Source organism: Tiliqua scincoides, chromosome 4 (assembly GCF_035046505.1).
Source record: "Tiliqua scincoides isolate rTilSci1 chromosome 4, rTilSci1.hap2, whole genome shotgun sequence".
Taxonomy (NCBI): Eukaryota; Metazoa; Chordata; class Lepidosauria; order Squamata; family Scincidae; genus Tiliqua; species Tiliqua scincoides.
The window spans coordinates 176,775,541-177,063,898 of NC_089824.1; the positions used below are offsets into that span (position 1 = coordinate 176,775,541).

At 44.6% G+C, this 288,358-nt stretch overlaps 3 protein-coding genes and 2 pseudogenes across 5 annotated transcripts in view; 2 read left to right on the forward strand and 3 right to left on the reverse strand.

Annotated features, from left to right (window-relative positions):
- The window catches only part of RBBP5 (RB binding protein 5, histone lysine methyltransferase complex subunit), a 24,762-nt gene extending 3,484 nt beyond the window's left edge, over positions 1-21,278 (reverse strand). For both annotated transcript variants that reach the window (XM_066623819.1, XM_066623818.1), the window contains exons 1-13: positions 21,221-21,278; positions 18,084-18,109; positions 17,333-17,505; positions 16,531-16,671; positions 14,820-14,982; positions 13,600-13,709; positions 12,394-12,513; positions 11,284-11,437; positions 11,109-11,180; positions 7,626-7,743; positions 5,742-5,811; positions 2,666-2,895; positions 1,517-1,711 (exon numbers count right to left, since the gene is read on the reverse strand). In XM_066623819.1, coding sequence (XP_066479916.1) covers positions 1,517-1,711; positions 2,666-2,895; positions 5,742-5,811; positions 7,626-7,743; positions 11,109-11,180; positions 11,284-11,437; positions 12,394-12,513; positions 13,600-13,709; positions 14,820-14,982; positions 16,531-16,671; positions 17,333-17,505; positions 18,084-18,109; positions 21,221-21,239 — 1,591 coding nt within the window. In that variant the 5' untranslated portion in view covers positions 21,240-21,278. The remainder of the gene's footprint in view (positions 1-1,516; positions 1,712-2,665; positions 2,896-5,741; positions 5,812-7,625; positions 7,744-11,108; positions 11,181-11,283; positions 11,438-12,393; positions 12,514-13,599; positions 13,710-14,819; positions 14,983-16,530; positions 16,672-17,332; positions 17,506-18,083; positions 18,110-21,220) is intronic.
- Positions 21,279-25,981: 4,703 nt separating this feature from the next.
- DSTYK (dual serine/threonine and tyrosine protein kinase) lies at positions 25,982-82,388 on the reverse strand. The gene is made up of 13 exons (XM_066625333.1): positions 81,928-82,388; positions 49,793-50,181; positions 44,849-45,512; positions 42,169-42,404; positions 41,863-41,946; positions 41,153-41,329; positions 40,030-40,159; positions 39,016-39,172; positions 38,248-38,380; positions 37,569-37,682; positions 36,499-36,613; positions 34,752-34,886; positions 25,982-29,998 (listed from the first exon to the last, which is right to left on the reverse strand). Exons 1-13 carry the CDS (start codon positions 82,220-82,222, stop codon positions 29,811-29,813), a joined length of 2,817 nt encoding a protein of 938 aa, XP_066481430.1. The 5' UTR covers positions 82,223-82,388; the 3' UTR covers positions 25,982-29,810.
- On the reverse strand, positions 58,492-58,611 carry LOC136650397 (5S ribosomal RNA; annotated as a pseudogene).
- An 18,092-nt stretch (positions 82,389-100,480) lies between the features above and the next one.
- TMCC2 (transmembrane and coiled-coil domain family 2) lies at positions 100,481-217,147 on the forward strand. 2 transcript variants are annotated; one of them, XM_066625562.1, is made up of 5 exons: positions 100,481-100,601; positions 132,593-133,099; positions 193,518-194,452; positions 210,072-210,207; positions 212,840-217,147. In XM_066625562.1, exons 1-5 carry the CDS (start codon positions 100,491-100,493, stop codon positions 213,149-213,151), a joined length of 2,001 nt encoding a protein of 666 aa, XP_066481659.1. In that variant the 5' UTR covers positions 100,481-100,490; the 3' UTR covers positions 213,152-217,147. The 2 variants fall into 2 exon arrangements, with proteins under 2 accessions (XP_066481659.1, XP_066481660.1); XM_066625563.1 differs by lacking the exons at positions 100,481-100,601; positions 132,593-133,099 and adding an exon at positions 186,522-186,565.
- On the forward strand, positions 155,245-155,363 carry LOC136650693 (5S ribosomal RNA; annotated as a pseudogene).
- Positions 217,148-288,358: the final 71,211 nt, after the last annotated feature.

Here is a 288,358-nt window from a genome sequence, read left to right on the forward strand (position 1 = left end):
ACAAAGGGTCTGTCTACATGCAATCAACACACTTTAAGACTTTGGAAAATATGCAATATGATACTGTTGAATTCCTATCTCTTCAATTCCTGTCTCAATCCTCCCATAGAACATCAAGGGTTTTTGTTGTTGCTGTGTTCATTTACAAGAGGCACTAACATTTTGAGTAGTTTCTTTGAGAAGCTGACAAACAAGACTAAACTAGCAAGAAACACTAAAGCAAACAGATTTTTGCACTGAAAGGCTGCCACATTTCTTTATCATATCATCTGTGCACAAAAATCCAAGGGGTTTTCTATGCAAGCAACATTAAAGGAGCAGAGCAGGAAGGACAATGAGCAAGTTGGGTAACATAGGACAGCAGTTAGGGAAAGAAAGGGTTAAAAAAAATCTAAGTTCTAGAGGCTATAAAAATCCGACAGCAATCGCTATTGAGCTTCAAGGACATACAAAATTTTGCATATGTGTCACATTTGAACCTCTAACCGTTTTATATACAAGTTATCAACATTCGCTGCTATTTCCTACACTTTCTCCTGCCTCTTTCAACCTTTTCAAACTAAGGAAGCAGCTTTGCAACCTATAAGCAGGTCTGAGGAGGAAGTAAATCTGGAAGACACCAAAATAACTGTGCGAGTGTGAAAGAACTGCAGCATGATCAGTTTAACAGAGGCAGTGGAAGTGCTATTCCCATTTACTGTCATGCAATATCCTCGAATTTGCTTAGATAATTTTTTTTAAGCATCATGGCTATGGCCTTTTAAAATAAGCCTCTAACAAACAGGCAGCTGTTTGTAACAAACAGAGTGCATCTCCCCCTACTACAGCATGAAAGTGGGCATTCATAGAAAGATATTTAATTCTACTCTCAGGGATAATGCAGGTTGCTTTTAATTAAAATAAACATGAGCATTGTGAAGACAATCCTCACTCTATGCTAGTCTATATGGAACACAGTAACTTTATTTATTCAAAAGACATCCACAATGCAAAGGAATGCATTTTAGAAGGGGAGAACACTGTTATAAACTGCAGGAAGGAAACTGTACATTTCTGGAGTTAACCTATCAATGTTTAGTTAATCCAAGGCATGAAGCTAATTTCTAGCACCTCTGCATGTGCATTTTCTCTATCTTTTCCCCCACAACATCAAACACTCCTAATAGTGCCATGGAACACTATGCTGAGCTCTCATTTGCCACCCAACACTCTTCTTCCTCTGAAACTTCAACATTTGGACCACGCAGTGCCAACAGTGTAAGCTACTCAGGAGAACCAATAAACCTACAGCTCATTTCCCTTTGTATTACTTATTTTTTAAACCCTCACACATGTGACATGTGCCAGTGAGGCTTAAAGTGAAATCCTGAGAAGTCAAATTTTGTCCATCCTTGAGAGCAGAGCAGCTAAACACTTAGCAAGCAAATGCCATTTGGGGAGCTAAAGTGCTAAGACTATGCCATATCTGTACAAAGCAAGGCCACCAAGCAAGCAGACGCTCACGCTGGCTCCTTACCTGGCAAAGGCTGTCCCAGCTCCGCCTGCACTTTACCCTTCGCTGCTCCTTCCAGAGGTAAAGAACCTCTGTCCCCTTTGTAGAGTTTCGGTTTAAATGGAGAATCTTTCTCTTTACCTTTTGATCCTTTTGGCCTGCCTGCTTGCTTCTTCTTGGATTTACCATCTCCCTTCACACCCAGCAGTGGATGGACTTCTGTGAAGGAAGAGGTATAATTGAAGAGTAACTACCCAAGTCCATTTACAGCAAACAGCAAAATCACTCCCTTTTCTTTAAAACAACTCTTTGAAGCTCATGCCATGACATGGTCAAAAGGAAAGGTGCAGCCTAATTCTATGCATGTTTACTTGAACGTAAGTCCCACAATGTCCAGTGAGGCCGATTCCCACCTAAGCATGCCCTTAAGACTTCCACCCTCAGTTTCTGCCATCTTTTAAAAACAAATTTTAGAAGAAAATTAAGCAATCATTTGAACAATATAAGAACAGTGGAATGAGCCAGGAGTTGTGGTAAAGTGAGTTCACCAGCAGTTTGTTGCACAGAAACATAAGAATAAACTTACTCAGACCAAGCTGGTTCAGATGCTTTAGAGGAAATGCATAACACCGCAGGCTACCAAACAAGCACTGCAGTTAATTTAACAAAGCATCCAGTGATCACAAACTAGAGGCTTGTGATCCAGTGATCACAAACTAGAGGATTACAAAAATAGAGACATGCCAGCCACTAGTCTCTCACAGGGTAGTGTTTTAGCCTGTACAAGCTACACATATATGTAATTCTGGAGTGCTGGCCCGCTGTCACTGAAAGCAGCAGTGCCACTGGGATAGGCTGGAAGTGGTAAATTGCTTGTTATTCTGTTACAATACTGACAAGGTTGAGAAGTAGAATTTAAGGAGCAATTTTTTCATGCATGATCAGTAGATTCCATAGCAAGCAAGGAGCAGAACCATGAAAGTATCATCCTGTTGGTCATTAAAAAGTGATTTCTTCTTCCTAAGAAAAATAATAGCTATTTTTGGTAGAACTGGTAGCTAAATCAATTATCTCAGACAACGCTTCTAAAACCATTGAGTGGAATTAGTGTTGCACCATCTGTTTTCAGGTTACTGGGAGGTGTAATGTTGGCCTAATGCAACTGTGGCTCACCATCATTAGGAACTCCTTGCAGTTCTATGTTGGTTGTTTTGGGTTTCTTCTTTGGTGGCTGAGGCCCATCAGACAAAGACTGCCTCTTCTTCTCAGAGCCTATTCCCTCATCAGGTAAGGTGGTCTGGACCGCATCTGGTGGGGGGCCATAGGGATTCTCCTCTGGATCTTCCACTTCAGGAGCAATAGGCAAATACAATAAAGCTTTGGAGTCTTCCAATTCTTCATCGCTGTCAAGGAAATAATATTTTCTTCATTACTTATTCCCAATTCATGTTATGAGATCTTCAGATTCACCTTTCGTTACCTCATTCCTAACAAGAGCTATCATGACCAAAAGGGTAGCCTCCTAAGCACACTAAACAGGACCATTTCACACATTATACAGAAAAACCCAGCTATGCCCATTCCACAGGAATGTCATAGGAAGGAGTATATATTCCACAGGAAGCGGCATCCAAACACAATTCCTTGGTGAGTGTTCCGCTCTGACTGATACTCTTCTTTGCAATAACATGCATTGTAGTCATATTTGACATTTGGGTAAACTCCTTAAACCTTAATGCAGGGGTTCCCAATCTATGTGTTGTGACACCATGAGGTGTTGTGAAATATCCCCCGGAAACATCGCAGGACGCCCGTCTCTGAGCAGTGAGACCATGGCAGAGGTCTAAAAATAGCTATAAGAAAGCTTGGCACAGCAGGCAGAGCTGCTGCATGCAAAAACTACAAGCTAGAAAAAGCCCTCCTGCCTGCCCTGGCCCCCTTACCACTATATTTAGGCTACTTATTGGCCCTCCAACCCAGAAGTGAGTGGCCAGTTGCATCATCACATGATGCAGAACACGTCATCGCCATTCACTTCCAAGGTTCAGTACTGGAGAGGGGGAGTCGGCAGCTGGGTGAGTTTGGGAAGCACTGCTGTAATGTGTAGTGGTTCACGCTTACCAGCCAAAATAAATGCAGATATGCAGAATAAAAAATACATTATCTCCAAAGGCAATTAAAGAAAGAACTGGAAGCTGTCCGACCAAACAGGTTGGAACTGTAGGTTTTACCCCTATAATTATTTGTCTGAGGGGAAAAAGAAGTTTTACAAAAGAACCAAAACCTCAGGGCTCAATCATAAGAGCCATTTAGGCCAGAGCAAGTGCCCTGTGCTGGCCCACAGGTGTCACCACTGGGAGAATCAGGAGGTTGGCGCAGGAGCTGCGCCAGCCTCCAGAGGCCAAATTCAGCCTCCACAGCACTGACACAGGGTCGGATCACACCCGCTTGCTGTGGCTGGCGTGGGGGTCTGGGGAGGGCTTTCGGGATGACAGGAGGGTGAGCAGCAGGCCAGTGGATAGTTCAGCCCAGGAGTAAGGTGATGTCAGGATCTGGCACTTAGGCCAGATCCTAACCCAGGAGGCCCAGCCTAACACCAGACTGCTCAGATCCGAGGCACAGAACCAAGTAGCCCATTCGGCCTGCTGATGCGTTAATCAGGGTAAGGGGAATTACTTCTATTTCCCCTGAGTTGTGCTGCAGCCAGCCCCAACTCTGCTCTGGATGCAGTTCAGGCCAGCCTGCCTGCCTGCTCCATGGTAGGTTAGGATTGGGCTGCCCATCATACACCATTTAGGAAAGGGGAAGATGAAAGGCGAATAGAACAGAATTCTGCTAAAGTAAATTAAAAAGTATTCCACAGAAGTCCCTGATATATCTTTTGAGCCATATTAGCAGCACTTTAAAGGAGAAATCTCCTCTTGCAAATTTTGGAATACTTGCTTAAGAAGAGAATGCAATCACACATTATATCAAAAGGACACAATTACATTAGGAGGACAACATTTAAATGATTATTTAGTTAATTTAATCCGTTAAAATTCTTCTGATCAATTAGTGAGAGTCACATTTTTAACCAGGCAGTTATTTTTTAAAATTGGTAATTAGTTTTCATTATTCTAAAAAAAACCCCACTGATGGAAGGCCCCAACTTAGAAATGCCATTCCTCCATCTCTGTTAAACAGGAGAGAATATCTCTTCTAAGATGTTGCCTGCTATCATATGTAGGCATCATCTAAAATGAAGAATATAGTCGTGCGTCACTTAGCAACAAGGATGCGGACCAGCACTTCTGTTGCCAAGTGATGCTTGATGTTATGTGAAGCCTCTGAAGGCAAGGGGAGCCATGCTCCCCTCGCCTCCAGAGGTTTTTCTAAGCCTCACATCTGTGCGCTGCCTCTACAAGGCTAGGAATGTCCATTTTGGGCGACAAGACACGACTTCCGGTTTCTTCTGCGCGCTGCCTCTAAGAGACTCAGAAAAGCCTCTGGAGGTGAGGGGAAAGTGGCTCCCCTCGGCTTCAGAGACTGGGGAGGGTGAACAAAGACCAGCAGTGTTTGGTAGGAATGTCGCTAAGTGACACTCACCTGTATTACTTTCAAAAGAGCTAATTCATATGCAAACCTATGTAGATAGAACTAATGAGGTTGATTAAATCTCTAAGTAGCAATTCATTTCAATTTCTTTAACTGGATTTCAGTCCTAATTATATATTAAGAACTGCTGACGATTCACAAGCATTTAGTACAGTGGTTCCCAAACATTTTAGGACCCACTTTTTAAAATGATACTCCATTGGGACCCATCTAATTTAAGAAACTTTTTAAAAAATGTTTATCTTTACCAGCAGCTCAAGCCTCTGTTTTTATCCTTTTTTATTATTTGGGAGAGGCGTCCTTTTGGAGTGTTTGTTGAGTTCCAGTTCATTGGATTAGGACCATTCTGGTGAGCTTGGGTTCCCCTTCACCTGGTCAGCTAAGGCCCATTCACCTACTCACAAGCAGCCCTAAAGGCAGTTGCTGCTTGATTCATGAATGCCAAGGTGTATGGCTACAACTGTGATTGAGCAGCTGTGCTCCCTCTCCAAGCAGCAGCAGCTGTTACCCTTGATGCACATAGCCAAATTTGACTTCTCAGTTTCACAATTCACCAAAAATTGAGTCGCAACTCACTGGTGGGTCCCAACCCACAGTTTGGGAACTATTGGTTTAGCATATACGGTCTTAACATCCTTGTCGCCTGTTTTACCTGCTACAAAATGCAGCAATAGGATCTACACTTGTTACATCCACTTCTTCATCCTCTGCAGCATCAGCACCTACCAAGTGAAGAAATTTCAAATCACAAATTGAGAAGAAAAGAGACACCTCCTCAGTCAGCTTCATCTTCTGTCTGAGCAGCGTAATCAAAGATGCATGGGCAAAGATGAAAAACTAATCCTGAGAAATGAACATATGCTATTCTGTTTCTCAGCTCTTACACAAATATTTAAGTATCAAGCAATGACAATTTTTGCAAATTCTAACTGGATAAGAAGACATACTTATCTATATAATGGAGGTAAGGCTGACGGCTGGTTCACCTGCTCAGGGGAGTGGCATCCAACCTGTTCCAGATGGGGTTGCATTCCATGTAAGGATTAGGTTTGCAATTTGGCAATATTAATTGATTCAGGTTTGTCACTGGAAGCCCAGTGACACAAATGGACTATCAACTGAGGCTTTGTGACCCCACCTGAACAGGGATAACCTTAGTCACAGTTATCCATATTTTGGAAACCTCCAAGTTGGACTACCGTAACGCAATGCATATATTGCTGCATTTGAAGATGGTTCAGAAACTGCAGTAAGTACCAAATGCAGGTGCTAAGTTATTAACTGGGAGAGATTACTGGGAACGAATATCACCAATGTTGAAAAAACGTCACTGGTTATTAATCCATTTCAAAGCCCAAATCACAGTGACTTTAAAAAGTTTAAGGTAGTAAAAAGATAACCAATCAAAAACAGCAACAAGGAAGTAGAGGAATTTCAAAGAGAAAAAGAAAGGTTTTCGCTGCCTAAGGACTATTTTAGAGAGTTCAGGAGTAACTGCGTAGCTATATTTTAAAACCTCACCATTTTAAAAGCATTCTTTGCAATTAAAAAAAAAATCCAGTCAAGTATTTTACAGCTCTGTGGTGTGATACACCTGCTTGTAACCGAATCACTCGTCACCCTATGAACTAGTTATTCAGCAATAATTGCGCTTCTCAGTTACCACAGTGCCCTAATTAGTAAGATGTACTCCTGACTGTACCAAACAGCAGGCTGGAAAGAAAAGCGTGCAACAAGAACCCCCTACTTACCTGGAAAAAGCAACAGGTGACTAAAGAAAAGGAGAAAATAAGCAAAACAACAGGTGCTGCAGGAATTCATAAAGAACAATTTAATGTGAAATGTTTAGGAGCATCAGTAAAGAGAAATTCACCAGCACCCAAATCGTAAGGGAGACTAGGGTGTTGAGCAGACCTTGCTTAGCATGCTGGCTATAGATTCAAGGCTCAACCAAGGCTCAATCCATTCAATGGATTGAAAGGTATTATCTGGCACTACAGTTACAGCAAAACTACTCTTGCTAAGATTACAGTTTGGACAGTGGAATGGCCAGCTTGGCTCCTCAGAACAAAGGTACAAGTAAAGACAAGTAACTGCTTCCTGTAAGTATATGTAAGATGACTGCTTACACAAGGATGAGCTACATCACCACAGGACCCACATCATCTGAAAAGCAGTAGACATTGACATACTGGCTATAGATTCAAGGCTCAACCAGAGGCAATTCAGCAGAAGATGCCAGCTTTCAAAGCGTTATGACATCATCAGACTGTGAAAGGAATTCACTTATTACCTTTTTACTCTGTCATACAACTTCAGTGGGAAAATATTTTAGCTGAATAAGACTGAGATGTCTTTTGTACCTCCTATTCTATAGCATCTAGATGCATAGGTGTACACAGATATACAGGAGGAGGTGAAAAAGAGCTGAGGGATTGTAATCTAAGTTGCGGCTATACAGCTAGGGTGATAGGCCACATATAGTCTACCTCATACAGTGAACCACACAAATGTCACTGCATGCTTTAGAGATTACCTGTCTGCTCCGGCTCACTCTTGTCTTCATCTTCTATATCAAACTCAGACTCACGCTCTTCATATTCCACATTTTCATCTAGCTCTTTGAAATCGGGTGCAAAGGCACTCCAGTTTTCCTAAACAACAAATTCAAAGAACATTTCACACTTTTGCCGCTATACAGCAATAAGAACATAAGAACAGCCCCACTGGATCAGGCCATAGGCCCATCTAGTCCAGCTTCCTGTATCTCACAGTGGCCCACCAAATGCCCCAGGGAGCACACCAGATAACAAGAGACCTCATCCTGGTGCCCTCCCTTGCATCTGGCATTCTGACATAACCCATTTCTAAAATCAGGAGGTTGCGCACACACATCATGGCTTGTACCCCATAATGGATTTTTCCTCCAGAAACTTGTCCAATCCCCTTTTAAAGGCGTCTAGGCTAGACACCATCACCACATCCTGTGGCAAGGAGTTCCACAGACCGACCACACGCTGAGTAAAGAAATATTTTCTTTTGTCTGTCCTAACCCGCCCAACACTCAATTTTAGTGGATGTCCCCTGGTTCTGGTATCATGTGAGAGTGTAAAGAGCATCTGCCTATCCACTCTGTCCATCCCCTGCATAATTTTGTATGTCTCAATCATGTCCCCCCTCAGGCATCTCTTTTCTAGGCTGAAGAGGCCCAAACGCCGTAGCCTTTCCTCATAAGGAAGGTGCTCCAGCCCCGTAATCAACTTAGTCGCTCTCTTTTGCACCTTTTTCATTTCCACTATGTCTTTTTCGAGATGCGGCGACCAGAACTGGACACAATACTCCAGGTGTGGCCTTACCATAGATTTGTACAACGGCATTATAATACTAGCCGTTTTGTTCCCAATACCCTTCCTAATGATCCCAAGCATAGAATTGGCCTTCTTCACTGCCGCCGCACATTGGGTCGATACTTTCATCGACCTGTCCACCACCACCAATAAGACACCACAACCACCAATACGACAGACTAAAATATGCAACTTGTCCCTTAAAACGGTGAAAGCAGGAGAGACTAGAAATTGGTAAATGTCATGCTGATCTTTTAAAAAGGAGAAAGAGGAGACCCAGGAAACTACAGGCCAGTCAGCCTGTTCCAGATAAGATGGTGGAAAGCCTAATCAAGAATATAATCTTGGAACATACAAAAGAAGGAGAATAAAAATGGCTTCAGTGGAACCCAGTGCCATAGGATGTGGTGATGGCACTTGGCCTAGATGCCTTTAAGAACACAAGAACAGCCCTACTAGATCAGGCCATAGGCCCATCTAGTCCAGCTTCCTGTATCTCACAGTGGCCCACCAAATGCCCCAGGGAGCACACCTGATAACAAGAGATCTGCATCCTGGTGCCCTCCCTTGCACCTGGCATTCTGACATAGCCCATTTCTAAAATCAAGAGGTTGCACATACACATCATGGCTTGTAATCCGTAATGGATTTTTCCTCCAGAAACTTGTCCAATCCCCTTTTAAAGGCATCTAGGCCAGATGCCGTCACCACATCCTGTGGCAAGGAGTTCCACAGACCAACCACACGCTGAATAAAGAAATATTTTCTTTTGTCTGTCCTAACTCTCCCAACACTCAATTTTAGTGGATGAACCCTGGTTCTGGTGTTATGAGAGAGTGTAAAGAGTATCCCTCTATCCACTTATCCTTCCCATGTATAATTTTGTATGTCTCAATCATGTTCCCCCTCAGGCACCTCTTTTCTAGGCTGAAGAGGCACAAATGCCGTCGCCTTTCCTCATAAGGAAGATGCCCCAGCCCAGCAATCATCTTAGTTGCGCTCTTTTGCACCTTTTCCATTTCCACTATATCCTTTTTGAGATGCGGCGACCAGAACTGGACACAATACTCCAGGTGTGGCCTTACCATAGATTTGTACAACGGCATTATAATATTAGCCGTTTTGTTCTCAATACCTTTTCTAATGATCCCAAGCATAGAATTGGCCTTCTTTACTGCCGCCGCACATTGGGTCGACACTTTCATCGACTTGTCCACCACCACCCCAAGATCTCTCTCCTGATCTGTCACAGAGAGCTCAGAACCCATCAGCCTATATGTGAAGTTTTGATTTTTTGCCCCAGTGTGCATGACCCTACACTTACTGACATTAAAGCGCATCTGCCATTTTGCTGCCCATTCTGCCAGTTTGGAGAGATCCTTCTGGAGCTCCTCACAATCACTTCTGGTCTTCACCACTTGGAAAAGTTTGGTGTTGTCTGCAAACTTAGCCACCTCACTGCTCAACCCTGTCTCCAGGTCATTTATGAAGAGGTTGAAGAGCACTGGTCCCAGGACAGATCCTTGGGGCACAACGCTTTTCACTTCTCTCCATTGTGAAAATTGCCCATTGACACCCACTCTGTTTCCTGATCTTTAACCAGGTCTCAATCCAGGAGAGGACCTGCCCTCTAATTCCCTGACTGTGGAGTTTTTTCAGTAGCCTTGGATGAGGGACTGTGTCAAACGCCTTCTGAAAGTCCAGATATATAATGTCTATGGGTTATCCCACATCCACATGCCTGTTGACCTTTTCAAAGAATTCTAAAAGGTTCGTGAGGCAAGACTTACCCTTACAGAAGCCATGCTGATTCTCCCTGAGCAAGGCTTGTTCGTCTATGTGTTTTGAGATTCCCTTTAAAGAGGGATTACAGATTTCTAGACGAAAAGTCAATCACAGGTTACAAGCCATGATGACTACATGCAACCTCTGGGTTGTAGAGGTAGCCCATCTCTGAACGCCAGATGCAAGGAAGTGGCAAGTCGATACAGGTATCTTGTTGTCTTATGTGCTCCCAAAGGCATCTGGTGGGCCACTGGGAGATACAGAAAGTTGGACTAGATGGGACCTTAGCCTGATCTGGCAAGGCTCTTCTTATGTTTTTACACAATAACATCCTTGATCAGCACCAAAGTTCCACAAATCATGTGCCATATCACAGGAACAGCCCTTCTCTGAGATTGGAAGTCACAAGGCCAGCTAAATAATCAGACTAATTAGTGTGTTACATAATGCTGCATGAGGATTTCTTTCATTCCTTTCAATATAATTTTTAACTCTTCCCTGAAAAGTATTCTAATCATCCCCTGGCTATGAAATGTTTGATTTTTAAACAGATGAAACTTCTTGCTCGGATCTCTCGGAAGAATATCTTTAGAACAGTGGTTCCCAAATAATGAGCCGTGGCTCCCTGGGGAGTTGCAGAATCCTTGTGAAAAACCCACTGCCCTAAATAAGGTATAGGATTGTAGCCCTAATGGGGAGCCATGGCCAATGGCCCAAGAGGTCAAGGGAACCGCCAGTTTAAAAAGTTTGGGAACAACTGCTTTAGAAGGATGCTACTCATTCATTGTAGAAACTCAAGCTGATTCAAAATGACTCAGAAACAAGTCACTGAAGGACATGAAGCGTAGAACTGTAAGAAAATGCAACAAAACAATACCACTACTTACCACTTGATTTTGAGCCCATATGGAGACCACACCACTGGAAATGGAAGCAATGATAGGACGGACAGGGTGCCACTAGAAGATACAGACAGCACGGGGAGTTATTTTTTTTAATCAAACAGACAGGCCAACTGTTCTAACCAAACCAACCCTAAGAAAGAGACAGGAATGCACTCACTGCTACATCTAGCAACAGCTCTCCCCTGGTGCCATGGAGGATTTTCACCAGGTTTCCAATGCTCTTCTCCCAGATATACAAGGCATGCTGACGTGCTGAGCCTGCAACAATGTACTCTCCATCGCCAGAGAAACAGCATTTCTTCCAAGGCGTCCTGAGGACAAGGAGATTGACAGAACATGTCAGCCTGTTATACAGTGCATTTGAGAAAGCAAAAGGCTCTAGAGAACTCCAGCTAAGAATCAAACAGGCAAAGGTGCTTTAGAACTAGTCAGGATGCTGGATGCTCTGATAACAAAACAGCAAATTCTACTATCTGAATTACATAAACTGATCATGTCAAGAGACCTTTTCTATAATTCATTTATTTGAGTTTATTCCCCATCCTATTTTGGGAACTCAAAGAGTGCTGCATGCATGCATGTGTGCATGGTAACCCTTACAACCAAGAAAATCAGCAGAAGCATTACACAATTTGCATAGTTATACCACATGCCTTTCTATTGCACCCTTGCAAAGTTTGAAATTCCATTTCTTTTTCTAGGAATCAGGACTGACCTGTAAAGTATAAGGAGGTATGACTCAGTAAACACAGAAGGAGAGACTGGATACTATGAGAAAGGACTGGAAATTGTGTTAAGAAGGCTACAATCCTAGCCACACTTTCCTGGGAGTAAGTCACATAACTTGACTATAAAGGAACTTACTTCTGAGTAGACAAGCATAGGCTTGAACTCAAAATCTTACAATCTGACTCCTGGCTAGAGGTTTCAGCATTCTGTGTGAAATACAGAGTGCTCTATTTTGTTTTTTGTTTTTTAAAAACATATTTGGCATTCCAGTGTACAAGGTATATTTAGCCATCCTCTCTTATAGCACAAAATTAGACTCAGTGAGCCAGGAAATCCTTCCTATTGTAGATGATGTGTCCATGCGGGAATCAAAAATAACAGCATTTGAAGATAAAAGCTTCTATCAAATAATTTTGTTTTTCAAGCTTGCAAAGCTATAAACTTATATCAGAGCTTACATTGATAGGATCCTCTTCTGCACTGAGAACGGAGGCACATAGACTTTCAACGAAAGAGGCCATTTCCTGCATATTCCTACCTGTTCACCAAATCCTGCAACTTCTGCATTGGTTCTGGTTCTCCATCTCTACCACAGGTCAAGATTTCTCGACCGTCATAGACTCTGATTATTCGATCAGCTGTATTTATTAGAAAGCAACTAAGGGATGGAAGAGGTATAAAATATTTTAATTCTATAATGCATTTTAAGCATACTATATAATATAGTAAGCAAGCAATAAGATGAACACACATACTAGAATTCAAAGGACATGGGCATGACCAATAAGCTATTTGTCTTTTTTCCTTTGAACAGCAGTCCAGTTTCACAACACAACACAAACTGCTTTTCAAATTGCATCTATTTTAAAAGTGGCTTGCCATGTGGCATGGGGGCTGCTGCTTGAGAAACACAAGCCCACCACTTTCACTGCACAGTTCTTTGGCTCCCAACCATAGCAGTTAATCCTCATTTCTTTCATTTATAATCTTACAGGCAGCTGTTCCACAAGTTGGCTAAAATCATGACATTAATATGCTATTCTCTCTCATTTCAAGAAACAAGGACTTTTCTAAGAATCTGTACAAGCAGCAAAAGCAATCAGAACTCTAAAGCCTACTCTGAGTCTTTGAATAGCTCACACAAACTTCCAAAGCTACCCAAAGGTCACTCAATCTGGTGCAAGAGTAACATTTCCGCATAATCCTTACCTAAAAACCTTGTATGCAAAAGTTTCCAATGCAAAGGGCAGAATTTTAAAGGTAAGCACAATCCTATGGCTAAACATGTGCATAGCAACCACAGTGAATTTTACTATTTCCACTCTGTAACTGCTTTCAGTGCCAATTACGACAGCAAGAAAATGGCTAACTGGGAAGGTCATTGCTTGCATATCTTCTCTTTTGTCAGCAACCTTACAATTGTTTCATAAATTTTCAGATGTTCAATTTCCCTGAGGTTTATGTTAACAAAACATATTAATACCTTCAAAGTGCAGTCACTGAATGCATGGAGAAGGTGAGCAGGACCTCCACACGTTCAGCAGAAGGCATGAATGGAGATCTCCCCATGTACAACTATAGACAAATAGGCTACATGATAAGGGCCTCTAACTATGTTTACAGTTGTACATGTAAAGATCTCTGTTCATACCTTCCAAGTGACATATAGAGTAATCCTGCTCCCTATTCCTGCGCCCTATTCAGTGAATGCAGCTAGAAGGTATGGTTGCTGTTTTCAACTCACCTTCCTTTACGAGCAAACTCGATGGATTTAATAGCTGTCGTGTTGCTGGTTCCTGTTGTCACTCTAAAAGAAGCCACAAGATCCTGAGTGTCTGTCTTCAATACCAAGATCTAAAGATAAAAACAAGAAATAAATCAGAACCTTTACAGTGACCTATAGGTGCAGATTTCCTCTTCAAACACAAAAATGCTCACTAAAATGTGGTAGATGAGCCAGAAAAAGAAGTCATTAATAAATATGTCATTGTAACAGAAGTATATTCTGTTTATCTTGATCTAATTTCCTGTCCATTATGTATATCTGATCAAAACACAGCTGGAATGCTTATTAAAATGACAGTGTATCTATGATTATTTCCAGGTAGGATTCCAAAAGGCTTGAGAAGCTGCAACATCTCTAATGCAATGTAACTGACCCAGGACCCAACCCTATCCAATATTCCAGTGCCAGTGTAGCTGTGCCAATGGGGTGGGTACTGTATCCTGTAGTGGGGAGGCAGCCACAGAAGCCTACTCAAAGTAAGGGAACATTTGTTCCCTTATCTCGGGGCTGCATTGCAGTTGCACTGGTGCTGGAAAGTTGGATAGGATTGGGCCCTCAATCTTGGATCTCAATTTTTAGTAGAGAAAAAAGGCTACAGCACAACAACTGCCTGATCCTATGCTTGTTTGCTTGAAAGTGAGTTCCATTGCATGCAAGTGTGTGTAAGGTTGTTGCCAAAGAGGGGTTATTCAAGGGAATTGTACAATTCACACAACTAAAATCCAGAGACAGTACAGGCGTCCCCCCTAACTGGGATAGGTTCCAGCTGCCACAGTGGAAACCGGAAACCATGGATAGCAGCGAACTCTACAAGAGGTTCACACACACTGCCAATTGTACAAATGATTAATCTCTGCCTGACAGCCCTTCTGTTGCTGTCTTCTGTGTCTGGCTGTTTCTGCGCTATCTGTAATGCTAACAGGAAGCAGGTTAAAGCTTCCTGAAAATAATAAAAATAAAGCTGAAAATAATGCAACACTAGGAAATAGCAACAGGAGAGCTGAAATCAAACACAGATAAGTCATTTGCATGATTGTTGGGGGGATTTGTGAACCGCAGATAAATGAAACTGTGGATTTGGGATCCATGGATACGGGAGACACCTGTATTTCAAGGAGCCATAGATAAGAGACAGTTAAACATTCCTCCTACTAAAGATCAGCCAAGAGACTTCTCACCTTCCCTTTTGCGTTTCCTGTATAGATGTATTCCCCTCGCCGGTCAAAAGAAGCCACGACATTCAAATCAGAATCATCATCCACAGGCAGGACGACATGTTTTGAGTCAGACAATGTTAGCATGACTGGGGCAGATTTCATTGGACACACCAATACCCTGTTTCTGTAAAAGTGGAAAACAACAAAACACAATTCTCAAATCTGCGACATAAAGTCTCGATGGTAAGATTCAGAATAAATAGATTCTATTGGCTTTAAGATTATGATTAAACAGAAAGCTCTTACTGCTAATCCAGTGGTTGGCAGATGATATACGCCTGTCCCCTGTTCTTTTTCATCAACATGGCCAATTTAACATTGTAAAATGTTGTTAGCAATAAAGTCTGACACTTTTTTTTCATTAAACAATCTCATTAAACTGTGATGGAGATGAAAGTACAGGCTATAGGTAGTAAACTCTCAGAAGCTGCCCATTTTTGGCGCTGCTGCAGCCCTGGGAGCCAGGATCACAAGATTGGGCTATAAAACATGTTTAACCTAACTGAATTAAGTGACAGTCCTACTTTAAATATAAACACCTTAAATTGAACTTGGGAGCCAACACACAGCCCAATCCTATCCAATTTTCCAATGCTGGTGCAACTGTGCCAATGGGGCATGCACTGCATCTTGTGGTGAGGCAGCAGTCACAGAGGCCTCCTTAAGGTATAGGAACATTTGTTCCCTTACTTTGGGGCTGCATTGCGGCTGCACCAGTGCTGGAAAATTGAATCGGATTAGGCCCACAATTGTTGCAAAACTGGCTGAATATGTTCTTGCCTCTCTATTAAGTCATTTTGCCCAACACTGCATGTACACAACAGGGATCAAATGTGTACACCTGTGGGCTGGGCAGAAATGGGTTAAATCACAAGACAATGAGTGACATTCCACACCAGCTGCAGCTTGAGAGTCACCTTCCAGGAGAGGCAAATATAAAGCACACCAGATTAATCAATCCTAGATGTTACCAACTCATGGATTGGCATTGTGAGGTCCCTCCTCTCTAAGTAAGGTAAGAGCCCCATACAACAAATACAGCTGATAAATAGCATCCCTAGTCACTGCCACCGCATTGAGAAGCAGAGTGCAGGAATATTTTCAGATACTGTACCTGTTTAAACTGTGAAATTACTACCCCACCTATCATAAAAGACCCTTCAGACCCTTGTGTTGCCTCCTTCAGGGATACTCAGATTTCCCACCAGACTCATTTCTAAAGTGTCTGGATTCAGCTTCAATCTGTATAACCTCATCTTCTCAAACATGGCCTCTAAAAACTGATTTATAATTGGCTGGTCCTGAGTGCTTAGCTAGTAAAATACAGAACTATCATCAGCATATTGATGACACTCATTCCAAATTTCTGGATCATCTCTTCCAGCAGGTTTAAATATATTAAATTGATTAGAATACTAAATTCTGTGGCATATCATCAGACCACTCCCAGGGGGCTGAACTGGCATCATCAATGACCACCTTGTGCATATGATCAGAATGCCATCACTGCATTATCCACTTCTATCCCTCCCACTTCCCATAACCTAGCCAACTTAAGTTGTAACCATCCTGAGTTAGTCAAACACACACAATAAAAGAACTGTGTTGAATAATACTATTCTGTTTAGAATATTACAGGCAAGAACCATTCAAACCTCTCAATGTTACTTACTGATCACGGGGATGGTACTGGACTTTCAGGATTGGAGAAGGGAATCGAAACCTCTGATCACAATCACCAGTCAGAACATCCCATTGAGAAACCATATTATCAGTTGATGCACTCACCAATTTATGACCATCTCGACTCCAACTAAAAAAGAAAGACCAGGATAGCAACTTCTACTTTGCACAGTGTGCAGAAGACCCCCAAAACAATTACTTTAAATGGTCAGAGCTATTGGTTCATACTGGTATGATTTAGCTTTCTCCAATACCCAAATCCTAAATCCATTTCTCAGTTAGAAAAAAGTGATCTTATTTTCAGTGGAACTTACTTTCAATAGAAATTACTAATTGGAGACTGTGCTTGGAGATTTTAAAATGTGGCTAAAGTGAAATTTACTCAGACATCAGTGTGTTTGTCGTACAGTTGAATGGTGGTTCTAAAAATTTTGGACACAAGGAATGATTCATTTGATTTGACTTCATTTACAAATGAAACAGTTGCCTTGTAACTTTCCCATTAAAAATCCCAGAAAATCAAAAGAAATACAAAAATCCACAGTAATAAATAATAAAACAAGAGTAATATTATGGTGTAGCAAATACCCACTGAGATAAAATATTCAAGTAATATATCTATTAAAAATCAGGACAATATTTCTACGCTTATAGAAAACCAAACACATAAAATTCTGAGAGTTGGGAAAGATTAAAGTTAATGGCCAGGATCCACAGAAATGTGCAGTTAGTTCCATGAGCCCATGCTGTCTATAAATCACATTCGACATGTATTAAGAAACACTTCTTACCATAAAGAACAGACTGGGTGGATATGGGCACTTATGATTTTTGCTATACCCCTTGTCAAGAAGTCCCAGATGACGATTCGACCATCATTACATCCCACTGCCAAAAGAGTGCCCCACCTGTTAAAGGTACACGTAAGGGCCATACTAATACAGTCCAGTGTGCCATCAGCTTCCTGAAAACAAATAAAGGCAAAGATTAAGAACAATTTTATTTCTAAGTTGACATGACATACCCCTGCTAATTGGGTAAGAGACACTTTTTCAAGTGGGTGCTCCTCTTTTTAGCAAGGGGAGAGTAACTGGCCCACCTCACCCCAGCAGTGTCTTTTCTGGTGTTCTTTTTTCATCTTTTTAGATTGTGAGCCCTTTTGGGACAGGGAGCCATTAGTTATTTGATTTTTCTCTGTAAACCGCTTTGTGAACTTTTAGTTGAAAAGCTGTATATAAATGCTGTTAATAATAATAAGTTACACAAACATTTGAAATGCTTCAGACAAAACATGTCAATTGCCATCTGAGAGATCAGCCAGGCACTTAATGTACAATGTCCACATGATTAACAAACAGAAGCTGAAGGGACACTTTGAAGTGTAGTTTTAAGACAGACATATTTACCTGATGTACCTTAACATACAGCAATTACTCACATGTCAGTTCAACAAAATCCGCATCCCTGCTTCAAATATGACGAAACAAAGTAACAATCCAAAGAGGAAGAAAATATAATGTATCAAATTAAAGAGATATTTACCTCTGGATAGTTCTGTCCAAAAGATTCTGAAATAAAACAGAAATATAAAATATGAAAGAAACCACATTCATGAATTTTGTGCTATGCAAGCATGCTGTCAATATACTGAAATGACAAGCTTGATCCTACAAACCAGTTAATTACTATGCAAGTTCACGTGCCAAAATTTGAAGAAAATTCTAACAAGATGCAGCCTATTTAATATTCTTAACAGACAAAATGGGAATGAATCTTTTATTTGGGTAAGAATCAAACAGAATTTTTGAAAACTGTTTGAAAACAGTTTGAAAGCTGTTTGAAAACAGTACAGAGATGTAACTAACACAACAATGTAAGTTAATTGTAAAAAAGTAACCACTGAGCTACCATTAAAAATAAGAGACTCAGACTGAACTATCAAATGCCTATCAGGGGGGATGTACACCTATCTAAAAGAGGGGAGAGAAGATGTCAGTCAGATCTCAGAAGATAGGGTATTCCACTGTTTCAGCTGTACCACAATTGTGGCTCTACACCCAGTACCAGTCATTATTATTTCCAAAAACTGACATATTTGAGGGTAAGAAAAATTTTTCCACTAAGCAGAATTGTCTAAAAACTTTTTTGGAGTTTGCCTTCCCTTGTAGGGTGTGTTATGGATCCCTTGCTTGTGTCATCTGGAGCTGCCTATTAAGTATGTTTTCACAATTCATACACTTTCTCCCTGAAGCTTGTTGAAGACTAAATTTTGCCACTTGGTTTGCAGGTACTTGATAGGCAGAGAATCTTGACTCCTGGTATGAGATGACTATCTGATCCCTTCCCGCTCTAGAATCAAAAGGTGAGGAATCTGATCCAATGGTCTACATTAACCACTTTGAATAAACTAAACAATTTTAGGACTCCTTTTGAAATTAAAGGGTTTTACTTCTAAGGAAACATGATTCAGTCTGAACTACAAATATGCTACTGAGGTTGCAAGCCTGAGTACACTTATTTGAGAATGAGGCCCACTGAACTCAGTGGGACTTTATTCCAAACAGAAATACATAGCATTGCACTGCACAAGAAAACCTTTGACCAGGATAGCAAATTGTTTTTCTAGGAAGCACATGGTATATGCTCCAATGACACTTCCAACAATATACAGCAATTACCTAATATGTGTAGTATACTGTGCAATAACCTACTGAAGACAATCAAAAGGGATGACTGAACAGTAAGGCACAAAGGAACAGTGTTCTTCATCCTTGGGGTTGGGACCCAATGGCGACAAGAAGCCTCAGTTGTAGGGTCCAGCAACTTACAGGAATGAAAAAGCTTGAAGATCACTGGACTAGAGGAGGCATCTGGTGTACCCTTTCAGGTGTCAGGAGATTGTATCAGAGTCCTGCTCAGGTTCTTAGCAATTGTGTTGAAATAGCTTTCACTAGTGCCAAGCTTCATGGTAAGTTTTTCTGTTCTCTCTAATAAGAATATTTGATTACAGAGAACAGTGCTAGGAGGTGGAATGGGGGTGGAGATTGGGTGGTGACAGGAGCAGGAGGTGGGCGGTGGTGGACAGACTGGGTTCCAAGAAGGGGGAGGGAAGGACGGTGGATCCCCAGTCTCATAAATTATTTATTATGGTCACAGCACAAAAAAGGTTGGGTGTCTCAAGCAAGGATATCATAACCACAAAAGAGGACAAGGCACTGAAAAATGTAGGACATCGAAGAAAACTGTTGGACATGACAAAATAAAAGCTAAAAACACGTATATTGATTTCATGTGGTCAACTGAAACACAATATTACTTATTATTAAATTTTAAATTATGTTACATATAATACATTAAATACAAGAAGTCGATGTGCTGCCTGCTCACAGGGGGAAAGAGGAGATTTAAGGGCGCAATCCTAACCCCTTATGTCAGTGCTTTCCAGCACTGACATAAGCACTGACTTTCCAGCACTGACATAAAGGCAATTCCAGCACTGACATAAGGACAATACAGCTCTTAGGTAAGGGAACAATTATTCCCTTACTTTGAGGAGGCCTCCGTGAATGACACCCAACTGCAGGATGCAACAAATGTCCCATTGGCACCACTATGCCAGTGCTGGAAAGCACTGACGTAAGGGGTTAGGATTGCAACCTAAGTTGTTTTCCAGGACATGAGGCTGAAAAAGAGGATATGCCCTGGAAAAAGAGGACACCTGGAGGGCCAAAGGGTGACCAGAGGATGTTTGGTTGAAGACCACTGTAATAAACTACACAAAGGGACGAAAGATGGTTCCAGGATGTTGGAAGCAGGGACATGTGGGGGGTGGGGAGGCAGGTGAGGCAGAGCCTCTCCACTGGAGTCCTTTGAAAAGTGCCGTCGCTGTGGGAGGTGCACAAGCATTCTTAACCCACATGCTTTGCTCAGTGTCTTTGTGAAACCAGGATGTGTTTGCTTTGTGTGTGTGATCTCACTGCCTTTGGAAACCAGGGATGTATGGTGGGTGGGGAGGCAGGTGAGGCAGAGCCTCCCCACTGGAGTCCTTTGAGAAGTGCTGGCGCCATGTGAGGCACCCAAGCAACCCCAACCCATGCGCTCTGCGTGTGGGTGCCTCACACGGTGCCAGAACTTCTCAAAGGACTCCGGTGGGGAGGCTCTGCCTCACCTGCCTCCCCACCCACCCCATGTCCCTGACTGGAAGGATGCTCAGAGCTGGCAAGGCTGCCATGGCAACAGAGCCACAGGTGTCAAGCTGTCCAGCCTACCAACAGGGTAGGCCCTCAAGGCGCCCTTGTTGCCAGGGTGACGAGGCTGACTGACAGTGAGCAGCGGGGGAGGGGCGTAGGAGTCCAGGCGCCCCTCCAGGCTTCTCTCGCGTGGCGTGTGGAACGTGGCTGCAGCGAGGCATACGCGCACGGGGGGAGGGAGGGGAAGTGGGCGCGCGTTCCAGCCAAGTTTGGTCCTACGTTCTCCCCGTAGGTGGACGAAGCGGCCCTGACCAGGGTGGCCTACGGGGCGGGTGGCGAGGAAACGGGATCCCCAGAGCCCAGTGGAAGAGCACCGGAACGGTGGTGTCTCCTAGGCAACAGGCACCGCCCCCAGCCCCCCGGATCTGTCCCACAGCCCAGCTCCCAACCGCCCCCGCAGACGCAGAAGAACGACTTAAATCCACGTACCGAGTAGTTCAAGATTCATCTTGACCACTCTCTCGCTCCGTTCGATCCCGCTCCGGGAACGAAGGACCCCCGGGGTCCTCGCCTCCCTGTGGGCTGCCTTTGGCTCTGCCTGACAACACCTCGACCTTCTCCCTTCCAGAGGGCTCGGGCTCGTCACTTCACAGGAGACGCTGTCACAGGAGACGCTGCCCCTCCACGCTCGGCCACACAGCTCAGAGAAGGCGGTGCGCGAGGCGGCGGGAAAGCCCTCCTGCCCTCACGGAAGAAACAGGCACGACTTAGACACCCCTACCCCAGGGGGAGTGCTTCGGATAAAGGGCGCCGGCTGAAACTGAGCTCTGCGGGAAGGTTCCGGGTTCGAAGAGGAACTGTGGAGAGGCTGCCTTTCTCCCGGGGGGGGGGGGGGGAGTGAAGAGAGGGGGCTCCTGAGGAGGCCTTTGTGGCTGGGTGGAAGGCTCCAGGTAGGAGGAGGCCACCGCAGCCTGATGGAGGAGTCAGGCTGGGGTGGGCGAGTCTGGTGGTGTCTCAAGGGAGGAGGAGCACCCCCTGGGGTGGCTGCAGTGCTCTTTTCCCTCCCCCCCCCAGGCCCAGCAGGCCCCACTAACACTGACTGTAGGCAGTCAGGACAGAGAAAAGAAAATAGTTCTTTACCCAGCCTCTCATTAGCCTGTGGAACTCCCTGCCACATGATGTGGTGATGGCGTCTGGCCTGGGTGCCTTTAAAAGGGGATTGGACAGACTTCTGGAGGAAAAGTCCATCCCAGGTTACAGGCCCTGATGGGTATGTGCAGCCTCCTGGCTTTAGAAGTGGGCTACCTTAGAAGGCCAGGAGGGCACCAGGGTGCAGGTCTCTTGTGGTCTTGTGTGCTCCCTGGAGCATCTGGTGGGCCACTGTGAGATTCAGGAAGCTGGACTAGATGGGCCTTGGTCCCTCCAGCAGGGCTCTCCTTGTGTTCTCGGGTTTTTGCCCTGTCCTGCACTGTCTCTAGAAGCAGAGGGAGGGAGTGTTTACAGATGGTTTTGAATTAACATCCTGCTTCGTTAACACCCTGCTTCAAAAGCCAGTGTTTAGGATAGCCCAGCAATTTTCAAGCTTTTTCATCTCATGGCACACTGACAAGGCACTAAAATTTTCAGGGCACACCATCGGATTTGTTGACAATGGACAAGGCGCACTGCAGTGCTGGTGGGTGGCTCATCTCCCCCACTGGCCCCACTAATAAATCACCTTCCGCCAACCCTCAGGGCACACTTGCAGATCGTTTGCAGCACACCCATGTGCCACAGCACACTGATTGAAAATCGCTGGGATGGTCTGTTGTAGAGGAACTGAAGCCACTGTATCACGGAGAAGGGGCTTCAGTGATTTTTAATGGGGCTGGGTACACAAGACTGGTAAATCTCTGAGATAAATTGTGTTTTCAGTTTTGAGATACAGTCACCAACAGTGACTTTCTTTTTCTCATACTTCTCTCTTCAATTGATGCAGAGGGAAAACTCAAGGGGGCACTCTTGTTCCATCTTGGAGATTGCAGTGGGATGTTAACAGGCTGGCTCCTCAAGTATATTTTCTGTGGGTTTTTCCACTCTTCCTATGCCATTAAATTCTTAAGCCTACTGGGTAGCAATGTTTTAGTCATGCTGCTGGGATTGAAGCCTCTGAAAACTGTCCTGTTTAGGCAGTCTTGATGGTGTCTAATATCTGACAATCAGAAACCTAATTTTATGTTTCTGCTGCTAACTCACTTTTCTTGTGAGCTGATGCCCTAGAACAGTGTTTCTCAAACTGTGGATTGGGACCCACTAGGTGGGTCCCCATTCATTTCAATATTTTATTTTAATAGATTAAACTTGATGCCACCCTGGTATGTGACTGCATTTGGGGAAATGTCACACTTCTGTATTTTAACAGGCTACTATGTATGTATATTTTTTTAACAATGACAGTAAATGGGACTTACCCCTGGGTAAGTGTGGGTAGGATTGCAGCCTAGGATTGTTAAAAATTTCCTGCTTGATGATGTCACTTCTGGTCATGACATCACTTCCAGATTCTTATTCTAAAAAGTGGGTCCCGGTACTAAATGTTTGAGAACCACTGACCTAGAGAACCTTCCGGATATTCCATAAGATCAACTGGAATGTTGGTTTGTAGTCTAGGTGTAAGACTAGGTTTGGGTCTCAAAAACTGATATTTGAGTACCAAGTTGCTTGTATCAACTGTAACAGCTTATACAGTACTAATGTAACCCAGCTGCTGCATGTAGTGTGAAGTAGCTTTTAGAAAAGTCCATTTTATATTCCTAAAGGAAATACTGTAACCTCCTATCCTTTTAAGATAGTCTATACTTATTTGATTTAAATGACTTGTATCCTGCCTTTCCCTCCAAATAAATGGAGCATTGAACGTGCCATGACTGAGAAAAATCACTATAATGCCAAAATAGAAATGAAATATAAAGTGCAGTAAAAGTCATAAAGAATTGTACAAGAAGTAACGTATGTAATATTTTGCTGCAGTTAGATTTTATTTTTATACCCAAAGGCCTCTGGAAAGCCATAACAAGTTTACAGCAAAGAACCAAAAGACATTCATATTTTTATTTTCAGCCACCAATGTTCCTAAAAAGCTGCAGTAGTTAAGTCTTAGATAGTGAATAGTCAGCATAACCTTTAATATATTCTACCAGTTTTCAAAATGTTTTAATGATAAAGTCAGGCTGCTCCCCCAACTAGCTGTGGAATGCTTACTACAGAAAATTCAGCTACTTAACCTTTTCTTCACAGTATACTTGGACAGAAACATACTATCCTTTCTTCTTTGATGCACAATTAATGAACTGTTCCTTACAGAATGGTAGTCTTGAGCTTTCAAGTAGTGGATTATCCCAAGTTGAACTAGTGACCCTCACTTAACTATTCTGCATTTGTAGATCCATGTAATGACTCCTTAAAGAAATTCCTATATGGACTCTGAGCATTTTCTGCTATTAGTTTCTTATTTAGTGCCAACAGTAGACTGCATGATGCAAAATGATATGGTCCCTACCCAGAGATTTAAATGGTCATAAAGGACCAATGGCATTTTTATGCTGTTACTAATGCAACTTCTGCCATGGTCTAATTTTAAGTTTACTTTTAATGTAAATGAACTAAATGCCACATTTGTCTGCAACAGTGGTGCCCCAAATACCTATGGAAGAGAGAGTTCAGGGCGGTTTTGCATGCAGAAGGCCTTAGGTTCAATCCCTGGCATCTTCAGGTTGGTTTAAAGAAGAGCCTGTCTGAAGCACCAAAGAGCTGCTGTCAGTCTGAGTAGATGATACTGAGCTAGATGGATCATGGTCTGATTTGGCAGATAAAGATGCAGGCAGTAAAGCAATTTACACCTGCATACAGACCAGTTAGAATTTCTTAATTTCCATACAGACCAATCCTATCTCCCATGTCCTTTTCATGGAGAAAATTAAAAATGGTTTCTTTCACCACGCTTGGGTCCTATACCACCCCTGATGTTAACCCTGGATCAGAAGCTACTATGGGTAGATATAGTACCCACGAAGAGTTGAAGAGTTTTGTGACTAGTCTTCTATATTAGGACCTAGAGTTCACTGAACCCACACTTTTTGGCAGTTGCATGTTTTGCAGTATGATTACCTAGATGCTTCTTTTGATTAATCCTTAGGGCAAAACTAGGTGACTAGTGTAACATGCAAGTTTGCTAGTGATGAGCAACACACAGTCCATTTGATAGAAGGTAGGGTGAGGGACTGAACCCTTCTTTGCCTGTGCTCTTGCCACCCCTCTGTCAGTAGAAATCTGATGGGATAAGAGAACTCCCACGCTGGCAGATAGCCTATGCAATTTATTCATGTTCAATGGAGGTGTTTAGAGCTGAGCTTGATAGGACCATTTTTTGCTAGATTATAACCACCCCTACATCATCTTTGCATTTTAAAATATGGATATATATAAGCACACCACCACTATCACCCAGAGTGGAAGCTGTATGCTCCTAGCAGCAGACAGCTACTTCAGGAATATATGAAATACTCATTGAATAAACTCTTGACCCAGTCCTGTGCCACCCTGCCAAAGTGCTTATGGCAGAGTATAAAAGCAGCTACACTACCACAGCTGTGCAAGTGACTTTATAAAGGTCCCATGAATGGATGTAGCATTGTGGCACAAAGGAAATCAGTAGGATGCCTGAGTAGGGACTGGCCCTACTCACCTGTACTGTCAACTAAAGGTATTTCAGGCCACACAGAACTGGCTTTACTGGCTTACCCTAGTATTCTACATGTGGTAGCAGTTGCTATGATGTAATTATGGATGACACATCCATTCCCACTGCTAATCAAAATGTAGTAGCTTTATAAGCTACTTTTATAAGCTAATTTTATAAGCAAAATGTAGCTTTATAAGTGCACTTTGCCACTTTAGCAAGAGAATTAAACTTTGGGCGCAATCCTAACCACCTTTCCAGCACTGGCCTAGCCGCAATGCAGTCCGAAGGTAAGGTAACATGCCCTTACCTTGAGGAGGATCCCTTGCAGGATGCAGTGCATGCCATGGCTATGTCAGTGCTAGAAAGTCTGTTAGGATTGCACCCTTTGTTTCTCTTCTTTTCCAGGGGTGGTGTAAGATTTCACAATTTCTATAGTATTTAGCCAGGTATTAATACCCCACCTTTCTACCTCTGAAGAAGCCTCCAAGCAGCTTGCAAAATTTAGTTGAAGAATAAACCAGATAAGAAGCAAATGTTAATGTGATCTTTATTATACAGCACAGAACTTCTGTGTATTCTATCAACGATTAAAACAGATCTTCATTATGGCACTAAATGAAGTCTTGACCCACAGTCGCGTCTCTTAAAATACATGTGATGGGGTCGCAGCATAAAGGAAATTAGTATTACAGAATACAAGGGAAATATTTGTTCTTAATTATCTCATCTTCCATGTTATTGCACTTTTCCAATACATTTGGTAAGTTTGTTACCTTTGCCTTTAACACTAATATACATCAGGTTTTTTAAAAAATAGTACAAAAATCCATAGGCATTACAATGGAACTGTACAATTCTCCTCATGTTTCTTCTCCCCCCCAATAGCCATGTAACAGCTGACCATCAGTTTAAACACAAAACGAAGAAAACATTAGAAGTTTAAGCAATGCAGTGCTATTTAAGCCCCTGAGGGAGTTTCAAAATGCCTGTGTGCTCTTGTTTTCTCCCTGGGAGGCAAAAAAAATCATAGTAAGACTCTAAAACTAAGAAATGGGATAACATCTGGCTTTGAGGGCAGTGGATACAGAGGAAACATTATGTACATATCTAAAAAGGAAAAGTAGCACAACGCAGAGCCACATTAAGTAGGGATGCATGTGTTGCTGCTCCTTGCTTTAGAGTCTGTCACCCTGCAAGAGCCAACATTCAAGTGTTCCCTGATCCTCCAAACACTGCCATGGGGTAGGGAGGAACAGAGAGAAGGACTACAACTTAGAAGTGCTTAAAAAGGTAAATTGCTTGCTGCAACTAGACAAGCAAGCAGAGCTTGCATTGTTCAGTCAAGTCTTGGGTATGGATGACAAAAACAGTTGTCAGTTGCTAAACAAGAGCTTCCTAAAATCCACATTACTAAGCAGTGCGATAGGCAGCAGCAATGCACTAGCAAGCTGAGGGCAACACTCCAGCATCACATGGTAGTCTGCCATTGCATTCAAGCCATGCTTTAGTTCATGCAATTCCTATGTAGTGTTTTGTCCAGAGCCTCAATGGCTACGTACTCCAAAGCAGAGATCTGCTAAAAGATCTGCTTTGAAAGCTCCATCCAGCTACTAGCACCAATATGGATGCTTTAATTCCTCCAGCATTCATCTCTGCAGGCATACTTGCTTTGTAAACTAGATTTATCATGTTTTCCAGCTCACCGAGGAAACATTCAGAGCACCTGCTCTAGCCATCAAGTTGGTGGCAACATGTAAACCTTCCATAATACAGTTCAGTAAATAGTTTGTAGAACCAAGTGGGTGGTGAAGACTGGATTTAATACACTGCTTTGAGGGCAAAACTACTGCAATACACTGAATGTCAAACCACATACTGCAGTGACTTTTTGGGAGAGCTGCACTTGTGCTTTCAACAGATCTTCCCAATTACTGCTTTTGTAAAGTTATTTGAAACAAGACAGCAGCAAGGATGTTTTCTCTGCACTTTTTCACTGGACTGTTTACACACAGCCAGCCATCACCACCTCCACCATAAAAACCTGGTGGCTGCACCTTTATTTGCCCCATAACTGTAGCTGTGACAATATTTAGTGTCTTTACCCAACATGCTTTTTTAAAAAAAAAAGATCAAAAAGGTGGTATTAACATGGGGGTAGCACACAACTTTGCAGGTATAGAAGAGGGCATTGTTTTTAATAAAGCTTGAATGCATTTTAACTAACTAAACTTTTGAACAGCACGAGACAGCCTATCCATTTCCTAGTGTGAGGCATGTCAAAGGTTGCAAAATCTACAAGACAAATCAGAACATAGAGACATTAATTTAAACAGAAAAGTGCATCTGTGACTGTCCAATGTGTGGGGAACGCACATGGAACCAATTTATACTTACAGGAGAAGAAAGCCCCAGTGCAACCAACACAGTATGAGAATTCTGTTTTTGAAAAGGCACTGGGTAAAGAGTAATGAAGTAGCTGCTTGGGAAAAGCTATACAAGACATTTGAGTAGTTTTATTCATTTTATTTTACATAAACTATTTCTAGATTTTCAAAAATACCAACCTAGACCTTCCCCTAATTCTAAACAAGGTCACTAGCCATTAAGCACAGCATAAATGGATACCAAAATAATACTGTTAAGTGACAGAAACGGTGGCCCCAACATACAAAAACAGTGATATTCCTAGGACTTCCTATTTGAGAATAGATGTGCTTTTCTGTGAATATGAGTGGCAGCTCTTGCCATCCATTTCCATTCAAATTGCCTGATGGTACAGTTTGTGGACAGAAGTGTCAATACATTTTACACCACCAAAATGAATGCCCATTAAGTAAAAAGCAATCATTTTAAAAGCATGATTTCTGTTTTATTGCACACATACAGGGGTTTATCTAGGCAACACTACAGGATTACTTCTGTCTACTGGTTTATGTTAATGTAAACAAAGACTGCATTTCTCCTCTGTACCACAGAAGCACCTCCAAAAGCAAAATCATGCTTGATTGGCTTTACGTAGTGCACACTAGATTATCTTAAGACAGAACCAGTGCACACACCATCATATGGAAGAGGGGGATAAATGTGCTATACTTCCCATTCTCCAGGCACCTGGAAAAACCTCTAGCAATCGGTCCCTTTCCACACTCATACCAGGTTCATTCTCCATTTCATCCTGCACTCTCTTCAAAACTGCCGCCAATGGTCTAATTTTTGTCCTAATGAGAAATTGCAAAGGAAACCTGTGCATCAAGGATGTGCAGAATTCATGGGAAGAAACCTTCATTTCAAGTATCTCTGGACTTCCTTCACCATGTGTCCCCTATAATGGACTTCTAGATTTAACACAGCCAAATGACAAACCCTCAAGAAGTGAATGATAGACACAGCAACCATGCACATCTATGGAATGACAGACTTCTCTTCAGTACTCTAAGGACTTAAAAATACACAGCTAAAGAAATCTTTAAAATGCCTGTCTAATATTAGAGTTTAAAACAGTCATTGCCTCTTAGTTATACTTGGTTCAAAACAAAAAACTGTTCTAGTTAAAAAACACCATCTGCTAGTTGTCTATTGGGTACAGACAGGAGTTAGTTGCTAACACGTGTTTCTATCTTTGTATGTGCAAAGAATGTTGGTGGCATACCCATTTTGGTCCAAGATTGTAGAAAATAAAAAGGCCATCTTGCTCAGATATTCCACAAATTGCTATTAACATTTACCAGAAAACGTTCTGCTCACAAGACTAAGAACAGATAGCTTATACTTTTGAGGGCATTTCCATTGGAGTAGAGCCTTCCCCTTAAAGAGTATGGATGCTATGATCCCTCCATGTAAACATATCGAGGATTAGGGGAGATCAATACTAGCTCATGCCTCAGAGTTCCTACTGCTGACATTGGCAAGGTGATCCATCCTATGAAAGGGTTACAACTTATTTCTTCCAAATCATCCACATTCATTTGTGAGACATTTAAGGAGGCTGCTATACATAATCAGTAGACTGTAGCTGCAAATGCAACATTGAAGGAAATCTCAGCTGTACTGGCTTGCCACACTACTGAAAATATATGGTGTTTCTTTTCCTGGAGCCTGAAAAGGATGCGCAAAATCCCTTTCAGATTGAGGCCTGAACGCCCCATCTTTTTATTTGCTTTTTTAATAAAGTGAGATGCACTTGCATTAGTAGTGTGTATTGGAATAGCGTGTCCATGGCTGCTGTATGAGGTGGAATTCCAATGTCCTCTCACCTGAGCATGTAATTTTTTGGTTGGTCTCCTCAGAAGAGCAACTTCTCAAGATGCCATTGGCAAGATGGGGATCAGAGTTCACATAACAGCTCCTCCATGGCTTTTTTCAAGTAGAATCATCTAATCCTTTGTTTAACTGCTCAGAGTTCAATTTACAAAGCCTGTTCATTATGCCCTGCAACATGGGCTGGACTATGCCCAGAAGTGGGCGCTGGGAAGGGTCCCCATCCCAAGAGGCTTCCATCAGTTGCCAACATTCCTCATCAAAGATGGGAAGGCGCTCAGGACGGACTCCTGGAAAGAGAGAATAAGAAATACAATTACTTGACTGAAATAGGAAAGTAGCAAAGCTACTTCAGCCTTAATGATGGTGGTCAGAAGCTTTAACAGTTCCACTTGGCCACTATGAAGTGAAACAAGACCCAGTGTTCCAATACAGAGTTCCAAGTCAATTTGTACATTATAAATAAGTATGAATACTAGCTTACACACAAGTGGGGCAACTCTGAGACTATAGCAGAGGCTTCACCAGGGATTGCATATGCCTACTCATGAAAGCAGATGCCAAATGAGGAACCTTGTCCTGTTTTACGCCATTCACAAGTAGTAAATCACTTGTATTATAGCAGATATGCAACATAAGGAATGAGTTTAAGGCTGCAATCTGAAGCACACTGACCTGGGAGCAAGATTTGAACTCAGTGGAACTTTCAAGTAGGCATACCTAGAATTGCACTGTAAGTTTGTGGAGGCCCACCACCCCACCATATGGACTGGGGATCAATATTTCTGGGAATGGTTCTAGCACACTTTATGCCAGAATGCCCTGCTCACACATTGAGGGGTTGGATGTACTCAAGAGGTGGGGTGCTTTCAGAAGCGGTCTGGTCCAATCCCTGTACGCGGCTGCACATTGAGTCAGAGAGACTTCCTTTCCAGTGATAGCCCAGGCTAGGATGCTCCTAGTCTCTTTACCTGCCCTCCCATCTTGACCTTCTTTTGAGCCCTTTCCAGCTTCCCCTTGTGCCCCCTCTTCTTGCTCTTTTTCAAAAACCCTCATCCCTGCCCCCCCATTCTACTCATTGCCTTCTGCTGTGCCACACTTGCTTGTTGTCTGTCCTCCTCCCTTCTGCTTCTCCTTTCTCACAATCTTCTTCCATCCCCTAGCTACTTCTCTTGGCTTTCCCTATTTTTGTCTTCCTTACTGTTCTCATTCCTTACCCTTCTCCCTTCCACTTTGTACTTTTCCACCCCTCCATCTTTTCCCTCCACTGCATTACTGTCAGCTGGAAAGCCACCACCATCTTGTCTTTGAAGACTGCTTGGCAATATCATCACCAAGCACAAGACCATGGAGCAGAGGCCTCGGCCACCTCTCTAAGACAAATATAACAGGCAGCCACAAGGCTGCAGAATGCTAGTTCTAAGTCACACTAAGATACAAAGACTAACAGATTTTCCACAGCAAGTATTATCAATATGGTATAGGAACTTTTTAAAATAAAAAGTAAATATGAGTTCCCTCTCCTTAAGAAAAAAATGAGTTGCCTTTTAAAAAAGCATTTAAAGTAATATATTTCCAATACCCAAATACACTCCTCAGGAGGCCTCACCAATTCTGAAATCAAGATTTTGCAAAGCATATTTGCAGATTTTCCACTTTAAATTTCCACCTAAATGCACTCAAAGCTCTCAAACACTTTTATTTCAGTACAAAATAGTCGGTTGCCTTGTTCTAAGTTGTGGAACATGAAAACATGTTCTTGTCCTGGAGCTACAAGGATCAGAATGGAACAGGGTCACATGACAAGACTCAAGGAAAAAACTATGAGACTGCAGTGGAAGGTTAAGGAAGAGATTGTGCCTCTTCCCACCAAAAAGCTTGGGCACTTCCTATTTTTTCCATTGTGTTTCACTATCATTAAAAAGTGGATGTTTTTTTTTTATAAGATAGCTGTTCTAAGCAAATCGTTTTAAGAGATGAACAAAAATATTTGAACATTCTGGTTACTAAGCTAGTGAGTATCTTGGATGTTTTAAGCCATTAGCAGTAGACTGAGTATACAAGTGGATGTAAAAGAACAGAAGACCCACTCCTTCCTATGCCTTCCTTCGTTTATCATAATCCATCTTCTCTGCTCCAAATGCCCAGCCACAAATTATTCTTTAGCATGTACTGCTATTCCAAAGAATCTAAGCTACTTGCCTCATCTGATGCTGAAGTCTCCTACAAAGCAGCTCGCTCATATAAAGAGTTCCTTGCTCCCTCTTCAGCAGAGATGTCTTAAAGTCAGCCTCACGCCCCCCCCCCCCCCCAACAATAGCATTATTATCAATTTAGTGCAGTGGTTCTCAAACGTTTCCAGCCAGTGGCTCCCTTGACTCCCGTGGCTATTGGCCATGACTCCCCATCATGTTCCTGACGGCTGGAAGTGACATCATTAAACAGGAAGTGGCCAGAAATATTAACTATATTAATATTGATTATATTAATCATATCATTAATTACAGATCTTAAAAATATATTATTAATACACAGCAATATACATGCTTTATAAATGATCAGCTGCTGGTCACTGTTGGAGACAGAATGCTGGAGTAGGTAGATTTTGTCTGGTCCAGGAAGACTCATTTTTTTTTAACTTTGTAAGCACAGCAATAGAATTGTTTTATCAAATGAACTTTGTGAACAACCAGTCTGACCAACATTACACACACACCCCTGTGGACCTCAATCCAACTAGCCATTTATCCCATTCTCCTTTGATAGGATTGAACCCTTTATTTAATGAAGTTAAATTTTTCCAGCAGTTGGTGGGGAAAACAAAAATAGACCATGAAAATATATCAGAGCTGATAAGGGTTTGGTTAGGAAGCTGATTTGTCTCCTATACTAGGAGATGCACAGCTCAAGCCTATGCATGTCTACTCAGAAGCAAGCCCCATTAGAGTCAATGGGGCTTACTCCCAGGAAGGTGTGGATAGGATTGGGCTGGCAATTACTTCATCAAGGGCTGATAAGTATTCCCTTCAAATAGCAAGATTCATCACTTTAAAAATACAGCCTTTCCTCTTCAGTCAAACAACAAGATTAATAAGTCACTTTAAAAACAGCACCCTTTTTCTGCTCCTGACCAGGTAAAGTGTGTGCTTCTCTCTCTCCCCTCCCCCTTTGCCAACTGTATGGAAACAACTTTAAGACCCCTGGGAAGTGTTTTATTTGGGGAGGAGGAGGAAAGCAGAAAGGTTTGGAGACTGAAAGGGGGGTGTGGAAGAGGGAGGGGGCTGAAAAGACAGATTTCACTTTGATGAGAATCAATCCCAGGTTGGGAACTAGGAACCAACCAAACAAGGATCAAGGAGGGTTTCTTTCTGATGGTCAGCAAGGGCAAGGACTGCAAAATGAGCATGCTTGGTACTTGCCAGATGGGGGTTGGAGTCAAAGAGCTTTGGAAACAACATGCAGCAAACACAGAAGGCAGCAGCCTTGGAGTGGAGGGAGAAGAGGGCAGGGTGGCAGCAGCCACTCTCGCAGTCATTCTCGGAGAAAGCAGCTGAGCAACTCCTGTTTCTTCTGCTTTAAAAAAAGCGCAAACAAACGGGCAGTAGACGGGCTTGTATTCTACCCAGGGATGTGACTGTATCGCTGTGGGAGGACATCCCGCACCTCCCCTTTGAGTTCCTGGCGCGTCCCTAAAGAGCTGCACCTTACTGTTTGAATAACACTGATTTAGTGATATGAAAGATACTGGAACCTTCTCACTAGTCACTGGGTGAATGGGCAACAAGTTGGCAAATACATGAATTTACACTGAATTGAAAAGAGATGCACAATGAACTTGGCCCAAGTTTTGCCTCGCTGATCCAGCCTGAGCTGCTACTGACTAACTAGGAAAAAGATCTTAGGGTTACACTGGAAGGCTGAATGAGAACATTGACCAAGTACGCAAGAGTTGTGAAGATGGCAGGTCTCATGCTACAGGTCATTAGAAAAGTGATGAAGAATAAGACTGCTATAATGTCCCTATACAAGTTATGATGTGGCCACATTTGAATGCTATGTACAGTACTTGTCACCACACCTCAAGGATATTACAGGTCGGCTCTCAGTATCTGCAGGGTTCTGTTCCCAGGGGTTCTGTTTCAACCCTGGTGGATGGCAAAATCTGTGGATAATTGAATCCATGGATTTTGGCTCCCTGAAAATCTCATGGGAACCGGAAGTGACGTTTATGTGCCTTTGAAAGGCATTCTGAGGGCCAGGGAAGCGTAGCTCTGGTAGCTTTCAGAGAGTCCAGGTGGGCACTCCTACTGCAGGTTCGTGGATAATGAGGATACCCATGGATAATGAGGGCCAACCTGTATAGAGCTAGAAATGGGGCAACAAACAGAAGGCTAGGGCATCTTTCTTATGAGAAAAGGCTACAGGGTTAAGGAGAAGGAAGAACATGATTGAGACATGCATGATGTGGAGAGAGAAAGTTGTTTTCTCACAACACTAGAATTAGGCATCATGCCAATGAAAAAGAAATCCAAAAAATACATACTGTTTCTCTTCACACATCTATGGTGATGACCACCAGCTTAGGTAGCTTTAAAATATTAGATTCAGAGGACAAATCTATCACAGGCTACCAGTCATGATGGTAATAGCCTATCTCTAGGTTCAGCAGCAGTATGCATCCAAATACCAGTTGCAGTGAAGGAGCAGCTAGAAAGGGGTATGCAAACCTTATGCCCTTCCCAGTGGCATTGGGTTAGCCACTGTGGGAAACAGGATGCTAGATCAGATAAGCCTTTGGCCCACTCTAGCAAGGCTCTTCTTATGCAGTCATTTCTGGTAGCAGGGATCCCATTTGCACTTCACTGCAAAGAGTTTCTGAACATTCCAATTTTCAAGAGCTAACAGAGGAGAATTTTAGTGAGAAGGAAGGGACTCTGAAGCTGCACTCTGGAGACAGCTTGACATCCAGTCACTTAGATCAGGCACTTTGGTGTACTCTTCATCATGGTGCATGAATGCTCTTCGTGTTGTAGCCATGCCTACCTCTTCTTACATTGTTCCAAAGATGGTCCTTGCTTGCGCATCTCTCAAAGGCCTCTGGTAACTTCACATGGCCTGAACAGATATACCAGAACAAGATGCCAAATGCATAAACATCCACAGAGTTATCGTATTTTCCTGTGACAGATAAGCAAGAAATTAGTTGAATAAAATTATCAGTTGCATTAAAGATAAGACTGGTGTATGGTAACAGCAACACAATAGGTTACTGGCGATTCCAATAACTTAAGTCAAAGCCCAATTCAAGTGGTATTTTCAGTAAGGATATTGTCCATGATGTGGTTGCAGCTCCATTAGGTCTACAGGTACATATAAAAATGCTCCTTTATTGGTCCACTGGGTCCCATGAGAAGTAACTAGGATTAGCAGTGCACAAACTGCTACTTCTCATGTGATCTTGCATACTTGCATGAGATAAGCATTTAGATGTTCTCGCAAGTCTGCAGCGCTCTGATCATGCAGACTGAAGTGGGAGAAAGGGACCGCACTGCATGCATGATATATTGCTGACACTACAATAGGTTTCATTTCATTTTTGCCCCAATATAATGCCCAAGATAAACCAAGGCAAGGGCATCTTCAATTATACTGTTTGTCAAGCTTATACAGCAAAGGGTGGTCTCTCTGGCTGTTCCCATAATTATGAAATTCCTTCAACCCAAACTTGCTAAGAGTCAAAGTTTAAGCACTTTTTGGAAGCTTTGCAACATCTGGCTTGTTAGGGTTGGCTTTTGTGACTCAGGATAATGGTATGTTACTCATACTCATCCTCAGATTGAGGCAAGCTACATATCTAAGCAGTGATTCTCACACATTTAGCACCGGGACTCACTTTTTAGAATGCGAAACTGTCAGGACCCCCCGGAAGTGATGTCATGACCAGAAGTGACATAATCAAGCTGGAAAACTTTTAACAATCCTAGGCTGCAATCCTACTCACACTTACCCAGGAGTAAGTCCCATTTACTATCATTGTTAAAAGAATATACACAGCAGCTTGTTAAAAGTACAGGTCTGTAACATTTCCCCAAATGCAGTCACATACCATGGTAGCATCAAGTCTAACATATTAAAAATAAAATATTGAAATGAATGGGGACCCATTGGCTCATGACCCACCTAGTAGGTCCTGACCCACAGATTGAGAAACACCAATCGAAAGCATTCTGCTCAATGCTGCAAGTTAGGTAACTGAGAAAATGAACATGTAAAGGCCTACATGTAGAAACTCTCATATGACCAAAAAACCATCCTGAAGACATTTGTCTAGAGAACTATTTTTAAATGTGGTTCAAGGGGAAAAACCAAAAAACTATCATGTGTAGGTAGCACAAATACTACAATTCTATTTTAATTTAATCAAGACAAAGGTATTTTAGCATCATGGCATTATTCTGATCTTACTATAGAACTTGATTAACAATCTTTTTGAAAGTTTTCAGAAAAAATCTCATGATGTAGACACTTTGGCAATAGTGCTTGTTCAAAGAACTAGTCTTTCAACTTTAGCACTGAGCTTCTCAGACATAGTACATGACAATTCTAAGTATGTGCACTCAGCAATCAGTTCCCCAAAGTTAAGTGGGTCTCACTTCCTTGTAAACACATTGCCCCTTAGTATGGACCTGTTTTTTTACCAAGGTTCCTGGCAAGACAGCCCTCTGAGTATACTTATAGTCTTGCAGATCTTTATGACAACCAGTCAATGGAAGACCCATGACCAGCTCACCTGTAAAGAGTTCAGGAGCCATATGAATAGGGGTTCCAACAATACTGCCAGACATCATTGCCTCAGGTTTGCAAAATCCCAGGTCTGTGATTTTTGCTCGACTGTTTTTATCAAGCTGCAAGAGGACACAAAATACTATCATAGCCAGTCACCAGTTCATACCAAGATAGGCCAACACACTATTTCAGGAGTGACTTCTACAAATATGATCACTTTAAAACCATATCATAGATACTATACCTTTCTAATTCAGGCTACTGTTAATTAACTAGCTCAGCACAATTCCCAGAAGCATGTGGCTGAACGCAAATGAGAAACAATGGCACAGCCAGTCTCTATTGTTTGTCTCCAACACCTGGTAAACCCAAAGTATACCATTTTTAAATACAAAGATTCCATTTTTAGCTATCATGGTTAAAAGATATGACCAATCGCCCAATCCTATCCAACTAACACTGATGCAGCTGTGCCATCAGGATGTGTGCTGCATCCTGCAGGGCTGCATTGCAGCTGCACTGGTGCTGGAAAGTTAAATTCTTCCATAAATTTGTATTACTGTTTTTCAAACTTGGTTAAACTAGAGGTCAACACCACATATTGTGGCAGTCAAGTTGGTTATGGATTGTATGAAGCAGTATTTTTGCCTGTCTTCAACCTATCAATTTCTTTGGCTGGCCCAGAATTCTGTTATGAAATTCTCCCAGGTTTAGAGAACAATGGGCACCATGAAAATCTAGAATGGTGGTTCTTATTCAAACAAACAGTCTGGTTTAGACATATGAAGGCCAGTTATTCTCTGGTTTCTTCCCCAGCACTGGAATCACACACAACCAGCAGTTCTGCTGTCCTCATTCTTTAGTTTTTTAAATGCAGAAAAATGTAGCTGTTGTGTTTCATAAGGGGCAAGAGCAAAGTGATCTGTGCCTTCTCCCATTAAAAAACCAGGACACTTATATAAAGCACAGCCATATTTTTTTCCAGGAATAGTTCAAACAAAGCCATCATTTCATCTACTGATTATCATTCCATTTTACAAGGAATACAGAGCTATTGGCAGACAGCTCTCTTACCAATACATTTTTAAGTTTGATGTCTCTGTGGACAAGCCCCTGGCTATGAAGAAATCGAATTCCTTCAACTACATCCAAGGCAATCTGCAATCTGGTTTCCAATGTCAACCCAGCCTAAAGAAAGAGCAAAACAATCTTGAAACTTATTAAACACTGGTGATCAGTAGTTATTAAGCTGTCTTTTTGCATAAAATAGACAAAAAGAGCCTTTAAATCACTTGAGCTAATATACTAGTATAGTATATTAGCTCAAGTGATTTAAAGTACAGAATACGTGTACTGTTTTACTTATGAGAATCAGATCATTTTAGTCCCACAGTGATAGTCAGAATAAGTAGTAAAGCTGCTTTCTTCCTCCTCCTTTGTATCTCAAAAGTTGGTTCATTTCTGTCATGCTTGGCCCTCCAAGGGTAACAGAAGGGATGCAACATGAGATGTAAACACATGCTCATAGCCAAAATGAAAGGAGGAGAAAGAGCCCATCCAAAACAGACTCATGGTTAGCAATAGTACAAAGAAAGCAGTGCTGCAGAGATCCAAAGTTTCATCATCCAAGTACAATATACTATGACAAACACACCTGTGACTAGGAACAGATATATGATGTAAGCACTACCAGAAAAAAAAAATCCAGTTCTGTTACACTGCCAGTTTTCCAGTTGACCATTCTATTTCTCACCTTCAGTCCTGTATAAAGGTCCCTGTGCAGTTGTTCCATTATCAGTAGAACAGCAATGCTCGAACCTCCCCCATACCCATAATCTATGACTGATCCATGAAGGTCTACCAGCCGCTCATGCTTAGGCAAAGATCTAGAGAAAGATACAGCACAAGAGTCAAGAATAATGCCAGTGATGGTAATTCTACCTGTCTGATTTTTCTTTATTTTCTGAAGCAGAATAGAAGAGCCTATAAAAAGTTTTTTACAAAAATTAATGGACAGGATCCAAGGTCATTTAAATTCAACCTCCCATTCTAATTGTACTTACAGAAGCACACTCCATTATCTCTGTGAACATTTCCTTTCATGTTAACATATAGCTATTTAGGCTACAAAAGAGAAGCCCACTGCAATGTGGAGTTTCAAATGATGGGACGAACAACTAAGATGACATCACTTAACTGCAGGTTTATCATGAACCCAACTGTTTGTTGCCCAAAATGCTGCTTCCAACAGGTTAGCCTGAAGTTAGCCAGCCTGAAATTAGCCAGCCAGATTACCACTTGACTTTTAATTTGTCACTATTTCTCTAACTTCCACTATTTAGGGAATCAATGTTTGCTTCTATTTTGTAGTTATTTCACTTACTGGCACCAACATTCTAACCAATCCTTGGTACATCTAAGGAACCTGTTATCAGTCCCCAGTCAGACACTGTAGCATGAGTTGGTCTAGGCTATGTCTCCCAGACTGATGCTGCTTTTCAGTAGTGAGAATACCACGTACCTCATGTAGTGAAACTCAAGTGCAAGATCATTCCAGTGCTTCTCATCTGGCGGAACAACAGATTTGAGTGCGCATGGAAAGTGACCTCCCCAAGCATTACACAAGTACACCACTCCATATTGCCCTCGGCCCAGCTCACGGCCCAGCTTTGGTTTACCTGAAAATAAACAGCTGCTTTGTTAGAGAAAGTATTTCCTGTGCTCCACCCCAGTAGCATGCCTTCCTCAGGTTTCACTCACGCAAGTGATGAGCATCTGGAATAGTACAGGCTTCCCATTTTGGAAGACCATCTTCATACAAGTTAGACTAACAGCACTAGAAGAGGTAGTGAATTAGCAGTACTGAAACTCATTAATCACAACTTTGGTTCTTGTTCTGCATTTGTGTCACTAGCATTTGCTAGGCTCAGTACTAGTTCGAACTACGCTTATTGTAGTGTTTACTTTTCAATGTACATTTTGCAACTGGTACCAAACATCTCAATTCAGTAACTACACTTCAATTTTTTACAAGCAATGCTTGGAAATTCTGCTTTAAAGCCAGTTTCATATGCATCAATCAGTTCAACACAGGGGCCTCCAAGCCCCTTTTTTGCAGCTCCTTAACACAGTTTAGCTAGAATGTAACAAATACTGAAAAACATGCAACGGGCTGCAGGCAATCTTTCCAGGGTCAGAGTTATCATCCACACCTAATCATGTATTTACTCTATTGTTCTAAGAAACTGCTATTTACTAACAAACCCAGAGAAATTAGTAATGCCTTCAGCCTGCGGCTTCTCTTTTTTTTTTTTTTAAGGGAATAATTGAATGATGAACTTCACTTAACTATCCTCCAACATCATGACACTAAGCTAATGTTCTTCTCTCAACTTACTGGAGCACATAGTGTCTTAATGCACACATCACAGAGGTAGTCAACAAAAGTATTAAACAATACCAATGTAAGCATCTGTCTAAGATAATTCAGAAAAAATAATCAATGAATGTGAGAATTAATCAAGGCAATGCTCACCATGTAGCAAGACATCTTGCAGGGACCTGCTTTCCAGTGAGAGACGTGCAAGTCGGGGGGCATGATCTTTTCGCACCTTCAGCCAAAGATCTTCTGTTTTTTCCAGTCTGCCTGAGTGTCCAGCTTCCAGCTGACAAGACACAAGGCCAAACATAAACACGGTCTTGCCATCTTACAATCACTTACAGATTATTTCCTACAACCTAGTACAACAGAATTAATCAGGATCCCATCACCATCAACTTAAGGAAATCTAACACCACAACTGAGACCTGCCAACACAAGGCTCAGGCAGGGAGATTGTTGGGCAGCACAACAACAGAATCCTAATTCTTTTTTGAAAGCCCACCACAAGCACAAATACTCAAAACTGATTGTCAGGTATTGTGTCTAAACTGAAAGGAGGGGACTACAACCTTGCTTCCCTGCTACACAAAAACTGGGATAAATTAATCCAACCCACCTCAAAGCAGGTTTCCATCACAAAAGCTAGATCAGCACAAAATCCATAATCAAGTTGTCAAAATCTCCAGCATCCACATTTACCAATCTAGAATTAAGCAAAAGTTTCAGCCCAACCTTGTATCAGTAGGATAACTAGGGTTACTTTGGTTGGAACAGAACTGGGAGAGGGAATAGCCCTCAAAAATATTCAGTTTTCCAACCCCAGGAAAGGCATTTCCATCATATCTCCCTTTTTTGCCACTCCCCACCCCCATACTACTAGCAGACATGTCCAACACACACAGCCACCTGCACGCCCAAGGCTTAATCACATCTCTCAAAATGGCATTCAAACAAAAACCATCCAATGCCATATTGTTACTTTCACCTCTTCCACAGACAGACATTTAAACATGTATGGGGGTGGGGAGTGGCAAAAAAGGGAGACAATTGCAATAGCACCCTCACTGGAGGCTGACAACACTGCTGTGCTATCACAGTCATTTCTCCTAGTCCTAAAAGCCAAGAGAAACAAGATAATGACCAGTGAGTTTTTGCTTGCAAATACAATAGGAGGGAGAGAAGAGAAAGAATAGGTAGGCTTGCCTTTCAAATGTATTTGAAAAAACTGGTTTAAATTTGTCTTTATTTTTTACATTTCTCTTTACATTAAACTTACCTGTCTCAAGGAGGCTGCAAAAGCTTCATGAGAACTGCTTAGTCTTGTCTGGAACTGGCTGCAGATGCTTTTGGCCAGTCTGGATGCACTAAGGCTCTCAATGGCATCCTGAGCCACTTTCCTTTTCCATTCAGTGGTGATAGCTGGTGGGCTCACCCATGTAATGCGTTGTATTATCTAAACAGAAACGCAGATGCACCATTGTCAAAGCTCAAGAATTTAACACTCTGCATTCATATTTGTCTGCATTGCAATTTTAATACTGGCCAGTTGGAAAAGTCAGAATAAGAAGCATTGGGGAAGAAGAGTAGAAGAAAACAAGCCATTTTTGTTTATAAACAAATTCATATTTTAACAAATTGAATACTGTATATGAAGCTGCCCTTATGCTAGCCATTATTTTTTTCTAGGTCAGTTTCAGCTATACTCTCTGACCGTCTTTCACAGTCCTACCTGGAGATGCCAGGGACTAAACCTAGGAGCTTCTGCATGTAAGCAGGTGCTCTACCACTGATTTACAGTCCCTTCCCTTTTGCACCAACTAGCTTTTCTTCCACTATGTGATGGATGCAAACATTAGTAAGTGACAGAACTTATTTTACAAACCATGCAATGGAATGAACATTTGAATGAATAGCAAAGGAAGGTCTATTAGAGATTCTCTCTCTAAGATTACTATGAATGGGATTTTATTATTAAAATACAGATACCTGCTTTATCTGTTCCCACAGCATTCTGGTTACTGTTGAACCCGAGTGAAAAGTAACTTCAACATGGTAGGCCGCATTCAGTATCTGCAAGCAGAATACATTCATCATCTTCTTGACAAACTGTATGCGAGGATTAGAAAGCAAACTGAATCTAGAAGAACTGCAATGACATGGAAGAATCTGATAACACTAATTCATTAAATTCCTGCCCCCCTCCATGTAATTCTTTATCTTTGTGAATACAACCGACAGTACCTTAGGAAGAGAACTATAAAATTAGCTCAGCAATTCTGTTTTCTACTTTACCTGCTTTAGATAGTTGCTTGTAACATGCACTGAAACATCTTGCTGAGATTTCTCCAGACTTTTCAGGCATCTTTCCAGAGTCCCTACAAAGCTCTCACGAAGGTAGTCCACAGAACTTATTAGCTTGTTGGCAACTGCTTGGTTTAACCGTGAAATTATCAGTTCCTGGATTTGCTTAATGCAGCATTTAATGTCTTTGGAACCAATGGGCTCTCCATTCTCAGGAATGATAATATCTGGGAGAAGGTATGAGAAGAATAAAATTAACACACACTCAACACTGCAGTCAAAACAGATCAAGAGCCACCTGGAAACAGAATACTAGATTTAGTGGGTGCCTTTAAAGCAGTCACTGGATCAATTTTGTTCTAAAACATTCTGCCACTTGTAATTCCACAATACAGATAAATTGAGCACATAGGCTCCTTGATGTCAGAAGAATTAAGCATTTTCAAAACACCTTTTCACCAAGTTTAGTGAGAGTTAGGTTTAATTTGGCTGCATCATGTCTCTAGACTTATAAGGCTATATTCACAACGGATTTCTAATGCTTCCACTTAGACTAATCTTGTTCACTTGGCTATAAAATGGCAAAGTTTAACATTTTAGCTAAACACATTAAGGCACTGTATGCCAACATTGTTTACAGATTATAAAAAAATCCAGTAGAGAATTTCACTGCACAGGAGTTCTCATAAAATATATGAATATAGTGACTGGTGAGGGACTATGACAGACAGAATAGCCTACTTTTCAGACCATCCAATTAATTCCTTCTGAGATAAGAGTATTACTAGTACATTATGTAAACACACGATGCTTTTAGAAAAAGATAACATTGTTGCAGAATGACTAAATAGTGAAATCTGACAGCAATTCTAAGTGTACTTACCTAGTAAAGCACACAAGTCAGAAGAACTTTTGAGCAAACATTTACTAGACTTTTCAGTATGATACATAGTCATCCAGTAACTAAAGTTACACCATGCTTGGTCAAACTGTCTATTGTTTTGCAGTGTCAAAGCTCTGTATGTGTGAGCACACGCATGCAAGTTCATAAGACATAAAAGCTTACACAAGGCAGAAAGTGATTTTAAGGCTGAAGACAAACATCTGAGACAGCAGGACCTAAGCTGATTCTAGCAGCCATTACTGCCCAAACAGCCTGGCCCAATGATAACTGTTGCACAACCAGAATACAAGATAAGGATGACAAGGAAAAATGAAAGCTAAGGGGCAGCAGATATACCACAGAGTTTTGAAATCTGAAGCTTAAGTGGGGATTCTATTCAACAGCCAAACCACCCTTCCAGCCCCCACAGAATCCCAGATCTGCACCAAATTATTCAGACTACTCATCAGTAGCAAGTGGGCATGCTTGGTAGGTATGTATGCATGCATACACATCACTGTTGTAATCAAAAGATACAACTTTTACGCCTTATTCCAGTGGTTCTCAAACTGTGGCGTTGTGATGACCCAGCCTGAGGGCCTTGGACTCTGCCCCCTTAAGGGGAGGGGCGAGAGAAGGCAACAACACAATCCCCAGGGTTGAGTTGCTAAGGGGGGCACACAGGGGTTGGCATGTACTTATCAGTCCCTGCAGCCTCCCAGGGGTGCAAGGAGCCCTGCACAACCCTCCACAGGGTTCCCCAAGCTTTAGAAATTGGAAGTAAGCCATTGCGCCCCACTTCCAGTTTGCAATTGCATTTTTGCAATTTGGCGTGATCACTCCACTTTTGTTTTCCACTTCTCCCACCCCCACTGCCTGCCCGCTCCCCCACCACACACTTACAGTGGTTCTCGAGCTCCCTGGGAGTTTGAGAACCACTGCCTTATCCCTTAGATTTGATAATTTTATTCTGGCATTTTGAAACAAGTATGCTTTTCTACCTAAACCCAGTTAAGCTATATCACAGAGTTGACAACATTTAAACAGATAATTAACAATGGCCTCATGTCTTCAAAATACTGACTATTTTCTATTGCACTCTTGGCAGATGACTTATGTTTAAATAGCCTTGAATATAGAGGCCTGATTCCGTTTTTGCATTTTTCAAAAGTGGGATAAAATAAAAAATCTACTTTCAGTTCTACTGGTGAGAAGTAGAATTCCAGGCCAGCTAATCACAGTATACAGATTGACACATACCCCTATAGAGCAAAGCCATGCCTGTGTGTATCAGCAAGCATAGAAAAAAAAGTTGTGTCTTGCACAGGCATAAAGTTCTTGTAAAAGTAAAAATCATGTCACAGCACCTGATGAAAACATATAAAAAGCTGAACCGCTTGAACTCTTATATACTCTTTACACACATCTGTACCAGCACGCTTAATTAAAACCAGCATGGTATGCTGTACCAGCATATCTGTACCAGCATGCTGTACCAGATATCTGTATCTGGACCAAATGTAAGTCCAATTTCTATTCCTTACAGTCTGCCATGGTATGTTTAAATGACAAACTTGCACATTATGAAAAAATACACTCACATCAAGTTATATGGGCGAATACTTTAAAAGTCAGCTTGGTGTGGGAAGAACCAAGGAGGGGGCAGGAGCTGCACTGGTACATGCACAAGCAGAAGCAACTTTATTTACAGAGTGTGATGTTTTGTTTATTTTTTTTAAAGACAAAAAAGGAATACAGGCCAGCCTCTTTGTTGCAGAAAAAGTTTACCTTTGAATTCCATATTAGCAGCATCTTCCAACAGTTCTTCTTTCATGTTATTCAGAGTCTCAATTATCATGTCCTTCATCTCTTCTTGCTTCCGATTGGCTATGCTCTTCAGAGATTCGTATAGTTCGTTCTCTTTCTTCTGTGTGTACTCTAGTCGCTTTGGAGTGATCTGCAGGTCTCGTTGCATGTCAAAAGCTTGGTTAATGAAAATGTCCAGACAACGGCAATGCACTATGTTCAATATGGTGGCTGCATCCACCAAGCGCTTCTGTAGCACCTGTCTGGAGAAAGTGCTAAGCAGACGGATCTTATCTGATTGTTCTACCAGCATGCTCTGGGCTCTGGTGTCAGAGCTGGGAGCTCCACAGCTGCAGTGGTTGGTACTAAGGTAACCCAGATCAAGCAGCTGCCGGTAAAGGGGTGACTTTTCATTCTCTGTGTTTTGGGGAGATATTAGCTCAGTTCCCAAATCTGGCACTTTGAAAAAAAATACAGGCAAAGAGAATTTCTCTTTCATTTCCTGCAGTTCATTCATATCAGATGCCAAGAGTTCTGCTTCATTAATGGCAAAAGTGATGACTGGAAGGACATGGTTGACGTATTCTCCCAAAGTGACTTCTACTGACTGGAATCCCCGACATGGAGCTACCACAATGTCCACTTCCTAAAGACAGCAAAGCATTAGAGTTATCATGGCTATAGCAGTTTGACTTTTCCAGCCCTCTTCCTCCTCTGAAACATCTACTTTTTAGGAAATGTCAAATCTCTGAAGGTTGCAGACAAAATGTCCTTTCAATTCTCTTGTAAACTGGAAAACCACAAGCACCACTATAACTTTATCCCAGAAGAAAACAGTATCTTCATATATCAGACAATAAGGGGGCTTTATTACAAAAATGCCAGCTAGAACTTAGGCCTGGTTCTCAGTAATGTGGTAAACCTGCACCTGGACTGTTCCACGTCAGGCTGCTGTTAGGAGTTCATGTTCCTACACTCCTTCACAGAAAAAAGTTAGCTTTCCATTTGATCAGCTAAGCTATAGCCATTTTCCACCTATTACAAACATCTATGTGGAGAGAGATTCTGTATGGTGGATCATTCAATCCGAACCCCAACACACAATCAGAAGTGATAAAGACCAGACACAAATGTTTACCACCCAAACGAGAAGGGCTTTAGTCTTTCTGTGAATTCAACCACCTTCTCTCTCCATTTGTTGTTGATCACATCCATAACTTCTGAAGTCTACTCCAGGGATTCTTATTGAATAAAGCTAATTATATCATGCATTTGCTATTCTTTAAATTGTCTTATGCTGCTTTAACAGATACATTTACAAGTTTGACAGCAGCAGCAGTAGTGTAATAGCTCCTGAAATATCCTCCCTGAGCCAGATATATTTGCAAGTGATTTAAATATGTATTATTTATAAGTGCAGCAATTTCTTATGTATACAGAAGTCACACTCAGCATTTCCAATGTATGCTTTTTGGCAGAAAGTGCATCATGCAAGGTATTTTGCTACATTAAGTAGTAAGCTGTAGCCCGAAGAATTCAGTGGTTGCAGACACTGTGTTACAGAGCCAAGTAACAACCGGTTGTTTAAAAAGCAAATGGTAAAAATGACATGTATATTTCAATTCCAACCAAGTATCTGTGAGATATCCATTTCTACAGAACTGACAACCTCATGTCTGAAGTGTTCTATTTAGGGAATTTCTCACTCGGGTGACATCGCTACTTCTTAGGTTGGCTTGAAGCCTCAAATTACTCTTGTGGAAACTGAAGAGGCAAGTGAACTGGTAAAGACATTAGAAAAATCCAAGGACCATTTCAGCACTTCCTTAAAAAACAGAGGCCTGAATTTCCCTGGAAAACCCCAGCGCTGAAGACAAAACAAGGTTATAAAACTTTATAACTAATTAAAACCCAATTTAAAAAATTAAACCAATTTCAACTAGTCAACACATCTCTACTTTTCGCCTACTCCCTTTCCTGAATTCCCAAAATATATTAACTGCTGCTTGCCTGTTATACTGTCATGGGACTCCTAAATACACAAAACTGTCTGATGGAGCCAGACAAGAGTGCAAGATGAGAGCAAAACTGGATGTGAAATTCTCAATGTTCACCATGACTCATACTGATGGCAGCAAACAAAAGGAAGAAGCCAGTGCTGTCTAAGAGATGTAAAGGGGAGAAAGTTACAGAAAAGCATCAGTATGAACAGTTAATCTTGCCTTGGCAACAGTTACTGTCTTGCTGGGTATACTTGTTAGATAGTCTATCTGTGGTTTCCTTCTAGTTTCTGCATCTCCTGAGAGAAGATAGCAGAACCGCTATGCAAGAGGATTCTCCATTCAACAGTAACAGCTTACAGTTAAAATTAATTTTGCTCCCGACTCTTGCACTTTTCTTCTTGTTTCATGGAGGAGTTGCAGGTCTACAGTTAAGTTTAAGTGTGATTTTAGGAAGAGATATCAAATTCATTAAAACACAGGTTCTCAGTGTGTTCTCAATGAGCTTCTCCGATATGCACACTTTAGGCATACAGCACTGAGTTCAGACAAAAAATTAACCATTCGTTATAGAAGAACTTATTTAAAAAGACATAGTGCAATAAGCAGCAATACCACTGTAACTCACACACTGCATACAGGAGCTTTTGATGTCAAGAAGTAGAATATGTACGTTCTCTGAGCACAGATAAAAGAAAATCATATAATATGACAAAAGCTACTGATTACTGGATATAAGATGGAAATAGATTGTATATTCAGTGTGTATTCTTCATGGGTACCTTAGAATTATGAATTCTAGAGCCGTGAATGTAGCTGTATTGCTAACTGTGTTGCTTTTTCTGTTAAAAACAGGGAAATTCAATTCCTTGTAGAATCTAGATTTGCCCTACAATTATGAAATTTGGTATTGTAGACTTCTTGGGCAAGGGTACAAGTTGTTTAAATTTCAAAAGAAATCATAAGTTAAATGATGCTTAAGTTGTGAATCAACACACTGAAAAACTGAAAAGCATACATGGTGCACAAGTCAATATAGGAATCATAACTTATTTCCATGTTCCTTGGAGCAGGAGTGCATCGGTAAGAGGTTTAAACATAAAAACCTTCAATTTAAGATTAGTAAATGGATTATGTTAATCTTTAAGCACCACCTTGAATACAAAGGTAAAATAGAAGTTTTTAAACAAGTACTCCTCTCCCAAAACTGAACAGTTCAGAAAAGTAGCAAGAAATTATCCCAGTGATTCATATGAAGAGTTGATTTCCATCCTTTAGAATTCCATTTCTAAGAGGAAGGTTTTCAACGCATGTCACTATAGCTCTTCCACTACTGCCTCTCATAGAAAACAGTCTTAATTTTTGCAACCTACAAATTAATGTGACTGTTTTAATCCAGTGCGTCCGAGATGCATCTGGAACTTAATGAAATCTTTGTCATTAGTTTGAAAGTTTGCAAAAGACCTTTGAGCTGCCCTGTGTTCACTGACCTATATAAAAGAGCAGAGTTTTCATTCCAGTACACCAAACACCACTTTTGAGCTTACTTCAAGTTTCACTGCATATCAGAGGCATTAATGAAAATGAAGTCATACAGTAGCCTTGCCCTGTATCCACAAGTCCTGTATTCACTGTTTCATTTATCTGCAGTTCACAATTCGCTCCCCATCACGCAAATGACTTGTCACTGATGGCAGCCCTCCAGTCACTGTTCCCAGTGTCTGTCTGTTGCTGTGCTGTCTGCAAAATGGGTTGGAGGGCTGAAAACAATGCAGTCACATTGTTTTTAGTCCTCCAACCTGCTTCCTGTTAGTATCTGCAGATAGTACAGAGACAACCAGACATAGGAGACAGTGACAGGAGGGCTGCCATCAGACACAGGAAAATCATTTGTGCAGTTGGTGGGGATTTGTGAACCACTTCTTGTAGCATCTGCTGCTATCCATGGTTTCTGTATCCATGGTGGCAGCTGGAATCTATACCCCATGGATACTGGGGGATACCTGTACTCAAGAACAAACTCATAGACAGACACTCTGGGCTACTGGTTCCATGAACATGACTCACATGAGGGAAGCTCCAAGTCATGTTTCCTCATTATTACCTATACTACACTAACCTTCAGATTGTGGGGTAAATTAATTAAAATAAAGGAAGGAGAAAAAATAGCATAAATTTAATTTGGCTTAGAATGTCACTTTCATTAACTGACCACAGAGAAGTAACTACTCTTTGTGTGATGACAGTAGTCATCAGTAGGGTTACTCTGAAAGCATTCTCAGTGTTCAACACACACCCACCCCTTTACTTTCTGAAAGAGGCACACAGGACTAGCCAAGTTGAGCACAGTGGCTAATAGGCTGGCCCTCTGTCATCAAGATAGCTTCCCTCAAATGCTGGAACAATTTTGCACCCTTAGGAGCAAAAGGAAGCCAATGCTCAATTTGTTCATATGTATGGAGGTCATATCAGTTGTAACTGATTTTAAGTAACAGCTCTGATTTTAAGTAACATTTTACTCTAGTCTTTTTGTGCCATTACAATTCTAAGATGATACAAACAGAAGTCTGGAACCCAAGGTTGAGGAAAGCAGCAAGCAAGAAAAGATTATAGGACCTTCCTTCCATCCAAAGCCTCTATTATAAACTCTATCCTCCAACATCTGATCTAATCCTCCACAGGAGATGCAACATTTTTGCTTTAAAGAGAAACTAAGTGGGTACAACACGTAGTTTCACTCCCAGAAATATGCATAAACGCAGTCAGACTGCTATCTTCTCAGGGCACATCTGATTTCATAAAGAATACATCCCGATACAATAGTTATGTAATAAGTGCAACGTTCATTAAAATGCTCAAATCAAAATTCAAACATTCTCATAAATTTAAGAGCAGCAGGACAAGTACACACTTGTTCTCATCCTACCTGTAACACCACATGATTCAGTGTGACTTCTAGCTCTGCAAGCTGGTGAGCCAGATCTTCATTATCCCCATGGATTTCCAAGTCCTCCTCAGGTATGGTCTCCCATCTACCTTGGTGAGCTGCCAAGTTATGAACCAATTCATACTGTCCTGGAAGAGCCAAACTAATCCGTGTTTGCCTTCCATGTGTGAAGCGAATCCGCCTCCTCTTACAGTTCTCCTCGCTGCCAACTTTATTGGTTGGTAACAGTCTCTCTCCCAAGAGTGTGTTCAGTAACTTGCATTTGGCATTACAGTTCTGGCCAAGGATTAAAAGGCATGGGTGGCAGTTCACTGTCAGCTGGAGGTATTCTTCCTCATGTCGGGGAAAAGAGATTGAGCTCAGCTGCCCTAAGAAGCAAAGTACAAAGGTCATATTAGCAACTAGATTTGTTAACATTTTGATTCATGGAATGTTTCCATTCACAGATTCTATAGCTCTGTCACTCCAGAACTCTTCCTAGAGAGGTACCAATTCCCAATCCAAAATAAGAATTTGGAAGGCACTACCAACTGATGGACCAGTAGAATCACACAGAAGGATGGTTGTGGTTCAGGGCCATGAGACCCAAATGTGAAATTTTTCTTGCCTTGCCAGAGACATTTTAGGCAACAAGGAAATAGCTACTAAGTGTATGTGTGGCCATGTTCCAGTACTGCCATCCCAAAAGCCATCCCCTCCTCCCAGTCTTGTACCTTTTTGTGACATATAGTAAGAAAAAAGTTCAGTAGACAAGTTTTCCTTCATCAATACATTATTGCAGGGGTGTCCAAAGTTTTTGGCAGGAGGGCCACATCATCTCTCTGACACTGTGTCGGGGGCCAAGGAAAAAAGAATCAATTTACATTTAAAATTTGAATCAATTTACATAAGTTTACATAAATGACTATATTAAAGATGAACTTATACGAATGAATGAAGGTCTTGAAATAGCTCAAGGCCTGTAAAAGCCTTGCACAAAGCAAGACTGGCCTTTCCTTTGTTGCTGCTACCGCATCACAGAGTGAAACAGCAAGCAGTGGAGGAAGCCCTCATCCCACAGCTCATGCGAGAAGTCAGTCACCCTCATGCTGAGAGCAGATGCATCGGACTAGTACGGGTTCCAACAAATATCCGGAGGACCAGAGGCTCATTGGAGACTGGGGGCTCCCTGAGGGCTGCATTGAGAGGCCTCAAGGGCCGCAAGTGGCCCCAGGGCAGGGGTTTGGGCACCCCTGCATTATTGCAACAGTATTAACCCAAGTATCTTTCTAACAGAATCTTCTACCAAGGAATCCATTGCCTATGAAGATACATCAGATAGCTACTTTAAAAAGCTTAATATTACCAAGGGAATAGCTGCCCTTTTACATCATACAGTGCCTATCCGTCCAGACTTCTCAGTTCAGATATAGATGCAACTTGAACAAGCCTGTGTCCACTCAGCTTATTTCTTCTTTTGCAAGACATCCGTTTCCCCAGATGTAAAATCTACTTTATATTTCCCTATTTTTGTCCAATATTTTTTTAAAGTACTGTTTGTAGTCTCTTCAACACAAGCTGGTCCAATAAAGAGAATTTATTGGACCAGAATTTCTCAAAATAGTGTGCTAATATGCAGTTCTCAGAACAAGCTTGATGCTTCTAAAGATGAAACAAAGTTTTAGTTTTAGTATGTTCGAACCAGTAATCCAAGAGCCTTATAGAAAAAATGTTCTCTCTTGATAGGCTACAGCAAGGTAGATTCCTACAGTACAGACCATTTTAAGTGTACTGTATAGCTGTGCCTCACTTAATAATAATAATAATAATAATAATACTGATATTTATATACTGCCTATCTGGTCATCGGATTACTCCTTGGACTTTAGTCAAGGCGGTTCACAGAGGCAGGCTATCACTAAACCCCCAAGGGGATTTTTACAATAACAGAAAGGTTCTATCTTTCAAGAACTGCACAACTTTTCAGATGGATCTTTCACAGTCTGGTATCACTTCTGGCCCCCAGTTGCTTCCCACACTGGCTGACAAGCAGTTGCTTCATCTCTCACTTGAAGGGCAGCCAAGACACAGGTGGAATAACTCAGCTCAGCTTGTCAGCTGCTTCAAGGTCTCACCATTCACAGAGCTGCCGGTGGCCTCGAACTGGCGACCTTCAGATGTTATCTTCAGGCTAACGGAGGCTCTACCCTCTAGACCAGACCTCCTGCCCAGTTCAGATAAAGTGAGCAGGAATACCAACTGCAGATTTTAAGAATCGTTTCTTGTCAACAAGCTGGCTCTATTCCAGGTCCTAAGAGACCAACAGCCCAATCGTAACCAACACTGGAACAGACAGGCCAACTGGCCTGCCCCATATCCAGTGTGCGGCTGGTGTTGCTGCAGCGCAAGCCGAAGGAAGGGAATTCCCCTTACCCCAGGTAACATGGAAGCAGCCCAAGTGGACTACTCGGATCTGGGTCACCAAAAGAAGTGGTGCAGACCTGAGCAGCCTGGTGCTAAGCTCCAGAGAGGGGGATTAGACCTAAATGCCAGATCCTGGCACCATCCCCCCCCGGGTCTGGCCCACCCATGGGCCCACTCGCCACCCACTCTCCTCAAAATGGCCCAGTTCCACCCTCCCCAGAACCCTGCGCCAGTGGCCCACTGCCAGCACAAACTCATCAGTCCCAGGCAGGGCCTCTGAGAGGAATTTTATCAGGGGGTACAAAGTTTCTGTTGGGCCCCTTTACAAAAGGGGAGGGGTAAAACAGAGCGGGGGAGGGTGGTGATGGGTGAACAGAATGGGAGCAAAGAAGGGCAAAACAAGATGGGGGAGCTGGAAAAGTCTTTGGAGCCAGGTCTACCCACCCATGTGGCACCAACAGCTATATACAGTAATATGGAAAACCAAACCACTCCTAAGTCTCTCAAAAATCTTTTAAATATAGAAAATCTTGCAGAAAATTAGCATCACCATATTTAGGCTCACACTAGAAAGTGTCCTGTGTGTACCGAAACTTGCTTCTGCAGCAGCTGTGTTGCTTCTACCTACAGCTGAGTTCCTCCCCACTCCTTCATGGTTAGCAGATCCACAAGCCAAGGTGCTACTGTAGCAGGCCGGTTTCCTCCCAGATTTGACACTGTGTTAAGGAGTGTCATGTATGCATTCCTTGGCCCAGCATATATGGCTTGCCAGTAACTGCAGCCGCACACTCATGGTAGTGTCCTCAGCATCCCATGCAGGCAACAAGTCTGAGTAGGTGGAAAATGTAACATCCCAGGAAATTTTTGGGCCCCCTCCTTTGGCTCATGGGCCCCCTTTTTGACCCTGGGCCCAGGTACAAATTACCCCCTTTACCCTGATCTCAAGGAGGCACAAATGTTCCTCACAGCATGTTTGCAACACTCCCAGGCTGGTGCAAGGGACTTGTGCTGGCTCAAGGGCAGCCCAGGATTACACCCCAAGTTTTATTTGAGAGCACAACATTAAAGTATTGCTATCTAAAAACTTCGATTAGTACAAAATGCTGCTGTTCTAGTGAGAGCCCATAACTCTCATTTTATGCCATCTTTGTTAGCTAGTAATGTGTTTCCAGGATCAATTAGAGGTGTTGGTGATAAACTTTAACATCTTCAGCAAGGGATGTGTGATAGAGAGGGCACAGATCTCAGGCTCTGGCACTCTGTCCTCGCCCTTTTTTGCTGTTCAGCAACTCTGCATAGAAGACACTATTGGAGAATAGAGCAATTTCACCCAGAAAAGTTAAGCAGAAAAAAGATTAATAGCAAAAAGTGTCCCATCAGAGAATTAAACCAACAGGGCTCCAGTCATGCCCACAATCAGGCTAGCAGCTGCCTTCTACAACAAAACGTCCAACATTTGAAATGACAAAGTAATACATACTATATCAGCATCACTTGTACAGAAAAACCTTTTCTTTGGCTACATGTACTAAGAGACATAATACTGCCATCACCGACTCTAGACAGATGGTTCACCATCACTAATTAATACCCATCATGAATATTTTAACTACCTATTATGTATCTTGTGACTTGTCAAGGAGCCCTGAACATCTACAGCACAAAACATAGAATGTTCTGAAATGTTTAATGTGATCAAAGTATTTAATGATAGAACTATAAATCATTTTATTTCTCTTAAGTTCCTAACATTCAGCTTGAACAGCTCTAAAGGTACAAAATGAAAAGCTCATCTAAGTATAGTTAGGAAAAGAGGTTTTTGTGTGTGTTCATCTGTCAAGAAATTTTTATGCTATGGAATTAGAGAAAACATTTCATCTCTGTTGGAAAAAAGATCAGCATTTCAAAAAGGTACCTAAAAAGGGGGGGGGGTATCCATGCACTTCAAATCTGGAAGTGCAGGACTTCAGGTTTTATTTACATGGATAGCATAAATGAAGGAGCTCCTTAATCTGCAATGTCTCTGTAATAAAGCTGGAAGATCACACTTCTGGGTGTGATAGCAGTGTGCAAGGGAAATGCTGAGAAGGGGAAAGATATGCTTCTTTCTTGAGCAAATCATTGTAGCTTGCATTGGCAGTAGGTGAAAGGGAGGTGGTGACAGCAGCGAGTAGAAGGGAAGCAGTGGCAGACTTGGGGTTAAAGGCATCCTGAATTTGCCACTCCCTTAGACCTCTTGAAATCCATTGCTGATACAACCTGTAACAGCTGACCTCATGGATGGGCCAGCCTTGACTGAGTATCTGAAATTTGCAACTTAAATACTAATAACTCCAACCAAAAAAGAAATCTACATATCTACACTGATATATCACCACTGAATCTTCATAGCCCTACTAATGAAGCACTATGTCTACCCCTCAAATGAGGAAAAGAAATGCCTCAATGCAGTCACATTTTGACTGCTATATAAGGAGCGCTGGATAAGGGATACTGAAACCATAAGGTACACAGAAACCACTGGCATGTGAAGCAATGCTCACATAAGCTTTGTGGTGGAGAAGAGTCCCACATTCCTTTTAGTTTGATACACCCAACTCTTATCTATCTGGTATTTTATATTTGCATAAAAACAGGACTGTATAAATTGAACATAATTACGCCTAACTATTCAACTTCAGTTTCCTTTAATAATTCACTAATACACACATTATAAACTAACGTGGTCAATTCTGACCATCTTGCATAAGCATGGCCACAAGTATGCAGAGAATGTGATCATGTCTTAATTGTTCTACACATCTAGCTACTAGTTCTTTAATAGGGCAGATAGCAAGGTTCAAGTATCCTTCCTTTCCTAGTACTTGATGTCTTCATGACGAAAAAAGTGGAAATTGGAGCATAGCTGATGAATACAGGGGAAGGGGTATACAAGAGTAAGTTGAAAAAATAACAGCCATACTGGTATGTAGGAAGAAAGACAAAAGCCACAGAAGGCTATCCACATGTTTCATTTCAGGCAGCCAGACATCATGGGATAGGCTGAAGTTGGTATTTGGCCCTGCACAAGCTATCAACCGCACTTTCTGGGACTGTCCAATGAATACAGCTATATTCACTGGAAGGAAAGCTTTATGCACACAAATGTTCACATACCACAAACATATTCCAAGGTGCAACTTCACATACTATTTCTACATATAGCAGTCACATCCATTTTTGCATCAACAGGAATTTCTAGCCCAACTTCACCTTTTTTTTCTTCACCACAGAAAGTAGGAATTTCTTACCTGAGAATTCCAGTTCTGGGAATGGAAGGGTGGCATTCCTACTGCTGGGATGCCCCTCCTCCTGGGAGGTAGGATCGAAACCTCGACTGAATGGATATTCCTCCCACATTGGGGGGGCTTCCCTTCCGGTTCCAGTTCGGACTTGACAAGCAGGAAAAACTAAGTGCCCCCCTGGTCATTGGCTGTGGTCTGTCCCTTGAGGTATAGTGTGCCAACTGCGAGAACCGGCTTGGAAGAATCTTAATCAACTGTGTGTGAATAACTACAAAGGTAACCACCAAACCACAGTGAAGAAAAACATAATAGATAAGCCGTCCCGCCACTGGCAGGTAAGGGAGAAGAATTGTTCCCCATGGAGGAGCCTAGTCTAGCAGTGTAACCCCAAGCTGGAGAAGAAGTGGGCAGAATGCCACCCTTCCTTTCCCAGAACTGGAATTCTCAGGTAAGAAATTCCTACTTTCTCTGGGAAGGAAGGGCTGGCATTCCTACTGCTGGGATATACCAGAGCCAACCAGAAGGGTGGCCAATAAGGGAGTTTGCTCACTGCCTCACCACCTGTGCAACACCTTACGCCCCATAGCGGCGTCCAATGAGGCGGCTGTGGTTATCTGGTATTGCTTGGCAAAGGTGTGAACCGAAGGCCACGTTGCCACTCTACAGATCTCCAGGAGGGATGCGTACCCATCGAATGCCGCCGTCCTGACAGCACTCCGGAGGGAGTGGGCTGTGACATCCTCTGGGGGATGGTAGGATGGTAGGCCAGTTGGAGCATGCACTTAGCCAGCGCGCCAGCAAGTTAGCTGAGGCCTTGTGGCCCTGGTCGGAGCCCTTGTAGATTACAAACAGGGTCTCCGATTTCCTAAACTCCCTGGTAAGCCTGGTGTAGTAGCACAGGGCTCTGCGCACGTCAAGGGTGTACCAGGCCTTTTCCTTGGGGTGGGTTGGCTTGGGGCAGAAGATGGCAGGATTAGCTCCTGTGCTCGGTGGAATAGGAAGTTGACCTTCGGAGCGAAGGTCAGGTTCCAACGAAGGATCACCTGGTCCTTGTGAAGGATGCAAAGCTAGGGGTCAATGGATAGTGCCCCAAGTTTGACACCCTCTCAGCTGAGGTGATCGGCACCAGGACAGCACCTTGAAGGTGAGCTCCCTGATGGGAATCAAGACCAGAGGCTTGAAGGGGGCCTGAGTGAGAGCCTCTAGGACCTTGTTCAGATCCCAGCTGGGGAACTTGTGGACTGTCGGGGGGTTCAGGAGCGCTACCCCCTTCAGGAACCTGCAGACATGAGGATGGGACAATAAGGATTTCCCCGGAGCCCACTCCTAAGATGCTGCCCAGGGGCCGCCACCTGTCTTTTGAGGGTGTTGGTGGAGAGCCCCTTTTCCAGCCTTCCTGAAAGAAAGGACGTGTCTCACCTTGGCCGCCCTGACCCTCCTGGCCTCGGCCCACCTGGTAAAGGTGCGCTAGGTGCACTGGTACGCCTTCTTTGTGGAGGACTTACGTGAGGCCTGCATGGTGGCCATAACCCTGCCAGAGTACCCCAGCCTGGCTAGCATGCCCTGCTCAAACTCCGCGCTGTCAGGTTGAAGAGGTGTGGCTGGGGGTGAACCGTCAGTCCCTGTAGCAGTAGGTCCTGCTGGATGGGAAGTGTCCAATGGTTCTGAGTTGACAGGTGCAGGGGCTCTGGGAACCACGGTTGTCTGGGCCACTTTGGGGTGATCAGGATGACCTGTGCCCAGAGTTGCTTGATTCTGCTGAGAAGGTGCTGCAGTTGTGGCACTGGAGGAAAGGTATACTAAAGTCCCTGCTGCCAGGGGCTGCGTTGAGCGTCTATGACCTCCGCTCCCTCTTAAAGTTCCCTTGAGAAGAAACTTTGGAGCTGCATGCTCTCTTGTGGTGAAGAGGTCCACCAGCAGGGTTCCAAATCTCTTCTTCACGAGGTCGAATACCTGTGGGTTTAGCTCCGTCTCCAGGGCCTGCCACCTGCTGAGTCAGTCCTCCTGGAGTTGACTATACTGGCCATGTGTTCCATCCGTATGGCCGCAAGGTGGACTTCGGCCTAGGTGATGATAGCTTGCCGCTTCCATGTGGAGTGCTGTGGACCACAGGCCTCCGTGTTCGTTCACATAAGCCTTGGCGGTGATGTTGTCTGTTTTTACTAGGGCCTGCCGGCCCTAGACCAGAAGGTAAAACCTGTCCAGCGCCAGACAGCTGGCTCTGAGCTCCAGAAGATTGGTGTACATGCAGGACTCCTCCCTAGACCAGGTCCCTTGAGCCACCCTCTGCTGGGTGCGAGCTCTTGCAGGGTGGCGCCACAGGGTGGAGCCCCACAGGCTGGCGCCCATGGTGATCACTGTCCATTCCAGGCTCCCAGAGGGGGAGCCCATTGTCGGTCTAGAGTGGCTCTTCCACTGCACCAACTTCCTAACCTTGGAAGGGATGTATGTCCTGGTGTGAGAAATGTTCTCTATCTCCTGTAGGAAGCGTAGGAGGAATCCCTGGAGCACCCTTGAATGGAAACTGGGATAAGTCCCTGGGATGAGTGCCCCAGGCATAACATCCTGGCAAGACACCATCATGCCCAGCAGTCTGAGCAGTGCCATCACATCCTGCTTTGCTGAGAGCAGTGACTTCAGCAGGTGCCACATCTTCTTGCGTCTCTCTGGGGATCGTGCACTTGGTAGTGTCTAGTGGCAGGCCCAGATGCTCCAACTGCTGACTCAGTTGAAGATGGCTCTTCTCCCTTTTGATCACAAACCCCGTTCCTGTCCACCGTGGTCTGGATGTCCCTCGGGGGAAGGGAGAGTACGCAATTGTAGATGGCGTGACCCATAGCCAAAGCGCAGGAATCAGCAATGGTCCTGGTATACGGGAATATGCATAAGAGCCTTGGACAGGATCACTGAACCAAGCATGTCCCCCTCCTCCAGGGGTGCCACTATAGACCTCCATTGGTTGGCAACCTTCAGTCTCGAAAGACTGGTATAAGCCTACAGCGCCCGGTATTCCCAGGCGATCTCCCATCCAAGTACTAACCAGGCCTGACCCTGCTTAGCTTCCGAGATCAGACGAGATCGGGCATGTGCAGGGTAACAGTTGCTGTATGGACCTCCAGGTTTCCATTCTGTACTGTCATTTCCACAGGAACTGGTTCCACCACCTGAGGTTAAGGATCAGCCTCGTGTCGCTGTTCTTCTTTGGGACTAGGAAGAAGCTGGCATAGACTCCCTTGCCCCTCTGCATTGGTGGGACTGGTTCAACAGCTCCTATGTCCAGCAGGTGTTGAATTGCTGCTTGAAACCATAATCGGAAAGTGCTGGAGACAGCCCCCAATCTGTGGGTTCCTCACCCAGGGTCTGGTGTCACGCGGAGTGGCTGGACTTAGAGGTCCTGTGGGAAGAGTAAGAAGAGTCTCCTCCCGCAGGGGGACGGGGAAATGGGGAAGAACTTAGATTTGGCCCATTCGGGCTTGTGGTTGGTGAGGTCACTGAATGAGCCCCCAGACCTGAATGCTGGGCGGTGCGACCAAAAAGGCTGGCGCGATCTGGTTGGCTCACTGCCCTCCTTGCATGCCATGGGCAACACCTTGCGTTTATCCCTGCTCCCCACCAGCAGGGGATCTAGGGCCTGACCGAACAGCTTGGACCCCGTGAAGGGAAAGGCTTCCAGGCTTGCCTGGGAGTCCTGATCTACATCCCAGTGGCGGGGCCAGAAGTTTCTCCTTGCTACCACATTAGCAGCCACTGCTCTAGCGCTAAACTGCATGGCCTCCAGGGATGCGTCTGCCAAGAAGGCTGCGGTCAGAGGCAGCTTCTAGAGGGTGTTGCGTGTGGGTCTAGACAGGGTCTTGTCAGAGGCCAAGAGATGCTCTACCCACGTGACGAGGGCCCATGACAAGGAGTTGGCAGCTGATGCCCTTACGGCCAATGTGGAGGCCTCAAAGTCCCTCGAGGGCACTCTCCACCAGGCGATTGCACGGGTCCCTGGGGCCCCACCTCCCCCTCAGAGAGTAGTACAGCAGAAGAGGATAGAGCTGCCACCAGGGGGTCTACTCCTGGGACCTTTAGGTGCTCCATAACGTCAGTAGGCAGTGGGTAGTTTGTCCACTGAGTGTGGGCTGTGCCTGGACCTAGTGGGCGCTGCCCAATCCACTTCTAGGGCCTGCCTGAAAGGGTCAGGGAAAAGGGACCACTGGCTTGGTGGAGGTCTTCTGGGGAAAAAAGAATTTTGAGCCAGGCCTGTGGAACTCTGTGGCTTCAGCTGCCTCAGTCTCCCTCTCAGGGCCTAGATCCAACATGCCAGCCGCGTTGGTCAGAAGTTGGGGGAATAGGTCCAGCGGCAAAGGTTTGCCCCCACCTTCCCCTGGGCGCTCCTCTTCCTCGCCTGTGAGTTCCGCCACCCTGGAGTCTTCAGACTGGTCAGGGGTGACCGACTCCCAGGGATACGACGAGGCCACCCTGCTGGGGGTACTTGCTCGCCTTACTCTTGGAACTCCTAGCCTTTGCTGCTAGCGGGAGCTGGGTTCCCTCTCAGGGCTGCTGCAGGAGGGTATCCTTTAATGCTTTTCTTGCCCCCTCCCGTGGGCCTGGGGCCTCTGGTCTCCCCCAGGATCCGGAGCACAATGTCCTCAATCTGGTCTTGGGTCTGGGCAGATAGCCCTCCCAGGTTTGCCCCAACTTGGTTTGGGGTTGGGCCATGCTCCCCTGGGGTAACTGAGGCACTGGGTGGGCCAGAGGACTCCCCTTCCACCTTAGGGTTGCAGCTCCTGTCGCTGCGGATTCCCGTCCAGGGCCCCCACCCTTTGCCCACTAGCGCTACTCTTCCCCCCTTCCCTGGCGAGAATGGGATGCTGCACGGGAGAGGACGGCAGGGCGCAGTGATGTTGGGGCCCCGCGGCTCTCCCTGCTGCTTGCCTGCAGCAGGTCCTCCCTTGACAAGGGGAGGGTCTGAGAAGGCTCTCTCCACATGGTTGGAGCTTTGCCTGCCAGCTGCCCAGCTCCTATGGGAGCAGCGCTGCTGCTGCTTCCTCTTTGGGGGGGGCCTGAAGCCGCCCACGCTGCTCGTCCCCACCACTCTCCCTTGCTTTGAGGGTGCGGGGTGCAGCGCTATGCCCTGCCACACACAGGTGAGGCTCTGGCTGCCGCTCCCGGGCTAAGTTAAGTTAAGGGGGAGGAAGAGCTATCCCCCTTGCTCTTCAGAGCAAAATGAAAAACAAAAAGGAAGGGGCTCGTGCAGGAGCATGACTGAGGTCCGTCCTTACTCCTGGAAGGCAGGACCGGAACTGGGACCGGAAGGGAAGGCCTCCCCCCCAACGTGGGAGGCGTATCCATTCAGTCGAGGTTCGAATCCTACCTCCCAGGAGGAGGGGCATCCCAGCAGTAGGAATGCCAGCCCTTCCTTCCCAGAGAATTTCACTTTACCAGGGTAGGGGAGTGTGTGAACATTCAACAGTACCAAGACAGACAGCCATCATAAGGGAAGTTGAAGATTGTATCCAGCCTTGAACACCAACCACACTGGTAGATGCATGCTGGTTCTGCAAGTCTTACTCAGCCTATAGCTACCTCAGACACCACATATGGTACTATGACGATTCCTACTTGTTTACAGCCCTGATCTTTTGAAATAAGCGTGGGTTACAAATAAGATAGTTGCAGAAAGGATTGCATTTTGACTACAGGCTCTGTACTGTGCAGCTTGCTACAAAGTATTTGGAGCCAATCCATTTAGAACATGTAAATCATAACACTAGCATAGTGAATGGTTATGTCAATACAGAACTTAGAATATGGGTGTAGTGAGCTTCCTATAACCCACCCCTTTCAGAATTGTTCCTTGCATAACCACTATTGCCTCATGCCACCACCCCCATTCATAACTGTAACAAAGTAATCAACTGCCATACCCTACAATCTCTGGTTAGTCACATCTGACCAGAAACCCAGACTGTCTAACTTGCAAGCTTGAGAAAAATGCAGTCTAATCTTCAATATCTGGTTAATGACATTCAATGGTACTGAACTGGTTTTTACATTTAACATGCTTAGTTTGGGATACAGGTTTTCTGCTACTTCAAACTGCCATGAATTCTAGAGGTTAACTTCTCCTGTAGCTTCTCTTACTTGCTGAAGCATCTTATTTTACTGCAGCAGTTCTCAAGCTGTGGGTCATGACCTGATTTCTGATCAGTCACAGGGCTGGAACTACCCAGAAGCCACAAGGCATTCTGGGCCATGTTGTGTTCCAGCAGCTGTCCAACCCACTTAGTTGGCCATGTTGTGTTCCAGAATGCCTTGTGCACTTGAATTCTGAATCGCAACTCAGAAGCTGCAAGGCATTCTGGTGGCATGATGTGACTGCCGCAACCAACAAAGTGGGTCAGACTGGTAAAATGTTTGAGAATTGTTGCTTTTATTACTAGCTTAACATGCAATTCTGACATTGCAACCTTTGTTATTCATACTGGGTATTTAACCGTATTATGCTGCAAATAATCTCTTTCTTTAAAGTTTAATACCAAGCAAGCAGGTTATAATTTTTTGGTCTAGTTAACTGACTACATTTAAATATGTTTTTAAAAGAAACGTATTGGAGATGCTTTGGTATGTTAAATACAATTTTAGTGCCAGAGAATTTGCAGTTGAAACCAATGTAGGCCATCTTTATTGAATTTCCCTACCATAGTAACACATCAAAATGGGCGTAACACAAGCTCAGCAATACAGGCTGGCTTTAAAGATCCAGATAAGAACTTTTGACATTTGCTTCAGCTGAATGCTATACTTTAACTGCTCTCCTTCCAAAAGTAAGAACTAAAGCCTGTAATAACTGCATAATGCAAAGTAAACTATATACTGTTTCCATCTGTGGAGCTTGCCTGGCAGAAGATCCTATAAAAATCTGAAGACCCAGCAAGTATTTACTCAAAATATTTCTCTCTCTTCTTTCCTTCCATAAAATGAGACATTCCAGTGGCCAACGTCAAAGGTGAATACAGAATTACAAGAACATCAGAACCAACAAATAATTGGGGCACGTTTTAATTCACAATTAACAGTTAAAGCTTGAAACACTTTGTTCACCACCTCAACCAAGTGCCTATTATTCCAAAGCACATGCTATATCGATACAGCAGTGGTTCTCACACATTTAGCACTGGGACCCACTTTTTTAGAATGAGATCTGTCAGGACCCACTGGAAGTGATGTCATGACCAGAAGTGACACCATCAAGCAGGAAAATTTTAACAATCCTAGGCTGCAATCCTACCCACACTTACCCAGGAGTCAGTACCATTGACTATCATTGTTAAAAGAATAAACATAGTAGCTTGTTAAAGTATAGTTCTGTAACATTTCCCCAAATGCAGTTGCACACCATGGCAGCATCAAGTCTAATATATTAAAAATAAAATCTTGAAATGAATGGGGACCCACATGAAATTGGCTCGCGACCCACCTAGTGGGTCCCGACCCACAGTTTGAAAAACACTGCGATACAGCATTAGTAAAATAATTCAGAATTAGAATTAGGAACTTGAGAATTGAGAATAAGACAGCTAATATTATGATGCAGTTGTACAAATCAATGGTAAGGTCACACCTGGAGTATTGTGACCATTACTGGTTGCCACATCTCAAAAATGATATAGTGGAAATGGTGCAGAAGAGAGCAACCAAAATGATTACTGGGCTGAGGCACCTCCCTTATGAGGAAAGGCTACAGCTGTTCGGGTTCTTCAGTCTAGAAAAGAGGCACCCGACATGATTGAAACATACATAATTATGCAGGGGATGGATAGAGTGGATAGAGAGATGCTCTTTTCCCTCTCACATAACACCAGAACCAGGGGACAGCCACTAAAATTGAGTGTTGGGAGAGTTAGGACAGACGAAAATATTTCTTTACCCAGCATATAATTAGTCTGTAGAACTCCATACCATAGGAAGTAGTGATGGCATCTTGCCTAGATGCCTTTAAGAGGGTCTGGACAAATTTCTGGAGGAAAAGTTAATCACAGAGTACAAATCACAATAGGTGTGAGCAAGCTCCTGGTTTTAGAGGTAGGCTACCTCAGCATGCCAGATGCAAGGGAGGGCACCAAGATAGAGGTTGTGTCTTGTTGTCTTGTGTGCTCCCTGAAGCACTTGGTGAACCACTGTGAAATACAGGAAGCTGGACTAGATGGGCCATTGCAGGGCTCAGCCCTGAGGGGCTCTTCTTATGTGTGGGAATATGGCAGCAGACTGGTTCCTTTATTTATAGTATTAGAGCTCTACTGAATTTATAACATACCAAAAGTAAGTTCTAAAGCATATTGCAGAAATGACTGGATCTTTTGCCTTTAGACACCCTGATTAAAAGGAAAGACTATTAAGAAAGCCTTAAACTATCATACATCTCTTCACAGTAACACAACTGCCAATAAGCTTCAATTAAAAAAAAAATTCAACTGCCCCAAGTCAAGCATGAATGGCTTATTAATGATAGGAACATGCCTTGTATTTTTAAATTCACTAACCTAATTAAAAAATGAACAGAGATAGATTTATATGCACACAAAAAATGGAGCCTATTCATTTTCAACTGGAATGCTGGGTACAGTCTAGTCATTTGCTTTATTTAATAAGTCAATGTGGTTTTAAATTACTTAATTCTGTTACTACATTATTTTGATTCTTTTGGTGAAATTTAGGGTCTTTCCATTTCATACTACTGTGAGTTTAAATTGCTTTAATCTCTTATAAAATCCTTAATTCTGAAACATAAATGTATGTTTCACATATACATTTGTATTCAAAGTATTTAACAATATGAGAAGCATGCAGTACTGTTAAACTTGTCTTCACTTTGTTTAAGAGAAGATTTGATGCATCTTATTTAAAAAAACCTACTGTGCATCTCAGAATAAATCACTTCACACTATATTTTAGACCAGGGATGTCAAAACGTAAGACTTAGGGGCCAGATGCGGCCTGCGGAAGCTTTTTATCCAGCCCTCAGGTTCTCAGCTGAGTAGTGCTGAGGTGTTACTGCTGAAAGGGCAGCCCACATGAAAATTGGACTGTTCCATATCTTGAAATATGATCAAGATTTGTGCATTTTATCTTCAGTCATTTGCAGCTAATGAGTTCCTGAGAAAAAGTGCTTCTTTGTTATGACCTGTTTAATGACATCATTTCCTGCCTAATGACATCACTTCAGGCTCTCAGCAGACATCATGAATGCTGTTCAGCCCTCAGTATTAAATGAGTTTGACACACCCTGTTTTAGACTATGCAAGTATGAGGGGAAAACCATTTCCCTATTTTACCACACACCCCTCCACACACACACACAGGAGAGCATTTAAGCATTTGTATCAAGTTGTATGCATAAGAACATAAGAACATAAGAACATAAGAACAGCCCCACTGGATCAGGCCATAGGCCCATCTAGTCTAGCTTCCTGTATCTCACAGCAGCCCACCAAATGCCCCAGGGAGCACACCAGATAACAAGAGACCTCATCCTGGTGCCCTCCCTTGCATCTGGCATTCTGACATAACCCATTTCTAAAATCAGGAGGTTGCGCATACACATCATGGCTTGTACCCCATAATGGATTTTTCCTCCAGAAACTTGTCCAATCCCCTTTTAAAGGCGTCTAGGCTAGACGCCAGCACCACATCCTGTGGCAAGGAGTTCCACAGACCGACCACACGCTGAGTAAAGAAATATTTTCTTTTGTCTGTCCTAACCCTCCCAACACTCAATCTGAGTGGATGTCCGCTGGTTCTGGTACTATGAGAGAGTGTAAAGAGCATCTCCCCATCCACTCTGTTCATCCCCTGCATAATTTTGTATGTCTCAATCATGTCCCCCCTCAGGCGTCTCTTTTCTAGGCTGAAGAGGCCCAAACGCCGTAGCCTTTCCTCATAAGGAAGGTGCCCCAGCCCCGTAATCATCTTAGTCGCTCTCTTTTGCACCTTTTCCATTTCCACTATGTCTTTTTTGAGATGTGGCGACCAGAACTGGACACAATACTCCAGGTGTGGCCTTACCATAGATTTGTACAATGGCATTATAATACTAGCCGTTTTGTTCTCAATACCCTTCCTAATGATCCCAAGCATAGAATTGGCCTTCTTCACTGCCGCCGCACATTGGGTTGACACTTTCATCGACCTGTCCACCACCACCCCAAGATCTCTCTCCTGATCTGTCACAGACAGCTCAGAACCCATCAGCCTATATGTGAAGTTTTGATTTTTTGCCCCAATGTGCATGACTTTACACTTACTGACATTGAAGTGCATCTGCCATTTTGCTGCCCATTCTGCCAGTTTGGAGAGATCCTTCTGGAGCTCCTCACAATCACTTCTGGTCTTTACCACTCGGAAAAGTTTGGTGTCGTCTGCAAACTTAGCCACTTCACTGCTCAACCCTGTCTCCAGGTCATTTATGAAGAGGTTGAAAAGCACCGGTCCCAGGACAGATGCTTGGGGCACACCGCTTTTCACCTCTCTCCATTGTGAAAATTGCCCATTGACACCCACTCTCTGCTTCCTGGCCTCCAACCAGTTCTCAATCCATGAGAGGACCTGTCCTCTAATTCCCTGACTGTGGAGTTTTTTCAGTAGCCTTTGGTGAGGGACCGTGTCAAACGCCTTCTGAAAGTCCAGATATATAATGTCCACGGGTTCTCCCGCATCCACATGCCTGTTGACCTTTTCAAAGAATTCTATAAGGTTCGTGAGGCAAGACTTACCCTTACAGAAGCCATGCTGACTCTCCCTCAGCAAGGCCTGTGCGTCTATGTGTTTTGAGATCCTATCTTTGATGAGGCATTCCACCATCTTACCCGGTATGGATGTTAGGCCTATAGTTTCCCGGGTCCCCCCCTTTCCCTTTTTAAAAATAGGCGTGACATTTGCTATCCTCCAATCTTCTGGCACCATGGCCGTTTTGAGGGACAAGTTGCATACCTTAGTCAAGAGGTCTGCAACTTCATTCTTCAATTACTTAATAACTCTTGGGTGGATGCCATCAGGGCCCGGTGACTTATTGATCTTTAATTTATCAATGAGGTCTGAAACATCTTCTCTTTTAACCTCTATCTGACTTAACTCCTCGGTCAGGTGGGGCCGTTCGGGCAGCGGTATCTGCCTGAGGTCTTCTGCCGTGAAGACAGATGCAAAGAACTCATTTAATTTCTCCGCCATCTCTAAGTCTCCTTTTATCTCCCCTTTCCCTCCCTCACCATCCAGAGGGCCAACCGCTTCTCTGGCGGGTTTCCTGCTTCTAACATATTTGAAGAAGCTTTTATTATTCCCCTTAATGTTGCCGGCCATGCGTTCCTCATAGTCTCGCTTGGCCTCCAGTATCATCTTCTTACATTTCTTTTGCCACAGTTTATGTTCCTTTTTATTCTCCTCATTAGGGCAAGACTTCCATTTACGGAAGGAAGCTTCCTTGCCCTTCACAGCCTCTCTAACTTGGCTGGTTAGCCATGCGGGCACCCTCCTGGATTTAGTGGAACCCTTCTTTCTTTGCGGTATACACCTCTGCTGGGCCTCTATTACTGTTGTTTTAAGCAGCCTCCATGCACTCTGGAGAGATTGGACTCTTTTTACCCTCCCTTTCAACCTCCTTCTAACCAGCCTCCTCATTTGAGGGAAGTCCGCCCGTCGGAAGTCAAGGGTTTTTGTTAGAGATTTGCCTGGTATTCTTCCCCCAACGTGCACGTCAAAACGGATCGCAGCATGATCACTGTTCCCCAATGGCTCAGTAACGTTTACATCTCTAACCAGGTCCTGCGTACCGCATAATATTAAATCCAGAGTCACCTGTCCTCTGGTGGGCTCCGTGACTAGCTGATCTAAGCCACAGTCATTTAGCACGTCAAGAAATCCGGTTTCCTTATCGTGACCAGAACACAAATTGACCCAGTCAATATGAGGATAATTGAAGTCCCCCATGATTACAACCCTGTCCCTCCTTGTCACCTCCCTGATCTGTTTCCTCATTTCAAGGTCCCCATCCGATTTCTGGTCTGGAGGACGATAGCACGCCCCCAGTATTACATCGCTGCACAAGCCTGGTAATTTAACCCACAGAGATTCTACGGTGGAGTCGGACCCACCTTCAATCTCTACTTTGCTGGATTCTATCCCTTCCTTAACATAAACGGCCACCCCACCTCCAACACGCCCCTGCCTGTCCCTCCTGTAGAGTTTATAGCCCGGGATTGCGGTATCCCACTGATTTTCCGCATTCCACCAGGTTTCCGTTATGCCCACTATGTCAATATTTTCCCCTGTCATCAGACATTCCAGTTCTCCCACCTTTGCTCGTAGACTTCGGGCATTCGCATAAAAGCATGTGTACACAGAATGCCCCAGGATGGGCTGCTTATTCGCTCCTTTGTCCCCGCATCCTCTCATTGTGCCAAACCGTCTATCACAGCCCATCACAGTACCTTTCCCAATTTCTTCTCCTACTCTGCCTTTGTCTTGTTGTTCTCTAACCTCCCCATCCTCATCCCATAGGGATGAGGAGTCCCGAACCGGATGCCCCTCGGCTCCTGTCGGCCTTCCCCCAGGGATCAGTTTAAAAGCTGCTCTGCCACCTTTTTAATGTTATGCGCCAGCAGTCTGGTTCCATTCCGGTTCAAGTGGAGCCCGTCCCTCTTGCACAGGCCCCGCTTGTCCCAAAAAGTTCCCCAGTGCCTAACGAATCTAAACCCCTCCTCCCTACACCACCGTCTCATCCACGCATTGAGACCCCTGATCTCCGCCTGCCTAGCTTACATGTATACATAATTGTATACATATTCCCCACTCCTAAACTATGCTTATGTCAGAAAAACATGTTGTACAAGTCAGTCCTCTATGGTTTTTGATTCAGATGCCACCTAACTAGGCTCTCACAAACCTGAGCTTTCTCCCTCATACTTTTGCACATCACAATCTTTTCTTCCTGGATTCACAGCAAATCAGGGGCTGCCACAAACTAAACAGCACAGTACTTCCTTCTCCCTTCACTTGTCAGCCAGGGATTCATTCACAAAGTGCCATCCTGCAGTTTATAATTATGCCTGCACTGCTCAATAAAGACAAGCCTCATACAAGATACACCACAGCGTACAGAATAGTAGTTTCCTTTTTGTTCTATTCAATACTAAAAACTCCTTTATGGCTGAGCTACATATATTCTGTCTTCAATCAAACCACCAGACTATTATGACAGGCTTTAATATGACAGTCAGCAGTTATGGATGCCATTTTAAAAACACCTACTTATGCTCCTGAGGCTGCTAGTGACCTTAGATATACAGGGGGCCTGCAATGTCTTGCAGAATTTGATCCTGTGAATTTCTTCATCCACGAGACTCCAAACAGTGCAGTGCAGGTCAACTGGGAGCCTCTGAAGGCAACTGGAGTAGTGCTTCTTTCACCTCCAGTGGCTTTCCAAAGCCCGCAGAGGTACTGCATGTTCACTTACAGCCTCTGCAGGTTTCAAAATGAAGCCTAGAGGCAAAAAAGGGAACTTCAGGTTTTCAGTGAAAACCAGAAGTTTCCTTTCTTTTTTTGCCTCCAGGCTTCATTCTGAAGCCCACAGAGAATGCGGGCAGATGCAGGCGGCCTCTGCTGGCTTCAGAAAGCCACTGGAAGCAACCAGAGCACTGTTCCAGTAGCCTTTGGAGGCTTAAAGGCCCTTAAAATCCATTGATTTCAGTATCTGAGGGGTTCCAGAATCACCAACTGTTTGCGTGCGTGGATATTTGCTAGACTCTCCATAGAAATGGAATTCAAGGACTCTTCACCCAAACCTTTACAGCAGTGGTGGGATTCAGCAGGTTCTCACCTATTCTATAGAACCCCTACCCAATCCAGCTGTTGGTTCTAAGAACCGTTTGCTGGCCAGGGAGCTCGCGCCTTGAAATGTCAGGGCTAACCCTCCTGGGGGCAGCAGCCGTGCGGGGCCAACCCGTCCCAGGGGGAAAGAGGGTCGCTCCCAGTGGGTGCCGAGGCTGCTGGGGCTGAAGGGGCAAGCCAGACATGGCCAACTGGAGTCTCCCGCAATGCGGCTGCCGCTCACCAGCCCTTGCGAGCTCGCTTTCGCAGCTCCTGTGAAAGGGTGCAAACAGCCGGCGTGCCCGCAGGTACAGCCTGCTGACAAGGGCAAGAGAAGCAGCCCAGCTGCCCGCCCCGCGCCTCCCCTCCCCGGCCAAGCTGGCTGACTGGCGAGTAGACTGCTCCTGCGCCTGGAGGCTCCATGGGCTCAGCTCTCCCAGTGGGTCGGGGGCATGGGCGGGACAAAGAGGAGGGCGCCGGAGCAGCTCCCACCCAAAGAGCCCCCGCCACCCCGAGGGCGAGCCCCCCCCGCTGCACATCCATGGACACACAATGGAACTTACCTCTGAGTAGGCACTGAGCACAATCCTAACCAGGTCTACTCAGAACTAACTCCTATTTTGTTCAATGGGGCTTACTCTCAGGAAAGTGTGGTTAGGATTGCAGCCACTGTCAATCAGAAGGAAGGAAGCATCTCATCCTCATCTCTGAGTTTACCACACTTTCCTGGGAGTAAGCCCCATTGAATACAGCGGGACTTACCTCTGAGTAGACACTGTCAATCAGAAGGCGAAGAAGGAAGCATCTCATCCTCATCACCGAGGCTGCGATCCTATCCACACTTTCCTGGGAGTAAGCCCCTTTGGCTATAATGACTTACTCCTGAGCAGACATGCATAGGATTGTGCTCAAAGGCTGCACTCCTAGCCACACTCTCCTGCAAGTAAGCCCCTTTGGCTATAATGAGACTCTATAATGAGTAGACATGCATAGGCTTGGGCTCTCATGCTGCAGTAAGCTCTGTTGACTATAATGGGACTTACTTCTGAGTAGACGGGCATAGGGATTGTGCCCTTACTTCTCACAAGCACAGGACTGCACCATGGGGTTGGTTTTCATCCTTGGGGTTTGGGAATGCAGTTTTGTGCCTGGGATCTTTTCATTGCAATGCAACGTGTAATACACTATCAGACACATAGAGGCGATGCTCCCACAGCTGAAATTCCTCAGGTTAAAAAAAGGCAGGAATGTGGCACAAAACATTACTTCATTAAGGGTACAATCCTATGCAGGTCTTCTCAGAAGTCCTATTGTGTTCAATGGGTCTTACTCCCAGGAAAGTGTGAATAGGATTGCAGCCTTTGAGCAGAATCCTATGCATATCTACTCAGAAGTAAATCTCATTATAGGGCCAGCTAGGCAGGCGGAGATCAGGGGTCTCAATGCGTGGATGAGACGGTGGTGTAGGGAGGAGGGGTTTAGATTCGTTAGGCACTGGGGAACGTTTTGGGACAAGCGGGGCCTGTACAAGAGGGACGGGCTCCATTTGAACCAGAATGGAACCAGACTGCTGGCGCATAACATTAAAAAGGTGGCAGAGCAGCTTTTAAACTGATCCCTGGGGGAAGGCCGACAGGAGCCGAGGGGCATCCGGTTCGGGACTCCTCATCCCTATGGGATGAGGATGGGGAGGTTAGAGAACAACAAGACAAAGGCAGGGTAGGAGAAGAAATTGGGAAAGGTAGGGAGATGGGATGTGATAGACGGTTTGGCACAATGAGAGGATGCGGGGACAAAGGAGTGAATAAGCAGCCCATCCTGGGGCATTCCGTGTATAAATGCTTTTATGCGAATGCCCGAAGTCTACGAGCAAAGGTGGGAGAACTGGAATGTCTGGTGACAAGGGAAAATATTGACATAGTGGGCATAACGGAAACCTGGTGGAATGCGGAGAATCAGTGGGATACCGCAATCCCGGGCTATAAACTCTACAGGAGGGACAGGCAGGGGCGTGTTGGAGGTGGGGTGGCCCTTTATGTTAAGGAAGGGATAGAATCCAGCAAAGTAGAGATTGAAGGTGGGTCCGACTCCACCGTAGAATCTCTGTGGGTTAAATTACCAGGCTTGTGCAGCGATGTAATACTGGGGGCGTGCTATCGTCCTCCAGACCAGAAATCTGATGGGGACCTTGAAATGAGGAAACAGATCAGGGAGGTGACAAGGAAGGACAGGGTTGTAATCATGGGGGACTTCAATTATCCTCATATTGACTGGGTCAATTTGTGTTCTGGTCACGATAAGGAAACCGGATTTCTTGACGTGCTGAATGACTGTGGCTTAGATCAGCTAGTCACGGAGCCCACCAGAGGACAGAGGACATAAACCTTCCTTATGAGGAAAGGCTACGGCGTTTGGGCCTCTTCAGCCTAGAAAAGAGACGCTTGAGGGGGGACATGATTGAGACATACAAAATTATGCAGGGGATGGACAGAGTGGATAGGGAGATGCTCTTTACACTCTCACATAATACCAGAACCAGGGGACATCCACTAAAATTGAGTGTTGGGCGGGTTAGGACAGACAAAAGAAAATATTTCTTTACTCAGCGCGTGGTCGGTCTGTGGAACTCCTTGCCACAGGATGTGGTGCTGGCGTCTAGCCTAGACGCCTTTAAAAGGGGATTGGACGAGTTTCTGGAGGAAAAATCCATTATGGGGTACAAGCCATGATGTGTATGCGCAACCTCCTGATTTTAGGAATGGGTTAAGTCAGAATGCCAGATGTAGGGGAGAGCACCAGGACGAGGTCTCTTGTTATCTGGTGTGCTCCCTGGGGCATTTGGTGGGCCACTGTGAGATACAGGAAGCTGGACTAGATGGGCCTATGGCCTGATCCAGTGGGGCTGTTCTTATGTTCTTATGTTCTTATGTTCTTATGACAGGTGACTCTGGATTTAATTTTGTGCGGTACGCAGGACCTGGTTAGAGATGTAAACGTTACTGAGCCATTGGGGAACAGTGATCATGCTGCGATCCGTTTTGACGTGCACGTTGGGGGAAGAATACCAGGCAAATCTCTAACAAAAACCCTTGACTTCCGACGGGCGGACTTCCCTCAAATGAGGAGGCTGGTTAGAAGGAGGTTGAAAGGGAGGGTAAAAAGAGTCCAGTCTCTCCAGAATGCATGGAGGCTGCTTAAAACAACAGTAATAGAGGCCCAGCAGAGGTGTATACCGCAAAGAAAGAAGGGTTCCACTAAATCCAGGAGGGTGCCCGCATGGCTAACCAGCCAAGTTAGAGAGGCTGTGAAGGGCAAGGAAGCTTCCTTCCGTAAATGGAAGTCTTGCCCTAATGAAGAGAATAAAAAGGAACATAAACTGTGGCAAAAGAAATGTAAGAAGGTGATAGGGGAGGCCAAGCGAGACTATGAGGAACGCATGGCCAGCAACATTAAGGGGAATAATAAAAGTTTCTTCAAATATGTTAGAAGCAGGAAACCCGCCAGAGAAGCGGTTGGCCCTCTGGATGGTGAGGGAGGGAAAGGGGAGATAAAAGGAGACTTAGAGATGGCAGAGAAATTAAATGAGTTCTTTGCATCTGTCTTCACGGCAGAAGACCTCGGGCAGATACCGCTGCCCGAACGGCCCCTCCTGACCGAGGAGTTAAGTCAGATAGAGGTTAAAAGAGAAGATGTTTCAGACCTCATTGATAAATTAAAGATCAATAAGTCACAGGGCCCTGATGGCATACACCCAAGGGTTATTAAGGAATTGAAGAATGAAGTTGCAGATCTCTTGACTAAGGTATGCAACTTGTCCCTCAAAACGGCCACGGTGCCAGAAGATTGGAGGATAGCAAATGTCACGCCTATTTTTAAAAAGGGAAAGAGGGGGGACCCGGGAAACTATAGGCCGGTCAGCCTAACATCCATACCGGGTAAGATGGTGGAATGCCTCATCAAAGATAGGATCTCAAAACACATAGACGAACAGGCCTTGCTGAGGGAGAGTCAGCATGGCTTCTGTAAGGGTAAGTCTTGCCTCACGAACCTTATAGAATTCTTTGAAAAGGTCAACAGGCATGTGGATGCGGGAGAACCCGTGGACATTATATATCTGGACTTTCAGAAGGCGTTTGACACGGTCCCTCACCAAAGGCTACTGAAAAAACTCCACAGTCAGGGAATTAGAGGACAGGTCCTCTCGTGGATTGAGAACTGGTTGGAGGCCAGGAAGCAGAGAGTGGGTGTCAATGGGCAATTTTCACAATGGAGAGAGGTGAAAAGTGGTGTGCCCCAAGGATCTGTCCTGGGACCGGTGCTTTTCAACCTCTTCATAAATGACCTGGAGACAGGGTTGAGCAGTGAAGTGGCTAAGTTTGCAGACGACACCAAACTTTTCCGAGTGGTAAAGACCAGAAGTGATTGTGAGGAGCTCCAGAAGGATCTCTCCAGACTGGCAGAATGGGCAGCAAAATGGCAGATGCGCTTCAATGTCAGTAAGTGTAAAGTCATGCACATTGGGGCAAAAAATCAAAACTTTAGATATAGGCTGATGGGTTCTGAGCTGTCTGTGACAGATCAGGAGAGAGATCTTGGGGTGGTGGTGGACAGGTCGATGAAAGTGTCGACCCAATGTGCGGCGGCAGTGAAGAAGGCCAATTCTATGCTTGGGATCATTAGGAAGGGTATTGAGAACAAAACGGTTAGTATTATAATGCTGTTGTACAAATCGATGGTAAGGCCACACCTGGAGTATTGTGTCCAGTTCTGGTCGCCGCATCTCAAAAAAGACATAGTGGAAATGGAAAAGGTGCAAAAGAGAGCGACTAAGATGATTACGGGGCTGGGGCACCTTCCTTATGAGGAAAGGCTACGGCGTTTGGGCCTCTTCAGCCTAGAAAAGAGACGCTTGAGGGGGGACATGATTGAGACATACAAAATTATGCAGGGGATGGACAGAGTGGATAGGGAGATGCTCTTTACACTCTCACATAATACCAGAACCAGGGGACATCCACTAAAATTGAGTGTTGGGCGGGTTAGGACAGACAAAAGAAAATATTTCTTTACTCAGTGCGTGGTCGGTCTGTGGAACTCCTTGCCACAGGATGTGGTGCTGGCGTCTAGCCTAGACGCCTTTAAAAGGGGATTGGACAAGTTTCTGGAGGAAAAATCCATTATGGGGTACAAGCCATGATGTGTATGCGCAACCTCCTGATTTTAGGAATGGGTTAAGTCAGAATGCCAGATGTAGGGGAGAGCACCAGGATGAGGTCTCTTGTTATCTGGTGTGCTCCCTGGGGCATTTGGTGGGCCGCTGTGAGATACAGGAAGCTGGACTAGATGGGCCTATGGCCTGATCCAGTGGGGCTGTTCTTATGTTCTTATGTTCTTATGTTCTTATTATAGCCAATGGGGCTTATTCCCAGGAAAGTAGAAGTAGGATTGCAGCCTTAGGGCACAATCCTATGCATGTCTACTCAGAAGTAAGTCCTATTGTGCTCAGCGAGGCTTTCTTCTAGCACCTGTGCAGTCACAATGCAGCCCTGAGGTAAGGGAACAAATGTTCCCTGCCCCCCACCACAGGATGCAGTGCATGCACTATTGGTACAGCTGCACTGGCACTGGAAAATTGGATAGGATTGGGTCCTAAGTCCTCTTAACTGTAACTTTCCAGCACCAAGTCCTGGTGACAAGGGAATGTTTGTTCCCTTACCTTGGGACTGCAATGTGGCTGCATTGGCTCTGGAAAGTTGGATAGCCCTTAGGCTGCAATCCTACTCACACCTGGGAAGCAAGCCCAATTTACTATATAATGTGATTTACTCTTGTGTAGGCTTGCATAGGATTGGGCTGCTATTCCCAGGTAAGTGTGCTGAGGATGGTACAGTTAGCATTGCTCCTTCTCTAGCAGAAAAGTTCCTTTAGGTTATTATCCTCTCTCTCCCCCCCCCCCCCACAAGTGAAATGGCAGGCTGACTAGAAATTGAAGATTTTTTGAACAAGTTTGCAAATTGGGTTTAGGTCTTATCACCTAATGAAGAAGAACTGGAGAAGCACTGGGAAGAACTTGTGATCAGGGTGAACCTCAAAACCTGCAAGGCTTGTTACATGTGCTGTTAATTTTCATTTTTAGGCTGGGTTGTGGGTGCTTGGGCACCTACACAGCTGCAACACTTTCAAAGGACTGTGGTGGGGAGGTTCTGCCTCACCTGCCTCCCCACCCACTGCAGGTTCCTGCTTTGCACTCCCTGGTCAGTAGCAGCCCTCAGACTTGTGGGAGAATCGCTACTAGAGTAGATCAAAGTGATGGGTATCTGCTGTTGCCTGTCGGAAAGCAACCTAGAAGAACAGTCCCCTCATAGTACTTTTTTGCTCATTAGTGAAACTGTCCTTCAAGGCTGCCATTCTCTCTCTCAAACCCTGGAAGTCAACAACTCCCCTTGAACTTGTTGGGCTTCTGAGTAGACGTGCAACTGGATTGCAGAGTTGGAAGTTGGAGGGGAAAGCTTTAGAATTCACTGGAATTCTTTTTGGGGCTGGGTGGTAAAAACAATAGAGCAGCATTTCTCAACCAGTAGTACTCATACCACCAGGGGTACTTGAGGTGGTGCCCAGTGGTATTCATGGCAGGACCCCCCCCCCCACAGATCTCCACTGCCTGGCAGTGAGACCAGCAATACGATGCAACAAACAGTGGTAGGAGGCTCAGTTCTGCTTTTCTTGCACTCAAAAAAGCCCTCCCATCTACCCTGGGAACCCAATCCTATGCATGTCTACTCAGAAGTAAGTTCCATTATAGTCAATGGGACTTACTACCAGGAAAAAGTGGATAGGATTGTAGCCTGAGCCTCTTACCATGGTTTGTTGCATCATGTCCGGCCTCTTAGTATGGAAATAACTGGTGATAAAGTCATTCCAGTTACTTCCAGTTGTACTTCCCAGAGGTGGGCCATGCAAAATGGTACAGCGGGCAAGAGGCAGATGCTGAGGAATACTGTAATAGAACAAAAAAGAAGGGGAGATGTAAAGATGTTACTATGCTGTTGTTGCTTTTGGTTGATGATGAGGTGTCAGACTATGTGCTCAGTGCACTTTTGCTGACCAGATGTTCACCACTAAAAGTGAACCAGATCTTTGAGGATTGACTGCTCTGGTAAAAATCACCAAGTTCCCACTGAGAAGGAAGGTGGCCCAGCTCAAAGCCCAGTGCAGCAAATTGGTTTGTACAGATGTGAAGGTGCCATGCTGCTGTGGTGTCTCCAGAGGTTGGTAACCTGGAGCCCTGGCAGTTCCCACCTCTTGGTGCCTTCCTTATTTCATTATACAATTGCCTTCAGAATTCAAGAAAAAATGTCCATTTGAAGTGTCCATTTCAGCCGCATGTTTATCCTCCTTGGAAACTAGTGGCCAGAGGCCTGTAAGTATGACTATAGAGGACAGAATTGCAGCCTTGCAATTTGGATTGAGACATCGGGTTAAAGTTACAGTAACTTGGTTAAAGTTACAGTGCAATCCTATGACTGTCTACTCAGAAGGAAGTTCCATTATGTTCAATGGGACTTACTCCCAGGAAAGTGTGTACTGTACAGTATAGGAGTGCAGCCGTAGTCTTTCAACGTCCTTTGCGGCAGACAATTGATGCTGAGTTGCTCATTGCTCATTAGGACATAGAACCTGTTGTTAATTTATTTGAATCCCACCACTGCTTTACAGTCATTCTAGGGTACCTAGAAGGCTGAACTGGAGAGCAAGACTTACAGTTTGGAACTTCCAGATCAGACAAAAAGGTTGAAATTGGATTCACATGTAATATATGGCATGCCAATTACTAGAGAAAATAGGAAAGTGTGACATTTTAATTTGGGGGTGTGAAGATTACCTCATACCACAGGTTACCATTCCAGCTAACAATTTTCTTCTGCAAACTGAGCAAGAGTACTCGCAAAGTTCTCTTTAATGTTTCAAAAACTTTTCACAACCCACCAAAAAAAATCAGTTTGCAACCCACTGGTGGGTCCCGACCCACAATTTGAGAACAACTACACCACTGCTCTAACCACTACACCACACTGGCTCATATTGTTAATGGCACCAGTAGTTACGTACTTAACATAAATGTTTATTTTGAAAGAAGTCAAAGACTGATGTGCCATTTAAACCCCCATTGTGAAGTTTTTGCTCCAACACAGCCCCCATTAAGAAAGGTTTTTTCTTACTTTGCCTGTACATTGCTTGCCCCTTAAAACAGATAGCAAATCTGATTATGAAGAACTGACAATCCGCAAGGGGCAGAATTGCTACCTACTTCTCATTATCTGTGACTGTTCTAGTTATGTGTGATTACTGTGTCAGTGCACTGGGGGGAGGGGCTTAAGGCAGCTATGAGCAGGCAGATGGAGGCAAGACAGGTTGCAGGAGGAGGGCCGGTGCCCTCCTTGCAAGCAGAGTGCCATGTGGCGGGGGGGGGGAGAAGAGATACCTATAAAGTATATGGCCTACAGGGAGGGGTTGCAGTAATCAAACCCAGGCAATTATACTCATTTTTTAGAAAATTGTCTGGGTTAGGTCAATTTTCCACATCAAACGGGCACTGATATTAGCCAATAAAGAATCATCCATTGTGCCCATTTCCAGACTTGCTCCACCATGTTCGGCACCATCTCAGGGACTCCAGTTGAATGGAGAAATTGTGTTACCCACAACCTTCAATACATCGTGGAATAGCCAGCACAAAAGAGAATGTATCAGAAATGAGTCCTCACCAGCACCCAACCCATGGTTGCCAACATTTTCTCATGTGTACCCCATGTCAGCCCTTTTCTGCCTGCCTTTTTCCGCCATTATTCAGTTCTTTTTCAAGTATCACTAAAAGTCCTGGTAAGTACCCGGGGGTACATGTACCCCAGGTTGGGATTTCACTGACCCAACCCCATAGACTTCAAGTTAAGATTCAGGTTCATAAGGTATGTAAACCACTTTGTGAACTACTCCTGTTGAAAAGCAGTATACAAATATTCTTAATAATAATAATAAAGTTCAAAGAGTGTATAGTGATCAAGGAACCTAACCCTAGCAGATGACAAGAGCTAACTGTAACTCATCTTTATTTTATTAACTTATATTCTACATGTTGGAAAATTAGAATTAAAATTCCCGGCTTTTTTTTTTTTTTTTTGGAAGAAACTATAGGCCCATTAAGGTTATATAACTATAGTGAAATCTCATTTCACCCAACGGATTAATCATGCACATAAATTTCAAGGTTAAAGTGTTCAAAATGAAAGAGTAAGTTGAACTACTCTATGTCTCAGGATATGGAACATTCTGATCTGAACAATGAAGTAGTTGAATATATTAAATATAGAAACATATGCACAATAATCTTCTCTGGTCATTCAGTTTACTTTAACTAAAGCTCTTATCAAGGAGAGATGAAATTATCTGCTCCTAAATAAAGCATCAGTTCATCTGAGGCAAAAAAGTATCATCATTGTCAGTTATGTAAGGAGATTGATACCATGATCTTAAATGCTGTCATCTGGCAGCATTCATAGATATCAAGGGAATGTATTTTCAAAACCACCTATTTTCAAAGTTTAGTCTTTGAACCAGTACATATATGCAGTGTATATATTCCTCATGAGATAGTACAGTGCAGTTCTTGATTGTGAGCACATGACAACCAGAAGACCATACATGAAGAGAAAGGGACTGTATTTCACTTCACGCAGTCCTATTTGACTGTACAATTCACACTGGATTTATCTCATATGAGTGCAGATGCACAAATCTCATATGAGCCAGCATTTTACTAAAAATAATTTTACTGCATACAGCAAAAACACACAGAACATACACCTAAACTACAGGTGTATAATCAAAGATGTCAGGCACCACACTACAACAGTCACACCTTACTAACTCAAAACCCTTTACTATGCTTACTGGCCAAAAGCTAGAGCAGCAATAAAAACTTTATTTTAACTGGCACATTAACAGCCCAATTCTATGCGTTTATTCTAAAAGAAGTTGCACCAAGTTCAGTGAGATTCCTCACCAAATAAGATTTGTAGGATTGCAGCCCTCACACAAACTCCATTCTACCCTGTATTTCAGACAAAAAACATTTACACAAAGCTCACCAAGATATAAATGGGGAACACTTACGTACCATGAAATGTAATCCACATGACAAAGATTCAAAGGGTCAGTGTGTTTTGACAAAGATAATGTATTGTTTAAAAGCAGGGTCTCTTTCAGAAGATGCACATTTCAACTACAGTATGCTGTGTACACACACTTAGAACAAATTCAGATTTCAAAGCACAGCAGATAAGCCATTTGTTTATTGAACAGAGGACAGGTATACCCTTCTCATATTTCAGATCCTTGTCTTGATTTGGTGTCTTACTTTATTTCTCAACCCAAACACCCCATTTGTTTCCACTACTCTTAGACAAGTCTCCAATGTGCACTCAGGCCACAAATTGCATCCTGTTACATCTTTACTTCTTCTAAACTCTTTAGCCACTCTTTGGTTTAGAAAGATTTCATAATGTAGTCCAGCCCAACAACTTCCTCTTCCCTTCAATCTCAGAAAGGGCTTCTTTCCACTTACCCCAACGCATTTCAGGGGAGAGCAGGAAAGGGGGTGAGAGAAAAAACTGCATTGCAATAATTAACTGCAAATGTTAACTCAGAAGACAAGTATTTGAGGCCAACACCCACAAGGTCTAAAGCAGCAATAAACTTTTTTTTGAAGGTTACAGTACCTTTCAACCTCTCACAGCCACTCCCTTGAGTGTTTTTTTTTGGGGGGGGGGCAGTATTCATTGTACAAGCAATCTTACATGAGATTCTTTCATACATGTGAAGAATGTGAAGATGCTAAAACAAGAAAGCAATAAGGAGCTGCAAGAGAGCCGTTAGAGATGACAAATCTGTAGTTTCATCCCAAAAGTGCATGATGCAAGTGAAAAGTGGAAATGCAATATGAAGTACTATTCAAAACTGATAAGCAAACAACCAGCTTCATCTAAGTCACCTTTCCCCATTCTGATGTGACATCTTAATAAAGGACAGGCAGCACAAAAGCATCACTTGGCCCAAGCTTGCTTTAAAGCAGTGGTTCCCAACTTTACAAGCAGACCATTGAGGTAAAAATGAGAATTTGCATGGACAACATGCAACATCCCCACCCTCCTGCACACACAAAATACAATTAAATTTAGTAGCCCATGGGGGAGTGCTTGCTTGGTGAGAAGCTGGAACAGACTGAAGGCTATCCCCCCCCCCCAAACCAGGTCTCAGGGTCACACAGACCACCAGTGGTCTATAGACACTGGTTTGGAACCACTGCTTTACAGACATGTTGGCCATCCTCTTTTTAAAGAAGAGCACACAGAAACAAAAGCTTAAATACAAGTCCTCACATTAAGCCATTTCTGCCCAACACAGGCTGGTCAGAAATGGGATCCAATGTGCTCTCCTGTGGGCTGGGCAGAAATGGGTTAAGGGGGAGGGGAAGTATCTCACCAACTTAAAGCAATAATGAAAACAGTATCCAAGTCCAGCAGAGGAAAGCATCAGCACTCAGAGACAGCTGCTGTCACTTGTTCACCCACTGCAAAGCCCCTTCTGGCTACCTTCAAAACACATTCACTCCCCCCTTAGCAGCTATTCAAGACTCTTCTCATGAGCCATTTGAAGATAGGGATGTGCGGTGGGTGACGAGGCAGGGGAGGCAGAGCATCCCCTGCAGGGTCCTTCAGAGAGCACTGCTGCCTTGTGAGGTGCCCAAGCACCCACAACCCACACATGGAGCATGTGGGTAGTGGGTGCTTGGGCACCTCACAAGGCAGCAGTGCTTTCTGAAGGACCCTGCAGGGGAGGCTCTGCCTCACCTGCCTCCCCACCCACTGCACATCCCTGTAGTGCAGTGGTTCTCAAACTCTCTGGGAGAGTTTGAGAGCCACTAAGTACTTGTGCGGGAGGGGGGAGGCAGCGGGGGTGGGGGAAGGCAGCAGCGCGATCCCCAGGATCGTGCCACCCAAGGGAGCTGCAGGGGGTTGGATGCACTTACCCAAGCCTCCTGCAGCCTCCCCAGGCTGCGAGGAGCCCAGCGCGACCTGCCGCACGGCTCCCCACAGCAGCAAAAGTAACGGAAGTAGAGCGCGATTGCTCCGCATTTACCTTCACTGCTGCGGGGAGCCCTGCTGCAAGTCGCACCAGGCCCAGGCTGCAGGAGGCTTGGGTAAGTGTTTCCAACCCCCTACAGCTGCCTTGGGCGGCATGATCCTGGGGATTGCACCGCTGCCTCCTCCCTGCCTCCAGGCTGCCCAAGCCCCCAGTTTGAAAACCCCTGCTGTAGTGGGTGGGTGGAAAGCAGCCCCACTGAACTCAGAGGGACTGGCTGGCTGGCTTCCGTGCCAACCTGCACAGAGACCAGGCTGCCCCTGAGGTGCAAGGCGGGGGTGCCACCAAGCGAGGCCCTCTCCCCTCAGCCCCACCTGCGGGAGCCCCTCAGGCTCTGCACCTGGAAGCTGCCCTCGGCCCCTTCCCACTCAGCGCGAGCGTCCTTACCGGCCTGCAGGGAGGCGCCCCCGCCGCCAGAGGCGCTCTGGAGGGCCGAGGGGGCGGGCGGCTGCTGCTGCTGCGGCTCCGCCCCGCCAGGCCCGGCACTGACGAGGGGGAAGGCGGCGGGCCCCTGGGAGTACTTGATGTCGCGGAAGAACTTCTTCGTCTCGCGCAGGTTGTGCTGCAGCCGCGCCAGGTGCCGGTTGTAATGGCCGAAGGCGCGGCACAGCTCGCGGTTCAACCCGCCCCCTCCGCCACTGACGATGCCCCGGGCGGAGGGGCCTCCCCAACCCCCCGACATGTCGTCCTCCGGGGCGTCCGTTACAGTGTCCTCTCCCCACCACGGCGGGGACTCGGGCGCTGCCAGGCTGCTGCTGCTCCCGCCTCGGCCCCCCAAGCTCAGCCTCCTGCTCCCCTGTCAAGTCAACAGCGTCGCGCCGAAGCCGCACTGCGCACGGAACGGAACCTTTATCCGGGCGCCCTGGCGGGGAGGGGGAGGAGGCCGGGGGCGGACCCCATTCATCTCGCTTGTTCGCTTTGCCTCATGGGGGATGTAGTCGTACTCTAAGGAGCCTGTAGTTCCTCGCCGCAGGGCTGCGGAATTCCAGTCGGTGGGAGTACACCAGAAGAGGCCTTGCCGAGATGCACCCTGGGATTTGTAGTCTTGTCTGAAGGTTCTCTGAACACTGATAGGGCACTGTGTTTTTGGTTTCTCTGTAAGGAAGAGGAGAGTGTGAGTGAACTTGAACTGGCTGTAAAGGGAGGAGGTAGTAAAGCACTGAAAAAAAGAATATAGCAGAGACACTATAGAAAATAGGGACATTTGAGGGCTTTGTTTGGGAAAGCTCTCTTTGGGAAAGCTTGGGCAGTCCCTGGGGCAGCTGATCAACATGTTCTTGAAAGATAAAAGAAAACCCACGAACAAAGCCTCTTTCTGTCCAATAGTCCCTTAGACAGATACAGGGGAGCAATCATGTTAGTTTGTTGCAGCATAAAGCAACAAAGAGATTTGTAGCACCTTACAGACCAGTTGTTTTTTAGCACACACTTTCATGGATTGTAGTAAGGTAGTTCTCCTGATACCAAGCTAAACAAGCACATCGGTAAAGCAGCTACCACGTTTTCCAGACTCACAACGAGAGTCTGGTCCAACAAGAAGCTGACGGAACATACCAAGATCCAAGTCTACAGAGCTTGCGTCCTGAGTACACTTCTGTACTGCAGCGAGTCATGGACTCTTCGCTCACAACAGGAGAGGAAACTGAACATGCGCTGCCTCCGATGCATCCTCGGCATCACCTGGCAGGACAGAGTTCCAAACAACACAGTCCTGGAACGAGCTGGAATCCCTAGCATGTATGCACTGCTGAAACAGAGACGCCTGTGTTGGCTGGAATGGATGATGACCGGATCCCAAAGGTTCTCCTCTATGGAGAACTCGTGCAAGGAAAGCGTCCTACAGGTGGACCACAGCTGCGATACAAGGACATCTGCAAGAGGGATCTGAAGGCCTTAGGAGTGGACCTCAACAGGTGGGAAACCCTGGCCTCTGAGCGGCCCGCTTGGAGGCAGGCTGTGCAACATGGCCTTTCCCAGTTTGAAGAGACACTTGGCCAACAGTCTGAGGCAAAGAGGCAAAGAAGGAAGGCCCATAGCCAGGGAGACAGAGCAGGGACAGACTGCACTTGTGTGGAAGGGATTGTCACTCCTGAATCGGCCTTTTCAGCCACACTAGACGCTGTTCCAGAACCACCATTCAGAGCACAATACCATAGTCTTTCAAGACTGAAGGTTGCCAACAACAACAGTAAGGTAGTACAGTACAGTGCTTCTTTAGTATGGGGACCCACTTTTTAGAATGACAATCTGTCAGGACTCACCGGAGGTGATGTCATTAACCTAGAAGTGATGACATGGCCAGAAGTTACATCATCAATTGAGGCATCAAACCTACACTGCGGTCAACCAAAAGTCCCATTGCACCACATGCTCGTGCTGTAATTTTGCATAGCTTGGAATTCAAACATTCCAGCTTGGGAGCCAATGCTGAATGCAGACCTGGATCCTTCTCCAACCACACAGCCTCCCCTCAGGGTGACCAGATGTCATAACTGCAAAAAAAGGACAAAGAACCCCAAAATGTAGACATCTAAGAAAAATGTAGGACGTGACAAAATAAAAGTTAAATTTCACACGATTTCATTGATTTCATGTGGTTAATTTAAACACTAGATTACTTGTTATTAAATTTAAAACAATTTTACATATAATTTATTAATTACAAGAAGAGTGCCTGTAGCCTGCAGGAGCCCGCTCACAGGGAAAAGGAGGACATTTCTTTTCCAGGCCACAAGGCTAAAAAAGAGAGCACATCCTGGAAAAAGGACATTTGGTCACCCTGCCTCCCCCCTCCTTCCAGCACCCCATCTTCCCACCTATTCAGAGCAAAGCATCAAGCCTTTCTCCCACTGGGAGCTCTCCCTGCTCAGCAGCTCTGTACTCTGTATTTCTAGCTCTATATTTTCAGTGGTGGCCAAGCTATGGGATGGGGTCCACTTGAAATTGGCATGTGATTCTCCTAGCGGTCCTGACCCACAGTTTGAGAAATGTTGATTCAGTACATTATTGTGCAGTGTATAATGATGGATGATATATGTTGTTATTTGGTCCTGTGATGTGAAGTAATGTGGTCCTGGACTATGAAATGTCTCTTCGCTGTTCTTGGGTGGGTAGGTCTTTCCTTGCTTACAGGCAGCCTTGCAACCTGAAACACCTACATAGGACAAATGGGCCAGTCTCTACGCAAAAGGATAAAGAGCCCTAAATCTGACATAAAATGTGTCAGTATTCAGAAACTAATGAGAGAACAAATTGCTCATCCAGGATGGTCCACTGCTGACTTGAGGGTCACTATTTTACAATAAAGGAATTGAAGAAGGGACTCCACTAAGAAATTGATGAACTAGGATTTATCAGAAAATCGGGCTCGAGTAGTGTGGAAAAAGGTCAGGGCTTCCTGTTTTGCTACACTGTCGAATAACTTAATTCTGTCAGATCTCATGCATTTGGATTTGGTAAGAACTGTCACTCACTGTATTTCTGGCATTTCATGATCACTGGATTCCTTCTTTCATGAATTTAGGCATTAATAAATAGGTAACTATTGTTCCTCCTCTGTACAGTCAACTCAGCATAGCAAAGGTGGCCATTTTAATTATTACTGGTTTTGTGAATCCTAACTTTACATAATAATGGCCACTGGCTTTCTCTTATCTATCCAGAGTAGCCCTTTGACCCAGACTTTTTCAATTTTGTTTCTGTTACTCCATCCTGATATACATGTGTGTATATATACACACCTGTCTACTGAGGATTTCACTTCATGCATCCAATAGACTGTCGCCCACTGAAGCCTATGCTAAAATAAATGGGTTAGGGGTTCTTTGTTGTTTTTGTAGCAACAGACTAATGCAATGACCCCTCTGAAAATTTGTCACTATAAGGATGTCACTTAGGACCCAATCCTAAATCAGCAGTGCTGGCGCTGAGCCCTAATGCCAGTGCTGGGTGCCATAGATGTGCCATGAAGCACGTTTATGGCACCTTCAGAGAAGGGAGTGTTGGCACTGGGCCTGATCTAGTCAGGAGCCAGGCCCAGCACAAGCAGAAGGAGGACACACTACTGCTGAGTGACAGTGCAGCCTCTGGGGGGCAGGGGGAAGGCAGGGTGGGAGCCTTCCATGGTGGGAGGGGGCAGGATTGTTGTTCTGCACTGTATTCTGAACTCTGTATTGGTCTGGAAGGCCTGACGCAGAGTCTCTCAGGTCTACGCCAGCAAAATAGCTGTGCACATTTGAAAAGTCCCATTGCAGGGCTTGGGGCTTTCCCCAGGGGAAGGGGATGAAAGTCCATTTCCCTGGGGAGACTTCTGGCCACTTGTTGGTGCTTGCTGGATACAGCAGTAGCCACTTTGGGACTGCTGCTCCACCGGGTGCCAGGAAGCTCAGGATTGGGAGGCCCATGAGAGGTAGACCACTGTCTGATTCTCTTTATATTAACCTTTCTTTGGGAAATATAGACTTCATAGCTGAGAATAAATACATAGCTACTTTTCTGTTTTGCCTGACAATCTGTGTATTGCATAAGATTTGCATGTTATATTCCAACATTATATTGAAAATTTGTACAACCAAAGGAGATATCCTCATGCCAATTTTACTCTCCCATCCTCTAGCATCAGCTTGGCAACAGTTTTATGAATAATACTGGCTAGTCTCAGGAACTCCCAACTTCCAGTCATAAGATCTGTGTGTGTGTGAGTGCGTGCGAAATCCCCCCTCCCCACTATTCTCAGTACAGTAACTCATGTTATTAAAGATCTGAAGCATTTTGGAAAGCCACTTAAAAGCCATTATGAGAAGTCTACAGTGTAATGAATAGTGATCACAGTGATTTCTTACTTTGTGCATTAGCCCTGGATACGATCCAAAAGAGCACTGCAAGTCTGAAAGTGAAGTCTGAAATGCAAACACTCAGTATCCTGCATATCTGAAAAAGTTGAAATGTAATGCCTCAAGAGACTGGAGTTTTAAACAGACACCAGTAACGTTACAAGGAATTGATTCCTAGCCATCATGAATCACAACAGTTTCATTCTCAAAGTTCCCACTTTGTCTACTCTGCTTAAATTGTAGCAAATGCCTCCAGCACTCCTAGATGAATTCCATGCAAATTCTGTATCTTCAGGGAGAAAGTTACAGAGGACATTATTTATCTACTTGTTCTTTCTGCAAGTATACATGGGAAATTGCTCCCTCCTCTTCTTAAAAGGTGTAACATTGATCTGATTTGCAAAAAAAGGAGAATTCTTGTTTGAAAGTGAAAACAGGGAAGTGATAAAAAAGTTGCTGTAGGTGATAATATAGTAATGGCAAATGTTTTTTGATACCATCATGACAGATACTGTTATCTGAATAAATGAATCTATGGGCCTGAATTTGTTCTTGCTATCTGAACAAAGTAATTTATACCTTGATGTAAAAATGAAAAACCAGTTTTGTCACTTTATGCTGGCATATTTTTATTGGTTAATAACTGTTGCGGTTTTACAGCCAAAGAAAAATCCTGAGGTTTGATTGATTCTTGAAATGATGTGCAGTGCATGCCTATGCCTGTTTAGTCAGAACTAAATCCCACTGTGTTCGGTTGGTGCCTAATCCCAGGTAATTATGCATTAGATTGCAGTCCTAGACTTTTCCTCTGCCCTTCAAGACTGAAACTGCAGTCTATACACATTTCTCTGGGAGTAAGTCCCATTGACCTCAGTGGGGCTTGCTTCTGAGTCGACATGCATAGGATTGCACAATAAAGCTATGGCATTATCTTTTAAAGAATAAAACTTTTTAAATATATAAAGCAGAGCCACTCTTTGTATCTGCCCACCAGTGTTTGCTCAAATTTACAGCCTTTCTGAAAGATGCTCAAAGCTCTGCAGACCTCTGGAGATATGAGACAAACTGGGGGCTGACCTTGAGATAATTCTATGTTCCTTCAGTATTCACACCAAAAGTCTTCTCCAATGTACCATAAAAATCACACTAAAAAGGAGGTGGTAAAGTGGCTGCAGAATAGTGGAGGGATTGAATGATCCAAAACAAGTTATGGATCAGAGAGAGAAATCTGGATATCCAGGAGAGCCAGGAACAGAGTTTGTTGTAAGCAATATTGCAAAGAATGTGATACAGTCCAAAGCAGATAGACTAATATTTTTATTTCTCCCTCCACATCTTTAGATCCAGATTACTACAGAGACATATTCATAATTGCCTGCTCTTCTCTTTAAATAATAGCACCAGAGGATTTGAAATTTACAGTAAAATGGCAAGATCAGGGCCAACATGACAATCATTATGATAAAACAAACACTGTCTTCTACTACTAACCCTAGCCACCAAGTCAAGTGCTTTCTAAAAATTGCAATGCTATTAAAAAAAAAAAAGATATTCTTATATCCAGGAGTTGATTCTGATCCTCATGAATATAACTCAGCACACTGAGAATAACTTCGTTGATAACAACGTTAGCTTTTTAGATTTAGAACTTCAAAGAAAAAAAGAACTCTTTTATTTTTGCTCGGTTTTTTAAGTGACCTTCAATGCCCCTTGGCTATTATGATCTCAGCTGAGCTGAACGGATGATTTGTACAAAAGTTGTATACACCATTACATTCAATTTGATAACTCTGTCTTCTTATTTCCTACAAAGAACACCATTTAGCTTCAACCACTTATTTCTCCAAGTCATAAGATCAGCTCAACCGATTGACTCAAGTGCTGCAGTTCACACAAACCTATCCTGATCCTTTGCATATTTACACAGAAGTCTATTACTCAGAAGATTTACTCCAAGTAAATGTTCAGTGAGGAAGAGGAGCTGTCACTGTTAAGCTGGGGGTGGGCCAATACAGGGCTTTGCACCAGAACCCCCAACAACCTGGTACTGGAAATACGTACAAGCAGGTTATCAAAAGTCTTTATTCAAGAGAAGAGGTTGAACTTCCCTCCTTTAAGCACATGAGTTCTAACTGAAGGAACAGATGACCAGGTACAAGTGGGAGAAAACAGTTTTATTTTTTCGTGGACTTTTTTTCCAAAGTTTGAAGTGCAGAAAGCAGTATGTGTTTTTCTTCAAAATTTACATTCTAATTATAAATTAGAATAGCTTTATAAGTGCACTTATAGGTGATATAGGTATTTATAGGTGATATATTGTGAGCCTTCATAGATCTCACAAAGGCTTTCGACCTGGTCAGCAGAGACGGCCTCTTCAAGATTCTCCCCAAGATTGGATGTCCACCCAGGCTCCTCAGCATCATCAGATCTTTCCACAAGGACATGAAGGGCACTGTTGTCTTCGATGGCTCCACATCAGACCCTTTTGACATCCGAAGCGGAGTGAAGCAGGGCTGTGTTCTTGCACCAACCTTGTTTGGGATTTTCTTCGCTGTCCTGCTGAAGCAGGCCTTTGGAACTGCAACAGAAGGCATCTATCTCCGGACCAGATCAGACGGAAAGCTCTTCAACCTCTCCAGACTGAGAGCAAAATCCAAAGTCCAGCTGAAATGTCTGTGTGACTTCCTCTTTGCCGACGATGCAGCTATCACTACCCACTCTGCCAAAGATCTCCAGCAGCTCATGGATCGTTTTAGCAAGGCCTGCCAAGATTTTGGACTGACAATCAACCTGAAGAAAACACAGGTCATGGTTCAGGATGTGGACTCACCTCCCTGCATTACAATCTCTGAGCATGAACTGGAGGTTGTCCATGACTTTGTGTACCTTGGCTCAACGATCTCCGACACTCATTCTCTCGATACTGAGCTAAACAAGCGCATCGGTAAAGCAGCTACCACGTTTTCCAGACTCACAAAGAGAGTCTGGTCCAACAAGAAGCTGACGGAACATACCAAGATCCAGGTCTACAGAGCTTTCGTCCTGAGTACACTTCTGTACTGCAGCGAGTCATGGACTCTTCGCTCACAACAGGAGAGGAAACTGAGCGCTTTCCACATGCGCTGCCTCCGACACATCCTCGGCATCACCTGGCAGGACAAAGTTCCAAACAACACAGTCCTGGAACGTGCTGGAATCCCTAGCATGTATTCACTGCTGAAACAGAGACGCCTGCGTTGGCTTGGTCATGTCGTGAGAATGGATGATGGCCGGATCCCAAAGGATCTCCTCTATGGAGAACTCGTGCAAGGAAAGCGCCCTACAGGTAGACCACAGCTGCGATACAAGGACATCTGCAAGAGGGATCTGAAGGCCTTAGGGATGGACCTCAACAAGTGGGAAACCCTGGCCTCTGAGCAGCCCGCTTGGAGGCAGGCTGTGCAGCATGGCCTTTCCCAGTTTGAAGAGACACTTTGCCAACAGTCTGAGGCAAAGAGGCAAAGAAGGAAGGCCCATAGCCAGGGAGACAGACCAGGGACAGACTGCACTTGCTCCCGGTGTGGAAGGGATTGTCACTCCCGGATTGGCCTTTTCAGCCACACTAGACGCTGTGCCAGAACCACCTTTCAGAGCGCGATACCATAGTCTTTCGAGACTGAAGGTTGCCAATACAATTGTCAGCAGATGCAGCCGCAGTCATTGCCCATGCACCCCCCTGCCCATATTAAGTAATGAATTAAAAAATGAAATGGTTTAATTTTTTTGCTGATTTTAGGTTTTTTTAAAACAAAAATGAGAAGTATAGAAAGTGTTATGTGTTTTTATTTCATTGTCCCTTCTCCCACCTCTACCCATAGGAACTATATCCATAGGAGAATATGGTTAAATATATCCTCCAGTAGTGCCTGTTTAATAGATGCATCATCATTCATCTCACGCATTGCAGTTGTGACCCCACATGATACCAAGCAGTTATGCAATTAATATCCAAGCCACTTCTCAAATCTCTAAGTTGTGCCTCCTTCCTTGATACTCTAATTCACCAGCGCTTTGTGCTCCATATAGCATTAATAAATGTTTTGCCTTCTCCAACCATAGTACTGGACCACAGAATTCCTTAAGATGCTTCTTTTTCAAATGTTACATTGAAAAATGCAGTTCATAAGTGCAGTGTCACAGACAAATTCTGGACTTGAGTTTGCAAAACCTGAGTTAAAATCTCTATTGAGCCATAAGCTCCATGAATGGTGATGCTATTATTTGGAAGGATTTAAAGTGGGATTCAACAAATTCTTGGAGGAGAGGTCTAGTGATAGCTATTAGCCATGATATCCAAATGGTACATTCAGGGGGAGTATGGGCCCAATCCTATCCAATTTTCCAGTGCTGGTGCTGCTGTGCCAATGGGATATGCACTGCTTCCTATGTTGGGGAGGCAGTTTCAGAGGCTTCCTCAAGGTATGGAAACATTTGTTCCCTTACCTCGGGGCTGCATTGCAGCTGCACCAGTGCTGGAAAGTTGGATAGCATTGGGCCCTATGACTCTGAATAGCAACTGGGGAGGTGGGGACAGACAAGGGAGGAAGACTGTTGCCCTCATGCCCTGTTTGTGGGTTTCCTGAGCACATCTGGCTGACTACCTAACCATGGAATTTCTTGAACCATTCTCAGCTCACTATGTTTCTTTATGGATAGTCAACTCCTCCCACCGGCTGCTAGTCCTTAGGTGTCAACTTAAGTCTGGTCCAAAGTGAGATAAGACAGAGGTCTCTTATCTTGCCAAGGGTTGTTGATTATTTGATTATCTTTCAGCTCATTTTAGTCTCTGATTCACTCTATAAACATTTCAACAAACTAAAAAAATGGCTGAAGTGAGTTCAGGGGTTGTTAGTCCAGATTAACCGGTCTTATAATCAGGTTTTATGCTGCTACTGCTTTCTTGTCTGCATGCTTTCAGTTAAGTTAGGAATCAGGGTGGAAGAGTCAGGTAGCTGCATTATCTTCCAGTCTTTAAATAATCCTATATGCCCACCCTAATCCCTCATCAGGCATTTCGTGTCCCTGGGAATTCCAATGACACAAAACATACATTCCTAAATAGAGCATGCTCATTATGCCTACGTCTCCCATTTAGAATAGGCATCCAGTTACAACTAAGCTAGTTCTTGGCCACAGAGGATATGCAATTTCTTTCAGCAGATGAGAATAAGCAACGTTCATGCTTTCTTTCCTTTGCGTTCCCTGTGTCCCTGCCAAAGCAAATTGGCAAAAATATTCCAAATAATATTTTCATGCCCCTGAAAAATGTAGGTGACAGTTTTCCCCTTCAGACACTAGTGCCTTTGCTTTTGCAGGTGCTCACGGTACAACGCTGTTAGTAGGAGGCAGACAGAAAGCAAAATGGTATGAGACCAAGATTGCTTTCCATGGGCAGGATGCTTTCTCTGTCCCGAAACAGAGGGGCACCTCTGTCTGAACGATACATTTGTTCACTGTACACTGATTTGTTGCAATGCACTTACATGTCTGTCGGATTGCTTCCAGTACTGCCTTCATTTGGTCTGCTCAAAGGGCAGGATTTTGCTGTATAAAATAAACCCTGTAGAATAATATTTGCATATCTAGAACAATAACAGTTGCGTTCCATGAGCTGAACTTAACTAGCACAGCGTGTGTTACTTTCCCCCTTTCCTTATACTTTAATGTGCATGGGGAATGAATAGAGAGTGAGAAGAAGAGAAAGGAGAGTCTAAATTTTGCATTTTCTTTTATCAGCTGGAGAGATGCATAAACTGAGAGTGCAGTCTTAACCCCTTATGTCAGTGCTTTCCAGCACTGGCATAGCAGTGCCAATGGGGTATGTGCTGCATCCTGCAGTTGGGTTTAACTCATGGAGTCCTCCTCAAAGTAAGGGAATGTTTGTTCCCTGACCTCAGAGCTGCACTGCCCTTATGTTAGTGCTGGAAAGCACTGACATAAAGGGTTAGGATTGCAACCTAAGGGAGACTGTTCTGTTAAGTGATGGAATAATTTCCTTTGAATGAGAGCATTTGTTGTAAGGGTAAGAGAGGAGAAGGCTTTTCATGATTCATTCCCCCCCCCCAAATCACTCTATAATGTCCACCACACCTTTAGTACAGTATAGCCAAGCAGTTAGGCTAGAGACAGCTTTTTATTGCGTTTGTGGTGGTTTGAAAGTGGGATCACTAGTGGTGGTATGAGCATTTATTATTATTATTATTATTATTATTATTATTATTATTATTATTATTATTATTATTATTATTATTATATAAATAACAACAACAACAACAGTATTTATATACTGCTTTTCAACTAAAAGTTCACAAAGCGGTTTACAGAGAAAAGTCTTTCTGCTTCTGAAACAAAGACCTGATCCTCTCTTCATTTCACCCTCCCATGTCCTAAAATGCCCTATCTCCAACACACCGTCCTGCCATCCTCTCACAGCCCCCATACCACCTTGCACAATTTTATCTGTGCCAGCCAGCAAAGGGATGGGATACAGCACTGCTAAGCTAGTGCGAGATTTCACACCGCCCTAGCCAGCTCTTGAATAGCCACAAATGTGCCTTACAACACATTTGCAACACTCAGCCAGCGCGGAGATGGCTGTGCCAGCTCAGTGAAGACTTAGGATTGCGTTGTAAATGTTTCAAAGCACAGAACTGCCTACTTAATTGCTATAACTGCATATAATAAATGTCAATATCAATCATAATACACTGATAATAATATTTGAATAATAGCTGAAACAACCCTGAATGATGCTTCCCTGATGAGCTTTATAATGTATGAAGGCAACTACCCATTGGCATACAGTGATGTGGACAATTGAATGTACGTGAGTCAAACGACTCTGGAAAAGCAGAAGTGGGCATTATGCCTGCACAGTTGCTGTAGATTTTTCTTGTCATAGAATCAAATCAGGAGGACTCCAAGCTGAGGTAACTGGAGTTCAATTTAATGAAGTAAAATTTCCCTCATCCTTTTCACTGGAGGTTATCTCTGTCAATATGCTAAAGTCTCCTGCTGCCTCAATGCCTTGCATTTAAAAGTGAATAATGCAGCAGGCCCATTAAGGCTTTAGCCCACATGCAGACTAATGAATATGCTTATAAAGTGTTGTCAGAGCCCGGTAAACATAACTCTTTACAGAAATAGTCCAAGCAATGGGACCACCTACTGGAGCACATCTGCTCTGTGCTGACATTACTTGCATCTCTCAGAAACAGGAAACTCTTTAAAATAAGATGAAAGAAGCTTATGCATCCGTCATGGTTCATTTTCATCACAGCTCTTTCCCTCGGCTGAAGCAGATCATCTGTGGTCCATTGAAATGGTTTTGTCTGAGGAGAGTAAATCAATTTATTTGAAACCTTGTGTCATGGTCACAGCACTATGATCTGAAGCGGTTAATTAATTTTTCCCCAATCAAGTTGCTACCAAAGGCAAAGGGACTTTTGCTTCAGTAAATTTTCAAGATAAACTGAGAATCTTAGTACCTGGCTGCAGGGCCTATCAGAGAAATTTTATCAGGGGGTACAAAGTTTCTCCTGGGCCCCTTCCCAAAGTGGGAGGGTTTGCAATGGGGGCAGCAGAACGGGGCGGGGGAAATAGGACAGGGGGAGGGTGCTGACAGCCACAATAATCTTTGAAGTCCAGGTCTACCAGGCTTCTTGATGCAGAGCCCAGGTCTACCTGACATGCGGCATGGGCAGCTAGATAAAGTAATATGGAAAACACACTCCTAAGCCTCTCTAAAATATTTGAAATATAGAAAATTAATTGCAGAAAATTAGCATCATCGTATTTAGGCTCACACTAGAATGAACCAAAATGAAGTTCTGCAGCAGCTGCAGCCCCACACCCGGTTCCCTGAGCTTCTATATACCTCTTCCTGGTTATGGGATCCACAAGCCAAAGAGCTAATGTAGCAGGCCAGGTTCCTCCCAGATTAACACTGAGTTAAGGAGGGTCATGGATGCTTTCCTGGGTCTGGTGTGTATGGCTTGCGGCAGCAGTTAACACTGCATGCACATGGTTGTGCCCCAGCATCATGTGCTGGCAGTGAGTTCAGGTGAGATAGGAAAATGTCAGATCCTAGGAACTTTCTGGGCTCCCTCCTTTGGCTCCTGGGCCCCCTTTCTGACCTGGGCCTGGGTACAAATTACCCCCTTTACCCCCCTCTCCTAGGCCCTGCCTGGCTGAGATGAGTTCACAATATATTCTGACGTAAAGCTGAACTGGGCCATTAACTATAATCTTCAAAAATCACAAGATGCTAAAAAAAAAATGTATAAATTAGGCATTTTCAGTGTTTACCTAAGATCCTTGGCTTTTACTTTAGTGAGGTATCCTGTCCATACAACAGTAGGGCCAGACTTTCACTTTAAGTACTTTTGCAGCCTGATCTTCACAACTGGACATACGTTCTTTGGCAATTATTTCATTCATTCATTCATTCATTAAATGCATTTATACCCCGCCTTTCTCCAGGTAAGGGCACTCAAGGTGGCAACTGTCCTGCTGAAGTTATAATGAAATAGTATGAAAGAGTGAACAGTAACATGCTACCTTTTATCATTCCTGTTTCTACAGTCAAGACCCAAAGCGTACAGGCTTTCAAACTTTCAAGAGATTCTTTCAGGGAAGAAGGCAGGAAGAAATAAAGAGCATAACAAAAAGTTTGTTAAACTTACAGCCCAGTTCTAACACTGTGTTGGCACAGATAGGCTGCTTGGCCTGTGCTGTTGCCAGTGCAGGTTAGGAGGCAGCTGGAAGACTTCTTGGGGTAAGAGGAGACCTTTTCTGTTACCCAGGAAAACACCCCAGCCATCCCAATGGAGCGTGTTGGATCTGCACCAACTATTTAGCTGGCGCAAATCCAGGAAGCTCTGTGTAGGGCTGCCTGGCCGGAGAAGGCAGTTAGGATACAGTGAAGGAGGCCTCTGCTGATCCCTCCCCTCTCCCAGGCCTGATCCATCCTTCGTTCTGCCATCCGCTGTCCAGAAACACCCTCTCCCCTCCTTCCCACCACCCTCCCCATGACTCTGGGCCACCTAGCACAACTGTACCCATGCTGGTTGGTGCTGCTCTTGGGTGTAGCACCAGCTGGCCAGCCAGCGCTGCCAGCTCACAAGTAGTCACAAACTTGCTTTACAGCATGTTTACGACACTCTGAGCCAGCACAGGGACAGCTGCACCAACTCAGGCAGGGGATAGCATTGCGATGTTAGAAACTTCTGCTCTTTAACTGCCAGCATTTATTCTAATAGTATACCAAGTAACCTTTTATTGATCATTAAGTACAGTCTAATTAAATTGGTCCATTTAGAAAGGTAAAAACCTTCTTCTCCAGATTCTTTTGGAATATTTGATTTTTATGCTGGGATTTCTTCCTACCTGATTCTGTGCTGTTTTTTACTTTGTCTGTTTTCTTGTTACCTATGTTCATAAATTTTATTGTATACCATCTCAGGGCACAATCCTAACCAGGTCTACTCAGAAGTAAATCCTATTTTGTTCAGTGGGGCTTACTCTCAGGAAAGTATGGTTAGGATTGCAGCCTAAGAGCTTAGGATGAAATGTGGTTTAAAAATATTAGAAATAAAAAACAAATAAATAAAGAGCAGAATCCTGAGGGCAAGTTGGGTTGATGCAAGTCCCTTGTGCCGGCCCAGGAGTGTCATGAACGTGCTGTAAAGCATGTTCACTACTACTGTGGAGGAGACTGGGCCAGTGCAAGGATGCATGCTGGTCTCCTTGTGCTGGATCCAGGCCCCAACCAAGTAAGGGCCAAATCCTATCCAATTTTCCAGTGCTGGTGCAGCGGTGCCAATGGGGTGTGCACTGCATCCTGTGTTGGGGAGGCAATCATAGAGGCCTCATCAAAGTATGGGAACAATTGTTCCCTTACCTTGGGGCTACATTACGGTTACACCAGGGCTGGAATGTTGAATAGGATTGGGCCCTAAGTTATTACCAGCTGAGGCAGGCTGATGCAGGGGGTTGGAGAGAGGGGCAGGAGGGCAGGATGGGAGCATTTTGGGTGGATGGAGGGCAAGGGAGGGTGGGCCAATTAGTGAACCAGGCCTGGAAGAGGAAGTGGGACTGGCCTTGGCAACTTATGCCAGATCCTTACCCCCCTCCCAGCCAGCCTGGCATCACACTGGGTTGCTCAGATTTGCGTTAGTTATATCACAGGTGCAGATCTGAATAGCCCCACAGCGGTGGCTTGCGCATGACATAGGGCGAGGTGTTGAATATCCCCGTATGCTAAGTTGTGCTACAGCCACCTCCTAACCTGTGCTGGATACGGAACAGGCAATTGGCCTGCATGTTCCAGTGCAGGTTAGAATGGAGCTGAAAATTCCTAGATAGTACAGCATATGAAAATCACAGTTAAAAATTTATATCTAATTATTTTAATGTACATTAAGCATGTCCATTAACCTTGCTTCATCTGGATTGTGACAAGAGTCACTACTAATGAAATGATACTTAAAGGATTTCATGGTGACAGAACTACAATTCCCATAAGTGCCTTCACTTCTCTTCCTATTTGGAGAAGAAGCTAAAATGGCTGCCATTTTTTGTGGCTGCCTCTGAATAGTTACTGGTAAGTAAAATTACTCCTTTTTTCCCACTCCCTCCCTGAATCCTGCTTCTTAGCCCAGTTCCATCTCCACCTCACTAGGCAGCAGCTCTTAGCAGCCTTATTTACTGTATTGACTCATGTATAAGTCAACCCAGGTGTACAGGGTCACTTTCAGGCATAAATTTTTCGACTTATATGCAGGTATATGCGGTAATTGTCAGGTGCTGTGGTTTCAATTAGAGCAGAGGTGTCCAAACATTTTGGCGGGAGGGCAACATCATCTCTCTGACACTGTGTCGGGGGCCGGGGGAAAAAAAGAATTAATTTACAATTTAAAATTTGAATAAATTTACATAAATGAATATATTAGAGATGGAACTTGTGTGAATGAATGAAGGTCTTGCAGTAGCTCAAGGCCTATAAAAGGCCTTGCACAAAGCAAGGCCAGCCTTTCCTTCGCTCCCACTGCTGGATCACAGATGTGAAACAGCAATTAGTAGAGGGATCCCTTGTCCCACAGCTCAAGTGAGAGGTCGAACAGTCGTTCTCTTGCTGAGAGGCCAGCATGGGCTCCAGCAAGTCTTTGGAGGGCCAGAGGCTCATTGGAGACTGGGGGCTCCCTGAGGGCCTGATTGAAAGCCCCCGAGGGCCACAAGTGGCCTCTGGGCCGGGGTTTGGGCACCCCTGAATTAGAGGGAGAGTAACTGGCCCAAATTCGGTTGAGCCTGATAGGAATTTGAGCTTATGGCAGTGGTTGCCAGACTTTTTCAACTGATTGCTCCCTGGGGACCCACTGGACTCTGTGGCTCCCCATTTGGGCTATAATCCTATATATTTTATAGGGCAGTGGGTTTTCACAGGGATTCCTCTGGCTGGTTTCTATGGCTCCCTGGGGAGTCACTACTCACAGTTTGGGAACCACTGGCTTATGGTCTTAAGCCATAACCTAATCACCTAACTGTAGTCACCACCTAAAGTACCACATCACATTTGTTCTTAATATTTAGCCTATCTCACAGGATTGGTGTGAGGATAACACGCAGGAAGAAGCATGTATGTCACTCTCGACTCCTTATGGGAAGGATAGGATGCAGATATGATAAATAATTTGTGATAAATTTGTTGTGTTTTTTTTAAAAAGATAATCTATGAATTGTGTGATTTAGGCAATGTTTTGTGCAATGCTCCTAGCACAGTGTTTCTCGATGTTTGTCCCCCACTGTACCTAGTGTACAGTGTTTCTCGATGTTTGTCCCCCACTGTACCCCCACTTTGCATAGTCCACTTTTTGGAAGTACCACTGGAAGTAATTGGTGATGATGTCATCATCAGTTACTTCCAGATTGGGAGGCCAGACACAATATGGTAAACACCAGTAAGAGGCACAGGGCAGACAGGAGGGCTTTTTCAAGCACATGAAAAGCACACGCTAGTGCTCTACCCGCCAAGCCAAGCCCCCTATTGCTGCTTGTAGCATTGCATTGCTGGTCTTACTGCCAGGAGATGGGGTTCTGGTAGTCCCGCAAGTACCATGGGACACCACTTCAAGTATTATCAGTGGTATAAGTGACACTGGTTGAAAAACATAAGAACATAAGAAGAGCCCTACTGGATCAGACCAAAGACCCAACTAGTCCTGCTTCCTGTATCTCACAGTGGCCCACCAGATGCCTCAGGGGGCACACAAGACCACAAGAGACCTGCATCCTGGTGCATCTGAGGTAGCCCTGCTTGATCAGGCCAAAGGCCCATCTACTCCAGCTTCCTGTATCCCACAGTGGCCCACCGAATGCCTCAGGGGATACACAAGACAACAGGAGATCTGCATCCTGGTGCTCTCCCTTGCATCTGGCCTTCTGAGGTAGCCCACTTCTAAAACCAGCAGGTTGCACAAACCCATCACTGTGGCTTGTAACCTGTGATAGACTTTTCCTCCAGAAATCTGTCCGCTCTCCTTCCAGGCATCCAGGCCAGACACCATCACCACATCCCGTAGCAGGGAGTTCCACAGGCTAATGGCATGCTGGGTAAAGAAACATTTCCTTTTGTCTGTCCAAACTCTCCCAACACTCAATTTGACACTCCAAAACAACACAGCCTTAGCACATTGCTGGTTTTCAGTATACAAATGGTGGTGGGGGCGGTGAAGATGATGATGATGATGATGAGCGTTTGAGGAGGAGAAAGAAGGTCGAGGAAGGAAGAGACTGCAGGGCTTTGCAAGAAGTTTTCCATGTAGGCCCTTGGGAAAGAAAGAGCATGAGAGGCCTTCCCCATATGTGTGGCCCTGGGCGTCTGTGGCAGGCGTCTCTGAACATGTACGTCAGATGGTCTTTGAAGGGCAACCCAATTGAGAAGGCTGCAACACCTCCTCTCTGGGTGCCACTGCAAAGAAGCTGAAGGCACAAGGCGGCGGCAGCAGCAGCAGCAGCAGCAGCATCCCTGGTGAAGAGCAGGCTGATGGGAGGAGTTCCCATGGCAATGGGAGAGGGCTGGTGAGTCTCCCCCTGCTGCTGCAGCTCAGCCCCATTGCCACTGCCGGCCTGGCTCAGGAGAGGGGCCCCAGCACAGAGCACGAGGGGCCCCACCTCTGCAACGCTGCCAGGCAGGCGGCTGCCCGCACTGCAAAGCCGCAGCCCAGTGCAGCACCATCCCCTATTGACAGCTCCTGGGCAGCGGGAGGGGGTGACTGGGCGGGAGGAGGAGGAGGCGGGGAGGCTGGCGGGCACCGGCCAACCAAGCCTGGCAGGGGCTCCGAGGGCACGCCCTCCTCCCGCTCTCCAGATCGGTCCTCCGCTCGGATTGGCCGGGCCTGGCTGTCAGTCGGGCGATCCAGCCGGCTAGGTGGGTGGGTGGGTTAGGCTGAGGGCTTTTGCTCTTGAGCCTCTGGCAGGAGCCGCGGCAAGAAGTGGGTTCCTTGCAAGGGGGGCAGGCAGAGCCGCTGCTGTCCAGACATGCGCTCGCTGCGAGCGGGTGGGCAGCCGCGCGGGGCGCTGAGATGGGCATCCCCCCTTCCCTTTCCTAGACAGTGAGTGCTGGTGGCATTGCTGGGCAGGGAGGGAGGCAGGGGGCATGATCCTGTGCATGCCACTGGCAGGCGCTTCCCTTGCCTTTAGCCATGGCAGTTGCACCCCCAGAGTTGGGGGTGGGTGCCTGGGTGGTGGGAGAGGTGCTGGTGGTGGTCCCAGCCTTGCTCCCCAGTGCAATGAGTTTGAATGGAGGCTTCACCCTGTGGCCTCCCACCTGCCCGCCTCTTACAGGTGAAACAGAACTTCTGCCTTGACCTGTGACCGAGCTGCTCTGGTTTATTCTCTCCTCTCCATCCTCTCTCTCTCCCTTCACCCCTCTTCCTTCCCATTTTCCTCTACCATTCCTCCCAGAAGCAGGAGCGCAAGCCCGACCCCTCACCCAGCATGAAGAGGTGCAAATCGGATGAGCTGCAGCAGCCCGAGGAAGACTCCGTGGAGGCTGAAGATGCCCCTATCCTGGCTGCCACCATGGATGCCAAGCCTGGGGACTCCGCTGCCACCCTGTCAGATTTGGGTGCGTCTAATAATCCTAACCCAGCACACCATCCTGTCACCCGCAGCAAGCCTCCTGATTTAAAGGTAAGCTTCTGGGTGATGGATACATGTCATTAAAAAAGGTAGTTAATGTTTGGTTTCAGTGCTGCCTGGAGCCAACACCAGCCTGGCCAGCTGGGAGAGGTTTAAATTATTGCCAGCTGCATTTATAGGCTGTCTTTTGAAAGCACATCACACAGCCCATTCATTCTGGTGATATCAAATGGAACTAACTATCCAACTTGGCAGATGAGTTCTTGATGTTAAGTTTTCTTGAGTTCCAATATCTCATTTAATAGTGTGGTTCCACCTTTGCCCTGTTCCTGTATCCTGACAAAGCACTGGTGCAGACAGGCATGTTTGATATCCCTGATTCAATCAGATTCCATGATTTCATATACATTTTTACTACACACACATTTAGCTGAGGGCAGACAAGCATGGTCCTGAATGCCATGGCCCAGTGGTCCAGTCATGAAAACTGGCTGACGCTGTTTATTCTGTATGGAAACTTATGCCCAGTAGTATGCCATGAAATGTTTGGGAAGTGAATTACATAAGTGGGTTTAGTAAAAAACTGGACCCATTTCTCCAAAACTGAGTCCATCTATGGCTAGTAGCCAAGATGGTCCAGTATTGCTGCTTCATGATCAGGTTTGTTAGAGGCCAGGAGTGAATGTCAGGAGATGGCTCATTCTAATTTCTCCGTATCGTCTTTCTTGGCTGCTCTAAAACTCCTAACACTGGTCATTGTCACAGATAGTGTACTGAATCTGAGTGGACCATTGGGATGTTCCACATGGCTACATTTATGTTTGTCATTTGCAGGATGTGATTTGCAGCTTGCTTGTTCCTGTTCCTTTCCCTGGTCTGCATTAAGCATTGTGTGAAGAACCTACTCTGTGGATGTGGTTTATGACTTTAGTGTTCAGGATTTTCCCTGCATACTCACTGGCTTTCTTTGTGTGTAGGCGAATCACTTTGCCTCTGTAAGAAAGGAATGCATTTTATAAACCTCCTTGGTAAAGTGGATTGAAGTGCATAGACAAGGTACTGAAGATTAGTGAAGTACTAAGACCAAAATGCTCAGGCCATAACACAATCATAGAGCATGTGATTTGCATGCACAAGGGCCCAGTTTTGATCTCCACGTAGAACTGCCCGCCTGAAATCCTGGAGAACTATAGCCAGCCTGAGTACAGACAATATTGACCTGTATAATGTAGATCTGTGGTCTGACCCCAATGTAAGGCAGCTTCATATGCAATGTTCTTGTAGGCTTGTAAATAGCTAGTCACCACTAGCGAGTAAGACTCACCACAAAGCAGATAACATTTTTGTAAATGGGATGAAAGTTGCTCTTCCCCTTTCTTTTAGGCCAGGGGTGCCCAAACCCCGGCCCTGGGGCCACTTGCGGCCCTTGAGGCCTCTCAATGCGGCCCTCAGGGAGCCCCCCATCTCCAATGAGCCTCTGGCCCTCCAGAGATTTGTTGGAGCCCACACTGGCCCGACGCAACTGCTCTCAGCGTGAGGGCGACAGTTTGACCTCTCATGTGAGCTGTGGGACGAGGGCTCCCTCCACTGCTTGTTGTTTCATGTCTGTGATTCAGTAGTGACAGCAAAGGAAAGGCCAGCCTTGCTTTGTGCAAGGCCTTTTATAGTCCTTGAGCTATTGCAAGGCCTTCATTCAGGGCACAATCCTAACCCCTTATGTCAGTACTTTCCAGCACTGGCATAACGGTGCCAATGGGACGTGTGCTGCACCTTGCAGTTGGGTGTCACTCACGGGGGGCCTCCTCAAAGTAAGGGAATGTTTGTTCCCTTACCTCAGAGCTGCATTGCCCTTATGTCAATACTGGAAAGCACTGACATAAGGGGTTAGGATTGCACCCTCATTCATATAAGTTCATCTTTAATATATTCATTTTTGTAAACTTATGTAAACTTATTCAAATTTTAAATGTAAATTAATTCTTTTTTCCTCCGGCCCCCGACACAGTGTCAGAGATACGATGTGGCCCTCCTGCCAAAAACTTTGGACACCCCTGTTTTAGGCTATTGGTGTGCTACAAATGACTATCATATGTCTGTGTGGACAGAAGTGCTGGTATAACATTATATGGGCTAATGAATTTAGTTGTAAACTGCATGGCTTCAACTTGATTCAAATTGATTATTTTGTGGTGTTCATACTTGTACTTCATCCCAGCTTGAGGTTCCTGGTGCTGTTTGAACAGGAATTATGCAGAGGTAGCTTGGAGAATAAGCAGGTATTAGTTATGGTAGTTCTGAGGCAATCTTTGTTGGTTATGGCCATCTTTGTGGCATTGGGCACACATTCCCTTCCACAGCCATTTTGGCGGTATGTAATTGTTTTGGTGACCTGTGGGTCAAAAAAGTGGGCTGCAAATGGAGTAGAATAAAATGAAAATAAATGAATAATAAACTTATTAGACCCTCTGCATCTTCCCATCCTAAAAACCTCATTGGGCATACCTCTCTGTCATTGTTTCAGGACCACTCCCCACTAAACCAGCTCCAACACTATCTGGCACCAGTTCTCCCCCCCCCACATTCATTCCCTATGCCACTTTCTCAAATAACTGGACTTGTGCCAGTTAACCCTACTTCTCCCTTTCTGCTCTTGTAGAGGTTGCATGACCCAAATTTTGGATAACTTTGAGCCATGTCTGTGCATAAGGTTATTAGTAGTAAGACATGTACAATGTTTGTTCACACCGGTGTCTCGTGCTCCACATATCTTTATCTTGGAAGCTTCCAGAAAGAGCCACTGCTAATAATTGAACCAAATATTAAGTTACATTTATTATTCAAAAGCGTTGCAGCCCACCAGATGTTTGGACTGGGGTTTTTGGGTGCTCACTTATTCAAACTCTACCCAGAAGTTTAAGAACAGATGAGATATTCTGTATAATGTTTGATAAATAATAACATTTATTATTTTATTATTGGTATACTGCTTTTCAACAAAAAAGTTCACATAGTGATTTACATAAAATAAAGAGGTGATTCCTTGTCCCAAATGGGCTCACAGTCTAAAAAAGATGCAGAAGAAATCCCAGCAAACAGCCACTGGAAATTCCACCCATGTTCCTCAAGCCCTTCTGCTGTTAAATCTGCAAAACCACTGATACAGTTTGGCTACATTGGGCCCTCTTTGAAAGTAGAGATGCAGAAGAGCTTATGCCCTGAGCGTAACCTGTTGAGTGTTCTGTAGTAATTCATTGCAGCACCCGCTAAGGCGATCAGCCAGGAATGTTCAGCTCCTCTGATAGGATTAAGCATATTTGCAACCAGAAATGTTACTGTGTGAAATGTCCCCTTCTCATTTCCCTTTCTTGTTACTCTTTTGTGTGTGTGTGACTTTACAAGAACTACAGAGCAAGTACACCTACAAGCTTTCTCTCTGTGTATTCTATAGAGCATCATTGTTGAAGAAGATATTTAGTGAGCCCTGCTGCAGACCTTTTATTGCTTCTGTGAAGAGAAGTGGGGGAAAATAGCATTGATAACATTCAAGGGGGTCATATGAAATATATAGAATGAGGACCTTTAAACGCTGGAATACTGAGCAAATAGTGACTGGAGGGAAAATATTTTTTTCCTGAAAAGTATTATAACTGTGACCATAACTGTGATGTTTCAAAAGCCCATTATAAGCTGATACATGTAAAACATTCTTGTCTGTTGTCAGTGGCGCAATGGTCAGTAATAACAATTAGCACTTAGCAATTAACACTTAGTATATGTGTGTGTGTGGGGGGGAGTTTCACATGCTTTGTACAAGTTGAATGAGCATCTGTGGTTTCCATTTTATAGCTGGAAACACTAACGTGGAAACGCAAGAAGCGCACAAGGCTGTAATTCATTGTCTTTGAAAGAACTGCATAAGTTTGTGCAAGCTGGGAAGTACAGTATACTGAAATGCCAAGGGCTCAGCCATTTGGCCCCAGAACTGACTTTTTTTAAAATACCAGCCTTGATTCATGAGGTAAACAAAGTAATAATACATTTTTAAAGTGCCTATAAATTTGTGCAGAGTATGTTCATTTCTCACCGGACTGGCGTTAGGAAGCAGGGCTTCCACGCAGAGGGCATGGCTTCCAAAATTATCAGGACAAGAGATTTGGAGGCCAAAAAAGAAAACAACTTGGTGAGCAGGCATGCACACTTTGGAGAGCAGCTTGGTCTTGGCTCAAGCCATGAGGACCATCTCAAATCTGAGGTTAGGTTTTATAGGATCAATTTGAAGCCTATTTGCTCCCTTGTGCCTCCTGACTGCTGCTGAGCTGGCTTCTGGCCTACAGCGTTAGTGGTGCTTGCCGAAGACAGCAGGCCAGAACATAATTACCTTTTCTGACAGGCCACTATGGTGACACAGAGAGTAAGGCATCCGAGTTCCCAGTTGGAGAATCCTGATACCTTTCGCAGACAAGCTTGAATTCTGCCAGCTCCATTTTTAGAAATTAACCTTTGGGAACTGCTCCTTGTCCATTGCTTTATCCTTATTCACTCATTCTCGCAAACACCAAATGAAGAAGCAGTGCGGCCCAAATGGGAATCTAGGTCTTCCTAAAAGTTTTTCTTCAGTTGGCTTTTAAAAATTGTTTCCGTTATTATATATGCTTTTGTGGAGAGGTAGATCTGATGGTTAAACTGGCCTTTTTTTCCCCCCAGCAGCCGTATATTATACTTGGTAGATTTATACAGAGCTGTCTTGCACCTGTCACTGTTTCTCTGTCAACTGCAATGAATGAAACTGTGGAAAACTATCTGAGAACATAAATGACCAAACTGAACTACTTTCAAAAAGATGTATTAGTCCTCTGCCCTCATGCTAGGCCCCTTTCAAACTGCTGTCACTGGACAAAGTTCACCATTATTCAGTAAGTGTTTGGATGGAGTATTACCTTGGGCTGTCTTCAGAAGGATGAATTTTACCCAGAAATGTACAAGTTTATTTCCCATTTGACTCTGAATCACATCGTAAGCAGGTACAAGCCCGATACAGACGTTTCCATTCCATATAGAGGGAATGCAGGATAGGCTCCCCTGGCTGGCCCTGCTTCCCGCACTGATGGCATGATGGCTAGCCCTACCTGTTCTCCAGTCAGATTTTCATGTACCAGGGTTCCAATTGTGGGGAGAGACATTCAGTGTTTGTGTGGAAAAGCCCATGATGAAAGCAGGGGTGGGGCTAGGGCGGGACATCATCATCCAAGGGCAGGATTAGCTGGAGGAACTTTCTGTATAGGGTTTTTTAAAGTTGGAGTTTCATGCATGGGAAGATCTGAAGAGTTTAACCAGAATAGGTTAACTGGGAGTCACTTTACGCCTTATAATTTTGGATGCAAGCAGATGCATGAATCTGCTTCTCTTTTCCAGTGCACATTGCATAATGCTAAAAAGAGATCCCCCTCATCTTCCAAGTGCCCATTTCAGCCTTTTTGGCAAGTCAACCTCTATTGGGCAAAAATGGATTTCACAAACTGAACCTTTTTTCATACTCCCCTATTGGATGCTCCATCAGGTAAAGGGGATTATTGGGGTGGTGGGTACTTTGCCAGACTCGGGACCCTTGCAGATGCCCATCTTTCTACCCTCTGGAACTGGCCTTTGTCTACCCTGTGGGGAATTCCTTCTGCATCTGGAGCTCATGCATCTCAAGATGGAAGCTCTCTTCTTGCACACTAGATTTTCAACCAGTGTGCTGCAACACATGGTTGTACTGTAGAAGGTTCACAGGTGTGCCACGGGAATTTAGAGCACAATGGTTGAAAATAGCTGAAAAACTCTTCTGGGTTCTGTGACTGTTCCTAGAGCAACTGTCTGCAGTAACAAATTGTCCTTTGTCCGCTGGCTGTGCTTCCACTCTGCTGCCAGAAGAATAGGAACAGACAATTGCAACAGACAGTTGCCCTAGCAAAAGAGCCAGAGAAACCAGAAGAGTCTCCCGGAAGCCAGAAGTGACATCACAAGAGGTGAAGACCATAGAGGTCAGTGTGTCATGAGAAGAAAAATGTTGAAAATTGCTGTACCTGAACATGCAGCAGAAAATGGAAAAGTAAGTCCACTTGTTCATCTGCTTCCTCCTGTTAAGTTGTAATAACATGTTCAGTTAGTCTAACCCAGGGGTGTCCAAAGTTTTTGCCAGGAGGGCCACATCATCTTTCTGACACTGTGTCGGGGGCCAGTGAAAAAAAGAATTAATTTACATTTAAAATTTGAATCAATTTACATAAGTTTACATAAATGAATATATTAAAGATGAACCTATATGAATGAATGAATGTCTTGGAATAGCTCAATGCTTATAAAAGGCCTGGCACAAAGCAAGGCCAGTCTTTCCTTCGCTGCCACTGTTGCATCACAGATGTGAAACAGCAAGCAGTGGAGGGAGCCCTCATCCCACAGCTCACGCAAGAGGTCAAACAGTCACTCTCACGCTGAAAGCAGTTGTGTCTGGCCAGTGCGAGCTCCAACAAATCTTCGGAGGGCCAAAGGCTCATTGGGGACTGGGGGCTCCCTGAGGGCCACGTTGAGAGTCCTTGAGGGCCGCAAGTGGCCCCAGGGCTGGGGTTTGGGCACCCCTGGTTTAACCCATGCTTATCAATTCTGATTGGTGTTGAACCCAATGATATATGGCAATCCTGGGGATTGAGCTTGGGCACAGTTATAGAGCCTTCATGTTTCAGCATCATATCAACAATCCCATCCTACCTTCACTGATTTAGGCTGAGTTGACTCTATTAGGCCCAAATCCTAACCCACTTTCCAGCTCTGGCATAGCTGCGCCAATGGGATGTGTGCGGCATCCTGCAGTTGAGGGGCCCTCACGGAGGTCTCCTCAAAGTAAGGGAATGTTTGTTTCCTTACCTCGGAGCTGCATTGCCCTTATGTCAGTTCTAGAACGTGGGTTAGGATTGCACCCTTAATTGAATAGCAAAATGTGCTATTGTAACAATAGATACAGACTGGAGTCTAGGCCCCTTCTCACACTTCCATGTTTTGCTGAAGCTTTAGCTGGGGTGTGGAATCTGTTCCTCTTTACATCTGCAGGAAAGGAGACAGGCGTGCACTGTTGCATACTGTATATAGCTTTTCCAAGCAGTAAGTTCAAGAGGCCACCTGCTTATGAGCAAACCTTTCCAAGGGGAAGTGGGTGGAGGAAAAGTCTGGGCTAGAAGCAACAGCAGTTAGATGATCTAATGCTGCTTATTATGTGTTGTAAGGAATTCAGCAAAATAGTTGTGTTCCTAATAAATTCACTGGGAAAAATACACATCCAATGTCACTTTTCTGTAAGAGAGAAGAGATGAATGCCCTGTGGAGTATTGGTTTCTGACTGCTGGCCAAGTTTTTACTGATCTTCAGTCAATATGAGGGTTTTTTTTGGCAGTCTTCCATCCAGACATAGCTGGGTTTCTGTCTTTTAGTAGCAACTGATCTTCTAGGGATCAGAAAGGCTCATTGCTGGAAACATACTGTAAGTCCAGATGGGCTTTCTGCAAGCAAAAAATGCACCCTGGCAAATAATTAGAGAGGACAGCACCTTGTTTTTAACAGGGTGGAGCATGCATACAATGCTTCTGCATCATAAATAGTTGCTTCCAGCTTGAGGCAATCTGATTCTGCAAGGCAAGCAGTCAATCCCAAGTGCTTCTACAAATTCATTACAGGTTTGAGGCAAGCCCTTTATAGGAAGAAAGCAGACATTCCTAGTTTCTCATGAGCCATTTCTGTTGGGATGACTTAAACTTTATATAGCCAGCTTAAGATGTCTGCTACTTGTCTCTGGGCAAAACTTTCAACAATGCATGTGTCCTTTAATAAAAGAAGGAACAGGGTTAGTCCTAGTTCCCCAACCAAGTGGTTAGTGGATGGGAATAGTTAGTGTGGTATTACAGGATGAGGCTTCCCCTTCTGCTTTGCCTTTTTAACAGTCAAGGTATATACTGGATCAGAGTGGACCTGGCTGTTGATTTGGATGAACGGAACTATTTTTATTGCTACAGTAGCAGTCACTGGGGAGCAGTGCAATGGATATTTAAGAGACCATCATTGCCAAAAGGAGACTAAAGGGGTGAAGAACTCAATGTCATTACTGGTGAGTATTGCAAAAGGGATGACAGCAACCATGGGAATTATATTTCCCATGGCTCCTGACAGGTTTGGATGCCACTAGTCAAGTTTTGGAAAGGATGTGGTGGGTGGAGGTAAAATTTGCAGTAAGAGTTGGGAAAGGAGGGGCTCCCCTGTGCTCTCAATGACATTATTCAAAGTGTGATAGATCTTAGGCTGGAATAGGCACAAAAGTAAAAAAAAAAAAAAATCATTTCCAACATCCAATGAATACTAAGCAAATTAACAGCATGATCTTGTATGTTTTTACTCAGAAGTAAGTCCCACTATAGTTTTGGGACTTTCTCCCATGTGAGTGTCCATAGTATTCCAGTCTGCAACTCTAAACACACTTATCTGGGAGTAAGCTCCATTAAAAATAGTGTAACTTACTTCTGAGTAAATATGCTTAAGGTTGCGCTGCAAATCCTTTCACCTGGTCCTAGGTTAATTAGACTGTTGAGAGTATGCTTTAAAGTCTGTGAACCACTTAGCTAATTAAAATGGTATACTAGAGATTTTTCAGGGTGAAGAAATTTATTTATTAAAACACTTGCCAATGGTTCAGGTGAGACATGCCATTCTGTGTGCTACAAGGGAAGAGAAAAAGTGTGCTTGGAAAAGACCATCCACAAGGGGTGGGTAGAGGCATCATTTAACCATTCCTGGAATTCTTTGTACCTCTATCATCAAAATTCTACAAAATTCTACAAACTAGAAATGTTTTGTTCTAAGCACCCCAGCTTTCATTTGGTGGGGAGTTGGGGGTCGGGAGTAAGCCTGTAGTCCTCATGTTACAGCTATAGAAACTGAAAATCTGAAATAAAAATGCTAAAGGATTTGAAGTTGACTTAAGGGAACCCAAATTCATTATACATTTCAACTTCCAGAATGCTTAAGTTCATATTTCAAGACTCTCTAGAGCAGTGGTTCTCATACATTTAGCACCTGGACCCACTTTTTAAAATGAGAATCTGTCTGGACCCACCTGAAGTGACGTCATAACTAGAGGTGACATAATCAAGCAGGAAAATTTTTAACAATCCTAGGCTTTAAATCCTACCCACACTTGCCCAGGAGTAAGTCCCATTTACTGTCATTGTTAAAAGCATATACAGAGTAGCCTGTTAAAAGTACAGGTCTGCATTTTCCCAAATGCAGTCACATACCATGGTAGCATAAAATCTAATATATTAAAAATAAAATATTGAAATGAATGGGGACCCATCTGAAGTTGGCTCACGACCCACCTAGTGGCTCCCAACCCACAGTTTGAGAAACATGGCTCTAGAGACTGATGCATGTGTTTTTCCCCCCACATTTTGAATGGTTTGGTTTCAAAATAGAAGACTGCAGAACGACAGTGTGTCCCCCAACTGTATTTCAGCATCTGCTATGTTCATTAAAATAAAGTGCAAATTATGTTAATTAGCAGTTGTCATTGTCCCCAGATCATGATATATTTTGAATTATTAGATTCAGTTCAGTTGTAAAAGCATTGAATTTCTTTGCCTGTGCAGCTGTTCTAGAGAGACAGGTTCAGAGGTTTATGTCTCTGAAGGTTAGAAACCTACTTCTGTGCAGAGCCATTAATGAGTTGCCTTGTGGGACAGTTGAGGTGGGTGGATGTGACACTTTGCCCTTCTTTACCCCTGAAGTGCAGAATGTCCAGTGTCAGAGATCCTGCACTGTATGCTTAAAATGTATGCCCTGGGGGAAGAGTAATCTATTGCTTTTCAGATCTAGAAGGTCATTGTCAAGGTGAGCCAAGTCCCCTATGGTTACCTGAATATATTTGCTGTCAAGCTGCATGAGCAGTACCAGCTTGGCTCCTGGAATGGCATGATTAGTGACTACCCTGTGAAATCATTTATCAGCACTGCCTGATTTGTTATGATGGATTTTTGTCCACATTTGTGCATACAGTTAAATATAGATGCATGGGGGGAAGTGTGAGTGGGTGGGCTGTGCTACATAACTTCTGCTACATGTTAACTTATGTCCCTATCCTATCCCCCTCCCCCGCTAGTGCTACTGGACTACTGGACTACTGGAACTAGTGTTCCAATGGCCAAGAGCACTTATGGCCTGCTGGCAGCAAGGCCAGAGCAGCTCCGCATGTGGGGGGCAGAGGAGCGCCAACAAAAGTAAGTCAGCAGGGGAGTTGGGACAGGGTGGGGGATGATGGAATGGGTCTAGGAAGGAGGCGTGTTCGTCAGCTGTGGTTGCTGCTGTGTCCAACCCCCTTTGTCAGACCCAGTCCTGCTATCTGGGTCCATATAGACCTGCACCAGCAATTTTGCTGGTAAAGGTCCAAGAAAACCCTTCCATGCCACCCAGGAGACCTCTGGGACTCCCCCCTCCCCACAGGTTGCAACACGACCTGTGTCTGCATTGGCAGGAGGGAGGATAGGACTGGGCTGCTGATCCCCATGCCACCATAATTATGATAATTTAGTGTTTGAAAAGTGCCTCTGTAAAAATTCACACTTGTTAAATATCAGAAGAACCAGGCAGTCCAGTCTTACGGCTTCCACAATTGTGGAATGAGCAGGGGCCTATGCCACAAAAGCTAGTGTGGCATGTCACTTGGAGTTGAATAAGAGGACTGGGATATAAATATTTTAAAGCCATTCATTAAGAAATGATGCATTGGGCAGTTCCACCCCCTTGCTTCTAAAATCAAGAGGAATGTAATGTATATCACCTAGCAGGCAGTGGATTGCACTAAAGTTAGAAATGGTGTGTGCTGTGTCAGAAGTGATTGTGAGAAGCTCCAGAAGGATCTCTCCAAACTGGCAGAATGGGCCGCGGCAGTAAAGAAGGCCAATTCTATGCTTGGGATCATTAGAAAAGGTATTGAGAACAAAACGGCTATTATTATAATGCCATTGTACAAATTGATGGTAAGGCCACACCTGGAGTATTGTGTCCAATTCTGGTCTCCACATCTCAAAAAGGATGTAGTGGAAATGGAAAAGGTGCAAAAGAGGGCAACTAAGATGATTGCTGGGCTGGGGCACCTTCCTTGTGAGGAAAGGCTATGGCGTTTGGGCCTCTTCAGCCTAGAAAAGAGACGCCTGAGGGGGGACATGATTGAGACATACAAAATTATGCATGGGAAGGATAAAGTGGATAGAGAGATGCTCTTTACACTCTCACATAACACCAGAACCAGGGGACATCCACTAAGTCTGAGTGTTGGGAGAGTTAGGACAGACAAAAGAAAATATTTCTTTACTCAGCTTGTGGTTGATCTGTGGAACTCCTTGCCACAGGATGTGGTGATGGCATCTGGCCTGGATGCCTTTAAAAGGGGATTGGACAAGTTTCTGGAGGAAAAATCCATTACGGGCTACAAGCTATGATGTGTATGTGCAACCTCCTGATTTTAGAAATGGGCTATGTCAGATGCTCCCTGGGGCATTTGGTGGGCCGCTGTGAACTACAGGAAGCTGGACTAGATGGGCCTATGGCCTGATCCAGTGGTGCTGTTCTTATGTTCTTATGTTCTTAAAACTAACTCTTGGCACGTACCATTTTGGTAGAGATTCATTGTGTGCTTCCATTTTGTTACATGGAAGTAGTGGCATAAACATGAATAACAGTAGTATCATTTATATTCTCTATACTTGGTGGAATTAAGATGGTACAATATTGCTGATGGGAGATCTCTATGGGTGTTTAGGGAGGGTGCTGGAGGAGTTGCTGATGAACTTAAGGATTGGCTGGTCTCAATGATGCCAGCCCTCAGAGTTAGCCTTTCTGTTGCTCCTGCACAGTTCATTGCAGGAAATGGAGAAAACAGAAGCAAAGATTCTTGGTTCTACACTTGGCCAACATAGTTCTACCCTTCCTGTTAGAGGCAACACATAACATGCATACACCTGTGAATGCACAGGCCTTTGTGTGTCATTCAACAGCACACTTTGTATGGCAGTGGGGTGCATGTCAATCTGAGACTTGTTCCTGTGCCCTACTGCTTGTGGAGCCTACATACTAGGGGCCTGTGTGAACCAGTCCTTGGAGAGCTCCTGTAATTGGCAATCTTGTGCCTGGTGGTACAGCTTAGTCCAGTGTTATTCAAACTGTGAGGTGCGGCTCTTTAGGGCGGCACCAGGAACTCAAAGGGGAGGCGCGGGATGTTCTCTCACAGCGATACAGTCATACCCCTGGGCAGAATATGAGCCCGTCTTCTGCCCATCATCTGCGCTTTTTTTAAAAGCAGAAGAAATGGGAGTTGCTTAGCTGCGAGAGTGGCTGCCACCGCCCCGCCCTCTTCCGAGCATGCTCGGTTTGCAGTCCTTAACCCTCGCTGATCCTTGTCTGGTTGGTTCCTAGTTCCCAGCCTGGGATCGGTTCTCATCAAAGTGAAATCTCTCTTTTCAACCCCCTCCCTCTTCCACTCCCCCTTTCGATCTCCAAACCTTCCTGCTTTCCTCCCCCTCCCCAAATAAAACACTTCCTATTTTACCAGTCATAAGGACTCTTAAAGTTGCTTCCGTGCAGTTGGCAAAGGGGAGGACGGGGGACAAGCACACACTTTACTTGACCAGGAGCAGAAAAAGGGTACTGTTTGTGTACCACTGGCTTAGTCCCTTAATTCAGATGGGGCTAGATTCCAGTTTGAATGTATTTCAGAGGTCATAAGGAAGGCAATACTTTTTTCTTGGCACTGGTGTCATTGTGGCCTCTGGAGCAAGGACTTTTCACATTTTTTGTAGTCATCATGGGAATTGATTTAAGTTCCAGTCATAAAGGCCCTTAGCACCAGTGTTAAGCTCCAGTACCGGCACTGAGTGTTGTAAACGTGCTGTAAAGCACCCTTACGGCACCCTCAGAGTAGGGGGTACTGGCATTGGGCCCAGCGCTGGCAGGACAGTGCCTGGAGGAATGTAAGAGCTCTGGGTGGTGGTGTGGGCTTTTGAGGCAAGGGAAAGGCATTCCAGGACAGGGGGAGGGTGGAACGGGGGAAGAAACTGGCCTGGGAGGGGGATTGGGCCGTCAGAGCCCTGCTCTGCTGGATCCCATCCTCCATGCCAGCTGCAAAGCTCAACACAAAGATTCTGTAGTCTGTGCTGGCAAAATAGCTGGCACAGGTGTGAGAAGTCCCATTGCAGGGCCTGGAGCTTTTCTCAGAGAGACCTCTCCTATAGTTTTTCCCCGGAGGAGACTTCCAGCTGCTTCTCGGCACCCGCAGGATACAGTGGTTGCCATTTTGGTGCAGGATTGGGCTGTTAGTTAAGTAGCTCTCTGAAATGATGGAAACCTGTATCCCAGCAGTGCTCGGTTTCTTGTCTAAAGCCACTCCAGGGTTGGCTAATTGATAAATATAAGGTCCATCCCAAAAGAAGCTGCTTACTGAATTTTATTCCAAGCCAGCTTGGCTAAGGTAGTTTTAACAGCAATTTTTGAAAACTCCTCTGACTTTGATTTATGGGTTTTCAGATCATTTAAGCAGTATAGAAAATCTTAGTCTGTATGTTGCACGTAAGCAGTTCCTTTCTATTTTTATCCAACATGAGATACCAGCTGTCTGTGGAACACAGTTCTAGAACAACACAAGCCTATTTTCCCATGCATCTAAGGGCCACCTTTTTCTGCACTGGCTGCTAAGCAAAACACCAGTATATATATCTATTTTTCCTTCTTTCTGTGTTTCTGTTTCAGAAGAAAGCAAAATGGTAGCATGGTATCTTGTGTCCATTAACATCCAGAGGAAGAGCAAGGCCATTCTAAATTTACTGTCATTGCTAAAGTTACTGAATTATTATTATTATTATTTTTTTACGGGCATCTGTTAATAAAGAAGTCAGACAGGCGTCAGAACTGATTCCTGGCATTCTACAGCTAAGGCAGATAATAGATTTGTCGAAGATATGCAATGCAGGCTTGCGGGCATGGCTTGAATCAGGTTTGATTTCTCTTTCAGTGTCATTTGGTCCAGAGCATTACTGCATGGTTGTTAGACGGACAGAATCAAGCTGTTTGTTACAGGCTTGTTGTGAAATACTGAACAGGTATAATAGGTATGTACTATATAATACACTGAACCATCCATCCAGGCACAGTGAAGGCCCCTGTTGCCCTTTTTGTTTGTCTTTTGTATCCCACAAGGATACAGGGCTGTGAATGTGTTGATGGTACGAAGGCTGTAAAGAATCAGGCCAGCACCCTTTCATTTCTGTTTATAGAGGAATTTGTGATGGATTTCCACGCTTGTACGTATTCAAGGAGAATGGCACATGGGAACATGAAAATGGCAAATTTCAAGGAGAATGGCACACAGGTCTTTAAAAACCAGATTTTCAAACTGGTTTGTGGAAGTTTGATATATTGCTGAAGAAAGATATAAAGGTCATGATTTTCCCATGTTTGGGAAAATCCCATATTTGAAGTTTCTCTAATTTTTGCCAGGGGGACAAACTTACTTAAAGATGGTAAGAGAGGGAGGTCAAGCTCCCCCCCCCCCGCCCCTCACCATTTCAAGCCACTTGTGACTAGGCTTCAAAAACACCTATCTTTCTGGCTAATTTTTTTATTTCCCTACAGAGTAGTTGTCATAAATAGGCCCATGACCAGGTATGCAGTTTCATCTTGAATATAACTATCAGTAGGCCCTTGGTCCTGTCTCTGAATCTTGCCTTCCCACTGCTAAATCTGAATGGTACTCCTGATTTTTGTTTCAGAAACATCCCCTGTTAGTCATCACCAACTGACAAACCACATTTTAAATTCGAAGGTGCGTACATGTGGGTGGTAGAACAGTCTGCTGAAAGAGGGAGGATAAGGAGGAGGAACAGCTGCTAAACACTAAACTTAGATGCATGCATGATGTGATCCGACTTCCTGGATTGACCAGCTACCTTGACCTACAGATCTTAAGTGCATTTTCCACTGCCACTTACAGAAAGATGTCTCCATATGTGAAATGTGTATCCATACTGGTTAAAACCCAGATAAGAGAACTGCATTTCTTTAAAATATTCTGGGACAAGATTCTGTGTGTGCAAGACTTATATGTGGAAATATGACCTTATTGACCAATCATCCACATTCTAAGGGGATATTTCTTATTCTTTCCGCTCCTCATGTATCTTCATACTTTCAAAGTTACTCCTCTCCTCCATGACTTAAAAAAAATTATGTAGTATTGCAAATTTTATCCTGCTTTTTGCACAGGAGCTAAAGCAGTGTGGAGTCTAGAATAGTGTCAGTCCTCTTGTTCCTAGCATGTGATATTATGTATAATTCTGAACAGGAAGCATTGCACATGGTAGTGTGTGTGGGCATCATTCTCTAGATTGCTTGATGTTAAAATTAATGTGATGCTCCTCCTAATTAATATGTTTACCATCGGAGCAGAAGGGACCAATAAGACTATGTTCTCAGTCTGTGTTCGTAATACAGACCAGAGAGATGCATGTAGTCTCTGTGTAGTGTCTGTGGCTTCTTTTGCAGTGTGACAGTCCTGCTATTTACTGAAAGTATCTTGATTTTAATCAATTGTCATTCTATACCAGTCATCTTCTTCCATTGGTGCAAAATAGCTAACGTGAGGCTGTTGTGGGAAAGCAAGTGTTGGCTGATCTTGAAACATAAAATAACTAATAACCTTCTCCTTTGTGTTAGACATTCTCAATTTAATGACATCTACATATATCCCTCATGTAGAAAACATACCACTTTCTGCCATAGGACCTTGTTGCCTTGGAGAATGTTATCTGAGCTGCAGCATAACAAAGTCGAGGCTTTAACCTACACTCTGGTCCATCTCAAGTTAATAATGACAAAGACTCACTGAAAACAATGTGACTTGAATTTGTTGCAACTTAACTTGTTCCATTGGTTGCAACAGGACTTGGGACCTATTCTACTGGGTTGTAAGTCATAAATAATGTTAGCAGGATTGGGGCTCATATTGTTTCCTTTTTGACCAAGAGTCGTCTTTTAATAAAGAACAATAAATTCTCTTTGCTTCATATGGCATGGGCCTCACTGAAACACAGTGGTATTTTGCATGCAGGATCTTAACATGACCTTATTTTCAGTTTTGACATGGTGACAATACATCAAACACCAGATATTGTGTTTTTTTTCTCTCTCCTGCCATGTCAATTTTATGTGGTGAGTCCTTTGGTGGCATGTTTCCAGTGGTGAGAGCTAGTGTTTACCTAGCCAGGTCAAATGGTTTTCAGGGATTTGCTCTGGCATAATAAATATGACCTGTTGTCAGACTATGTGCGAGGACATGTTAATGGCATGTTGTAAAATTGCTGGGATAACTATCACTTCACATGTCAAACTACCACATATCACTACCATGTCAAAAGTATCATGCATGTTGGATCTCAGTAGATCCAGAATAAAGACACTAAGAGCCAAATCCTAACCAACTTTCCTGCACTGGCATAGCTGTGAGAGTGGGACACATGCTGCATCCTGCAGTTGGGGGCACTCACAGAGGCCTCCTCAAAGTAAGGGAATGTTTGTTCCCTTACCTCGGAGCTGCTCTGCCCTTATGTCCGTGCTGGGAAGTGGGTTAGGATTGCACCCTAAGCTGATGCCATTTTGTGTGTGTGTGTCTCTCTCTCTCTTGCACGCATGCACGCATTGCAGCCCATTTCAGTTACTTTATTTGGGTTACTTGGTTATCTAGAGAGTTAAATTAGATAATCCAGAGTTTAAAAAAAAAAAAAAGATTAGGAGTCTTTCTCAGTACATTGTACATACTATTTTGCTTAACATTTTCATGTTGCATATTATGGAAAATGAGTCAAGGTTAGTCACTTTTTCTCTTCTGGTTTGAAGACAGCTGTTGAGTCATTTGTGTAAATTTGGCAGATCAATGCAAGTGCTCCCAAATAGGATTCTTCCATGAGGAGAAAAACTCTTGAAGGTGCCATTTATCATATATCAAAGTTTTAGATGAATTGTGATGGATAGCAGGCCTATTCCAACAAGATCTCATGCTGCTAATCTTCTATTCATCTTAGTAAGGTATTCAGAGAGTGAGAACAATACCAGTTTTTTTTTGGCTTGTGCTCAGAACCTTGCAGGATTATATAGATTCATAGGTCTATGAAGAGCTTTTAACCAAGATAGCAAAACAGAACCTGCAAGTTCAGAGGCAATATACCACTGAATAGCAGTGGGGGGAGCAACAACAGGGGAGCAGTATTACCTTTGGGGCATCTTACTATTGGGGAAACAGGATGCTAAACTAGCAGGCTAATCCTATCCTTGCAGTTTGCCATTGTGGTAGCTTCTCCTCTGGTATGTGGAGTGCTGTGCAAGTGCAAGAACCTGAAGACTGCCATTGTGGTAGCTTCTCCTCTGGCCTGTGGAGTGCTGTGCAGTGCAAGTGCAAGAACCTGAAGACCACACGTCGCCAGTACCACTCTGCAGACCAGCTGCCAGAAGGGCTTTCCTGATGGAGGATGTGGATTGGGCTGGGAGCAGATTGCGGTGGCATCTGCTGTATACTGAACCCACTTTCAGCCCCAATGCACCACAGTAGATTCCTTAGAGCTATGTCAGGAAAAGCACTGCTGTAGGAGTCCCATCAGGGAATCAACGCAAAGGTAGGTGTTTTCCAGTCTAACCTTTTTCAACTTGCCCCATCCCTGGCTGGTTTATAGGATACAGTGGACACTGCAAGTGGCCCTGCATTTTGCATGCAATCCTGGGATAAAATTGGGCTATAGATGTTTTCAGAAAAGGCAACTCCTCAAAAATGAGGGTGAGCATAACATCTGTTCCAGGTAAACTGGTGGAAAGTGTAAGTAAAGATAAACTTATTGAACATATAGAAGAACAAGCATTGCTGAGGGAGAATCAGCATGGTTCCTGCAACCGTAAATTCTGCCTCACTAATCTAGAGTTTCTTGAGAGTGAAAACAGCAGTGTAGATAGAGATAATTCAGTGAACTTTCAAAAGGCTATGACAAAGCCCGTCACCAAAAGATCTTGAGTAAACTTAGCAGTCATGGCATAGGTAACTGATTAAAGAATGGGAAACAGAATTAGGCATAAATGGGCAATTTTCATAGTGCAGGCACAAGAAGTGGGGTCCCCTTAAGGAATTTTACTGGGATTGGTGCTTTTTAACTTGTTAATTGATTATCTGGAGTTAGAATAAACAGCAAGGTGGCCAACTTTGCAGATGGCAGGAGATTATTCAGGGTGGTAAAACCAAAGTAGATTTTGAAATGCTTCAAAAGGACCTCACCATGCTGAGTGATTGGGCAACCAAATGGCAAATGCAGTTTAGTGTAAATAAGTGTAAAGTGATGCACAAGAAAAAAAAAAGGTTCCCAGGTTCACATAAACACTCCCAGGTTCACTTAAACATGGGGTCTGAGTTGGTGGTGATGAACCATGAAAGAGATCTTAAGATCAGAATCATGGTGAAGTGAAAACATCAGCTCAGCATGCAGTAGCAATGATGTGTGTGTGTTACACTTCTGTCCAGGGAGATTCAAGAAACTTAAAGTTTTATTAATGGAGAATAACTTATCTCCTGGTTGTGGGCTGTCAGCAATAGCTGATAGGTCACTATGGCAATGGTTCTCGAAACTGACAAGCAGATGATTAACAAGGAAAATGTATTGAGCCCTATGGAGACAAAAATGGAGCAGCACATGCACATTTACTCATGAGTTGGTGGCTGTGCCTTGATTCTTGCCAAAGGCCAGGCAAAGGGGAACACAAGGCCACCAGAATGGTCCCATAGTTGGCAACCTTCAGTCTCGAAAGACTATGGTATCGCGCTCTGAAAGGTGGTTCTGGAACAGCGGCTAGTGTGGCTGAAAAGGCCGATTCGGGAGTGACAATCCCTTCCACACTGGGAGCAAGTGCAGTCTGTCCCTGGCCTGTCTCCCTGGCTATGGGCCTTCCTTCTTTGCCTCTTAGCCTCAGACTGTTGGTCAAGTGTCTTTTCAAACTGGGAAAGGCCATGTTGCACAGCCTGCCTCCAAGCGGGCCGCTCAGAGGCCAGGGTTTCCCACTTGTTGAGGTCCACTCCTAAGGCCTTCAGATCCCTCTTGCAGATGTCCTTGTATCGCAGCTGTGGTCTACCTGTAGGGCGCTTTCCTTGCACGAGTTCTCCATAGAGGAGATCCTTTGGAATCCGGCCATCATCCATTCTCACGACATGACCGAGCCAACGCAGGCGTCTCTGTTTCAGTAGTGCATACATGCTAGGGATTCCAGCATGTTCCAGGACTGTGTTGTTTGGAACTTTGTCCTGCCAGGTGATGCCGAGAATACGTCGGAGGCAGCGCATGTGGAAAGCATTCAGTTTCCTCTCCTGTTGTGAGTGAAGAGTCCATGACTCGCTGCAGTACAGAAGTGTACTCAGGACGCAAGCTCTGTAGACCTGGATCTTGGTATGTTCCGTCAGCTTCTTGTTGGACCAGACTCTCGTTGTGAGTCTGGAAAACGTGGTAGCTGCTTTACCGATGCGTTTGTTTAGCTCGGTATCGAGAGAAAGAGTGTCGGAGATCGTTGAGCCAAGGTACACAAAGTCATGGACAACCTCCAGTTCATGCGCAGAGATTGTAATGCAGGGAGGTGAGTCCACATCCTGAACCATGACCTGTGTTTTCTTCAGGCTGATTGTCAGTCCAAAATCTTGGCAGGCCTTGCTAAAACGATCCATGAGCTGCTGGAGATCTTTGGCAGAGTGGGTAGTGCATCGTTGGCAAAGAGGAAGTCACGCAGACATTTCAGCTGGACTTTGGACTTTGCTCTCAGTCTGGAGAGGTTGAAGAGCTTTCCATCTGATCTGGTCCGGAGATAGATGCCTTCTGTTGTAATTCCAAAGGCCTGCTTCAGCAGGACAGCGAAGAAGATCCCAAACAAGGTTGGTGCAAGAACACAGCCCTGCTTCACCCCGCTTCGGATGTCAAAGGGGTCTGATGTGGAGCCATCAAAGACAACAGTGCCCTTCATGTCCTTGTGGAAAGATCTGATGATGCTGAGGAGCCTGGGTGGACATCCAATCTTGGGGAGAATCTTGAAGAGGCCGTCCCTGCTGACCAGGTCGAAAGCCTTCGTGAGATCTATGAAGGCTATAAAGAGTGGCTGTCGTTGTTCCCTGCATTTCTGCTGCAGTTGTCTAAGGGAGAATACCATGTCAGTGGTGGACCTGTTGGCTCGGAATCCACACTGTGATTCTGGTCCCAATCCTATGAATCTTATGAATCCAATCAAGAATGGTCCCAATCCTATGAATATGGAACTCAAGGAATACTCCAGAAGACAGCACCCTCCCACTATGGTAAAAAGGATAAAAACAGAGGATTGAGTGGTTAGTTAAGTGAAACCATTTTTTTTTAGTCTCGTAGAGCTAAGTGGGTCCCAATAGTTTGTCATTTTAAAAAGTTGCTAAACAGTTTGGGAACCACTGCCCTGTGGGAAACAGGATGCTGGACTAGATGGGCCTTTGCCCTAATCCAGTGGGGCTTTTCTTACATTTGACCTTTGGTCTCATCTAACAGACACTTCTGTTCTTTTGCAGACTCCACACACCAAAATTGCTAATTAATCTTCACTTGCACACTTTGAGAAAATTTCAAGACCTTGTTATGTCATTTGTTGCTTGTCCCTTTTTTCAAATAGCAAGTTTAAGATAAACTGAGCCACGGCGTGTTACTGTCAAAATAACCTATTTTTCATTCCCTCTCCCCAGCCTTCTTTTCTTGTTTTCTTTTAGTTATTTTTAAAATATGGGAACCAGGCATTTCTGTTCCCAAGAGACTTTTTTAAGGGCAAATGAAGGATCAGTACCATGACGGCAGAACTCTGTGGGTTTTTTAGTTCTTATCTACCTAACATAGACTCTGTTTCCATAGAGACTGTATAAATAGAATAAACTTTAAGTCCTGATTGTCCAATGCAGCAGTTCAATATAGTAGCTTTTCGTAATACTTTTCACAGGTAAAAATCCTGATGATGCTCTGGATCTTAATTTTGATTGGCTGATGGGGAGCATTGGATCTGGGTCAATCTTGAAGTTGGACTTAGGATGCAATTCTAGCCACGCTTATAATGGGACTTACTTCTGAGGAAACATGCCTAGGATTTGGCTCTTACTCCCTTAGGGCCCAATTCCAACCAACTTTCCAGTGCCAGTGCAGTGGCAATGCAGCCCTGAGGTAAGGGGACAAACATTTCATCTTGTGGAGGCCCTTCGTAACCAGCCTCCCATCACAGGATGCCGTGCACATCCCATTGGCATGGCTACACCAGGGCTGGAAAGCTGGATAGGACTCTTAGACTTCTGCATACCTGCAGTTTTTCTTTCTATGCCTGTTGAATTCATGGGCTATTGGCCCTTTACTTGGCTCAACCTGCCCTTTGTACAATTTGTTCCCGTTCACTTTTGCACCATACAGCATCCTGATCCGGGCAACAAAAAGCACCCCATTCATTGCTTCTGAAAGCGTGCATTATTTGCAAGCCTCTAACTTTTTCCTGCTTTGCACGTCTTCTCGGAAGTAACACCCATTGCGTTCAGTGGGGCTTCCTTCCAGAAGCGTGTAAGATTATGGCCTTTCAGAGTGATCCTATGCGTATTTACGCTGAAGTGTCCCAGTGGAGCTTACTCTTAGGTAAGTAGGCATTCGGATTGTAGCCTTTTTTTTCTCCTGCTCCTGTGCATGCTGCATTTCCTTGGGCTGATTTCTTGATCCAAGTTTCCTTGTTTGACCTTGGCATTCGTGCAAAAATGTGTACAAGTCCTGCAGGTAAGCACTGCTTCTATCCAACACATGGCAATTAGTCGGATCAGGGTGTGGCTATTCTTGCACCAGCCCTTAAAATCTTGAGTTTGGTCCTTTAGACTGCTTTCTGATAGAGGTTCACTAATTTAATTGAAGCAGAGTGCTGATGCAAAACTTTTGTCAGTGGACTACTTAGATCAGATTTTCCTAAATGCTCTGCAAACAACGTCTCTTGTGTCACTGTTTATCAGATTGTCTAAAAGAACTGCAATGCCAGGCTTCTTGGGTATTAATGACTTCATGTATCCAGGCTCAATATTTTATTAATAATGAAATGGCATTCCAGATTACTGTTTCTGCATGAAAGAAACAAGGCAAGATGTAATGCGATCACCCAGTACATTGACTCATTTACAGCGCAGTCCTAAGAAAGATGTGTTGTAAGGCACATTTGCGCCTTCTCTAGAGCAAGCCATGCCAGCACCCAGAGGTGTGCTGGCACATGGAGGCTGTATCCAGTCTCTGTGGCGGCTTGTGTGGTAGGTCTTACATCGGCCAACTTCGGCCGATGCAAGACTCTGGATGGACAGGGAAGAGGTAGGGAGGAGGTGTTCCGGGGTGGGGGAGGGCGGGCAGAGGACAGTCCTGGGGCGGGCGGGTGGGGAGCGGGAGGCGGATCTGGGATCTGGCTGTTTTCAAGCCTCTGGAGGTGGCACAAGTCCAAGGAGACCCAGAGAGGCTGTTACCAAAAAGGATGTACAAAGTTGTTATCCAGCCTAAGGCCCTGATGTTCCAATAAGAGCAGTGTAATAATTCCCCTAAACCAGTGGTTCTCACACATTTAGCACCTGGACCCACTTTTTAGAATGAGAATCTGTCAGGACTTGCGGGATGTGATGTCATGACCAGAAGTTACATCATTAAGCAGGAAAATTTTTAACAATCCTAGGCTGCAATCCTATCCACACTTACCCAGGAGTAAGTCCCATTAACTATCATTGTTAAAAGAATATATATAATAACTTGTTAAAAGTACAGGTCTGTAACATTTCCCCAAATGCAGTCATATACCATGGTAGCATCAAGTCTAATATATTACAAATAAAAAATTGAAATGAATGGGGTCCCACCTAAAATTGGCTCACTACCCACCAAGTGGGTCCCAACCCACAGTTTGAGAAACACTGCCCTAAAGAAAAACAGCCCTTTTTGGTAGCAGCCCCTATGGGTCTCCTCAGATTTGTGCCACCTCTGGAACTAGCGGAGTGGCTTGATAACAGCCGGAAGATGGGGAAGTGGTACCAGACAACAGGCAGAAGGCAGAGCTACTCAATTCTTATTTTGCACCTCTCCTCTCCCACAAGGTGGGAAGGTGACCCAAGCTAACAGTTGTACTGATGAAGAATTGAATGTCTGAGAGTGAACTCACTGGAGGGCATTGGTGTACATGAGGGGGATCAGCGGGTGCAAGTGCTCCCCGGTGGCATGGCTCAGGGTGGCGGCGGTGCCATTTACTACCCTTGCTCCAAGAAGACAGGTGCATGAATAGAGCAAGGGTGCCACTCTTACAACTACGAAACTGAGGGAGCCACTCTTACATTGCTTATTAATTCAGCTTCTCCCTTCTCCCGACTGCCTTCCTCCTCATCCCCTGCCACTCCTGTTCCACCCTCCATCCCTGCAAGGGATTGGCCAGCGTTGGTTGCAACCTGCAAGAAATCAACGCAGGCATTGCTTTGCGGTGGCTGTTTTGAGGCAATGCATATTTGGTGTGAGAAATCTGGTGTAGTGGCAAGAAGTTCTTGTCATCGGGCTGCTCCTGAGCTGCTTGGAGTGTGGGGCTGCCATGGTGCCAAAATACCAGCCGCCGCTTCCAGCATGCCCTGGGCAGCTGCCACCACTTCCTCGGGAGAAGGGGACATTTGTAGTAAGGGAAGTAACCCCGCAGGCTCGATTCTGTGGTGGTTCTCAGCTGGTGCAGAATTGAAGTGTCCCATGTCAGATCACGGGGTCCGAAATGGGTCTGTGGATCCAATGGAGCCGAGCTCCACTAGTCCCGTCCCTCCCCTCTTCCAGAGCTCCACCAGTCCCGCCCCTCATGCCCCATTCTCTCCTCCAGCCACACCTCCACCCATCTACTCACTGCTCTCCTCCCCTGCCCTGGAACACCTCCTCCCCACCTCACCCCACACCTCCTCCCACCTCTCCACTGCCAAGAAGTCCGGGTGAGTGCTGAGCGGCAGAACGCGGGCCCAGCACCTTATGGCATGCTGGCGGTGAGCTGGCACTTGCTGTTCAGTTTTGGGCCCTAACACACGCTTATAATCAACCACCTTCCACCCCAGAGAGACAAAGAAAACAAAACGCTCTGATGAACTTTAACTACAAAAGTTGTTTGGCTGCGCATACATGGTGGGAATCACCAGCTCCCACTTCCCCAAACTTGGAAGACGGCCTCATTACTCCCTCCGGGCATCAGCCTTCAGCTCCTCTATGAGGAAATTCACCAAGTGGAACAGGTATGTCCATAAGCTCAGGAGACATCCCTTCCCCTAGGACACAGCACCATAGAGACTGGAGGTAGAGGTGATAGACCATGAAATCAAAAGATTTTCTAACTCATGTGTAAAGTTTCCAGGCACTATCCCAATTTAACAGGGACAGAACTCACTCCCCTAACACAGTGGTGTGCCAAGGGACCTGACAGTGCAACTCTAGATAGTCTTGTGGCTGCCCAGAACCTGCATGGCTTAGAAATCCAATCAAGGCAGTTACCTTTTGATAGAGCATCTCATTCTCTGGCAACAGCTTCTAATTCTGAGGGTTTACCTGGGGCATAAACTACTTCATTGGTGATATTATTATTAGCTACAATGAGCCGTGTGGTAACTGGATTAACTGGGCACTGTGCTTCTCCTTCCCAGCGAGGGTTAAATGGAGACTCTAGCACTGGATCAGGGGGCAAGGTTTGCTCTGGTTCAAAAATTTCTTCAGCTCCATTCCTATAGACTGCTGCAATAGCTGCCTTATGGGAACTCAAAACTTCTTTTAACTGCTGTATTTGGTTCTGGCAACTCACATGGGTTACTGCCTGTTTGTTTTGTTGGGCTTGGGTCATGAGTTTTACCACTAAGTTTCTAGTCTGTTCTAGATCCTCCTTCAGCTTACTATTTTCCTATTTATATTTATGAACCTCTGCATACTCTTCTACTGACTTTCTCTTTTCCATGGTGTAAATGGTATGTTCATTGGGGTAATGTTGTAATTGCCTGGTCAGATAACTTATTCTACCCTCTTTCTCTGCTTCCTACCTGACTTTGTCTTGTGCAAGGTCAGTAAGCTATTGCTGCAGTTTCTCTATTTTCTCTTCCCTCTTCTCCTTTTCTTCATTCCACTGATCCGTTTTGGTATCTTTCTTTGAAAAATCCTATCTGTCTTGCTCCTCCTTTAACAGTTCTAACCATGGAAGACTTATTTGTCCATTAAAAGCAACTTTTATGAAATCCAGAATACATATCTTGACAACTCTTAGCTTCCCTTTCTCTTGATATAAAGAATTCCAAGATGATGCAGTTCCTGTTGTCCAAAATCCCTGCTACTTTCATGGACCTCCACATGACCATTGGTAACTAATGTGATACAGTCACTGCAGGAAGAGATTTCTGGTGGGTTGGCAAGTTATTTAACTACACTGATGTGTCACAAGATGTGGCAGGATCAGCAGTTTCTGTCTCCTGGGGGCAACCACATTACATACATTTTCTGGGAGGCAGTGATGTGTGACTTCAGTATGTCAGAATTTCCAAGTAGTTGCCCCTTCCTCTATCACCCTTTGGTGGCTTTACCTTGCCATCCACCTCCTCAAAGTGGTCATTTGAGTCTCCCCTTGCAAAAATCCACCTGGTGAGTCTTCCTAAAAGGAGTTTTTGTTTGGACAGAGAATGAACCAGAGCTCAGCAGCAGATCACATGCTTTGCATGCAGAATGCCCCAACCTGAATCCTTGCATCTCCAGATTGTCCTGGGAATTAATATCCTTGCCTGAAACCCTGGAGAAACACTGCCAGTCATTGTAGACAGTGCTAGATGAACCAATGGTTTGATTCAGTAGAAGTCAGCTTCTTGCGTTCAGCCAGCATACTGTCTCTATTTCTGGCAGCTCTTGGTGCTTCTGAGGATTTAGGTTGTGGGGAAACCCCAACTAGCTGCAACCAAGGCCTTATGTAACCTCTAAAACATTAAGGCTCTGAAGAAAACAAAACCTTCTACTTCCCCACTAAATCATTTTTAACAATGTATTCTGTGAAATAAGCCATGGGCTACTTATGTACTTGTTCATGGGATTTGGTTATGTTTCCCTTTGCTTGTATAAGCTGCATCCTTAGTTAGGTTAGCCTTGAGTATCTGTAACCTTGCCTGTTGCTTTTTGCCTAGCAGCAGGAGGAAAGCACGGTGTAGTCACCAGGCTAGTGAAGCTTTTACTTTGGTAAAAGGGCCTGCTTCTTGTGCTCAATGAAGCTACTAAAAAGGATCCAGAGTGTTATGTATGAAAGTTATGCAGGATCGAAATCCTGCATAACTGATTGGCCCAGACTTATGGCTGGCCAATCGGGTGATGGATCGAAATCCTACCGATTGGCCCTCTAGTTAAGGTTTCAATTGCACCAATCACGGGAAGTCTGGGTGGAGTTAAAGGCTATAAAAAGCCAGGGGGTTGCCTTGTATTTAGCTAGGTTCTGTTCTGAAGATGGAATAAACATATTGAGCTGTTATCACCATGCCTTCCTTTATTCGCATGGACCCACTATATAACACTGGCGACGAAGGTGGGATCCTATTCCTCCATGCTGAACAACGCTAGAACCAAGAGCTGATTCACTCAGAGCTGATTCACCACTGGAGAATTGTTGCCCCAGACAAAGAAAGAAGACCGGCTTCCATATGTCTGTTGAGCTACCACCATGACCACCCAAGGTCACATTGGGGAATTCGATCCAGCATCCCCAGAGCTATGGAACACTTATGCAGAACATCTTGAGTTCTTCCTGGAGGCCAACACAGTCGAAGATGCCATCCTAAAGCGGGCTACCTTGCTCACCGTCTGTGGCTCTGCCACTTTTGAAATCGCCCAGAATCTTGTGGCACCAGCAGAATTAAGGAATACCAGTTATAAGGATATCGTGGGCCTCCTGCAGAATCACTTCTTCCCTCCAGCCGTCCCGTATTGCACACCTCCATGCTTTCTACACGCGAGATCAGGCTGCCAGTGTTCCAGCTTACATGTCCGTGCTTTGCCATCTTGCACGAAGATGTGAATTCCGAGACCTGGAAGAAATGCTTCTTGACTGGTTTGTATGCGGCCTCCAGGACGAAAGTATTCAGAGGAAGCTCTTTGCGAAGGAAGAGCTTACCTTTCAAGAGGCTGTCAAGGAGGCGCTGGCGTTTGAAAAAGCAGAAGATGCAGCAAGGGAGATTCGTGCCTCTCGCAGCCCAGCCACAACTTGAAAAGCCGAGGCAGTTCACCATGAGGACACGGCCGCAGACCGTTTGGAAGAAGGGGAGGTGCTACGAATTAATCAAGGTATGTCAAGACGCAATGATCGCCAGGAACTACAAGCACCTAGACCCGGGGTCCGGCAGGCTGCCCATGTCTCCAGCCAGGGCCCTTGTGTCGTCTGTGGGGAACCACATGAATGTCAGAGTTGCTGGTTCTGTGATGTGACTTGTCAGGCCTGCGGAAAGAGGGGCCATATTGCCCACGCTTGTTGCAGTAAGCCTTCTCAGGCTTGGAGCCAGAAAGTTCTTCAGGGGTCTGTCAGCCAGGAAGAGATCTACAGTACTTCAGTACACCCCATCCAGAGCGTCCAGTTGCCAACCAAGGAAAAGATACAGGTGACAGTAGAAATTCAAGGCCCTCCCTGCGTAATGGAAGTGGACTCCAGATAAGTGCTCTCTATTATTTCTACGGAGACTTTTCGGCACATTTACCCTAGAAAGGGCCCCAGCCTGGAGCCGATTGGACTTTTGCTTACGGATTTTCAGGGTAACCGTGTCCCTGTTCGGGGTGCAGGTAAGTTTCAGGTTCATTATAAACTCTTCGATGGGCTCCTGGTTCTGGTGGTCGCCGAGGGACATCGCACCAGTCTCTTCAGCCTTGCGTGGTTTGTTCCTCTGGGCATCCAGGTGACTGGAGTCCAGAGTATCAGCAAATTAGACTTTGATGCAGTCTGCCAAGAGTTTGCCCAGGTCTTTGAGGGGACCCTTGGCTGTTACACTGGCCCCCTGGTCTCTCTGCACCTAGATCTGGCTGTCACGCCCATCCGCATGAAGGCACAGCGGGTTCCCTTTGCACTCAAGCCCAAGATAGATGAGGAACTGGATCGCCTTGTGGTTCAAGGGGTCTTAGAGCCAGTGCTGCATGCACACTGGGAGACTCCAATTGTTACCTCTCTCAAGCCAAATGGGGATGTGAGGATCTGCTCGGATTACAAATGTACAATCAACAAGGCTCTCCAGCAGCATGCGTACCTGGTGCCGGTCATCAGCCATCTCCTCGCTTCCCTTGCAGGCTCCAAGGTTTTTGGAAAATTGGACTTAGCTCAGGCTTATCAGCAGTTGCCAGTGGATGACGACACAGCAGAGGCACAGACGATAGTTACCCACTGGGTTGCCTTTAGGGTCAAGTACTTACAGTTTGGCGTCTGTGTTGCACCAGGAATTTTTCAGGGCCTCATGGGCACTCTCCTCAAAGGAATTCCTGGGGTCATTCCCTTCTTTGATGACGTGCTGATTGCTGGGGCATCAGATTCGGAATTGGCCAGTCGCCTTCACGAGGTCCTTCACCGCTACTTAAGGAAAAGAAAGAGAAGTGCATCTTGGGAACCCCGAAAGTTGTATTCCTGGGATACCTCATTGATGCTAATGGTATCCATCCTGCCCCAGAAAAGGTTCGAGCTATCATGAATGCCCCACCTCCGACCTCTAAGCAGGAGTTACAGGCATTTTTAGGACTCCTAAACTTTTACCATTCCTTTTTGCCACATAAGGCAGTGTTGGCAGAGCCACTCCATCGCCTCCTGGACAAGAGGACCCCCTGGGTCTGGGGCCGCCGCGAGGATGCTGCCTTCCGAGAGGTAAAGAATTTACCCACTTCCAACTCTGTACTGGCTCACTTTGATGAGTACTTCCTGTTGCCTTGCATGCGACGCCTCTCCATATGGTTTTGGTGCAGTCCTCAGCCACACACTCCCAGATGGAAGAGAGGCTCCAGTAGCCTATTATTCGCGCACCTTGTCTCCTGCTGAACGGAATTATGCACAGATAGACAAAGAAGGTCTGGCTATAGTGGCGTGTGTCAAAAAATTCCATGACTATCTTTATGGTCGACGATTTTTTATATTGATGGACCATAAGCCTCTGCTGGGTCTTTTCGCCCCAGATAAACAGACACCACAGATTCTGTCTCCCCGCATCCTGCATTGGTCCATATTCCTGGCAGCATATCACTACTCCCTGAATTACAGGCCTGGCAAAGCCATGGGGCCACGCAGATACCCTCAGTCGCCTTCTGCTGCCTGCTCATGGACCCGATCCGGCTCCAGCACATGGCATCATGCTCCCAGAATCACACCCAGAACCGCCGCTCCATGTGTCAAACGTGGCTTCACACACGGCCAAGGACCATATCCTTTCCCGTGTTCTCAGCTGGGTGTGGAGGGGGTGGCCTATGAACCGCATGGACGCAGAGTTCACTGCATATGTCTCCCGCCAGCATGAGCTCTCAGCCCATAAGGGTTGCCTCCTCTGGGGAAGCTGGGTCGTCATTCCGATTAAGCTCCGTTACCGGGTCCTAGAAGCCCTACATGAAAACCATCCGGGCATCGTAAGAATGAAGGCACTGACCAGGAGCTATGTCTGGTGGCCCAGAATTGATACAGCCATCGAAGAATGGGTGAATTGATGCAACGCCTGCCTGGAGTCTTGGCCAGAAGCACCTAGAGCACCCGTACAACAGTGGGAGTCCACTCGCACCCCGTGGTTCTGACTACATCTAGACTTTGCAGGGCCCTTTCACGGCCAAAAATTCTTCATTCTAGTGAACTCCTACACCAAATGGCTAGAAGTTGTGCCAGTAGCAGCTATGACATCCCGGGCAGTCGTCAAGGCTCTCAGCAAGATCTTTGCTACCCATGGCCTATACCTGATACGAACGTGTCTGATAACACTGCCCAGTTCAAATCAGCAGAATTAAAGGGGTTCATTGGCAAGTATTTGATCCACCATGTGACATCAGTTCCCTTCCATCCATCCACGAATGGTCAAGCTGAACACATGGTGAGAACCACAAAAGAAGCACTCACCCGCATCATCCAGGGTGAGTGGAACCATCGGCTGGCAGCGTTCCTTTTCAGCCAGCGAGTCACACCATGCACTGCCACAGGCTGCAGTCCAGCGGAACTTCTTATGGGGTGGTGCCTGACAACGCGTCTTGACCTGCTGCACCCAGACAGGACTTTGGAAAGACCACCGACCTCCGAGATACAAGAGGGTATGCGTGGGTTCAACCCAAATGACCCAGTGTATGTACGGAACTATGCAAATGGTCCAGCGTGGATCCCAGCAACCGTCATTAGAATCACTGGCCCCATCTCATACGAGGTGGCCATTCCGGCCGGCCGGACCCTCTGCCGTCATGTGGACCAGATGCGTCGACGCCTGGCTGACTCAGCACCCACCATGCCGATTCCATAAAAGCCAGGGGTTTGCCTTGTATTTAGCTAGGTTCTGTTCTGAAGATAAACGTATTGAGCTGTTATCACTATGCGTTCCTTTATTCGCATAGACCCACTATATAACACAGAGCACAATCCTGAGATTGCACTGGCCAGGAGTGTTGCAAATGTTCCATAAGGCATGTTTGCATGTTTGGGTCAACCAGGCTGGCGCACGGACGTGTGCCGGCCCACGGAGGCCCAATCCAGCCTTCGCTCTGACAGAAAGGGGTAAGTTCACACTGGCCTGTCAGGCTAGCACAGGGGGGCAGAGGAAAAATGAGAAGGAGGCATTCTGTGACAGGAAGGGCAGGGGGAGGAAGGGTCGCAGGCCAAATGAAGGATGGGCAGGCCAAATGAAGGATGGGGCCAGGATCTGGCACTTGTGCCAGATCCTAACCCCAGTCCTTTGTGACCCAGAGCAGCTCCGGGCTGCTTGGATCTGCACCACCTCATGAGGTGGCACAGATCTGAGTAGCCCCATTAGGGCTACTAAGGCATTACCCAGGGTAAGGGGAATTTATTCCCCTTTCCCCAGGCTGAGCCGCAACCAGCACCAGCCCCGCATTGGATACAGGGCAGGCCAGCCAGCCTCCCCATTCCAGTGCATGTTATGATTGGGCTGCCTGGGAGTCAGAGGAGCAGAAACATTTGTCACTGACTGGTTCAATCGGGAGGGATTATTTCATATTACAACATATTTAAAAGTCCAAAAGGAAGGTGATTCAGGGAACTCCACTGCAAACCCAAAAGTTATCAACCCCAGTGATTGCAAGGCACCTCGGTACAATTGCCACATTAGTCACCGTGTAGACTGTTGATTGTATGTGCTGCAGGAATCTCTTTTGAAATATCCAGTTATGACACTGAAATTATAGATAGTACCATGTCTGGGATGATACATAGGAAGAAATGAACAGTCCTTGTCTCCCCACAAGGATTGTGTCTCTGAGGAAAGGTTACAACAGTCACCATCGTTCCTGTGACATTACATGGTGCACAGGGACACTTAACTGTGTAGGCATAATCTGTTTTGTAGTCATAACCTTTGCCTCCTCATCCCCACCCTCTTCAGCACCAGTGACCTGAGAATCATTATCATCCCAGGAGCTTTTGAGAGGGGAAGCAGCATATTGTAGCGGCGTGGTGCTGGTTTTGCAGACAGGTATCAACCAGTTTATGATCTCTAAATGCCAAGTGCCATGTCCCAGATTGTAATGTGTGGTTGAGCACAGACATCAAAAGAGCAACACCAGTTGGCAGCCACAACACATTTGGCTGCAGAACTGTGATATTCCTACAAGTGCCTTTTTCCATCTGTGTTGTGTAAGACAAACCCTGAGCAGCCCCAGCTGTAACAAGTGTTTCCCATACTTTTCTTTCTCTTCTCCGCACAGAAGATTCAACAGCTGTCTGAGGGATCTATGTTTGGCCATGGCCTGAAGCATCTTTTCCATAGCCGCAGACGGTCCCGAGAACGAGACCACCAAAACTCCCAGGAATCATCGCAGCAGCACCATGGCATGTCTGATCATGACTCCCCTGATGAGAAAGAGCGCTCTCCTGAGATGCACCGGGTCTCCTATGCCATGTCTCTTCATGATCTCCCAGCTCGACCCACTGCCTTCAACAGGGTGTTGCAGCAGATCCGCTCCCGTCCATCCATCAAGAGAGGGACCAGTTTGCACAGTGGCAGTCGCAGGGCCAAGAGCGGCTCCCTAGAACCCCAGAAAAGCAGCCCACACCTTGTCCGCAAGGCTCCCCAGGATAGCAGCCTCACAGCAATACTGCACCAACACCAAGGCCGCCCAAGATCCTCGTCCACTACAGACACTGCAATTCTCATGGCGGAAGGTGGGGCTGTATACCTCCTCACAGAAGAGTCTGAATGCATCCCTGATAAGGTAAGACTGTGCCCCAGCAGTTAAACATTTGAAAGTTTGAGGTTTCTTTCAGCAGGGAAACCAATTCACATGACAGAATCCTATACCACTATGGTCTTCCTCTTTGACTGGAAGGCCATAGGTTTCAGCATCCATTTTACTTGTTGTGCAGAATGACTAGGCCAGATTGCATGGTGGTACATGCGGGGTCTGTGAAGCACACTTTCTTCCTAACAGAAGAAGCATCAGATATGCCTAAAACAATGGGGTGGAATTCCTTTCAGGTAGTCGAGGTTGACCAAACAGTCTTCCTAAATACTGAATGAATATTGAAAACAGATCTCATATGTTCACATGCATAGCCTCCATCAGTAGATTGGGAAAGAGGTTTGTCATTCTGTGTTAAAAGCCATTTCTGCCCAATGTTGCATATACACAACAGGGACCAAATATTTACACCTGTGGGCCAGGCAAAAATGGGTTATTAATATGATCTAGAGGTTGTTGGATTTTCTAAAAGAAACCAAGAAAAAAAAACACCTCATGTTCACTGTGACTATAAAATTTATAATGATATTTGGGGTGCGTAGTAGTCCATTTACAGCCCAATCCTATGAAGGACCGGTCTGTTCTACACAGTGCTTTGTGACAGCAGAACAGACTTCTGCTGTCGCAAAATGGCTGCCGATGGGCACAGAGTACTCAGTAGGTGGCCATTTTGTGAGTGCTGCTGCACAAAGCGGCAATGCTCCTGGTCTGTTGCCAGAGCTACCTACGTTCGCTGGAGCAAGTAAGGCAGTGGTGGGGGCAGGGAAGGAGTGAAACAATGTGGGGAAAGGACAGGGAAGGGACCAAGCAGAGCAGGAAGGGGATGAAATGGAGCAGGGAGGCTGTGGCGCAGAGTGGATTCAGTGGCAATGGCATATGCTGTATTTTGGCACAGCTGCACCAGTGTGAGGGGGAAGGATAGGATTGGACTCTAAGATCCTCTTACAAGAGAGTTAGAAGGTCTCCTGTACCTCAAATTCTGGAGAGAAACCTAGGCCTCACTTTTAGGCTATCTCTTAGATATACCGCTTCAGACTGTAGGTAGGGGCTCACTACTGAATGTGCCCATGTGAAAAAAAGATCTTCCACAAGCAAATTGGCTTATCAGAGAGAAACAAGGCTAGAATCCTTCATGACTAGTTTTCTAGGGTTTTTTTGTTTTTGGTATGGAGGAATTTCACTTGTTTGTGAGTTAAAGTTGTCCAGCCTATGTACAGTGGGCCCTCGGTATCAGTGGGGTATCCGTTCCTGGACCCCCCACAAATACCTCAAAGGATCTCCTGGAGTAACTGAAAGTGCCTTCCAGTTGTGTCTGGGAGGTGTTCTGAGACCTAGGGAAACTTCCATTCTGTTCTTCTTTTCCAATTCACTTCAGGTATTGGGAGGAGGAGCAGAGGCTGGCATTTCACTAGGTAACGGAGGCAGATTTGGCACGCCATCTCAGGCTCTATGAGGACTTGGGCCTGCTCTGCTGTTTGCAGTAGATTTGCTTTAATGACCTCACTGATTGGCACTGCAGCCAGTCATGTGCTATTTGATGAGGTGTTTGGTCACAGGATGCTATTCAATGTGCCCACACACTTTTGAAATCTTGTGATGCATTGCATGTAAATAGGTCATGTTTTAGGAGAGTTTTAGAATTCTAGACAATTCAAGTCAAGGTGCCCTTGTGAGTTTTAGCAATGGCTTCAGCAAGTGATTTATACACCCAAAATGTTTTCAGGCTTGCTTTGAAAGGTGTTGATGCAGATAGGTCCCAATTCAATACTTGGGAATAAGATAATTTACAGTAATCAGTACTGTGTTCTTGCTGGCAAGTTCAGACTGAGGCTCCAATTGGGGTCCTCTGAGCTGGCAAAAGGCATCACACTGTTTTGCCCAGCCAGGGTGCCACCACAAATAGTAAGTGGCTATGACCATGCAGCAACAGCCTCATAATGACCCCTCCAGTGCTGGTAAATCAGCATGGGGGGCAGGATGGAGTCGGTGGGTGGGCAGAACAGGGTAGGGAGGGGGAGGAATGGGGTGAATGCAGGAGCAGAGGGTGGGTGGATCGAGGCCAAAAAGGGGGTGATATTGGTGGCAGCATCAGCATTGCCAATACCCTATCTCCCTTCCTTGGTCTACTCCCACTTGCCTGCCAAATCTCTGGGAAAGGTCCAAGTAGACCCAGTGGGGCAGCAGGAGCTAACCCCTGGACAAAGGAACAAATGTCCTTTACCCTGAAGATACCTTTGGGACTGCTTCCACCCCACAGGATGCAGTGTGCACTCTAGTTGAATTTAGGGAGGAATGGGCTATGAATTTCATTGATCAGATATTATAGTTCCTGCTATGGAGATAATTGAGAACTTCCAAAGAGACAAGACAGGCAGCTGAGCTGCTCAGAGGTGCAAAGCACCTTTGCAAAGAGTCTCTGTCAGCCAGACCAACACAGTAGGAGATGGAAGAGCAGTAATTACCCCACCCTGTGAGCTGAATTTCAATGCTGGGTAAGCCACCCATCTTGTGCTGTTTTCAGTGCCTGGAGGATGCCTAGTCATGTCTCTGGGTAAAATGAAGGTGGCGGGTGTGCCTATGAATATTCTAAATAAAGGGATTTGGGGGAGCTTGAGGAGAGCTTTTCGACTCCTGAGTAAGGACTTTCACAGCAGCTAAGACCTTTCCACTAGGGGAACAATAAATTGCCTGGTCCCATTAGGGTCAGCAAGTTCATTCTACTCCTAATTTGAAGTCTTGGTGTTTTCTCACTGTTCTGTAAATGCCCAGCATGTTGCTCTATGAGAAATATTTCCTGTCATATAACTGGAGCTGCAAGAGAAGCAGAGGTCGAGTTACTGCTCATAGGAGAGGGGCTTTGCTTGTTAGATTATCCAAGCATTTGCCTGCAGTGGGTGAAGCACCTTCATGGTTGGAGAACGCACATCGAAGGGGTGCTAGGAACAGCAGCAGGTTCAGCAAAACTCTGCAATGCGTTCCCTATGGCACTCGCAGAACATAATCTCTTCAAGGTGCATTGTGTGGCCACTGCCTATGGTGTCAGTCTGACCAGGTGGGCCCTCTGATAGATGTGGGTCCTTAGCCAATGCCAACCTGACCAACCCCTGATGCCACCTCTGTGAGTAAGCTCCTTCATGCTTTGCCCTTCACCACCGATTTGGAATGGCCTGAGCTAAAATAAATGATTTCCTTCCCTCAAAAATGGTAAAAAAAGTTGCTCATGTGTCATTTCCAAGTCCATTCTGAAGTTTGGGTTCTGTTGCAGCTCTACTGATGTAATTGGAAGCACAATGGAACCATAGTGCTTCCTTTCAAAGTGCTTCCTTCCTTCCTGCATCTTTTCATTGTGCGCCTCAGTCCATTTGCACCCTTTTCTTTTTAGCCGTTGCTGGTGGCAACACAGAGCATTTGTGAATAGACAGGGTTGTTCCAGAGTCACCATTATGCTTGAGAATCCACTACACTGCAGTGGTGCTCAAATTGGGTCGTGACCCACCATTGAAACTTAAAGGAGTCACTTTCCCTTTAAGAGGAGTGACCCAGAAATGGCTTGTCCTTGGGTAAGGGAACCAGTGTTACCCAGAGGAGAACTCTGGGACTGCTCTTGCCACAGGATGCAGCACGTGCTCCAGTGGCAAGGGGGAGGTTGATAGAATTGGGCTGAGTCTCTAATGGTATTGGCAGATAGACCTGGTAATGGGGATGGTGCTGATCTCATGAAATGGTAGGCCCTTACTTGGAAAGAGAGTTGGACTTAGAATCCCAGAATTCTAAACTGAGGGAGTTTGGAAATTTGCTTCCATCACTTACTTGGACCAGGGTTTAAATGATCAAGGATTCGGCAAGTAGGCACATGACTGGGATTAGGACCTCTAGGAAAGTTACCTTGGCCCAATTGTCTATACAGTTGTAGCTGGTTTAGTAATGGGGTTGCTTCTTTGTCAGGCAGTGACTATCTTTCAAATAAGCTGTTTGTTTAAGGTATTAGGTTTACTTGCCTTGCTTGTAGCTCCCAATTTACGGCATGTACTTTACTATATTTTCATGTTATAAAAGCACTGCTTTTTTTCTTGTGACTGTACACATTGGTGTATGCTGGGGAAATTGGCAGTCTGGGCAAGGTATGCTCACATGTCGCACTATTAGTTAAGATTATGCCTTGCTCATCAAGACAGTTGTGCTGTGGTGTAGCACAGCCTAATGCAAACAGTGCATATAGTATGGCTGCGCATATGGTATAGCATATGGTATAGCTGTATAGCTATATAAAAGATACACAGTCTCCTGCACATTGAGGTGTATTATTATTTGTATTATTATTATTTTCTTGCATATCACAGCTGCCTATTCTTTAGCTGGGCTTGGCGTTAATTACTAATGGGCCCCACCAAGGAGCTTAGGATGTCGTAATGTATTTACGAATAACGCACTGAACCAAGCAGGGTAGCTTTTTGAATTTGACCTATTATTATTACTACTACTACTACTACTACTACTACTACTACTACTACTACTACTACTGACTGGATTTTGTATATATCCGCTTATCAAGTCCTTCCCAAGGGCCTAGGGTATGCAGCTAGTTTTTGTTTTTATATTGTTATGTTACATATATTGCTGATTATTATTAAGAATATACAGGTCCAGCCTATTCATACACGGATTTTTTTATACATGGATTTGACTCAACACGAATGACCCCTGCAAAGAGAAGGAATGTGCTGATCCCTGGAGGAGGGGGAAAATGCATCCTTTTAAAATCAGTTTTAAAAACTGAACAGTCCTTTAACAATAGACTCCTTAATGAGAGAGAGAGAGAGAGAGAGAGAGAGAGAGAGAGAGGGCGGGCAGCTGGCTGACAATCCATCTATCCTTCTCTCACCTGTGAACCCCTCCCTTCCCCACCACAAGAAAGGTGATCATTTTGCGTTGGTGAAGGGAGGGGTTGAGTGAAGTGCTGATGGATTGTCTTCTTAATGGCTCTTAGAGTCAAAAGGTCAGCAAGGTTGTTTTTCAATCACTGGAGCAAAGAAAAGAAACTGTTTTTTAAATTGATTTGCTAGAGTGCCATTTTTTTTTAATCCACCTGAGTGCTTGGAATCCACACAAATAATTAGTCTCAACCTGTATACTGCTTTTTAACATCTGCACCCACACAGTCCAACAAGTGGAAAATATTCCATAGGTGGCAAGGGAACTATCTTAATAGGCAGATAAATGAAACAAGAGCATTAAGAGAGAACATTGGATCACACAACTATTCACACTTCATTGGGACATGTTGGCAAGGATCATTTGCCTCATGCTGAGGGGCTGTCTCTCTCAGACTGCCTGAAGTATTGAAACAAAGTCACACCACATGGTACAATTTTGAGGGGATTTGTTTTTGTTTCTTTTGGCCAGCAAGCTCTAGCTTCCAGGCAGCCAGCAGTCACCATCTTGAATTAGCATATCTATTCTGCCTCTTGTGTTGCATAGAATCTTGACTGTCATTCACTGCTATCATATCTTTATAAGTAACAAGTAACTTCTCCAAGTGTTCTTCTCACTTACTGTGGCTCTTCTGTCTGTGTTTTTCTGATCTCATGGAGGCTCTGGACAGCCCACTCCCCAGACTCTTTGGAGCGTAAGCCCCACTTTCCTGTGCTTGCCCACACATCTAATGGCCCAGTCCTAAGGGCTGTTGCTGCCACTGGAACTAGCATTCTGGTGGTGGAATGCTTTTTCCAACTGTTGTGAAAGTAGCTCCAGAAGTGCATAGTGTTGTGTGCTTCTGGACTGCCACTGGAGAGGATGCAGAAGCCCAGTGCGTGATGGCAGGAATGCCCATTATGTCAGTGGGGGGTGGAATACAGGGATGGTGCAAGGCGTGTCGGAGGTTGGAGGAGGTGACACCAAGTGCAGGTGACTTGCACTGGATGCTATCACCTCTCTAGTGAGTTGACATGCACCCTTTGTCTCCTCAGATTTGGCACAGGTCCTAGGAGATCCACTGGAGGTCACAGGGCTTACTGAGGAGTATAGGACAATAATTTCCCTTTCCGCCTAAGCCTCCTGAACTCTCCCACCCCACCATAGCATGCAGTGAATCCTGTTTGCATGTGGCTGCATGCCATGGTGGGAAAAAACCAGAGCACTGGTCTGTAATTCATTACTGAAGAAAGAAGTCTGTTCCACCCACCTCACATAGCAAAGTTGTTTCTCTGCCTCATAGGTATTCCTTGATGTTTTGTGTGTGGGTGCTACATTATTCCTAGATCAGGGCTGGTCAAATGGGGGGAAGCTTTGATTATTTATGCTTACTACACATACCTGACGTTTTTCCACTGTGGAACATAAGGCAACACACATGGTGTTTTTGGGTGGTCGCTTGTCCAGGCATTGACTGGACCAAGACATGCTAACCAGGGTTGTGTTGTCAGTACACAAAACCTCCAAATGTGACCCCACTCAAAATTGCTTCCAGTTCCAGCTCCAACTCCACGACTGTGCTTTAGCCAAGTGGCTGCATCATGTATCCTCAGACCATGAGCAGTGACCCTGCAAGTTTTTCCCCGCTGCATTTCCTACTCTAGTCAATCCATGCCACTTCTTTGATAGAATCTGGGAAATCCAATTACGATCCCCTGATTTGCTATAGCTCTGCTCTGATCCTTGAGACTCAGTTCCAGTTATCCCCTCTTCCTGAAGATCTGAATCCCAGCTTTCAGATCCCTATTTTGAAGGCAGTGTTTTCCAGGTAATATAGCAGAGGAATCCTAATTCCCTTTCTCCCTCTTCTGCCTGCCAAATAACATATCCCTTGTCAGTGTCAGAAATAGAATTGAGAAGTCTCGATTCCCAATTTTCTCATACTTTATATCTCACAAAACCAACAGCTGCATCTCCCTATGGAAAGAGAGAGTGAAACTTGGGACTGGAGAGCTGCAGACTTCTGCCAAAATTAATATAATCTGAGCTTGGAAAGACATCAAGGGCGCCAGCTTACTTATTTGCCTGGGAGGCATAGTGATAAGCAGGAGCTGCAATTTTAGCTGATTGTTTTAAAGATGGAAAGCCTGTTGCTTGGCAGAGAGAGAGAGAGAGAGAGAGAGAGAGAGAGAGATTTTGTATATATCCATCTATTGAGTCCTTCCCAAGGATCTATTACAGGTGGGGCCTCTGTACTATTATTATTATTATTATTATTATTATTATTATTATTATTATTATTATTATTATTATTATTATTATTATTATTATTATTATTATTATTAACAGTATTTATATACTGCTTTTCAACTAAAAGTTCACAAAACGGTTTACAGAGAAGAATCAAATAACAAATGGCTCCCTGTCCCAAAAGGGCTCACAGTCTAAAAAGATGCAAAAGAACACCAGCAGACAGCCACTAGAACAGACACTGCTGGGGTGAGATGGGCCAGTTACTCCCCCCCTGCTAAAAAAAGGAGCACCCACTTGAAAAAGTGCCTCTTACCCAATTAGCAGGGGTTGTAATGTATCTGCGACAGATCCATTTTCAGACCCCCCACAGATACTGAAAACCACGGATAATGAAATTTGTGGTTTTAGGCCCCTTAAACTCTCTGAAGGTGACTGGAGTCCAAGGGCTTTTTGAGGCCTTAGAAGCTGTGTATGTCCACCCATGGCCTCTGTGGGCTTCAGAATGGCACGTAGAGTCAGACCCAACTTCCAGTTTCCCGAGGGAATCCGGAAGTGACATTTTTATGCCTTTTAAGGCATTCTGAGGCTCAGGGGCTCAGAATAGTATGTAGTATACAGTATAGTATACAGTATATGACAACGAATGGGAGAGGGAGTGTTGGCCCATGGAGAATCGGATACATTTGTGTTAGCTTCCAGATTTGACCCACCATCCTTGGGCACCATCTTAGGGATTCTAGCTTAAGCATCACAACCGTGGTTATGATGAGAGGCCTCTGGAAGGCTACCTGAGGGCTGCTGTGGGACAAGCCTTGGGAAGGAGCCAAAAGACAGGTGGAGGAGCAGGTTGGGTGAACCAACCCCCTCCCCACTGTTGAACGTTGTTGGGCCAGCATCCTTCAGTGCATCAAGGGATATCTATCATGAAGGAGGAAACATTAGATGTTGGAGATGTTGATGAGCCCTCACTGTCACCCAGCCCCATAAACACCAAGTTAATATTCAGGTTCATAAAGGTCATAGAGTGTACCTTGAAAAGAGTCCCCTGGAACCTAATCTCATTTTCCCCATAGGCTCAGTGATTCAGTATCTGCTAACTCACTATCTACTAGGTTTTCCAGGAACCTAACCCTAGCAGATAATGAGAACGGACTGTAATTGTCTCCAAAACATTTACTGTATTTACATGAAACTAACGGAAGAAGCCTCTATTGGAAGCAGGATAGGAATTAACAGGCTTTTGCGGTGGAAGTCTCCTTCACCTCCAGCCCCCATAACATTTTTACAATTATCAAAATTGGTTTCGAGTTGGTAAAATAACTGTAGGGTGTGCAAATTATGCTTATTGTTGTTCAGAAGTAATTGTCAGTACACAGTCAGAATTCAGTATGGATGTTTAAACTCTAAGAAAAAAGTCTTCCATGCTGCCTCCCTTCCTGGGTTTCAGATTATATCTAATACAATCTAGTATTTATTGATAAGGAGCAGGGCTGGAGCTGAGAATTAGGGGATTCAAAAAGAAACAAGAAATCAGATCTATCCCAACATCTTATCAGCCACAAATAGCAGGGAATACAAAACCATCTCCCTTTTAAAAGCATGTTTAGAGAGATGGTTTCCGTGTTATTTTTCTTATGATGAGGAACTATGGTAGGAGGTTCAGTGATGTGCATCCCATTGTTTTTCTGCCTGCTATAGTACGTTTCCATGCCAGTATCAGTTGTTTTGGGGGCTGGCTGGCATGGCGTGTAAATGCTCCATGTGATGTCAAAGAACACAGATTGCTGCCCTTTATATTAACACTAAGGCAGGATACCAATACATACATGAAATAGTATGCTCCAAAGAACTCACACTCATTAGGAACTACACCATTGTATTTTTCATTTGTAGCTTCTAAATAGATAGCTTTCAAAAGAGCACTGAGAACAGTCTCTTATAGTAATCCTGGGGCAAGGTCTGAAGTTGCATGGTACAGCAACTGGGGACTCCATGTATGCTGTACTGAGTTCCATTATGGGGGAAAAGGCACATTATAGATATCATAAGTAAAATACTCCATTTAAAGGTCTCTTCTAATGGTTTGGGTGTGCACTTAAGATGTGTTTACAGTTAGAAATTTGTGAATGGCACAAGCATATTTTTGCAGGCACATGTATCATGTGCCTTAGCTGGACTTGTTGAGTGTCTGCAGCTCCATGTTGATTTTATACTGCTTATGGCTTAATCCTATCTAAGTGTAGCACTTGAGGAATGTGCATTCTACCAGTGCAGGTTGCTACAAAGCAACTACAAGGTGCTTTGCAGCAGTGTAAGCAGCCAGCGCACCAGTAGGATGGCCAGAATCTTCCTGTGTCCGCCAGCAAAACTTGGAAAGCCAGTCAGAGCAAGTAAGCCTGACACAGGAGATGCAACAGGGCTTGGAGGGGGTAGAGCAGGGCAAAGAGAGGGTAGAACAGGGAGGGGAGCTGGAGAATGAGTGAATTGGGCCCAGGAAGGGGGCTGGTTTGGCAGCAGCACTGCCCACTGAATCCAAACCCCCTTCCTGGGCCCAGTTCACCTGCATAAGTCAATGTGGACTTGTGCCAGTGACATTGCTTCTGCAGCTCCTAGTTGACCCGTAGTGGCTGTTGGGACTTAGCAAATGTCCCCTTACCCTTAGGAGACATCCAGCAGCCAAAACTCCTGTTAGAATGCAGCCGACTGTGCCGGAACTGCTGCATCACTGTGTGGGGGTCTGGGTAGGATTTGGCTGCCATGTGTGAAATGGCTCCAAGGGGTTGCAATGATTAGGAGTCACAGGTCTGAATCTGCAGAGTTTCAGATGGGTATGCATTCCATCTACACAAGTGTTTATGGTGCCTTCATCTCCTGTTTAGAAACTACAGTGCTTAGTCACTTACAAAATTCATGTAAAATCAGATACAAAATGCATAACAGAGGGGGCTGCATGAAGCTGTGGGGCTTTGAAACAAGCTGCAACTAGTGAGGTAAATTATGACTTTTAAGTACCAGGGAATCTCCAGCACTGGTCTCTCTGCACCCTATGGTTTTAGGCAAAGCTGTCATTGACCAGACATTAAATGTGCATGTTACCATGCTAACTGGTGATAGAAGAGACTGGTTGTTCTTCATTGAAAATGCAGTTGAAAGATGTTCCATATGGGTGGCTTTTGGAAAAAATCTGAGTTCTAAAAACCAGAGGAATGTTTTTAGAATGAGGTCCAATTTTGTAAAAAAGTTTTTTAATTTAAAAACAAAAAAACAACACCTTGAAAGTATTGTCCAAGTTGAGTGTCTCTTAACCCCAGACCTACATTCATTGCAGTGATAGCTTGTTAGGCTTTGAGACTAGGGGAAAACAACCTCTTGGCTTCAGTTCCCGGTGTTGTTATGCCCTCCATGGCCACAATATGTTAGATGATGGATGCCACGAAAGCTTTTCTTGGTTGAAAGAAAACTAAAGGTCTCAGGTGACAAGCTCCTGTTCCATGTTGATACCATTCAGCTGCACAACGACCTCCTGGCAACCTGATTTAAACAGTCAGAAGAAAAGAATCCAGAGGAGATACATAGATGGGTCATGACAGGTTGCAATTGTGCCTTGAGTGGCTGAAATGACTTTCTCTCTACATTACACCAAAGAACGTAATGTGATCCTAATCCTTGTGTTGCCTGATAAGGCAGTGGAAACTATAACATCAGCATCTCTTTTTTCTCTTATTTCAGTCCCCATTTGGCTTAAGGCAGACACACAACATATCATACACACAACTGTAAAAATGTAAACAAATTTTAGTGGGTTTTACCAAGTGTCCTTCTAGCCCAGTATTGTGCCTGTGGCAATAGCTCATTCTGACATGCCTTGGGAAGAGGTATAATGGGCACATTACCAGAAACAAATTGCAAAGGACACAAACCAGTATAGTTCTCGAGTGGCTGTGAATCACTTTCAGCACTGTGATGTTCCTTCACAAGACTGAAGAGGTATCTCAGATTGTACTCCTGTACACAGCTTCTTCAAGTTATATTGAAATAAGTGGTACTTTTGAGTTTGTATGTTTAAGATTGGAATGATAATTACTTATCAATTGAGATTTGTATCCTTTGTGAACCTGCATAATCAGTTGTTGAATGCACTGATACTGCATTTAGCCATTATTACTCTATTACTGTACAGTACTATAAAATTCAGTCCTGTAGTATTGTTACTGTATTCCATGTCAGTAAGGACTGACCAACATTTATGCTCTGTGAGCATACTTTGGTTTGTGTAGACTTGGTATGTAGCAAGATAGCTTCCTCGGGGTGCCTTCTCTTTTATATTTATTTTTAATTCACTTTTCCATAAGGAATTTCTATAAGCTTCTCTTTTCTGCAATAAGCCTTCTTTTATTAATAAGGAATCCTGTTCCCCAAGTCATCTGCCTTGACTTTTTGTACCATTCTCTGATCTGTTTTGTTTTTAAGAGATGGCAGAACCTGCATGTAGACACTGATATCACCCAGCCAAAATTAACTTTTAACTTTTTCTGATTTAACTTGATGAGTAAATGTCAAGACTTTGCTTAGACCCTGAAACAGAGACTTCCTCAGAGGAGGAGGAGGACTTCAGCACAGACTGGAATCAAGGGAAGTTAATAAATAGCACCTGAAGGAAAGCCCAAGCACTGGTGGAGGCTTCAAATTTGGGTATATGATGCTCCCTGACTGGATACCAACCCCCACTGTCAACCCCAGGACCTCAGGAGCAGAGATAATGAATGAATATGCCAAAGTTCAGAATCTGAGATGGAGACTGCAATCCTATACACACATTTCTGAGAGTAAGCCATATCAAACACACTTCTGAGATGCATAGGTCAGTAGCGGAGCCCGGGGGCAGAGCTGTAAGTGCCTGTCACCCCGGGGGTACCAGGAGAAGCAAAACCCATCAGGGGAACAGAAGGAAAAGAGGTGTAAAGTAGAGAAAAGGGGTATACAGATCCCTGGAAGACCAGGGAAGAGTGAGGAACCTGACAAAGAGGGTGAGTCTCGTAAGTCTTGGCGGCAAACAGGCCCCTTTACTCTGGGACAAGGCAGAGGCCTTCTCAGAGCCCAGGTGCAGCTACCTTGGAGGAAAGAAAGGGTGGAGCCATCAGGGAGAAGGGAGGAGGAGATCCCGTGAGATCTGGGTCCCAGGTGTGGAAAGGAAGGGGCAGGGCTAAGAGGTCTGGAGAGAGGGATAAGAAGGAGGGAAGAGACAGTGGAAGGAGGAAGATGCACCTTCCAGAGCTCCCGGGAACGGGGGTTAGGAAGGGGCAGAGAAGGGAAAAAGGAGGTATCTCTAAGGGAGGAGAGGCCTTCACAGCTGAGAGAGATCCAGGAGTGGAGAGGAGCCCAATACTTCAGCCCCTGGAGGAAGGGTCTACCCATAGGCTGGGGAAGGGATCCCAGTCCAGAAGATGTCAGGGACAACTCCTGGCTAAATCCAACAACCATTGAGCACCAAGGGGAAAGGAGGGTCACCACTGGACCCAACCCCTTACCAAGAGAACCCCAGAGCTCCAGACCTGAGCTACAGAGAACAACCCGCACCAGACACCTTTCATGGTGAGAACTGAAGGGGGGAGATAAAGGCTCTTGAGGTGACGGGCCACTTGGGTCTTGGATTGTGGAGAGGCTGTGATTGAGATTGTACTTGGGGGAAGGGGTTCTTGTGAAGGAACAAGACCACCCCATGAATGTAAAGGCCACAACCCGATTAAAGGAAGTAAGCAAGTCCTCTTTGTTTGCTCCTCGTTCCTCGTGTTGACCCTGGAGAGACTGGGCCGGGCTAGAAGAGGCAGGTGAGCCAATACCCCGGGGGGACATGGATGTCACAGTGCCACATGGCTCCAAAACTTGCAGTGTAAGCTGCCCCTCACCCTTGCTCTTGGAGCTTGTTCAGGGACAAGACAATGCCACCCCACACCATTACTGACCCACTGCCAAACCGGTCATGCTGGAGGATGTTGCAGGCAGCAGAACGTTCTCCCTGCTGTCTCCAGACTCTGTCACGTCTGTCACATGTGCTCAGTGTGAACTTGCTTTCATCTGTGAAGAGCACAGGGCACCAGTGGCGAGGTTGCCAATCTTGGTGTTCTCTGGCAAATGCCAAACGTCCTGCACGGTGTCGGGCTGTCAGCACAACCCCCACCTGTGGACGTCGGGCCCTCATGCCACCCTCATGGAGTCTGTTTCTGACCGTTTGAGCAGACACATGCACATTTGTGGCCTGCTGGAGGTCATTTTGCAGGGCTCTGGCAGTGCTCCTCCTGTTCCTCCTGGCACGAAGATGGAGGTAGCGGTCCTGATGCTGGGTTGTTGCCCTCCTACGGCCTCCTCCACGTCTCCTGGTGTACTGGCCTGTCTCCTGGTAGCGCCTCCATGCTCTGGACACTACACTGACAGATACAGCAAACCTTCTTGCCACAGCTTGCATTGATGTGCCATCCTGGATGAGCTGCACTACCTGAGCCACTTGTGTGGGTTGCAGACTCAGCTTCATGCTGCCACTAGAGTGACAGCACCGCCAGCATTCAAAGGTCACCCTAATATCAGCCAGAAAGCATAGGGACTGCGAAGTGGTCTGTGGTCACCACCTGCAGAACCACTCCTTTATTGGGGGTGTCTTGTTACTTGCCTATGATTTCCACCTGTTGTCTACTCCATTTGTACAACAGCATGTGAACTTGATTGTCAATTGGTGTGGCTTCCTAGGTGGACAGTTTGATTTCACAGAAGTGTGATTGACTTGGAGTGACATTGTGTTGTTTAAGTGTTCCCTTTATTGTTTTGAGCAGTTTACATAGTTCATATTAGAACTTTGTTGGCAGAAAAGGGTGGGGAAGCAAGCTCCACTATAAAAGTACTCATTCATTACCTTATGTTTGATTATGCAGCAGCTCTTTAAGGAGAACTCCTAGGTGGTTTCCTGGACTGGCCAGCTTCTCTGTTGGCCTGGCATTCTTTCCTAGATGAGAACACTCTTTCTGTTCACATCATACCAGATTACTCCACTGCCTAGTTGTGAGGGTTTGATGAGGGTTTGACAGCCTACAGCAGTGTATCTTGCAATCCACTGCCGTAAGTCCTGGGCCAACATCATAAAAGTTGTGCCACTGTTGTGTGCTACAGTACCACCAGCACAAACAACCGGAGGCCCTGCATGTGTGTCAGTGGTTCACTCAGTCCATGCCAGAACATATATGGTGGAAGCAGTGGCAGTTCAGGGGAGGATCAGAGTGGGAAAGGGTGAATCTCAGCAGCAGCAGTGTATGCCAAAATCCTAACCCATTTTTCCTGGCCCAACACACCTCCAGAAGCTCCTCGAATATATACCAGCTAAATAGCTGATGTAGGTCTTGGGAGACCCATTGGAGGCCAGGTGGCTTTTGGGGACATTAGTAAAAAGATTTTTATAGTAGGTCATCCTTCATGGGGTTTTGGTTCCAGACAATAAAGATTTCAATGTATGCTGGGGTTCACTTGCGAAGCTTACACAATTACTGATCTGGAGCCTCCAGAGGCCTTGTGCCAGGCCAGCGACCCACTCTGTTAACTTCTACAGGTCTCGGAATAGATGGCCTATAGAAGCCTCTGGAAGCTACTTCCCGAGGCTTTTGGAAGCAAACTGGAAGTAGCCTCTAAAAATTAGAAGCAGCTGCCGGAGGCTTCTGTGGGCCATTCTAAGGCCCGTGAAGGCCAATAAAGTGGGTCACCGGCCTGGCACAACTTAGGGGAAGCCTCTGGAGGCTCCAGTCAGTAACTGGGGGAAGGCTCCAGAGGCACCCAATTGGACCCTCTGTATCCACAGATGGTTAAATCTGCAGATACAGGACCTGTGGATGTGGAGGGTCCACTGTACTTTCCTCTCTTGGACGGTCTGGTCGCACCCTCCCAACCATTGCGTGTCAATAGATAGCTCATATGACAAGTTTTTCTTCCTGTCAGCCAATGGCATACTGTTAGAACTTAAATGACACCATTTTATTTGATGCAAGTAAATTGCTTTATGAGTTAGAAAGCACAATCCACATGTGAAAAGCAATTATGGAAGTGGAAACGTTCACATAAAAGCCCATATTTTGTCTGGCTTGCACACTTTGTTCTGCATCCAATATTTAGAGGCTTGACAAAATGTGGACTTCATCACGGGCCAGAAGAAGAGGCAAGGATCAGCAGATCTGAAAATGCAGCAAGGGCTACATGATTGGACATCATTACTATAATGCAGAATTGAGCATGCTTAAACCCACCGATTGTACTTAACTCTGTCATAGGCTGCAGTCCTACGCACAATTACCCAGGAGTAAGTCCCATTCAGCAAAGAGACTTCTTTCTGAATAAACAAGCATAGGATTGTACGTGTGAGGGGCAAGTATTATTTCTGCTCAGTGGCGTAGCTAATGATCGTGTAGCTCGGTGCCGAGCTCAAAATGTTGCCCCGGAAGTGATGTCACAACCAGTGACGTCACGTCTGGGCTTTTTCAAAAGTGAAAAGGCATCTATCTGCTATCTGGGGTCAACGAAGATTTGTAGCCCCCCCCCCAGACAAAATCAAATTAATTAAGTAAATAAATAAAAAGTGTGCCCCTGATAGGTTTGAGACACTGTATTGGGTTGAAGAGAGATGGTTATTCTTCTCTTGCTAAATATAAGAGGGGCACCTCTTGAACAACAATCAGTCTCTTAGGTTAGTTTTGAGTTAAGAGAATCCACTTTTTGTTCTATAAGACAATTGTGTTTTCATTTTCTGGTTAATTAGCCGTACCTTTTGATGGGATACAGATATTCCAATGGGGTTTGTTTCATTGCATTCTACATTAAATTACCTTTCCAATGATATATAACATGATGGTATTAATCATATATACCAAGATTTTCACAATTTTGGTCACTAGTGTCAAGCTCAGCTTGTTGCTCCCTTAAAACTTGATGCCCCCTGCATCCCCTTAGCTACGCCACTGTTTCTGCCCCAAGACATTTCTTGCATATTTTCTTTATCTTTGATACAATCAAAGCAAGAAAAACAAATTCGGTGGTTCTCACTTTGGAACTTTGCATGAGACTGATCACATATTTTTGCAATCACAGAATTACAAATGAAAAGCTCTCTGAGTGTAATCTCATATGTGGAGTTTGATGGCTGATCCACTGTGGAATTGGTTTTGGCATCTTGTGTAGCATCTGGAACCAAGCATTTGTTAATGTCATCTGTGAGCATATTTGTGTTTAGAAGTGTGACTGATAGTGTGTTCCCATATTGAATTTTTGCCATTACAGTCAAGAATTTAATATGGCAATTGTTTCCTTTGCTTCTGGCACACTGTTAGGTTTCTTATTGTGTTTGTCTTCAGGGCTTTAACTGTAGACTTGCCAGATGTCATTTTTATGACACCCTAATAATAGTCTCACTACTCTGGACGTTTAATGGTTGGGAGAATGCAAAACCAAGTTAAACTGAACTGAGTCTAACACTCAGTCATATGATATGAGAAGTAATGCCCACATAGCTATTTTTATGACATGAACATGTATTTTTTTTCCCTGTTGGTTTGGTGCATTGAATCAACCTTGTGGAATCATAGGTTACTGCAGTGGGTTTCAGTCCATTTTTTTCCAAATTTTTTTTAGGACACATTTTTTAGTAATATTGTTATTATTACTAAGGGCCTAATCCTGTCCAGCATAGGAACAGTGGCTCCAAATGGCTTCCACTGCGTCCTAATTTTCCAGCACTGATGCAGCCACAATGCAGCCCCAAGGTAAGGGCACAAACATTTCCTTACCTTGAGGAAGCCTCAGTGACAGCCCCCCCCCTTGCCACAGGCTGCAGCGCATGCCCCATTGGCATGGCTGCATCAGTGTTGGAAAATTGGATAGGATTGGGCCTTAAGTCTTTTAGGGCGCAATCCTAACCAACTTTCCAGCACCAAGCTAAGAGCAATGCAGCTCTGAGGTAAGGGAACAAACATTCCCTTACCTTGAGGAGGCCTCCGTGACTGCCACCCAACTGCAGAATGCAGCACGTGCCCCATTCCAGCAGCTAAGTCAGAGCTGGAAAGTTGGTTAGGATTTGGGCCTTTCTTTTCTTTTTCTTTTCTTTTTCTTTTGCTGTGGATTTAAGTCGTTGAATGCCTGTCTTCAAATTGAGACAGAGCTAGTGTCCCATTCACACAATGGTTTGAAAGTCAGAACTACCTGGCATTCTTAGGCATGATTCTCTCTTAAAAATGAGTTTTAGAACAAAATTGACCTTGAGAACTCATAATTTCAAGTCTGAGATCCATGTGATGGATAGAGTTGACTAAAATTTCTCCTATAGTACAGGGTGGGCACCTGTATCCATGGGGGGACCGATTCTAGGACCATCCAGTGGATACGGAAACCACGAATATGGGGTAACCTTGTCTCTGTGGTCCCACACCCATTACGGTTGTTGAAAGGTTTACCAGGGTGAAAATATTCTTATGTGTTCCGATCACTATAAGCATTCAAGCTTATAGCGATGCCCAGGGTGGCTATTGGCAGCCTGAATCGAACTAGTTTGACCCTAACAGGAATCAGTTAACTTTTCTCTCCTCAGGCATTCACCACCAAAAGAGGTGGTGTATGTCCGAGGAGACCCATAGGCAGCTCCAAGGCTTATGCAGAGGTAAGTAAAAATTATTTTTATTACCTCCTATTTGTCCTTGGGTCCTGTCCCCCCAATCATTGGATGGGACATGTGCCTTTTTGGAGTGGTTGCATTGATGCTCATGGCAGGGGATAAGATTGGGGCCTTAGAGCCCAATCCTATGCATGTCTGTTGTTGTTGTTGTTGTTATTGTTATTAACAGTATTTATATACTGCTTTTCAACTAAAGTTCACAAAGCGGTTTACAAAGAAAAATCAAATAACTAATGGCTCCCTGTCCCAAAAGGGCTCACAGTCTAAAAAGATGCAAAAGAACACCAGCAGACAGCCACTAGAACAGACACTGCTGGGGTGAGGTGGGCCAGTTACTCTCCCCCTGCTAAAAAAAAAAGGAGCACCCACTTGAAAAAGTGCCTCTTGAAGAGGTTACTCAGAAGTAAGTCCATTATAGTCAATGGAGCTTACTCCCTGGTAAGTGTGGCTAGGATTACTGTCTTGGAGACATTGTAGAGTAAAATAAAACCCCTGGAAAAAAGTAGAACAGAAATGAAGGCACCTGCTGTCTTGTCTGTGAGGAAAAATTAATTGGTGCTAACTAAATATATGAGTTTTAAACTGCTTTAGTTAATTTGTAGTGAGTTTACATGAGGTCTCAGGCAAGATTAATTCAAGTCAAAGAAACTGACTAGGCATATAAGCCTTTATCTGATCAACAGGTTTGTTCTGCCACTCTTCACAGCCTCTCTGCTTTGCTATAAACTGCCTTGACACTCTCGGGGCTGCCTTGTAATCCCAATAGCCACAATCTAATATGGGATTTGGACCTTGTCAGAGCATTCTGTTTTATTAACTGTGATGTGATAGTGCCAAATAAACATTTCAAGCAGAATGCATTGAGAAGGCAGCTGAAAAGAATGCAGTCGTCACACCTCCATAAATAATTAAACACGGATACAGTGAAAAGAAAATAAAGCCAGAGGTTTTGTTGCTGAGAGACATACTTAGGGCAATGGAAAAAAAAACACAAGGTTTTTGTTTCTTTTCTTGAAAGTCAATAGCCCAGTAATATTCACCTTTATTATATCATGAATTTCCATGGTCCAGGAAACACAACGCTCCTTCTTCTGACATGAAATTCCAGATCTCCAATTATTCCTATTGTTCTTTTCTGTGCACACTTGCATGTGTTCATGTGAAAACCGGGAACAAATAGAGGGCGAAGTAGGAGGCAGTCTGTCTGGAAGTCCTGGTGACGTCAGTTCCAATCCTAATAGCACTGGGTGGCTTAAGAATCTTAAGCTGTAATAATCATGTACATTTATACATGCCCAGGCATTCTGGTGTATGCTCGCAATATATAAATGCACCATCCTAAATCTAAATAATCTGCCCAGGCTTTTGCATATTCTAGCATATGTTAGCATATTCTTGAGCATTAATGGAGCACATATCCACACACAGCATAAGAATGGGCCCCCTTTGTCTCGTTATACCTTAAGAAAATGACTACATGCTGTCCCCCCACTGTTGCTCTGCTGCCAGCACTTACATGATGTGTTTGAAGGACTCTGCTTCCTGCTCTCTGTACAGTGTCCAATAACCTTGACTGACCTAACTAACTGTGAAGTGGTTGCAGGGGTAAAGATATTTGACTCGAACTTTTCTTTTCCCCGAGAGAGATTTTTTTACACGTGCTTCACAGACTCTACATCTGCCTGCTGGCACTTAAATGTAAGCCTATAGAAGGCCAATGCTCTATTAGGGCCACTTATTCTAAGGGAGGCCATTTGGGAAGGTATGTAGAAAATGGAGGCCAGTAGTTCACCCCCTCTTCCACCAAAAATGGGAAGCTTGCATTAAGCATAGTTCTAAATATATTGGCATGAATGTATTCCTTCCACAGAAGCATAGAAGTGTTCGCAGTCAGGGCTGGCCTTGGTTCTCCGCATCTCAGTGCAGTACCTGCCACATGGAACACTGAAGACCATCTGATAGCTGCAGCAGGTGCAAACCACAGCAGTGGGTCAATTAACAGGAGTGAGAGACAATCACACCCCTCTTTTTCTGGCTTGGCTAGTTGCAAAACTGGGTGGGGAGGGGGGGGGATGAGCAAGGAGCAGGGAAGTGGTAGATCCTGTGACAATGAATGAGAGGCAGTAGACCTCTCAGAAGGTCTACTGTGTTCCTTCTATTTATTTATTTTTCATTTAGGTGCCTTTTAAAATTGTTCTCCCTTGTGTTCCCAGGATTGATTTGAATTTTGATTGTGTTTTGCCTCTTTGGTTTTTGGTGCTGTTTTTGTTCTGTCCCCCACCCTTTGACTATGTTATGCTACTGGTTGTTGTTAGGCTGTTTTTATCCTTTTTTAAAAAAAATAAATAGAATTGTTAGTCCCCTCAAGCCTTAAGAATAAGATGGGATATGATTTTTTGAAAACAAATACTGTAAATAATAATGCTAACCCTCTCAGCAACAGTATGCAAGAGTATTATAAATCAGGAAGTGCTCTAAGACAAGAACTTCCTGATTTGTAATATTCTTGCATCATTGTAGTTGAGTTTATTATTATGCTTCTGTGGAAACAACAAACTCATGTCAACATACTTGGAACTAGTGAAGTATGCTTAATACATGCTTCCCATTTTTTGTGAACTATGAGCCTTTGTTTTCTTTGCACTTCTGAGTAATCCCTGCAACTCCAGGTTTAATGCAGGTTTGGGCTGCATTCTTTTTTCAGATAGAAAATATGCGGAAGTGACATTTCTAGCTCTAGTGCGGTTCATTTAAAAATGACAAACTGTCATCCAGTCATACAGGAGTCACTGAAATCAATTGCATGGAGGCCGCCATGTTCCTGCCAGTAAAAATAAATGCATGGAGGAGGCATTCCTTTTCTAGCTCCAAGCTCCCATTTCAAATCGCTAGTATGGCAAGTACACTAGAATATGAAAAACGATTGCGATAAGCGTGCTAGAAAGTAAATAATAATTTTTTTAAAACCAGCTCTCTAGCACTTCTAGCACTAGAAGCTGAAAGAAACAACACAGCCACAAACATTAATGATAATGGTTTCATCCAAGGATTACTGGTATTTGTAGTTTTCTGACAGTGCTAAGATGCCTATATTTTGGTACTTGTATCCTCCTGGAACTAAACTCTCGTGCAGCACAATCCTAACTGCGCAAGTCCCTTGCGCCAGCCTAGGAGGGATGCAAACATGCCATAAAGCACGTTTGCACCTCCTCAAGAAGAAGCTGTGCCAGCGCACGGACATGCGCTGGAACATAGAGGCTGCATTCTGCCTCCATGGCAGCTTCCCCCAGGTAAGCTATGTTGACCGAGCTCGGCCAACGCAGGGGTCTAGGAGGGGGCGGGGAGGAGGTGGGAAGGAGGTGTTTCAGGGTGGGGGGAGGGTGGGGGGAGGGCGGTCCCAGGGGCAGTCGAAGGAGTGGGAGGCGGGGCTGGGACCCAGCAGTTTATGCCAGATCCCAACCCCATTCCCTGAGCAGCACAGAGCGGCTTCAAGCCTCTCTGCTCTCCTCAGACTTGTGCCACCTCAGGAGATGGTGCAAGTTGGAGGAGACCCATAGGGGCTGCAGTGGCTTACCCAGAGGTAAGGGGAGGAGTTTCCCCTTACCTCTGGCTAAGCCACGTTGGGCACCTATCCTGCTCTTGGCTTGCCTGTTCCAGAGCAAGATAGGAATTCCCCCATTAGTGGGAGATGGTGGAGCCGAAACCATACCTCTTGGTGGATAGATGCGAAGCTATGTATGTAACACACACACACACACACACACACACATACACACACACACACAGAGATTGATTGATTGATTGATTGACAATAAAGAAAAGCACTCTGATAATTTTTAAAGTATCTTTCCTCAAGTTACCACAAAAGTCCAGCAATTGGGGAGGGGGGGTGGAGTTACTTGTTAAAGAGATGCTTCACACACATCCTTAACCCACTGGTGCAGTCTGTGACACAAAGGGGTTTTCCCCTTGCTGTGCAGAAGGGTTGGTGTCAGTACAAGTCTTGTTCTCTTGCTTTGGAACTGGGAGCTGGTCATGAGCACAGTTGCTTCAGTACAGGTGGGGGAAGGCTTGGCAAGGAAAGGCTGGGGGCTTGCTGAAGAAAGCAGGACCCCATCAGGCCCTTGTGTCCTTTTTAAAGCTCACAAACTGTGGCTGTGCCAAGACTGTAACAAGGAGAGGTAAGCAGGGCAGCAATGCCTGGTTCCATCCTCCTTGCCTCAAACAGAGCAATCCTAGCTGCTGCTATAAAATGGGACAGGGCAATGTCACTGTTACCCTGCACATGTCCAGTCTCGTCTGATCTTGGAAGCTAAGCAGGGTCAGGCCTGGTTAGTACTTGGATGGGAGACCACCTGGGAATACCGGGTGCTGTAGGCTTATACCATAGTCTTTCGAGACTGAAGGTTGCCAACCAATGTCACAATCCACTACTACCAGAAACAGGAACCCCTGACTTTGAGCAAAGCTGTTCAGGGTGGTGAACCATCAGGATGAAATCTCTCTCTGTGTAGTGAAGGATTTTCAGGTACTGGGGTGACTCTGTCTATCCAGGCTGGCTTTTGGTTCTTCAACAGGAAGGACTATAAAGATTTCTTTTCAGGCTTGGGCCTTTACCTGGGCAATGATAAGCTTTTCTGGTTCTGACCCCTGGCTTTGCTCTTGGCTTAAGGGCTACCAATCATGGGCAATGCAAAAGATACTAGATATAACCATGCAGTCGGAGTTACTTCTTTGGGATCATATTTTTGGGTCTTCCCATCTTACTGCCTCAGAACTTTTAAAGGTATGGGAAGGGTTTTCTGGTTGAAGCTGGGCAATACATGTATTGTAGATAAATCTACAAGTGTTTTATCTGGCACAGATATGCAGAGCAAAACCAACATAGTTTGAATGGTGTTCCTTTATGCACATGACTTAATGATTCCTAGACAGTTACTCCGCATACTTTCACGGGGTTAGTCTTCAGGGCTTTTGTTAATTTCTAACAGCTGTCCTTAGTTGGTATTGAATACTTGGTTGCCTAGTGCAACATTAGTCACTTTATAAAATAATCATACTAATAATAGTGTGTTGGAAGTCCGAAGTATCTTTTGGCATGGCTGCTGTAATGACGTATTACGCTTTGAAACTTTCATTAGCCACTCCCCTCATAAAGCATCCTACAGCTTGATTCTCTGGCTTCTAGTCTCCTTGTCCTCCCTATGGTGTTCTTCTGGAGCTTTTTCCTATTGCATGAAACTCTGTAGTGAGTAAGGAGATTGTTCATTTGGACTGAATTTGTGAGTGTTGGAAACCGGCTGCAGTCTGCTCAATTAGGAATCTGGACAATGGGAATAGTCAAATGCAACTTCTCATGTTCAAGTAGGTCATGGGAACCTTTGATCTTGCAGTTGTGGACAGGCTTAGCCTTTTCCCAATTTGTAGCTTTTCATAACTGTTACCAAGATGATGGCTTCAGGTATTAGAGAACATGAAGAAGGATGTCGGGAAGATTGTCTGCTCTGAGCGGAAGCCATACCACGTTAGGGCTTTCAATTAGTACCAAGGTGATAGCTTTTCAGCAATATGACTCCTGTATAAGGGAAGCCTTTCTATGTGATTAAAATGTTTTATGCTCTCAGACAACTGAAAATCGATGACAAAACCCCAGGCTGCAGTTATGAAAATAAAAGCAGTAGCATCATTCTTCCCTATTTAAAAACCCACCCCAACACAATGACTTCCTTTAGTTAAAAACCCTTAAATGTGGTCGTATTGACTGAGCAAAATGAAACCACTTCCCAGTCCATAAAAGGCAACTGAACCTGACACTTCACAATATCTTCTTGTGATTTTGATTATACCCCTTGGCCTGCTGTCTGTATCCGAAGAACAGTTTCATGTGTATATTATTGAATGATAGATCTGCCCCATTGTTGTGACTTTCAGGTGAGGAAATAGGCAGACAGAGCTCAGATGTCAAACACATGGGGAATTCCCCAAAGATGTACTGTACTGGGACTCATCTTTGTGTCATGAGAGTATGGTGGTTGAGTGACAATGCAGCTTTACAGGTTAATTCGAGATTAAGGTCCTGAACAAAACCAACATTTAGTGGTTGAGTATATAGTACAAAGGATTCAGTGGCGCGGTAGGTTAAACTGCTGAGCCAGCAAGTCTGTTGACCGCAAGATTGGCAGTTCGAATCCGTGCGACGGAGTGAGCTCCCATTGCTTGTCCCAGCTCCAGTCAACTTAGCAGTTTGAAAGCACTTAAAAATGTGAGTAGATAAATAGGCACCACCTCGGTGAGAAGGTAACAGCGTTCTGTGTGCTTAGCCATGACCATGGAAACTATCTCTGAACAAATGCTGGCTCTTCAACTTAGAAACTGAGATGAGCACCACCTCTAAAGTCAGACACAACTAGGCTTAACGCTGGGGGAGGGGAACCTTTACCTTTATATAGTACAAGTTTGGGGATCATCAGAATATACAGACCTAATAACAGTGTAGCACCTATTTGTCTAATTCTGGAGAATGGCAGATGAAATCAACATACTGTGTGTGCATCAACATTCTGGAGCCCTGTTGCATCTCTGGATCGAGCCTATATTACAGTTATAATAATAAAAGGAATTAAAAAAATTTGGAGTTCATTGCATAATGGCTCAAGTGTAAGTGGTAGATTAATTTCTTACATAATTGTTCTGCCTTGGCAAATACTTTGAGTAGCTGTTGATATTTTTAATTAAGTTCCTGCCATCTGTCTTATCAAACAGGGTTTTGAGGCATGTCTGTTTAAAAGACCTCTCTGACCCAAGCCATCAGCAGCCTGCTTCTTCCCAGGTTCTGTTGATGCAGATCTCCCTTTGCTGGCAGCAGAAAGGATGCCGAGTTATTTATATACTGGAATGTAACAAGAGTCATGCTGGGCAGGAGAAGAAAGGAAAGCTCAATGGCTGAGTTGATGGAGTAATTAAATCAATTACTAGTTCTGACATGAACTAGTTTAAGTCAATCTTTTTGCACAATTAACCATATTCTCTTTGAGAATAACCGTGTGAGATTAAGGAATGTGGCAGCCCCTCTCTGCAGAAGCATGCGTGGCCTCTGGGATGCCAAGTGCTTCTGGGAACGAAGTGCCAGGTAAGGCACCACAAGTTTAGCATCTGGGCGAGGAGAAGGCAAGTGAACCTCTGAATTTTGGAGAAGGTAAGTGTACTCTTTCTAACTCTTTGTCTTCTAACTTAAATCAACCTTAAATCAACATTGAAATTTAGCTTTACCTAAGCTTTACCTAAGTTAGCACCTAATCTAACCTAAGGGAGGGAATCTAAGGTCCATCGAGTTGGGGCACAGGAGCTAGGTGAGGGCAATAAAAATAAATACTTAGGTGTGTACATAGGTCTACTCTGAGCAGGAGCAGAGTCCTACTCATGAGTAAGAGCCCAAGGGTCAGGCACTTGGAAAAATAAATAAAACAGAGGAGGATAAAGTGGAAAGCAAGTTTTTCTACTTTGTTTTAAATTAACCCTATACTTAACCCAAGTTAAACTTGATCTAAGTTAGAACATAATCTAAACAGTTCCGTAAATTGGGACACAGGATCTAGGTGAGAGCAATTAAATAAATAAATAAACAAACTCAAATAAAAATTAGCTTGAGGTTAAAAAACAGTCCAACCTAAGGTAACTGAAGTAGGAGGGTAAGAACCTAGGAAGGGCCTGTCCCCAACCAGCCAGGGCAATTTAGCATAGTCATTGACCTTTAGGAGGTGATAAGAGCCCCATTAGGCTAATCCGAGCAACCCATTCAGGGGCCTGCAGAGTGGATTAAGCCCATCAACAGCCTTTTGTCTTCCTGAGCTTCTGTAATCTCACCTGGGAAGAGATCAGCCCCCTTTCAATCAGCAAGGAGAGAGGGAGGAGGAGCCAGCTAGGAGTATAAGCTAGCACCTGCCACCACATGAGCCTCTCTGCAGAAGTGCACATGGTCTCTGGGAACCCAGTGCCTTGGGAACAAAGTGCCAGGTAAGGCAGAAAGCTTAGCCTCAGTGCGAGTTCAGCAGCAGGGCGAGGAAGCCAGGGCCCCAGACACTGTCCTACTCTTCCCTTGAGAAGAGGGCAGCAAACCAGTGAAGGGTTTTTAAGTACCCCTAAACAAACAAACAAAAAACTTGAACTTCCTATTTCCACTGTGACTACTGTTTTGAGGAAGTTGTATTCTAGTCAAGCACTGTACTGAATATAAGTGATGGTGCCCAGAGGTCTTGCATCTATAGTTGTCTAGAACAGAGGCAAGGGTGGGAGAGGATTTGTTGTGGAGGACAGGGCTAAATGGTAATGGGAACCATATGGAAGGCAAAGCTGTAACAGTGATTTAGAAAGAACTTTGCAAACAACATGGGCTTGAGGAGAGATAGTGAGAGAGAAGTGACTCTCTGTTACCCATATATCTCCCTACACCCCCTCACTTTTCATTATCTATTTTTTAGATTGCAAATTCCTTGGATAGTTTTTTTTTTTTTTGCTACTATATCTCTGTACAGCACCATAGAAATTGATAGTGTTATATACTACTATGATGATGATGATGATTCTTCCAGCATTCTGTTTCAGCAGAATTCTGTGCATGTCGACTCAGAAGTAAGCCCCATTAAATTCAACTCCAAGGGAAAAATGCATAGAATTGCAACCTTAACTTATGGCGCTTTTCTTACATTTTTCTGCTGCAATAACCCTCAATGTGATTTTCTTCATATTCTTCATCGTCATCATCATCTTTATTCGGTATTCATTTAAGTTTTCGTGCACAGGTAATAATCATAATATTGACTTTAAGGATACATTGGCATACTTCTTACAATTATGTGGAACGTAGGATTAGCTCATGCTGCAGCTTAGGTCTGTGAAATCGGATATCTTGCATCTTACAGTGTCTGAGACCTGACTCTGAGATGAAGGAACAAATCTTCTATTAATATATTTCAGCCTTTGTGCATTGCTGAACATCAGGTGGGGTTGTATAGGTCTGTTAAATGCACTTGGAGAAGGAGGAGGAGAATTGAATTGCTGTTTTCTTTCCAGTGAGATAGGGTAGTGCAGCATTTCTGTCTGAGACCAGCAGGTGATGCTGCAGCCTATGAGAAGAATTTGCACGGTAGTGAGGAATACAGATTTCCTATCAGTATATCAAACCACTGGTTGAGAATTGAAGCATCTGCTCTCCGGGAGAGGGTGGCACTGTGCAGACCCCAGAGATGGGAGTAGGAGTGCTACGAAGGAGGGATTTTCATTATCTCACTGATCTCTCCTTTGGTGACCTGCCAGACTTTCCTAGAAGAGAGTGACAGAAGGGGATTACTGAGACGGAATCACCCATCTTGCTGGGCAGCCACAGGGGGAAGTGGGAGGGATGGGAATAACTGGTGTTCCACCTGAAGGCCTTAATCCCTGCTGGCTGTTGCACAGGCAGGATGGTTTGCGAGCACTGTCGGATTAAAGAAGAATGGAGGCATCCTGTGGGGTTGGAGTCTTTCTGTATGGCTGAAATAATATTCTCCTTTCCAATCTTCTGCCTTCCTGGGAAAGGTTGTAATACGCTAGGAGGCCTAACAGGATTTGTACATGGTTCTGCAGGAGAGAGGGACAGAAAGTCACCTGCAATTGTGTACCCTGCCTGATTCCCACGCGATGGTTCATACCCAGGTGAGCATTCCTTCTGAACATCCATCCATACTCCATTTCCACCTTGGAGTACATTGTTCTGTCTTTGGAATGAGCGTGTCAGTATGGGAGGAAAGGGGTACAGGTTAAGCTATAATGGAGGAGGGTGTTGAAAAGTAGAACAAAGTGGGTAACTGATTAGCATCAGTTCAGAATTCATTTGTAGATAGTATTGTAGTTGCGATCCAGGTTTGAATGTTTGTAATATGTGTTATGGAAGAGAGATACTTTGACATATTCCAGTTTGATTGATTCAGTGGATTCCATACCACTTCTAAAGCACAATTCTCCACGAGTGGCTTCTGTCAACAGTGTTCTGGGAATGGTGGGACAGTTGAGATGGAGGCATCTTGGCCTCTTGCTGTGATTTTTGCAGCCTTGTGAGAGAGTGGGATGAGTGATGTTTGCTGTGATTTGAGTTTGCTGGGAGTGTAGGATGGTTGTACCTGTGATAAAGCAGGCTGACTGTATGCTCATGTGGGTGGAGGAGGCAGAGCAGCTGTACCGATCTATTTACAGTAGTTGCCTGACTCCAGCACGGGAGTCATGGATTCATATCCTAGATTTAAAACGAAAAACACACTAAGCAAACCCTCCTTTCGCTTCTGCACTTACTGGGATGACTTGCTCATCACTTGAGGCGCTTGCTCATGTAATGTCACCAAATGTCTGCAATATGGCTCCAGTGCCACAGAAAGCTCTAGAATCTTTTGATCAGAGTTTTGAAGGCAATCCTAATTCATCAGGTAGTCTCCGGACAGAAAGAACTGCCAGGCTGTTTCAGACCAGCATTACAGGCACTGAGCACAGAATTCTGTTCCCACCAGCAGCCAAACCAAAGCCCAAGGCAAGTGCACAAGTAGGGCAAGATTGCAAAAGGCACCCCTTATTGTTTGTCCCTAACATACTGTAATTAGGAGTCAATTGCTTCTGAATATGGAGGTTCTATTCTTAGTTAACATGTCTTATGGATCTGAAGGACTGGCTAAACATAAAGGCATTTACACTAATGAGCACTGCAGTATTGTAATTTGTGATTTTCTTTGGTTAATTATGCTGTACAATATAATGAACTATGATATACTTGCTCTGGATTTAAACTAGTGGGTTGATGTAATGGAAATGCGCAAGATTCCTCGAGGGGATAGGGTGTGGTGTCAACAGTGGACCCTTGGTCTGGCAGGCAAGCATGGAGTTAAACCAAGGCCTTAGATTGCAGTGAGTGTGCTGCACAACTGCAGCCACTTGGCGGTAAAAAGGCCCTAAGGGTTAAAAGTAGCACCTGCAGGAAGGAAAAGGAGTGGGTAGAAGAAAGAAAGTGTGAGTGCGTGCTACTGAGGGATTAATGGACTGAGGAACCAGTGGTCTAGCTGATGGACTACTGGACCTGTTGACTGACCAATGGACTAACAGATAGATGGGCGAATGGACTTGTGAGGATTGCTGAAATGGGGACTGCTGGAGATTGGTGTGTGGCTACCACACACAAGACCTGCTGAGGATCAGGGTGTTGCTGTGGTGGCTGAAGAAGCTGCTGGTAGGAGAGGGGAGGAAGGAGGACCTCTGCAGATTGAACAGGCAATCTACCCTGGTGGTGGGGTTCAGCAGTTCTGCAATGCAGAACTAGGGCCATTGTTGGGGGAATGAAGGGGAGCTAATTAGCTTAAAGTGGGCATAAGTTCTGTAAATGAACCTTGGACCAGGAATCTGGCAAAACAGCTGATCACAGTTATTCCTTGTTCCACTTGCCTTTTTTCCCTTCTTGTGTATTTTAATCTGTACAGTACCATGAATATTGATGGTGCTAGATGATGATGATGATGATGATATGAGTGAGTAACAATGAACTTCTTATAACCAATCTGAAGAGTTCTTCTGAAAAGTTTTGTGTGATACGTTTCTGTTCTGCCCTTCCTCCTTCCTCCAAGGGCAACACACTTGGGGTTATTCATTTCATTCTCAGAATAACCCTTTGTAACTGAATAGGTATTTAATGCAATTGCTCCTGTCAAAATTAAATGTTCTACTCATTTCTTCAGGCAGCCTCTAGATCAGTCTGCCTCCTTGCATACATGAGTTGCAGTTTGGTTGATGATGAATTTCATACGATGTTCATCTCAAGTTCAGTGTAGATCTTTGGTGGTTGTTTTCTATTCGCATTTGGCGTAGACTATGGATTTCCTGCCTTCATTTTGACACAGAGGATGTTGCTGTCCAGTCATTGGACTTTTAGAATGTTGTGCTACCCAGAGGGATTGGTTTCTGGCTTGTTCTAGTGCAGGGGTGCTCAACAGGTGGATCGCGATCTACCGGTAGATCGCGAGGCAAAATGAGTAGATCGCGGAGTGCCGACCCCCCCCCTTCAGGTGCCTCTGGGAGGAAACGCCGGGAGTAAGGCCCATTGTACTCAATGGGACTTACTCCCAGGTAAGTGTGGCTAGGATTGCAGCCTCACAGCCTAATCCTAGGTATGTCTACTCAGGAGTAAGTCCTGTTATACTCAGTGGGGCTCAAGGTACACCAACATACATTGTACACATAAATGTTATATGTTATGATGGCGCAAACATTGTAAAAAAAAACTCTGGTAGATCTCCGGGCCTTGCTGGGTTTCAAAGTAGATCTCGAGCCAAAAAAGTGTGAGCACCCCTGTTCTAGTGCATTGTTTGGTCAGGAACTGAAAGTATAGAGAAGGAACTGAAGCTTCTCACTTTGATAAGTCACTGGTATCCCTTCAGCAGAGGAGTCATGGAATTAGACTTATGAAATCCATCAATTTAACTGTCACTCATGCATACCACCCTAACATTATGTTGAAAGCTTGCATGCTAAAACACTGGTTCTCAAAATGTGATCTTGAGATGTCAAGTCACTGCCTGCAGAGTCATAAACTCCATAGTTCTCACTTTTGTTGAAGTGCCACTCCAACAGGCAATCTGAGGCTACAATCCTATCCTCACTTTCATGGGAGTAAGCCCCATTGACTATTATTGAACATACTTCTGAGTAGACATGCATATGATTGGGTTCATAATCAACAATATACAAATCATTGCATATATTGTAAGCCGTAAACCCATGATAGCATGTGATTTCAAGTTACAGTATGGATTCTATCATCTGGTGGTCTGGTGTTAATGAAATTAAGGGCTGAATCCTAAACATACTCAGCACCAGCGCTGGGTGTTGCAAACGTGCCATGAGGCATGTCTATGGCACCTGGAGAGGAGGGGCCATTGGTGCTGAACCAGTAGTTTTGGGGTGGGGGTGAGGTAGGAAGTGGGCGGAATGGGACAGGTATCGGGCCAGAAGGCCTAGCACAGAGTCCCTCAAGTCTGCACTGACAAAACACCTGGTGCAGACTTGAGAAGCCCCTTTGCAGGGCTTGGGGCTTTCCCTGGGGGAAGAGGATGAAAGCTCCCTTCCCCCAAGGAGCCCTCTGGCAGCCTCAATGGTGCTGCTGGATGTAGTGGTAGCCATTCTGGCATCGCTGCACCCAGTAGAGCCACCAGCTTTAGGACTGGGCTGTAATTCTGTGACGACCATTTGCTTTCTTTTAGATCTGTCACTTGGAGAGCTGTGCCCCAGTTAGCATCTTGGTAACATCAATCATGGCTATGTTCTTGGTTAGCTCTGTGTTTGGAAGACTTTCAGCCAATCCTGTTAGTTCATAGTACTAGTGGAACAAGTGTTCTGCAAGCGCTATCTGCTTTATGGCTGTTGTAAAAGCACTTTAGGCATTTTGTAAACTAGTGCGCTGTTGGAGCTTCAGCAGGAAGGCTGGAACCTTCCTGTGCTCATTGGGGGAATCGCCAGCCACCCGCCAAGGCATGTAAGTCAGCAGGGAAGGTAGAACTGATTTGGGGGAGGGGGGAATATGGGTGGGAGAGGGAGGAATAAAGCAGTAACAGCGCTGGTCTGGGAAGGTTGTGGGTTTGCTGGCAGTGGCAGCCACTGAATCCTAGCCTCCTTCTTGGACCTGATCCCATGATACAGGTCCACATAGACCTGTGCCAGCGAATTTATTAGGGCAGAACCAAGTAGACCGCCTTGTGCTGCAAAAGCAGTAAGGGAAGTACAAGACCAGACTGATTATCTGCAGATTCAGGGCCTGTGGTTTTATGTAACTGCAGTTTCTGAACCCTTAGGTTCAGCTGAACCTGGTCCCACCAGATGCAACTGAAGCAGTGCCCCAGCCATGCCTGGAAGGCCTTCTGAGAACCAGGGAAGCTGTGCATTGCCTCCAGAAGGCTGAGAATCACAACTTCTGGTTTTCAGTTGAAAAGTTGCAATTTTCTGAGGCTCAATGAGACTTCCCCAGCCCTCAGAAGGCTCTCTGTACGTGTCCATGTTTGAAGGATGACAGAATTCCTGACCTGCAGATTTCATTATCTGCGGGTTTTAGCATCCACAGGGGTTCTGGGAATTGAAGCCTTGTGATGTGGAAGCATGACTGTAATGTTCCCTTACTCAGAGGAGACCTCTGCAACTGCCCCATGGGATGCAGTGATAGCCGTTTGGCATCAGCTGGGGGGAGCGGACTAAATAAGATTGGGCTCTAAATGTTTCAGTCTGTTTTTTCCGTCAGAACTCAGTTAGCCCCCACAGGCTGCCTTGACAGAGTAAAGCTGCTATGCAAAAATGACAGCAGCAGCTGTGCCTGATTCCCTCCCCTTCCCTTAAGCATTGTCATGATGCTTTAAATATTCTTTAGTCATTAGACAAACCAGTGGCACAGCTGCTTAGAGCTCTGGTTGGGTTCAGAATACTTTGAAACCCCCACTGCTCTGTTGTAATGACCAAATTTGAAATGACACAACTGGGTAGATGTCATCAAAGTTCTCATGGGGCAGAAGCTATCCAACCTTTGCTTCAGAATGTTTCCCCACAGCATTTGATGATTGCCACATACAAATGTAACATTATCCAGCAATGAAACACAATCACATCGCCTCTAGGGTGAAGCATGATGTGTTATTTTGGACTGACTAAGCAGGAGTATGTATGATCATGTTCTTTGTTTTAAGCCAACTGAGTCTATTTATGAATCACCCGTAAGACAGAAAAGTAGAAGAGAAATACACAAATACATAGAGAAATAAACTTGCAAAAGAATGGCTCTTATATCCATCCTGCATCCTTCAGGAATGCATAACCATTCATGGACTATAGTTTACTTCATCAAATGCATTAAGTGTTATCCTAGATTGGTGCATATTTTAATTGCACGCGCACACACATAGATAGTGTGTATATAATTAAGAATATATACTGTATAAACATATATAATATACAGCATAGGTATGTATTGACATACTGTAAATAACAGCATAAGCCTTTGCATGTCTACTCAGAAGTAAGCCTGTTGAATTCAATTACACCTACTCCCGTGTAAACGCCTATAGGACTGCAGCCTAAAAGAAATACTTATATATCACTGTTCAATAAAAAAGGGGCGGGATTTACATAACACAGTAAATGGAAAGATGAATCCCTCTCTCAGAGGATTCACAATCTATAAAGAGAGACGCTACCAAACAACCATTGGGAGGAACACTGTGCTGGGTAAACAGGTACAGTTGCTCTCCCTCCTGCTAAATATAAGAGAAATGCACTTAAAAGGTGTCCCTTAACCCAGTTGGCAGAGGTTTATAAATACCGATGTGTGTGTGCGCATACAAGGTATGTGTTTGGATATCTGTGGCTTAAAGTATTATGTTCACCTTCCGTCACTTGTCTTGTGTGTTCCATCTTTGCTAAAACTTCTCTGGTACTCTGTCAGACTTGTTTGAAAGGGGTGCCCTTTTAGTCGGAATGCCTTGATTTCAGAAGCTCTAAGGATGTCTATAGCCTCTCTTGAGGACCTCATGGAACTGGGCTTCTGAAAGTGGGCTTGCTTTCCATTACTTGAAGTTTGTCTCCTGATTCCTCCATTATGACCTCTGTCCCAATTCCTTTAAGGTTTAACATTGTGACCTGAGGTGCTTTTTTCATATGAAAGGCCAGCCTAGTTCTATAAGTTCTCAGGGACTGAATGCTTCTCATCCTTGACAGTCCTGGCATGCCTCTGCACTGCAGACGAAGGCTTCTAGCCTGAGAAAATCTGTCCAAGGTTCGCCTTTCTGACAACGCATTTTCTTCTTGGGCAGTAATGGGACTTGGATACAACAGTAGCTCCTTCTGTGCCAGCTGGCCGCTGACCGTGTTAGGTTTCAGGATTTTGCCTCCCCATGCCCTTTTAAACATTGGGTTACTCAGAACTTGTCAGTCGACAACTGTCTGGGGATGAGACGGCTTCAGAGAGCTGACGGGTTTGGACAGTGTAAGATAAACTCTTTAGAAGCCAGACAGAAACCACAGCATCAGCTAGAGAAGGGGAGTATTTTTCCAAGCAGGAAAGGAAGATAGTGGTGAAGGTAAAAGGATCACCGTTGGGAGATGTGTTGAAGAATAAATAGAAATACCCTAGCATAGTGGACTATGGACAGTGGAGATCAAGACTGACTTCGTGGCAACTCCAGGAGTATCCTTTATGCCATTTGAAATAACGTCACTGGAAGATGGGAACAAGACCTCCATCGCACTCCTTAGTGTGAATTGCTTAAGCTGAGAATTTTCTTTCCCCCTCCAAGGCGGAGAGAATTTCTCATGCTTGCTTTTTCGGTCAGGGGGACTGCAGTAGGGATAGATGATGATATGTAAGTTCCAGACTGAAATTCTATACACACTTACCTGGGAGTAAGTCCCATTGAACTCAGAGAGGTTTACTTCTGAGCAGACATGCATAGGATTGCACTGTAAACCAGCTGTATCTATTTTCAGTCTAGAATTCTTAGTATATTTTGTTATGTGTGCCAATCATGCCAGATTTTCACAGGTTCATGGTGTGCATTGGATTGCTCTCTAGCTTAAATCATTTATTATATGCCAACCAAGAGTGCATAAGATCAGAATTATGCTTTTTTAAAAGTCAGTTTTGTTTTAAATCTATTATATGCATAAATATCTTTAGTTAAGACTATATACCTTATTTTATGTAACTCTTCTATAGCTAAAGGCATGATAACAGCCAATGCAATGCAGCCTTTACATCCTAGCCTGTGACTTCTCCCCACCCCTTTCCAGCACTTAGAAAAGCTTCTTCCACATGGAAGATGCTGTCATTTTTGCCAGTTAAATGCAGGCAAGAGCAGCTGTATAGTTTTCTCATTTCATAATTGCTGCAGGCCAAGAAGACAGTTTTATGATGATTCTGCAATAGGGAAAGTACTATAGTCATGCTTTGCTGCTAGTTAGTATTTGGAAAGAATGGTTAGGAAATAGGTGAGATTCTGATGTAACATACTCACGGAAGCATATACTGTATGTCAAAACTCTTACACTGAAATGAAAAAAAACAGCAACCACTCCATAGGTTTTGTGCAGCTTAGCTTGCACAGATTTTGCAAGGAAGATCTTGGGTTGGATACATGATTCATATGTGTGCCTCAACTTATATCTTTCTTGCAAACCTGTGTCTATTGTTTGTTCTTATGTAACGTTTTCGAGATGGAATCAGTAGGTGCAAATGGGGTCGGGATAATGAATAGGTGAATAATACATCAAAAATAGCAGTTTCAATCCTGGCTGTTCGTGGATATGCTGATTTAAATTTCACTCCCCTCAACAGAGAAGAGAGAAGCTCACCACCACTGGTTGTTTCATGATTCGTTTCTCCTGTTTGGGATTGACAACCAAAATTGGAGGTTTGAGGATTATGGCAGGAGGCAGCCTTCATCTTCTTCAGCTAGAATGCTTACTGAGGATTATTTGTCCTTTAATACCTTTTAGCAAGCTTGCCATGCTCATAATTGGGATCTTCAGAATTAGGTTTGGAAATAGCCGTTCACCTGTTCTTATTTCTCTGTTCATTCCAGCAGAGTATCCCTCCCAGTGGCTGTTTGCTGTTGTAGCCCCACTGTCTTTTCCTTAGATAGTGATCTCCTTAGATTGTGATCTTAGGTTGTGATTGTGATCTCCTTTGAGATGGGGAGCCATCTTATTCCTTTTGCTATGTAAACCAGTTTGGGCTTCCCTGGCCCACCTTACGTCTTTTATGGGCATAAACACTTCTGGTTTTTGACTGAGGTGGGGCCACCTGTATCCATGTATACATGAAACTGCGTGTACGGGATTCGCAGATACAGAAGCCTCCTACATATAATAATAGTAATCATCACTGGCGTACCTGGGGGAGGGTCACCGGGTGCAACTGCTTCTAGGTGGCATAGCTGAGGTGTACCGCCACCATCCCAGCCATCCTGCCTGGTGCTGCACCACTCCAAGAGAAGTGCTACCCCTCCACCAGTAACAACTGATGGTCTTCTGAGGGGCCACAAAGGCTGTGCATTACCTCTCCGGCCCTCAGAAGGCCTTGTAAGGCCTCCGGAAGTCCTTAGAAAGGTATTTCTGGTTTTTCAGAGAACCTGGAAGTAATTTCTAAGGCCTTCCAGACACCTTAGAAAGCCTTCTGAGGGCCAAAGAGGCAACATACAGCCTTTCCAGCCTTCAGAAGACCACTGGACTTGACCAGTGGGGGGGGGGGTGGCATTTCCCTCTGAGTGAGGAAGAAGACCTGTTGGGGGGCAGCACTTCCAGGCTCATCCCAGGACAGCACAGGGGCAGGACAGCCACTGGTAACAATAATCTGTGGGTTGTTAGATTTTCACCAGATGAGTGAGCAAATGCATTTTATACAGATTGAATGTTCTCTCTTTTTTTTTCTCAGTCTTTGATGAATCACAAGTGGCTTGTTAATGCTGTTACACATGAGCAGGTGAACTAGTAAAAATGTGTTGGGCTAGTAATTCATTTGCAAGACTGGTTAAAAGCGAAAGGTTGTCAGGGGGAACACAGGGCCACCTTGGGTGCCCTCCGGGGAGAAAGGCGGATTACAAGTCCAATAAATAAATAACATAGTATATTGTGTGTCAGAGGGAACATAGAAAACAATGAAGTTATGGAGTAGTAACAAACTAGGAGTAATGATGGTATGTTCTGTTCTATGTTTTCTCCTTGGCACACTTCATATCTGTTGCTTAATCATGTTGGAGTGCATTCTTAAACATTATTGTTAAATCCTAAATGCCACAATGATAAACACCCTTAGGTTGCCATTTCCCAGTTCCAAATGATATTTTATGACATCAGCAAAGCAAGACAAAAGGGTACCATAACTGTTTCAATCTGGTATACTCAGAGTCCAGGTCAGCACATGAAAAATACTGGGCTACCTTCTTGGGTTTCTTGAATATGGAGATTAGAATAACTTCCCCTTATAAAAACAGTGTGAGGGCCTTAAATAAAAGAAGCATGCAGGAGAGGGACAGTGAACCTTCTTCCTTCCTGTGCCTTCTCTTTCTTCAGTCTGTTGCTCTAGCCTTCTCCGTTCCAAGCTCATTTCTGATACTGGAATCCGGAAAGGTGAACAGGGTCTGGAGCAACATACTGAGGGGAGAGGTTTCAGTGCCCTTTTCCTGTGTGGTCCTTTTACTGTTAAAGTAAGACTTTAACCTTTTCCCCTGCCTCATTCACACACTTTACACGAGAATCACGGCCCAATCTTATCCAACTTTCCAGCACTAATGCAGCCACCGTGCAACCTTGAGAGGTCTCTGTGACTGCCCCCCTCACTATAGGATGCAGCGCACACCCTATTGTCATAGCTGCATCAGCAATGGCAAGTTGGTTAGAACTAGGCCCTGAGGCCAATATGTAAATGTAGTCCCTGTTCCGAGCCATCTCTTGGGTAAGGCAAGTGGTGTGAGCACCCTGGGCATCCTGCTTTCATGACCGATATATGGTTATAGTAAGGGGGTTGAGTTGAGTTGCCTTGGTTGAGTTGTCTTGGGCTCACACTGTTTTAAGGAAGGCTCTGCCCCTGCCATACCTAGTTTGGCTCTAACGTGTGTTACCCTTTCTCATAGCACATAGCCTGCTACATGTAACAAACCTTGCTATGTATTTTTAGAGGAAACCCAATGAAAACACATAGCAAGGTTTGCTACAAACTATAAGAATATGTTCAAACAGTGAACAACTGACTGAGGGAAATCTCTTGTGGTATTCATGCATTTCGCTTCTCATGTTGGTATCTGCACCAGTCTGCTGAACTTGCTGCTAGTCACATGGCTAACAAGGACCAGCATGGATGAGGCAGGCTGCATTGCTGATTCCCAAACTGAAGAACAATTTCATGTGCTGATTTGCCAGCAGTCTCCAGCATGAAATGCCCCCATTAGAGGGATCTGGATTAGACACCAGCTATGACAGTGTGCTTTTTGGATTCTCGCTAGCTAAAAAAAACACCCTTAAATAGTTTTCTTCTGAATCCCAACCAAGGAGCAGCAAATCCTCATGTTCAATGATGATCTGGATTTGCAATTGCAGAGGTTAGTCATTGTGTTCTTGTAGTAGACTTATTTGAGTTACCCATAGATGGATATCCTCTTATTCACTTGACCCTCCACATCAAATCCTGGTGCTAACACGGAACTGCTTCCCCACCACCACTACCCCTATATAAATAGAACAGGAGTCAAATCTTCAGGCTGTTAAAATTCCCCTTGTCCATAATAATAATTATTGCTCAGTTAAGCTGTGCAATTGATCCTTCATAACGATTGTCATCATAGAATTGCTAAGACTCTCAGAACAATATGGTGCATTTCGGAAACAATATTAAAACTATATAGAAATCACAAAGACAATAAAAATCAAGCTGTGAGTTGTTTGCAGATGGATAAAATTAGAACAACGCTGCCTGGTCTTCATTTTTAGTGATGCTTTGCACTGCAATTATATATCCCGTTATGCAAGGAACTGCACGGTCACCAATCAAGAAAGATGTTTCTCAGTCAGCATGGAAAGAAAAAAAATGTTGTTTTCATATTACTAATGAGGAACTAAGAGACTAATTAGAAAAGCCTGCCCAGGGTCACGTTTTTCCCCCCTTAACAGACCTTTGCATCAAATCTCTGTCTTCTGTATTGTAGCTTTGTGTCTTGATGACAGGAGGTAGCTTGGCAAGAGAAGTTCCCCAGTGAGTATAATGCAAGAGGGATCTATGGGAGATTGTGGAGAAATTTTTATAAAACAAAAAACAGATGGGGAGGCCATTACTTAGACTTTGCTTATCACTGAAAAGCTTGCTTTGATTAGCAGTTCAAAGTCTGCTCCTATCAATTTGGTAGGTTTTGCGTGCCCTAAGTCAAAGACAAAAGCCTTGGAGAGGGAAATTGTGGAGCTGCTCATGGCATTTTCCTTGGAAAACGTATTACCCCGGAAACAGAAGTGCTTGCCTAATACAGTGCAGCAAATGAGCAATAACTGTATACACTGAATATCTGAGGTCTCTAGAAGACCTGACTAACCACAGGAAGGCTATGTATGAGTGGAAAAAGGAGACTGTGGTGAAAGATGGGCAGTCTGTGTATGCTTGGAAAAATCAGGAGCGCTTTCCCTTCAAGCCATCTGCAGGCACAGAGAAACTGCCATAGTTCATACATGCTATGGGGTAGTTGTGTTACAGAGCATCCAAAGCAGATTCCAGTAGTACCAGGAGATCTGTGCTCCAGTGAAGCTTTGGCTAGAATCACTTTTGCTACCAGAACAGGAGAACTGAACACACTGTGTTTCTAAATGGTCTCAGTCATGTTTCACTGTTCATGGATTCAAAAGGACAGGTTGTTGGCTGCTGTCATGAACATTAAGTGCTGTACTCTTTGACCTGGATACATAGTTGAAATATGCCAAACTGGTATGTGAGTAGGGATGTCCCACAGGATCTGTCTGGTGGTTATACTGTTATGCACCATGGGATTTTATTTCTGTTCTTAAGTGTGTCACACAAGAGTAGACAGCTCCAAAAGAGACTGATGGGTGAGATTTGTTCTCTGAACACAGTTGGGAGAGGAAAAAACCAAGTACCCAGGAGACACAATCTTCCCTGTGCCTGTCTTACATGTTCTTTCTGCCTCCAGGTTCACTCTGTTCTTCACCACCCTAGCCAGGGCTCCCTGTTCTTGGCTGCGGAAACTGAAACAGAAGCTTCAGTTCCCTATATAGCAGCCCCAGCACACATGCCTCTCTCCTTTTTTCTATTCTTCATGGTTCATATGTCCCCATCAACACTAAACCTTCCAATCCTTAACTCCTGACAGGAGGAGGAGAAGTTCCGTGTGCCAGGTTTACCAACTAAGCTTGCTACCAAAGCTGCTCCTCATGCCAGAAATGCAACACACAGACTCCTGTCCTGGGAAAAAGATACTGCTACTCAACTCTTTGTTAGGAGTATTTGTAAGTACAGCCCTCTTAGTTCCACTTTGGTAAGGCAATTTGGGAGCATTAATTCATCCAAAGGCAATTGCTTGGGGTGATGAAGCTCTTGGGCTCACAAGACTCTGCAGGGATCCTGACTGCAGGATTCCTTATTATGATTGGAAGATAATACAGTGGTGGTGCTCTGGTTCCTAAGCCAACTTTGGGGAATGTATGTAATAGAGAGGGAGGTGGATCAAACATGCAGCAGTTGTCAGCTCAGTGAGATGTTTGAGATGTTGTACCCTTTCTAGGCAGGGTTCTGTTCTTGCTCTGACAATGTGGATCGAATGGCATATTTAAAACCCTGTGCATGCATCTGTAGTGTAAGGAGACCCCAAGCTTATTTGGGACAAATGGTGGCAGAATTTTTGAAAACTTCCTCACCCACACAAAGATCTAAGCCTTCATAGCATGCCAGTGAAGTTGGCTTTTTTTAAAACTGGCAAGGTCTAGAAAAACATGCTTGCTGTTTTGAGCAGAGGATGCTCAACCTGGTTCTTTTCTTCTCTCTTTCTCTCTCTCTGGTGATGGCTGATCTGAATTTTAGTCAGCATGGGCCTCCCATTTCCCAGCTCAGAGAAGGTTAATAACAAATAGCTGCACAGTCTAATAGTCCAGTCCCATGTGCACCTTCTGCTGACAGAACTAACATTTTGTCAGCAGAAGGCCCTCTGCACCAGTGCTGCAGTATTGTACAATGCAGGGCCGCCAGCATGAAAGGCTGGCAACCCCATGTGCATGCCACCAGAGCACCCAGCCACCATCAGTACTGGTAACTGGGTATGGCTGTGGTTGAAGAGGTGGAGGACTGGAATGGAGATTGGGGCTGAGTCACTACTGCAGTTACGGCAGCAAAAGGGATTGTCCCCTGATGTAACAGGGCAATACGATCTAACCAATAATTGGTTAGTGGATCGTTAAACTAAAACACAAATGATTAATTGAATAAGATTTCTTTAAACTGGTGTGAGCCCGCTTAGTAACAGCCTTTGTACTAGAAGATGCTTAACATATAGCCAATATTGGTCATACTCAGGACATAGAACCCCCTCATTCTATGAAGTTGTTCAGCTGGCATGTTGAGTGGGTCCCTGGGTTGTGTGCTTCCCAGCTTGCCTGTTTTATCATTCTTCTTGAGCTGAAATAGTAACAACAATTATTGTTATTATCCTCTACCACCAATGTAGTACTCAGGATAGAGTTTGTGCATATTCTGTACACCCAGTTCCCTTATCCATCAGGATATTGTGCAATGGTGCAGCTTGATGTTTACATATTACACCAGTCGTCTCACTGCTGGAATGTCCTATTAGGTCACACTTGTTCAGCACTTCTGACGGGGACCAACAAAAGTACATTTGGCACATTTTCAACCACTGCAGCCTCTTGACTTAATTCCGTCTGCTTCCTACCAGTAGCTGCTTTGCCCACTTCCTGCAGAAATGGCCTCCTGAAAGCAGGTCAATATGCTATTTTATCTTCTAGATCAGAAGCAAGCTTGGGGGGGGAGTTGTAAGTTCCATGTAAGTGTCTCTCCCTCTTGTCATCAGAGCTATTCAAGGCACAGAAGTCAAATACCTTTGATGCCCTGAATGACTCCAATGCAGAGGGGGAGGGGTGCTTACATGGCACATTTTGGAGCATACCGTACTTACCACTTTGCCCCCCCCCCCAACTCTGCTTCTGTTCTAGGCAGAAAGAAAAGTACATTAGAATGAGTGCATAGTCCACAGATTATACATGTGAGATACAGGAAACTAGATTAAATGGACCCTTGGCCTGACCCAGAAGGGTTCTTTTTGTTATTATGACTAAAGTGATGGTGATCAGCCTTTTTGTCAAACTGGCCATGTTAATACTACGTGTAAGTCAGTCTGGTTCATGCTGCAGTATTCAAACAGCTCCTATGTGCTGTGGTGCTTTTGTCCTCTATTTTGCTGAGTTGATCAGTTGGCAACATGAAGAGACTAGCCTACCTCTACTACAGCCCTCCTCCAGGCATGTCACATACTACCATCGCCAATATCACTGCTAGGCCACTGTTTGGTAATCATTCCCTCTTCCTGGGATGGAGAACTGAATTTGATGCCAGGAAGCAGGTAAGAAAGTACCAACACTAAAATGCTGTACTGTATGTGGGTGCATATTAGATTCATGGTACAGTATTTGGAGATTTTTGTCTGACCTGCTAAGAATCCAGTCACTATAGAAAGGAGAATAGCACAGCGCACAGATTTGCAGAAATACAGAAGTGACTTAGAAACAGTCCTGGAACCAGGTTGCTGGATGGCCCTGCAGCAAGTCCTGCACTGGACCCCTGTGGCAGCCCCTTGATGGTGTTTTAGGTGCAACCACTTCCTCTAATTCTGATAGTTCAGGGGTGGACCTTCTGATGGGCATGGACACCTTGGCCAGTGCCCCACTTTACCCATCAGTGATACCAACCCTGCTTTGAAGTCCTGCTGAAAATCTGAGTTTGGGGCCACAGCAGATGCCACTCATGCATGTAGTCATATATATTTTCCCCCAGTGTTGTTCTTATGTTTTTGCTTTTGTTTTTAACCAGGGTTGCCCTCTGGGAGAAAAGCAACCCTGAAGAAAAGCAGCTTCTCACTCCCTGCTGTTCCTTCATTTAAATCTTTTTGTGTTTCATGTCAGGAGGGAAAATGTATGCAGCTGCCTGTCACATCACGTCAGGCTGATGTCTATAAAAATGGAGTGGTGATGACAATTTGGAGTCAGGAGGACATGTTCATGCACTTACACACACTTGGACACCTGGGGTGCTACATAAGGTTCCTAGAATTATCCCAAACCCAGTTCATTATGCCTTTAATGTCTTTCCTTTACTACAACTATTCTACACTAATACAGATTCAAGCATCGCATTAGTCACAAATCTTTCATTTAGATCTGTGAAACGGAAGTCTGACCTCTTTCTCACATTATAAGCTTTCATTAACCCTGGACATCTTTCAGAATAGGAGACAAGGCCATTTGCCCACATATGTACTGAATGCTCTCTGAATGATTCAACACCGATGGTGATGTTAGAGAGCTCACGTTCTGTGAAGTTTTTCATGTGCTTCCTGTTTTTCTCTCTTTATGGTGCCTGAAACAAAATCTTGAGTGCTTCTGAAAATACAGGTGTGCCCTAGTATCTGTGGAGGGTCTGTTCTGGAATCCCTTGTGGATGGCTGAATCCGCGAATACCTATTCTCCCCTTGCCACTCTCAGCCTCTGTGGGCCTCAATCGTCGTTTAGGCCAAAAAAGGTCACTTCCAGTTTTTTTCATAAAACCAGAAATGACTTTTCATGCCTTTAAATGGCATTAGGAGGGCTGGGGAAGCGTGCAGCCTCTCCAGGGCTCAGAAGACCCTCCAAAGGCAAGGGGAGTGTTCCCCTCACCTCGAGTGTGTGGGGGGCATGGGGAGGTCCTCCTCCATCCATGGTTAACTGAAACTGTGGATACAGGATCCCTGGATATGGTCCCCTCCTTGTATTGCTTTGAAATAATATTTAGGCTTAGGAGAACCATATGAAGCTGCCTTTTACTATATCAGGCAATTGATCCACCTAGGCCAATATTATCAACAATGACTGGCAGCAGCTCTCCAAGATTTCAGACAGGAATGTTTATCTTCATTATGGTTCACCTACTAAAATAATGGCAACAGTTGTGTCAGTAGCAGTAAGAGACAGCCCTGTGCTGTGCTTCTGTAGGGGTTCAGCTGCCTCAGATCCACTCCAGTGTTTGGTAGTATTCCCAGGCCAATAGGTGTGTTAAGTACAGTTAAAGACTGGCTGGTGCAGCTCAAGTACTGTGAGGATAGGTCCCACATAAATCAAATGGCTTATGTTGGGCCATGTGCTGTAGAAAACAGAAGTATCTTGTCTTTACCTCTTGTAGCAATGGAGCTATATTAATCCATCATCTCTGTTGTGGAAACGTTGCCACACAAAAGTCCCTAGATTTGCAGGAAGATACTCAGAACAGCTACTTGCTTGTCCAAACCTACTGCTTAACGTTTCTGCTATTATTGCTAATTGTCATAATAAGTGTTGCTTAGTTTATTATCTTTCAAGGAACGTTTACATGACTTTATTTTATCATTTTGTTCTCTTTTTCAACTTTTTCATTTTGGTATGTTCTTTTAACTTTAACTTCCTTCTGTCAAAAGAAGTTTGAATCCTGTCTTCCTCCCAAGTCTTAATATGACCACCTAAACACCACCACCCCAGCCACTGGCCAAATAAAAGAGAAACCTTTAATATTTTAATTACTGCAAGGATTTTCCTCCATGCGGGAGGCGGGAATGATGTTTACTAATCCTTCTGTCCAATCTATTGTATGGATACATCAGGTTTGCTGGAATTTTAACTAGATTTACCCTTTAATGCTTTTGACATCTGGATTCTCCTTTTATTTGCTGTAAACAATAAAATGGATTGATTTCCTTTAGGGGGTTGCTGCAAGTGTGACAGAATCAAGATTTGCATTTACAAGTGATACATTCCACTTAGATGGGCTTGGGACATAATCATAAAGATTGAAGGCTCAAGGTAAGGTACAGCTGTTGGAGATGACAGGTTCACATCCTGCTGTAAACTACGAATGGCAAGTGTGTGAAGTTCATTTTTACTGTTACCTATACTGTTATATTGTCTGAATCTGCCAACAGTTTTGCAATTGAGAAGGCTCCATCTTGTGATGTGCTCACCATTCCAACCTGAATAGCTCATACAGTTAGTAGTGCTAGTCTGGCTATGCCTGATGCAGCCTACATGGTAGACAATGGCAGGGGTTGGTGGGAATCCAGGCTGGGGTTAAAGGGCCAGCACATGTGAGCCATGTTAAATATATGGTATTTCCTTTTTGAACATACCTAAATGATGGGATGTTAACCCATCTCCATTTGCGTGGAGTTTGAGTTCATGAAGTTACTGTCTTATGTTGATGAATTACATAATAAAAGGGTAACAGAGTATGTGGCTGAAAGTGACAGGTTCCCATAATTCTGCTTGTCTGCCTTAAAGTTAGGATTTTTAACTGATGCTTAGGTATCCATAAGAATTATGGCACAATACTTGAGCTGATTTGAGCTCACAATAAAGTCTTTACATGGAGTTTATTATACTAGTACAGTAGCTCAAATGTTTAGCACCAAAACCCACTTATTACAATGAGAATCTGTCAGAACCCACCAGAAGTGATGTCATGGCCGGAAGTGACATCATCAAGCAGAAACGTTTTTCACATTCCCAGGCTGCAATCCTACCCACGCGTATCCAGGAGTAAGTCCCATTTACTATCATTGTTAAAAGCATGTACATAGTAACCTGTTAAATGTATAGATGTGTAACATTTCTCCACATGTAGTCACATGCCAAGGTAACATCAAGTCTAGTATATTAAAAATAAAATATTATAATGAATGGGGACCCACCTGAAATTGGCTTGTGACCCACCTTGTGTCCTGGACCCACAGTTTGAGAAACACAGCACGAGTATAATGGAATATAATGCCATGAAACATGATGCTTTGTCACTGCTATTGCATTATGCCATCACAGGATCGCAAAGGCAGCAATCTTATCCATTCTTCCTTGGGAGTAAATTGAGTGTAATGAGCCTTACTTCTGAGTAGTCATGCAAAGGATTTTGCTGATAGTTTACTGACAGTTCTTTGGGTTTATTTACAGCTCACTCTAAGGTGGATTCTCTTCTTGTTTACAGTGGTCATAATGAAAGAAACCCCATAGGTTTGCTGCTTTGAACCATTGAACTATAAGTTAGGATGGCTAGTTGAGTAAGTGGTCAGAACTCTGAGCTCTTTCTGATTTCATCAAGGCCTTGGGTCTAGCCTTTCAGTGCAGAATGTATTTACAGAAATAGCTGCTATTGTTATGCTGCTATCTTATGTTCTTATTGGCTGAAAATGAAAAAAAAATCTAAAGCACTCTTGTATTTTGGCTGACCCTTTAGATTTTAAAAGAGATTTACTCTGAAAATCCCATCATTCTGCTGTAGTTTTAGTGCTATTCCTTTAGTATGATTACATAACAAATTACTTGCTTTCCATATTCCTGTCTACTGTGTTTTTATTATTATTTGCATTGGAAAGAATGAACAGAATGCTGCTCAGAATGAACTCAGTATTCATCTGCCCATGGAGGAAAGCCTTTTGTGTGTTCTGACTTCACCCAAAATGCTTGAGAGACAAGGGCCCAAATCCTAATCAACTTTCCAGCACTGGCATAGCTGTGCAAATGGGACATGTGCTGCCTCCTGCAATTGGGTGGCATACACGGAGACCTTCTCAAAGTAAGGGAATGTTTGTTCCCTTACCTCGGAGCTGCATTGCCCTTTTGTCGGTGCTGGAAAGTGGGTTAGGATTGCACCTAAGGTGTCACAACTTCATGGCACAAGGCGTGGCCCACTCCCTTGTTCTCTCCTGGATCATCAGATCCAAGAGTCTCCTTCAGAATCAAGATTCTGCTTCTTAAACTGGCGGGACCCTGCAGTTAAGTGCAATAGGAAATGTTCTCTAGGACTGTACAATAGAATTTGCCCTGGGTTGTTTCCATAAGCAGCCTAGAGTGCTGAATCTTTATTTCCCATTGATGGTAATGGGAATTGAAAGCTCCTAGCTCCTTGATGGCACAAGCCAGTGAAAAGTGCTGCCTCAACACTCCTGTAACCTCTAAGCTGAGAACTGGCAGCAGCTATGAAGTACTCAGAAGCTTTCCATCTCATGTTGCTTAATTGTAATGGCAGCTGATCTTCCATCATAACCAAAAAGAAGCTTTGGACAAAAGAGGACCCATCCTGCAAACCCCCCCCCCCAAACATCTACATATTCCAGGCAACCACACACAGATTTTCTTTTCCTCATGCACACAGCCTTGTACATCATTTCTTAACTCCAGAAAATGTTACTGCTTCTCTGTTTTTTTCCTTTCCTCTTCTTTCTCTCTTCCTGACTCAATTCCTCCCCCTCTAAAAACCCTCCCTTTCTTCTTTGTCATTCCTGCTCCTGCATCTCCTTTTCCCTTGCCCAATCCCAGTCTTTTTCTTTCTTCTGCCCCACTTTTCTCTCTTGAACCCTGCTTACCCCCATTCTTTCAGTTCCCAGTTCTTTTTCCAGATCACTCTTTTCTATCTTGAGCTCCTATCACTTCCCCAGCAGAGATTGCTTCTTTCTCCCATGTCTGCTTTTGCCAGTTTGAAACCCAGAAAACCATATTGTAACCCCTGCTATCTGGGTGAGGAGGCACCTTTTAAAGTGGTGTCTTCTTATATTTTGCAAGGGTAAAGCAACTGTCTCTTTTCACCCCAGTACGGTATCTTTTTCTGGCTGTTGCTGATGTCTCTCTGCATTATTTTTAGATTGTAAGCCCTTTGGCACAAGGAACCATTTATTGATTTATTTTACTATGTAAACCACATTGTGAACTACTTTTGCTGAAAAGTGATATACAGGTATGTGTCACTTAATGACAGGGATATGTTCTCTGAAATTCATTAAGAGATTTTGTCATTGTGCAACCTTCAGTAGCCAAGGCAGCTGGGTAGGGCCCTAGAATGCCTTGTGGCAGCCAAGTTACATCCCAGAATTCCTTGTGGCACCACAACCTGCCGTGACCCACCAACTAAAAATCAGGTTGCAACCCACTGGTGAGTCACAACCCACAGTTCGGGAACCGTATCTCCACTATGTGACCACCATCATATATGCAGTTGGTTGTTGACTGACACATCATTATGCAGCACATACTTGTATAAGTATTCTTAATACAGGTGTGCCCCGACATCCGCTGGGGTTCCGTTCCAGACTCCCCTGTTGATACCTCAAACTGTGGATACTGAGGACACCTTTAAAAAGATAGGGGAAAGTTTTAAAAATCTTGAACAAGATTTTTTAAAATGCTACCCTCTCTTTTTAAGAGGTGTCCCCGGTATCCATGGCATCCGTGGATAACTGAAATCATGGATACTGAATCATGGATACTGGGGCATGTCTGTAATAATATTATGCCTTTAAAGTTCCCAGTGATATAGCAACTGATGCAGCTTCAACCTTTTTACCATTTTGCCTGCTTCTTTCCCAACTGACGGAGCGATCACAACTCTTCCATCTGGTGAAGGCCAGAGGACTGCAGATGGAAAGGGCAAGAGAAACCCTGGCTGTCTCGTCTTTTGCTTCATCAGGGATTTATAAAGGCAGATCGGGACTCGCCAAGTTGTGACCTGGCAATGCTGTGCAATCCTGCTATTCTCAATTTTTAGGACCAGGAAGGGGGCAGGTTCGGTAGCTGGAGTGTCCACTGAATCCTAACCCCCTTCCTGACCTTGATCCCATGACCCGGGTCCATGTGAACTCTGAATAGACCTGGCAGCCTGGCTCAGGCTTACCCTGGGGCAAGGGAACAAATGTTCTCTTACTCTGACGAGGCCTTCAGATACCAAAATTCCCCTGCAGGATACAGCAGACATCACATTGGCACCAATGCATCACCATGTGGGGAGTTAGGATTGGGCTGTTAGCCTCGTTGCTATTTCAACCCTGACCACAGACCAAACACAACCCGGAAGCACCAGTGTGCATTTGCCCTAGAAATGGTACTGTTTGGCATCATTTTCCTGATTTTTTCCATTGACATGGGAGCTCGTATAAGTGAGTAGAGAAGTGCCTATTAGCAGTGAGTACTAAAACATGACTGCTGTTTGTTTGTGAGGCTTTGGTTTTAGTTCCTTTTTTCAAACTCACCCAAAATGGTCAAGTTTTCTGTAGCAGTTTGACCTTGTTTTTGCTGTCAGGAAGTTTGCTTATTTTATTTTGTCATGCTGACTGACGGCCCTTGGGGTGCACCCTCCTCTCCCACGCTGTTTGTTGCAGAAACACATAAGCTCATGCAGAGGGCTCAGACATTCTTGGCAAGTTCAGTGCCACTTTCCAACCAGACTGAGGAAAGTAAGTGTGTGTGTGTGTGTGTGTGTGTGTGTGTGTGTGTGTGTGTGTGTGCGCGCGCTTGAGTTATATGAGGAAGCATATAACTCCCTGTGGGATTTTATTTATATAGTGGGCACAGAAAGCATATTTTTGTCTGTTTCCAAAGTCTGCATTCTGTATTTACATTCAAATCCTTTTTGCTTTCTGTGACGTAGGAGTCATCCATGCTCTTCCTACACTGTAATACTTTTTGCTTCTTTCCTATGTGGACAATTATTTTTATCAGTTAGGCTAGCCCTTTAGAAACCCTTATATAATAGAATGGCCCCTTTGTACTGGATGCTATGTGGCAGTAACACTGAACATGGGCTTTTCATTAGATATTTTGCAGGCAGGCAGTACATGTTGTGTGGTTCCTTGAGGAGGGGATGACTTTTTTAAAACAGTTCGGCTGAGGCTTCAATGTAAAGCGGAAGACTGGCGTGAGGGGAGAGGAGTTTCTGAACTCTTTCCCCTTGGTCTGTTTTCTCATCCCAGATTGTCCCCTCAAGCTGCTCTTATCCTCACTGAGGAAAACATATACACACTGTTTTTTTCAAAGTGGGAATAAAAGTAATTTGTGAGGGCAATTTGGTTGGGAAAAGAGCTTAAAGGGAAAGAGTTCCAAAGGTTCCTCAACCTTTTGAAGTTAGTCAGGTGGCAACGGCCAGTGAAAGGCCTTCTTGGGAGTGGTGCCCCATCTCTGGAGCACTTTCCCCAGGGAATCTCAGCTGGTGCCTTCTGTTCTTTCCTCTCAGTGCCAGACAAAGACCTTTTTGTTTTCCTGGGTCTTACAAAATGAAACTGAATTTGATTTTGCCTGCTCTCCTGATGGCTCATGTGTTTTATTATATAACCCTTGCTGGTTTTAACCTTGTCATTGGCGATTTCTCAGTGTGTTTTAGATGGGTTTATCAATTGTAAACTACCCTATACATACTAGCTACCAAAAGGCAGGGTATGCACATATTTATTTAGTCGCTTAGTTTTAGACAGAAACTTCTTGTGCTTTTCTTTTCTAAAGTTGTACAAGCAGTCATGCCAAGAAGGAAGAGGTTCATTTTGGCGAGTCACAGTTTTGGTCTGTCAGCATGATCTGGCTTCTTTTTCTACTGTGTTCATATGGTTATTGTGCCTTGTCTGAAAACTTGACATAATGCCCCTGAAGACTTTGTGAAACACCCCCCTCCCCACAGAATTTCTTATTAAATCATATTTTCCATTGTATTTTTCAATGTCATTTACAAATGAAATTCATATAAAAATGACATAAATAAAATCAACAAGAGCCTGGCAGCACAGGTGCCTAAATATTTGGTGCTAGTTAGGATTTGATGCTAATAATTTTAAATTATCCCTGCACAAGGTTGATACCTAAAGACAGGTTGCCAGAATTACTGTGATGTTTAAGGTCTGAAACGGATGTGCCACCTTTGATTGCTTGTTTCACTTGAATTGGGTGCAGGACAGCTTGACTGTGGTTGGAATAAGGGGCAGTGGCATCACTTGGGGGCCGCACTGGGTGATGTGCAAAGGGGTGTGTGTGAGACACCACTAATGATCAAAATAGCGGTTTTTAGGAATAATATCATCATGTTATATACCATTTGATGTGTAATTTACAGCAGAATGCAATTTTTAAAAACCCAGAGTAAAATATTTTCATTCTATCAAAAGTTATGGCCAAAAAACCAGAAAACAAAAATGCAACTGTCTTATGTAACAAAAAAGTACATTTTCTTAATTCAAAACAGACCAATGAGACTGATTGTTTGGACAGACAATGAGATGCTGTTATGACACAGCATGGAGCCAATAAGGGGATACCCTCTAGTGCAGCCATTTTCAACCTTTTTCAGTTCACGGCACACTGACAAGGCACTAAAGTTGTCAAGGCACACTACTAGTTTTTAATTACATTATGTTACAATTAATTTAACTAATATAACTAAGGGTACAAGCCTAACCAGGTCTACTCAGAAGTAAGTCCTTTTTTGTTCAATGGGTCTTACTCTCAGGAAAGTGTGGTTAGGATGGCAGCCTTAAATCATGATAGGACAATGAAAGAAATTCCCAATAAGCTTGGAGAGGGAGGTGTATGTGGTTTCTGGAAAGGTTTTGAAGCAGGTCTGTTCAAACTGTTGTCAATTGATGTACTCTGATATGCCAAAAAGTGCTGGCAAAGAGAGATGAGACTGAGCACACTGGAGAAATAGAAATGTGCTGTGAGGGACAGTGAGGAGATGCGGCTGAAACAAGTGCAGGATTCACTGGGGTGGGGGAAGAGAGAGAAAGAGAGAGAATGGGAGACACCCTCTTTGGAAGGTGGGGAAGAGGGAGGGGAGGGGCAGAAGAGAGGGGTTACTGCAATTATGATGGGGGATGTGTGTGCAGGAGGGGAGGAGGTGGGGGGAAGAAAAGCATCACTTGCCTGCTCATTTATTCAAGAGAGTGCGACCAAGCCTCTGTACATCTACTCAGAAGTAAGCCCCATTAATGGGGCTTACTTCTAGGTAAGTGTGGATAGGATTGTGGCCCAGTGCCCTTCCTGCCAAAGCCTTGCCAGGGGAGGCAACACAGGCAGGGTCACTTTGAGGCATTGCAGACAAGGAAAAGGGTCTCTCCAATCCTTTCCAGCCAGCTGCTTCTGGCTCCTGCCTGCTTCCACCTTCAGGCTCGCTCTCACTCTCACTCCCTCCTTCCTCTTGCTGCTCGCCCTCACTCCCTCCACGTTCTGCCCACTGGGAGCTCTTCCAGGCTTCTCTAGCTGCCTGGTTGGCTGCCCAATCAGCGCGTAGGGGCAGGCACCAGCAACAGCAGGAGCGTTCAAGCCCCTGCACTGCTGCTCCTTTTTCTCCTGCTGCTGCGTGAGGCTCCAAGCCGCTGCTTCTCCCACCCTGCATGCGCAGCTGCTGCCGCCGCCACCACCACCACCACCACCACATGACTCCTTGAATCTGCGGCACACCTGATGCAGCCTCACGGCACACTAGTGTGCCACGTCACAGCGGTTGAAAACTGCTGCTCTAGTGACACCACTAGTGACCAAAACTGCTAAAATCACGGTTTGTAGGAATCATGCCATCTTGTTATATATCAATCGATCTGTAATTTCATGCAGAATGCAATGAAACAAACTACCCTGAAACATCTGTGTTCTATCAAAAGGTATACCTAAAAAACCAGCATGGGTGGGGTGAAGTTACATTACCACACCCGCCACAGGGTCCTTGCTCTGCCCACTGCATGGGAGGAGGTCCATCACGGGGGTTACACTGTGGTCTCCTGCATCAGGTGATGCAAACCCTAATGAAGACACTGGTAAGGGGAAGGAGCAGTCTAATCCTTTCACAACCAATATCCTTTACCCAGTGTAAATAGCTCTTGAAGTTGCTGTTAGACAGACCTGCAGGTAAATTATATCATACCTTATAGCAGCTTTCAGATTGGGATGGGGGATAGATCATGCAAATGGTGCAGTGGAAAAAGGTTGACTCATTTCCCAGTGCTGCTGCTCTGATTATATTAAGAGGCGCCGCACCTCCACTTTTTAAATGTAGGGGGAAACCCACTGAGAAATCCAGTCACAGATCTCTGCATCATGTCTGTTTTGACCCTCAGTTGACTATAGTGTATATCATAGAAGGTAAGTAGTTTCAACTCTGGGAGGGGTGAAGTTAGTTAATATCTGCAGTTGTAGATCACCTTCTGAGGGTCAACCCTAAAGATAACCATGTTAGCAAACATTGTGTAGAACTTCCTCTGTCCCTTCCTTCCCCAGTCACAGCCACTGCTAAGGGCTGTTTTCTTGAATATGTCAAACTCTTGGGTTCATCCTTTCTCTGCTGTTTCGTAATAGCAGTTCTCCACGAAGGGGAAAAAAGGGGTACAAGCTGACCATAAAAGTGGAAACTGGTCACCCTGTCTCTACGTAATTCACAGAAACAAAGTTGAGCAACTTTGTTCTGCTTGGTTTCCTCTTTTGACTTCACCAGGGCTTCTGTCTCTGGGTTGCTTTTATCTTTACCGTGCACAAATCGTATGTATGAAGAAAAAAAAATCCATTTCCTGCAGGTTTCAGTTCAATTCCTGCAAGTAAATAAGAGAGAAGGAGAACCTCCTCACTGTGTTCTGGGCTCTGGAAAGCCCCCAGAGCCGCTCAGGAACTAAGAATAGGCTGACAGGCAGTGTTTGTAAAGTCTGCAGTTTTTAAATTTATTTTTTTTAATGTGCTGCTCTAATAAGGTTGAGGCAAGTTTATGACTGCGATGTATGGTGATGTGTGTGGGTTGTGTTTTTCTCTCCTGCTTTCTTTTATCACCCAGCAAATGCATCAGAAAGATGTCTGAACCAGAAAAATAAGTCAGAGTAGCTGCCCAGGCATGCCGCCAGTAGCTTTTGGATAGCCTTACAGTTGTTTCCTTATGTTTTTTTTTCTTTACCGGGGATCTCTTTTTGCTCATCAGAGAGGCTTATACTATGAGAAGGAAGAAAGTGCTGGAGCTGGAAGAACACTGTAAGGTATGGTGTTGTAAAGGTTGGATTCGTGTAGTTTGAACTTGCCAAACAGAAGCTCTCTTCCCAGTGAAGAGTTATTTGGAATGTAATGATCGCTGTATGGCCAACAGCTTTGGGCTCTTAGCTTCCATTGAGTTTGCATTTTCCCTCTTGAAATTCTGTGCTGGCATTTCTTCAAATAACGGGAGTTGATTGGGCAATTTCGGAGCACTTTCCAACAGCAGGAATTGGGGAGAAAAACAGTGAAATAGCAGAGCTCACCTTATGACTAACGTGCTAAATACAGCACATTATATACACTATATTGGGGTTGAAGTTAGGAAACAGGAATGTGACTGGTGCCAACATCTAGCAATGGATGCCCATGGCATTACTGTGGCCCACAGATGTTTGATGGGTTCATCCAGCTGACCTCTAAACCTGACACAATCCTAACACTGTTTAGATCCTTGCTCTTACAGCACTTGGGCAACCAATGAAGAAGGTATGGGGCATTTCTAAACTCTACAACTGTCCACATAATGTTACCTTGGACAGGTACTTTAAAACAATGTTTTCCAGAATGTGGGAGCATCAACACATCACTGCAAGCCATAATGTTGTTCTAATCTTGGTATTCCAAGCAGGTGTGGCTGGGGAAATATTAAAGATTTGGGCTTTAATTTTCCACTGATGGAAAGTTTGTTCTGAGACTGAAATTTTGGGCGTCTTGACACTCCCACTTTTGTCTTGGTGAAATAGGGGTAGTAGGGGGAGTAGAGAACTCTCATGGTCTGTTTTGTCCAGTTTCTGCAGCAATTTTGATCTGAGATTGGGTACAATTTTTAGTTACTTTCTGCAGGGCTTTATAGCTTTTGGAAAATGGGAAGGATTTATAACTCCAGCCTGCAGATATACATTAGTCTTATTGAACAAGTGTACTTACTGTTGTGTAGTTAAGGAAAATATAGTCTAGCTTCCTTTATGGTAAATTCTATTGAGCATCTTTCAGGACTATCTCCATCAAGTGGCCAGGTTGGCAATACTTGCCCCACCAAACAGACCCATGCAATTATGAATGTAGGTATTCACATCCTGTCCCATCCACTCATAAGAACAGCCCCACTGGATCAGGCCATAGGCCCGTCTAGTCCAGCTTCCTGTATCTCACAGCGGCCCACCAAATGCCCCAGGGAGCACACCAGATAAAAAAGAGACCTCATCCTGGTGCCTTCCCTTGCATCTGGCATTCTGACATAACCCATTTCTAAAATCAGGAGGTTGAGCATACACATCATGGCTTGTACCCCATAATGGATTTTTCCTCCAGAAACTTGTCCAATCCCCTTTTAAAGGTGTTTAGGCTAGACTCCAGCACCACATCCTGTGGCAAGGAGTTCCACAGACCGACCACATGCTGAGTAAAGAAATATTTTCTTTTGTCTGTCCTAACCCGCCCAACACTCAATTTTAGTGGATGTCCCCTGGTTCTGGTATTATGTGAGAGTGTAAAGAGCATCTCCCTATCCACTCTGTCCATCCCCTGCATAATTTTGTATGTCTCAATCATGTCCCCCCTCAGGCGTCTCTTTTCTAGGCTGAAGAGGCCCAAACGCTGTAGTGTTTCCTCATAAGGAAGGTGCCCCAGCCCCGTAATCATCTTAGTCGCTCTCTCTTGCACCTTTTCCATTTCCACTATGTCTTTTTTGAGATAGTTTCTTCTTGCTTATTTTTCTTATGGCACAATCCTATTCATGTCTACTCAGAAGTAAGTCTCATTGTGTTCAATAGGTTTAGTCCCAGCAAAGTGTGTATAAGATAGCAACTGGGGGGGGGGGAGCTGGTTTGGACAAATGCCCATGATTAATGGCCCAATCCTATCCAACTTTCCAGTGCCAATGCAGCTGCAACACAGCCCAAAGACAAGGGAACAAATATTCCCTAACTGAGAGGAGACCTCCGTGATTGTCCCCCCCCCCCCACTGCAGGATGCAGTGCACATCCCACTGGCTCAGCTGCATCAGTACTGGAAGGTTGGATAGGATTGGGCCCAAAGAAAACTAACTGGGAAGTGATGGGAAGGGTCAGGACATGAGCACCCACATCTGTAATCAAATGGGCTGGTTTGGCAGGACAAGTATCATGCAAACCAGCGATTTTCAGCCTTTTTCATCTCATGGCACACTGACAAGGCACTAAAATTGTCAAGGAACACCATAAGTTTTTTACGCTGCCAGTCAGTGGCTCATGTACCCCAATGGCTCTACTAATAAATGACCCTCCTACAAACTCCCGCGGCACACCTGCAAACTGGTTGAAAATCACTGATGCAAACAGACCCAAATCTTGCCTCTATTTAACATTAATTTAATATGCAGCTCAGTTGCCACATCCTAAGGCAAACCCAATTATTTTAGTACTGAATTTGTTATAGTGCTGAAAACTAACAGCACAGAAAAGGGATTGATTTGCTCTACAGTACTTCAATTTACAACTCAGCAAAATGTTTGCATACAGAAGCTATCATTTCAGAAGGGGAATTTTATCAGTCATGTTACTGTTCTCATATGATACTTTAGCTGACTGCCCAATCCTAGCTTGCCAGGCCTAGTGGTCTGCGCTGTATCCAGCACAAGGTAGTTGCTAGCTGAAGGGCAACTTAGGGTAAGAGGATATTTTCCCCCTTATCCAAGTAATATTCCAGCCACTCCTATGGGGTTACTTGGATCTGTGCCAGCAAAATTGCTGGCACAAATCCAAGTAGCCCATGTAAGGCTGCTTGAGTCAGGGATGGAAGTTAAAATTCGGCCTACACTGCAGATGCTGATCCCACACCCCCTCCCAAGCCTGATTCACCTCCCAGTCGGCCCTCCTCCTGCTCTAAAACTTCCTCTCCAAACCTTCATTCCACCCCCCCCCCACCCTCCTGAACCAGCCCATTTCAAACCTAGGATTGTATTCTTATTGAAACAGCTATTACAGTTCAGCCGTTATGGGTACAACTTTTCATTAGCCCATGAATTTGGTATAATAAATAATATTAATAAACTTTATTTATATCCCGCCCTTCTCCCTAAAAGGGACCCAGGGTGGCTTACAACATGTTAAAAACAGATTAAAAACATAATTTAACCAACAGATAAAAAACATATATTAAAAACACATTAACAGATACCATAAAAACAGTAGTCAGATAAAAAGAGCATAAAGCAGCAGATCATAGAGGAATCAGGCCTGTAAAAAATACTAAAAGATGTAGAAAAGATGTTAAAAAGGCCATGAACTCAGAAGGCTTGTTTAAACAGAAGGGTCTTCAGGCCTCGCCGAAAAGTCTCAAGAGAGGGAGCCATTCTCAAGTCAAGGGGAAGGGAGTTCCATAACATTGGTGCCACTACTGAGAAGGCCCTATTTCTTGCCGCCGCCCCACGTACCTCCTTAGGCGGCGGCACTTGTAAAAAGGCCTTCTCTGATGACCTAAGAGGACGAGCCGGATTGTGCGGAAGTAGGCGGTCTCTAAGATACCCTGGCCCAGAGCAGTATAGGGCTTTAAAGGTCTAAACCAGCACCTTGAATTGGGCCCAGAAATGAATGGGCAGCCAATGTAGCCCCCGGAGAAGCGGGCTAGCAGTATCTAGCAGTAATAATGTGTTTGCACAATATGTTTTTGTTGTTGTTGTTGTACTTACCTCTTCTGGACCATCTGGTTGCCCACCCACTTCCAATGTAGCATGTGGCACTGCATGGTCTTGTTTGGTGTGGGTTAGGATTGGGCTGCATGTCTCCTGCATAGAAAACCCTCTTCAAGGTGTGCAGAAGTGACAATCGTGAGGAATCCTTAGGCATTAGAGCAGCCATTTTCAACCACTGTGCCGTGGCACACTGGTGTGCCACGAATGGTCCCCAGGCGTGCCGCGGTAATTTGGGAGAGGGTAATTTATCAGTTAGGACCATTGGGGGATGTGAGCCCCCATTGACAGCACAGTGTGCCTTGTCAATTGTCAAAAAGCTGATGTTGTGCCTTGACCATTTTAGTGCCAGTGTGCCGCAAGATGAAAAAGGTTGAAAATCACTGCATTAGAGGAATCTCCAAGAAAACAGTGTGGAAGTAAATTAGGCTGCATCTGCTGAATATACTACTTTTGAGATCTCCTAATTGCAAGCCTGAAGCAACTCACAGGCCACTTTAATTTTCATAATAATTTGTATAGCAAGGTCAACAAGTGGCAGGTTTTCAGTGCTCTGTGTTTCAAATGGAAGGGCAGTGTGCTTCAGGGTCTTTGAGTTAGCAGTTGGGAGGCATGATTCCTAGATTTTGGATCAGTTTTGTGCAAGCATCAGGCTTATAGTGTTTCCATTTGTTAACACTCATTTACATAAGGGTTATAGTTAGTACTAGCTTTCTGTCATTCTAGTACCAGGGGGCATCCTGCAGTGTTACGTTGCTGCTGAGTTAAATTGGGACAAAAGGATGCTGTATTAACAAAAATTTAAAGAGTCTCCTGAAGTGCTCCCTGATCATTTCACCTCTGCTTATGACTTTGTCTATGCCTTGCACAAAGTTTGACTTTATGTTTTCTGATTTCCCTTACTTGAGCAGTATGACCAAGTTGAAACTCAAAAGGCCATGAGTCAGGATTCCTGAGTGCTGTCCTCTTCTGGTCTGTGGAAGAAAGATGAGTCAAGGGCACAATTCACAGATCACTGATACCATTGGGAATCTGGTAGTAGATACCAATACTCAGTGAAAAATAGTTCTGCTCTTTGAAGGACTCTGGGTTTTGGCTAGGTTCTGGATTAGTTTTGGATTTCCAGATTGAGCAGAACATAGAACATCCTCTGTTTATCCATTTATACCAGTTCATAGTTTCTCTTGGATTGCTTAAGCTTTAGTTGATTTGATTGTTTGATTTCTCAGCTAAGCCTTCAACCACTCATCAACGTTTGTCTGCAATGAAATGGTTATGCTGAGAGAAGGACACATTACTGTGTTGGCTACATAGACTCATCGACTATTTCTTTTTGTGTCAAATTCACTAAGAAAAAAGCTTTCTAGATAACCTCTCCTTATAGTTTGTGACCTGCAAGGATATTAAAAAGCATACATTTTGTATTTCAGGGTGAAGTTATGATATCTTTCCTTCCAGCAGGCAACTGGAACTGATGGTGTCCAAGTGAAAATGTATCGTTTAAATCTAAATCCTCCACTTTACTGATGAGATTTGAACTTGCTTATGTTTGACTCTGGTCTGCTATTGTAGTAGGAAATTATATTTAGAGTTGTTTGAAAATGGTGTTATTTACCTTATGCAAATGTAAGCCCATTGTGTAAGCCCATTTCTCACCAGAAACAAACACCTCTATCTATACAGTATTCTATATTTCCACATAGATGCAAAAGAAAACCAAAACCATGACCCTTTCTTCTAGTGATGCTTTTAACTGTCAGTTATATCACCCTTACATCAAATTTTATATATATTTATATTTATATTTATATTTATAAATATGATATAAAGGGTATTATATCAAATACCCTTAAAAACAAGTTGAATTGAGGAATTGATAAACTGCTCATAAATGTGCATGCTATCAATTCAGTGATGGGCAGTCCAGTCCTAACCAGCATTGGCACAGCCAGGCTGCACAGCCTGCGCTGTATCCAGGACAGGTTAGGAGGTGGTGGAGGTCTCTTTTGAGTAAGGGGATATATTTCCCTTTACACTGGGTAAAACCCCAGCCACCCCATGGCCCATTGGCTATGGGGCTTCTTGGATCTGTGCTAACTGTTTAGCTGGCACAAATCCAGGAAGCCTGGTGTAATGCCAGCCTGGCCAGGAGAGGTGTTAGGATATGGCAGAGGCTTGCTTTGCTGATCCTTCCCCCTTCTGGGTCTGATTTCTCCCTGTTGCATGCTCCCCCACCCATAAACACCTCCCCCCCTGCTTGCCCACCAACCTCCCCATGACCTGGCTCTGCTTAGCACAGCCTCACCTGTGCTGGCTGGCACTGCTCCTGGAGGCAGCGCCGAGAGGCTGCTGCATGCCATTGAACTTTACGACACGGGGGCAGCTGTACCAGCTTAACTGGCAGTAAGCATTGCGCTATGAAGGATAGATGAGTAATCAATTTTAAAATTGTAATTCAGTGATAGTCCTCTTACGCCTAACTGTCACTCTTTTCTTTTTATCTGACTGTTCTCAGTATTTATCACCATTTCCCCCTCTATTGCCATTCTGGACCAGTTCCTCATTATCTATTGTCTGGGATAGCTATCTTTGGCTAATGAAGTGCTTACTGCATTTCTTGTCAATCCATTGCATACCAGTGCTTTGTGAGTTGGATTCTTATTTTATCACAGCAGTGGTGGACCTCCCATTCACTCTATGGGACAAATGCCCTGGGTGTGGAGCCTCACACGCCTTTAGGACCTTGCGGAAGCCTCTTTGAGGCTCCTGACAGGGTCGGAAACTGTGCTTCCGGTTTTCCAGAAGCACAGTTTAAAGTGTCGGGGAAGGAGGCTTCCCCAATGCGCCTTGGAGTCACACAAGGCACCATGCGCTCCAGGTAAGGGGGGGCAAATTTGCGCATGGGGAGTGATGACATCCCGCGGGGGGGTACCAAGGTGTGGGGCTTGCCACTGTATCTCAGATTTGAGTTACACCAACTTTTCTATATTTTTTGAAACTGAACTAGCAAAGCACCATTGCTGTAAGGGGAGTTAGCATGGAGCAAGTAGGGGATTGATGAGAGCAAATATTGCAGATTTATTAAATTGTAAATGTTAAACATGCTTTATTGAATCCTCTGTAGAATCTCTTTGCAATTGCAATTCCAGCTGAATGCAGAAAAGCAGTGCTGTAGTGTGAAATTGGCCCTTTCTGTCCATCACTGGAATGTTTGACCCCTCAAAAGCAATTATATACCAACACTTTAATTAAACTATCCCTTCTCTGTTTCTCTTCTTTGTTTTCTGCAGTTGGATAAAGGGGAAGTGAGCCAGATCAGCCTGCCTGCAAATATAAGCCATGGTGATGCTGACAGCAACATCTGCCTTGATGTTCCTGATGGCAATCCAGACCCACAGAGGACAAAAGCAGCCATTGACCATCTGCACCAGAAGATCCTCAAGATTACAGAGCAGATCAGGATTGAGCAGGAGGCACGAGATGACAATGTGGCTGAGTACCTAAAGCTAGCGAACAATGCTGACAAGCAGCAGGCTTCTCGTATCAAACAGGTCTTTGAGAAGAAGAACCAGAAGTCTGCCCAGACTATTGCTCAGCTACATAAGAAGCTTGAACATTACCACAAAAAGCTAAAGGAGATTGAACAAAATGGGCCCTCCCGCCAGCCCAAAGATGTCTTCCGGGACATGCATCAAGGCCTCAAGGACGTAGGGGCCAATGTCCGCTCCAGTATCAGTGGCTTTGGAGGTGGTGTGGTGGAGGGTGTCAAGGGCGGACTGTCAGGCCTTTCTCAAGCTACACACACAGCTGTGGTCTCTAAGCCCCGTGAGTTTGCAAGCTTGATCCGTAACAAATTTGGCAGTGCAGACAACATTGCCCACTTAAAGGACACGCTGGATGATGGGCACCCTGAGGAGGCCTCACGGACTCTGAGTGGCAGTGCCACACTGGTGTCTAGTCCCAAGTACGGCAGTGATGATGAGTGCTCCAGTGCCACCTCTGGCTCAGCAGCCGGTAGCAACTCTGGGGCAGGCCCTGCTGGCTTGGGCAGTCCCAAGTCTAACACCTTGGACAGTCACCACTATAATTTTGACACCATCATAGAAGAACTGAGGGAGATTAAGGACATTCAGTCACACCTGGAGGACTCTATGGAAGACCTTAAGGCCCAGCTGCAACGTGACTATACTTACATGACTCAGTGCTTGCAGGAGGAGCGCTACAGGTAGGACGTTGCAATTGGCCCTGGGTTCATGCTGCTCTCAAATGGGGAAACTCATTAGTTCTTGAGTTGTGGGTCTGGATGTGCTGGCTCTTAATTGATGGCTCCTAAATGATCATACTGTGGGGAAAATTTATGAAGATACTGGGAAGGAACTGGATACAGTTTCATGTTCAGGTGAGCAAATAGCTTACCACTGTGAGGAGGAAAAACTTGACAGTGGATGTCCCTTTCAAAGAGGGAAAACAGACCGTGGTAGTGTAAAGCACTACTAAGATACACTTGGCAATGAGGACGGAGTGCAACTCAAGCTTTGAATCTAGAAACTGCCATTTGAAGCAAAAAAAGATTTTTGGACATTGGAATTTGGAAGATGATTGGGGGGGGGGAGTGAGGATCAGTAACAGCCCAAAAATGGGGTTAAAATCCAATGAACACATCAATAGAAAAGTAATTTTCAAAACACAGTTCAGTTGCCAGAGGGCTATTCCTTTATTGACATAGATTCCAGCCCCTAGCTGATTTTGGGCATAATCCTAACCAATTTTCCAGCATTGACATAGCTGTGCCAATGTGGTGTGCACTGTATCCTGCAGTGGGGAGGCAGTCAAGGAGGCTTCCTCAAGGTAAGGGCATGTTTGTGACCTTACCTTGGGTCTGCATCACGGCTAGGTCAGTGCTGGAAAATTGGTTAGGATTGCGCCCTTTAAAATTTAAATCTATTGTTCGTTTTAATTTTTAAAAATACCTTTGATTAAATTGAAATGAAATGAAAACCAGAATAAACCTGATAAAGCCTACACATAATTTCTTAAAGCTGAAGCATGAGTTAAAAGCTGCTTTTCTATGTAAAAAATGAACCATGGAGAAAAATTCTGACTAATGAGGTTAAGCATTATAAATCGCATAATAGGACTCTGCTGAAATATTTACCTTTACCGGGACAGAAAGGCAGGATATAAATTCTATAAATAAATATCATCTTCAGCTTTGCAGCTCTTCTTGTGGACTGTAAGGTTGCACCTTACACCTTTTCAGCCACACTAGACGCTGTGCCAGAACCACCTTTCAGAGCGCAATACCATAGTCTTTCGAGACTGAAGGTTGCCAATATATGTAAGGTTGCACCTCTCTTTTGTTAGGGTGGGGACTGTGAACATGGGCATCAGTTCATCGTGCCAGGGGGGCTTGAGGAAGGGCAGCATAGAGACACTCCCTACCTTCCAGCAGTCTCCATGTCTTCCAACACATGGCCAGAAAGTAAGAACGTGCACCCAATTGCTTAGACCTGGATTTCTCAACCAGTGGTATGGGTACCACCAGTGGTTCTTGAGGTGGTGTCTAGTGGTACTCGCAGGACCCCTGGATATCTGCTGCCTGATGATTGCAATGCAACAAACAGGTAGGAGGTTCAGCTCAGTGGACAGAGCTCCAAAGCCTGCTTTTCTGTGCTCAATAAAGCCCTCCCATCCACCTGGAGCCTCTTACTGGTGTTTGTTCTGTTGCATCTGGCCTCCCAACTCAGAAGTAACTGGTGATGACGACATCGCAAGTTACTTCCAGTGGTACTTCGAATAGGTGGACCATATGAAGACCTTGAGAAACACTGGTTCGGACAATGGGTCATGGCTTTTCTCCCTTCTGGCACCATGATGGAAGCTGTGGGGGAAAAGCAACTGGCTTTTACTTTTGTTTCTTTGCAGCCACAGTAGAAGTGAGGGAAGGATTTTGGCAGGAAGGGGAATTTGTGCCCACTCCTCATCAGATTCAAGCAAAAGTATTGACTTGGTAATACTTTGGCTCATCTCTAAGTCATGCATTGAATTTATTACTGAGGGCTTCTGGGTCACGAAAGGCTAGCACATCATTGCAGATGTGAGGCTCCCAGAAATGTCCTGTATCTCGTCAAGATGACACATATGATTTGGGTGATCTTTTACCTCTGTTGTAACTTTTCCAGTCAGTTGAGCTCAGTTATCAAATGATGATAATTTATGATTCTCCCAACTAAACAGCATAGACTTTTATTTTCTACCTTGTGGTGAAACACTATTTTGCCCAGTAACTACCAGGTGTCCGTTGACCCCTCCTTGCCCTGCCCATATCCCCCCTCCTCCCTCTTCCACATTACACTCCTCAGTGTTAGCAGAGTTGTGCCAACATCCGAGCTACGTTGGCATGGCCTTTTTTCAGCATTGTGCCAACGTACATGGTGTGTCTTTTAGCAGGTGAACTCCTATGCTGGCGACGTGGTTGTTGCTCCAGCATATGTGGAGATCAGCTGACATATCTGGAGTACAGGACTGAGCTGTCAGCATTTATGCAAGTTTTCTTGCTTATTTTTGAATACGTGCAAATAAAGTAAAAGAGTTGACTTTTGTCTTTTAACAGACATAATTCTGTAGTACATGTGGGCTACATGGCTAAAGGATTTGGATTATTGAGATTCTATTTAGCTGCAAATCAGTATGTTCTAATTGCCATAGCAACCAGTTATTATGCATGCTTGTTCAGTGAATATCAGAATTTCAAAATGGAAAATTTGATTTAAATGGGTCTTTTTCTTGGTGATTCACAGCACAATCCTGTGCACATCTACTCTGAAGTAAGCCCCATTATGTTTGAGGAAACGTGTGCCTAGGATTGCAGCCTTAAATCATAATTAAAATTAATTCACCCTGCCTTTTCATCAGTGTCTTAGAAGAAGTCTGTTGGAATTTCCTGCATTGTGAATTCTGCTTATGAGAAAAGAGACACTGCACTATAACTGAGTGTGTTTCTATTTATAAAAGACACAAGAGGAAACACATTCCTGACTAAACACTAATGCAGCCTCTTACTTAGCTACTCTGGGCAGGAAGATAAGGACGAGTGTTCAAAGGATGCTTCTGCTTGTGGGCCTAGCAAATAAGGAAAAGCAGAATTTTATTTCCAAATCAATATTGGGAGTAGTCCTAATGCAGCAAGCTGTGAGTATAGCTGCTGTGATTGCAGTACTTGCTGATTGATCAAGGCTGGGGAACAGATGCCTCTGCAGGCCTCCTGTAGTCGTGATCAGTTCATCTGTAGAGCAGGAGCAAGGAGGATAGCAGCACCCACACACTTCAGTCACTCACCCCAGAGTAACGTATTTGGTTCTGTGAGCGGCTTTTGGAGGAACTACATCACAGCCACCTGTAAGGAACATACCCACTGGATCAGTGTAATCACAGCATTCTTCACATAATGTGCAGACAGTAAATGTGTGTATGAGAGAATAGGATTGCAATAGCAAACCGCCTTTGAGATACATGAGTTCACTGGACCTTTTGCACGTGCAAACCATTCACGTTTAGGCTCTGTACATGTAGCCAGGGACCATGCAAGGCTTCTGACTGTATACACAGGGCCTGCATGCAGAATGCTGGTACACTCATAGGCGCATCCATATTGTCTAGTGCAAAGATCTTCAACTGGTCAAGAGCTGGGACCCATCTTGAATATCAACAAGGGACCCAGGGGCAAAGCCTGCCCATATCCCCCTTGTGCCTCTCCCACATTACACTCCTCTCTGCCAACAGAGTTGTGCCAACTCAAAGCAAAGAAGTGGAGCCTGTGGGCATGGAGCCAAGGAGCAAGGGGCAGAGTCCACAGAAACATAGTTTAAGAAATACAGAAATTGTCTGCCATCAAAATACTAGCCAAAACAGATCATTTTCATGCAGTTCAGATTCTCATCATGTCACAAACACAAAAGAAGAACTAAAAGTTCATACAACTCAATGAGTGGAACACAGCTGCGGTTAATATGTTAGTGTTAATGTTAATATGTGTGTATCAGATGTATATACACACACACGTACTGTATATACAATATGGAATTAAGCATGAAGACAGCCAGGCAAACAAATATACCCACTTTATAGGCAGGCACATTAAGGCCAAGAGTTTCTAATTCAAAGGACAAATAGCTAAAACGTGGTAGAGCTCAAGCAACCCAAGTGAAGTGAATAGGATATTTTAAACTAAAATAATTGTCTATGCTAATTTTCTTTTAAACAAAAGCAGCCCCACAATCTCAAAATGTATGTGAGCTTTTTTATTTTTAGCAATCTGTGAAGAAATGCAGTAAATAAAATTCTCAAATATTTTGTTTACCAATTAGACTGAGCCAAAAATGGATTTTGATTGGCTTTCACCTGTACCATATCTGTATAATGTTTTTAATAAGTTACAGCCCAGTCCTATGCATGTCTACTCAGAAGTATGTCCCATTAGTGTCAATGGGGCTTACTCCCAGGAAAGTGTGGATAGGATTGGACTGTTAAACACCTACACTGCAGTGAATTGTGATACTTATGAACACACAAATTATAGCAACTTTAGTACGGATTTCAACCATCAGAAGTTTTTTTCTTTTCCAGATAGACTCTGTGTACTTAAGAAACAAATATTTCCTGGATTTGCCAAGTAAACCTCTCCCCCCCCTCCCCTGCTCTATCTTTCTTGCATCCCAAATGTAACTTGCATTGGAGCAGGCAGGCCAGCGGACCTGCACTGCATCCAATAATAATAATACTGGTATTTATATACTACCTTTCTGGTCATCAGATTACTCCTCTGACTTTATTCAAGGCGGTTCACATAGGCAGGCTATCTCTAAACCCCCGAGGAGATTTTTACAATAACAGAAAGGTTCTATCTTTCAAGAACTGCACAACATTTCAGATGGATCTTTCACGGTCTGGTATCACGTCTAGTCCCCAGTTGCCTCCCACACTGGCTGAAAAGTAGCTCCTTCATCTCTCACTTGAAGGGCAGCCAAGATGCTTCTCCACTCACACCAAAGAGCAGGTGGAATAACTCGGCTCAGATTGTCAGCTGCTTCAAGGTCTTGCCATTCACAGAGCCTGCTGGTGGCCTCAAACTGGCAACTTTCAGATGTTATCTTTGGGCTAACGGAGGCTCTACCCTCTAGACCAGACCTCCTGCCCAATGCAAGTTTGGGGCCAAAAGTGGTGAAATCCAAGGCAAGGGGAAACCTTTCCCCTTACCCTGTGTCACACTGCAGTGGTGCAGATCTGACCAGAATGGAGTAACCAGGGGCCACGACGTGCTGCCCAGGAATGGGGTCAGGATCTAGCTTAACGGTTGGATCCTGGTCTCACCTCCTGCTCCCTGCCCACCCTAGGAATGCCTGCTGCCCACTCTCCCCCCACCCCAAATCACCTCTTCCCTGCCTTCTTCCCACCTCTTCCCCACCCTCCCCACACTCACCCAGACCCCTGTGTTGGCCGAACTCGACTGACTCAAACCTACCCCGCTGGGCCTGGATCCGGCATGGGGAGGCCAGCGCAGCTTCTTATGCTGGCCTCCCTGATGCCTAAGTTGGTGCAAACGTGCCTTATGGCACATTTGCAACACCCCCAGGTCAGCTCAAGTGAGTTGCACCGGTCTAACCCGGGGGTTACTGTCTTTCTAACAGTTCAATGTCAGGGTTGGAATCTTCCTACTCATATAATAGGGGCAGGGGGAGGATTTTCAATTATTCCCCCTTCCCTCTCTAGCACCCTGAACCCAAGATACTCCTAAGAGGTGTGAGACGCTCAGGATCAAGATGGCACAGGGGGCTGAAGAGGAAAGGAGTGTCACCAAAATTCCACCCCTCCGCCTCTTGCTCAATTGAGAGGAAACGCTCGTGTAAGAGAGAGTCTGGATCCAACCCTGACATTCAGACAGCCCAGCCAACACCCCAAGCACCCATCAAAAAGCACAATACACCAAACATACACTTTCCTTACAGGTGGGCAGCTGCTCTAGGCCAGAGGAGACTAGACTGCACTCTGTTCTTCCCTACTGGGTGGTATCTCTGCACTCAGTCATGCCAGAAGCAACAATGCATTTCTGCTGTGCACGGCAGGGACAGGCAGTGAGTGTTGCTATGCCTGGCCATAGTGGCAACTGGTGGCCAGCAAGTCCCAGCAAGGGGCAGTGTCACAACTGGTGGCATTAGCAGTAGTAACTGGGGTCCCCACAGCTATAGTGCCAGTGAGTGACTTGAAAACTCCTTCTGTGCCCACCTCTCTTCTGGCTTGGGGCATTATAAGTTTCATGTGCCTTTCCCTTGCTTCCTGCACATGCATGAAACAGCAAGGTCTATTGGCCTAGAGAGATTTGTCTGTTTTGCTGAAGGATTTGATTCCCAAGCCTCCATTCTCATCAAAAACAAAGTGGTGGTTGTGGCACTGATGCAATCCGCCTAAGGTTGCATCACAACGCACTGGTTGAGGACCATTGGCCTAATGCATGAGTAGGTCAGTGAGAGGGCATTGCCATATGCATGCTTGATCATGTGATACATGTTTAAAGGTAATTTGTACATGTATTTATATTTTGTCTCCGTATTGTACTTCACTGGTGTTAGAAACTTTTTCCAAGTTTTTTAACAGAAGCTGGAAAATGTCCTGAAATATCCTGGAAATCACTCATCAGTAACAGCAGGGATGGAAATAAAACTCTTTGTTCCCAAAGCCAGACGGTGTTCAGTTGAAAGATCCAACCCTCCACCTCCTTTCCATTGTTTTCCATTCACTGACATTTGTCCCCTTTTGAGCGGGTGGGAAAGACTTATGCAGCAAATCAGTAACATTCACAAGGGAATAAGCCTCACTGAATGCAGTGGGAATGCAGGGCTGGTCCATCCATGAGGCCAACTGAAGCAATTGCCTCAGGCAGCAGATTGGTGGGGTGCACCTATCTCTGACTGTCTTCTTACCTTCACTGTTCTTGTTTCAACTTCCATACCCTGGGTTGAAAAAGGAAGAGGGGGATGAAAAGGAAGCGTGAAGGGGAGCAGAGTGCTGAACATTGAAGAGTGGGAGGAATAGATGCTGGCACGCCATTGGGTAAGGGGAATAGCATTTGGCATAGCAACTCAGGCAACAGATCATCAGCAAGCCTCAAGTGGGACTTTTTTCCTAGTAAACATGCACAAGAAATTTTCAGCTAAATGAAAATCCTATTGGGATATGTCCACGTTTGTCAATTTTGGCATGTTTTGTTATAACTTGTATCCAAACTCTCTCCCATAGGATTCACAGTTATCATATTATAACAATCACATTAAAATTACTTCAAACACTGTAGACTGACAGTAGCTTGTGCAATTTACACCTAGTACTATGTCCTATTCTGATCTGGGCTATTCTTTCAAGCTTCTTAAGATGAATATGGATACCTCGTGACAAACTTTACCACAGTATAAGCACAAACCATTGTAACTCCCTACACAGCAATGCAGTGGCTCCAACATGGCATCTGCTGCTTCCTTTGGGGGGCTTTTGGACTCTGGAGGCACCCAGTGCAAGGGGATATTTATTCTCTTGCCCTGGGACAAGCCCCTACTGGCCTGGTGGGTCTACTGAGACCTGTGCCAGTGACATTGCTGGCGCAAATCCATGTGGACCTGTGAAGGTGGATTAAGCCTGGTAAGGAGGCTTGGATTAGGAGAACGTTACTGCCACCAAACCCACCCCTTGTCCTAATCCGCCCTCCTCCCTGCTCCATCACTGGTCCATTCCATCCACCCCACACTGTCCCACCCACCCCCTATCTCCCTTCTACCCCTGCTTGATTTTACCTGGGGTGGGGAGCATCTGGAGTCCGCTGCTGCATGGAGCCAGCTGCTTACCACTTCTCGTGGCAGCTAGCCCGTGCGCTCTGGTGGGTCACCTTTTGCGACAGTCAGAATGCACCTAGTGCTGCCAGAATGCTTGTTCTAGTGGCACTACATGTTGTAGGGTTGTGCCCTATCTTTTAGTGATAACAGAGTTTATCTGAACAAACATTTCCCAAATGTATTCATACTGGCCATTATCCTACCATGCTAACTCTATGTTTATGAGACTGCGCCCACTGCGCCCCGCCCATCTCCAACTGTTTCGACTTTTGTCCTGCCGTTGGAGTAAGATGGAATCTGGGAAGAGAGAGTGAGGCTGACTATGCGCACATCACCCTCACTGTAATCCAATTCACACGCAAGTCTTGACATCCCCCCAACTTTTATAAACTTTAAATTCCTGTGGCAATGGGCGAGCGACGAAGCAGTCAAGGTCTTCTTCAAAAACGATGGATGAACATCATGTTTATGAGAGCTTTTTAAACTTTAAAAATATTTGCTTCTATAATGTTTTCAACACATTTGCCTTTCTGCTATGTGCAAATTTGGGAAGGTTGAAAAAATTGCTTCTCACCCCCAGGTGGAAATCATAGCCCTTCTATTATGGGAGGAGGAAGCCAATAGGTATCCTTAAAAACCTACACTGGGCAAGAGAAGTTTAAAGGGGACAAAGACTGAGGTGTTAAGAAACAAAGCACCATTAGTTTTAATTGAGCTTTGCCTGCATGGAAATAACATTAGCAGTTTTGGGAGGGTTCTTTGATGGCCTGTTCAAAAATGAATATGAATTGGTAGGCTCTGATTCCTTGTAGAAGTATCAGTGTAGTATTCCCATTGGCTGCCTTATGCAGGCATGTTCATCACAGTGTACCTTAAAGGAGACTGCCACTGTTATTTCTGTCCTCAACTCTCTGCTCTTTGCTAGTTCAGTGTGAATCTTCCCAACATCACGATCTGTTACATCCATTGTATGACCCTGTAAGTGGAGAATTACAGCGGTTGGCCCTCTGGATGGTGAGGGAGGGAAAGGGGAGATAAAAGGAGACTTAGAGATGGCAGAGAAATTAAATGAGTTCTTTGCATCTGTCTTCACGGCAGAAGACCTCGGGCAGATACCGCTGCCCGAACGGCCCCTCCTATCCGAGGAGTTAAGTCAGATAGAGGTTAAAAGAGAAGATGTTTCAGACCTCATTGATAAATTAAAGATCAATAAGTCACTGGGCCCTGATGGCATCCACCCAAGGGTTATTAAGGAATTGAAGAATGAAGTTGCTGATCTCTTGACTAAGGTATGCAACTTGTCCCTCAAAACGGCCACGGTGCCAGAAGATTGGAGGATAGCAAATGTCATGCCTATTTTTAAAAAGGGAAAGAGGGGGGACCCGGGAAACTATAGGCCGGTCAGCCTAACATCCATACCGGGTAAGATGGTGGGATGCCTCATCAAAGGTAGGATCTCAAAACACATAGACGAACAGGCCTTGCTGAGGGAGAGTCAGCATGGCTTCTGTAAGGGTAAGTCTTGCCTCACGAACCTTATAGAATTCTTTGAAAAGGTCAACAGGCATGTGGATGCGGGAGAACCCATGGACATTATATATCTGGACTTTCAGAAGGCGTTTGACACGGTCCCTCACCAAAGGCTACTGAAAAAACTCCATAATCAGGGAATTAGAGAACAGGTCCTCTCATGGATTGAGAACTGGTTGGAGGCCAGGAAGCAGAGAGTGGGTGTCAATGGGCAATTTTCACAATGGAGAGAGGTGAAAAGCGGTGTGCCCCAAGGATCTGTCCTGGGACCGGTGCTTTTCAACCTCTTCATAAATGACCTGGAGACAGGGTTGAGCAGTGAAGTGGCTAAGTTTGCAGACGACACCAAACTTTTCCGAGTGGTAAAGACCAGAAGTGATTGTGAGGAGCTCCAGAAGGATCTCTCCAGACTGGCAGAATGGGCAGCAAAATGGCAGATGCGCTTCAATGTCAGTAAGTGTAAAGTCATGCACATTGGGGCAAAAAATCAAAACTTTAGATATAGGCTGATGGGTTCTGAGCTGTCTGTGACAGATCAGGAGAGAGGTCTTGGGGTGGTGGTGGACAGGTCGATGAAAGTGTCGACCCAATGTGCGGCGGCAGTGAAGAAGGCCAATTCTATGCTTGGGATCATTAGGAAGGGTATTGAGAACAAAACGGCTAGTATTATAATGCCGTTGTACAAATCGATGGTAAGGCCACACCTGGAGTATTGTGTCCAGTTCTGGTCGCCGCATCTCAAAAAAGACATAGTGGAAATGGAAAAGGTGCAAAAGAGAGCGACTAAGATGATTACGGGGCTGGGGCACCTTCCTTATGAGGAAAGGCTACGGTGTTTGGGCCTCTTCAGCCTAGAAAAGAGACGCCTGAGGGGGGACATGATTGAGACATACAAAATTATGCAGGGAATGGACAGAGTGGATAGGGAGATGCTCTTTACACTCTCACATAATACCAGAACCAGGGGACATCCACTAAAATTGAGTGTTGGGCGGGTTAGGACAGACAAAAGAAAATATTTCTTTACTCAGCGTGTGGTCGGTCTGTGGAACTCCTTGCCACAGGATGTGGTGCTGGCGTCTAGCCTAGATGCCTTTAAAAGGGGATTGGACAAGTTTCTGGAGGAAAAATCCATTATGGGGTACAAGCCATGATGTGTATGCGCAACCTCCTGATTTTAGAAATGGGTTAAGTCAGAATGCCAGATGTAGGGGAGGGCACCAGGATGAGGTCTCTTGTTATCTGGTGTGCTCCCTGGGGCATTTGGTGGGCCGCTGTGAGATACAGGAAGCTGGACTAGATGGGCCTATGGCCTGATCCAGTGGGGCTGTTCTTATGTTCTTATGTAGAATTGAATGGAACCAGAACCAAAAATTGGTACAGAGAGAAGGTTTCAGTGAACATAAAATCTCTGGGTAGCCTTGAGCCTGACCCAGAAATAAATGGGCAGCCGAATCCTATCTGGTGCTGAAATAGCTGCTTCTGTATCCTGTGTGGGCAAAGAGGCTGCCAGAACATTTGTTCCCTTATCCTGTGTTGAGTCCCAGCAGTCACTACAGGTCTACTCAGATCTACACCAGTTCAATCACTAGCGCAGATCCAAGGAGACCCATGTAAACCTCCAAAGTAGAGGAGGGGGTATAGGACCTGGCTGCAGCCTTTGCTGCCATCCCTGCCCCTGTTCCAAGCCTAAACCACCCCCCAAGTTGCCCTCCCCCTGCCCAGTTTCACTCCTCACTCCACCTTCTCCCCATCTTCCCCATGCCGCGGAATGCTTCCCCACTGCCAGACTTACCATCTTCTGCTGGCCACTCCTTCTCCCACCATCATGAGAGATCAGTGCCTGCCTGCGTTTGCCTCTGCACCAGTGACAAGTACTGCTGGACTGTCATGAAGTGCTTTACGACACTTTCACAATGTCTGTGACTGGCAGTGTGCACAAGAGCAGTGCTGCAGAATGGTAGGCTCAGGCCTTAGACACAAACATGGTAACTAGTTCAAAAGTGTTTGGTTATCAGATGCTCAGCTTGCAATGGTATGATGAACACCTTGTTTTCCTGGTTTTTATACTGTTGTATGCATTTTGTTTGTTGAAACTTTTAAAACATTCAAAAAACAGATTGAAAACTGTTGAGATGTGATCGTAAACTTGAGAATAGTTTTCTCAAGCTAAATAGCAATCTCTGTATTCATTTCTTAGAGTTGCATTGTACACTAAAGTGACGATATTGAGCATGAAATGTGTGTAAACTAGTTCATAGTGTTTGAACTAGTTGTCAAATCAGGTTTTTGAAGATAATGTCTGGGCTGGAACTGAACTGGAAAGTTTTAAAAAAAAGTGACAAGACTGAACTAGAACAAAACCCAGTTTTTAATTATGCAAGTCTCTAAGAGCCACCACGTACAGTAATAACAAAACAGAAAGAGAGAAGTGGTGTTTTTGAATGGGCCACCAGAGGCAGAAGGCCCTGGGGCAGAGCCCAATATTGGACCCCTATGTTGCTGTGGTGCATTCCTTTCCTTACACCACTGGAGCAATGAGATAGGTACTTCCTCTGGCCCTTGCAGCATTGAAACAGGAACAGCTGAACCACCACCTTCCAACCCTATGTAAATAGGCTTCGTGAGAGGAAAGTGTTGTAGAGAGGGAGGGGAAGAGAAAGTAGGAATGGCAGCAGTCCCTCAATTGAGCTAATTGCACTGTTGTCCTCAGTGCTGCCTGCCAGCTACTGCACACTGGTGACAGATATAATATCACAGAAAGAACTTATATTTTCCCCTGCCTCTCCATTTTTCGTTGCTCCCTCTCCAAGCAGTTTTTCAAGCAAAAAGGGGATCATTGGGCTATGGACATGCATGTAAAGTGCTGTCTGGGCCACAGCTGCCAGTCATCCAGTATACGGTAACAATAACCACACAACAGAGATCTACAGATGCATATGCATCTTGAGATGTAACCTTATGTGTAGGGGTATAGTGGGGGAGGCAAAGTGCTAGATCTTCATTTTATTTATTTATAAGATTTTTATACTGCTTTTCCAAACACTCAAAACGGTGTACAACAATAAAATTACAAAACCACATAATTAATAAAAACATTAAATAAAACCAATTAAAACACTACTAGAACAGATTAAAAGGTGTAACAACACCAATATAAAGAATTGAACTAATGTAATACTGCAGCCAATACCTATAGGTGTTAAATTAAAAAGGGATCCCTAAGTGGTTCCTCTCTCATCAAAAGCCGAGAGAAATATGTTTTTAAACCCTGCTGAAAACCATATATAGAGAGGGCTGTCCTTAGGTTCTCTGGATGCTGGTTCCAGAGATATGGTGCCACAATAGAAAAGGCCCTGCCGCCATCCCCATGGCTTCAAATGCTATTGGTATCCTAAATAGGGCCCCATCTGACAATTGTAGGGAGCATGCATGTTTTTATGGGGAAGGTGCTCCTTAGTCCTAGATTATGCAGGGTTTTAAAGGCAATTAGCAATACCTTGAATTGAGCTCAGAATGGACTGGGGAGCCTGTGTAGCTGCTGGAGCAATGGCATGGCAGAATCAGCTTGCCAAGCCACAATGACAAACTCGCCACATCCTCACTAACTGAATCTTCTGAAATATCTTGAAAGGTAACTCCATGTAGAGTGCATTACAGTAGTCTAGGCGAGATGTCTCTAGGGCATGGATCACTATAGCCAAATCCATCTGACTGGAGCTGTATGAAAACCACTCTGGCCACAGATGCCACTTCGCCATCCAAGGCCAGCTGTGGATCCAGGAGGATTCCCAGGCTATGAACCTGCTCCTTCAGAGGGAGCACTACCCCCATCTAGAGCAAGTTGTTACTTGCATTGTGGCCTTCTGAACCAGGAGAACTTGTTTTGTAAGGGTTTATGTTCAGTGTATTAGCCCTCCTCCAGGCCTCAGCCACCTCCAGGCAGTGCCCCAAGACTTTGATGGCCCCCGTGGAAGTTGGTGGAAAAGACAGAGCTCTTATAGCAGGAGTGCTGAAGTCATCAGCAGGAGTGCTCAGGTGCTACTTTTGAAATGTTTTTCAAAGGACCTTAGTCAAGAAGAAGCGCCATGCTCAGCATGAGGCAAACTGAGAAATTTGCCTAGGGGCATATGTTAATAACTGAGCCAGCAATATTGAACATAGTGGAACTTACTTCTAAGTAAACAAACATAGGCTTGCATAGAAGCCTATGTATGTACAAACATACATAGGAGAAGTTATCTGAAATATTTTTAATTTCATTTTTATACATTGGTTTTAAACCATTGTAACTCACTCCCAATAATTTGAGATGCAATGAGCTACCTCATTAAGGGCAAAATCCTAACCCACTTTCCAGCACCAACATAAGGGGAATGCAGCTTTGAGGTAAGGGAACGAACATTCCCTTACTTTGAGGAGGCCTCCATGTGTGCCACCCAACTATAGGATGCAGCACACGTTCCATTGGCACAGCTATGCCAGTGCTGGAAAATTGGTTAGGATTTGGACCTAAATGGAGTATGGTAGTTTCTAAGGAAGAATAAGTGACAAGAGAACACAATAATGGAGACATTTAATGTTGATTTTGTTACTGTAATTTTTGTATGGTCTTAGTGGGAGTGTGTCATGGTGAGTTCAAAATGTACCACGACGCCCCTGCATATAGGTCTGTAGGCAGTGTTAATTCCCAAAGGATTTAGACAAATAGTCCTAAGGAGCTTAAGTGCAATGAATGTGATTTCTCTTGTTTCGGGCTTTCCACTGAGTTTATGCTATGACTAATTCTTCTCTCTCTACACACAGCTTGTTCACATGAGCAGCTTTATTTGAAGTAGCAAATTTTCTCAGGTGGCAGAGAAAAATGCAGGAAGCTATAATATTTTTTTCATTAACACACCAGGTTGAATGGTAACACAGCCACAAATGCAGCCAAAAATATATGACTATAAAGAGCCCAACTATTCATGTGGTGACCTCATTTATTTCCTTTATTGCTGTTTTTAACTTGTGGGAGCTGATCTTGCCTTTTATTTTCGATCTTGATACAATAGCCAAGTCACTTTGACAGGGCTGTTTTAATGATTTACGATGTTAAAAGGAAAAAGAGCAACTGCATTGCAGAGAATGTGCAGAGCATTATTTTCTTGGGGTTTGTATCTACCATCTGTGTTCCTAACTTCTCAACAGGTGGTTGCTCTAGTGCAGAGGGCCCCAGACATCCAACTGCCAGGACCACATCACTCAGCCTTGCTGTTATGGCAGGCACTGGTGTTGGGGGGGGGGGGAGGCAAAGTGCTAAGTTTTTCAGGTGCCTGTGTAAAGCAGCCTCTCCTTCTCACCTTCAGAGCCATTCACAGTTGTGAAAGCAAAGCAGAGGAGACACCTTTAAAATGCTTTTGCAACCACAAATGGCTCGAAGGGGGAGGCGCTGCTTTACACAGGCGTTCAGGCACCTGAAAAGCTTAGCGTCCCCTATCCCCCAGAAAGCCAGTGCTGGCAGGTCAAGACATCATTTTAGCCCTAACTGATAAGGATTTTCCAAGCAATATTTGCAAAATAGCAGCGGTATTTGCAAGTGTGGGGCTGTGTGCAGTGTCTCTCTCTCTCTCTCTCTCTCTCTCTGCTGGACTCTCAGTGAAAGTGATCCAGCTCCACAGCTACTTCAGCCAGCAGGAGGAGGGGGGGTCTATGGTGGCTGGTGAGGGTAGAGGGAGAAGAGGATGAAGTAGGGGGCTCACATGTAATGTGACTGCACATGTAACAATGCTGCTAAGCCAGTGAGCACATCAACATGTGCTGGTGATCTAGATTTGGCCGTAGTTTAGAGCAACGAGATCATGGATTGTTTGTGAGTACACAAGACTGAAATTGATCTGCTTAATTTCTGCTTGTCAATAGGCTGCAAGAGAGAGTGGGTGGGTGAAGAAGCTCTTGAGCAAACCCTGAGCTGACTGTCAAAGGCTGAATGCATAGAAGCAAGAGGAGGGCTGGCTTTTGGGAAGAAGTCTGTGTCTTTCTTCTTTTGTTCCTGGACCAACAAACATACTTGGCTGTTAAGTGGAAATTGACTGTTGTTCCTCCCACGTGTTTCAGGCAGGCTGTCTTCTTTAGAACGTTGCTGGTTTTTTTCTGGAACAAAAAGATAATAAGAGTTATCCACAAGTTCGCTTTCTTGTTAAAGGCTTTCTCTATTTATGTCCTTTCAAAATGTATACCCTGCACTTCTCCCAGAATTCAGGGCAGTTTTCAATAAGAGCACTTAAAAACACTGAGATCAATATCAATAATAGTAAGAGACAGTCAACGTTTTTCTTTTTTGAATCTGACCTGGGACAGGATGTGGCTTCCTGACTGACACACAAGTTGATGTGCGCAACTCAGGGTTCTCACCTGTTGCATGTTTACTGTCTCTCTTTCTCTCCCATTACCCAGATATGAACGTCTGGAAGAGCAGCTGAATGATCTGACAGAGCTTCACCAAAATGAGATGACCAATCTCAAGCAGGAACTGGCCAGCATGGAGGAGAAAGTGGCTTACCAATCCTATGAGAGAGCGAGGGACATTCAGGTATGGGGATTTGTGAAATGCTTCCACAGGTGATCAAACAACCACTTGATTGCATTTATTTACATATTCTTCTCCTTTTAAAGAACCCAGAATAGCTTGAATACAGATCCCAAATGGAATAAACTGAGGTCCGGTCAGACCTTCAACTGAATGTTTGTACAGTGCCTGGATTTTGTGCTTAATAACCATGTTGTGTACCTTCAGATCATTCCCTGTGCATAGATTTCTTTTGTATATGGGGAAAGCAAGGGGTCTGAAAATATGTTTCTTGTATCCCAGAGGGAGAAGAATGGGACTTACTGTATATTTGAAGGAGGGAGAGTTTTACTTCGAAACTTAGCTTTGGGTCATCTCTCTGCAATCCATTCTCTTCTGTCTTTCATTACCATGCCTACACATTGTGTTCTTTTTGTGTTAGAAAAATTATGTTATCCTCATAACCTGGCCAACCCATGATGCTCTCCTGTATTTCATATAGTTACTTGCCAAAGAGCACACAGAATTGACCCAGGCTTAAAGAGGTTGCTTAAGCTCACGGCACAGTTATTTGAGGCTCAAAGGAAAGGACTCAGGCAGTGACATTTTAAGTAATGGATAGAAACTCCAGTTTGTACGATCATTCTTGCTGCTATGGAAACTGAGGCAAGGAGCATGTCAGCTCAGTTACAAAACTGGAAATAAAACTCAGGCCTGAAGAGCTGTGGTTTATTGCTACACCCGCTCTGTCACACAGTATTAACGGCACCTGGGCAGTGCTCTGTTGTACTTTGTTGTTGTCCTCTTTTGAGTAGAACGTTGTAATGTCCAATCTCATGTATGAAATGCTTCCAGTTGAGAATGGTCAAATGTGTCCACTATAGAGTTAGTATTCTTCTGCCCCCATGTGGCAACGTGGGAAACATTATGGTGTGACTAATTGAATTTGATACACAGAAGAAAAGACAATATAGTTTAACGTGTATGGCATACATTTGGAACCCAAAAGCCACACACCTTCATTAATGTTTTGTAGAGACATTTTTTTTTACTAATACAGCTACACTGGCACTCTATTTATCACAAATGAGTGTGCCCAGCCCATCCTGTTGCGCCACCTGTTTGTTCCAATCCCATTATAATTATTTTCTCCGATATATGTGGCACATTGATGAAAACCTATCTTGTTGGCTCTCTGGAAGGCCTTAGGGTTGCACACAACTTGTCTTGAGCTGTGCCCCAGCTATTCCGCTCTCCATACATTTCTGTGGTGCCTATCCACAATGGGCAGAATGTTTTCTTTCAATGGGGAAAAGTCTTTGCTTATATTTTTAAACAATGTAAGGTAATTGTATACTATTAAATTGCAGGGATACTGTTGCATTTGCTTAGTTTTTTTCTGATATTAATTAGTTTAAATTGTTTCATTTCATGAAGTTTGTAGTTTTTCATGCAAGATTCCTCTGGTTGAGGCAGGGTAAAAATATTTTTAAGTACTGTCGATAAACATCTTAAAACAATTCCAAGTATTCCATCAAAAATAATTTCTAACTAAGTGCAGCTTTGAATTTGTTTGATTCTAAAACCGCATTAAGTGTGATCTAGTAATTAAATAGTTCAGTTCAAATATTTCTGGCTACTGGGAATAACTTTTTGAGATATATATACAGACTGTTAGTTTAGCATGACACATGTTTTTAATCTAGTTTACTAAATGTGCATCAAATCCACAAACCAGATCCAAGTCAATGTTGAACATTAGAACAGTGTTTCTCAGACTGTGGGTTAGGATCCACTAGGTGGGTTGCAAGCCAATTTCAGGTGGGTCCCCATTCATTTCAATGTGTATTTTATTTTTAAAATATTAGACTTGATGCTACCATGGTATGTGACTGCATCTGGGGAAATGTGACAGATTTGTACTTTTAACAGTCTTCTAGGTATATGCTTTTAACAATGATAGTCAATAGGGTCTTACTCCTGGGTAAATGTGACTAAGATTGTAACTTTTGGGTATATGGGGAATTTTTTTTTTTTAAAACAGATCAGCAACTACTTTGTAGGGTTAGGAAAGTTCTTTTTTATTTTAAACAAAAATTTAAAGTTATTGTAACCAAATTAATTTGGTTTAATTTTGTAGTATGGGGGTGTTAATTTTCCTGCTTGATGCCGTCACCTGGAAGTGACAGATGTCACATGGAAGCGGCTAGGACATCACTTCCAGGTTAATGACATCACTTTCGGTGGGTCCCTACAGATTTTCATTCTAAAAAGTGAGTCCCAGTGCTAAGAAGTTTGAGAACCACTGCATTTGAAAATTGAAATATCTGCAAAATGTCAAAGAAAATGTTCAACTTTTTCTGGAAAACCTACTGCCAGCTATTAGTCAATTTTATGTTGTCCCTTGCCCTCTCTTTAGTTGCAGAAGGCACCGATGACATAGATGAAGTGAGGAAAACCTTCCTCACCCCATGGGCCACAACAGAGATATCAGAATAGAATGGTGCAATGTGCTGCTGTATTCAGGCTTGTTGGCTTGAGTACCAGCACAGTAGTACTAGCACAGTGTGAAGTTTGCTGCTGTGAAGGGAAGGAGCTGCACCAGAGGCTTTGCTCCACTGAACTAATGTGGGTTCCCTTTCTGTTTCTCCCACAGGAGGCTGTGGAGTCCTGCCTGACTCGTGTCACCAAGCTGGAACTTCAGCAGCAGCAGCAACAGGTAGTGCAACTGGAAGGAGTGGAAAATGCCAATGCCCGTGCCCTGCTGGGCAAGTTCATTAATGTCATCTTGGCCTTGATGGCTGTGCTGCTGGTCTTTGTCTCCACCATTGCCAATTTCATCACACCTCTGATGAAGACCCGCATGCGTCTCCTGAGCACCACCTTGCTCATTCTTTTTCTCTTCCTACTTTGGAAGCACTGGGACTCCATCACCTATCTCCTGGAACATGTGCTGCTCCCTAGTTGATTCCCTGGCCAGTCAGATGCCAGGGCGACTGGAGCACTTACGGAGGAAAGGCAAACCTGAGGACACTTCCAATTCAGTTTCTTTATTAATTTGGAGTATGTAATCCTCACTTGCTTCCCTTGCACAGCCATCGTTATTCACATACAACACCATCTCCATACTAGGGAGTGTAGTTTTGAGGCTAAGCAACTCTGTTGAGATGTTTTTGCAATGGACTGCAGGATGGCAAGTGCAGTCTGCAAAGAGCACCTTCTGCAACATCTTAGCTTTCCTTTGAAAGCAGTGGAGGTGGCAAAGCTTTGTATGCAGATTAGAATGGTATTCTCTAGAGAACAGTTGTTTGGTTTTTTTCTTCCTGAGAAGGAGGTGAAAGCTCATTCATGGGCACTGAGATTACATGTGAAGTCAAAGGTTCAGACTTACTTGAAAATCCTTGCCCCTTAGGAACATGCACAGAATAGATGGAGTAGTATGTACATATCACACCAGCTTATCCAAGCTACATTGCTACTTACTTTCCACTCATGTAGAATAGCTGATATGCCAGAGGCATAGCTGGGCATAGTGTTATGATGGATTTGTCATTCTAGCTGATGGTTTTACCTGTTCAGTAAAGCCCAACAGATAAAGCATCTGAGGAGAAAGCATCTACCACCCTGGAGCAAGTGCAACACTTTTGGTTGGCTTTCTTTTTTTCATTTTTCTTTTTTTTTCTTTTTTTTGCTTTTGTTTGATATCTTCAGGGACTTACAGGAAATTCTGACATTGCATCTGCAAATCTCGCAATCTTTGCAAAATTTGTGTGTGCGTGTGTGTGTGTGTGTGTGTGTGTGTGTTACTGTATTGATTTCACAGTTTCCTTCTCTGAATCCAGCAATGGGTAAAACATCTGTTGCCTTCACATCTTCCATATCCCTAAAGAAAATACATCATAGAAAGGATTCTTTAAAAATGCTTTAGTAGCACTAAATCCTCAGTCTGTGCAAATTAATGAAGCTTCAGTTGATGGCACTGCTTCATCAAATTGTACTGATCAAGATTTCACCCATTGATTGCTCAAGGATACCATCCTCCATCTCTGAATACTTGAGGGATAATAGAATAAGGTGGAGATGAACAAAGTCAGTGGGATGCAGAATCAGGCCTTTCAGGGGAAATTTCCTCATAAAAGGGAAAGCCACTGAACACCTCTGCCTCCTATGGATCTTGCTGTGTTTCTTAACTTTCTATTTCATCCTTGCAACCATGTTATTTTACAGGACAGCTGTCAGGACATGATACATTTTTTAAAGATTCAAGGGAAATGGTATAGCTGAGGAATTCATGCCTAGTGATGTCTTGGAACTGTGCATATATAGTTATTCTTGATTGCGCAAGGGAAGCTTAATCGGAAATAGGCTCAGGTGGTTAATGAAGGAATGCTGCAAGGGATGGACCAGAATTATATTCTTCAGTACAGATCTGCATGTGAAGTGGAAGAGTCCTGAGCTGGTACAGTGCACTGTTCCATTGCAGATTCAAGGTGGGGGAGTCACGTTTTCAATGCTGGTTTATGCTTTTTTTTCCTTTTCTTTTTCTTCCTGCAAGTAGAAAACTAGTAAAGAAAGGAAGGAGAGGCTGGGCTAGACGACCCTTTTTGATGAACTTCTTTTCTTCTTGCCAGGGTTTTTCTTATTTTACATGGGGTTTTCAAAAAATGGAATTCCTCACGTGAAGTCTGAAGTGGTACATTCCACAATACACCTTAGGACTTTTACGATTTCATTCTATTATACATGTCAGTTTAACCTCCTGTGTGTTATGAACATGTTTGTGTTTGTTTTGCGCTGGTAAAAAATTTAGGGAGTTGCTAAACAGTTATACAAACAAGGAAAGGGATTGTAGGCCACGAAGCAGCAGACTTCATGCGTCAGCCCTTTGTATCTTCTGATTATTGAAACCCATAAGGATCTGCACTTTTTGACAGTTTCCATCTCATGTAAATAGGATCTAGGACTTGTCAGATTCCATACAGGACAGAGCATTTCTGCCATTTAATTTTTGTATGGAAAGAAGAATTTTGGCAGGAGCAGCTCCCGCCCCCATAACACTACAATAGAGGAAGCTTCATCTTCTCTGACATTCTTCTCTCTTTTAATCAGTAAAAGCAGTGTGACCATGTCTGCATTAAAAGACAGAGTGGTGACCTCTTTCTTCCTTCATCCTGGCCCTTTCTCTAACCTGCTTGAAAGTCTTTCTTCTTCAAATTAAATCATTGCAGATTTTTCCACTATACTAGCTATGAGATTCCAATAGATAGGGTGCCTAGTTTTCAAACCCAGACACCTGACCTTGACTCTGATATACTTCATTGTCTCCCTCCTAGCATCTAAAAATGGAGAGAGATAGCTTAAGGTTGATGTGAAAGCAACGGAGTCTCAGTAGAACCTACATTTCCACTACTGTTGTGGCAGGTTGGCCTGAGATTTGCCATCTAGAATTCATTGCTGTTTCTTAAGGAGGCATCTGCTGACAAAATTCCAATCTGTATAAGCACTTTTCTGTGATCTGCCCTGAATAACCCTTGGTGATGTGAAGACCCCCCCCCTCCTTTCTTTTATATATCTATTTATTTATTTTACATATTTTCTTAAAAGAGTCAGAAAATCAACATACTTTCTTGGTCAATTATGAAAGAGCTGGTTTTCTAGTGGGATGTGCATGGATAATTTATTTAATGATGACTGGATGAACGTTGGATGAGTTGGAAATGAGTTGGCATTGTCACGTTTACAATAATACTGTCAAATATACAGGCCATTCCAAAGCATAAAGTAGTAAAATGGATTTGGGCCACCCATCCACAGTGAAAATATAATTGGTATATACAATTGGGGCCTTCTATGTTTAGCATTGACCTGCCACCAGCCCTGATCCATCCCCATGTCTCCAAGTAATGGATGAGACAGGGTTAACCACTGCTGTAGTGGTTAGAGTTGCAATTAGGGGAATGGGGGTAGAAATGCTGTTACTTTGTAAATGGGGCTAGATGGGGACTGGCATGCCTGTTTTGCACAGCATGGGGAAAGCATAGTCAACCAAGATTCTGATTATTCCTAATCTTTTTCTTGCACCCTGTTTATGCCCATCAATTTTCCTTCCCTCTGCCCCAGCTTCTGTTTTGATACGATTGATTTGATATTTTTCAATAGTACTTTCATAGACTGGTGGAAGAAGGGCTGGGTAACTTTCCCAGGCTTGTGAGCACCAAAAACAAACAGTTGCAATAGTCCTTTGTGGCCTTAGAATCATGATCTCATGGTTTATTTACTGATCTAAATTCAACTGACATAGTTCCTCTATCCTCTTCTCAGCCTTAACATGAATAGGTGTGGCACATGGCCATACATTATGTTTCATGGGAAGTATAAATCAAAACTAGTTTAGGATTATTTCATGCCCTCAGTCCACCCCCATTGCAACCACGTGCATTGTGTATGGAGGATTCACATGTCCACAGCTGCAAGTTAATGCCATATTTGCACTTGGTGGAGTTCAGTCCCTTTCAGTGAAACCTCAACAGAAGCAGTGCTTGATCTGCCCCTCAATTAATGATTGGAAAATTGTGGTTGGCACCTTCATGTGATCATTGCAGTCATATAATTAAGCCTCTGATAGCATGAAAGATGTTTCTTGTGAATTGGCTGCTAGCAGTTTCATATCCACTGTGTATAGAAAAACCACACGTTTTTACAATGCTATGGTCCTAGCCCTTATCACAGATTTGAATTTTGCAAGACTGTGGTCTTCTATCACAGAAGGAGCCCACTCCATGGAATAACCCTTTTCTGATACTGTTTGATTGTATTTATTATGTATGTTTGAATCCTGTCCTTCTTCCCACCCCTTGATATTTACATCTATTTCCCATTGGGAAGCCCATACAACAGAAGGTCTGATTTCATTTCACTATATTTTTCCATTCACTTTTTCAAATAAAAGGAGTTTTAAAACATTGGCAAGAGAAAAGGTCCTTTATTCTTAACTCTTGTGGTGGCACCATTTACGAAAGAAAAAGAAAAAAATGTTTTCCCAAGAGGGTCATTACAGTGTATCAGATGGTGGATTGGAAAGAAGCTACTTTGCCTCAATCATATTGTCTCTTATCAAGAAGCTTTGTGATGTGTGGACAATGAACACTCAAAAGCAAGAAGGGGGCTGAGTGGATCTAGTGGTTAGGGGAAATGGAGCTTCATTTGGCCAGATAGTGCTTTGTCCCTTCTCACAATGAACTAAAGCAGAATTAATAATGTATTTACTAAGCATGCATAATAGATGTTGCCATAATGGACAGTTTTAATAGAGAATATATGCAACCATGGCTCAGATTGTTGAGATCTTACAAGGAGCAGTCAAAACAGCTGTCTCAACGTTTAGAGTCCAAAGATAGCCACTCTCAAGGAATGCAAAGTGCAAAGTCATAAAGGCACATGACATGTGAAGACACAGTGCTGAAATTATGGAGAGTGGGGTGGGGATAGGAGAGAGCTCTTAAGGAGGCCTACAAACCTCAGCATTCTCCAATTTTAGTCAGATCATGAGTCCTCTGTAGCCTTCTAAAAAACAATAGTGTAGGGGGCCATCACAAAAGGTAGGGTAGCTACAATTTCCCCTGTAATGTGAACACTGAGAAAAGTCTACTGCCTGGTCACAGACACTGCTGACCCAACCATGTAGCAACCAGATGTGGCTTGCATCAGCAGCAAATGGCAGGGGAAGACAAGGGGGCTGGTGGATTTGGCGTGTCCTTCACCATGAGTATGCCACCACCACCACCTTCCTCCAGCCTAACACTGATCTGCTTCCTTACTGTGGTCCTCACACAGTCTTCCCAAACCTGGAAGTGTGGGACTTCTGGTTTTATTTAAGCGATTGTACCAACAAAGGAGCTCCTTTGCTGGCACAGGCCACAATCCTAACCCATTTTCCAGCACTGACATAAGGGCAATGCAGCTCTGAGGTAAGGAAACAAACATTCCCTTACTTTGAGGAGGCCTCCATGAGTGCCACCCAACTGCAGCACATGTCCCACTGGCACAGCTATGCCGGTGCTGGAAAGTGGGTTAGGACTGCGCCCACAATCGCTTAAATAAAACCAGAGCTCCTTTGTTCCTGCAGTTCCTTAAATAAAACTAGGAGTCCCACATTTCCAGGTTCAGGAAAGCTGTGCAAAGGGTAAAGTGAGGAGCTTTTTTAAATGGCACCATGGCATTGGGAGACGGTGTTGGGCGGTGTCCCCTGTTGCACAGTCCTTGGTCCCAGAGGTGTTGGATATGTTGAAATTCTCACAGAATGTAGCAAAAGTGAGTGTGAAAGCAGCTCAAATGCCGCTTCTGAAATACACAATGTTCCTAGAAGTTCAGCTTTCTGCTGTCTGTTCTTGAATCTCACCCATCCTGTCAGCACCACAGCAATGTGATAGCCCTCCAACAGTCTTTTCAGTGGCCCTATCCTGAAGACACTGAAAGTCTTGCCAGTGGTCCTCTCTCTTTTTGCAACTTCTAAAGAGTAACTCCCTACACATAAGGCTCTTTTTATTGCTCTTTTCACATGAAATTCTTTATTTTTGATTTTTAATTATTGCAGTACTGGACTGCAGTCTGCCTTGCCCCACTGAGAAGCTTTCACATTATGTTAAATAAAATGATATGGAAGGTGAACGAGACTCAACAGCAAGGCCAGCTTGTGCAAGGGGGGCCTGGAATGTTGGGGTCAGTCCTGGCATTTTTCTGTAATAGGAGTGTGGGATATTTTTAAGTCACTCGTAAGTGATAGGGTCTCCTGATACTTAGGTTGAATTTCAACTCTGTCCACTTGACCTAGTGAGACACTGAATCAGTCTGAAATACAAGCCCAGGGAGCTTTGGGCAGGAATGACCAGGCCCAGGTAGTACAGAGGCACAGTTTGTGTGAACAAAAAGAGGAAAAGGGGGAAGAAACTTCCAAACAACTTCCCTTTCTTCTTTGCCCCTCCTTTTATCCTGGCTTGTGTGAACACCAGCACCTCCACATGTGCACACTTATCACAACTGCTGCAAAGGCAGTAGCAGTCCTGGAAGGCTGTCACTGCCTAAACTGGTCCTACGTGTGTTTTATTTTATAGGCTTGCTACCCAACTGGATTATTGCAGTTAGGAAATATGGGACAATGCTGTCATTCACAGGGAGGCCTTTTAAAAAAAAAAAAAAGTTTACTTGCTAAATGTGTAGCTTTCCTTGCTTCAAGGAATGTGGGGGAATGGTTTTGCTTCGCAACCACCATAGTGAAAGTCTGGGCCCTGCAAGGGCCTTCCAAGGGAGAGCTTCCCATGCTTTGGAAAGCATTTGCATGACTAGAAAAGATGGTTGATTACTGCTTGATTATAGAAAAGGTGACAGACCTTAAGGCACTGGTATAACATAACATAATCGGGCAGAAGGACACAGCATTCTGCCCTAACCAAACAACTTTAGAACGGTACTTTTGCAAAAGAACAAGTCACAGTCACCCAGTCTAAATCAGAAAGAAATATGTACAACCTTCAAAATCCATTAGTTTCTATATAATTAGTGGAATCTCTTCAAGTAAAGGCAATTCTAGGTATAACTGGTTGAACCCATTGAGGAAATTTGAGAGATGAAATTCAGGTGTGATTTGGCAAACAGACCTGTTCCTGTCATAGAGTGATTCTGAGAACACAATGATTCTGTTTCAAGAAAGGTAAGGTCTATCTGTGTGTGTGTGAGAGAGAGAGAGAGAGAAAGAGTGAGTGATTGATTGATTCTTTTGGTACATTGCTGCAGCTCATAACACCAATTTACAGTGCAATCCTAGGCATGTCTACTCAGAAGTAAGCTCCATTGAATTCAATGAGACTCCCAGGTAAGTGTACATAGGATTGAGGCCTTAGTTCCTTATCTGGTCAGTTTCCAAAGGGCTTTCAAAGTGACACCACCTGCTTTGCCAGAGGGTGTGAGATCTTGTTGGCATCCTTCAGTCTCAGAAGACTATGGCATCGCGCTCTGAAAAGTGGTTTTCAAAGTGGTTTTCAGAGTTTTCCTTCTCTCAGATGAGCTGCCTTCCCAGGCTAACGAGTCCCATCTACACGGTGGCTGTTTAGTCGCCTCTTACAACAAGTACAGCCAAACGGACAGCCTATTCTTATCCCCAGCCCCAGGGGAATGTATCACATTCCTTTCCAACCCATTCCTTGGAAAGGTGTGAGAATACTGATACAGAAGCATGGGAAACAGATAAGAAATGGCAGTTCCCTAGTTGTCTTAAGCAAAACCCTTCCTTAAAATTATTTGGAGGAAGTGACAACATACAGATGGGATCAAATTATCCCCTTCAGTAGTGCTTCAAATAGTTGTGCAGAAGGGAGAACTCCAGCTGATGCAACTTCTCCCCCTAAGAATGTTGCGTTAGTCCAAAAACATATGAAGCTGTCTAACTGTTGTTCCATCTTGTTCAGTGTTGCCTATGCTGCCAGTAGCAGCTATCCAGGATTTCAAGTAAGAATTTTTTTCCTAGATGCCTGGGATTGACCTGGCCCTTTCTGCATGCATACCATGTCCTCCATCACTGAGCTGTGGTCCCCTCCAGGAGCCTTGTCTGCCAAAGTTCATGCTCCTACTACATGCCTTTGAAAAGCACAAGAACTCCTTCCATATAGAATGTGACTATTCTATAAGTAGGGGATGTGAGCAGAGCTGAATTGGTCCTTCACTACAAAAGCTTTGCCTGGGACAGCTGTGGGGGCTTCTGTGTTTGGCAGTTTCTTTCCATGTTTAGAACTGGGACTGAACTGGAAAGTGCCACCCTCAGCAAGTTTCATTAGCTCTTCCATTTACAATGCTAAAAATAACAGCACCAAGAAACCAAACTCTCCCTCTGTTGCCAGGCATGAGTAAAAGCAATCATTTCTGCACATGTGCTTTGTAGGAAGATGACCTGCTTCCTAGCATATGATCCAACTCCAGATGTTCAGCATTCCTTCTTTCTTCTGAAGATGGAGCTGGTAGATGTCAGCTGGGTGCCAATTAATGAGGTCTACAGGTTGAGCCAGGAAAATCTGGGATTGTGTCCTCATGGAACATTTAATATCTTTTCCTGTTCATGAATGGCATGTCATAGATCATCACTCTGCCCAAGATAACCAGGAGGACAGTGGGTAGGAGAGCAAAAAGGGTAAATTAAGAGGCAAAGGTGCACACTAAGAAACACATCTATTAATTTAAAATCAATGAGGAAGCCACTTCAAATACAGCAACTACTAGAATTCTGATTTTATTGAAATCTTGCCTTGGCTGGAATAATTCCGCTTCTCCAATGGAGTCATCCATTGAATTACGCTTGCTAAAAGACCATGCCTTAAGGCAACAACCTGAATGAGGCTGGATACTATCCCGCATTTCTGCTTTGTGTGCCTGGTCAACAAATATACAAAGCTTCCTACAGTCTTCTGGACCGCAGGAAGCTTTGTATATTTGGGCTCCATTGCTGATTATTTATTTCTGTCAGTACATTATCTAGCTGTGTTTGCAAGCCGGTACAAAACTATCTTTAATTGTTTTTCTTGAAAGTTACTTACAAGGAATGGGTTGGAAAGGAAATGTGATCTTATTTTATACAATTCAGTGTGTATAAATGAAGAAGTTAAATAAACTTTCCAACTGAAACCACGGCAAAGCATATTCCCTTTGCTCTTTTGTTGAAAATTATCTATTTAAACCCATAGTTGAACTGCATCATGGTTAGTGTGATATCGTTGTGCCCAGATGTCCTGCGATGGTCACCCACTGATACTGCAGTGGTTCTCACATAGTTAGCATCAGGACCCACTTTTTAGAATGAGAATCTGTCGGGACCCACTGGAAGTGATGTCACAACCAGAAGGGACATAATCAAGCAGGAAACTTTTTACAATCCTAGGCTGCAATCCTACCCACACTTACCCAGGAGTAAGTCCTATTTACTATCATTGTTTATATACATAGTAGCTTGTTAAAAGTACAGGTCTGTAACATGTATGTCACATGCAGTCAGCATCAGGTTTAATATATTAAAAATAAAGCAATGAAATGAATGGGGATCCACCTGAAATTGGCTCACAACCCACCTAGTTGGTCCTGACCCACAGTTTGAGAAACACTGGTCTACTGGATGCAACATGAATGACGCAGCCAAAGGTTGCTGCTGAGATTGGTGAGGCAAGGGAACAAATGTTCCCTTACTTTGAGTAGGCCTCAGTAACTACCCTCCCATCACAGGACACAGCACACACCCCATTTTCACAGCTACACCAGTGCTGGAAAGTTGGATAGGATTTGGCCCTCAGTCTTTTTCTTTAAGGGAGGGGTATTTTCTGCAATACCTTGGCTTGTTATCCAGTCTTAGATCCCTGTTCCAATAGAGATGTGTAATATATTAATTCCCTTAAAACCAGCACCATTGGTAACAGGGGAATTGCATGATTAAATGTGCCTTAGAAAAATAGAAAACACTTCCTACATTTAGAAAATGAGATGCAGGGAAGAGAGTTTTTACCTGGTATTTTCCCTCCTGTACTAGTTTTGTATGAACTGGGGTTTCTTTTTAGATGGAGAAACATCCAACCATGCGATGCCCTGTCTGTAATGACAGAGCAGAAACAATTTGCCAGTTCAGCTGCAAACCAGATCTCTGAATATTTGAAAGCAGTTCAAAACTTTTGGAGGTCTAGGAGGATTCATTGGTTGCAAACCGACAAGCTCAAGGGAAGAGATGGAAGCAGAACCTTTCCTCCAGCATAGAAACTGCAAATGGACCCTAAGTGCTGTTGCAGTGACTGCTCTATGGAAGTGTACTCAGTACTGCACATAGGCCTGGAAGGGCCAAAGAAGAACTTGCATCTTCTTGAGCAACTGATGGTTTGCATTCCCACCTCTGGATTTTGAGCAAATTTTCTTTTCACCCTTAAGGAAGATTATTCAGAATTTGCTACTTCTGCCACTGCAGTATTGCAATGGGAATAATGACATATGGTGAAATATAGACAGAGTGTGGTGTAGTAGTAGTAAAATGTTGGGAAGGTGCAGATTTAGATCCCTGTTCAGCCATGAAGCTCACTCAGGGACTTTGAGACAATCACTATCTCTCAACCTAACCTGCCTCACTAGGTTGTTGTGTTGATAAAATGATGATGGCAGGGGAGTTTACTGAGCTTCTTGTAGCGGGAGGATGAAAATATAATTAAAGCCCACTTCAACACCTCCTTTAAAGGTGCATGAGACCTCTCAGAACCTGGCCATGTGACCATGTACATGCTTCTAAAACTTTGGGTACTGTGGGTACTAGCTTGATTGGTTTTGATGACAAAAAGTTGAGTCACACTATTGATTCATGCCATTGTCTCTACTTTAAATCATGGAGGGCCTGTTTTATAAGCACACAACTTGCATGTGCTTTGGAAGAAACACAGTGTATCAGCAGCATTGGCTTGTGAGACCCAGAAACAATCTGAATCTGGCATGTGCAGGGCCCCTGATGATTGAGAAAACAGCAAGTGATTAAATTATTCTCAAGTTACAACTTCGGAGATGTGCAAGATGTTACTGTCATACACCAGTATTGGGGGAAGAGAGACTACCATTCAACATATTTATTCAGAAGTAACTCCCACTGACATGTTCAGTCACATGTACACAGAGGCATAGGACTGGTTGCCCAGTCCAATGCAGGGCCTATGGCAGCAGTTCTTGCAATCTGCTGTCATAAGTCCTGTTAGTGGTGTGAAAGGCATGCCATTGTTGTACACAATTGAGCTGCCTGTGCAGACAACCAGAGGCTCTGTGCTTCTGCCAGTGAATCCAGGATGCCCAATGAAGCAGGTACAATGATGGCAGAGGCAGGCAGGGAGTGGTTCAGGGGAGGATCAGGACAGGGATTGGGATACAGGGATAGAGATACAGGGAGATTGAGGGACTGAGGATGGGAGCAGGAGGGAAAGGATCTCAGCAGACTCTGTGCATGCCAAGACCTATGCCCCCTTCTCAGCCCACACCTGCCCCCTGACTCTCCTTGGACTTCCGTCAGCAAAAGAGCTGGCATAGGTTCAAGGAGACCCTTGATGGCCAGATGGCCTATAGAAAGGTAAGTAAAGGTGCCATCTGGTCACCTTCCCCCCTCCCCCAATTGCATGCAGTGTGCTCTCTGGCAGTCTCTGGCAGCCCAATCCTAACTTGCACTGGAACAGGCAAGTATCCAGTGCAAGGCAAGGAGAGGCTTTTTCCCTTACCCCGGGGAGAGCTACAGCAGCCCCAATGGGGCTACTCAAATCTGACTCACCTAAAGAGGTGGTGCAAATCCAAACCGCCCAGGACTGCCCTGGGTCAGCCAGGAACGGGGCTAGCATCCAGCATAAGTGCAGGATCCTGGCCCCACCTACTGCTTCCTGCCCGCCTACCCCCGGGAACCAGCCATCAAAACTGTCTGGAATAACCAGATCTTCATCATACGACTATTCCCTGCCCAACAAGAGTGTTTCAGGACTGGTGGACTTCCTTGGGGAAGGCATTGTAATGGAGCCATGACCAAAAGACCCACCTGCCAACTCTCACAAAATGAGTGTATGGAGGGCACATGTGGGAAGAAGTGATCTTTAAAATGCCCAGATACCAAACTGTTTAAATCTAAAACCAAAACAACATGAACAATTCAATTGAAAAACAATTATTTAGTAAACGAAAAGACCTAAAAATCACCCCTCCAAAAGAAAAAAAAATCACAAAATAACTCATAGAGCAGGAATGTCAAAAACAAAGCAATAAACCAATCACATGCTCTAATGTCAGCCTGAACAAATGAGTCTTCAGACAGAATTAAAAACAGTATAAAGAGGGAGCACAGCATCTGCCCTGAGACAAGGTGATCCACACTCTGGGTACTACAATAAAGATAAGGATCTCTCCTGCACACCCATGAAAGATACTTCAGATCATTGCAGGACACAGAGCAAGAACTGTCCAGGTGATCCATGAGAGAAGCCTGGCCCATATGAAGGCAAATGCGCTCCCATATTTATACTATATGTGCATTTTTGCAATACATAGTGCAAAAATACATAGTGCAAAAATTTGAATCATGATTGACAAGAAATAATTTCAAAATGATTGAAAGAAAGCCTAGGACTGCTGTAAGTCCAGGACACAATTATTTCAGGACACTGATGCTCTTGTATAGTCTCTTTGGGCCCCACAGTCAACAAGACCTACGGGCTTCAGTCTATAGCAGGGGTGTCCAAACATTTTGGCAGGAGGGCCACATCATCTCTTTGACACTGTCGGGGGGCCAGGAAAAAAAAGAATTAATTTACATTTAAAATTTGAATAAATTTACATAAATGAATTTATTAGAGATGGAACTTACATGAATGAATGAATGAAAGGTCTTGCAGTAGCTCAAGGCCTATAAAAGGCCTTGCACAAAGCAAGGCCAGCCTTTTCTTCACTGCCACTGCTGCATCACAGACATGAAACAGCAAGTAGTGGAGGGAGCCCTCGTCCCACAGCTCAGGTGAGAGGTCGAACAGTCATCCTCATGTTAAGAGCAGTTGCGTTGGGCCAACACGGGCTCTAGAGGCTCACTGGAGACTGGGGGCTCCCTGAGGGCTGAATTGGGAGCCCTCAAGGGCTGCAAGTGGTCCCTGGGCCAGGATTTGGGCATCCTTAGTCTATAGTGATCACCAGGGGGACAACTGACTGAGAGGGTTGTAGGTCAGCTCTGGTTGTGCACTCAGTTTCCTGGTACTGGTCTCAGAGTAACAATGAAGTGATTGCAGAAATGTTACCTGAAGTTTTAAGAATACTGCAGATACCGAATACGTGAATGAAGGCATGGAACTGAGAATGGTCAAGCAAGATGTTAGAATAGTTAATGTCTCCTTCCACTAGGGGACAGGATAACCTAAACTTGAAATAGAATCTCTGCATGCACGCATTGAATACAGTTTGCAGCCAAGGTATTGATTGACTTGACACAGTCCTCCTTGGGCAAAGATGCCACCATAGCCTGCTCCAGGTTTGAGGGGGTCATTGGCCTCTGCCTTCAAAAAGCTCCCTCACAGCTGAATAAATCCTAAGACACTCATTCTTCCATCACAATGCCAAGACTATGACCACAGAGGTGGTCTCCGTAATCAGCAGTGGGCCTTCCTGAGAGCCCTGGACTTTCACGAATGGTGCAATGATGCCAACTCCTAATGCAGAATCTTGATGCCCCACCTGTGCAACTGATAAAGCATGTTTCCCAAGAGCCATTGCAAAGAACCGCAGTTGGGTTGAAGGGATCCAACCTGCCAATGAGGAAGAAAAATGTGAAAACTTGCCACCTCAAAAGAGAACCCTTTAAAACTAGTATTTCTGACAGGGTGAATTTTCAGTTATAAAGTTAAGTTAGATGAAGTCAAGTGAATTCCTCAGGTAAAGCACAGCCCAAGTGTAATTCCTCTGGGCTTGATACAAACACTAAGGCAGACTGTTCCCCTCTCTCCAGTAAGTCCCTGTCTTTTTTTTTTTAAACAGAGAATTGGTTGAGGTCCTTTAGCTTTTACGGATCCCTTTGTTTAAGTGTCAAACTAGACATGACTTCACATAAAGTTTGATCTGAAAGTTGCACCCAGATAATGATCCAAGTGTAGATAACCTGGTAACTGGAGCTTGCAGGCCTTTCAAAGGAAACCACCTTTGGTTTTGACCACTAGAGGCCGCCCTGTTTCTAGTTTTCAATATAGCCACAAAGTGACAGCCCAGGCAAGCACATCAAAATCATAGGTTATTTGTATTGGTCCTTGGGGTGTGCGTATGAGAGAGAGAGAGAGAGAGAGAGTCCAAAAACCACAGTATGATAAATAATAAATAACAAAGCAAAACTGAAGATTAATTTTAGGTGATGCGCCAGGCAAATCTTTCTCTTTAATTCGTCTCTCTTCCTTACCAGAAGCCCATGCAGACATAAAGTTAGGTATCATTACTGTCTGGGGAGAAATTACAGACAACTCACAGTAATCTAATCACTGTACTATCTTTATTTTAAAAGAGCACTTGGAAGCTTTCCCCCTGGAAGGGCTGCAGAATGGTTTACGCAGCACATGCTCATTATTAACTCATTTTTGCCTGGCCCACAGGTGTGCACAATTGGTCCCTGTTGCATATATGTAACATGGGCAGAAATGGCTTTTAAAGTTGGTTAAGAACATAAGAACAGCCCCACTGGATCAGGCCATAGGCCCATCTAGTCCAGCTTCCTGTATCTCACAGCGGCCCACCAAATGCCCCAGGGAGCACACCAGATAACAAGAGACCTCATCCTGGTGCCCTCCCTTGCATTGGCATTCTGACATAGCCCATTTCTAAAATCAGGAGGTTGCACATACACATCATGGCTTGTAACCTGTAATGGATTTTTCCTCCAGAAACTTATCCAATCCCCTTTTAAAGGCATCCAGGCCAGATGCCATCACCACATCCTGTAGCAAGGAGTTCCACAGATCAACCACACACTGAGTAAAGAAATATTTTCTTTTGTCTGTTCTAACTCTCCCAACACTCAATTTTAGTGGATGTCCCCTGATTCTGGTGTTATGTGAGAGTGTAAAGAGCATCTCTCTATCCACTCTGTCCATCCCCTGCATAATTTTGTATGTCTCAGTTATGTCCCCCCTCAAGTGTCTCTTTTCTAGGCTGAAGAGGCCCAAACGCCGTAGCCTTTCCTCATAAGGAAGGTGCCCCAGCCCAGTAATCATCTTAGTCACTCTCTTTTGCACCTTTTCCATTTCCACTATGTCTTTTTTGAGATGCGGCGACCAGAACTGGACACAATACTCCAGGTGTGGCCTTACCATCGATTTGTACAACGGCATTATAATACTAACCGTTTTGTTCTCAATACCCTTCCTAATGATCCCAAGCATGGAATTGGCATTCTTTACTGCCGCCGCACATTGCGTCAACACTTTCATCGAGCTGTCCACCACCACCCCAACATCTCTCTCCTGATCTGTCACAGACAGCTCAGAACCCATCAGCCTATATGTGAAGTTTTGATTTTTTGCCCCAACGTGCATGACTTTACACTTACTTACATTGAAGTGCATCTGCCATTTTGCTGCCCGTTCTGCCAGTCTGGAGAGATCCTTCCGGAGCTCCTCACAATCACTTCTGGTCTTCACCACTCGGAAAAGTTTGGTGTCGTCTGCAAACTTAGCCACCTCACTGCTCAACCCTGTCTCCAGGTCATTTATGAAGAGGTTGAAAAGCACCAGTCCCAGGACAGATCCTTGGGGCACACCGCTTTTCACCTCTCTCCATTGTGAAAATTGCCCATTGACACCCACTCTCTGTTTCCTGGTCTTCAACCAGGTCTCAATCCAGGAGAAGACCTGCCCTCTAATTCCCTGACTGTGGAGTTTTTTCAGTAGCCTTTGGTGAGGGACCGTGTCGAACGCCTTCTGAAAGTCCAGATATATAATGTCTACGGGTTCTCCCGCATCCACATGCCTGTTGACCTTTTCAAAGAATTCTAAAAGGTTCATGAGGCAAGACTTACCCTTACTGAAGCCATGCTGACTCTCCCTCAGCAAGGCTTGTTCATCTATGTGTTTTGAGATTCTATCTTTGATGAGGCATTCCACCATCTTACCCAGTACAGATGTTAGGCTGACCGGCCTATAGTTTCCCGGGTCCCCCCTCTTTCCCTTTTTAAAGATTGGTGTGACATTTGCTATCCTCCAGTCCTCTGGCACTGTGGCCGTTTTGAGGGAAAAGTTGCATATTTTAATCAAGAGATCAGCAACTTCATTCTTCAGTTCCTTAATAACTCTTGGGTGGATGCCATCCGGGCCCGGTGACTTGTTGTTGGCAACCTTCAGTCTCGAAAGACTATGGTATCGCGCTCTGAATGGTGGTTCTGGAACAGCGTCTAGTGTGGCTGAAAAGCCGATTCAGGAGTGACAATCCCTTCCACACCAGGAGCAAGTGCAGTCTGTCCCTGGTCTGTCTCCCTGGCTATGGGCCTTCCTTCTTTGCCTCTTTGCCTCAGACTGTTGGCCAAGTGTCTCTTCAAACTGGGAAAGGCCATGCTGCACAGCCTGCCTCCAAGTGGGCCGCTCAGAGGCCAGGGTTTCCCACCTGTTGAGGTCCACTCCTAAGGCCTTCAGATCCCCTCTTGCAGATGTCCTTGTATCACAGCTGTGGTCTACCTGTAGGGCGCTTTCCTTGCACGAGTTCTCCATAGAGGAGATCTTTTGGGATCCGGCCATCATCCATTCTCACAACATGACCGAGCCAACGTAGTGACTTCCCGGTGACTTATTGATCTTTAATTGCAGGCACACAGCTCCCTCTGGTGGAACATTAAGGGTGATTCTAAACCAGACTGTGCATCTGAATGGACAGTGCCCGTCTCCTTCAACTACCCTACCTAATACAGCTGTCACCGAATTAAATAAATCTGAGTTGATGAATTATGAGCTGTATTCAGTTAATATGCTTTTAAAGAAAAATATAGCATAGATGATATGCACATGACTTGCAGCAGGAATTCTATCTTGCACAAGATTTGTTTACTGAAACCATAAAAGCATATCTGACTGTCGTGCACCAGAGACAGGGTCCGACCCATCCATGAAGCCAACTGAAGCAGTTGCCTCAGGCAGCAGATCGGTAGGAGCAGCCAAAGTCTGTCCGCCTACTTGCCTCCATTCATCTCCTTTTCTTTCTACTCCCTGGGTGGGAAAAGGATGGAGCAGAAGTGTGGGGGAGTATAGAGTCAGGACGTTGGAGAGGAGGAGGAGCAGAAGCTGGCACATTGTCGGGTAAGGGGTCAGTGTTTGGCATGCCACCTCAGGTGTCAGGAGGGCCTGGGCCTACACTGACCAGAGGTGAAAGTGAAGTGTCGTTATTACACTTGACGAACATTGATCCCAGTTTTCATAACATGGTTTCCAAACAATGCCAACTCTCTCAAGATTCATTCCCCAGCCTCTTCAAAGCCCTGGGAGAAGCTGGGAAGTTAAGCAAGGGTGTGGGTAATGAAGTTTTATTTGCATGTATGTATGTATGTATGTATGTATGTATGTATTATTATTATTATTATTATTATTATTATTATTATTATTATTATTATTATTATTATTTTCTTTAAAGACACAAGCATAAAAATGGGAGAATGCAACATGGGTGCTACCTAATGTCTTAGGGCCTTGGAGCATTTAAAAACAGGCATGAACTCCAGCCAATCTTAATAGTAATGTGTCCAAACTACAGACTTTGCAGAAGACAACTGGACCATTGCAGCACCAGGGCAAAGGAAATGGCTCCTCCGTGCATCACAACTCTCACAGTTTGAGCCTATACACATTCACTCAGAAGGACTAGTGAGTTCAGTGGGAATTTCCCCCAAGTGAGTGTACACAGGCCTACACAGCTCTAAGGCACAGATCTTCTCTAGGCCTATTGAAAAAGGACCAACCATGGAAGGAACAGAATGCTTTGCTCCAGGTCATAGTGACCAGATGTCCTCTTTTTTCCAGGATGTGTCCTTTTTTTTAGCCTCGTGTCCTGGAAAAGAACTTAGATGTCCTCCTTTTCCCTGCAAGCAGGCAGCTCAAAACCTTCTTGTAATTAATAAATTATATGTAATAAATTATATGTAATATAGTTTTAATTTTAATAATAAGGAAGACGGTGTTTAAAATAACCATATGAAATTCATATACGAGTGGTTTTAACTTTTGTTTTGTCATGTCCTACATTTTTTCTTGAATGTCCTACATTTTGGGGTGCCTGGTCCTCTTTTGCAGTTATGACATCTGGTCGCCCTCCTCCAGATGCAGCTTCTGCACAGGCAAACCAATGAGAGGGTTTGGTTCTTGGTGTGCTTTGATACTGTCCCCATTTGTTTTCAGTGGGCAAGCAGCTATAAAGGACTTATAGTAAAGGACTGTCCCTGCACTGTTGCATCAGACCTGCACAGAACTTCCTGTCCCCTCCTTGATTCCCCGCCAGCTTTGTTCCCTTCTCTAGCCCGAGCTTATTAAGCAAATGTGCTTGCTTTCCAGAAAGACTTTTACTTGGTACTTTTTTCCCCCAGCATTCCTCAGAGTGGGGGAGAGGAGTTTCATTTTTAGTTTACATAACAATGCAGGTTGTCAAACAGAATTCGTTCTGTTTAACTGTGTGCTGGCTCACCTCATGGCAAACCAATAACTTCAACAACACTGATCACAGGGTAATCAGGTGTCCAGTGCAGCCTCCAGGTGCAATGAGAAAGAGTTGCGATGAGTTAGTGCCTGCCCCGCTTCAAGAGTCACAGGTGGGAATCAAAGCACATTACAGTATGCCACTGATCACTTCAATCAGGCATGGCCTAGGTAGGGTTACTACCAGTTTGAATGTGCAGAAATAAGCAGCACTTTGGAGCTGCAGCATGTAAAAGGAATGGCATTAATTATGTTCTATGGAAGTATAGAATAGTATTCATGAGCATCCATGACATACTGTGGTGTGTTGTGGTGTTCATGAGTGCAAACCGCATAGTTGGAAATTCAGTAGCGAGCAGGATTAGACAGTGCCATGCTGTGCAATGGGCACTTGGCAAAATTACCAGGCTCTATAGGCACTGGTAGTTTGTCTGCTTCCAAATAACAATTTTTAAAGTACATTTTAAGAGGTCTTCTCAAGAGCATGGACATGTGATTGGAACTGTGATGGATGTCACATCACTATGTGACATCATTAAGCAGGAAATTTTTTAACAACCCTAGGCTGCAATCCTTCCCACACTTACCTTGAGTAAGTTCCATTGACTATCATTGTTGAAAGAATATACATAGTAGCTTGTTGAAAGTACAGGTCTGTAACATTTCCCCAAATGCAGTCACATACCATGGTAGCATCAAGTCTAATATATTAAAAATAAAATATTGAAATGAATGGGGGACCCACCTGAAATTGGCTTGCAACCCACCTAGTGGGTCCTGACCCACAGTTTGAGAAACACTGCTTTAGAACTTCATGGTACCTTCTACCGCAGCATCATCCTCCAAGACAAGATTGTAAAGACAATGTTAGTCAGGATGTGTGTGTGTGAGAGAGAGAGATAATGCATGACAAGCATCACAACTCTCCTCTAGACAACTCTTCTCTAGACACAACTCTAGACAGGCTGGTAGACAGTGCTGGGGGAGAGGTAGCGGCTGTGGTGCATGTCGGCACCAACGATGTGGGCAAGTGTAGCTGGGAGGTCCTGGAGGCCAAATTTAGGCTTTTAGGCAGGAAGCTGAAAGCCAGGACCTCAAAGGTAGCGTTCTCTGAAGTGCTACCTGTTCCACGCGCAGGGCCAGCTAGGCAGGCGGAGATCAGGGGTCTCAATGCGTGGATGAGACGGTGGTGTAGGGAGGAGGGGTTTAGATTCGTTAGGCACTGGGGAACGTTTTGGGACAAGCGGGGCCTGTACAAGAGGGACGGGCTCCATTTGAACCAGAATGGAACCAGACTGCTGGCGCATAACATTAAAAAGGTGGCAGAGCAGCTTTTAAACTGATCCCTGGGGGAAGGCCGACAGGAGCCGAGGGGCATCCGGTTTGGGACTCCTCATCCCTATGGGATGAGGATGGGGAGGTTAGAGAACAACAAGACAAAGGCAGAGTAGGAGAAGAAATTGGGAAAGGTAGGGTGATGGGATGTGATAGACGGTTTGGCACAATGAGAGGATGCGGGGACAAAGGAGCGAATAAGCAGCCCATCCTGGGGCATTCCGTGTATAAATGCTTTTATGCGAATGCCCGAAGTCTACGAGCAAAGGAGGGAGAACTGGAATGTCTGGTGACAAGGGAAAATATTGACATAGTGGGCATAACGGAAACCTGGTGGAATGCAGAGAATCAGTGGGATACCGCAATCCCGGGCTATAAACTCTACAGGAGGGACAGGCAGGGGCGTGTTGGAGGTGGGGTGGCCCTTTATGTTAAGGAAGGGATAGAATCCAGCAAAGTAGAGATTGAAGGTGGGTCCGACTCCACCGTAGAATCTCTGTGGGTTAAATTACCAGGCTTGTGCAGCGATGTAATACTGGGGGCGTGCTATCGTCCTCCAGACCAGAAATCGGATGGGGACCTTGAAATGAGGAAACAGATCAGGGAGGTGACAAGGAGGGACAGGGTTGTAATCATGGGGGACTTCAATTATCCTCATATTGACTGGGTCAATTTGTGTTCTGGTCACGATAAGGAAACCGGATTTCTTGACGTGCTAAATGACTGTGGCTTAGATCAGCTAGTCACGGAGCCCACCAGAGGACAGGTGACTCTGGATTTAATTTTGTGCGGTACGCAGGACCTGGTTAGAGATGTAAACGTTACTGAGCCATTGGGGAACAGTGATCATGCTGCGATCCGTTTTGACGTGCACGTTGGGGGAAGAATACCAGGCAAATCTCTAACAAAAACCCTTGACTTCCGACGGGCGGACTTCCCTCAAATGAGGAGGCTGGTTAGAAGGAGGTTGAAAGGGAGGGTAAAAAGAGTCCAGTCTCTCCAGAGTGCATGGAGGCTGCTTAAAACAACAGTAATAGAGGCCCAGCAGAGGTGTATACCGCAAAGAAAGACGGGTTCCACTAAATCCAGGAGAGTGCCCGCATGGCTAACCAGCCAAGTTAGAGAGGCTGTGAAGGGCAAGGAAGCTTCCTTCCGTAAATGGAAGTCTTGCCCTAATGAAGAGAATAAAAAGGAACATAAACTGTGGCAAAAGAAATGTAAGAAGGTGATAGGGGAGGCCAAGCGAGACTATGAGGAACGCATGGCCAGCAACATTAAGGGGAATAATAAAAGCTTCTTCAAATATGTTAGAAGCAGGAAACCCGCCAGAGAAGCGGTTGGCCCTCTGGATGGTGAGGGAGGGAAAGGGGAGATAAAAGGAGACTTAGAGATGGCAGAGAAATTAAATGAGTTCTTTGCATCTGTCTTCACGGCAGAAGACCTTGGGCAGATACCGCTGCCCGAACGGCCCCTCCTAACCGAGGAGTTAAGTCAGATAGAGGTTAAAAGAGAAGATGTTTCAGACCTCATTGATAAATTAAAGATCAATAAGTCACCGGGCCCTGATGGCATCCACCCAAGGGTTATTAAGGAATTGAAGAATGAAGTTGCAGATCTCTTGACTAAGGTATGCAACTTGTCCCTCAAAACGGCCACGGTGCCAGAAGATTGGAGGATAGCAAATGTCACGCCTATTTTTAAAAAGGGAAAGAGGGGGGACCCGGGAAACTATAGGCCGGTCAGCCTAACATCCATACCGGGTAAGATGGTGGAATGCCTCATCAAAGATAGGATCTCAAAACACATAGACAAACAGGCCTTGCTGAGGGAGAGTCAGCATGGCTTCTGTAAGGGTAAGTCTTGCCTCACGAACCTTATAGAATTCTTTGAAAAGGTCAACAGGCATGTGGATGCGGGAGAACCCGTGGACATTATATATCTGGACTTTCAGAAGGCGTTTGACACGGTCCCTCACCAAAGGCTACTGAAAAAACTCCACAGTCAGGGAATTAGAGGACAGGTCCTCTCGTGGATTGAGAACTGGTTGGAGGCCAGGAAGCAGAGAGTGGGTGTCAATGGGCAATTTTCACAATGGAGAGAGGTGAAAAGCGGTGTGCCCCAAGCATCTGTCCTGGGACCGGTGCTTTTCAACCTCTTCATAAATGACCTGGAGACAGGGTTGAGCAGTGAAGTGGCTAAGTTTGCAGACGACACCAAACTTTTCTGAGTGGTAAAGACCAGAAGTGATTGTGAGGAGCTCCAGAAGGATCTCTCCAGACTGGCAGAATGGGCAGCAAAATGGCAGATGCGCTTCAATGTCAGTAAGTGTAAAGTCATGCACATTGGGGCAAAAAATCAAAACTTTAGATATAGGCTGATGGGTTCTGAGCTGTCTGTGACAGATCAGGAGAGAGATGTTGGGGTGGTGGTGGACAGGTCGATGAAAGTGTCGACCCAATGTGCGGTGGCAGTGAAGAAGGCCAATTCTATGCTTGGGATCATTAGGAAGGGTATTGAGAACAAAACGGTTAGTATTATAATGCCGTTGTACAAATCGATGGTAAGGCCACACCTGGAGTATTGTGTCCAGTTCTGGTCGCCACATCTCAAAAAAGACATAGTGGAAATGGAAAAGGTGCAAAAGAGAGCGACTAAGATGATTACGGGGCTGGGGCACCTTCCTTATGAGGAAAGGCTACGGCGTTTGGGCCTCTTCAGCCTAGAAAAGAGACGCTTGAGGGGGGACATGATTGAGACATACAAAATTATGCAGGGGATGGACAGAGTGGATAGGGAGATGCTCTTTACACTCTCACATAATACCAGAACCAGGGGACATCCACTAAAATTGAGTGTTGGGCGGGTTAGGACAGACAAAAGAAAATATTTCTTTACTCAGCGCGTGGTCGGTCTGTGGAACTCCTTGCCACAGGATGTGGTGCTGGCGTCTAGCCTAGACGCCTTTAAAAGGGGATTGGATGAGTTTCTGGAGGAAAAATCCATTATGGGGTACAAGCCATGATGTGTATGCGCAACCTCCTGATTTTAGGAATGGGTTAAGTCAGAATGCCAGATGTAGGGGAGAGCACCAGGATGAGGTCTCTTGTTATCTGGTGTGCTCCCTGGGGCATTTGGTGGGCCGCTGTGAGATACAGGAAGCTGGACTAGATGGGCCTATGGCCTGATCCAGTGGGGCTGTTCTTATGTTCTTATGTTCTCTCTCACACAAATGCACACCATTCTGTGAAGCTTTTCATTTTCAGTTCACTCAGTCGTTCCTTGGCAGCTACATGGGAAATGCACTCCCTAGGTCCCAGACTCATCAGAACTTAGCCACGGAATGAATGTCTAATGCCTTGCACTCTGATGAAAAGTCAATAAAGAAAACAGCACCTCTGAGCATGTTTAGAGTTCATGTCCATATTTCATTTTAGGCAAGATGTGCTGAACTTCTAGAACTTCTACTATACACTGAGTAAAGAAATATTTTCTTTTGTATGTCCTAACTCTTCCAACACTCAATCTCCAACCATACATTGCCCTGAGTGTTTAAAAAGGAGCAACAGTCATTAAAAAAGGTGTGATTATTTTATTCCTAGATTTTGAAATGTTCAATTTGTGCTGTGTTTTCAGCCTTCAGGAAGTGTTAGAAAGTTATTCAATTTAATTTTTTTTTTAAATCAGAACGATTCCCTGTTCAATGGAAACAGGATCCAACAACAACAAAATTAGAATAAGGAGATGTGATGAAATGCTTTTGCTTTACCAAATGGGCTGCAACAGAAGTTGCAATGTCTTTGGCTGAGACAGGCACCTGTCTGTCGATCTCTCCTCCCAGAATGCCTCCCATATGGGCACTGAACAGATGGCACAAAGAGATGGGCTTTGGCTGGGTGCACAATGAAGAGCAGAGGGGAGTCTGCTCCACCCCTGAACGACTGATGTGCTGGTTCATTGTTTCATTCCCATTGGCCCTGAGAATAATTCCTTCTGCTCTGGTATCTTGGGCCGCCTTTAATGACTTGCATTCCCAGTGGCTCGAGCTGGCTCAGCGGGACATGCCAGCACATAACGGCCTGCATTGTCTTTGCGGCACAAGAAGAAGGGAGGCTTTTACGTCACCCTAGGTGGAATTGCTTAATGCCATTCAGGCCTATGTTGCTAATTGCACCTTATGTAATAGCTGCAGCTGGGTGCCCATTGCTCTATTGAAAGAGGGATAAGTCAGAGTGACAGGGGCCAGGCTCTCGGCAAGGCATAGGGGCTGCTGGGAAGGAGCAAAGGCTTCGTCACAGCTATGCTAATGGAAAGACAGAGCAAGGATGCACTGGAAGGTCCCAGTTATCCCAGCCTGATCTATTATGGTATGGCTTCACACTCCTCCCTCTCACCCTTGGGCATTTGGCCTCCAGGCTCCAAGGTGGCTGCAAAAGCCACAACAGGACCAATTCCTTGTTCATGTCAGCTGCAGCAACTGACAATGACAGCTGGCTAAGAATGCAAATCTCGAAGGGGGGAGGGGGGAGGCCAGGGTGGCTAGCCTGCTGTGGGAGTTTTGCACAAGAGCTAAGGTTGACACTGTGGTTCTCCCCCCTCCCCCTCTGTTCAATGGAAACAGGAGCATTCAAGGGAAGCTCAATGGGATCAAGCTAGACAGACACATTCCAAGGGTAGCCGCACAATGGACAGACCTCTGGGCAGACAGAAGAGTAGCCAGGAGGCCAGGGAAGTGGGGGAAGCCTGAATGGGGAATATGGAGTGAATTGGCCCCAAGAGCCGCTCACATCAATTTGTGAAATTCCTGCTCTCTGGACTTCACTCTTCCCCCCCCCCCCAAGACTGTCTTTCCTATAAGAAAGCGTGCTGCTATCGTGTAAAAAGCAAGGAGCAGGGCATTCTTGATTTCTTTCTCTATAAACATAGTTTTCACTTTCCATCCTTTGGGATCTGCAGAGTGGATTACAGCTGGCAATAAAACCATCCAAACAATTTAAAGGCTTGTGTAAAAGCTGGAGGGCCTGTCCTATTCCATCTTTTGCCCTGTCCTTAATTAAAACAGCTTAATAAGCAATTGCTTGTTTGGGCCAGTCTCAAAAGCCAAAGCAGTAGCCTGATAACAGACACAGGTAATCCAGATTAGTAAGCATTTCCATGAAATCGGCACCTAAAACTAAGTATTGGCCTTCTGCCAAAAGGCGTCTATTGAGGTGGTCAGCCACTGGTTCTTCTGGGTCACAGAATTCCACTGTCTGGGTAGGGATGATACAGCTGAGGACACTGCCTCACACCATGCTGCTCCAGGGCCACCACTGCTGCCTCTGCCATGGCATGATGCCAAAAAGCTCCAGCCATTTACTATGTTCCCTCGAAAGGTTTTCCCAGACCAGGAAGTGCAAGACTTTCAGTCATGAAGGCCACCCCAAATCCACCACCCCCTTGCCATCTCCCACTGATGCAAGCTGCATCAGCCTGCTTCATAGCTAGGCTGGGGTGCTGACAAGAAGGCCCTATCCTACATTCGCCAAACTCCACAGCATGGAGGACCCCAGAGTTGGACTTTACTCAATGATCGTAATGTGTGGGAAGTTCATGTGTGTTGCTGTGATGCAGCCAGTTTCTTACTTCAGTATGTAGCTCTGTGAAACATTCTCTGGTTTTGATTTTCAGGTAGATCTAGCATTTTCAGTTCAGTACTGTCATCCCCCCCCCCCCAAGGAACCATTAGACCAGCCATTTTCAACCTGTTTCATGTCATGGCATACTGAGAAGGCACTAAAATTGTCAAGGTACACCATCAGTTTTTTGACAATTGACAAGGCACACCACACTGCTGGTGGGGGACTCACATCCCCCAATAACCCTTCTAATTCATGACCCTCCCCCAAACTCTTATGGCACACTTGTGGACCATTCGTGGCACGCCAATGTGCCGTGGCACAGTAGTTGAAAATCACTGATGGGCAGCCCAATCCTGAGCTGTCCGTTGCACCAGGACTGCTGCAGCACTGAAATGGCTGCCGCAGTATCCTGCGTGCAATAGACAGCTGCCAGCGGCTCCTCGGGGAAGGGACTTTTGTCCCCTTCTTCCAGTTAAGGCAAGCAGCCCTGCAGTGGGGCTACTTTATTCTGCAGCAGCTGTTGGGCTGTAGAATGAAGAGCCTCCATGTCAGGCCCATGGGGGCTCTGGATGCAGAGAAGCAGAGCTCTTCCAGTCTTGCCTCTCTCCTGCCCCACTCCCTTCTCCTGGCGTGCCTCCTCCCCACCCTTCCCCACCTCCTCCTGCCCCAGAACACCTCCTCCCTGCCTCTCCCCACGCCCCCACCTACCTCTCCACTGCCCCGCGGTTCAGGCAACCGCGGAGTGGAGGAGCAGCAGTGGTCAGTGCTGACTGGTGCTGAGCTAACACTGGTGTTGGACCAGCACCGAGGGCTGCAGACATGCCTTATGGCATATTTACAACACTTGGCACTGGTGGTGGACCAGCACTAAGAGCTCAGGATTGGGCTCTTGGACTGTAAATACCCAGTATTTCTTGGTCCTGTTTGGTGCCAGTGTTTGCCTTTCCTGATGCTTCTTCAGTTTCATTCTGTCCCCCTCCCCAGATTTTTTCTGTTTCCTAAATTATGCAGGTAAGTGATCACCCCTGGACATCATAGAATAATCAAGAATGATGTCACAATACCATACAGCCAATGGGATTATGAATGACAACAAGATGATCTCATTAAAGGGAAGTGAGGGCAAAGTCAATAAATAACTGAACATTTTTTAAAGGAATACTGCAAAATTGCTGGAAAGGAGAAACGCCTTTGGAAGTGCTGACACTATTCACAAAAGCATCATGAGTAGTTTCAGCTCAGTTATATTCCAAGCACACGATATAAACACAGTATACAAATCAAGCATTCAACAGGCTTCTCTGCTGAGTGAAATTTTGAATATGCCCTTCAGTTGGATTTTGACAGCCTGTTGTCACATACTCCATAAACAGTAATTCTCTTAGGTGGAGCCGGATAACATAAGGTTGAGAGGGCTGGGTTTCATGATCATGCTGCCCAATCCTCTATTGCGCATATGACCTTGGATACTGCAGCAATAACAGCAAGCCCACCAGTGAATGAGTCCCAGTTGTCTATGCGACAATATGCCAGTATGCCTCGGCTTCTGGCACAGCTCTTGCTGGAGGTCAGGCCAAAACAGGGCGGAGATACGGGCAGGGCATAAGTGGAACAAGGAGGAGTCAATAGAAGACAGACAGGTCCCTGAGGCCGGAAAAATGTATACCAATGACAGAGCTGGTGTAGTATTAGTATTTATATACCGCTTTTCAACAGAGAGTTCACAAAGCATTTTACAGAGAAGTGCCTCTTACCTAGTTAGCAGGGGTTATAGAAAGGAGAAAACCCATAGGAGACAAGAGAAAGGGGGAAAGCACCAAAAAATTGATATATTAATACACATATAAGTAAATAATAAGTAAGTAACTTCTGTATAAATCTTGTTTCGCACCCAGGTGCTTGGTTTCCCTGTTTTTTCCTGAACTGCCGAATGTGCATTCTCTGCAAATTCCTCTCATTCTCCCCAGCCCCTTGACTGTGTTGTTTCTAGGGAGTTCAGGCTGCTCCAGATCATGATCTGCTCTCCTTAATTGAGAAGTTCGTCTCTTCTGGTTACACAGGCCAATAGACATTTTCTTCCTTAAACGTTACACCAATTCCTGGGTATATTTGGGGTGCCGATTCTGAAAATGGCATCCGTTTTGCCCTATCACTTCTAGTTTTGGAGACATGGCATAGCCTTTTTAGTGAATGGTTCAAGCAGCTTCCTCATAAGGAAGCTGCTTGAACCATTCACTAATGAGGCTATACTATATCTACGAAACTAGACGTGATAGGGCAAAATGGATGCCATTTTTTAATTTGGATACCATTTTTAGAATTGGCACCCAAATTCATATCAAACCACCATAAAGTTTGGGAAAAACTTTTCTGACCCTCAATTGTGTAGGCCTGTGTTATCAGAAGAAGTTTCATGTGAGTATTGTATTTTGTTTTGTTTGGGTTTTTGGCCATTTATATGGGTCTGGTTGAGCAGTCAGGAGAAAGCAGGTTGGTGGTGCCTTTCGCTTGGGAGAACTCTCTGATGTCATTGCTTAATTAGGTGCTGTGGAATCTTTTCCACTGATCGTTCAGAGTAGGCCTATACCACAGCCTTAAACTAGGTCTATGTCTATGTCTGTTGAATTAAAGCTGCTAGCCACAAACTGTAGCTCCATGCTGGTGCGAGCCTTCTCTTATAATGACTAGTAAGCATCCTTATGTAAAAAAACAGCTATTGTTTCTGGAGAGTGGAAGTGCTGAAGTCTCCATACCCACAACTCAATCTGTGACAATTCCACAGGCGCACAGATAATGGTTCCTTGCTGAGGCCTTGGGGTTTGAGTCTCTTGTCACCTGACACCAGTAATACATTTATTATTATTATTATTATTATTATTATTATTATTATTATTATTATTATTATTATTATTATTATTATTATTAACCGTATTTATATACCGCTTTTCAACTAAAAGTTCACAAAGTGGTTTACAGAGAAAAATCAAATAACTAAATGGCTCCCTGTCCCAAAAGGGCTCACAATCTAAAAAGATGCGACACCAGCAGACAGCCACTAGAACACACACTGCTGGGGTGAGATGGGCCAGTTACTCTCCCCCTGCTAAAAAAAGGAGCACCCACTTGAAAAAGTGCCTCTTACCCAATTAGCAGGGGTTAATACATTGCACCCACTTGAAAAAGTGCCTCCTACCCAATTAGCAGGGGTACAATACATTGCTCCAAGACTCGCACCTTCCCTGAACGTTCCTTTTGCCTGCACAAGCAGGGGCCTGGAAAGTTTGTAACTTCATGAGCTCAGTGTGCTCCAAGTCAACATTTTCGGGAGACCTCAATTAGTTCTGTATCCGTTCCCAGACATAGTAAATGAGCTTTGTCAAACCTGGGTGCCCCTCTCATTCTCTCCTTTGTCAAGTGTACTTATTCTCTGAAATCTGTCATCTGACAAAAGTCACATTACAGAACCTGTTTTGGCCTTGCTAGGAACAGGTGCCTCCTCAGATAAATGCGGCTCTGGATTACTGTGGCTAAGCATGTTGGACACACTCTTCTGAAAGACCAGCCAAACCGGTTGTTTTCCTTGAACAAAACCCATTTTTGGTCCAATAGGCCATACACAAAGTTCCATAGTTAATGTATACTCCATGAATTACCTGCTAACCTGGCTTCCAGTAATCCCTTCTATATGAGAAAGTCAATGTATGACCAATGATTGCCTTGACATCTTTTGAGCCACTCAGTTTTTACCAAGTGAGCTGAAAAATGTATTTCTGCTAACTCCACAGACCCATCAAATCCAAGAGATTACTATTGTATTGTTTTCTGTTTTGCTTCAAAGGCTAGAAGATACGATTTCTGTGCACATAAGATGTGTAAAGTGATTAAGGCTAGAATATGTTATTTCTGTGTAATTTCCATGAAATCTAAATGACAGGTCTTGAAAATGATTATTGCCTACATAGAATTACAGATCTGTGTTTGAGATTTGAATAAAGTGTAAACAAAGGGTTTACTTTTTTGGATAAGGTTTGCTTGGTCAATAAGGTATAGTTTAACTCTCTGCTCACTGGGGTTTCAATATGAAGGAACAAAGATGAGAGTGACTTGGAGCATATGCAGAATACCTTTATTTTACGTTACAACCAACCTCAGGCATATTTGAGATTAGGCATACAGCTGATGTTTCTCTGAATAATACAACTCATATTTGTGTGTAATGCCTTCTGAGTGTGCAAAACACTTGTATTATCTTGGTGTAATCTTTACAACAACCCTGTAATAAGTATTATTATCCCTGTATTGCAGCTGAGGCTGAAAGGGTGTGGCATTCCATGTAAGTTCATGAAGAGGCGAGAAAACAAATGGAAGCTTCTTCTCAGTATGAATAGGACATTCAGGGGTGTGTGTGTGAGTGTGAGGGGGGAGAAAGATCAAGGACTATGGTGTATACAGTGGCATAGCTAAGGGGGTGCAGGGGGTAGCAGTTGCACTGGGCAACAAACTTTAGGGGGGCAAGAAGCTGAGCTTGATACTAGTGACCAAAATTGTGAAAATCTTGGTATGTATGGTTAATACCATCATGTTATATATCATTTGAGAGGTAATTTAATGCAGAATGCAATGCAACAAACAGCATTGGAATAACTGTTTTCTATCAAAAGTTATGGCCAATTAACCAGAAAATGAAAACACAACTGCCTTGTGGAACAAAAAGTGGATTTGTTTAACTCCAAACTGACCTATGAGACTGATTGTTCTGCCAATGAGATGTTATTATGATGCAGCATGGAACCAATAACTTTTTATTTATTTACTTAATTAAATTTGATTTTGTCAAGCAGGGGGGCTACAAAATCTTCTTTGACCCAGGTAGCAGATATATGCCTTAGCTATGCCACTGATTGGGGGGAGACAGAAGAGCAAGTGGGTGGTGAGCTGCTGGGGGGAGGAGGTGGGTTCTTCCCAATTGTTACTTTTTTAAAAGCCCGGACATGATGTCACTTCCAGTTGTGACATCACTTCTGGGGCTACACAATAATTAGCTACGCCACTGGGTGTATAGACAGAGTTAAGCTCCCCTTTCCCTGACCTGACCTGTGATCCTGATCCTGATCTGGCTCTCTCCCTGTGCATACTGGTTTCATTTAAAACACAAGCATACTGTACACAACATGTACAGTAATACCTCCTATAACCTTTCTATAACTCTAGTTTTTTATAGCACTCTTTGTCCCGAGTGTCAGTTTCACAGTACAGGTTGAGTATCCCTTCTCCAAAATGCTTGGGACCAGATGTGTTTTGTATTTTGCATTTTTTTTAATTTTGGAAGCTTTGCAGTACGCACTTCCTTCAGAAGGAAGCCCCACTGATGTCTACAAGGCTTACTGCCAAGGACCTAAGCATAAAAGCCTCCATCTTTAAGTCTGCCTTCATGAGCGTTCCTGAAGCAGCTGAGCATTTCTCCCCCACCCCCGCCCGAGCAGCACATACCACCCTTGCACCTTTAGACAGATTCATTAGACACATCCTGAAGCACTCATCTAGTTAGATGCAGGAAAGAGAATTATACTCAGGGTGTTGAAACTGGCCCCCGCCGGATGGTAAAATTATGGATTTTGGGAGCATTTTGGGTTTTGGAATTTCAGAGAGGGGATGCAAGGGGATTTCAGAGAGGAATTTCAGATAGGGGATGCTGTATTATAAAAAAGAAAAATGTCAAAATCTACAAGACCAGTGTTTCTCAAACTGTGGGTCAGGACCCACTAGGTGGGTTGCAAGCCAATTTCAGGTGGGTCCCCATTTATTTCATAGCTTATTTTTAATATATTAGATGATGCTACCATGGTATGTGACTGCATTTGGGGAAATGTGACCGACCTATACTTTTAACAAGCTACTCTGTATATTCTTTTAACAATGACAGTCAATGGGACTTACTCCTGGGTAAGTGTGGGTAGGATTGCAACCTAGGATTGTTAAAAAAGTTCCTGCTTGATGATGTCACTTCCTGTCATGACATCACTTCCGGTAGGTCCTGACAGATTTGCATTCTGAAAAGTAGGTCCTGGTGCTAAATGTGTGAGAACCACTGCACAAGACCATTCAAATGTTCAGTGTAGAAAAATACAGCTGCCTGCCCTATGCTTTCAGCCAACAGTATTCTGGCTAGTGCTGCGCTAATGAGAAGAGTGCATTCTGGCTAGCATAGGGCTAATTGCTTGCTACTAGGAAATGCTTCAGGTGAAGAAACCATGGGCAAGGCAATCTACTCTAGAAGTCTTCTTCAAAAAGAAGCCAGTAGTTTCCAAGGATGAATCACAATCTGGCTCATCCTCCAGGGTGAAGTTCCTCCCAGTGTCTTTCAGCACTGCTGTGTAGGAGGAGTGGCTGCAGCCATGGTCAAGTATGTTGTAGGCGCCGACCGAATGCACAGATGTGTTCAGTACTGCACTGTGAACACATGTACATTAGAACAGTGTTATAATGACCTCCTATACTGCTGTTTCACACAGCCCTGTTTTCCAGCAACACATTCACAACATTATAGGAGGAATTACTGTAGTTTGACCCTTACTTAATTTATACCTCTGAGCCCTGTTGAAGCAGCATTTTTTAAAATAAGAATGGGGATGCGCATCTGCACCCAGAGCCTCTGCTGGTTATATGCAGTAGCATAGCGGAGGGGGGGATCACAGAGGTCACAGGACCCCAGACTACACTCTTCAGAGGGGTGGCAATTCTGCCCCCACTGTGATCTTGCTTCCCCCTCATTCGCCCCTTGCTTTTCCCTCCAGTCTGAACGTGACTGGCACTGTGCTCTGATCACCTCCAGAGGGTATTCTGAGGCCCAGCAAGGCCATGTGCAACCTTGCCAGGCCTCAGAAGGCCTTGGGAGGGCTTCCCAGGGCCTCAGAAGGCCTTCTACGGCCTACAGAAGGCCTTAGGATATCAAACTCGTTTAATACATAGGGCTGAGGTTAACATTTGTGATGCCTGTTGAGGGCTGGAGGTGTCATCAGTGGAGCAGAGAGTGATATCATTAAGCACATGATGGTCAGAAATAAGCATTTTGTTCTCACATAGAAGCTCAAATGCTGCAAATGAAAGAAATGTGCAAATCTGTTTATATTTTCAAGGTATGAGAGAGCCCAAGTGGGAGACCCAAATCATAACAAGAGCTGAATAAATTGATTCCAGGGGCCGCATTTGGCCCATGGGCCTTATTTTTGCTACCCATGCCTTAGAAGATCACTTTCAGTTTCTTGTGAAACCGGTTTGCGAAAATCCAAAAGTGACTTTCTAAGACCTCAGAATAACCTCCAAACACAACTGGAGCGTAGTTCTGGTTGCGTTCAGTGGGGGGAGGGAGCAGCTCACACCTTCCAGCTATGCCACTGTCATATGTGACTAGCTGCCTATGACTACTGTTGGATCAGAGCCTTAACCTGAGGAGATGTTTTAAATAAATGCATGCTGCATCATCACTGCACAAATTGGCTAAACCTACATTCTCCACATACCAGTTTGATTCGGTGACCAAGTAGATGGTACTTCCAACTCCCATGGCCATTTTTAGAGTCATTTATCTTGAGAACCTCACTTGGAGTCGAAGACTGTTCTGCTCAACTTAAATTGACTTGGCTTGTAGTTTTAAAAGTGATTCTCCAGTTCTGAAGTTTGCAGGGTGTCTGATAAAGTACGAGTCTTACCAACAAAAGTCCATAAATATTTTTGTCTTGAAAGTGCCACAGGGCTCTAACTTTTGTCACAAGAGACTGCCCATCTGAAATGTGTCCCAAAGCATTTTGGAGGTGGTGAAGTCTGCCTAAATTCATAGCATTAATTCTTGTGCAGGGGTGTGGCCCTGTGTTACATAACCAGGGTGCGGTGGAGAGGCAACCAAGAGTTGATCTTTTCCCCCAAGGCTTAACTGGATGTTGGTGGGGAGGATGGCGTCCTCCCACACTTAAGCTGTGTTATGAGAAGACATTTTGTTTATATAATTTCACTGCAGGGCAACAAAGGTGTTAAACATAAGAAGAAATGTATTTTGGCTTTAAGTGTATTTAATCAAGATAAGCGTACCTCTGATTCATCTTGATAAAGTGAGCCTGTGAGTTTTCCAGACTGGAACTGGGTCAGATTGTATGATAACAATTAAGTTCTCAGCACATCTAGGCCAATTAAAAGTATTAATGCTGACACAGGGTTGAGGAGCTATTTGACTGTCATCATTGTATTCCTTTCACCTATTAGTGTATAGTAAAACCAGCCAAAATGGAGGGTGGAGGACATCTCCCAATCCATCAGGCCCAACTCCTTGGAATTAATTATTCACAAAGTGCTAAATGTCTTGGCTGAAGAGTTGGAGCAAGTAGAGGTGGGATGAATGCTGAAACGGAGGAACACAGGATTTTAGGGATTCTATCCAGATCCATTTCTGATTGGAATGACCTGAAGTAGATCCATAATTTGCCCTAGTCTTTGCGTATCGTGCCCTGAGGAGCCCTTCCGATCCCCACTACACCTCCTTCCACCAAGTCACATAACACAGGGATTGAAGTTGCATGAGCAGAGCTTTAGGGATGTCACTCTCACACAGCAAGGTCTCAATATCCAAGTATGTCAGGAGAGGAAATGGGCACACTTTACCAGTTTGCTGCAAGCTCTTTGTCAGGAGGCAAAATGCACTGCGTCCTTGAAAAATTGTGAAATCTGATCATGCATTTCCTGGGTCACATTGGTTTTGGCCCTTAGGACGCAGTGCATTTTGTGACACTGACAGTGACTTCCTGCCTGAAAGCTTACACTGTTAACCATTGTGCTATCCCAGCTCTATTCAAAGTATGGTTACTTTCTGAAAAGGTGTGAGACCTTGACCTAAGACAGTGAGTAAGAAGGGAGAAAGGGCAAGGTGCATTCTTTGAAATTGCCTGTCTGGTTCTGAGATCCTTCAGGCAAGGAAGGAGGGAAACATGCTAATGAGTGGATTGGAGGCAGATTTGCTTTCCAGAATGGAAGTCAGCATGGTGGTAACCACAGATACCAGCAATTCTTCTGCTTCCTTCACCCCCACCCATCCTGCCAGCTTTGTCTTGGGAGTATGTGGTTTGTGAAAATAAAGGTCTGGTATTATTCTAAAGATCACATAGTTTGCATTCCATGGCTGTCTTGGTAGATGGGTGGGGAGGAGATTTGGATTGAGCTAAATGAATAATTTTGGGTCAAAATCTCATTTCGGGTCAAACACACTGGCTCCTTCAAGTTCCTTCCAGGGTACAAGTGGAGTCATATCTTGCTGATAGTGTAGAAGTGCTTTAACAAGATGCGGTGTCCGTCCTGTCCCCCCCTGAAAATGGGGACAGGCATCTCTTCTGTGGCAGCAGCCACCATTTGACCGATAGGCGATAGTGTTGTCAACTGTGGAGCTGCCTCTTCCCACAACCATACTCCAGTTCCCAAGCAGCACTGTGAGAACATGCCTGCAGCCAAGACAGGAAAGACACATGAAGAAAACGTTAAAAGCCAATTTAGGACTTTGAGAATAATAAAAAAAGAGGCAGGTCTCAATCCCAAGAAGGCTACAATCGAACCTTTCAGAGTCTTCTCAAGCCTTGGAGAGCACTTGCCAGGCAGCTAAAAGAGTACTGACCTAGCTAGATCAGTGGTCTGACTCTGTAGAAGCCCTCTTCATAAGTTCAAGGAAGCAAGTGTTGGGCTCATTAGTCTTCATCAGGTGCTGAGCATTTCTTATTGTTGCTGAACAATTACCCTGGGGAAGAGCTCTGTGGAACTGGGAAGCTTGTTCACTTCTTGCTCACTTCTTTGTGACTTTGTAGTCACAAAGTTGACTCTAACAAAAGTATCATGTCACTGTTAATTGTGGGATTTTCCTGATGTATCAGCACAGCAACCTACAATTTTTCTCTTTATTGGTGAATCCTGATTGTAGCCATGCAGGAAGCGGATCCTAGAACTGGATTAGAAGATGGCCTCCTTCCTTTCAATGAGATTACTTTGCCTCTGGGTGATATGTGCCCTTTGACCACTCTGGAACCAAATTTGGTTTCCAAAATGATTTTCCAGCTTGCTATGAAAAAGCTGTCACATTGTTCTTACCTCTGTTTGCACGAGGAACCTCTGGGTTCCAGTCAGTGTTAAGGGAAGATCCAAATAACTGCTGGCACTGACATTTTCAAAGAGAGAGCATCTAGGCCTCTCTCAGCCCAATCCTACCTAAACCCTCCTCCACCGATGCAACCACATCACCGGAGCATGTGCTGCATCCTGTGGGGAGGGGCAGTCTTGGAAGTCTTCTCTGGTTAAGGCAATATTCGTTCCCTTGCCCAGGGGTAAGCTTCTGGCACCCAAATGGGCAGGGATGGGCAACTTGACTCATAAGACTTGGACTCAAGTTGCCAAACATGCATTTCTCGGACTTGTGCGGACTCAAGACACATGTGTTTTGAAACCAGAAGTGACTTGGAACTCAGGAGTTTTCCTGCCCGCCCTCTGCTTCTTTCTCCTCACTCATGCTGCCCGTCCCCTCCCACCTCGCTGAACTGGGATGCCTCCTCCCTCCCTGTTGGTCCATGGCATGCTGCTCGGCACTCCTTCTAAGGGCGGAATCAGGAGTTGCGATGCGAACAGGGGTGGGTGGGTTCATTGCTGGGGTTCGTAAGGAACTGATCCGCGGTTTCTGCACTGCTGCACTCACTCAAAGAACAGCAGAGCTTCTGTTTACAGATGGGATGGGGACCTCAGGGGAATGTTAAATGAGAACTCTGACACACACATACACACACACACACACACACACACACACACACACACACACCAGCAGCAGCTCTGTTTTTCCTGCAGAGCCGTGCCTGACTTGTTTATTGAAAAGACTCTGACTTGAGTTAGAGTCCCAAAAAGGCTCTGGCCAAGTTGCAAAGCCTGCCCATTAAGACTCATGCACGAATCGAGTCAAAGGAGGTGGGGACTCAGAACTCAACTCGAGTCTTGTCACCGTGAATCAGCACATCCCTGCAAATGGGTCTTCTTGGACCTGCACCAGCAATTTAGCCAGCACAAGTTGAGTGGAGCCAGGAAGGTGGACTGAGGCCAGGAAGTGGGATAGGATATTAGTGACACCATTGCCACCAATACCACCCACTTCCTGGCCTTGATACACTCCCCCCTTCCTGCCCCCATTTCCGGCCCATTCCTGACTGGCATGCGGGTGCGGCCACTCACTGCTTGTGGCAGCTATCCAGCTGTGCATCATGGCATGTCACCTTTTGCAACAGCCATAAAAGAACTTGCACTCCTGGAAAGCTAGTTTTGGCAGTGCTAGACCCCAACAGGATTGGGGTTTCTGTCCCTGTGTCCTTTGTTATGACTGAGATCTGTGCACCAAACAAAACAAAACCTAACTCACTCTGTGTAACACCTCCTCCACCCCATTTTAAGACTACTACTGTTTGTGAGCCTGGGCGTTTTTGTTTGTTTGTTTGTTTGCTTATTTTTGTGTTTTTATTTAACATCCAGTCTGATGAAAAGTCTTGACAAACTCAAATGCTTGTTCACATCTTTGTGGTCTTTCAGCTGGTCCTAATCCTAATAAAGGTTTTACTCCTAGTGTTACTTTTGGATTTTATCTGAAGTTTAGCTGTGGAGAGAGAACAAAGGGAGGGAAGGGATCTTTCCCAGAAGATGGAAAGAGCATCAAGGTACCAGGCCAGCATTCCTGAGGAGAAGAAAGGATGACCAGTTAGGTTGCTGGAAAATCTTAATAGTCCAGTACATTTTGTATATGCCCCATATACTAGCAATAATTACCTTGCTTTATCTCAGATGCTGTTGCCAAAACTTGCAGCACAATTCTATTCACGTCTACTCAGAAGTAAGTCCCATTGTGTTCAGCCATTCGGGAACACTCCCAGGAAAGGCTGTCTAGGATTGCAGCCTTAATTAAACAAAAATGGTGGAAATGAGATATGGTTAATGCTTGGCTCCTTCTCCAAAATGGTCTTCTGTTGGAATGCATGGCCCTCGCTCTGCTTCTATGGAGTGAAGAAGAATGATACAAAAAAGATCATTACAGTTTGCTCACCACAGTAATTGCTGTGGTGTCCATCTGTTCTGAAAAAAAGATAATTTAATTAGTTCCATGCCACATTTTTGTGATAGCCTGCTTGGTGCAGTGGTTAAAATGCTGAAGTGGGAGTGGAGTCAGGCTGACATTACTACAAGGCCTGCTGAATGATCCTGGGCCATCACAATTTCTTAGCCTAAAAGCAGATCTGTGATGATACAATGGGGTGGGGGGGGAGAGCAGGAAGAAATTAATGTATGCTATCCTGAGCTACTTGGAGGAAGGGTGGGCTAAAAAATGGAATTAATTATGCGTTCAATGAATGTCACAAAATCAGTCTTTCAAAGGACCTGGAATTTTGCCACCATTGCTTCTTTAAAAAAAAAAAGCCAACCTATTTGCTAATTCAAAATAGTTAATCTTCATATAACTGGTTGGTGCTTTGTGTTTTTTTGGGGGGGAGGGGAATTATAAATCTCGTCATGCCCCAGGTATCTTCCACAGCATTGTGTTCTCTCGTATTCTCATCAGAGCCATCTGAACACAAGTTCTATTTAAGAAAACACAGAGGTGTTTGTGTTCCCTCTTTGTTGTGCCTTGAGCATGTGCTTGCAGGATGCTGCTGCTAAGAAAGAGCTGTCCAGTTGTTTCATGGCTGGCAATAGTTTCAGCAAATTATGTCATATCCAGGGCCGGATTAAGCTAGTGCAAGGGCCTGTAGCATATATTATAAAGGCCCCCTACGTTGCTACCTCCCCGCTCCATTACACTCTGTCCCTATCCAGTTCTGCCCTCCCTCTGCCCCTCCACCAGCCCTCATGGAGTTTACTTTATGTGCTGGTCTTCCATAGGCGCTGGCAGGCCGGCACAGACCTTCCCACCGGCACCTCAAAATCTTCTACTGTTGCAATGTGCTTTCTGGCATGTTTGTGACATCCAGCGCTGGTGGACTGCACATTACGCTGGCTTTGAGGCACAACTGGACTGTGCCCACAGTGAAGTTAAATGTTCACAAAATTTTGTTATTAATGACTTCTGTAATGATTACAGGCCATGTAGCTTCACCGACTGTAAACAACAGGGTTGACAGATCCTAGGATGTCAATTTCACCAGAGACAGCCCTTAGCATATGCTACATTTGCTACTATGTCATCCTCTTCGCATTGTATTCTGCAGCCCATAAAATCCACTTTCCTTCTGTGCCATTATGTGCTGACATGGTATTGCTATATGACTACTGTGCGGTGAATAAATTTGTGAGAATTAGCAGTGAACCAGAGAACAAAGAGGGGCTATGTGCTTCATTCATGCAGTAATAATTTAACCTCACATGATTTTTCCACCAACTTGCTTAAGCCAGGTCAAAATTTGATGCCATTGGGCACTTTTTGCTTTTAGTTGTTAAATAGTGTGCACTGGACCTCCAGCTCAGATTAGGATCATGGTGGTATTGGTGGTAAGGTTAAAGCCCCCTACTTCCCCACTGTGATGCAGATCCATGCTCTGTCCCAATCTGGCCGTTCTTTACTTAGTTGAAAACAAGTCTGAGAGCCCTAGTAAAGGGAGAATGTCATGTTATGCTTGGCCCATAGTAAAATCTGTGACTTCAACATTTCCAGTAATGTCACACCATCACTTTGGAAAGGTCCTTGTGCTCACCTGCCTTCCTTCCATTCCTAGCTGCGCTATACTGTACTAAATTGAAATTTCCCTAGTGCAATGCATCCAGGAAAAGGAGGTATACGATACCATAGCCATCCAAACAGTCCCCATGCTTTGCATTCTCAGCCTGTGAAATCTGGACTTTCTATTCTTCATTTTCTCTCTGCTCTGCTCCTTGCTCACATCACACCTGCAGAATCTGCAAAGGGGAGAAAGAAAAACCACACAAAGGAGAAGCCAACAGCATTCCTACAGGCCTTGGGTGGCTGCTGCAATTCACTGTTTGTTAATAGGAAGCCTGCATTCCTTTCCAAGGTCAGGAGCAGATGCTTTGTTTGTTTTTAGTGGCTTTGGTAAGAATGGAATGAAAGACCTTTCCACAGCAGGTCTGGGCTGTGGTGAGGAAGAGGAGGAGAAAAGGGAGGGAGAGGGGATTCCCACAAAGGGAGTGGAATGTACAATATTCTGAAACAGGTCAGTGCTCCAAAACATACTGAGAGCACCCTGACCACTGGCTTAGAACTCTTACCCTAGTCCTGGAGAGCATTCAGACATGTCAGGACCATAGCCTGGCTGCCTTTCATCATCCTTAGATGTCCTGATCCTCTTGTAAGTTCCACTGCCAAATCCCAAACAAATCTTCACAGGACTGCAGCCTTGCTGTTTCAAATACAGGTGGCAAAATCCTCTGATTGTGCAAGCTGCCCTAATCCCTTTGATGCACTGTGTCAAACTGAGAGCTTGGCTCAGGCTTTTCATTAGGCCTGATCCTTTTATAGGTCAGTGGTTCACAGCTCTTTGCTTTCCAACACACAGGAGTTGAGGTTGTGCACTGATGTGGTGGATGGATGCTCCTGTCTTCTGCCAGATTAGGGCTGCAATCCTATAACACTTACCTGAAAATAAGCCCCACTGAACACAGTGGGACTTACGTCTGAGGAAACATGTAAATTGTACTGGAAGTGGGCATTTTGTGATTTTATGACTCAGTAGAAGGACAATCAAGTCCAAATGATATAATTTATACTAAGAATAATAATGGAGGAGGCAAGAAGAAGCCTTTATTCTGCACAATATATAAACTCCAAATCCACAGAAAGTAGGTTAATGGCACTATGCTATTCAAGGGTTGTGCCAGTGGAACATGTGCTCTGCCAGTGCTAGCCATTGCAAAAATGCTATAAAGCATTTTGCGATGGTGTTAGACTTAGCCGCGCTAGTGGGAAGGCCAGAGCCTTCCCATGTGTGCTGGCACAGTGGAGGATGCCCACCGGAACAAGTATGTTCTATGCTGGGCAGTGCAGATGTAGGGGAGGGTGAGTCAGAGTAGAATGGGGTAGAAGAGGCAGTGATGGGTAGGAGTGGGCAGATTGGGCCTTGGAGGGGGTAGGATTGGTGGTGCTGGCATGCACCATATCCTATCCCCCTTCCCAGGCCTGATTTGCCAACATGGATAAACTCTGACTTGTGCCAGCGATATCGCTGGAGCAGGTCATGCTTGGCTCATAGTGGTGGCGGCTGGGGCTTTCCTCGGGGCAAGGGGATGAATATCCCCTTACCCCGAGGAGAAGTCCTGCCTGCTAAATTCCCCCCTGCAGTGTCGCCCTCACTGGCACGACTGCATCAGCACGGGGAAAATTATGTAGGATTGGGCTTCATGTTATATGATGCAATGGAAATGCTATTGGGTGGCATCAAGAGAAGCAATGATAACCATTAGGCTCTTGAAAAACGAACAACTAAAATGTTTCTTTATTAGATTTTGGTGGCTACTGGTCACTAAGTACAGGAACACTACTTGGTAGAGGCTGGGGAGAAACAGTTTTGTCAAGCTGGAATTTTACTAGTAAAGCATAGTTTATAGAGCTGGCTTTAAGCATATGCTGTATGCTTTGGGAGAAGCAACTGATGTTGCTTCACAGATAACACCATGTATCATGGTATTTTCCAGCTCTCTCATATTCTGCATGTGTATTTGCACATAAACAAATATTACAAAAGCAAATATTACAAAAGACCATCCATCTCCAGTGCTCTTTCTTTGCATGCAAACTGACACCATAGCAGCTACCCCAGGAAGTGGTGAATCACAGCTTGAAATATTAACCTTCTGTCTAAGAAATGAAATGCTTCAGGACTATGGTTCAGACAGGAAGAACCTTTTGGACTATATAGTACCTGTAATCAAAAACTGAGAATTTTGAGAGATCCACACAAACGAGTCAGACACCCACCTCCTAACTGTTACTTGCATTTAAAGGTTATGGGCATGGCAAGTTTTTATCAAAAGTTGCCAACGTACAGGAAATGGTGACAGACCAATGGTGGCAGAAATCTGTCAGTGGTACAGGTGGAAGCAACTTTGTATATGGGAAGCAACTTTGTCTAAATCAAGACTCCATTATTCGACTGTTCTTTGTGCCCAGGCACAGATGCCCTCTTTTCCCATCATTTTTGAGAGGAAAAAGAGAGTCCTATATGGTCTCCATTGTACTTGGTGACATGCTGGCAAAAGTTGCTACTGTCCCCTGAACAAGCATAACTATGAGAGAGCATCCTTTTGTGAATCAGGCAGCATCGTCAGTGAATGGCCTGTGTGGGTATAAAAGAAGAAAAGAGGAAAGAACAGCCTGCATGATATTGCAGGAAATTTGGTCAGGAATGCATCAAGCACTGATGGAAGCTATCAGGAATGTTCAGTGTTACAAATCATTTCTGCGTTTCAAACAGCTTCTACTTTTGAAATAATGTCCAAAACTCTCTCTCTCTCTCTCTCTTTCTCTCTCTCTCCCTGGGCATTTCCTAATTGTCTGTTGCAGGTTAGGACTGACTTGAGAAATATATGTTTTCATTTGGATGTTCAGTTAGTGCTTCCTATGGTTTTGTTTTTTTTCTCTGCCACTACCTTCTTTTGGATAGTGAGGGGATGGAAAGACTTCTCTCTGTTTTTCAGCATGGCACTCTAATGCTGAGCTGGAAACAGGAGTCCCCCTTGTGCAATCAATCACATTTTGCAAACTCCCCATATAAAAAACATACCCATCTCTCTGCCAGCAGAAACAAAGCATAGTAAGCAGCCAGCTGAGCTAGAATGTCTCTTCCTTTTTATTTGCAAGAAGCTCTTTTAGCTCGAGCAGAGCCTTCAAAAATGTGATACATACGCCTGCAGCATGAAGCGGTTCACTCTACCACCTCATTCAGATTGTCAGCAAGTATTTCGCCAGCAGGTTACATGTATGGTTACATGTTGCCCTGATAAGATGGGGAGGCAGGAGATCATTCAAACCTTTGCATTTTGGCACTGGTTACTGGAGACAGAACCTAAACTATACACATATTCACTAGTCTGTGGCTGCACCTGTATGCCTTCCATGTCTGCAAGAACATCTAAGTCAGCTATTTTCAACCACTGTGCCATGGCACATTGGTGTGCCGTGAATGGTCCTCAGGTGTGCCACAGGAATTTGGGAGAGGGTCATTTATTAGTAGGACTATTGGGGATGTGAGCCCCCATTGCCAGCACAGTGTGCCTTGTCAATTGTCAAAAGACTGATGGAGTGCCTTGACAATTTTAGTGCCTTGCCAGTGCGCCAAAAGGTTGAAAATTACTGATCTAAGTGTTGATCTAAGTGTTGATCACTGTTCTAACTCAGGTAATAGGTTTTTCCAGAAAGAGCATGAAAAGGATGCCCCTCTGCTTTACTTCAGTTCCTGGAGCAGCTTGAATGTTATGTCATCTAAGTCCCTGACAAAGTCCAGTTGGTTGGAATGCATTTGGTCCAAGTTTATTGCAGTTGAGTCACTTGAACTCCAAAAGGAATTGCCTGGGGGATTTTGTGTAACTTGCATGTACTGCCTGGACGCTGATACTTCTACTGATTGGTTTCTTAGTCCATTGAATGTGTTTGTTTATTTCCTGAAGGCAATTGCCATGTTATTTATTTGGGTTTGTGTGTGTGTGTGTGTGTGTGTGTGTGTGACTCTTGCAAGCTTTCCTGGTGGATTATTTGAATAAATTTGGCGTTCTTTTTACACTGCATCATTTTTCCCTAGATCTTTGTTGAATGTTTGCCCTGAAAAACTTGCCAGTGCTTTGCTTGGAAGGGAGCAGCGATGTGATCAACAGCATCATAGCAGGAGGGAAAATTCGTCACATGAGGGTTAGCTTGTTATTGTAGTAATGTTGGAGGAGGAAGTACACCTTACTCATTTTTTTTCTGGAAAGTAGTAAAATGCACATTGGATTTCTCTGGGACTTTTTCTTGCCTTTCTTATATCTGCAGAATGCTTCCCCTGACAATTCAAAAACCATTTAAAATAGTACTAATATCAAAACACAACTGGATGGCATCCAAACACTTCTGTGAACAGAAGTCCACTCTGTTCACAGAAGCGTTACTCTAGAAAGCCAATGATAAATAAGATAAAATAAGCAACAACAACACACTAGTTAAATGGCCACAGAAACAAAGTCATGTTCCATTAAAGGCTCTCTGAAAGCTCCTTAAAGGAGCAGTTCAGCTGTTGCCTCTTTAGAGAGAAAGTTCCATTGTTTTTCAGCCATAAGTGAGCAGGTTTGATGCCATAACCATCAAAATCTGTCATGAGGGTGGAAGGACTTACTGACTATCCTCCAAACTGGCCACTGAGCTCAAATGGAGAGGAGAAAAGCTCAGCTACATGCATTGCATTAAACATCTAATTTGTTTCTGTATTTTTTAATGTGTGTAAAAAGGCAGGAAACCGCAGCAGCAGGTTGAACAATCAAGGTCCAGGCTGTGGCATGTGTGGAGGGAGTATTTAACACTTTCCATACATGATATGGTCTCTATGAAAATGTCCCCCCAAAACTGCTCAGACCTAGAAAACAAATCAGAGTTTCCTTCTCAGAGCTAGTAGCAGTGGAAGGGGTGTGTGGTATTTTCATGGTCTGTGGGGAAAGGGTTAAACACCCTCTTCCCATTTGCTGTGGTCCTGATGGGACTCCTCCCCCTTTTGTTGGCTGCTGTTTCGTGTTCAAAATCTACATGTGGGGTCAACCTATGCAGTCAATGTGACAAGTGATTTCACTCTCAGATCTTTGGATATGAAGATCTCAGGCTGTGTAAGGCTTCAAAGGCTTCAGCCAGCACCTTGAATAGGATTTTGAAGCAAACTGATAAAGTCATCAGTGTAACTGACCCAGAACCAGTTGAGTACATCTCATGCGCATCTCACAGTATCTATTGGAGACTTCTTTCTGAGATCCAATTAGAAAGCAATTTGCTTCGTATGACTTTTTCCTCCCCTTCTCTAAAAAATTTGCCTACATGTGGTTGGGATTCCACATATCTTAGAGAAAGTTAAATCCTCTTCCCATATGTGCTCTTGCAGCATTGCTGGGTGAATAGGGCTGTGTCCCACAATGGAAAGGCAAGATATAAACATCTAAAATACATACATACATAGGAATGGGTGGAACCACTAAATTCCGCTCTGGAAAATATTCAGTGGACCCAGCTTTTCTGCATGGATGACTGCCAAATTTCCACCCTCCACTGTTTTAGATTCTGGAGGTTCCCGTTCCTGTGGTGACTTTACTAGAATTCAGCAGGGCTGGATGGCCATAGTGGCTTCACCAGCACTGTAGGCCTTCTGGACCCACAATAAATTCTGCCAGATTCAGGGCCTGATCCTATTGGACCCAGTGCTGGTGTTCCACCGGCGCTGCTGGCTTGACTGTCGCGAAAAATGCTGTAAGGCACTTTTGCGCCAGAGGTAAAAGTGCATCCCCGGCACTGGGCCCAGCAGCAGTCAGTGTGGGGCTACAGAGCCAGGGGACAAACGGCAAGGGCTCCCAGCAGTAAGTTTTACCACCAGTCAGTGGCAGGGTGTTTTGGGGCAGGGGGAGGGTTAGGAGAGGGCAAAACTGGTGGGGGACGGTGGGCCAGGGGAGGTGAGGTCCCAGGAAGGGGGTGGAGATGGCGACAGGCTCTGCCACCATATCCTAACCCCCCTCCCAGGCCGGGAAACCTGACACAGGTCTCCTCAATTCTGCACCTGCTCCATAGCAGGAGGAGACTCACTGGAGCTGCCTGGTCACTACATGGGATAAGGGAACTTAAGTTCCCTAACCCTGAGGAGAACTGGCACTGCTTCACTGCCCCATTGGATGCAGTGGTCACCATTTCGGTACCACTGCAGCCCTGGGCACTAGGGAAGCTTAGGATTGGGCTGTCAGATAAGTCCCTTGTCCATTCTAGGTTGGATTTCAATGACATCTGAAGTGGAAAGAACCAACTCCTCTTGGCTTCTAGGTGGCAGGGTGATGGAGTGGGCAGTTCCCCCACAATCTGATGTGCCCTCTGCAGGACAATGCTGCTATGATGTTCTGCTTGGAAGTAAGTGCCACTGTGTTCAATAGGACTTACTCCTGGGTTGCAGCCTCAGACATTTCTTACAGTCCTGTGGAACTCTGGCCAAGTGGAGGCAATTTTTTTAGCTGTAGTCACACTGCTGAGAGACTATTTGAATCAGCCCTGAAACAAAAGGGATCAAGAGCAAATGAAATCATTGCTGCCATTTAGCAGGCTGCGCATGCTGCTTCAGAGCATGCAGTACATGTGTGAAGGAGGCACTTCAGCAGCTTATGCAGATGGCTGTCCCAGCTGTCAGTGTGACTGGTTGTCTACATCAGGCGTGGTGTCTTCTCCAGAACTCTTCCTGTAGAACAAGTTTTTCATCACAGCACCAAGCTAGGACTATGGGGGGGAGGGGAGGAAATTGCCATCTCAGAATGCCTCAGACATTGCAAAGTCACTGTGGTCAAGGGAAGTGGTCTGCGTAAAGCCCCTCTGCGTGCATATCCAGTTGCGCAGGGGAGATTGAGCAAGCTTTGCACAGAAGGGAAATGGCCACACACCACGCAAAGGTTCTCAGTGTGAATCAGGGCTGAATGAAACGGAAGGCTGGGAGACAAAGCCAGTTCCACCTTAGCTGGAGACTCCCTGGAAAGTGATGAGGAACGGAGCCATCACCCAGACACGACAGCCGCAGGCTGTTGCAACTGGCCTCTTATCTAAGACCCCATGTGGCAACTGTTTATGTCTTGCCTCTGTGCGCTCTGCCAGAGACAGACTTGATGGTGAGCAAGATATCAGAAAAGGCAAGGCCCCTGTCTTCTGCTGATGTATGAGAAGAAATTCTCCAGCATTAGAATGAGAACCTGAGATTTTTTTAAAGCCATCTTTAGTCACTCGAACTTGTACTTTTTCACAGATTTCAGTGTTTTCCAAAGGTTAGAAGCACAGAGTGTTTTTATTCAAAATTTACATTATAAATATAAATTATAATTGCTTTAAAAGTGTACTAAGTAGGTGATATAGATAGTATAGTGCCAGCAGATGCAGCCACAGTCTTTACCATGCACCCCCCTCCCCCAATTAAATAAGATTTTGGTTTTATTTTTTTAACAACTGCATCATAATACTTCCTATCTAGAAAAGAAAACACAGATGGGTCTTCTTTATTCCATTTATATCTCCTCCCCTCCTACTAGCTCATGCTAACATTCTTGGGGTACCCAAGCTATCTCTCATTCAGACATTGCCAGATCCAGACAGACCAGGTTAGCTTCAGCAAAGGGGCTGCATCTTGCATTCAGATCATTCTCTGGTACTTGAGTATGGAAGACTGGGATTCTCTTTCAAGGTATATAGAACCCCAGTAGAGCACATGCCCTGTAAGCAGAAGATCCCAGTTTCCATCTGTGACATTTCTAGGCTGAGCTGGAGCAAAACTTTATCTGGAAAGTGGCCGCCAAAGCAAGATGAAAACAAAGCTGGCTCAGTGGTAATGACTCAGTAGAAGAGTGTTTCATATGAGCCTGCAACAGATTGGTGATGTTCTGTGGCCCAGGCAAAGACACAGCCTCAACTTGCCCTTCTCAGAGGCGAATGAAGTCAAGGCAGGGAGTGCCCTTCATGCTCCAGCAAGTTTGAGGCAGTCGCCTGGTGCCAAATGAGCCTGTTCCAGCCAAGCACTTGATGTTCTGTGTCGATTTATTCAAATATCTCGAGCACTGTGCCAATTGTTGCAAATCGGTGAGTGCTTCAGCAATAAGCCGTCAGAAAATTACAAGGGTCGGAAGCCAGCTAAACCCTTCCTTAGACACCTGCTCTGAAATCTTTCTGCACACCCAGCCTCACCCTCACCCTCCAAAAGAAGGCTAGAAACTGCCAATATGCCGAACAGGTTGCATCAAGATGTGGGACGGAGAGCAGGAGCCCTTGACGGAGAGCCACGCAGATGTTTACGGAAAGGGTGTCATTCTGTTTAGAATGCAGTGCTATGGTGATTGCTTCACTGTTTCTAACCTCGACAAGGATCACACCATTTTGGCAAGGAAAGGAATCAACACTTACTGGGTAGAATGATTATGGGGTACAGCATCCTGAATTTAGGTGTTTCCTGTGACTGCTTGAACATAGATGCAAAAGACAGTAGTTGAATCATTCAATAGGGTAGGAGTAGATAAATCACTAACAGCCCAATCTTATCCTCGCCCCCTCCCTCCACAAATGCAGCAGTGCCAAAATGGCAGTATTATGGGGGGGGGGGGTCCAGGAGTTTCCTCTGCTTCTCTGGGTAAAGAAAATCATTCCCTTACTTGGTGGTAAGCCTATGCAGCACAGGAGAATCTACCTGGACTTGCACTAGCTAAATAGCTGGCCCAGGTCCGTGTGGACCTTGGCCATGAGATTGGGTCCAGGAAAGGGGACCCGTGCCATTGATCCTGCCCCCTCTCAGGCCCGATCCACCCCTCCCCACCCTCCCCTGCCTCATTTTACCCCTCCCATTCGCCCTCTGACTTACCTCTGTCGCAGCAAGTGGTGGGATAAGCACTGGAGTGGGTGGGAAGGTGTAGGCCTTCCTACTGGTGCTGATGACAGCATGCCTAGTGGCACACTGTTGGACTGCCTTTTGTGACTGGTGCTGACTGCTTTACAGTGTTAGAACATAAGAACAGCCCCACTAGATCAGGCTATAGGCCCATCTAGTCCAGCTTCCTGTATCTCACAGCGGCCCACCAAATGCTCCAGGGAGCACACCAGATAACAAGAGACCTGCATCCTGGTGCCCTCCCTTGCATCTGGCATTCTGACATAGCCACATGTTTATCATGGTTGGAAGCAGACTGAGAGAGCATAGCACTTTGGCTCAGAACCTTTGTATGATATGTTAGTGATTTATAAGGTAGCACTGAGCCAGAGTTGCAATAGCTTGAAAGTAATGATGTTTGCATTTGGATTTAGTAGCAGCAAGCATCTAATCTGCAAATGTGCCAATATAGTGACACACTTACCATCAAAAGAATGGAAGGATTATATCCCCATCATTAGCTTGTTGTGCAACTCAGTTAAACTAATAATCCACAGAACTTTAAACTGTTGGATCTGATATCACAAGTTATAGTGCTTGCATTTAGTTAGGAGGTGACACGACAGCAACACAACAACTTCTGCAAATTACATGACCTTGAGTAAGGTTATAAAAATAATTCCTTGCAGGGTTCTGGTTCCTGGTTCAGGTCAAATGCAAAAATTTCATAGCATATTATATAAACAGGGGGGGGGTGGAGTCCTGTGATAAGGAAGGGCATTGCCAGGAATCTCTCCTCTGTAATAAGATAAGAGTATCAACAGCTTCTTTCTGGGATCAAAGGCAGAGACTGGCTGCAGGGCTTGTTTGCAATTAAGAGGGTACAAAGTACAGGGAAGACAGAGAAAAATAGCAAGTGGAGGCACAGAAAGGGAGTTGAGATAGGATAGGGAGATTATTCACTAGTATTGCTGCATCATCACAAACAGAGCCTGTAAACAAACTAAGAGCCAGACTTCTGTGCTCTCCGTCTTCTCACAGGGCTGCTGTGGTCCTTTCATGTTCAGCCTAAAGTTACAAAAGAGCATGGCCAATGTTGTCTTTAGTGAATGGTCTTGAACTTGCAACCTGATGGGTGCCAGGATGGGGGGGGGGGGTGAGGATTCAGCCTGTAAATTACCATTCAACTGTCATCAACTACAGCCACTTCAGGCAAGGAAACTCCTTTGAATCAGTAAGTAGAAAGCCAAGTGATGCTTCCCTCACAAAAGGTTCCAGATCAGGTTTACTCAGTGGATTGAGCTTCTATAGATCATTATCAAGGAATTGGATCAGACAACACAGATCATCACAATGATTATTGCTCTAAAAGATTAGAATAGGACATTGCCAGCTCAGGACAAGCACTGTAAGTCAGAGACTTAAAAGACAGACTTAAACTGGTTTAACAGTTATTCTCTTCCCCAGAGAACCCTTGGAACAGTAATTAGAACCAGACTTAGGAGCTGCGGGACCCAACGCAAAATACTTTCGCAGGGTTCCCCCTACTTACTAGGATGAGCAGCAGTGGCAAGGCACCTGGTAACAGCGTCACCTCTGTTGGTGACATTTTTGGTGCCAGGGGAGGGCATTTTTAAGCCAATCAGAGGTGGGCAGGAGGGAGGACCATCCAATGGCAATACTCTGCTTACCATGCCCTCCTTGCAACATCTTGGCTTGGAAGATTCCATGCCTTGGTGTCAGCTATAGAGCAAGGTGTCAGCTGTGGGCGCTCCACTCTGTGTCCCAGTGTGGAGCCCCTCTAGATGTGGGGCCCAATTTGGCCCAATTGCCCTAAGACTGGCCCTGGAACAAACATTTTGAGGATGGGGGGGAGAAGAGATAGTTGAGAATTTATAGCACTCTCATCAAAATACAATTCCTGGAAATCCTTTCAAAAGGACAGAAAAACTCCTATACATTCATAGTGTTGATCAATCCAAGGAACAAGGATTGGTGGGGGAGGGGGGGTGCTAATTATTGGTATGTCAAATCACTTACTGCTGAAATCAGAAAGTGACCATAAGGCTAGTCTTTCTGGGGCTGCCTGAAAGTTGTAGAGGCCTCCTTCTTTCTCCAACAGGACATAACTGCTACAGAAGCACCTTCAAACTTCCTACAACCTGCTTTGTTGTGACATCATTCAACCAGTTGCATGGGAAGTACTGCTAGAAAAACAGGTTTGTTTTTTCTACTGTGAGAATTCCACTCTCAGATTGTGCACTTCTTTCTGGGAACTTAACAGTTAAGATCAGAAGCAATAAAATAGAAATTTAATATTTAAAAAATCATATTGCAGGAATGTCGCTTTGCAGATACCCTAGATTATTATGTGTTAGAGAATCCACTGTCATCCACCTAGAAAGATCATTCACACAGGAAGCAAAGGCATCCAATTTAAGCTGAACAGAATTCAGACTAGTCATATAAGATGAATATCAGACTGAACCATTTATATGCTTTCTCAGAAATAAATGCAGCAAAGCATCACACACTATTAATCCTCATTAAAATGGGCTCCACTGATGCTGAAAAGCTACATGACCTTGCATTCATGCATTGCAACAGTGCTTCATAATATACTTCACCAAAAACATTGCTTAAGGTGGTATGTGAGATGGACCATGTTGCTGCTCCCCTTGTGCACCTAAGGGGATGCTGGGGACAGTGGTCAAATGAGAACAGTTTCTGTTTAAAACCTCAATGTTTTTAGAGAAATGTGCCACACTGACAATGAACTTCCTCTTTCAGGGTCCTCAGCTTTGAGAGAAGTGGTGTCATGATGTGGTACTCTGCCCTGAGCAATGCGCACTGTCTCCAGAAGAGAAAACCCAAAGTTTCAAGGGTCATTGTTTGGTGTTGTATCAAGCAACTGAGTTGCGTAGGAACAGTGTTCATTTTTATAAGCAGAACTTCCACAGCAGCTGCTGGGTCACTCATTCTAGGTCCAGGCCAAATCTTCCTTTGACTTCCTATCTCCTGTGCAGTTATGCTATGTCTCCCAGTGAGCTGTGCTTCAATGCTGTTGCTTACTCCTGAGTTCTCAGTATAAGGGGACTGCCTTTTAATTGACAGAGTCTGTACCTTTGTATGCAGCAAGCAGAATTCAACAGTTGAGAAGCATTCCCCAGTACAAAGACACTCAGGGGGCTAGTTTGGATAATACTTCTGGCCCCACATGGTAAAATATTCTTGTGCTCATGGTATATGCACATCTGGCCCCTTCTCTCACTTTTGGTTGAATTAACCCATTTTTGCCTGGCCCACAGGTGTACACATTTGGTCCCCGTTGCATATATGCAACGTTGGGCTAAATTGCTTAAAGCTAGTGTCTGTAATTGCATGGAAGGGTGCTTGGCCTCACCACAAACCCCATTCAATGAAGGAAATGAGCTAAGTCTCAAATGGGAGGGACTAGAACATGTGCACTCCATGAGTGTGCATGTCTTTTAACGTGTGGGGATGGCTGGGTGATAGAAGTATTGTTTGAATGAAACTGCAGGAGGAAAAAAGCATCAGTGTCGATTTCTACAGGAATGCAGCTCTTCAAGGTATGGAGCTTCTGTCCACGAAAAAAAAGACACGAAATCCCACCCACCTGACTCTGAATATATTTCTGCACCAGGTTGCATTTTGGAAGCTTCACCCATCAACTTCTTGACAGTTAGAAATGTATTACCTTTTAAAAACAAAAACCTTGAGATTCTGAGGGCCAAGAGTGATCACCATGAGACAGATTTGCCATATTTATGACACTTCCCGTAACACTGTGAGAGCTACTTCCTCTATGGAAAAATCTCACATTGCCTGCTTAGCATCTGAGTCCAGGGTTCATGTGGGTAGTGTCTATTGTGCCTCCGCTCCTGGCTAGAAGAGAAGTACACATGTCAGTGGCCTTACCAGGACCAGCCTATCCATGAGGTAAACTGAAGCAGTCACCTCAGGCAGAAGCTTGGTGGGGGAGGGGCACCCACCTCTGTCCACCTGCTGGCCTCTACTGCTCCTCCTCTTTCCACTCCCTTGATTGGAAAAGGAAGACAGAGATAGAGAGAAAGAAGAAATGTGGAGAGGAAAAGAGTGCTGAGTTAGAACACTGGAGATTAGGTGGAGCAGGGGCTGAGTAGGGAGAGGCGGCATTTGGCATGTCACCTCCGGCATCAGAAGGTCTTGCGCTGGCCCTGGGCCTTGCCTGCATGTTTTTTTGCAGTCAAGCAGTTCCTGCAGTGCTTTGGGAACCTGCCACAAACAGGAAAGTGACTCTCACATTGCTAGAAGTAAGCATGAATAGAGGGCATCATTCTGGTTCTGGTCCCTTATATGTCAAATTTCCCCTTAGGCATTCTGAAATGATGAATTTTGCCAGAACGAACAAACAAGTTGAGTCAAATATCCATCTCTTTTGGCAAAATGTTTGGCAAAATGGAGAGAGGATCCCTAGCCATGCTAGAAAAGAGTTGGGAAGGAAAATAGGTGGCGTTCAAAGCCGCTGTGATGGATTGTGGGTTGTCCATTAGTACACACATGGAGCCCATGATGAAACTGGTGGAGGAGAACCTGAGGAAAATCACATACACACTTCAGTCAAGGATGCTAAAGGCAATTTGGGAAGGGTCTTTTGTGGGTCAAGAGAGGTTGGAGAAATTCACTTACTTGATAAGGTCAAAACGGTCTCAGAGATCAAAGGTAGTACATATTAATATTCTGCCTGATTTATAAATGCCAAGAGGTGTGACTATAATGGTGATTGGGCAGCAGTGCTCTTCGCCACCCCCAGTAGCAACTTTTTTAACCCTTGATGCACACAGCCTAATCTTCCCTGTTGGTTTCCTAAACCATCAAAAAATTGGGTCACAACCCACTGGTGGATCCCAGACCCACAGTTTGAGAACTGTCAGTATAAGGGATTTTGGCAAATGAAATTAGACTCTGAGGCAGTGCCCATGAGTGCCTTTGCTATTCTAGATGGCTTGTATGAATTTTGTGTTTTGTCTTTTGGTAACTTCCTTTCAAAATTTGCTTAAATCAAAGATCTTTTGCAGTTGCATATACAGTATCAGCATATATCAATGATACTGCAGTATGTAGCCAAGATGTTAAGGGGCATGTACATCTCAGAACTGTGTTTTAAAGGTTCCGTCTAATACTGGGTTGTGTGATCGTTCCATCCCCATCCCTCATGTTCTTTTCACAAATCACAGAGCTCAACAAGATTTTCTGTTATGAGGATATTACCTTGGCAAGCTTTTATAGCCAAGCTTATACTGTATACAGAAATGAAGCTGTTTTGACTCGGGCAGAAGCTAAAAGGAACATGACTGTGACATAAGCAGCTTTGTGGTGGCAAGTGGACATGGAGGAGGCTAGGATTAATGCTGGAGCTCTCAAAAAAGACTTTAGCCTTAGAAGATAGTTCTATTGCCAGCATTGTGAACCATTTTTTAAAAGAGATCTAGATTATTTTACTGTAAAGTTGCCTCATTTCATTGTCTACTGCAGAATTTTTATAATTCCCTATCCCTAACCCCACCCTCTGTATGTGAGCTTTGGATCATCAGGATGTTTTTATCAGGATGTTTTCATAACCTGCAGCAACACAAGCAGAAACTTGTCCTATCGCAGCCAAAGCATCATTCCTAGCATGCAAGGGGGAAAAGCTGGACAGCTCTCCTCTACTTGCCGAGAAGCTCCTACTCTCCTATTCCCTTCTGTTGGCACCAATGGGAGTTTTGTTTCTGAAGCAAGAAGCAGCTTGGGGCAGAGGGAGAAGGAGACCCAATCCAGATTGGGAGCAAAGGGTTAAAGTCCCTACCTCCATACCTCAGCTACTTAGTTAAGAAAAAATCACGTGTCAACAGTAAGCACATACTTAATATGTTATTCTACTTCCATTTGACTAGTTCATATTATTGCAGCCTCCATCATGACTTCTGTGCACCAGGAAGATCCATAGGATTTCATGCAGAATGGGACTGGCCCACATCAACAAACAGTTCTTGGATTTGCACAGTGGGGGCGCTGCAGAGCTAAAGCAGTCGTAGCACCAGTAGAACGTAAGAACATAAGAACAGCCCCACTGGATCAGGCCATAGGCCCATCTAGTCCAGCTTCCTGTATCTCACAGTGGCCCACCAAATGCCCCAGGGAGCACACCAGATAACAAGAGACCTTCATCCTGGTGCCCTCCCTTGCATCTGGCATTCTGACATAGCCCATTTCTAAAATCAGGAGGTTGCACATACACATCATGGCTTGTAACCCTTAATGGATTTTTCCTCCAGAAACTTGTCCAATCCCCTTTTAGACGCGTCCAGGCCAGACGCCATCACCACATCCAGCAGCAAGGAGTTCCACAGACCAACCACACGCTGAGTAAAGAAATATTTTCTTTTGTCTGTCCTAACCCTCCCAACACTCAGTTTTAGTGGATGTCCCCTGGTTCTGGTGTTATGTGAGAGTGTAAAGAGCATCTCCCTATCCACTCTGTCCATCCCCTGCAAAATTTTGTATGTCTCAATCATGTCCCCCCTCAGGCGCCCCTTTTCTAGGCTGAAGAGGCCCAAACGCCGTAGCCTTTCCTCATAAGGAAGGTGCCCCAGCCCAGTAATTCCCAGAAGGGGGATGAGATGTTTATGCCTTGTTCTTTTTGCTGGATTTTGGTAGTCAGGGCCTTAGCACTGTGGATCATAGGTTTGAATTGTAAACATCAATGAAAGTGGGCCCGAGTAGGCAAGTACCAGTAAAATGTTATGGAGTGCCAACACACACACACACACACACACACACACACACACACACACACACACACTTTTCATGCAGGTTCCTCACTAAACTTAGAATTCCAACAAATGGCTGCGGATGTGCTGTCAAAACATGTAATCCATTTTATCACCAACTGCAAAACTCTGGATAATCTTTGTTTTTATGAGTTACGGAAGAGGCACAGTTTGGGTGAACATTTCAGGAACCAGGATGAGTCACTTTTTTTTTCTTATTCTTTTTGAAAGCTAAAACTGTATATATTTATTTTTGTTGTCTCCCAGCCTCAGCTTTGGGGACAGGATAAAAAATTCACATTTAGCATCTCCCTCCATGTTAGAACACACAGAGCACTCATCAATCCCTGTTTGGCTGCTACTTTCTGTCTGCTTATAGCTTGTCAACCTTCTCTGACATCTAAAGAGGCAGATTAGAAATAGGTTAGTAGAGCCAGGCAACACTCTCTTGGTCATTTTATGACAATAGCAATTTCTCATCATTCTGTCAGAAGGAAGGCCAATAAAAAGGTAAACATTAGCAGACAAGCGAAGATATATTTGAGTAAACCATTCTACAAGACTATAGATATATTAAAATATGTGCGGAAATTATTCCGAAAACTAGGCTTATTTTGGGTGGTCCTCATGCAAATAAGTAACAGGAAGAGCTGATGTCATTGTAGCAAGATATAGAGCAGTCTTCAGCTTTTCAAGTTTAGGCTATAATTCCATCCCATAGATCTGATCTGCAGTGTGTAACAATAGCCTGATTGTTTATAATCCTTTTTACCTTTGCATTTTTGGCAATCAGCACCAAGGGAATGTTGTGTTTTTCTATTTAAAAAAACTGATGGTAGCACAATCTGTGTCGCCCACCCGAGATATGTTTGTAACATACTTGTGGGTTATGATGACCCACCAGTTGTACACCAACGTACTAAAGCATGACAGTGAAATGAAGAAGGCCTCAAATTCCATCATTGAGCAACAGTGGACACCAGTCTGGTCTTTCAGCAGACCACCTCTGAGTTCAGGTGACCAATCTGACAATCAAGGAATAACAAATGGATGACTCAGGCAGTCAAGGGATACAGCTGGAACCATTGCATGCAACACCCGCTTCTAGGAGACTCTGTTAAGCTGCCTCACTGCCCTTGTGACCCTTTTTGAATTTTAGTTAGCAAGGCGTTGCTAGGGTGGGATGCGGGGGCTGATTCTCCTGCAAAGCAAGAGCAACTCTGCTGAAGACAGATGTCAAGTCAGGATGAGCAAGACCACTATCAGATCCTGTTATCTGCAGCTTTTTAAAAAGGGATATTTAATAAGGCACTGCCATCTGGTCTTTCCAGAATGCAGGATATTTGCAAATGCGGAGGTCAAAATTACAAGTTGGAACAGCATCCTGACTCACAAAAGGCGGAGTCCTCCTGTCCCAAAAGGTTTGCCAGAGCTTAGCACCTATTAATTTGTGAATGCATATCAGTAAAGACGGGACTGTCTCCATTCAAAGAGGTTTATAGCAGATCAAAGCAAATGGATTTAGAAATGTTACAAATATTTCAGGAGACCCCCCCCCCATAGTCACCACAAAAGTAAGAGGCTTTGGCACAGGGATGTCAAACTTGTTTTATACTGAGGGCTGAAGTTAGCATTCATGGTGCCTGTTGAGGGCCAGAAGTGACATCATTAAGTGGGTGATGGTCAGAAATAAGCACTATATTCCCACATAAAACTCATTAGCTGCAAATGACAGAAGAGAAAATGTGCAAATCTTGTTCATATTTTCAAGATATGAGAGAGCCCAATTATAATGCCCAATTATAGCAAGAGCCGGATAAATTGCTTCCTGGGGCTGTGTTTGATCTTGTGTTTGACACCCCTGCTCTAGCACATAACTAGGAAGGAGAGAGAGAAAGACTGAGAGAGAGAGTATATAAACATATTTTATTGGATGGTATATTTTTGTGGACAAGAGCCCACCACCTTAGATGGTACAATGTAGTCCAAGAAAGTTGATGTCACAAAATATCTGTTCATCTTTAAGGTGCCGTAAGCCTTCTTTTTATTTTTGCTGCAATAGGCTAACATGGCTCCCATGATATTTGTTGAATTACATCTATTCAAAGTTCACTCAGTGGGTAAGGGCTTGATTTAGCCCAGGGGTGCCCAAACATTTTAGCAGGAGAGCCATATCATCTCTCTGACACTGTGTCGGGGGCCGTGGAAAAAATGAATTAATTTACATATAAAATTTGAATAAATTTACATAAATGAATTTATTAGAGATGGAACTTATATGAATGAATGAAGATCCTGCAGTAGCTCAAGGCCTATAAATGGCCTTGCACAAACCAAGGCTATACTTTCCTTCGCTGCTACTGCTGTATCACAGACATGAAACAACAAGTAGTGGAGGGAGCCCTTGTCCCACAGCTCAGGTGAGAGGTCGAACAGTCATCCTCGTGTTGAGAGCAATTGCATAGGGCTAGCACGGGCTCCAGCAAGTCTCCAGAAGCCCAGAGGCTCATTGGAGACTGGGGGCTCCCTGAGGGCCAAGATTGGGAGCCCCCAAGGGCTGCAAGTGGCCCCCGGGCCAGGGTTTGGGCACCCCTGATTTAACCCATTAAGTTTGCAGAGCTCTAACAGAGCAAGAGGAACAAAAGCAGGCACTCGAACACAGATGTGCAGCAGGCCAGGTTAAAACAGAGAACAACATGCTAACCTGGTTTAGTATTAGAAGTATGCACATCTTCTATTAGAAGTATGCACAGATTGTGAGCCTTGATCTCATATGCTCCTCCCTCCTCTTCCTGTCCTTGTTCATGCATGAGGGAAAGGGATTAGAAGTTTGCACTTCAAATGTACATCAAGCTGCAGTTGGTTGTTTTGCCCAGATATGGCAAATGTGGTTTGTAGCAAACCATTGTTCTCCAAGCAGGATCTAAAAGCATGTCAAAGCATGGTTTCACCTCTTCCTTTGAGAACACACACAAGTTGCACAAACCGGTTTGCTGCAGTAAGGGCCCAATTCTAACCAAGTTTCTGGCATTGATGCAGCCACAATGCAGACCCGAGGTAAAGGAACTTACCTTGAGGAGGCCTCTGTGACTGTTCCCCCACCACAGAATGTAGTGCACACATTCTGCACAGAATGTAGGGCAGGAGGTCTGGTCTAGAGGGTAGAGCCTCCGTCTGCCAGAAGATAACATCCACAAGGTCGCTAGTTCGAGGCCACTGGCACTGTGCGACCTTGAAGCAGCTGACAAGCTGAAGCCGAGCTATTCCATCTGCTCTGAGCATGGGAGGATGGAGGCTAGAAATGTGAAGCCAGATCGGAATGAAACACCTGAATGTAGTGGTTCTTGAAAGAAAGAACCTTCTTTCAAATTGTAAAAATCCCTATTTAATAAGGGATTTAAATAAAGCCTGCCTATGTAAACCGCCTTGAATAAAGTCTTGAATAAAGACCAAGAAAGGCGGTATATAAATACCTGTTATTATTATTATTATTATTATTATTATTATTATTATTATTTGCAAGGCTGCATCAGTGCCAGAAAGTTGGATAGGATTGGGCCCCAAATGACAAGCTGCCGTTTGTTGCAAACTACAAACGGAAGTGTCAGATCTCCTTCCTGTGCACATCAAGATGGGAAAGAGAAGCAAGAAACATGTGAGCTGTTTGTGCTTATCACAAAAATCCATGGAACTGGGGTAGAGTGAGCCTCAAACACAAATTGTTTTGTAACCAACCTTAACAAGTCCTGGTCTCCACCCTGAAAGGAGCAGATGCTGAGTTGCTTTCAAAAAGAAAGCTCTTGACAGTTCCTCTTTCCAAGAATCACTAAGCAAATCATCACACATGTTCATTAACTCCCATCATGGTTATCATGTCACATTGGCTATAAATTAGATGGACAGACTTAGCTAAGCCATCGTTTCACTGCTAGGATTGACAGCTCTTGCTCCCAACCTTTTTCTTGTATGTGGCTAGTCCAAGACCTCCTGACACCACAGGTGACATGCCAAATACTGGTCCCTCTTATCTGGTGATGCACCGCCTTCTGCTCCTCCCCATCCTGAACTGGAAAAGAAAGAGGAAGATGGGACAGTGGAGGACAGGAGAGTGGTAAGGCAAAGTGTTAGAGATATTGTCGTACATACTTCCTCTTCTGCTTTGTCCCCCTCTTCCTTTTTCAATCCAGGCAGTGGGAGGAGGAGGAAGAGCAGTGGAGGTGACTCGGTGGATGAAGGTGGGGACCACCCAACAATCTACCACCTGAGGCAGTTGCCTCAGTCTGTCTCATGGATGGACTAATCCTGGTTCTGCACATTTGAAAACAACTTGATGTGCAGCCAGTGGTCAGAGTATGTAGCCAGTAGACAAAGTTCACATACACAGAGTATGTGTAGACAGTAGACAGAGTACATGTGGCTCTCCATGTCATGAAAAGTATCCATTTGATTCTTGCATACCAACTTGCTGGTAAAGGCATGGGAGCAGGTCTGGCTGTATTTGTCTGTCAGTTCCCAACCCTACCCCAAATCCTCTAACATTTCATGGTTAAAATAGAGAAACTCTTGAACAACCCCTATTCCCACATCAAGAATCAATCTGCCTACTAGATTGAATCTGCCTACTGCAGAATTTCTACTGCATTCAGGTTGTGAGGAATGAAAATGTGAACCAAAACAGCACTTGTTCGGTTCCATTTTTGTTCATCACAAACCAAACATGATGTGCAATGAACAGGGTTCATTTTCAGAGGTGATGCTGCGGGCAGGGCAATGTGAATAAAGAAAATGTGTACAAATTTTTGCTTTGTGACTCACATGTATTTTATGCCTCTTTCCCTTTTTCCTCTTCTGTGTTTTTTTTCTGCTTATTGGTTTCAGCTGCTGCTTGTGACCATGGCAGGTAGTGAAGATCCTCTGCATCTCTGCCAGGAAGACCTCCAAGACAGCATCAAAATCCAATAAACAGAAAGAAAACAGAGAGGCACAAAATAAATGTGAATACAAAACAAAAAACTGTACCAAGAAATAACTACATTTTTTTAAAATCAGCAAATGAATAATGTAATGAATGATATTTTAAATAATGAAAAACATTTCTATTGGGCTTAGAAGTCCAGGGGGTCTCAGTCCAGACTGCAGCTCCATTACTACAAGGAAAACAACTGAGGCTTGCTTGAGGATATTAATGGAAACTTATTTCTATGTACCTCTTGTCCAGATCTTATGAGATGCACTGCAACCAGTCAGAAGCAATGTTAGAGGAGACCAAGTGAACCATCAGTTGCTGGTTCAGGGCTTTCTTTAGAACAGAGAGGCTGTGCTTGTGCAGCAATTAAGCTAGAATTTGCAGTTTGAGAGAGAGCGAGAGCGCGAGCAAGCGAGCGAGCATGAGCGAGCTCCTTTCAAGGCCAGGTAGGAATTCCTAGTATTCCATGCTGTATCCTTAAATTCCACAATGACTCAGGAGAGCAGGCAAACACGGCTTCTCCTGCCCATCATCCATCCCACCCCAGCCTTTAGTGTAGCATGTCTGATAGCCTGATTGTAAACAGTGGATGGAAGGACAGGCAGCTAGTCTCCCACCTCATTATTGAGGCATGCAAGGCTGCAGCATGGGCCTGTACAATAGCAAGGGAGGGCTATTGCCTTTGAGCCTTCCCCAAGGCATCTGGTTGATCAGTGTGAGAAACAAGCTAGTAGACTAGATGGACCCTTGGTCAGATCTGGCAGAGTTGATCTTATGAGCCTACAATCTCCAGGCTGAGACCTGGCAACTCAAGGCCAAGCCAGAGACTGTTTCAGAGGCTATTTTTCAGAGACTGTAGTGCCCTTGCCTTATCCCCCCAACCATAGTGTACCATTTTTTCAAGCCTGAAATGTCCAAAGGAACGTAAAAAAAAAAAAAAAAAAGACATTTTGGCAATTAGTGATTTCCCTACTTTGGGAGGTAGACAAAGCCTGTGCAGGTGTGGTACAAAAGGCAAATAATTAATTACCTTTGTGCATAGAATTACAATTACCTTTTGTTCATGTCTCACTGTATCCCCTGAGGAAACCAACTTGGGGCCTGACAAAGTAAGCTTCGGCTGCTGCAGATGGGTGGGCTGACCTCAGGTATCTTGGCAGAGAGGCAGTGCATTGGCGTGACACACATCCTGTGGCTAAGTTTGTTCATGTCTTCTTCTGCCAAGTGATAGCAGCTGACAGCCTGGAGCTGTAGAGAATGAGGTTAGTGAGCATCCCAGGTATCTGTTTAGCAAACAGGAGCTACAGCTGGCTGGCCTCTAACTTGGCCAAATATTTGCAGATCTTGTAGACTTTGTATATACAAGATGAAGTTGAAAGGGGAGCTTTGAAAGAGAGAGCTTTTAGTGGTTGGGGAGTTGCAAGGCTTCAACCTGGAGATCCAAACTGCAGTTTTAAATTCTCCAGTGGTGGTGAGGTTAGGCAGCCAGGGCTGCTCCTGTCCATCTCATCCTGGTCCTTTCATTCCACCCCTGCTCCCAGCCTTTGTTGTTTTGAGACAGGAATCTGCAGAGGCAACCTATCATATTCAGTGTGCACAGACAGCGAGGATGGAGCTTTTAAAACTCCTTTCTGGGATTTTTTTCCTAAATAGGAAAAATTCTGTTTAGGATTTTTCAAAGTATGTCACTGAGTAAATTTGTTTTCAGAGGCATATTGCTTATGAAACAACATGGCAGCTCACTAGATCATACAGCTTACTCATTTGGTGTGTCGAGCCAGATAAATGAATGATTTTGAGAAATATGATAGGTGGTTTGAAAGAAGCGGAGTTGAGAGCAGTGATTCTCTCTTCCCAGTCTCCCTAACAAAAAACTCCCCATATGCTTACCAATCTTCCAGGAGTCTCCAAAAATCAATACCTTTCTCCAAGAGACTACTGAAGAGGTCCTGGGTACTATTTAAAACTCCATTGTTTTCAGTAGTATTCTTCTCTTTCAACATTGCTAACACATTTTCTTGCATGCACATATGGAGAAACTTTGACAGTACGGTATATATATTTCATACTATGGTTTCTTGCTTCACTTCCATCCCAACAGCTTCGGTTCATTGTGCTTCTTATTAGATTATACTGCTTTGAATATTGCATTTTAGCGGAATAGCAAAGGGGCTCACATTCCCTAAAGACCCAGCATTCCTCAATCTGCATCCATCTTTTCTCTTTCTTTGTGGGCTCTCTACTAGGAACATTCAGCCTAGGAATATTCTATGCAGAACAGACACTGTAATTATCAATCAAAATCTTCCATGAATATTCCAAATGAGAAAAAAAATGAATGCACAATTTATGCCCATCATGAATGAGATTTGAAGAACTTGCATAGAACAAAGATACATTTCCTTTCTGCCTCTCCATATGTGCGTGCAAGAAAATGTGTTAGCAATGTTGAAAGAGAAGAATTCTGATATGGATGAACAAGACATAGATGAGAAAAGGAAAATATCTGTGATCAATGCAATATTGTATTGGCAACCTTCAGTCTCGAAAGACTATGGTATCGCGCTCTGAAAGGTGGTTCTGGCACAGCGTCTAGTGTGGCTGAAAAGGCCAATCCGGGAGTGACAATCCCTTCCACACCGGGAGCAAGTGCAGTCTGTCCCTGGTCTGTCTCCCTGGCTATGGGCCTTCCTTCTTTGCCTCTTAGCCTCAGACCATTGGCAAAGTGTCTCTTCAAACTGGGAAAGGCCATGCTGCACAGCCTGCCTCCAAGTGGGCCGCTCAGAGGCCAGGTTTTCCCACTTGTTGAGGTCCATCCCTAAGGCCTTCAGATCCCTCTTGCAGATGTCCTTGTATCGCAGCTGTAGTCTACCTGTAGGGCGCTTTCCTTGCACGAGTTCTCCATAGAGGAGATCCTTTGGGATCCGGCCATCATCCATTCTCACGACATGACCAAGCCAACGCAGGCGTCTCTGTTTCAGCAGTGAATACATGCTAGGGATTCCAGCACGTTCCAGGATTGTGTTGTTTGGAACTTTGTCCTGCCAGGTGATGCCGAGGATGCGTCGGAGGCAGCGCATGTGGAAAGCGCTCAGTTTCCTCTCCTGTTGTGAGCGAAGAGTCCATGACTCGTTGCAGTACAGAAGTGTACTCAGGACGCAAGCTCTGTAGACCTGGATCTTGGTATGTTCCATCAGCTTCTTGTTGGACCAGACTCTCTTTGTGAGTCTGGAAAACGTGGTAGCTGCTTTACCGATGCGCTTGTTTAGCTCGGTATCGAGAGAAAGAGTGTCGGAGATCGTTGAGCCAAGGTACACAAAGTCATGGACAACCTCCAGTTCATGCTCAGAGATTGTAATGCAGGGAGGTGAGTCCACATCCTGAACCATGACCTGTGTTTTCTTCAGGCTGATTGTCAGTCCAAAATCTTGGCAGGCCTTGCTAAAACGATCCATGAGCTGCTGGAGATCTTTGGCAGAGTGGGCAGTGACAGCTGCATCGTCGGCAAAGAGGAAGTCACGCAGACATTTCAGCTGGACTTTGGATTTTGCTCTCAGTCTGGAGAGGTTGAAGAGCTTTCCATCTGATCTGGTCCGGAGATAGATGCCTTCTGTTGCAGTTCCAAAGGCCTGCTTCAGCAGGACAGCGAAGAAAATCCCAAACAAGGTTGGTGCAAGAACACAGCCCTGCTTCACTCCGCTTCGGATGTCAAAAGGGTCTGATGTGGAGCCATCGAAGACAACAGTGCCCTTCATGTCCTTGTGGAAAGATCTGATGATGCTGAGGAGCCTGGGTGGACATCTAATCTTGGGGAGAATCTTGAAGAGGCCGTCTCTGCTGACCAGGTCGAAAGCCTTTGTGAGATCTATGAAGGCTATAAAGAGTGGCTGTCGTTGTTCCCTGCATTTCTCCTGCAGTTGTCTAAGGGAGAATACCATATCAGTGGTGGACCTGTTGGCTCGGAATCCACACTGCGATTCTGGATAGACGCTCTCTGCAAGTACCTGGAGCCTCTTTAGTACAACTCGGGCAAACAGCTTTCCTACAACGCTAAGGAGAGAGATGCCGCGGTAGTTGTTGCAGTCACCCCTGTCACCTTTGTTCTTGTACAGCGTGATGATGTTTGCATCCCTCATGTCTTGAGGTAATGACAGATTAGTATCTTTCTTTTCCTGTGACCACTTCAGACAAGAATCCTGGAAATGAAAGGCTCTTTCTAGCTTGCCTTCAACATTAAGCAATGCCCTCAGAAGATGATCAAAGCCTCTTCTTGTTATGCTACATCCTTACCCAGCAGCTGTGGAACTTAAGTGACAAGCTGTCAGAAGCAAAGGAATATTCAAAGGGGGAAATTTCTCATTCTCAGATCTACAAAGAAAATCAATAATCAAAGAAAGACAATGGAAAATCACTTTAAACAACACACACATACCATCTAGAAAGCAGTGTCTCACTTCTCCACCATAGTATTTTTCTTAAGAAACATTTCTGCTGTTTTGATTGCTTTGGCCAACAGAAATTTCTACACCAAGATCTTAGAAATACATTTTGCCTGTGGGTCTGGCCAAGGATCAACCAAATTCAGCAGTGGTAGGAAAGAGGACTTAGCAATTTGTTCAGCACTGGAGGCCTCATTGGAAATAACAGTAGTTGCTTCAATCAATTTGCCTTTTAATTTTAACATAGATTGCATGGAATTTTGAGGGGAAAATGCTGAGGAGACATGAGCCAGCAGACGAAACTGAATAACCACACAAGGAGACAAGACAGAGATTCTTCTTGGGCCTGCCATTCAAGAGGGGAGGAATGACTAGCTTGGAAGTATCTATTACCAGCCTCCTGGGGACGGTTTGAAGGCACAACTTGTGAACTGTTCTCTCAGTGAGGGACCCAGTGAGGGAACATCTTCCTTATAGCTACCTTATATTGTTATATACAAGGAATTCACATACATTTTCAGTGCAGGGTCGACCAAAACCCATGAAAACCCCCTGGACCTATCAATGCAATGTGGAAATAGTTTCCCTCAAAACAGACCTAACAAATGTGGCTTGTTTTGGATCTGTAATTTTTAGCATGCCAGCATGAAGTAAATTTCAGGCAGCATATTTATGATTTTCTAAAAGCAAGTAGTGATCAGGCCAAATGCCAGCAGGGAGATCAGCAGCACCTGACTGAGCCTCTGGCATTTATTTCCTTGGCCATCTGGTTGGCTGGCACCGACTTTTGCTTCGTGCTTTTTGTTTTGGGGCAGCTGTGAGCCTTTCATACATGTGCTGAGAATTATTCAGGAGCAGTCACCCTGTCAAAGAGAATTCAGCTACACACCCATTGTTTCTCTTCACCTCCAACCAGCCACCTCCAACCAGCCCCCACATATGGCCAGCCTCTCATTTTCAATAGATTGCCCCCCATGCATACAACACAAGCGTACACACTGATCCTGCTGTTTGTGTGTCATCCCTCCATGTGCAGTAACTCCCAACGAGAAGGCACAAATGCTGACTCCTCACTGAACCCACCACCCCTTTGTCATTGGTACACGTGCAGCACCACCAACAAGGGGAAGGCACAAATACCTAAGATCAACATAGGATCTAGCATTCAAAAAGCATATACCTCATCAAAGGTATATGATTCACCTTCTAGTCATTTGCCCCAGGCAACTGAAGGCTACTCTCTCTTCCCAGCTTCTTCCTCTGTCTGGAAATTCCCCTCCTGATTCAAGCACCATAATTGTTAGGAGTGTCTAAAGTTTAGACACTAAAGAGAGAGAGAGAGAGAGAGAGAGAGAGAGAGAGAGAGAGAGAGAGAGAGAGACTCACTTGCCTTGTCTGTTTTCCTCTCCCCTGATTGAACATCAAATTGTGAGGTTGCACTTTTGAAAAGTAGTAGAGTCAGGCTGATTTCCTCCAACAAGTGCTGGTTTTAGTCTATGTGTTTTAAATTATTACTGATGTTACAATGGTGTCTAGACATTCTGGCTGAGACCCCGGCTGCATTCTGTCAGATGCTGGAGATACAATGTGTAAGTCAAAGAATTTATGTTAAAGGAGGCAAACAATGAAAGAAAGGATTGCAATGCACTCATCTTAAAGAACAGGATGTTACAAAAAGAAAAGTGACTTGACCATGTTTGCATTGAGGAATCTGTGGCACAGCCAAACTCTGAAACAAATATTCCTATATTGTTCTAATTCTAGTTCTCCTTCATTTCTATTTATTTGTGTTGTAGATAATAAAAATCTTAATAAACTATTGGTGGCGGTGGTGGGGGAAGTTAAGGCTGCAAAACTAATCTCCCATTCCCTGGGGTAAGCCTCAATGAACATTGTGGGACTTATTTTCAGGTAATCATGTATAGGATTCGAGCCAGCTTTAGGAGCTGCAGGGACCAATTGGAAACATTTTTGTGGGGCCCCAGGTTCACAGCCAAGGTTTGTAGAATCTTAGAGATATCAATAAATTTATTAAAGACTTTATATCTCTATGGTAGAATAGAAAGCAATTGAGATGTGTGCTTAAAAAGCCCACTGTTTCTCATAAACAAGGTCCACTGAGTTCAAAGAAGGGTGGTTAAGATCCTAGTTTCCCAGTGGACCTACCTCCTAATGGTAATTAATAGGAGGCGGATGGTGCTGTAAACAAGGACACAACTTCAACAGTATGAATACTTTTTGTCCCCACTGATCTTAATGAATACTGTAATTGATTGATTGGTGGCATAGCAGAGAGCTTTTGAAACTCTTTCTCCCAGATATCCTCTCCCACAAAGTGATTGGCCCAAGATTTCCCAGTTCACAAAGGGCCTGAGCTGGATGAAGTAGGAGGGTAGATGATTAGTGCACGCGTGACCATGACTAAGTCCAAGTGATTGCAGCATAGATTGTGACCACACCATGGCTGTTTAAAAACAGAGGTGGTGCTGAAGAAATGAAATCCTTTACTTCCTGTCATGCCTAAGTCTGCAGAAGACTGGTAAATTCAAGTTGTCTCCATCCAAAAGTTGAACCATCATTTGCCCACAATGCTGAATCTGCCACCTGTTTTTTTTGTTTTTTTGTTTTTAAAGCAAGATAACTCATCAGATCTGGTTTGTGAATGGCTGGGTCGAAATTTGAGTTGGAAGGGCTGTCCTCTCTGGCAAGTGAAAACTAACCTGGAATGACCGGGCCCTCCTTGTGGCTTCTCAGGTTCTGCAAGTTGCCATTCGTCCCCACTTCTGTTGTATGTGTATATAAGACACTAGGCAGGACTGTACAGAGAGTTAATCAGTATGTTGATGACACCCAGTTGTCTCCTCATTTCATCCGACCTACATCTTGCAGTCTCCAAGTTTACTCTTGATTTAATCATGACTGTTGACCAGGTAAGACACTGGAGACCCTGCAGCAAGGTAGAATACAAAGTGGGCTGCGTTTTGTGTGTGTGTGTGGGGGGGGGGAGTAAGTATCAGGATGTAGTTGAGGGAAAGCTGGTGGAGGCGGAAATCCAGGACTTCTCCTATAACAGAAGCAGAACCCAATCCTATCAAACTTTCCAGCACTGATGCAGCTGCAATGCAGTTCCAAGGAGGAGGAGGAAGACTTTGTTACCCCCCCCCCACCAGGATGTAGCACATGCCCTATTGGCACAGCTACAGCAGTGCTTGAAAGTTGGATAGGATTGGGCCTGCAGTGACGTCATCCTCAAGAGCACTTAGATGCTGCTTTTGAAACTTTGTTCAAAGCAACTTAGCTGGGAAGAAGCGTCAGGCTCAACAGGAGGCAAACTGTGGCATCTGCCTAGGGACATATGGAAATATCTGGGCCAGCATTCTCAAACTGTGGGTTGTGACCCACTGGTGGTCAGTGGTGATGACCTGATGTGCAGCGGATCACAAACCTATATGCTGGGCTGCTCCTTATAGAACTGCAATGCTTTATTGGGAGCCCCCATGGTCCTCTTCTGGGTTGCCTCTTCTTCATGGTCCTCTTCTGGGTCCTCTTCTGGGTTGCCTTGGAATTGGCCTTCTTCACAGCCATTGCACACTGCATTGACACTTTCATCAAGCTGTCCACCATCCCTACCACAAGATCTTTCTCCTGATCCATCACAGACAGTTCAGAACCCATCATTGTAAATGTGAATTTCTTACTACAAGAAATTTACACTTTGCACTTGCTTACACTGAAGCACATCTGCCATTTTGCTGCCCATTCTCCCAGCTTGGAAAGCTCTTTCAGGAGCTCTTCACAATCCATTCTAGACTTCATCACCTGAAAAAGTTTTATGTCATCTGCAGACTGGCCACCTTGCTGCTTACCCCCAACTCCAGGTCATTCATGAACACATTGATTAGCACTGGTCCTGAGACCTATCCTTGGCACATGCCGCTTTTCACCTCCCTCCGTTATGTAAGTTGCCCATTTACACCCACTTTTCTTGCAAAGGAAATCCCTTCAGAGGTCTTATAATGGCATAACAAGATGATCCACTCATGTAGAATAAAGACCCTTCTTGATTCAGCTTACTGTCTTTTCAGAGTTCTCTGAAGTGCTACCTGTTCCACGCGCAGGGCCAGCTAGGCAGGCGGAGATCAGGGGTCTCAATGCGTGGATGAGACGGTGGTGTAGGGAGGAGGGGTTTAGATTCGTTAGGCACTGGGGAACGTTTTGGGACAAGCGGGGCCTGTACAAGAGGGACGGGCTCCATTTGAACCAGAATGGAACCAGACTGCTGGCGCATAACATTAAAAAGGTGGCAGAGCAGCTTTTAAACTGATCCCTGGGGGAAGGCCGACAGGAGCCGAGGGGCATCCGGTTTGGGACTCCTCATCCCTATGGGATGAGGATGGGGAGGTTAGAGAACAACAAGACAAAGGCAGGGTAGGAGAAGAAATTGGGAAAGGTAGGGTGATGGGATGTGATAGACGGTTTGGCACAATGAGAGGATGCGGGGACAAAGGAGCGAATAAGCAGCCCATCCTGGGGCATTCCGTGTATAAATGCTTTTATGCGAATGCCCGAAGTCTACGAGCAAAGGTGGGAGAACTGGAATGTCTGGTGACAAGGGAAAATATTGACATAGTGGGCATAACGGAAACCTGGTGGAATGCGGAGAATCAGTGGGATACCGCAATCCCGGGCTATAAACTCTACAGGAGGGACAGGCAGGGGCGTGTTGGAGGTGGGGTGGCCCTTTATGTTAAGGAAGGGATAGAATCCAGCAAAGTAGAGATTGAAGGTGGGTCCGACTCCACCGTAGAATCTCTGTGGGTTAAATTACCAGGCTTGTGCAGCGATGTAATACTGGGGGCGTGCTATCGTCCTCCAGACCAGAAATCTGATGGGGACCTTGAAATGAGGAAACAGATCAGGGAGGTGACAAGGAAGGACAGGGTTGTAATCATGGGGGACTTCAATTATCCTCATATTGACTGGGTCAATTTGTGTTCTGGTCACGATAAGGAAACCGGATTTCTTGACGTGCTAAATGACTGTGGCTTAGATCAGCTAGTCACGGAGCCCACCAGAGGACAGGTGACTCTGGATTTAATTTTGTGCGGTACGCAGGACCTGGTTAGAGATGTAAACGTTACTGAGCCATTGGGGAACAGTGATCATGCTGTGATCCGTTTTGACGTGCACGTTGGGGGAAGAATACCAGGCAAATCTCTAACAAAAACCCTTGACTTCCGACGGGCGGACTTCCCTCAAATGAGGAGGCTGGTTAGAAGGAGGTTGAAAGGGAGGGTAAAAAGAGTCCAGTCTCTCCAGAGTGCATGGAGGCTGCTTAAAACAACAGTAATAGAGGCCCAGCAGAGGTGTATATCGCAAAGAAAGACGGGTTCCACTAAATGCAGGAGAGTGCCCGCATGGCTAACCAGCCAAGTTAGAGAGGCTGTGAAGGGCAAGGAAGCTTCCTTCCGTAAATGGAAGTCTTGCCCTAATGAAGAGAATAAAAAGGAACATAAACTGTGGCAAAAGAAATGTAAGAAGGTGATAGGGGAGGCCAAGCGAGACTATGAGGAACGCATGGCCAGCAACATTAAGGGGAATAATAAAAGCTTCTTCAAATATGTTAGAAGCAGGAAACCCGCCAGAGAAGTGGTTGGCCCTCTGGATGGTGAGGGAGGGAAAGGGGAGATAAAAGGAGACTTAGAGATGGCAGAGAAATTAAATGAGTTCTTTGCATCTGTCTTCACGGCAGAAGACCTCGGGCAGATACCGCTGCCCGAACGGCCCCTCCTAACCGAGGAGTTAAGTCAGATAGAGGTTAAAAGAGAAGATGTTTCAGACCTCATTGATAAATTAAAGATCAATAAGTCACCGGGCCCTGATGGCATACACCCAAGGGTTATTAAGAAATTGAAGAATGAAGTTGCAGATCTCTTGACTAAGGTATGCAACTTGTCCCTCAAAACGGCCATGGTGCCAGAAGATTGGAGGATAGCAAATGTCACGCCTATTTTTAAAAAGGGAAAGAGGGGGGACCCGGGAAACTATAGGCCGGTCAGCCTAACATCCATACCGGGTAAGATGGTGGAATGCCTCATCAAAGATAGGATCTCAAAACACATAGACGAACAGGCCTTGCTGAGGGAGAGTCAGCATGGCTTCTGTAAGGGTAAGTCTTGCCTCACGAACCTTTTAGAATTCTTTGAAAAGGTCAACAGGCATGTGGATGCGGGAGAACCCGTGGACATTATATATCTGGACTTTCAGAAGGCGTTTGACATGGTCCCTCACCAAAGGCTACTGAAAAAACTCCACAGTCAGGGAATTAGAGGACAGGTCCTCTCGTGGATTGAGAACTGGTTGGAGGCCAGGAAGCAGAGAGTGGGTGTCAATGGGCAATTTTCACAATGGAGAGAGGTGAAAAGCGGTGTGCCCCAAGGATCTGTCCTGGGACCGGTGCTTTTCAACCTCTTCATAAATGACCTGGAGACAGGGTTGAGCAGTGAAGTGGCTAAGTTTGCAGACGACACCAAACTTTTCTGAGTGGTAAAGACCAGAAGTGATTGTGAGGAGCTCCAGAAGGATCTCTCCAGACTGGCAGAATGGGCAGCAAAATGGCAGATGCGCTTCAATGTCGGTAAGTGTAAAGTCATGCACATTGGGGCAAAAAATCAAAACTTTAGATATAGGCTGATGGGTTCTGAGCTGTCTGTGACAGATCAGGAGAGAGATCTTGGGGTGGTGGTGGACAGGTCGATGAAAGTGTCGACCCAATGTGCGGTGGCAGTGAAGAAGGCCAATTCTATGCTTGGGATCATTAGGAAGGGTATTGAGAACAAAACGGTTAGTATTATAATGCCGTTGTACAAATCGATGGTAAGGCCACACCTGGAGTATTGTGTCCAGTTCTGGTCGCCACATCTCAAAAAAGACATAGTGGAAATGGAAAAGGTGCAAAAGAGAGCGACTAAGATGATTATGGGGCTGGGGCACCTTCCTTATGAGGAAAGGCTACGGCGTTTGGGCCTCTTCAGCCTAGAAAAGAGACGCTTGAGGGGGGACATGATTGAGACATACAAAATTATGCAGGGGATGGACAGAGTGGATAGGGAGATGCTCTTTACACTCTCACATAATACCAGAACCAGGGGACATCCACTAAAATTGAGTGTTGGGCGGGTTAGGACAGACAAAAGAAAATATTTCTTTACTCAGCGCGTGGTCGGTCTGTGGAACTCCTTGCCACAGGATGTGGTGCTGGCGTCTAGCCTAGACGCCTTTAAAAGGGGATTGGACGAGTTTCTGGAGGAAAAATCCATTATGGGGTACAAGCCATGATGTGTATGTGCAACCTCCTGATTTTAGGAATGGGTTAAGTCAGAATGCCAGATGTAGGGGAGAGCACCAGGATGAGGTCTCTTGTTATCTGGTGTGCTCCCTGGGGCATTTGGTGGGCCGCTGTGAGATACAGGAAGCTGGACTAGATGGGCCTATGGCCTGATCCAGTGGGGCTGTTCTTATGTTTTTATGTTCTTATGTTCAGAGTTGAGCTGCTTGAGAGTGTACCCTGAAGGTGGTGGTAAAACCCAGGTAAGCAGTGCTTGAATTATACAGGGGAAAGTTCTTTAAAGGATCACTGAATGAAATCCATGAGTTCCACTCACTTCACTCCTTATTTTAGACACATCATGTTTTCCTCCTTAGCTTTCTGAGAGCGGTCGCTTGGAGTGGCATCACAGAAAGTAAGAGGGCTGAACTCCCTCCTGCCCTTTCTGTAATCAGAGCACTGTATTGAAGGCTATATTATTATCTACATGGTGAGATGGACTAGAAATTTTAAAAACACATGCTTGTCTTCCCCCCTTCCCTCCCCCCAGATGTGGCTCTGTGCAGTGTGCTGATAGTTCCCCTTATTTACTCTCTGTGACTTTGGACAAGAGGGCTTGGCTTGAAATCTTGGCTTTCTCATAGATTGAGATTATTGCTCCAACTGAATGGAGCTGCCTGAGTGAAATTTTCCCAGCCGCAGGCATCGAGAACACTTTCTAGTGGTGTTTTTCTGTGGTGTGCTGTTTTTGTGGTGGCCCTCAGCTTAGGGGTGGAGTCTTCACAAAGGTTCTCCCACAAAAACACAAACCAAAAGGAAAGTCTTTGTTGTTACACAAACAGATCTGGGCAAGTCACAGCTGAATTTTTTGTTTGGTTTGGTTTTATTTTAAAACTTTCTCACACATGGTTCTGTTTATAGCTGCTGCACGTGAGCTAGGAAGTCATTGTGAGCCTATGGCTCAAACTGGTTGACTTCTGGCTTTTGGGTATGCCGTCACCTCTCATGTACTGTAAAAGGACAAATGAAGATGGCTGTTCAGCTGTTGTTTCCACTGCCCTTAAGATTTTAGGGAGAGGCCATAGTTAAGTGATAGAGCACATGCTTTGTTTGCAGAAGTTTGCAGGCCTGACTGGGCTGACCCAACAGGAAATGGAACCTGAAGGTGCCTCCTAATGCTACAGCTCCTTGCAGCTGTTGTTCCCATGCAGGAGGAGGGATCGGGCATGCGCCGCCTGCGTCCTTCGCTTCAGGAGGAATGGCATCATTGATGAGGCCACCCAGTGAATCTAGATCTCTGAAGCCCAAAGTCTGAAATAATTCTCCATTCTCTTGTACTGCTAAGAGTCTCTGGAGAGTCAGTGTTGACAATACTGAGCTGGATGGTCTGATTCAGTGCATGGCAATTGCTTGACTTTTTATGGGATGGCATTCCAAAGTATCAATGCTAGGGCCACAACCAACAGTCACACAACTCTCAGTAAACAGACCAAACAGATTTGCTTGGAAAGAAGGCCTTAGGCAGATCTGTTAGATAGCAAGGCTCTACCTGGCACTCTACTTGTACCGGGGCGGGAGGGAGATGGGACCGGCAGAGCCCTGGTCCGACAGATCCTATGCTCTGTGTCAGGATAAGAGCCCAACACGGAGCTCCTCCAGATTGCCCTGGCAAAATAGCTGGTGCAGACTGGGGGAGACCCATTGAAGGGCCTTTGCCTGTGCCACCGAGCAGACTCCGGTGGCTGCCGCTTCGCCCATAGGATGCACCAAGGAGACTCTGGTGGCTGCTGCATTGCCCATGGGATGTGCCCCATTGTTAGGGCTGGGCTGCCCAAACTCTTTTTTCTTTTAATGGTAAGACCTTGCTAAAATAACTCTGAATAACTGCTATAACATCTCCTAATGCGGCTCAAGGGAACAAACAGTACAGGAGTAGGTCCCGCCTTCTTAACAGACCAGCTCTATGAACTGAACTTTTTCATGGCGATTGTACAGAGTTTCAGCTATTTCTCTGCCTTTCTTCTCTTCTGTTCTATTTGTGGCCCCAGTTCGCACCAAGAATGCTGTTTTTCTTCTCATTCATTCTTAGGCAATTGTCTGAATTAACAGTTAATCAGAAATTTGCCATTCAAACACAGTCATTTGTAAAGATGCAGCAAGGAGGAGAATGAAATCCTGCAGAATAGTAGAACAGTTTTCAAAAGTAGTTTTGTTGCAGTCATCTTCCAGGAATTAACACCCAGGCTTTGTGGTTATTTTTAATGTGGTGTGTTATCCTGCAAAGGAATTGTTTATTTATTGAATGACATAATGCATTTGAAAAAGGGTGCTTAGTGCTTCCTGCAAAGGTTCAGAGTTCTTCCTAAGAGTGCTAAGCCACTACTGTAAAGGTACTGAACTGAAGTAGAGTAAACCTACTGAGAATGATACAAGCTGTCTATGTCTATTAAAATGAATCAGAGTTGGGGTTTTTCCCACAAGGTTTGGGGATCTGGCCCTTGACTTGTTTTAAAGCTCTGGACTGGACCTTTGTATCATTGGGAGTACATAAAAGGAAGTCATCAATAATAGTCACTTGATGAATAGAGCCCTCCTTGTGGAGTGTGCTACAGTCAGGAATTAGAAAGTGATGGGGGTGGAGTGGGAGGAGGGGCAGAACCGGAAGCCATTGCCATTGAGTGAAAGGGCCGTCTCCAAGGATCACATGGAAAATGCTGGGACCCCCACACTTAATTGTATCTGCTCAGCTTTTTCCACTTTTATCTTCAGCAGATGTCTCTTGAGCTGGGTATACTGAGTGTAAAAAGGTTTTTGAAAGGATGTTGGTAGCTCAAGGATAGGCAGCAATAAACAGAACCAGGATTCTTTCAACACATCATTTTCTGAATTGCTATAATGGGTTTTGGCACCCACTGGGTACCAGCCCCTTGGCCATCATCAAAATAGGAGTCAGCATCCCAAGGCAACAGACGAGTACATCGGTTTTGCAGATTAATGCAAAACCATTGCCAAAACAGACCAAGATACCTTAGATATGCCCATGCACCAGCCAATTCATAACTATCAGACTGGCTTTTATGTTTAGCAATCTGTTTATGTTTTATGCAGCGCAGTCCTATCCATGGCTATTTAAAAGTATGCCCTACTGATTTCTGTTGGGCTTTGCCCCAAGCAAGTGCGCATTTGGACTTCAGCCTTAATTTCCCCATTTTAAAAATGTAGGCACAATTTTTTATGACTGGACTTAGAAGATTTGGGTCCTGGTCATATTATCCAGGAGTTTGCAGAGTCTAAACCACTTTTGGCTATTCTCCAGAAGTGTTGAGACACTTTGCAACAAGAACCTCAGCAGCTGGGCATGACAGGCACTGTGACAATTAACTCAGCATTGTAGAGCTTACTAAAAAAACACCAGGCTTTCCTCTACATTGGCACAGTACTGATGGAGTGATGCCAAGGCACAGCATAGTCAAGTGTAATTAGCCTTGTTGAATCTTGTCTGGTTCTTAAACTGTCTCAGCTTTAGTGCACCCAATGTGAAGCTGGATTTTGCCTAGAGTGAGAGGTGCTCAGATCTGTCTCCTCCTTGCCAGTCTTCAAAGATGCCATATGTTCGTAAACAAGATGCCATGATGCCAAGTTTTGCTCCCAACTACAGTACTTCAGTTTAGGTTACCTCTGAAACCCTACACAGATGTGACCTTAACTGGGTAGAATGCAGTGTCAGGGGATAGCAAGAGCATGCTGATAAGTCTTGCTCCTGTGCCAAGGTGCTCTTTAGCCAGGTCCCTGCTTGCCATGCATAGTTTGTTTGCAGTGACAAATGCTGTACTCAGGAAGAGATTCCCTG

Bases quoted from the DNA above. Each gene is read 5' to 3' on its own strand.
- DSTYK (XM_066625333.1), bottom strand. From the start codon at position 82,222: ATGTCGGGGGGTTGGGGAGGCCCCTCCGCCCGGGGCATCGTCAGTGGC. The intron at 40,160-41,152 runs GTAAGTTTAATG...GTGTCTTGTCAG, and splicing joins TTGCAGCCTCCTTGAGACAG to CTGGAAGCTGGACACTCAGG. The intron at 34,887-36,498 runs GTGAGCTGGTCA...TATCTGTCACAG, and splicing joins GGCTCCTGAACTCTTTACAG to GAAAATACGATAACTCTGTG.
- TMCC2 (XM_066625562.1), top strand. From the start codon at position 100,491: ATGGATGCCAAGCCTGGGGACTCCGCTGCCACCCTGTCAGATTTGGGT. The intron at 100,602-132,592 runs GTAAGCTTCTGG...TTCTCCGCACAG, and splicing joins GCAAGCCTCCTGATTTAAAG to AAGATTCAACAGCTGTCTGA. The intron at 133,100-193,517 runs GTAAGACTGTGC...TGTTTTCTGCAG, and splicing joins CTGAATGCATCCCTGATAAG to TTGGATAAAGGGGAAGTGAG.